Below are 288,358 nucleotides of genomic sequence, written 5' to 3' on the forward strand. Positions count from 1 at the left end.
TAGGTTATCTCATTTGAACTAGATTATTTGACAGTGTAGGAAGAGGGCAGAAGTTCTCACTTACATACTTACTTAGGCGATCCCTCGCAGCTCGAGGATGATGATCCTCCAAGTGTAGTGTCTTGGTGGTGGATGCGTAGGTGGCTGTGGAGACCTATTCTTGACCCACATGTTCTTCCGCAGTGAGGACATTGGTTTCCAGGTGCAAGGCAGTCTCGGTTGGCTTATGTGCTTTCCTCTTGGCACATTTCTCCCTTTTGTCCTTCATTCATGCCTCTTCGAATTCTGCAGCACTGTTGGTCACAGCTGACTTCCAATTAGAGCGCTCAAGGGCCAGGGCATCCCAGTTCTCGGTGTCTATGCCACAGTTTTTAAGGCTGGCTTTGAGTCCATCTTTAAATCTCTTTTCTTGTCCACCAACATTCCGTTTCTCGTTCTTGAGATGCTTTGGGAGATGGTGATCAGGCATTTGGACAATGTGGCCAGTCCAGCAGAGTTGAGGGCATAGGAACATCGCTTCAATGCTGATGGTATTTGCTTCTTCCAGCACACTGACATTTGTCCACCTTTCTTCCCAAGAGATTTGCAGGATTTTTCAGAAGAAATGCTGATGGAATCTTTCCAGGAGTTGAGTGTGACGTCTGTAGACAATCCATGTTTCGCAGGCGTAGAGCAGGGTTGGGAGGACAATAGCTTTCTTAAAAAGCACCTTGGTATCCCTATGGATGTCCTGATCCTCAAACACTCTCTGCCTCTTTCGGAGAAATGCTGCACTCGCAGAGCTCAGGAGGTGTTGTATTTCAGTGTTGACTTTTGTGGAGAGGTGGCTTCCAAGGTAGCAAAAATTGTCAACATTTTCCAATGTTACACCATTAAGCTGTATTCCTGGCATTGCAGAGGGATTGGCTGACGACTGCTGGAAGAGCACTTTGGTTTTCTTGATGTTCAATGAGAGGCCGAGCTTCTGCAATGCTTCTGCAAAGGTGTCTAGAGTGTCTTGTAGATCATCTTCTGAATGTGCACAGACTATGTTATCATCAGCATATTTGAGTTATATAACAGATGTTGTTGTGACCTTGTTTTTGGCTTTAAATCTGCTGAGGTTAAATAGCTTGCCATCTGTCTGATAGATGATTTCCGCCCCTCCTTTCCGTTCCCCTCTTTTGAGGCTGGATCTACACTGCCCTATATCCCACGATTCCTATGTGGTCCGTGGTTTCCTTGATTTTTTTATTGTGTCAGAAGCGACTTGAGAACATACTGCAAGTCGCTTCTGGTGTGAGAGAATTGGCCGTCTACAGGGATGTTGTCCAGGGGACGCCCGGATGTGTTGCTGTGTTGATGTGTCCCCGCAGTTCCCATGATGTATGGAGATAACACTTTTCCTCTGGGTGGATCTTTGTCTTTACTCTCGCGGCTTGTTCTTGGCCTTGCAGCCCTTCTGATGTGGAGTATCTATTGGCCTGTAGAGCCCGGTTTAGGTGTTTCAATTCCCCTTGTTGGGGTTGCAGATTCTTTTCCCTTGGCCTGCAAGGGCTTCTTTTTTTACTTGGGTGATGGTAGTTTTTATTTAGATATCTATTCATGTGTGTATCCCAAGCAGGAAGCAACCAGGCTTTGAAGCTGCAAAGCTATTCAGTGCTAATCAAGGTGGCCAACTGCAACATTCACACTTGCCTCAATCAGACAAGAGTTCTTTTCCCCACCCTGGACATCCCACTTGCCTAGTTTCCAACAAACCTCACAACCTTTGAGCATGCCTGCCATAGATGTGGGCGAAGCGTCAGGAGAGAATGCTTCTTGGACATGGCCATACAGCCCAGAAAACTGACAGGAACCCAACCGGTAGGCTGCTAGGAATTGTGGGAGTTGAAGTACAAAACACCTGGCCAGGGTGGGGGGGGCGGTGTTTGCCCATGCCTGTGTTAGCCGCATTATTGGGGAAAGGAAGACTATAAATAAATAGGAGCGGCCAACTCGGAAGGCAGCCTTGTCCCAGTGCAGGTGAGCAGTGGATTCCCAGGTGTTAGCGACTCCAACTCCCAAGAGCCCCGGCCAGCTTGGCGAACTGCGAGGAACTCTGGGAGTTGAAGTCCCGCACACCTGGCTGGCGCGGGCGGGAGGTTGGGCGCCAATGCCTTGGGAGGGGCCGGAAAGGGTTAACCTCCCTGCGACTGCGGGAACACCTCCTCCTCCTCCTCCTCCTCCTCCTCCTCCGTGTGAGTGTGTCTCGCAGCCTGTTGCTCTCCTCGGGGCGAAGAGGAGGAGGAGGAGGTGTGGAGGCTGCAAAGGGGCTCCCAGCTGCTGTCGGCAGCGCATGCGCAGTGGCAGCCGCCCTCTCACCCCGCTCAGCTATGCCAAATATGCGCGAAGGGCAGCCGAGGCAGCAGCAGCAGAAGCAAGAGAGCCCCTCCGAGTGAGACTATGGGCGGCGAGAGGCACTCTTCCCTCACAGCGCCCTTCCCCTCGACGACGACGGCAACGAGGCAGGCGCCCTGAAGGCAGGCGGCATGGCTGACCCCCTGCGCCGCACGCTTTCCAAGCTGCGGGGCCGGAGGGAAGCCCGCGGAGGGGACGCCAAAGCCCCTCAGAGGCGTCACCAACACCAAGGCAACGGCTTGGGGAAGGAGACGGCTGCGACGGGGCCGAGAAACAGCGCGGAAGGAGGAGAAGCGCCGCGGCTTCCTCCTCTTCCTCCTCCTCCGTCGTCGTCGAGGCTCCCCGAAGAGGAGAAAGAGAAGGAGGAGGAGGAGGACTACTACGACAACTTGCTCCTTCCTTCCTCCGACGGCGTCCAAGGCGGGAAGCCTGCCCTCGAGGAGAGCGCGGGGAGGCTGCGCCTCCAGCTGCAGGAGGCCTACGCGCTGCTGCTCCACGCCATGCACGGCCTGCCCCAGGGATGCTCCGCGCCTCCTCTCCGTCCTCCCCCGCTCCGTCCCCCTCCTCCTCTTCGGAAGAGGCGCAGCAAGAGCCTCGACAGCCTCCCCGGCGCCCAAGCCAAGGCGTCCCTGAGGAGGAGCCGCAGCGAAGGAGCAGCCCTGGCGGAGGAGCAGGAGGAGGAAGAGGAGGCACTTTCGGCCCCGAGGAGGCGGGAAAGGGACCCGAAGCGCCAGCCGCCTGTGCCGCTGCCCTGCCAGGAGCCCACGGAGAAGAGCCTCCCGCCGACACCAACACCAACCGCCTCCTTCAAGCCGCCCGCGCTGACGGTGCGGAAGCTGCAGAAGTGGATGTACAAAGGGCGCCTGCTTTCGCTGGCCATCAAAGGGCGCGGAGGGGGAGGGGCGTCCGGGGAGACCCCCTCCTCGCCCTGCCCTCCCCCGCCTCCCCCGTCAGACCAAAGGATCTTCCTGACAGGTAAGGCCTCCTGGCAGCTCCCCGACCCAGCCAACGCTTGGCGTCTTCCAGACAGGCCCTATAACCCAGGATTGGATCCCAGGTCTTCTGTATATCCCACATTAATGTGTTGTCGAAGGTATTCATGGGTTGCTGTGAGTTTTCCAGGCTGTATGGCCATGTTCCAAAAGCAAGGTAAAGCCTCCTTGCAGCTCCTCAGCCCCGCCAACGCTTGACGTCTGCGTTGGGGGTGCTTTGAATGCGATTTTCTGCTTCTTGGCAGGGGTTTGGACTAGATGGACCATGAGGTCGCTTCCAACTCTACTATTCTATGATTCTATATGATTATGATTCTGGGGGCCCTCCCAGAAAGGCCCTATATCCCAGGATCTGATCCCAGGTTTGGTTGCATGCTGCTAGTCGCTTCTGCTGCAAGAGAATCGGTCCTCTACAAAGACGTTGCCCCAAGGGACGCCTGGATGAGTTACAGTGCTGCGCGGAGGCATTCTGAACTGTGCCGAGATAAGAAATGTGACCATGCTGTGTGTCCAAGAAACATACAGGTATAAACAACAGATAGGACAAAAAGTTCCTGGAATGCGCAGTATGGAAGCACTGTTTTTGTAAAACCAGGCCTCCAAGTAAGCACTGCCCATAACACTGAAGAAAACAATATAGAGGTTATAACAGTAGAGCTTAGTGACATCACAGTTACCTCTATGTGCATGCCCCCCAATTTTTTTCCCATTTCAGGATCGACTTGAAAAACTGCAAGTCGCTTCTGGTGTGAGAAAATTGGCTGTCTGCAGGGACGTTGCCAGGGGATGCCCCGATGTTTTTACCATCCTTGTAGGAGGCTTCTCTCATGTCCCCACATGGAGCTGATAGAGGGAGCTCTTCCATGCTCTCCTCGGATTGGATTCGAACCAGCAATCTTCAGGTCGACAACCCAACCTTCAATTCATCAGTCTTGCCGGCACAAGGGTTTAACCCACTGCACCACTGCCCCCAAATGAAGAGTTCTGTTCCTCCTCTCCTGAGAACTTTAATAGGCTCCATTGGGAGGTAGTAATTGCTGACTTTCACAGCCATAGTCACATATGGGGCTATGCTCAGGAGAATAAAAATGGAGAGGCTGTCCTCTCCTGGGCTGAATTACACAAACTATCATTCATGATAGTAAGCTCCCGCCATCCTATAACAGTGGGAGATGACACCAAGGATGTAACCCAGACCTTCTGTTTGTGAGTGAGCATTGTGCAGCAATGCACCAAATCAGTGGGACCACCAATACCAAACACACAGCATCAGCCGATAGTATGCCAAATGTTGCCAACTATAAGGCCTCAGGAAGTCTGATTTAAATGAAGATTCAACTTCAGAAAGACAGATTGGTCTAAATTCTCAGACATGTTAGATCAGGCATGGGCAAACTATGGCCCTCCAGGTGTTTTAGACTTCAACTCCCACAATTCCTAACAGCCTCAGGCCCCTTCCTTTCCCCCCTCAGCTGAGCCTGAGGCTGTTAGGAATTGAAGTCCAAAACACCTGGAGGGCCAAAGTTTGCCCATGCCTGTGTTAGATAAGATCATATTGGTTGCCCCAATCCCTGAGGAATACGAGTGCTTTATCCCAGGTTTTCTGTATATCCCAGATTACCTGGCAGTGGGGACTCATATAATCCAGTCTAAAGCAGGAAACCTGGGATCAGACCCTGGGATATAGGGACTGTCTGGAAGGGACCTGGAAAAGTCACCCTCACTTTTCACTCTGTTGGAATGTATTCCTCCTCTTTGGGTGGGCTATTTGGTGTGTCACTCACTTCCAGAGTGACACCACCACAATGAGTGCAACCACGCTGTGGTATTATCACTTTTCAACTGTCATGGCTCAATCCTATGGGATTATCCTTGCACAAGGTCTTTAGCCTTTTCTGTCCAATGACTATCTCGTCCAGTCTTGACCAATTCAACAGTTTGCAGCCGCTACAAAAATGAAGTTTCTGGAGTTATAACGACTTCTTTAAAAGTAAGTGCTGCACAGTTAAATGGGAAATAACATTTTCAAACCAGAAACAGATTTTTTTCCAGATTTTGTTACATAGTGATATCACTTTGAGTGTCATGGCTCAATTCTATGGGATTGTCATTTTGCAAGGTCTTTAGCCTTCTCTGCTCAATAATGCTGGTGCCTCGCCAAACTGAAACTCTCACAACACTCTCTAACACAGTTTTTGTTCCTGGGATATAATTGTCATTTCCTAATTGGTTCCATCATAAAAACATGGAAAAAAGTTTGTCAAAATGAAAAAAACTTTGTTTTTGTGGGGAATCCTGCAGCACATTTTGCCATAGTTTTTCAACGAATAACCAGTTCAACATAGTTTGCAGCTGCTACAAAAATGAGGTTTCTGGAGTATAGCAATTGCTTTTAAAGTAAGTGCTGCGCAATTAAACAGGGAATGACACTTTCAAACCAGGAACATAATTTTTTTCCCTAATTTTGTTATATAGTTTTTTAACTCCCATAATTGCACAGCATTGAGCCGTGGTGGTGAAAGAGGTGTATTCTGCAGTGTAGATGCATTCCTATTCTTCTGTGGCTGAACTCTTTGGTTTGTGTGGAAGGAGTAGCTAGCTAGCCCCACGTTCAGAGTCAGGGTAGCTATTTGTGACAGTAGATACATCTACACCAGGCATGGGCAAACTTTAGTCCTCCAGTGTTTTGGACTTCAACTCCCACAATTCCTAACAGCCGGTAAGCTGAGTGAGAATTCAGGGAGTTGAAGTCCAAAACACCTGGAGGTCCAAAGGTTGCTCATGTGTGATCTACACTGTAGAAGTAATGCAGTTTGCCACTACTTTGACTGGCATGTTCAATATTACAAAATCATGGGAGTTGCAGTTTTACAAGGTTGTTAGCCAAAGAGTGCTGGAGCCTCTCTACCCACTCCAACAATTCCATAGCATTAAGCCTTGGTGGTTGAAGTGGTGTCAAGCTGCATTCTATAGTGTCAGTGCACCCAATGATGCCTACAGCTAATTAAATGTTAGCATTAGAGGCAGTCCCCAAGTTACAAACCAGATAGGTTCTGTAGGTTTGTTCTTAAGTTGAATAGATACTTTTTTGAAGTGGAACTCCAGCCAGAAATATCTATCTAGCTATCTTTGGATAGCATAAGGAAGGGTTAGCATCCTTTAGGAATTTGTTTCGCTGTCACAAGATTTCACTTCACTTTCCATCCCTGTGATAACTGGATTTTGAAAATTTTGATTTGTTGTGGAAACATAGATTTGTAAAAAAAGCTTCAGTGGAGACACCTTTTCTCCATGACAACAGTTTCAGGAATGAATTTCCCTTCATTACCCTCATTTTTAATTACTAGTTGTTTGTAAACCAGATGTTGTACTGCCTGTATATACAGTCAGTGAGGTGGTTCCTTTGCTTTCTCCTTGGGTTTGCTTCCAAATTCTTTGCATATACCAAAGTCTGTGGATGCTGGAGTTCCTTTGCACACACTGACATTACAGTGGTGTTACACACACGCACACATGGACATATATATATATAATGGCAAAATCAATGTTTGCCTTTTGGAATTAAAAAAACCCAATCCATAGATGATTGTATCCATGGGTTATGTAAATTTAACGTAAAGGCATGTGAAAGCAAGAAAATAAGAAAGGAGAGACTTTACAGATTTTCCATGCCAAATTCTCATTTGCAAGTGTGATGCCAAATTCATAGGAGGGAGAAGAGTATTATGCTCATGCTTGTATAGAGGAAGACTTTACCGTGTTACTAAGGATATTCATAGTTTAGTTACAATGGGCAATAAAATTCCTTCCCCATGGCGCAAAGTAATTTGTGTCCCATAGATTTCAGTGATACCCCTTGCACTTCTCACTCTTTCCCAGATAATGGAGGGAAGAAACAAGTAATGGAGGGAAGCATAGCAGCACCCCCTATACTGCAAATATACAGTAGTCTCAGAACAAACCCATTTCAATCCTTGGGACTTTACTTTGTTATAATATGCCTCACTTAAGCCAGTGGGTGTGCTTGCAAGTAGATGGATCAAGCTCATATAGCACAAGGTACTGTGCTTTGTTCTGAACCATTTTCTCTCCAATTTATATCTCTTTTGAACTAAAGTTGGCCCTCCAAGTCCACAGATTCAAGTATCCATGACTTTAATGTTTTTTTACAAATTCGAAAGCCAAACTTCCATTTTGCTATTTTATGTAAGGGACAATATTTTCCTTTGCTGTTGTATATAATGGGACTTGAGCATCTACAGATTTTGGTATCCACAGTGGTCCTTGAGCCAGACCCCCAACAAATATCAAGTGTGTCTAGTATATTGATGTTCAAATCATGTTTCTATTAAGATCAGTGTGGAAATTTATATTTTATAACTAAGTTTATATAGCTTTGAAAAACTGGAAATGTCCATGAAAACACCAGCTCTAGTGGCAAAAGAAAATACAGTATATGTGGGGAGGGGAATAATAAAACTCAAGTACCTGGTCAAGCACCAGTTCTTCTTTTTGTGTACCCTAAAGCATGAGAAATTCTAAGAAAGGTTGCCTGATCAGCATAGGCACTTCCAGAAAATACTTTCCTTTATATATTAATCATCTATGCACTACTAAATTGAGTTAATAAATCACTTATTCAAGTACCCACATGTGAAGTAAATCACCTAGTTCCCAAGTCCCCGTATGTGTTCCTCTTTGAAGCCCAAAATTTCTGCAAAAAGTACTGTGTTTATTTGCAGAAATGAGAAGGTACAAACCTGACTACAAAAGAAAGCGGGATAAAGAATATTTGTATTGTATCTTGTTTCCTGTCAAAATAGCTCTTTTACTGAGAAAGTCTACAGTATGCAGTAAGCTTATCTCAGAAATTGTGCAGCTTCAACAGAACATATAGCTTGTTACACCTAACTTGGCTAATGGTAGTGTTTACTGAATTCTAGTTCTTTTTCCATTTTGCAGTTTTTCCAGTAAGCACAAGGCAGCATATGACTTTCCTTCTCTCCAGTTCATCCTCAGAACAATCCTGGATAGTACAAATGCAGAGAGAATAGTTCAAAGAGTTTCATGGTATGGTGTTGATTTGGGAAAATCTGGATTCCCAGGTCTCAGTCTCATACTTTAACCCTTGCACCTAACAGGGTCTCACTTAGAGCACAATAAATATCTTAATTGTGTAGTTCCCCAGACAAGATAGTATGAAGTTAGTAGTCAATAAATTCAGGGCTCACCCTCAAAAATAAACAAGTCTTGATCTAGTGACAGTTCCTGCTTGACATTATAACTACTGCCTTTAGCTTAGCAGGACTTAAGGAGCAGAAGTCAGCCTAAGGTAAACACTTTTATGGATATTTCAGCATGTGTGTATCTGTGCACTGCAAACCGTGGGGCATTACTTTGGCTGGATTGTGCAGACAGGTTTCCAGTTGTCGTCACACTGGATGGATGGAGCAAGATGTGGAAATTCTGTATCAATCCTCAGATGCCTTCCACAGTGTTCAGGAACACTAGTACTTAGAGATTATAAGGAGAGCAGTTCAAGTAGTTTGTGACCATTCAGAAAGGAAAGTGAATCCAGTAGTTTTGAAAAGCTTAGCAGTGTCACAGATTCTGCCAGAGCCATCCATATTATGAAACCCTATTCATGTTGGCTTTAAAGTATGTTCACTGGGGCTTCAAATTAACATGCTTATTATCACACAATTAAAAAGATACTGGTAAACTTTTAACATGCTTTTTGTCATTGCATCTTAGTGCTTTTCATTTTCTCAAGCAACATTTGGCTAGAATAATTCTGCTAAACCTACAGGATTGTTGTGATGCTTTGGCATCATCAACTTGCTTTTGTTCTCCTGCTGTTTTTTTTTTTTAATTATAGACATAGTTGTGAGTCTAGTTTATACATTTACAAGTATTTTTGAAAATGAATCATGTGTTCAGAATCTACTTTCCAAGGAATGAAAGTTTTGTTAACCTCTTTGGTCACAATTTTCTAAAACGTAGGAGGGAACATCTGTTTGCTGTAGGAAGATTTTTGAGAAGCTGCTCTTAACTGTTAGTTCTACACTAATGTGTAAGCATAGTGATGTTTATCAAATATTTTTAACTAAAGCTACCTGAGCAACCACCACTGGGGCTAGCAGGCAGACATGTATAGGATTGTACTATAAATTTACTTGTGACTGATGCCCCCTGATTTCAGGTTTAGCTGAATATATGTATTTAGGATTGCTCCCATAATGATGTTTCACTGAGAACACTAGGTGAAGCTGTGAATGTTTTTGGATCTTGCTAAAATGACCAGGTACAAAGGAGACAACCATGTTTGCCTATTCTGGGGCAGAGCACAGATATCTATCAAAATTCTTGATTTTTCAAACTTGATAAAATTATTACAATATCAGTATACTCTTTAGATCTTGCTTGAAAAATCTAGGTGCTTAGACAGAGATGCAGCATTTTTCCAGTTTCTTGCAGTATTAGTGTTCATGTAAAAAGGATACATTACCAGGTGCTCATGCTTTTTATAATTTATGCACCTCTTCATAGTTAAGTTAGTAGGAATTTAAATATTTCTTTTCTTGCCCTCTTAACAGTGTGTGGTCCCTATTAACTGTAAGAATCAGCTACTTTCTTGTAGGGCTTCTTTCATGTTTTAACTTTCCAATGCAACTAAAATAGCTTCAGTGGAAAGTGCTCTTCAAGGGTGGCTTTCCCCTCCCAGCTTTGTTTTAAGTCCTGTTCCAGGATTATGCCCGGTTTAAAGTTTCATTGCTCTAAATCCTCCTGCGTTTATTGCATAATACTCCTTCAGAAAAATATAATTAGCAAAAGCATTCTAAGTATTGGTTGTACAATCATATTGCATTCTGTGTGTTGTTTTGCAGGCGTATGAAAGTTAGAAGACATATAATCATAAGGAATTTGTTAATTGTACAGACTTGAACAGTCACAGTGAAAGAAATAGACTGGCTTCCAAACCATGCGTTGATATGCAGAGAATGGTTCTCACCCCACAGAATAGTGGCTTCTGGGTTATAGTTAAGTAACAATGAAATATAAAATACCTGTACTATGCAGTGAGCAATTCCATTTATTTTGCAAGGTACATGTTTGCTTGTTTAAAAATATATAATTAGAAACCATTTATGAGGCAGATCAGTGTATTTATTAGTATGGTATGGAGGAATAATAATGTTAAACATGCTGGATGCATATTCTGTTATCACTATTAAGGCAATACCTTTATTAAACTAATTAAAAGGGAACACATGCTCCATTATATAAAAAAACTCTTGTTGATCATGAATCTAAGGGAAAGGACAGTATAATAACACCTTTCCCAAGTTCTCTTCATTGCTCAATTGAAATTAAAACAGCTGACTTCCTAGTGAATATTTCTTTAGTACACTGCAAATCTTCTGTCCAGAACCTTAAAACTGAAGCTTAGATAATAAAAATGGTTTATTGAGACTTTAGATTAGGGCTGATTTTTATTGCTCATTCTTTGAAAAATTCAGAGGTTAGCTAGTAGATATTCCTGACATTGGAATAAATGTGCATTAGATACAATTTCTCATGCAGTTTTTTCACACATAACACACCTCACAATAACCAATTTGCTGTGTTTTTTAAAGTCATTTCCAATTTATGAGAACTCTAAAGTAACATACTATGGGACTTCTTGGGGCTTAGAGTATGCAACTCATCCAAAGTGCAAATGAGTAATCACATATGGTCTACATCAGGTTAAATGGCATTCTTTCAGCCTACATTAGAAGAGTTAATCCAGTGAGAAAGACATTTAAAATTTTGCCAAGTTTTCTTTAGCTTATTAGGCATGGCAAGTTTGTGCATAAGGAGGGATTTTTTTAAAGTGCATCTTCCAGAATTCCCAGGTTGGTATGGGACTTATGGCTGGGGGATTCTGGGTGTTGTACCCCAAAACTGAGTTTTCCAAGGTCTGTCTAAGACAGAACACTGAAACACATTCTGTAATTCTTTAATTACATCTGGCTTTTTTCATTCTTAATACGTTGTGCATAGAGGAGGATAAAGCTTTAATAGTCAAGAATCTTGTCTCTTGGTGGGTAATGATAACTACACTGTATTATAAATGAACATTTATTAAGATATGTGAGTAAAGTATGAAATCTTGGAGAGGGGACAGATTCCCTTATTGTAATGTCTGTACTTGGAATGTGGTGCAAGTTCAGACATGGCCATGGTATCGTTTGTAATTATGTGAAGACTTCACTGCTGTCAGTGAATCTGGTCATATTTGAGATTTTAGCTGTCAAAAGATGCAGTCTCTTACTTTCACCCCAACCCATGGGGTCTCTCCTGATGTTGTGGTAAAACGATATCCATGAAATGCCTGCATGCCAAACTTGATAGCAAACACACATGTTAACATTAGCAAATCATAACATTTGCTCATCTTACATTTTTTTCAGTTCAGCCTGTTAATCACTTCAGTAAAAAACAAAAACACACACACATCAGCTACATCCACCTGGGATCCAAGATTAATTTGTGGAAATACTGTCTGCCTTTTAATCACACACACAAACACTGCTGTATAATATGCACAGGCTACACCTATATTGTATGTAGTCAAAATCAAACAACTCTTGACTCTTTTGAGTGCTGTTCTGATCAAGACTTTACTCTATATGTGTGTGAAACAGTAGAGCCTTTTAGGCCTTATAGACAGATGTGTAGTGTGCTGCTTGAGTCCTTTTAATAGGTTCTTTCACACACACAAACACACACCATTCAAAAAATTCTCCTCACTCTGCATGTTCAGTGGCAACTATTTGAAAACTTGAAGTGGCACAAAAGCCCACTTAAATACTCTGCTAAACGATGCCGTGTAAACAGAGCCTTCTGTTTTTGAAACACAAGTTGAAGTTATGAAGTGTTGATTCCGTTTTTATGGGATTCTGATATGTCCTCTGCTTTCCTTTGGATCGTGGTTTCCAAACCCAATCTGAATTGACCTTCTGTGAAAATCAGGCTGCAGAGCTCCTTATAAGCTCTGTTGGATTCAGTGAAACTTTCCTCTAAGTAAACAGGCTTGCTATTGGGCTAGGCACACTTGGCATATGTTCCACTGCAATCCGTTGGGCCTCTGAGTAAACATGAGTAGTATTGGGAAGAGATATCTGCAGCTTGATCCTTCACTGTTTACTTGAAAGTAAATTCCAGCGAGTTCAATGCCATCTGAGGGCCAGTTTTTCCACTTGTAAATATGATTTGAATATAGCATTAAAACATTTCTTTGGATAACTAGTTTCAGTATATTGTCTTTTTAAAATAATAATAATAATAATAATAATAATAATAACAACAACTTTATTTTTATACCCCGCCCCATCTCCCCGAAGGGACTCGGGGCGGCTTACATGGGGCCTAGCCCGATAAGACAATCAATATCAATAGAACGACTATAAAACAATTATACCAGTAAAACATCAAAGCAATAAAACAATTGTTAAAATCAGCAAAAAGCATACCAAAAACATACAATATTAAAACAGGAGACTAATTCATAAAATCCAGAACAGAATGTTCAGCCTTCATAAACACTTTTTGCAGGTATTAACATCACTTATGGGCTGTCCTTTAAAAATGCAATCTGTATTATCTGACTTTAGAACTGTGTGCCTATCAAGCAGCTTTAATAAGCCTTACAGTTATTGACTGTAAGGTGATTTACTGTTGGTGTAAATGCTGTTGTTGAAATATTTGCATTTTCCAAGTGGTCATGCAGGTGTCATTGTCACTGCACAATGGGACAAAACAAGGCATTTTCACCTGTTGCTCTATCTAGTTGTGTAATTGTAAGGTCCAGTATTATTTCAGCATAGTTGCATCTCTGAAGATTTATGCTGCCCATCTACTGGACAGGATCTCAACTGTAGGTTTAAGAACAACCATACTTAGAATAAACCATTTGAAATAAATAGGACATAAATTAACGTGTGTGTAAAGTAGATTCTAGTAATGCATAGTTCAAGTCTGGACTAATGTATTCAACTTTTCATCTCTTTACAGATTTGATTGAAAATGTTTACATACCTTCTGTGAGCAGAAGGGAACTTAAGACCTTTAAGGCCAACGAAGGCACTGAGTGCCGGACCCGGTTTGCAAGCATCACTGTGTCCAAGAAGCGGAACTGGCTACACCAAAGTTCTCCAAGGGTATCTAATTTGGAAAAAGGAAACACTCATAAGAAAATGTCAGGCGAAAGTCACTGTGCATTGAAATGTCCAAGTCCCTTGCTTGAGCCGAAGATATCTCAGAGTTTCCCCAAGAAACTGCTAGGGCATGAAAGCCCTAAAAGAACAGCCAATTTTCTACATGTTGCTGAGAATGGGATGAGCCATTTGACACTGCAAAACCCTGCTTTGGATTTCAGCGAAGATAATGATGCAGATGATGAAGGAGAAATATGGTATAATCCTATCCCTGAAGATGATGAGCCTGACTTCCCTTGTTTCCAAAGTGGAAATGCTGATCGCTCTGACTCTCAAGCCATTAATTACAAGCTGCCCTCTGGGAACTGTCTAATTAAAGTGGCAAGACATAATGAACACCTTCCACAATTCTTGGACTCCACTGGAAACACTCAGCCAAGGGAAGTTAATCAAATAGATTGTGTGCATTCCATGGAACATTTGCAAGTACACAAGGCAAAGCCCACATGCAGTATTCTGACTGGGTTTGTTACAGATGATATCTCTGGATTAAAAGGTACTTCCGCAGGTAAGAGAAGTGTGTAGCTGCATGATCTTGGCAATATTTATATATATTACATTTTTCATTCCTGTCTAGGTGATACCAGCTTTGTTCTTAGTGTACTTACTCTATATACAAATGTATAATTATAGAAATGTTTGTCAAAATAACAACCCAAAATACATGGGGCCACTTAACCACATTCAGTGTGGGTACTGTACCTTAACGCTTTAAAAAAAGGGAACAATTCCCTTATCTGCGTAGAGTAATGTGGAATGACCTTTGACTTATCTACAGGTCATATTAAAATTGTTATTTTGACCCCAAAACTTGCCCTTGATTTATACTTGAGGTCGACTTATATATGAGTATATACAGTAATTTCCCTAAATGTTCAAATTTTCCTCAAATGCAGTTTGCATGTTAATATATGCAAATTACTAAAAATAGCAGCAGTACATTCAGTTATCTATTATGTATGAACTTGCTTGTGTTCTAGAAACAAAGGTGCTTTAACCTAAATATTGGAAATAGAAGAAATGATGTTACCGCATGAATGTACAAGCTGTATCCACTTAGAACTAAGTCCTGTTCATGTCAAGAGTCAGACGCCAGTTATCATACAAAACAAAGTTTATTCCGAAGATAAGCCAAAAAATAACAAACACAGGAAATATCCTTGAAACACTTCACTTTTCAGTGTTTCGAGAGTAGATTGGACAATAATAACTCAAAAACGAGCCACGCTAATTTCCCATGCTGGCATTCAATAAAAAACTAAATAATGCTTCAATTCAGCTTTGGAAAACAAATAGAGTTAATTGCAGGAAAATAAACAAACTAGAAAAGCAGTAAAGCTGCTTCCACGGTGCAGATAAGCCGAGAGCCTCAAAGGGATGATGAATAGCCGTCGTCAGAAGAATCCAAGGTCAGGTCAGGAGGCAGCAGAAATTCCGAAAGACAAACCAATAGTCAGAAGCCGGGAGTAGCCGTCAGTCAGAGGGCGTAGACAGAAGCCAGGTCAAATTCAATCCAAAGTCCGAAGAGGGTACAGTCATCCAAAACAGGTACACGATAAGACACAGCGAGAGCCAAGCTAGATGATATCAGCAGATTCAAATCATAGTCCAAGTCCAGTCTTCATGGAAACACAGAGATCCCATTGGCCCCTCAGCAACACCTTGCCACATGCAAAGTGCAGTGGCCAAACATTCCCATTTTATTCCCCTTCCTCCTGGGTGACCAAACACTCACACCCAAACACCAGGTGTCCCAAATCTACTCAGAGTCTGAACTCCACACAGCTAGAGCTCGTGGATCTGGAGTACCTAGCAATTCGTCGGAGTCCCAATCATCCTGCCCACACTTAGCCCCATGAACACTTAAAGAACCATCCTCCCTTCTCCAAGCATCCCAATTGGGATCAGCTCCTGCAGAAACCCCAGGTTCAGAAGTATCCATAAGCCCCAAATCCCCAGACATCTCCGGTGGCTGTGCCCATTCAGTGCCCGCTTCCCCAGCCACCACCTGTTCCTCAGCATCCATCTCCCCATCTGAATCTTCCTCAGAAGATCCCCCATATAGCTCTCTAAGTCGCTTCCTGCGCAACTCCTCCAGTGAACCCTCATCACGAGGGTTTTTTCTTCCTCTTCGAATTCCATCACCATCAACCATAATCCCCGAAGGCGCAGTCACAACAGTTCAACTCTGCAAAGCGTATGTTTATGTAGCCATTTATATGATTGCATTGTATGAGGACAATCTTCAGGACTGGGAGAGCTTAGCTGCATGAGTTAAGTGATTAGCAAATGTGACACCATTCATCTGTGTATCTGAATCCCCTACTTTAGGTTGGCTGGTTTCTTGATGTGTGTGTGGGGAAGTGATGGTACATACGGTAGATGTTGATCAGGGTAAGAAAGTTGCATCAGGGTAAGAAAGTATTAAAACACATTGTAAGTGTAATTCCAATGAAAGTACATATTTTTAAGCTTTGGAAGGCACCTCACTTTCTGTCCCTGTGATAATTGGATTTTGAAAAATGTGGCTTGTTGTGGAAACAAGAATTGGTGAGAAAGTTTCAGTGGAGACCCCTTTTCCCCATGATAACTCTTCCAGGAGTGAATTTTCCTTCCTATGGGTAGATTTCTCTCACTTTCTATTGTCTCACCTTCGTTCTTAACTATGAGTTGTTTGTAAGTCGAATGTTTGTAACTTGGGGACTGCCTGTAAACTGTAGAGTTCACTTTCACAAGACTGAATGATGGCCACCAATATGATCATCTTTAAAAGTGAATTGAATAAAAATTCATGAAGGATAGAACTGTGCCTATTGGTTATGATGGCTGTATATTGCTTCCCATTGTCGGTGACAGTCTACCTCTCAATACTGGTTGCAAGAAATGAGCCAAAATGTGTTGTTATGTGAACGTCCCACCCTAGTCTTCTTGTAGTGTCAGCTTGGTCATGTCTTAACAAATGCTAGACAAGACAGTCCTTGGGTCTTATGTAGCACTGCATTTTAAAATATATTTTTATCTGTACTGCTAATTTGCCAGTAGTTTCATAGGGATTGTTTTATAACAGTGCAATCCCATAGAGATCTAAGCAGAAAGACAATCTAGTGAATTGAGTAGGATTTGTTCTCATGTAAGTGGGCATGGAGCTGAAGTATACAAATCATTTATTCTTGTTGCAGGATGAGACATTTTAACTTAGAACAATAGTGATTGCCTCTCAGATTGATTAGCTTTAGACTTTCAGTGTTGCCACTGAATGATGCACAGGAGTACTAAATGATTATCATCATTGATATGAGAGGACCTCTACTAGCAGGGTGAAAATTCAATCACAGGTTTAGGCTTTTTACTCTCACGTTAGAAATTAACTTCAGTAAAGATACTTAATTTCCAGATTTGACTATTATGACCTTAGACCTCTACTACTTTCTGTAGCCCCAAATGACATTGTGGCTGTGGATACAAAGTACCAATAAATTAAGAAGGAGTATCATTTGGGAATCATAGGTCTGATGACTTTGTGAGCACAAGGCTTGAAATGTGGATAATGTAATCTTCACTATATTGTAATGTATTTGAATATACATCTCCATTCCAATTGAGGCCAGGCTGTGGCGTAAGCTGGTGAGCAGCCAGCTGCAGCCAGCTGAGACCAATCACTCTGACCAAGAGGTCATGAGTTCGAGGCCAGCTCGGAGCCTGCGGTTGTCTTCTGTCTTTGTTCTATGTCAAGGCATTGAATGTTTGCCTTATATGTGTAATGTGATCTGCCCTGAGTCCCCTTCGGGGTGAAAAGGGCGGAATATAAATACTGTAAACAAATAAATAAATAAATTTCAGGGCAACATATATCATGTTTCTGCATGTTTTCATTGCTTTCAGGTGAGGTTAAACAACAACCTGTTGGGGATGATCCAGTCTAATGTACTAAATCACAGTGGAATGTTTTATTTTTTTGTTAAATGGGACATTGCTTTGGCTGAATCATAGTGCTGATTTCTCATATTGTTTAAATTCCCATTAAGTGATTGGCAACATTATGTCTTTGATACATGCTATCTACAACTATTGATTTGACTGCATCATTGTATTCTTTCTTTCTTGTTTGAGGCTTCTTCTCACATGCATCCTGTGAAAATTGTCCAGTGGTCCTTTTAATTGATTTTGCTGGAGCAATCTGTTTGGGACCTTAATGTGGTCTGCTATATGAGGTTGTCCATTGATATTTGAGTAGTCAGTGTAGCCAAAATGTTCTTTTCTTTGTCAATTTCTGAGTTCAATTTATATAATATGTTAAAAGAGACTGTATTTGAGGAAACTTATACATATGCTTATTCATATGCCCCATCCACTTTATTGGGAGTTGTTCCCCAGTATGTGCATACAGAACGGTAGTTTCAGGAACAGAGATATTTATCTTTATTTATGATGCAGGAAATTGTACATTCAGGTCTTTAGTGGGGCGGACTTGAGAATTTTTCTTTTCACAGCATTGTCATGGTTTTCTTGTGGAATGCTAATCAATATTTAGGTTTCTGCTGAGTTTCTAATAATTGATTTTTTTTCCAGCTGGGAAGTATGTATAATCTCTGCAGGAAAGTTGCATGCATTCTGTATCAAGTATCATAGAGTAATATATTTTTAATAGAAGTCTTTTGTTATAGTAAATTAAACTAGATGCTTTTTACATTACGGAAGAAAATGTGTTGCTTAACAAAACTGAAATTTCTTCTCAATTGGGTGCAATAATAAACCTTGATGAAATTGATTGTGTATTTATCCTGTACTAGTTCTTGGGTATTGAGTTAATGAAGTTGTTTTAAATACAGCTTTGCTTCGGTGTATATGGTACACATTGAATAGCAACCACACTGAATACTTTAATTGTAGAAGAGTCCCTGCTGCTAAATAATTGGCTTTATTGCTAAAGAGTATTTAGGGATTCCTTTAATCCTGTTAAGGTGTCTACAGTTAATTTTAGTCAAAGCTGAAGTGACAGCTCATCTAGACAAAATTACCACAAAGAAGGCAAGTAGGCTCTGTTAGTATGAACATCTAGTATTGTGTGACACATGGAGGTGTTATGAAGCTGTGTATATTATGCAGTATATTTTCATGGATTGACATTATAGCTAATGTCCTCTGTCTAGTGGCCATCTGAACACTAACCTAAGGAAGTATCATTCTGTTCTGGAGGAAAACTTGGATGTCTCTGTGAGTAAAAATGAAGCTAGATGAATGAATATAGATAGTGTGATTTTCGTGGCCACAGACTCAGTTGCTATACTGCCCTTTTATCTTGCCTAATGGAACCCCTGGTGGTGCAGTGGATTAAACCCTTGTGCCAGCAGGACTGGTGACTTGAAGATTGGGTTGCTGACCTGAAGGTTGCCGGTTCGAATCCAACCTAGGGGAGAGCGCAGATGAGCTCCCTCTATCCGGTCCAGCTCCATGCAGGGACATGAGAGAAACCTCCCACAAGGATGGAAGGAACATCAAAACATCCGGGCATCCCCCTGGGTAATGTCCTTGCAGACGGCCAATTCTCTCACACCAGAAGCAAGCTCCAGTTTCTCAGGTCACTTCTGACATGAAAAAAAATCTTGTCTATTTAGATAACCATGGTTAAAGATGAGCTAGGAAGAAGTGTCTAATGTTCTCCATATTTTTCAAAATATATCTGTCTACTTTTCTTCCTTCTCCGTAACTCTTAAAATCAATGGGAGGTAAGGATATGTTGACTTCTTTCTATATAGATAGCGACTTTCCCTTTGAACCCTGCATGTGTTTCTGAACCTTTCTAAACACAAACCTTCTTAGCTTGAAGGACTACTGAAAGGAGGGTCTTGAACCACATGATTGCAGAAGGCTTCATGGAGTTGCTTTCTCAGCCGATGTCAAGCTGTTTAATGGTCTTCTTGCTTCTAAGTCACTTAAACTTTACTGTTTTATTTTTTCACTGCAGAGCTCTGCTGTGTTGCCATTTTTAAAAATACATTCCAGATTAAGCATCCGGTTTTCCTTTTGACAAGAAACATGATAGCGTCTTCTGCTAGTACAACTTTTTTTTAGACAATTGCGAGCCTTCTCAAAAGAAAATAAGGTTGTTTCTTTATTGGTCTCGCTATTTAAATCTTAACTATAGTGTTCACTGCTGGGGCCTTTTGAGAGAATGTTTACAGAATTATGCCTAGTATCTTTAAGACTTCCTAAAAAAGGAAGGAAGGAAGGAAGGAAGAAAACCAGGAAAGTAGTACTTTCAGTGTGGGAGGAACTGAAAGGAGCATTCTTTTTCTTCTACCCTTTCCTGAAGTTCATATTTGGATGAACTGCTTTCTTTCTTTCTCTTCATTTTACATGTTCCTGTTTTAATTTAAGGATGATAGCTTCTGGGTTTTTAAGGGGAAACTATTGAGCAGGAAGACAAATCTTTGCTGACCATATTGTCTTTAGTGGAAACCCATTGTTTCCTTTGTCAGATCTAGAACTCAAAGCAGGTGAGCAACTTTTCAGCCTTTCATGCATGCTCATTATATACCATAAGGTAAAAGTAAAGGTTTCCCCATGACATTAAGTCTAGTTGTGTCAGACTCTGTGGGTTGGTGCTCATCTCCATTTCCAAGCCAAAGAGCCGGCGCATTCGTAGATGCCTCCAAGGTCATGTAGCCGGCATGTCTGCATGAAGCGCCGTTACCTTCCCACCGGAGCAGTACCTATTGATCTACTCACATTTGCATGTTTTCAAACTGCTAGGTTGGCAGAAGCTGGGGCTAACAGCAGGAGCTCACCCCACTCTCCAGATTTGAACCGCTGACCTTTTAGTCAGTAAGTTCAGCAGCTCAGCGGTTTAACTCGCTGTGCCACCAGGGACTCCATACATACATACATAGATACAAAATTCACATATACTTCAGGTGCCCTGATGTGGTGGTCTAATGGAGTTATTTTCTCACATCTCCCAAGAGTAAAAATGAGGGGACTCTTCTAGGACCACTGCTGCATATGCCTTGGCAGTGGTTCCTTGTGGCAAAGGAATGGGAATTTAGGGAGAGGAAGGAGCCTTCACTGGCCAAATGGGGAGGCACTAAACCCTGGATGCTCTTCACTGCTAAACTATCAATTTTCTTTAAAGATACAAAAAGACATTGAGCTTTTACTTGTTGACTAAATTTTTTCATTCCCCATTTAAGTCTGGTTAAATTAAAGCACTCAGTGCAAGCCAATAGATATATTGATCTAGTGCTCTAGGGAAAGGGCTATTGAGGCCGCCGAGTATTGATTTTTGTGGTTAATTTAAGTCATTCTATCTCTGCTTTTCCACAGGGTTGAATGCATGTTAATTTAATTAGGATTGACATTCTGGATTAAATGCACTTTAGTTCAATAAATGAGGTTTGTTTGGAGGAAAGCTGATCTAAATTTATGAAGTACAGTGATGCTTGGTTTCAGTTACAGAAAAAGTGTGTGAGAGTGAAGTCAGCATGGTTATAGCACTAGACTAGCATTGGGGCGACCTAGGTTCCAGTGTACACTTCAAATAGTCTTCTTTAAGCAAGACTTCAAAGACCTACAAATACAAACACAACTGTAATTGCAGTTCACAAAATATGAACATAACTTAGTTTTGAATGCTACATTCTACCATTAACATAGACAGTACCTGCCTTTCAGTTATCAGCACCCTTGCATATAAAGACTGACTGGCTTTTAACAGCAGTGCACCTCCTCTTTTTAATGTATTGGTTTACTGTTCAATTAGTGTTGTGGAGGCCTGTAGCAAAACCACAGTTTGTGCATTTGTTATATGTGTTTAGAATTGCATTTGTTCTGCAATTAAGATTTTATAGATTGACTGGGAACAATAACATAGCTGACGTGTCATAGGGCAAAATAATTACCTGTTTTTATATTGCCACTGTGTTTTGGAGCCGTGGCGGCGCAATGAGTTAAACCTTTGTGCCAGCTGAACTGCTGACCTGAAGGTTGAGTTGCTGACCTGAAGGTTGATGGTTTTAATCCGCTAGATGGGGTGAGCTTCTGTTGTCAGCTCTAGCTTGCGGTGACATGAGAGAAGCCTCCCAGTAACACATGCGGGCATGCCCTGGGCAATGTCTCTGTAGATGGTCAATTTCCTCACACCAGAAGCAACTTGCAGTATGTTCTCAGGTCGCTTCTGACACGATTCAAAACTGTGTATTTAAACGTTACGTGTTATTCACATAGCATTTGTCATTAATTCTTCCTCCTCACCATGCACTGTGAACCTAAAAACAGATGAATCTGGACCAGACTTGGCACACATACCTGATATGTTGAAATTTTATTATTGGAGGAGTTTGGGGGGAACTGACCTTCCTTTCTGGGAGTTGTAGTTCACCCACAACTAGAGAAACTGTGACCTCCACCGATGATGGACCTGGACCAAACGTGGCACACAGCACCACATGACTAACTCAACCTACTGGAGGGGTTTGAGGTGACTGATTTACCATATGGGCATTGTAGTTTACCTTACAGCCGGAGAGCACATTGAACCCCACCGATGATGCATCCAGAGCAAACTTGCCCAACATAACAAACTTTAAATCCAGATGGAGTTTCTCGGGGTTAACCTGACATGATGTCAGTTGTAGTTCATTTTTGTAGTGCATTTTGTTCCATTAAAACTGATTTTTCAAATAACCCAGGCAACACCGGGTACCCAAGCTAGTAGCAAATAAAAATGAAAGAAATATTAAGACAATAAAATATATACTGAGCACATAAAGCTTTGAGTGTGTTATAAAATCACAATGTTCTTTCTTTCTTAAAACAAAACAAAAATGTAAGAAAAATGATACGGTCCCAGCATCTAGACCTGATCCTCCTTGCAAGAACATATGGTAAAATTCTCTTTGACTTCAGTGCTTTAGCAACAGAATTGACTCCACGCACATTTAATACCTGGATGCCACATTGCCATGAAGGATTCCAGTGAGAGGTTTTTTTTTCTCCTTCTGGCATCATTTTTCATTCTAGCACTTAAGCTAAAAAGAAGAAATGCTGAAACTACCGGATGTTAAATGCAAAACGTCAAGAATGCTAGATTGACTTCTCCATCCTAATGAAGCCTAGGAAAGTTTTTAATATCTTGGCTCTCTTTTCTAAGCCTTTGCCAGAGGCTTCTGACAGAAAAAGAAGATTAATGTTAGTAGGCTAAAGCATGGCACTCATTACTATAGAATGCTTCAGAGCAGCCCACCAGTGGGACTGCGCTGTGATTTGCAGTACAAGGGGAGCCTTTGTCCAGTTTTATCAAATACCACATTTCTTACGAGCTGCTTGCCAGAAAAGCACAGCAGGCGTGCTAGAAATAGTCTATTCCATGTAAGGAAACAACTTCAATAGAAACACAGCAACTAGGAGAAACAAGAAAATTCATTGAGGCTCCTGGAAAACAGACTTTGAGCAGTATTGTCTTCCCAAATGGAGTGGGGGTGGGGGGCAAAGTCTGCTGCTTGTGAATTTGTATCTGGAAAGTAAGTTTTTCAGCTGAGTTAATAAAAGGCCAGCTAACTGGCTGAGGATCTTTTTGAGCTTCAATGTCTGATTGTAGAAATAGGAAGAATATTGAACTATCTGGGGATGTTATCGAGTTATATGTTTTTGGACCTGTGAGAATTCCCAAGCAGAATATCCTAAAAAAGTCCAAGAGTATTTTTTAATGTTGCTTAAACATTCTGCTTTTTTGTTTTCTTTCCATCTCACAAGGAAACGAAATTTGTGGGAAAGAAGAGATCTTACCTGGCATTTAACTGCTAATGTTAGATAGGCATACTTTGTGTCTGTCTTTTCCATAAGCATGAAACATAGCTGGGGAATAATGGGGGCTTTCCGTCTGTCCCATGGACAGCCCCCTTTCTGTCTTTCCCAAGTGCTCCTGTCTCTTAGTAAGTGACTGAGCAGAGGAATTGACTTGGACTAAAAGTCAATATATTTCTTAAGCCAATGAAAGATTGTAATTTTTTCAGATACAATGTTGTAGAGTGATTGGAGTGTTGGGTATGCCCTTGCGAGATCCATGATCTGTAGTGCTCCGCTAAGCTATGAAACAGTGAGGAACCTTGAGCCAGTCATTTTCTTCTAGGACTGTTATAAAGATAAAAAAAGAGTAGGGAGGAGAGTTCTGTCTATTTTTAGCTCATTGGTAGAATGATGGTGTGTCATATTAGTATATAAATAATAAATTTATAACACCTGCTTGAGAATGTGTTGTTTGGTAGTGCTAATGTTCCCAGATTTTTCACCTCTGTTCTGTTCAGAATATGGTGTTTGCAAATATGAGTACTGGCTTGTGAAAATAAAAGATATGAATTGGTTAAGCATTTTGTTTGTTTAGGAGTGTGCATATATTTGAGTGGTGTGGAACTGCTGAACTGAAATATCTTTGTGAGAATACTTTTGTTTATACCATGTGCTTTCATGAGGGCTTAGCTATAATGCTGAACTATACTTAATGAAAAAGAGAAGTGAAAGCCTACACTCTCATAGGCAAATCAGAGAAGACGGATGTCTAGGAGAGAAAGGTTTGCTTGGGTTTCTTCTTCCAGTAATAAAGCTTAGTGTATTCTTACGTATGAACACAACCAGGATATGTACAGCTTCTAATTTATTGCTTTCATTTTTCCACTGCTGTTATTGAGGCTTTTGTTTTTTCAAGAAATTATCCTGGATAATAACCAAGTTGGTCACACTTTGTTACTTCCAGTGGACACTTTATTAATTCCTAGGTGGTTGTCACCTGGGAGCAGGCAAGTCTCCATGACAAATACAAAGGGGCATTGTGTAGGGCAGGAAGGAAGCACTTGGGGGCTTGAAAAGACAAGGCATGTTGCAACTCTTGGGAGGAATTAATTCCAAATGCCTTCCACTAGCCACCCTTTTATAAACAAGGGCGGGGAGGGGGGGGGAATAATAGATATTTTCCAAAAAGAAACGGAAGGGAGCAAAGTATTGTGAACTAACATTTTGGGCTGTTTTCAAGTGGATGGTAAGAGGCACAACATTTTTTCTGTTTCTTTTTATAGTTCTAGAGTGTGAAGAATGTTTACAAGTCTGTCTTCAAAAGACCCGCTCAATTGGAATAGTTGCATTTAATTGTACGCTTGAAAAGACAAAAATTAGTATATGAGTGGCAGGGATTGGTTTATTTAAATTTCACTTGAGGTTTTTTAATGTCATGCACAGTTACTTAAGAAAACAGCAAGTGAGCTTTTTCTTTGCCTACTTTTTCTGCAAAATAAAGTTCACAGGAAAATTTGGGTAGCTGAAGCTTGATGCTCAGCATCTTACTGAATAGTACATGCACTTTTCCAGGCATGCAAGCCTTCTGGTTTTAAAGTATTGTTGTATTCATTTTGAATGTGGTGTTCTTAAAATGTATTCCTTTCTTTTATTCAAAGGACACGGAGTTGTGTCTTCAAGCAAACCTGACACAGCAACAGTCGAATGTTCGCCTCCGAGTCCTAACCCTCTGAAAAAAGGTAGTTCAATAAACTGGTCTTTCCCTGATAAAATAAAATCCCCAAGAACAGTGAGGAAGCTTTCAATGAAAATGAAAAAGTTGCCTGAGCTCAGCAGGAAACTGAGTGTCAAAGGAAATTCAAGCCATAATAGCTCGGACAATTCTTCGTTGCTCAAACATAATTGCCAGGACATGGGCCATGCAGCATTACCATCGTCTGGGAACATGTTGGCTGCCGCTGCTAGCAGAAATGTTATAAGCCGATATCATCTTGATAGCAGTGTATCCTCCCAACACAGCTACAAAAAGAAAAGCAACAGGAGTTCCAAATCCTCCTCCAAAGGGGGCTACCTCAGCGACGGAGACTCTCCTGAGCTTATAGCAAAATCTGGAAAACATGCTGGTGAAGGCAGAGCTGGGAAAGGAAAAGAAGGATTCCCAAGCAGCAATGGCAATAAGACAGAAATTGACATAGATGCTTTTAGGCACTATAGTTTTTCTGACCAACCCAAATGTTCCCAGTATATATCTGGACTCATGAGCATTCACTTCTATGGTGCGGAGGATTTGAAACCACCTCGGATGGACTCCAAAGATGTCTTTTGTGCAATCCAAGTAGATTCAGTTAATAAAGCGAGGACTGCCTTGCTGACATGCCGGACAACGTTTCTGGACATGGACCACACTTTCAACATAGAAATAGAAAATGCTCAGCATTTGAAATTGGTGGTCTTCAGTTGGGAGCCCATGCCAAGGAAAAACCGAGTTTGTTGCCATGGTACAGTGGTTCTTCCTGCTCTTTTTCGAGTGACAAGGACTCATCAGCTGGCAGTCAAGCTGGAGCCTAGGGGGCTAATTTATGTCAAGCTGACCCTTCTAGAGCAGTGGGAAAACTCTCTCAATGGACTAGATGGAGAGCAAGAGCCAGTAATGTTTGGGATTGAAGCTCGGAAAGTGGTTGAGAAGGAAAACGTAGGCTTGAGGGTACCCCTCCTGATGAAGAAATGTATTATGGAGATTGAAAAAAGAGGCTGTCAGGTAGAGATGCCTTTTGCAATAATGCCTATATTATTATTATTTCTGTATTTCATATTCAGTGTTTGGAGCTATACAGGTTGAGTGTCTTTTGTCCAAAATTCTTGAGAACAAAAAATTGTTTTGGATTTTAAAAACTTTTTTGGAATATATGTACATATTGAGATATCTTAGAGATGGCCCTCAAGTTTAAACTCTAAATTCATGTGTTTCCTATACATCTTATACACATGGGCTGAAGATAATTTTATACAATATTTTGTGCATGAAATAAGGTTTTTGTACATTGAATCATCAGAAAGCAAAGGTACCACTACCCTGTTTCCCTGAAAATAAGACATCCCCAGAAAATAAGACCTAGTAGAGGTTTTGCTGAATTGCTAAATATAAGGCCTCCCCCGAAAGTAAGACCTAGCAAAGTTTTTGTTTGGAAGCATGCCCACCAAACAGAACACCAGAGCATGCAGGATCAGTAAATATACGTATCATAAAGTGTTGTACATGGAAATAATGGTAGTAACAAGAAATTCTTGATAGGATTCACAGCTTGTCTGGTTATGCTGGTTTATGATGACAACTACTGTACAGTATATAATAAATGTTCATTTTTTGGTTCAACAATAAATGTGAATTCTTCTTCATGGAAAAATAAGACATCCCCTGAAAATAAGACCTAAAGCATCTTTGGGAACAAAAATTAATATAAGATACTGTCTTATTTTTGGGGAAACACGGTATTTGTCTCAGCCACCTATGTGGACAATTTTGGGTGTTAAGAGTATTTTAGACTTTTGGATTCTGGATAAGGGATGCTCAACCTGTATCATATATATGTTACAAATAATGTCATATATTTGTTGAGTACACCTAATATTTCTCCACTTTCATAGTTTGGGTTGTTATGTAATTGCCTACCCTGTGTGGCTCTTGAGTCTGTGAAATCTAATATATGGTAATAGTGGTTGAAAAATGCTTGGCTTTTGCTTATCTAGAACCAGGAACATCCAGTAGATTAGTTGTTAGATCTCTGATAATTTGGAGTAGCTTTCCAAACCTCCCTTTGATTTTCAGTCTGAACGCTGAGAGACGGCAATCTCTGCAATAATTGGCTTGTGGTATCCGCTGTTTTCTCAGTGTCCTTGTTTTTCATCTATGAAACAGAAAGCCTAATTGCCTGCTTTGTCCAGGATTTGCTTCAATATTAAGGTCATATTGGAATCCTTGATTGCTGCTATGTATGGCAGTGGCATGGCTCAAGAAATACAGTATGTAGTTGACTTTACTGCCTAAGGCCCCACCTACACTGCATTATATGGCATTGTAGGCTCAAAATAATCCAGTTCAAAGCAGATAATCTGGATTCAGAAACTGGATTATATGGCAGTGTAGATCCAGTCCAAGTCACCATTTTGTGTCTGGGTAAAGCATTCTCTTAAAAATCCCAAATGTATCCACAAACGTGAAATCCACCTACACCTGCTCTTGACAAAACTGAAAAGCTAGTTTTTAAGGTCTCAGTATGGAAATTGAAATAGTAATAAAGAGTTTTGATGGAGAAATGACTTGCAGGGCAGGCTTTTATGTTCCATCATTACATAAGGTTGAAGAATATAATTACTATCAATGCTTATTGCATCATCTATGCAAATTGGAGTTATTGAATTTCACCCCCTTAGGTAACATATGCATATGCTGTATTTATTTGACTTGTATCCCATCTAAACTGCCCGCAGCATGTAAAAATGTTGAAATCATTTTGCCCCAAAACATTTTTGTCTCCCAGCTACTAAATGAAATCTCATAAAAGACCAATTGAGGTTTTACGTTGCTTCTGGAAAATACTTAGGCTCAAATCTATTTGAGTCCTAATTGAAAGTATTCTTTAGCTCAGGATCAGTCAGATTCAGGATGTCTAAACTGGATGAACAGATAGAAGATTCAAGTTGTTTAACTTTAGACATGACAATATACTTTTGAATAAGGGTCTATGGCATTAGACTGAATTGGAAATGATGCCACTTGTGTGAATAGCAAGTGATTTTTAAAAACACTATCTGTGCCCGGCCACGCATTGCTGTGACGAAGTGTGGTGGTATGGGAAATAAAGTATTGAGGAATTGGTGGTAGTTAAGGTAAAGGGTAAAGATTTTCCCCTGACATTAAGTCCAGTCATGTCTGACTCTGGGGGTTGGTGCTCATCTTCATTTCTAAGCCGTAGAGCTGGCATTGTCCGTAGACACCTCCAAGGTCATATGGCCGGCATGACTGCATGGAACGGTGTTACCTTCCCGCTGGAGCAGTACCTATTGGTGCACTCACATTTGCATGTTTTCGAACTTCTGGGTTGGCAGAAGCTGGGGCTAACAGTGGGGGCTCTCTTCGCTCCCCCAATTCAAACCTGCGGCCTTTCGGTCCAGAAGTTCAGCGTCTCGGCGCTTTAACATGTTGTGCCATCAGGTGATATTATTTCGTAAAGCTTGTGAATATACAGTATTTCTGATTGTTTTTTTTTGTTTTTTTGTCTGTTGGAGGCAAGTATGAATGCTGCAATTAGGGAAAATGATTAGCACGTAATGGCCTTGCAGCTTTAAAGCCTGGCTGTTTCCTCCCTGAGTGATTTTTTTGTTGGGAGGTATTAGCTGGCCCTGATTGTTTCCTGTCTGGAATTCCCTTGTTTTCAGAGTGGTGGTGTTTGCGATATTTTATGTGCTTCTACTGTCTGTGGCCCTGAGAAAACAGAGGATTTGCCAGACTTTGATGATGGGAATACTTTGTTGGGAGTTGTTATTTGGCCCTGATTGTTTCCTGTGTGGAATTCCCCTGTTTTCAGAGTGTTGTTCTTTATTTAGTGTTGTGATTGTAGAGATTCTATTGTTCTGTTTTATTATACTACATTAATTTTTATATATTCTGATTTTAGTGTTTTTGAATACTTGGAGCCAGATTGTATTCATTTTCACAGTTCACAGTAACACAATAATAATAATAATAATAATAATAATAATAATAATAATAATAGTAATAATAGTAATAATAGTAATAATAATGACTTTGGTAATACACACTGCTTCACTCCCTTCTCAGCTTCCTTTCTGGAAGAATCCTTTCTTGGGAGGTGTTAGCTGGCCCTGATTGTTTCCCTTGTGGAATTTTCAATTTCCCTGCTTTCAGAGTGTTGCTCTTTACTGTCCTGGTTTTAGAGATTATATTGTTCTGTATTATTCTATCACAGTAATTATTTCATATTAAAGTAGAATCTCACTTATCCAATATTCGCTTATACAATGTTCTGGATTATCCAACACAGTCTGCCTTTTAGTAATCAATGTTTTTGTAGTCAGTGTTTTAAATTCATTGTGATATTTTGGTGGTAAATTTGTAAGTACAGTAATTACTACATAGCATTACTGCGCATGGAACTACTTTTTCTGTCAAATTTGTTGTATAACATGATGTTTTGGTGCTTAATTTGTATGATGATTACCTAATTTGATGTTTAGTCAGCTTTTCCTGAATCCCTTCTTATTATCCAACATATTCACTTATCCAACGTTCTGCCGGCCTGTTTATGTTGGATGAGACTCTACTGTATATTGATAATCTAATATTATCTGCTTAGAACTGGATTATATGAGGCCCCTTCTACACAGCTGTATAAAATGCACACTGAAGTGGATTATATGGCAGTGTGGAGTCAAAATAATCCAGTGCAAAGCAGATAATATAAGATTATAAATAGGTTATATAGCTGTGTGGAAGGGCCTTGAGTCTACACTGCCATATAATCCAGTGCAAATTAGATAATCTGTGGAAGAGGCCTAAATGAAGCCTAACTCTACCTGTCCCCTGAGTGGGTTGATAGGAGACCAAGTGGGCAGAGCTTAGCCTTCTAACTGGCAGCAATTGGATAAAAACAATTATTCCTCTCCCTCTAATTAGGACTTTATTTTTCTTTTCTTTTTGTTGTATCAACCTAGAGCCGTGGATGATGGGTTGTGTTGTCAAATTTCAAGGTTGGGGGGCCTGTAGTTTTGTTGTTTTGTCCACTGCCCTGATGCCATCACTCTTTTATGCAGGGGATCACCCAAGTTGCCCGTATTGAGGTGCAAGGGGTACATTTACTTCCAGTTCCAGCATTCTCCGAATCCAAAGACTCAGCCACTGATTCTTTTTCTACAGGGTATTTTATACTCATCCAGCTCTCTTCCCATCCCCTTCCTATTTCTAATTGGAAGCTTTTAAAAAAGCAACATTGGCATTTGAAGGAGATTTGAGGAAGTTGCATCAGCGTATCTACGGTAAACAATGCACTGCAAAAGTATAGCAGTTTGGCACCACATGAATTTCCATGGCTCAGTGCTATGGGCTTCTGGGATTTGTAACTTCTCTGTTAGAGAGCTCATGTGCTACAACAAGTTACAAATTCCAGGATTCCATAGAATGGAGCCATAACAGTTAAAGTGGTGCCACACTGCTATAAATCTGCAATGTAGATGATCCCTAAAGTTTGAGCTGGAAAAAAGGGGGATTCTGCTCTGGCTGATCCTAGTGCAGCCTGATTACAACAGGAAAGGTAAATAGGTAACTCTAGAAATCCTCTATTGACATGTGTGGGCAATGAGAGAAAGGAGGAGATAGACCTACATTGCCAGTTATAACGAATATGTTCAAAAACAACAGAGATATATGAGTGTGGCCAATGAAATAGACATTATAAGAAAAGTGATGGTAAGTGAAAGAAAAAGTCATTCCTGAATGCATTTTGGAAGGGGCCATCAAGTGGTCGCTAGAGGTGTTTTTACTTATGCAAGGTATACCCGACCTGTTTGTTTCATGTCAAGATGTACTGTTGTTAATTTTGAAAGAAAGGTTGTTGAAACTTGTTCAAGCTGCTCTTGTTTTTGTTGTGTAGAAAACGTATCCCTATTATTTCCATGCTATTTATGCTTCTGTTACCAGATTTTCTGTTAAAGAAGTAATAGCTAGGAACACATCTACTTGGTTAATGGAGGTTTACTTGTACCCAGTAGCAGGTAATGTCGGGGGAAGAGAAGTTCCATACAAACTCCATACAAGATATTATTGTTTGTTATATATAGTTGCCCATGGCAACCTCCTTGCCGCATCTCTTTTTCAGTTTCTCATTAGCATTGGAGCATATACTTGTAGAACAAATTGCTCTCTAGAAAGACCTTGGAGATGAAATGATACTGTTGCCATGAAACAAAAAACATTACACTCTATTATTTTGTGATCTAATTTTTTGTTAATTTTAAAAATAGGTTTTGACCTAGAATGAACCTTAAATACCTGTCCTCTGTACCTTAGTATTAAATTGCATGTTTTCCCTGTTTCAACCCTCTTAGTTGTAAATAGCCTCAATCTGCTTCCCCTGGGGGTTCATGTTGGCTGGTGGAGTCTACATGTAGATGCAAATAATTATATCAATACATCATTGTCTTATTTTAATTTACTTTGTTTTAAAGTTGGTAGAGTGCTTCAACATTGCTAATTACATTTTCTTTTTCTCAAGACAGCTGGGAATTATGTTTACTGTTTGCCTTCCAGCTTCTTGTGCTCACATCTTGATCCTTCTCCTAGGCATGTTTAAAATCATATTATAACTTGATATTTGATTTACATTTTTTGTGTTTTCTAGTCCAAAAGCTGGGTCTGTGTGGTAAAATTATGATTTTGCTCCTAGGTTGTAGGCCTGTACCGTTTATGTGGCTCAGCAGCAGTCAAGAAAGAACTCCGAGAAGCATTTGAAAAAGATAGCAAAGCTGTTACTCTCTGTGAAACTCAATACCCAGATATAAATGTGATAACAGGTAATGGATTTGCTTGTTAAGTGAGAAGTGAATATATAGTATACTTAGAACATCTGGAATGTTCCTTTGAAAAAAATGTTTTTAATTTTGATGATACAAAATTGAGATGTAAGTGTAATACTGTATGAGCAAATCCTTAAAGCTGTAACCTAATGCTGGTTGAGTAATTCTATTGTCATTAGTATCAAAAATCCGGTTTCTACTCTAGGCTAAGAATATTGATATTCTTATTAGTACAGTAGAGTCTCACTTATCCAAGCCTCGCTTATCCAAGCCTCTGGATTATCCAAGCCATTTTTGTAGTCAATGTTTTCAATATATCGTGATATTTTGGTGCTAAATTCGTAAATACAGTAATTACAACATAACATTACTGTGTATTGAACTACTTTTTCTGTCAAATTTGTTGTATAACATGATGTTTTGGTGCTTAATTTGTAAAATCATAACCTAATTTGATGTTTAATAGGCTTTTCCTTAATCCCTCCTTATTATCCAAGATATTCGCTTATCCAAGCTTCTGCCGGCCCGTTTAGCTTGGATAAGTGAGACTCTACTGTACTATTAAAAAAATTGGGTGCATACCATTGTGAAATTCTTGACATAGTGCCATGTTATATACAGGTAGTCCCCGAGTTACAAACATCCGATTTAATGAACAACCCATAGTTACGAACAGGGGTGAGATAACAGGAAGTGAGAGAAATCTACTGCTAGGAAGGGAAGTTCATTCCTGAAAAAGTTATCATCATGGGGGAAAGGGGTGTCCATTGAAGCTTTATCATTATCACCTCCTTGTTTCCACAACAAGCCAAATTTTTCAAAATCCAGTATCACAGGGACAGAAAATGAGGTGAAGTCTCCTGAACGGGGGCACAGACATCAAAACAAGCACCACAGGGTGTTAAATCTTCCCTATGCTATCCAAAGCACTCTCTCTCTCTCTCTCTCTCTCTCTCTCTCTCTCTCTCTCTCGCTCTCTGTCTGTCTGTCTGTCTGTCTGTCTCTCTAATATATATTGCCACCCAAGGCAAAAGATAATGACGATAATAACAACGCATATATTTCTTTGTTACCTGCATCTCCTCATGGCTCAAACCAGGGTACAACGTGGCTAAAACACATAGATAAAATATACTATTACTAGCTGTGCCCAGCCACGCATTGCTGTGGCATTGTCTGGTGGTGTTGGTGAGAAATTGTTGAGTTAGTGGTGGTATTGAATGTCTGTTGTATGGTAGTCTTTATGTTTAGTATGCACACTGAAGTGGATTATATGGCAGTGTGGAGTCAAGATAATCCAGTTCAAAGCAGATAATATAAGATTCTAAATGGGTTATATAGCTGTGTGGAAGGGCCTTGAGTCTACACTGCCATATAATCCAGTTAAAATCTGATAATCTGTGGAAGAGGCCTAAGTGAGGCCTAACTGTGCCTGTCCCCTGGGCTGAGTAGGTTGCTAGGAGACCAAGTGGGCGGAGCTTAGCCTTCTAACTGGCAGCAATTGGATAAAAACTATTATTCCTCTCCCTGTAATTAGGAATTTATTTTTCTTTTCTTTTTGTTGTATCAACCTAGAGGCGTGAATGATGGGTTGTGTTGTCAAATTTCAAGGTTGGGGGGGCCTGTAGTTTTGTTGTTTTGTCCGCTGCCCTGATGCCATCACTCTTTTATATATATATAGATTAAAATGCATATATTAAAATACACAGAACAAGGACTGAACCCTTTTCCCCATCAACACAATTCAATGTACCAAAGTCGTCTGGACTGCCATTACAGTGTCACTTCACTGGATATGCTGCAGTGTCTTCCTATACAGAAAATCTCAGATGACTTAAGGAGGCCAAGACAGGTAGACAGTACTCAAGTGGAGTGCAAGAACTATGTCAAGTGTGCCAACACTGCTTCTCCCAGTATCTGCTGCCTGAGGGAATGACTTCTCTCTGCTTCAGCTGTTAACCTATGCTTGAACAGTACACTTTTTGAAGGGTGGTGGTGGACTTTGATAGGATAAAAAGTGATGTATGACTGACGGGTCATAGAATGCTGGCAGATTGTTGGAACATAAAAATGGGGTGGATAATGGAATGGAAAAGAGTGGAGTGGAGTGATTGCAATTCTGAATAGAAGCAGTCCATGCTGCAACAGTTTCTTGTAGGATCCTGTGTTAAACATGCAAAATGTTCACCTGTGATTCAGGTGACTTAGGGCCCCATCTACATGAGCCATGTACATCGGTGATGATCCAGAGTGCGGTTCTCTGGGTGAGCATCCAAGGCGCCTGCATACTCAGCAGCATGACACTGAACTGCCCAGTGGCAGGATGGAGTATGCACAGCCCAGCAGCACTGAACTTGATTCAGTGCTGCTGGACCACTATATTTAACCACACCATCTAGTCCTTGGTTTAGTACAGTGGTTTTCAACCTATGAGTCCCCAGGTGTTTTGGTGTACAACACTTATAAATCCCAGCCAGTTTACCAGCTGCTAGGATTTCTGGGAGTTGAAAGCCAAAACATCTGGGGACCCACAAGTTGAGAACCATTGGTTTAGTGGAACCCACTGAGAATGAATTTACTAAGCTCAGTTCAGTGCAATGACAAAACAACAATACAGGTGGGAGAGATAAAAGAAGAATTGCTCCCTCCTCTCCCTCATCCCTTCTCCAATCACTTTATCACTCTGGCCAGTGTCTATGGATGTGATGCACAACAACCACCTCCAGTTTTGTCCCCAGTGGTTGCAGTAAGCCAAGGAATATGAGGGAAATCATGTGTGATTACATGACCCCAGGCCACCCATGCTTGAGGAAAGTGCAACAGCCATGTGAACAGCTGTGGCCTATTCGAAGTATGAACCAGTACGGCTGTTCACAATGTCATTAAGTGCGGGCAAGCCTCTGAGCTTTGGGGAAGTTCTAGGGCAGGCTCTTCAACCTGCAGCCCTCCAGGTGTTTTGGATGTCACTTCCCAGAATTCCTTACCATTGAACAATAGTAAGGCTGGCTAGGGCTTCTGAGAGTTGGAGGCCCAAACATCTGGAGGACCGCAAGTTGAAGATGCTGGCTCTAGAGCATCCAGCAGCTTTTTAAAATGCAGATACAGCCTTGGCAGGCTTTGGGGCAAAAGGTCCCCGTGCATCATGTGCATGCCATGAAGTTGATTTACCCCAGCCTCAACTCCTGTATCTGGTGTAGATGGGCCCTATAACTATCTTTAAAAATACCTTGAGCCTCATCTGATACCATTTTATTTTGATTTTAAGTTTTCATAACATTGAATAAAAGTACACCTAGATTCCATTTTTAATGGAAAATTCCTGTTTTACTCTCTTTGTTCATTTTGGATGATAATAAATCTCAAGATTGGAATTTCCTGTGAGGTGGAATCTTTCAAGCAGCAGTACTTGAATTACAGCTGTTTTGCCAGGAGAATGCTTCCTGTAATCTTGCCCCTTTTAATTTGAGCCCGCACAGCTATTTTTATTTATGAGTGGACCTCACTTCTGTTTTTATAATATGCAGAGTAGTGATAGTGTTAGAAGAACCCTGCAGGATAAAACCAAGAGTCCACTGTGTCCAACACCTGGTGATTTCTATAACACAAGGTGCAGTACCTATTTTTGAAAAAGTTATGTTTTGAAAGATAGTTCCCAGAATCCTCCAACCAGTATAGCAGCATGGTGAACTCTAGGATATTCTCCATTCTTTTTTTAAAAGTTGCCTTCCAACTGATGCAATCCAGTAATTCCAATGTGTGGATTGTGTATGGTGATTAAATTGTTAACCCCCCCAAATCCTATTTTTGTATGATTTATTCTGTAGACTTAAACAGAACTTTATGTATTATTTATTTATTTGGTTTAAACCCTGCTTTTCTCCCAGAATGGGGCACAAAGCAGCTTACAATACTTTAAATGTTTAGCTGAAATCTTAGAATCATAGAATAGTAGAGTTGGAAGAGACCTCATGGGCCATCCAGTCCAACCCCTTGCCAAGTAGCAGGAAATTGCGTTCAAAGCACCCCTGACAGATGGCCATCCAGACTCTGCTTAAAAGCCTCCAAAGAAGGAGCCTCCACCACAGTCCAGGGGAAAGAGTTCCACTGCCAAACAGCCCTCACAGTGAGGACGTTCTTCCTAATGGTCAGGTGGAATCTCCTTTCCTGTAGTTTGAAGCCATTGTTCCGTGTCCTAGTCTGCAGGGCAGCAGAAAACAAGCTTGCTCCCTCCTCCCTGTGACTTCCCTTCACGTATTTGTACATGGCTATCATGTTTCCTCAGCCTTCTCTTCTGCAGGCTAAACATACCCAGTTCTTTAAGCCGTTCCTCATAGGGCTTGTTCTCCAGACCTTTGATCATTTTAGTTGCCCTCCTCTGGACGCTTTCCAGCTTGTCTTAAAAACGTATGTTTAAATACAGCTACACATCTGTTTAAAACATAATTAAAAAGGCAAAACAAACAAAATATACCACTTTGAAATGCCTTATTACATATGATTACAAATCAAAGGCCTGCTTAAAGAAAAAGATGTGTGAGCAAAATGAGTGCGGCTATATATAGGCACAGGTTTAATGCTAAAGCTGAAGCATAAATGACTGTGAGAACACACATGAATTTAATATTACAACCCTATGTTGCTTCTTTTTTGGTGGTGTTTTCTTTTTTTTTAATTTTAGTTTGACTGTGGCATTTATACACACAGAGACACCGACTCTCAAGGCATGCTTTGTTTTGAAAATTCCCCAGTTGGTCAAGGAATGTACATTTAATTATTAAACCTTGACTGCGAAATGCTCCTTTGGCTGGCACCGGCTTACACGCAATTAACTGCGCATGTGATTTGGAATAATGCACCCTGCCGGATTTGGAAGCTGTCGGGCTTCTGATATTGCTGCATCATGTCTGCTCCCAGCCATGTGAACTCTTCTCTTGGAGTAAAGCATGTCATACAGTTAACAGTTCAGCGGGTCAGAAAAATGAGAAATTAATGAGGTGGATTGGGGGAGGTATGTGTTTTCAGCTTGCTGCCTAAATTAGTTTTGAGTGGACAATGGTTGTACCAAGAAAAACGCAGCTGTCAGGAGAGGCAAGTCCATAAAAATAACTGCCATCTCTTCCAGGGCTGATTGGTAAAAGGATTTGGGGGTGAGGGGCGGGTCAGAGGGCTCACAAGTTATTTTGTTTGGGAATTAAGCAGGAGAAAGTGTTTTGAAAAGGAAATATCAGGTGATTTGATTGCATAGTTCCATGTCAATGCTATTAATAGAGGTCTCAAATAGTGCTTCCGAAAATATAGGGCAGATTCCTTTCCTTCCACTTGAATATTTATTGGCAGAATTGTTTACACAACAGATTTTTATTTTTATCGGAATGATGGTGGTACTTTTCTTTACTCACTTTTGCAACATTTCCAAAACCCATAATTTACAAGATAAATTTGGTTGGCTTGGGGCACTTTTTAACTGGTTTTTAAGTGTGTGTTTTGACCATACAGCTCCTTGGGTTTTGCTGGTTATTTTGCTACTGCATCCACTCATTTCATTCTTTTGAGAGCTGTTCATAGCATCTGTTGGTTTTATACATTTCCTGGTTTCTTTCCCCTCTGCAAAACAGCATATTGTTTGCTGAAGTGATTCTATGGTTTGAAAGGCCACAATTTTCCATCTCGTTTTCTATTTCAAAAGGTTTTAAAAGAGGGATAAAGGAGAAGAGAAAAACTCCTTCAAATGAAGCAAATGTATGAAGAGATTGCAGTATTTGTTGCTGTACTTCTCAGGGTTTTTAAAAAGAAAAGCGCCAAACACGTATTTCTGTTGTGCCAGACTATTTTCTGGCAATTCTCAGCAACATCTACAATATTGTATTCCTATCTCAGCAACCCATGTTCTGATGTTATTAAGAATCAAAACCTTTAGGAAAAGCCCAGGTGTAGATTTTTAAAATCACTTTAAAACCCATCCTAAAGAAAGGAGGAAGTGGTTGAGAAATTCTAACAAACCAGGAAGGGTTCACATTTTTTTAATCCAAAAGAGTACAAGAATACATTTTGTACCAATGTGTGTTGGAATTTCTTTTTTAAAAAAATGGAGAATGAGAATAAAATGTAGCAGCTGGGGTTAGGGATTGCCAGAAAATAGTAGAAATTACATTTGGAATATTTTGTAAACAAGTAGAAAAAAACACGACATCTTAGATTCATGTTAATTTGTGAACTACCTTGGCTTAAAATAATTAGACAAAATGTAGTCCTTAAGTTTGCAAATAACTAGTGAACTCACATCCCTTACCAATTGGGTTTCCCAGACTCAAGTGTTGGATTTAAGTCTTCTGGGCCTCTTTGTGGCTGGGAAGTACATGAAGAGCAGCTTACTGTCATGTTATGATTATACAATTAGCCTTTCCATTCTGAGTGGGGCCAATATTCTTTGACATTGTAATCACACAGTCGAGGGGTATTTTGAGCTCCCTTCTCCTTCACCGAGGAATGAAGATAGAATCCCTTGCTTTGCTGTTGAGGATTTTGCTCTTAACAACATCTTCAATTAACACAGTTCACATTACAGTTGGGTCATAGGGCAGGATTTGTGGTAGGCACATTGAGGCTCGCAACAAGTCTTGCTTTGTTAAAGAACACTCAGCAGTGGTATTTCTGTCATGGTTTGGGGATTAACAGGTCCTTTATTTGGCAGATACTTAAATTGGTATCTTGACTTCTTACACTCTTTGTTTTCATTCTGCATTAAATGGTGCCATTTATTAAAGTGCAGGTTGTGCTTGCCTAGTTGGATCAATGATAGAAAGGTATTTTAATTAAAAACGAGCTGAGATTTTGATCATTGTTAGTTGTTTGAATATTATGTAGCACAAAATATAGAGTATGGATTGAAAAGTACTGTATTTTTAACATAACAAAGGATGGAGTGGTTCAAAGACTGAGTTGTAGAGTTTGTTTCAGTTTGCCTAGTGTGTGTGGTATATTTCACACAGGCTTCTTAAATTGAGAGTGCATATGAACTACATTATTGCAGCAGTTCAATGCCCCTTTTACTACTATGGTTCCATTTTGCAGAATCGAGGTATTTTTAGTTTGTTGAGGTACTTAGAATTCCCTAGTGTGTTCCCATGAACCAAAACACTAGCGTTCACTGGCAGCGAGTTTCTTTCTTTTCTTTTTTTTTTGACTCAGTGGACTTCTATATTTAATATGTGTTGTGTGCATGAGATGTAAAATATTCCACATAAGCTCATGAAACTTGCTTTTGTTTGAGTTCTTATTGTCTTAAAAAAGTATTTGCACATATAATTTTGTTTTGTGTTTTAGCTTGCTGTCAGAAGGGGAAAAATTTAGTGTGGCCGAACATAATTGGGTTTGACTCAGTGGGCACCAACTTCATCTGTTCCTTAAATTTACTCAGTGAAGCAATGTCAACTCCAATGGGGGAGATCAGTTGCCAATAGTAGGTGTTCTCAAGGAATACACAGTGCCTCCTTAATTCAACCCTATTCCATAAGCACAACACTATATTTCTGTGGCATATAATATCTTAGCTCTGACCTGGCAGGCAATGGAACATGGTGATAAGATTGACATAGCCTTTTCAGACCACTGGCGGAAGAATCACCTATTTAATGCTCCCCTATATCGGAGACTCTCATCACAGTTAAGACAGAGGGATTAATACCTGCGCTTTTAATTCTCTGAAAAAATGCGCCCTCTAGACATTTTGGTAGAATAGTTGTGGTAGAAACTTTGTTTAAAAAGTATGCTTCTCTGTCTTTCCTGTGTTATAATATCTTGCCTATTGCATTCTGACTAATAAAACATAGATCTTGAAATACAAACACACTTCTGTTATGAAAGCTGTCCATCTTAAGTAATTTTCAAGTATTGTGTGCATTATATTCCATTAATAAGCATACAGAATTTTCATGACGAAGAAGTAAAATCAAGAATTAGAATTTTTTCTCAACTTGGTAATTTGTTTTTGTAGAGTCTGGTAATGAGCAAAAAAAGAAATCTGGTCATATTCCTGGTTTGAGATCTTTTGATGTTTCTTAGAGCGAATAAAGTGATACACTCATGCCAGAGCCTGGAAATGTTATGGACTACATACTGGCTTGAATTATAATACCTTCCTGAATATCTTTTCCAAGCTCTGCCATATGTTTTCTGCATATGGATCCTGTGTGCATACATAGTTGCATTCTGGTGTATTACTTTGTACTATATTCATTGCCCTTTGTTTGCATCTCTTATAAAGGTGTCCTCAAGGATTATTTAAGAGAGTTGCCTTCTCCCTTGATAACCAAACAACTTTATGAAGCTGTTTTGGATGCCATGGGGAAAAAGCCCTTGAAAATGATAGCCAATGGATGTGAGAATGACCCTAGTGATTCTGATCATACAGTGGCTCTCTTAGATTGCCTCCCGGAGGTTGAGAAGGTAAGTATTGTTGATGCATAGTTGATAGCTTACACAATGTCAGATCTTCCTCTTGGCATTGCTTATAATTGAGCCATGTGGCCTCATGAATGAGCTATGCGAATCTTACAATGGGGTGATTACAAACATTGCTGCAGGATGAAGGTAAATCAGTCTGATGGCGTCATCTTTAGCCAGGGAAACACAAAAATGTTTTTAATAGATGAATTTCTCTTAATATGAAATAGTGAAAACTTTCACCCACATTTACCAAGGTATATCTCATACAGCATACTCAATTGCAAGCTTTAATTATTAATTTATTATTCTTTAATTTATATTCTCCTCTGACTATAAGAATTTTTTGGGACTATACTTTGCCTCCAGAAAGCAGTCAGTGATGTGTGGGTCACCTTTTAACTTATGGTGACCCCAAGAATTTCATGGGAGTTTCTTAGGCAAGGAATATTCTAGAGGTGGCCGCCTTCTGGGGTACAATCACACAGTCCCCTATATTAATTAGTGGAGCTGCTAAGAATACAGTAACTTGCCTCTTCAGTGGTTTAAAAGATAAGATCACCTTAGACATCTGTACTCCTTTTTCGATCCCTGTCAAGCACTCCAGCTTTGGCTAGTAGTATGCAAGCAATAAATAATTGCCTCACATAGCAAGCAATACATTCTCAAATGTTCTTGAAATCGAATAGCATTGTGCAATGTCTGTAAAATGTGAATGACTAAAAATAAACAAAAGGGTTTTATTCAGCTTTGTTGGTGGAAACATAAATTGATTTTGAGCAAAGTGGAACATAGTGATTGTTTAACCTTCAGTGAACAGTCATGTGCTTGTCCTGGATATCTCAGGGAAAAATAATTTTATTGACTTGATAAGCTACCAGATGGTGACTTTTTCCCTTTGCCCAGCTATAATTTTCAGGCACTTCTGTCTGAGAGCTGTTGCTTAATTAATTTTACATGCAGTCAGCACATGCTTTATTGCAATGTGAAATTCTAACCTTCTGTCCGGAAGGGCTCCGGTAAAAAGAACTCGCTGTCCCATTTTATAGACAGGCAGCTAGACAGCGGCAACTTTTTCTTAATTATTTGACTCCAGAGCCTTACAGAAAGGACCACTTATGAGCCCCTCAGCATCCTACACTTTCCTCATCCTTCTGCTTTGGCTTCAGTCCTAAACATACATTTTTAACAGCAAATTCCATTGAAATGGATGGGAGTTGCTTCCAAGTAAACATGGTTAAAATGGGAATGTTAATAATTCATTGCTACTTGACATTAGCCAAGTATTAAATTAAAGATGGGTGTTACTTAACACCAACACCAAATTGTTTTCCTTGTTGCCTTTGGGATGGGATTGCACTGTAGATTTTAAGTCTGAGATGGGCATCTTAAGGAGAAAACATATTTTAGTTACTTTGAAATCTTGCAAGTCTGCCATTCTCTAGTCAATACAGCCTGTGTTCAGTTCAAAGGGCGTCAAGCCCAGGTAGGATTGGGAAAGACTCCTACTTGAAATCCCAGAGAGCTATTGCCAGTCATTATAGGTTCAGTTCTGGACTTTACTAGTTGGCTTTCTGTGCCCCCAAAGCTCCTACCTGCTGCTCTTGGTGCCTCTCATGCTAAATAATGGTTATTAAGGTTAAATCTAATCTAATATACAATATACAAAATCTAACATTGTGATTTCTATTTCAAGTTTTGCTACAGTTATTGGTCAGACCTTGGGGAAAAACTGGGGAAAATCTTGGGAATTGTAATCTAAAAAGCAACTTTTTAGATCTCTACTACTGCTCTTTCCTTTAGGGATCATTTTGAACTTATGTGTTACTTTCTGACTTTGGTATAGTGCAACATTAATTAATAAGCAAGCTTCAACATACTATTTTCTGCAAAAGTTTTGATAGCCAAGCACAGAAAAATGGATATATTATGCAGCAGAGTTACAACTAAATAACCATTAGTACAGAATGTTTATGAATGAATGTATATGTATAAAATTCAAGCAGGTGGGAAGAATGAAAATGGTTAATACTTTAAAAAAAGTGAGATCCATTTTTAGCATTCAGAAATTTACAAGTGCCAAATAAAGTTGTCTCACCAACTTCTGTAGACTCATGGAATGGATAAGAATATCTTTATGTGTGTATGTATATACAAACAAATACATATACATACACTAAAGTGCATTGTTTTTAGCACTGTTCTCTACTTTGAGTTTCTGTTAAGAATAAAACAGCATACAAATAAATATAATAATAATAGTAATAATAATAATGTATGAAACTTTATTTTCTTTTTGTTTCAAGGCCACTCTAAAGATGCTGTTGGACCATCTGAAATTGGTGGCTTCGTACCACGAAGTAAACAGAATGACCTGTCAGAACTTAGCAGTATGTTTTGGGCCTGTGTTACTGAGCCAACGCCAGGAAACAACCAATCATAACAACAGAGTTTTCACTGATTCAGAAGAACTTGCGAGTGCCTTGGATTTCAAAAAACACATAGAAGTCCTACATTACCTACTCCAGTTATGGCCAGGTAAAATGTCTTATCGCACAGAACAAGTTTTATTTTCAGGAGAGTTAGCTCTATTAGTCTATTGCATCAGAAACAGCAAAGCGCCTTCATCTTACAGATCAGCTAATTTATCCCAAAGTCCATAGTCCCATTGCATTGGTTTCATGAAATTCCTTAGGTGACATGTATATATGTATTCACATGATAATGTGGGTGGATGAAAATATTCTGATTTAGGAGGTCAGAGGAAACTGAAATCCAAAAGTGTAAACTGTAATAGTTAAGCTGATGCTTATATTTAAAATAATTGCAGTGATAATGGTAATTCAAAAAGCAACGCTAATAATAACAATACAGACTTCTTAATACTGATAATCCAGTAAAATCCTTGGGTGGATAAAAATCGGTTTATCTTTGATTGGGTCACTATGATGATAGCTTTGAACTTCCTCATGAACTATAATTCAACTTTTGTCTCTGAATTGAATCCTCCCTGTCATTTTATGTCCCAGGGGCCTAAAATGTCCTCATTTTTACTTGAATTGTTTATGGAATAATCTTTTGGAATTTCTGTATGAAAAGCAGAACAGTAATCTTTTTAAGTGGCAAGAGTAGTTGTTTCTCTTAAAAATTGTTTATGGTCTGCAAAAGATGTGATAGGTAAATAGAAGATTAAGGCTCTGTGGTGACAGAGCATGACATGTGGCTCTCCAGATGTTGTTGGGCTATAAGTCCCATCACCCTTAATGTGATGAAGACTGCTAGGTGAACTACAGTCCAACAAAAATGGAGGGTTGCATTTTGCTCACTCCTGTTCTCATGTTTTATTTCCCTTGTTCCCCTTCCAGGCAATAACAGCAGAGTAGTTTAACAAAGATGGCCTTTTTTTATTCCACATTGTATTCTCATGTGTGGCATTTCTAAACACTCATTGCTGTTCAGTTGGGTTGTTAGAGGTAGTCATGAAGAGGCAAAGAGATGATCATAGGGAAAGTATTATTCCAACCAAGTTCAGAAGTTAAAAGCTGTATGTGCCCAACGCATCTAGAAGCACACACCTGAATGTCATGAATCATCCCCATTGTATCCCAAACAAGATTCTTAGCACCATGTGTCCATCGCCTGAAGAGGTTCATGTTCATGGGTCTTCTTGTTTCCTTTGCCCTTGATATTCAGAGCTTCTGCCACTGTCTCCTATTGCTCTATGTCTTATTACTTCATAACTCGGTCCATAATGGTGTTTCCTGAATCCTCTCAAGAAGAGCCCTTACAAACAGAGCTCTCTACCTAGAAGTTTTCTAAAGCTAGGTTTTTCCAAGCTGCTGGGTATAGTTTGGTTGGTCAATCTCTGACTAAAATACTGGTTCAGAGAAATCTTAAGCCTTGTTCTCCAGCATAGCTACTGCATACAAAGTGGCTAGATTGTCAGTTTAGGAATAAAAAGATTGGATTTTCCTAGTGTTCAAAGTAATCACATGCTTTCCCAAGGTAAGATGTATAGTAAATAAGCTTTGTATTTCTGATTGACAGGATTTATGTGTTGGAATTATAAATAAACCATGAAATGTTTGGAAAAGGGCTTTCTCTTGAAATAAATCTTCAATGTAACTGTTCATTTACTGGCCACAAATAACAATACAAACCACAAATGGTGTCATAAAGGAGATATTTTCAGACCCTCTTGTGGGTGCATGGTACCATGCAGTCTACGTTAATTAAAGATTCAACATTTTAATTGAATTGAAGTTCATTAAATTTAATTAAACATTGTAGAGAGAGCTCTGTTCTTCTGAAGGAGCCATAGTCTGGGCTCTCAAACATTAATCCCCCCATGGATTTGGAAAACTTGATAACCACACTTGCTTTCCAGTTCAGCTCCTTGGGTTTTTATTTATTTTATAAATGGAAAACACATGATCCTTGTTCAGTCAAAAAACATAACAAAGCTGGCACTTAAGGTTTAGCACATGACCCCTTTGCCTTAAGAGAGCAAAGCCTAAACAGAAGAACTTTTGTTGATGTGCAGGTTCCCTTCCCCACTTTCATTAAATAAGCAGAAAGACTAATAAGAGACTTTCTACAAATCTAGTAAGACTCATTTCTGCAGGGAGACATTTCGGCTCAAATGAGAGCTTACTCACGTGATCATCTCAGAAAGTGGTAGCCAGGATAAATGCTTTCATAAGTTTGGTTCCAGCTTGTGGTATCCTAGTTATGTGCAGGATTTGATTCCTTAGCAAACTCCTACAAATGTTGATTTTTGAAATCTTTTTTATAACTAATGTTTTGATTACTTTATTTGAAATATAAAATGATATTCTCCAGTAGAGGTCTGTTAGAATTGTCACAATGGCTTAGAGTTGATGGCTTAGACAGGGTTGAAGCTATGAGGAGGAAGGATCAGAGCATTGCTCACCCAGTAAGGATTGTGCCCTCCAGATGAAATTTTCCTTCGTTTCCCCAATTTCTAACATCCCTAGATTTCTCACATTTGTTCTGCTTATATTATCTTGGCTCACTTTGCCTGTCCCTTTTCTTTGAATACCTAAACTGTATTTCTAAATTCTCAACTGACCTTTTAAGTTACTGTAATGCTAGAAAGTTAGGGACCGAAAGAAGGTTTCATTTCATTTCATTTGGGGAAGTAAAAAGTTTATTAAGATTTATCTCACTTCTGCATAGCTACATTCCTGGGCTTTATTGTTAGTAACTGAAAGGATAAAAATAATTAAAACAGAAAAGAAGAGTCAACAGCACCTTTTTCAAGTGAGAAACCACTGTTGAACTGGAGGTCAATTTTTACTCTATGTGCCACTTTGGGTATTACTAATAGGGAAATATCATAGTACTCTTGGAATTAGAGCAGTGGTTCTCAACCTTTGAGCCTCCAGGTGTTTTGGACTTCAACTCCCAGAAATCCCAGCCAACTTACCAGCTGTTAGGAACTATGGGAGCTGAAGTCCAAAACACCTGGAGGTCCAGAGGTTGGGAACCACTGAAATAGAGGCATGAAAACCAACCTGACCTCTTTTGGGAAGAAGTTCCACAATTGAAATAGTGATAAAATGTAATAGTAGACATCATCATGAAAATAGTTGTGAAACAGAGACATTTGCCCTAACTTGGAACACAGGAGAGTGTATCTTATTTATATTTTATTATTTTATATATTAAATTATTTATAGATCACTTTTCAATGTGACTTCTCTTTAGTTTTGTTTAAATGTGAATAAAAACAAAAACAAAATACGAAATGCAATAAGCTATGAAATTTTCCTTTGCTTGGAGTCTTGTCTTATTTTTTAAAAGAAAAGAAAGTATTAAATTAGTGTGCAAATGGATGAATATTCAACTTTAGATAAAGATAGGCAACATACCCCCCCCCAAAAGTGTGGGTAGATACAGCACTGAATTAGATTACTAATTTATCTGTCAAGTATGTGGTGAAGGCTTATGGTTGACTATGTTGACTTCCTGTTAACAATAAGTTTCAGATGTGACACACAAATAAGAAATATCATCCCCCACCCCTACTGTAGCCTACTCTTTCCCTCTTCCTAGGGTCTTCATGTCATTCAGGATCCATTCATCCTCTGCTTATTACCTTCTAACTTCGTGGCTTGTAATATACCATTTCCTAGGCTTGGACTAACCCATCCCACCCAGTTCTAAAATTGTGCAGACAGTTTTGGGCCAAGAGAATTAGTGAAATCCATACTGTCTACCCCTGAATTTACATCAGCATAGCCAAACTGTAGCACACCCACTCACAGATATCTCAAAACAGTATCTGTACAAGCTGTAACAAAATTTAGGGAGGTCCTCTGCCCTTATTATGATCTGAGGATTTTGCTCAAATTCTCCAGCTTCAATTGGACCATGATTGCCTTCTGTGCAACCATCTGTTAGAAGACCCTTCCTTTGCCCCTTCTCTTATCAAAACCTATAAATAGATTTAAGCCTTGTGGGCAGCAGTAGTGCTTTTTTCATTTGTATAAAGCAGCTGTCATGTTGCTGAAATGAAACAAAAAGGATATGGTTAGAAGTACATCATAGTTATCCACAGGACAAAGATCTATTACTGTTGAACTATGCAGCACCCTTTGGTCAATAAAATATTTGTACTGTTTACTGTAGGAAACCGGTAACAAGAAGAGAGTCTTAATTTCTTGTGCTGTAAAAACCATGAGTTCAGGTAATAAAAATACCAAATGTGTGTTGAAGTGTATTTTTCCTCCCTCTGACTTGGAGTTAATGGCTGCTTAATAAGAAACATTGAGAAGTTTCAGCTGGCTTTGCACACATTTGGATCCAAAAAGGGCAGCTTTCTAGAATAATAACTACATTGACAATCAATTTAATGTTGCCTGCTGTGTCTGCTTTCTGTGGAAGCTCTTCAGCTCTTATTTGATCTGTGTTGTCGTTGTGGATTGTGATTAATTTGCACAGTTGATCAAGGCACCTCAGCGTTTGATGGACTCTTACAGATAGCCTAAGGCATGGTAGTTTCAAAATAGAATCTTTTAAAATTAGGCTTTTTTCATCTCCTAATATAAGACTGTTGGCTAGTGGCAAAACCAAATGTAGTGGATTGTATTGGCTGCCAGGTATGCATGTATGAAGCGCATGTTCCAAGCTGTGTAGTGGAGAGAATAGTGGAGAGAATTCATGGCAAATGCTGTGCTGTTGATTTCTTTACAGGTTGGCTAATGTATTACAACTGTTCTTTGTTTTAGTGCAACACTCAGGTGCCAAAGAATCTGCACCGGCTGAGCAGCAGTCCTCAGTGAATTACCTGAGACCCAAGAAACAACGACCCCAGATGTTGAATTTAAGCAGTTCTGAGATGTCTGGGATCCTGAGGTCCAGGACGGCCAGGCTAGATAGCCCTTCAAGTAACCGCTATGCTGGAGACTGGAGTGGATGTGGGGAGAGCTACTTTGCAAGCCCCAAGGGAGCCCTGAGCGAAGCAGACTATGATGATGTCCCTTCAGAGGATGCAGAAAGTGGGGACGATGGCAACAAAGTGGATGTTCCTGAGAAGCTGATTGAACGTCCCAATTGCACGCCCAAAGAGCAGACGTTCCAGGCTTATTTGACCATGCAGACGATGGACTCAGCTGTGAACCACCGAGTAAACCTCAAAGACTTGCAGGAGAGCATTGATACCCTCATAGGAAACCTGGAACGGGAACTCAATAAAAACAAGCTCAATATCCGTTATTAATAGCCTTCTGCATCAGCTCCTTCTTGGTAGGTTCTTTCCTTGCTCCTTTCCCCTCAAAAGGGGATTAAGCCGTGCAACCTTGGGTCAGGTGCAAGTATAATAATGTCATTGTGCAGTGACTTGGATCTGCCGTTAAGAGTTAATGCATTCACATTAGACATCTGTTGCTCTGTCTTTCCCTCTTCCCTCCTTCTCTTTTGAAGAAGGCATCAACTTGACCCTCTAGGTTTAAAACGGTGTGCTATTACTTGCCAAACAATTCTAGAATTTCTCCTTCTCCTTCACAGTACTATGCACTTAAGAAATTTCGACAGTTTATACAAGATATGCAAGGCATCATCTCTGTCTACATTACATAGGAACAGTGCTCCTTGTTCCTGAAACTTTAGCCCTGATACGGATGTTGTTCCGGAAGGGAGGATTAATGTTGCTGCTTCTGTGATAATTTGCAGCGCAAACTCTAGGTAGATCGTATTCTACCATATTTTGACACCTTTTTTCACTTGCAATGCAAACGCTGCTATGAAAAGAAAATGCTTTTTATATCTATCTATCTATATATATATATATATACGAAAAAATTTAATTGTACAAATATTAATGTATTCCTGTATTAACACTTTCCAGCAATTATTTAAAACTGCAAAAATTAAATATTTTTCTAACTTTTGTTTTGTACATATTTATATATTAAAAACATTGGGCTTTGTCCAGTTTGCTTTCAGTATGGCACTTGTATATGGAGGAATAAACATTGGGCATAACAAAATATAAGGAATAGTGTTTCCTGCCACAGAGCACATGCATGGAAGCAAGCAAGTAGGAGGTCCCACAACCCGTCCTCTGTGTCCCATCTCAGTTGAGAAATTAAAGAGTCTTAAATAAGAGTGGGCAACGGCTTCGGTTACGCCCTACACAGGACTCTCTGTACAAGGATACTATTCTTGCAACCCTGGACAGATCATGTGCTTTGTATATAGGTATTTGTGAAAAGGGCATATTGGATCTGAATAATAACACAAGTTCTAAAAGAAGTGTGTCTGATGGACTGGCAAATGAGGAGATGCACGAGAGGGAAGTTGATGGGTACCTTTCAGGAATGAATTTACATTTCTTTAAGGCAGTGATGGGAATCTGCATTTTTCCAGATGTTGTATTGCAAATCCCCATCATCCATAAACAGTATTGTCAAAAGCGAGGAATTCTGGGAATTGCTGCCCTGCAACATCTGAAGGACCTCATAATGCCTACTCCTGTTGTAAGGTGTCCAGCATCTCAACTGGTTCAATTAATTCAGTATGCTTTTCAAAACCATTTTATTATTGGCTCATTTTACCATTATAGGAGTTCCTAAAGACACTGGAGAAAATAAGATTGCCTGTTCTGCAAAGTCCATAGTTTTATACTACAGTGGCTCACAAAGGTGCACTAAAATGCATGATACAGTAGAGTCTCACTTATCCAAGCCTCGCTTATCCAAGCCTCTGGATAATCCAAGCTATTTTTGCAGTCAATGTTTTCAATATATCGTGATATTTTGGTGCTAAATTCGTAAATACAGTAATTACAACATAACATTACTGCGTATTGAACTACTTTTTCTGTCAAATTTGTTGTATAACATGAAGTTTTGGTGCTTAATTTGTAAAACCATAACCTAATTTGATGTTCAATAGGCTTTTCCTTAATCCCTCCTTATTATCCAAGTTATTCGCTTATCCAAGCTCCTGCCGGCCCGTTTAGCTTGGATAAGTGAGACTCTACTGTACCAAGAAACAAACATGCTAGTAATGTTTCCAAATTTTAGATGCAGTTTGACAGTAAACTAAGCAGCTAAGCAGCTATTTTCAAGCAGCTATCAGTAGCCCTGGCTTTATTTGAGACAATTAGATATACATTTTTTAAAAAGTGGAATTTAAGACGCAGTAGATTTGAAATCTTGGCTTATTTTCTGTTAGAGCTTAAACAGTGAACTGAATAATATAGATGTATATGCTGGTTCATGTGCAGCCTGACCCTAAAATCTTTCCACATACAGTGTTTTGCCTTATCTTGTGCTGACTAGTCTGAGCAGTACAGTTTAACATTTCCGTCTCATTGAGAACATCCCACTGTTGACTGAACTGCATGTGATCATGAAGAAAGACATAGCTTTGTCATTGGTCAAGTCAGCCAAATCTCCCTGTCTTAAAAAAGAAGGAAAAGTAGATAATTCCACAGCTCTAGGGAGCCTTCCCACGTGTTGCATTTGCGAGCCATCACTTTTAGCTATGTTTCCAAGCATAGTTATTGAGAAGTCATGTCTTGCTAAATTCAATATTGCTTACGCCTTAATAGGAAAGTGGGTCCAGGCTGGCACTCTTAATGGACAATTTAGGACAATGTTTTTATATGTTCAGACTTGCTGCTGGTTAAAGTTGGAAATGTTACTTTTTAGGACTACAGAATTTCTCAGCCAGCACAGTCAATGGCCATATTGACCATGGGATTCTTGGAGTTGTCAGCCCTTACGGATTTGCAAATAAATTAAGTATTTTATAGTCTGAGGGAGTAGCCATGTACACAGAAGACAGACGGTGAGAACACATCTTCAGGTGATCATTTGCCCTACCTTCACAAGCAGATAGGATAGGTCTTAGATTTATCACTTGCTTGTGCAGTGCCTAACTACACAGTTATATGCATCTCAGAAAAGTGTGTTGATTTTTGTGATTAGATGGATATGTGCATGTGTGTGTTTAGTTGAAATGCACATTGTGTGCTTGTTTGTGACTACAAGTTGAACATCCCTTATTTGAAATGCTTGAGAGCAGAAGTGTTCTGTATTTTGGACCTTTTCAGATTTTGGAATATTTGTATACACAACATGAGATATCTTGGCAATGGTACTCATGAAATTAAGCAATATTTCGTATGCACCTCATTTATATGGTTTGGGGGGTCATTTTATAATTTTGCATATGAAACAAAGTTTGTATATATTGAATCATCAGAAAGTAAAGGCATAATTGTCTCAGCAACACATGTGGACAATTTTGGATTTTGGAGTATTTCGGATTTCAGAATTCTGGATGATGGATGCTCAACTTGTATATACATTAATGCAAGCCTCATGTTACCATTCTGTTGTGTGCAAATTATAGGTGCCAAATTCACATTGTTCAGCTCTTCATTTGCCCAACCATGTTTGAACGGAGATCAAGTAGTATCCAGCAGCAATATAGTTGCTCTGTCTGTTGCCTCTGCTAGCATAGTTCTTGTTATATCATAGACAGATATATGAGCTAAGAGAGTTTCTAGGGGGAATGGGTTGCTTTGTTGGTCTAGTGGGAAGTGTGCCTTTTAAAGCATTAATACATCTAAAAGCCTAAAACATTTTGAAGCTTGTAGTTCTTGTTTTAATTTCAGAAATAATAAATATATTAAATATAAATATGATTGATTTGCAGTTTTAACTTGTCAAAAGTGAGTATTGGCACCTTGTTAGCCTTGCCCTTGGAAGAGTCAGTGTGATAAATCCTTATTAAACTTGCTCAAAAATGTTTAATATTTTATTAGTTAACCAAAGCAAACTCAAATCTTATGCAAGTCTAAATGAAAACTAAACCTTTGTCTTCTGTTCAGCAATAAGATCCAAGCAATAAAAATTATACAACCAGTTGCCTCATAAAAGAAACATGGTTTTTGTAAAGCAGGCGAGTAAGTGCTTTAAACAGCAATCTTTTGTAAACACCAGTTATCCAGGGACCTAGTGATCTTTTATAGAACATTTTGAAATTTATCCTCTACACTGTAGAATTTAATTTTCTTTTTTAATATGACACTATCAACCCCTTTCATTTCCTGTGGCCCTGGTTAAAGTGCTATTTAACTTGTTCCTATATATTGTCTGATTATTGTTATTTTTAGTTATTTATTTACCATAGGATGACTGAATTTGGTGCACAATTTTTGCCTCATGTACCCCTAAATAAATATGTCATCATTTTGTCCAGTCTTCTTTTATTAATTTATTATTAGTGTGGCAATACACAAATGCATTCATTCAATAACTATGGTACTGTTTTAAAACATAATTTTTAACCTGAAACATTTATTGATAAGCTGATGTATTTTTTTTAAAGTATGTGTACAGGAAGTGGATTATTTTTGAACTGTAAATGTTAATTCTGAATAAAACATAAAATAAAAATAAAAATGGATTGTATTTTGCAAAATGTGGTAATTATTTGAAGAGATAGCGCTTGGTGATTTCTACATGCTTCCGGTTTCAGAGATCATATTTAAAAGAATTCTTCATATTTTCAGGACTCCCAATTCAGTATCATGACAGGAACCTGGAAGAGTGAAGGACCTATCGCATGTGCAAGTTTATGGGGTGACTTCATTGCTGATCCCTTTTAGCCAGAGCTTAATGAGATTGATGGCTAGTGGCAAAAGCAGCAACCTCAATTTAAAGGAAAGGACCATGTCTTTCAATATGAGTAGAATTCAAAGATTATATATATACACACACATATACATACTCTTGTATAAGTCAAAGTTATACTTTAAAAATCAAACACAAAACATGGGTCAACTAATCTCTGCATTAATGTGAGTACTGCACATTAACTCTTCTAAAAAACAACCATTCCTTTCTCTAAATAAAGTGGTGAAAGGTTAATACTTTGCACAATTAAAACTTGTGCACCAACTGTACCTGTTCCTTGAGAAGCCAGACTTGGCCATGGTGAACCACGCCTTGGTTACATCCCACTTAAATTATTGTAATGGGCTGTATGTGGGACTGCCTCTGAAGAGTGCCCAGAAACCCTAATTAGTTCAAAGAGCTGCAACCAGGTTACTTACAGGTGCTGGACCCTGAGAGAGTATAACACCTCTCCTACAACACCTGCACTGGCTGCCAATTTGTTTCCGAGCCCAATTCAGGGTGCTGGTCTTAACCTTTAAAGCTCTAAAATGTTCAGGTCCAACTCATTTATCTGACCGCATCTCCTCATACCAACCTGGCCACTCTCTGAGATCTGGTGAAGCCCTACTCTCACTTCCACCACCATCACAAATGCGACTGACATCGACGAGGGAGAGGACATTTTCAGTCCCGACCCTGTGGAACACCCACCCAATAGAAATTAAAACAGCTCCCTCCCTTCCTGTTAGACAGGCCTTTGAAGGAAACTAAGCTGGACTAATAAGAAACATCATAATGCTTATGGACTGGAACAAAGTGCAATATAATCTGACACGATGCCACAAGAATGTGAATATAATTGTTCTTTTAAACTGTTTATTTTATGATGTTTTATACTTTTATCGATGTATTTGGATTGTCGTTTACATGATTTTAATATGTTGTAGGCCACTTTGGGTTCTGTGAGCGAGAAAAGTGAGCTATAAATAAAGATTTATAACTATTATTATTTAATCTGTCTTGGAAGAGCCTAAAAGATGCACTGAACCCTCGACTCTCCACCATGACACCGCTTCTGACCTTTTGAATGCCTAGGTGGGACAATAATGGTGGTGGAAGCCAGGGGTGACTGCACCGGAGGCAATGCTAGAGCTTTCAGTGACTTATGCACAAGTCACATCAAAATCCATAATTTTGAACCCAAATCCTGCACTGATTTATTCATGTCAACTTATACACGAGTATATATGGTAATCAAGTTAGTCTGAGATATCAGTATGCAAAAGCATCTTGTACTACCTTTGAAACTAGCTGAGGAACAAAAATTGTGGCGTAAGATTTGTTGTGAATTCTGCACAGTCTGGGGATATAAAAACAACTTTGGGTGAAAACACAGTAACCCTGGGGTCACCTCTTACCCACCCTGATGGAGTGTTGTGCCTCCTTTTTCTTTGCTTTCCACCCCTTTTCTTGGCTGTTCTCCCTGGCTCCTCTGTGTCATCTCACTGTTTATTTTAAATGGAATGAATAGCCATTCTCTGACTTTTCTGCCTCTATACAGTGTTTCAGTTTTAAATGCATTCCCCAAGAGCCAAGCTGCTTTATTTTATGTCAATGGCACCTCCTGTGTGCTTAGAGCTGCAGTCTACATTTGGAAGCCGTATGTGCTCTTAACCTTTTCTTTTGTCACTTTGAGTAAAATACATTTCATTCTTTTCTCATGCTGGCTACTTCCCTACCCACTTTTTAAATTCACATGCTTTCGACTGCACTTAAGTTCTGGTTTACAGAAGTGTCTCTCTATAAAGGGTTTAGGATAGTTGGTCCATATATGCACTGGGGGATTTGATAAAGATAACTGAATGGTGCCCTCTATCTCAGTCTCTCCTTGTTATTAGACTCCATGAAGTCCAGATTTATTGCTCCAGCCTCCCTCCTAACCCCAAATGATTAGACAGGAACCTCCACATATTTATTCATTTGAGCTAGACCTTTGAATTCATTCTTTGGATCCTTTGGGAGTCCTTTTTTTCTTGCAAAGGTTGCAGAAGAAACTGCTTTATGATCCAGCTTTGTTTTAAAAAGTAAAAGAAAAATGGCCTTGCTGTGGGTATTTTAAAAATAGCTTGAAACTTCCAGTGCCAAAGTATAAATCTCTAAATCTGATAAGCTTGGGACACATCTGGTAGCTCAATTGCCAGGCCACAAAACTGCAGTGTTAAAGGGCCAGCCTGTGGTACAAGGACAAATGGATGCACATAGTTCTTCACAATAATAAAGAGTGCAATTGTTTTTCTTTTACAGATGAGAGCAGCAATTACCTAAACCATCATTGGGGTGGAGAATAGGGGCAGGAAAAGATCCTTTTTACCTTTTACTGCTCTTCACAATGTATATGGGAACATGGTAAATAAATACTGTCTGAAGTGCTTTCATTCTACACACTTTACATGGCTACATCATTTGGAATCCTAGGATTTGTAGTTTCAAATGTCGACGTCTCTGCCAGAGAAATCTTGTGCCTTGCCAAATTTGGCATTCTTTTCTTCAAATGGAAATAAGTCATTAAGCAGCTGCTGTTATGAACCCACTCTGTAGTTTCATGCTTACTATTGAACATATAAAAATTAGAGCCAGAATAAGTATGCAAGATCGCCTTCCCATAAGGGAGTGAAATGTACAATGGAAAACATTTAAGCTGAGGACTCAAAGTTTTCAAAAGACTACATGTTCCATGATTCCATAGAATACAGCTAAATAGTACCATGTTTACTCAAATCTAATGCACACCAAAATGGAGGTGCACATTAGATTTGGTGGCACATTAGAATCTTAGAATCATAGAATAGTAGAGTTGGAAGAGACCTCATGGGCCATCCAGTCCAACCCCCCGCCAAGAAGCAGGAAAATCACATTCAAAGCACCCCCGACAGATGGCCATCCAGCCTCTGCTTAAAAGGAGTCTCCACCACAGTCTGGGACAGAGAGTTCCACTGCCGAACAGCCCTCACAGTGAGGAAGTTCTTCCTGATGTTCAGGTGAAATCTCCTTTCCTGTAGTTTGAAGCCATTATTCCGCGTCCTAGTCTGCAGGGCAGCCGAAAACAAGCTTGCTCCCTCCTCCCTATGACTTCCCTTCACGTATTTGTACGTGGCTATCATGTCTCCTCTCAGCCTTCTCTTCTGCAGGCTAAACATGCCCAGTTCTTTAAGCCGCTCCTCATAGGGTTTGTTCTCCAGACATTTGATCATTTTAGTTGCCCTCCTCTGGACGCTTTCCAGTTTGTCAACATCTCCCTTCAATTGTGGTGCCCAGAATTGGACACAGTATTCCAGGTGTGGTCTGACCAAGGCAGAATAGAGGGGGAGCAGGACTTCCCTGGATCTAGATGCTATTCCCCTATTGATGCAGGCCAGAATCCCGTTGGCTTTCTTAGCAGCCGCATCACATTGTTGGCTCATGTTTAACTTGTTGCCCACGAGGACTCCAAGATCTTTTTCACATGTACTGCTGTCGAGCCAGGCATCCCCCATCCTGTATCTTTGCATTCCATTTTTTTCTGCCAAAGTGGAGTATCTTGCATTTGTCCCTGTTGAACTTCATTTTGTTAGTTTCGACCCATCTCTCTAGTCTTGTCAATATCGTTTTGAGTTCTGCTCCTGTCTTCTGGAGTGTTGGCTATCCCTCCCAGTTTGGTGTCATCTGCAAACTTGATGATCGTGCCTGCTAACCCTTCGTCTAAGTTGTTAATAAAGATGTTGAACAGAACCGGGCCCAGGATGGAGCCCTGCGGCACTCCACTCGTGACTTCTTTCCAAGATGAAGACGATGCATTGGTGAGCACCCTTTGGGTTTCTTTGCTTAGCTAACTACAGATCCACCTAACCGTAGTTTTGTCTAGCCCACATTTTACTAGTTTGTTTGCCAGAAGGTCGTGGGGGACTTTGTCGAAGGCCTTGGTGAAATCCAGGTAGGCTACATCCACAGCGTTCCCTATATTGACCCAACATACGTAATTGCATACATAAACTGGCCTGCACCACTGGGCATGAGATCCCAGCTGGGGACAGAGGGAGAGGCAGCTGGTGGGAAGCTGTGCCTCTCTATCCAGCCTTTTCGCTGCCACCACCACCTTGCATTACATTCAACAGCAAATCTTTTTTTTTTGTGATACATACCTTCAAAACTGACATGTGCATTACATTCAATGGTGCATTATATTCAAGTAAATACAGACAATTATCTAATGTAAAAGTTCTTTTAGAGAGGGTTGGTTGTCTGTGGTTGTAGAGATGGAGCATCCTTTGAAATTGTGAAATCTAAAATACTACACTATCTGAAATTGTCCACATGAATAGCTGCATGGCCACATCTTTGAGGTCTGAAAGTTAGTGCACACAAACTTTGTTTCGTGCACATTATTAAAAAATAGTACAAAATGACCTTCAGGCTTTGTGTATAAGGTATATATGATAAATGAATTTCTTTTTAGATATGAATTTTATCACCAAGATGCTTCATTATGTATGTATATGCAAATGCAATATTTAAATATCCAAAATATTGCTGGCTTCTGACATTTTGGGTAAGGTAAGGAATATTTAACTTGCATATGGCCTACAATGCCAGAATTATATGCGATATCCCAGGCAACCATTAATAGCACACACTGTTACCATCTGTAAGACAGACTGAATTTACATGAAAGAGTTTATTATTAAGAGAGTACCCTGATCTAATCTATGTAAAGGAGTAAAAGGTTGAGCCTGATTTAGTCTAGGTTAGTGTGCTGCTTTTAGAACGTGCATTCATATTAAAATGGATTCTTCTCCCCTTGCTTTGCTTTGATCAAGGACATCTTTGAACCACTAGGTTTCCAAAATAAGTGTTGCCTTTCATGAGAGCAAGGCAGAATGGTCGCAAAACAGAAACGGGAAAGAACCGCCTCTCGAAGTTCTAGGGCTGGGTTTTGAAAACTGAGCCCGGATGAATAAGCAACTCCACATTTTGAGGTTCCTATTTTTTATTGTATTATAATTTATAGTATTCATAATATGTGATTCCAGTGCTTGGCAATATGGCATGACGGGAAAGTCATATTCTGCTGATTTTTATCTAGTGCAAATGACATGTGCCTGGAAATTGGAAATGGAACAAGGAAATTTTCACAACTAGTGTCTGAGGGTAGGAAAGATGTTAAAAGACACTGAACAGCTTCTCTTTGTCCTAACTCATTGCTAAAAACAACACATCCTAAGGCACTACGGTCAATTCATTCCCCTCCTTAAGCTTGGATTATCTTGCACATACATAAGTGTCTTTGGGTAGGTTTATATACTGTATATGAGTGTCTGTATGCATATATGTATGCATGTACGTATATGTGTATGTGTATGCATTTATGTGTGTGTTTATAATACACACATATATACACACATATGTGTTAAAAGCATCCAACTTACAAACAACTCATAGTTACAAACAGGGTGAGACAATAGGAAGTGAGAGATATCTACCACTCAGAAAGGGAAATTTACTCCTAGAAGAGTTATCATGGGGACAAGGTGTCCACTGAAGCTTTCTCGCCAATCCTTGTTTCCACAACAAGCCAGATTTTTCAAAATCCAATTATCACAGGGACATAAAGTTAGGTTAAATCTTCTGAACAGCACAGACAACTAAACAACCACCACAGGTTATTACCCTTTGAGTGTGTGTGTATATATATACTTATAGAAGCTATCTTGTTCATAATCTAGGAACTGCCTGTATATGTATAAACCCACACACATACAAAGCTACACAAGAGGACTGTCTGATCTATGCCTTTATCACTATATGGACCTATCTGATAGAAGCCCAATGCACTGAATCATAGAAATAGGGAATTCAGGATGAAGCTTCATTTGTTCTCCAGGTAACCTTAAATTTCTGCTTAAAGTTATGGAAAATGGCATTCAAATGGACCTCTTTGTGGCTCTTCCTTTCAAACAGACATCCTTTGACTTTTATAGAGAGAGATTTGGCTGTCAAAACATCTTATATTTGTAGTTCAAGTTCTTAAAATGAGAGTACTGACTACAGACCATTCAGAGAACAAAAGTCTGACATTTTCCATGCACATTTGTGGATTGGAGTCTTGCAAGGAGAATGAGAACCAGAAAGAAGATCCCATTGTTACATGGTTTTAAAAATGCCTTAGAATTAATAAGAAAATGGTAAAAACTGTGAAAACAAATGTATCTAAAATGCCTTAAAATGCAACATAGTATTTCAATAAGTAGCTAGAAAGTTTACTTTCACAGTAACTAGTAGATACTTTGTTAATCCATAACTATAGTAGAGTCTCACTTATCTCACTTATAAATGGGCCAGCAGAATGTCGGATAAGTGAAAATGTTGGATAATAAGGAGGGATTAAGGAAAATCCTATTAAACGTCAAATTACGTTATGATTTTACAAATAAAGCACCAAAACATGTTTTATAACAAATCGACAGAAAAAGCAGTTCAATACATAGTAACGTTATATAGTAATTACTGTATTTATGAATTTAGCACCTAAAAAACACAATGTATTGAAAACATTGACTACAAAAACACTACTATTGGCTACAAATAAAGACAGAATAGCATAAAATTAGCTTGTAGTAGATTTAACTGTTGAAAGTTAAATCTGTAAAAAGTTCAGTCCTTGCTGCCAGACCATTGGATAAGCAAAGGTTGGATAAGAGAAACAACTTGGAGGAAAAGGGCAGTGGAGCTTACTTTAAGGGACCATCCTGCCTTTGGCTACAGCTCTGCAGCCTCCCTCCCACACTCCACGCCGGTGAGTTGATAAGAACGGAGGGGAACTTCGCAAACTCCAGAAACAACTTGGAGGAAAAGGGCAGTGGAGCTTACTTTAAGGGACCATCCTGCCTTTGGCTACAGCTCTGCAGCCTCCCTCCCACACTCCACGCCGGTGAGTTGATAAGAACGGAGGGGAACTTCGCAAACTCCAGAAACAACTTGGAGGAAAAGGGCAGTGGAGCTTACTTTAAGGGACCATCCTGCCTTTGGCTACAGCTCTGCAGCCTCCCTCCCACACTCCACGCCGGTGAGTTGATAAGAACGGAGGGGAACTTCGCAAACTCCAGAAACAACTTGGAGGAAAAGGGCAGTGGAGCTTACTTTAAGGGACCATCCTGCCTTTGGCTACAGCTCTGCAGCCTCCCTCCCACACTCCACGCCGGTGAGTTGATAAGAACGGAGGGGAACTTCGCAAACTCCAGAAACAACTTGGAGGAAAAGGGCAGTGGAGCTTACTTTAAGGGACCATCCTGCCTTTGGCTACAGCTCTGCAGCCTCCCTCCCACACTCCACGCCGGTGAGTTGATAAGAACGGAGGGGAACTTCGCAAACTCCAGAAACAACTTGGAGGAAGAGGGCAGTGGAGCTTACTTTAAGGGACCATCCTGCCTTTGGCTATAGCTCTGCAGCCTCACTCCCTCCCTCACTTCACCTTGGAATGAATAAGAACAGAGGGGGAAGAACTTTGTATAGCTTCTGTCCTATTGAGCTGCTGCCTGCTGAGCACTTTAAAAACCAGAAGTTTGTCAAACACTTTGGGGGGACAGTGTTGTCGTCATTAAAGCACTTTTAAGTGTAGAAGGGACACCAATAAGCACTTTCCAGTAGAAGTGAACTGCTGCACTGCACTTTATGAACTAAACCGCTTACCACCTATATTACATCAAATATTTATTATGATAACATCAAATACCTATTGCTGGACCCTCCTTTGGACTTGAATTAAGCATAACCATAAGTTATAACCACAGTCAACATCTGTAGTGATCAAGGTGTGTTAGTAGCTAGGGCATTAATTAAGGGTCAGGGAGGCTAATAGGAGGGTGGGAAGGAGGGCAGTGGTTAGAGGCTATTGGGCCAGTGCAATTACCATCCACAGATAATACAAACAACACTGAAGCACTGGAGCACTTTTATAGGGATTGGGGTAAAGAAATTAACATCCTATCTCCTTACGCTTAGTATACTACTGCTTCCAATCAGAACATCAATATAACCCTCAAGGAGGTAGGAGTAGGAAGCAGCGGTAATATGATCCTCGGATGTGAAAGTGAGTCTACCACTATGGTAGACCATGTAGGGAGAGAGTGTGCATTTAGCAGCTGGGGGGCCCCCATCGAAGTTATCCAGGGGAGGGGGAGATACGGGAAAGGGAGGCATAACTTAATTCGGCCTAGGGTGAGAAATAGAGTGCTTGTAGATCTAAAACGACCTCCTGACATAGTAAAGTTGGGTGCCAAGGTTGGCGGACCCTCCGATCTGAAGGTGGTGCTGCTGAACGCCAGGTCTGTCAACGGTAAAGCTGCAATCATCCAGGATCTCATTCTGGATGAGCGGGCAGACCTGGCATGCATAACTGAGACCTGGTTGGACGAGGCTGGGGGAGTTAACCTTACCCAGCTTTGTCCACCAGGATATACCGTGCAGCACCAACCAAGATCTGGAGGGAGGGGAGGAGGGGTTGCAGTGGTCTATAAGGAGTCCATCCCCCTGACCAGGTGCCCCATCCCTCAGTCTACCTTGTTTGAGTGTGCTCATCTGAGGGTAGGGAGCCGGGACAGTTTAGGGATTCTGCTAGTGTACCGACCACCCCGCTGCACTACAGTCTCCCTGCCTGAGTTAGCTGGGGTGGTCTCAGGCCTGGCTTTGGAGTCCCAACGGCTCATTGTGCTGGGGGACTTCAATATCCATGCCGAGGCCACTCCCTCCGGTGCAGCTCAGGACTTCATGGCCGCCATGGCAACCATGGGGCTGTCCCAATTAGTATCTGGCTCTACCCACAGAGCAGGGCACACACTTGACTTGGTTTTCTGCCAGGGATGGGAGGAAGGTGGCGGTGTGGAGGAGCTCACAATCGCTCCGTTGCCATGGACTGACCATCACCTGATCAGGTTTAGACTCACTGCACCCCCCAACCTCCGCAGGGGTGGAGGACCTAAAATGGTCCGCCCCAGGAGGCTTATGGATCCGGATGGATTCCTGACGGCTCTTGGGGAATTCCCCGCCACCTCGGCTGGTGACTCTGTCGATGCTCTGGTCACCCTCTGGAACAAGGAGGCGGCTAGGGCAATAGACACGATCGCTCCAGAACGTCCCCTCTCGAGTACCCGAGCTAAACCATCTCCTTGGTTACTGAGGAGTTGGCAGCGATGAAGCGAAAGAAGAGGGAACTAGAGGGCGTGTGGCGTTCGGAGCCAAGCGGGCCAAACCGAACACGGCTGTGTTCCTATCTTAGGGCATATGCCGCGGCAATAGATGCTGCAAAGAACGTTTTCTTTGCAGCTAATATTGCGTCGGCAAAGAACCGTCCGGCGGAGCTGTTCCGAGTTGTCAGAGGTTTGTTATATCCCGTCCCTCAAGACGGGATCCCTGACAACTCGGCAGCCCGCTGTGAAGCATTTGCTCGGTTCTTTGCGGACAAAGTCGCTTTGATCCGTTCTGGCTTTGACACCATATTAACGGCAGTCTCCGAGGATGTAACACGAGCACCTGCTTGTCCTATTTTGATGGATTCATTTCAATTGGTTCAGCCTGAGGACGTGGACAAGGTGCTTGGAGAGGTGAGGGCTACCACATGCATCCTAGACCCCTGCCCATCCTGGCTGGTGAGAGAAGCCAGAGGGGGATTGGCCGAGTGGGTGAAGGTGGTGGTGAATGCCTCCCTTCGGGAAGGCATATTTCCAGCGAGCCTGAAATTGGCTGTGATCAAACCGCTGTTGAAGAAGCCATCACTGGACCCCACTCAATTGGAGAACTTTCGGCCTATTTCCAATCTCCCCTTTTTGGGCAAGGTCATGGAACGTGTGGTGGCCGCACAACTCCAGGCATTCTTGGTAGATACCGATTTTCTGGATCCGGCACAGTCTGGCTTCAGGCCGGGGCATGGTACCGAGACAGCCTTGGTCGCCTTAGTCGATGATCTACGCCGGGAACTGGACAGGGGGAGTGTGTCCCTGCTGGTTCTGCTGGACCTCTCAGCGGCCTTCGATACCGTCGATCACGGTATCCTTCTGGGACGCCTCGCTGGGATGGGTCTCGGAGGTACTGTTCTGCAGTGGCTCCGGTCCTTCCTGGAGGGTCGGTCCCAGATGGTGTCATTGGGGGACACCTGCTCGGCCCCACAACCATTGACTTGTGGGGTCCCGCAGGGTTCAGTACTGTCCCCCATGTTGTTCAACATCTACATGAAGCCACTGGGAGAGATCATCCGGAGTTTCGGGGTCCGGTGTCATCTGTACGCAGATGATGTCCAGCTCTGTCACTCCTTCCCACCTGTCACTAAGGAGGCTGTCCAGGTCCTGAACCGGTGTCTGGCTGCTGTGTCGGACTGGATGAGGGTGAACAAATTGAAACTGAATCCAGACAAGACAGAGGTCCTCCTGGTCAGTCGTAGGGCCGAACAGGGAATAGGGTTACAGCCTGTGCTGGACGGGGTCGCACTCCCCCTGAAGACACAGGTTCGCAGTCTGGGGGTCCTCCTGGACTCATCGCTGAGCCTGGAGCCCCAGGTCTCGGCGGTGGCCAGGGGAGCCTTCGCACAACTAAGACTTGTGCGTCAGCTGCGCCCGTTCCTTGGGAGGTCTGACTTGGCCACGGTGGTCCACGCTCTGGTTACAGCTCGTTTGGACTACTGCAACGCTCTCTACGTGGGGTTGCCTTTGAAGACGGCCCGGAAGCTCCAACTAGTACAACGGGCGGCAGCCAGATTAATAACTGGGGCAGCTTACAGGGAGCATACCACCCCCTTGTTAAGCCAGCTCCACTGGCTGCCGATATGCTACCGAGCCCAATTCAAAGTGCTGGTCTTGACCTATAAAGCCCTAAACGGTTCTGGCCCAATCTACTTGTCCGAACGTATCTCCTCCTATGAGCCAGGAAGATCCCTAAGGTCATCTGGAGAGGCCCTGCTCTCGGTCCCGCCTGCCTCACAGGCACGGCTGGTGGGGACGAGGGACAGGGCCTTCTCGGTGGTGGCTCCCCGGCTGTGGAACACCCTCCCCAGAGAAATACGGCACGCCCCAACCCTTCTGAGTTTTAGAAAAGCCCTGAAAACATGGCTATGTGCCCAGGCTTTCAAAGATTAAATGATAAAAGACGACCCTGGACTGATTTACGGCTACAGCACGAGGATTTTGGAGGAATGGATTTTAATCATATGTTTTATATTTTTCTATTGTTTAATTGTTTTATTGGATTTTCATTGCTGTTTTAATTATGTGCAGGCATTGAATTGTTGCCAATTTGTACGCCGCCCTGAGTCCCTTCGGGTGAGAAGGGCGGGATATAAATGTTGTAAATAAATAAATAAATAAATAAGCGAGACTCTACTGTATTAACATTGCTATGGCACTAAAGTAACATTGGTCTCAGACATTCATTCTTTCCTCCCTACTAATAAATGTAACTCATGACTGTAGATGGCGTTATGGAAGAAAGTATAGTCAAGCTAACTGGAGAGAGTTATTGTTGTGTGCCTCCAAGACATTTCCAGTGCATAGCAACACTATTGTGGACCTATTTTGGTATTATCTTGGTAAGGTTTTTTCAGAGGTGGGCCTGCCTTTGTTTTCTTCTAAGACTGAAAGACTGTGAGTTGCTCAAGGTCACTTAATAGGCTTCCATGACCAAGTAGAGATTTAGGCCAGAGTCCTAGTCCAATATCCAAAGTACTAGGAGCCTCCAGTGGCGCAATGGGTTAAACACTTGTGCCAGCAGGACAGCTGACCAAAAGGTCAGTGGTTCAAATCTGAGGAGTAGGGTGAGCTCTTGTCTGTCAGCTCTAGCTTCCCAATCCCAGGCGGGGACATGACAGAAGCCTTCCTGCTGCTGCTGCTCAGTCGCATAGTTGTCTCCAACGCTTTGTGACCTCATGGACCAGTCCACGCCAGAGCTCCCTGTCGGCCATTGCCGCCCCCAGTTCCTTCAAGGTCAAGCCAGTCACTTCAAGGATACCGTCCATCCATCTTGCCCTTGGTCGGCCTCTCTTCCCTTTTCCTTCCATTTTCCCCAACATCGTGATCTTTTCCAAGCTTTCTTGTCTTCTCATGATGTGGCCAAGATGCCTTCCACAAGATGATAAACATCAAATATCTGGACGTTCCCTGGGCAATATCCTTGCAGACAGCCAATTCTCTCACACCAGAAGCGACTTGCAGTTCCTCAAGTAACTCCTGACATAAAAAAAAGTACTACAATAGATTATATTCACCAAATAGGAAGCTGCTGAGCAGTTCTTGAACTTAGTGCTCAAGGCAAACACTCAGTGCACACAAACCCCTCACAAGTCTGGGCAAAAACCAATGCTTAATATCAATTTTGGACATCTAGAAAATCCTTTTCTTTCCTAGCTTTACTTTATAGGTGTGACTATATAAAGATGAGTCTATGTGCTATTTGTATTAAATAACTACTCAATCACAATGTAAAATGGTTTGCTTTTATTATGAATACACAACTGAATAACACATTAACTATTTCCTACATATACATTTATAGCACCTGTTGCAAAGTAATGAAGAACAACATACAGCTCCCTCTTTTATTTGAGATTTTAGGCCATCCCCAATGTGGAACAATGTAAAACTGCTAACAAGGGGGAAGAGCAGTTGCTTTTTGGGCAGTGAGTATTGTCTCCTTGTAGATTCCTAAACCAGTATTTCAAATGACTGTCCCCTTCACTTGTCTATGGATCACAGTAATGCTAAATATATTGTGGAAGACTGAATACAAGAAGAGTTAGTCATACATTTAACCAATTCTTGATAGGCTATGTTTATCTGGTCCCTTCAGTGTTCCAAGTCGTGCAAGAACAGACTTTTCTAGTTCCAAATAATCAGTATAGTCTTGATTGGTCTTTTCTTCCATTAATTCTCTCGATCTTTGACCACCAGGTGGTTTCTGCAAGTAAAGGAAAAGTACTCAATGTTATAGGCAAGAACATTGAAGGAAGAATCTTATGTCCCTGGACAGAACTCTGCTTCTAAAACACCCACCAACATTTTAGAAGTAAAGCAGATTCATCCTTTCTAGCTACCCAGCTAGTTTTATTCATGAATTTTAAACTTGTGTCTTATATTTAAACTTTGTGCAGTGTATTTTAATATGTATTTTGTATAAATACATTTTTATGTGTGTGTTTTGTAGTGATTGCGTGTTTTTAGCGATGTTGTAACCTGTCTTTAACCACAAGGAGAGGCGGGTAAGAAATAAATCATCATCATCAGCATCATCAGCATCATCAGCATCATCAGCATCATCCTTCACTGCTATTACTAATGTGGGAAAAGATACCTTCCAACTGTTCTGATTTGATTTGGGAGAATCCTGATTAATCTTCTGTTACTCCGCTTTTTCGGCTGCTTTTAAACTTCTCTCTTCTCTCACTTTTCCAATTTGTCTCCGGTTTACTTCCATTGACAAATTGGAAAAGTGAGAGAATTGACATTTTAAATGCAGCTGGAAAAGTTTAGTTCGATTGTGGAGCCCCTGGTGGTGCAGTGGATTAAACTGCTGAGCTGCTGAACTTGCTGACCGAAAGGTTGGCAATTCAAATTCGGGGAGTAGTGTGAGCTCCCACTGTTAGCCCCAGCTTCTGCCAACCCAGCAATTTGAAAACATGCAAATGTGAGTACATCAATAGGTACCACTCTGGCGGGAAGGTAACGGTGCTCCATGCAGTCATGCCAGCCACATGACCTTGGAGGTGTCTAAGAACAATGCTGGCTCTTTTGCTTAGAAATGAAGATGATCATCAACCTGCAGAGTTGGACACGACTAGACTTAATGTCAGGGGGAAATCTTTACCTTTACCTTTTACCTTACTTACTTCCATTGCTGCAAAATGGAGCTTTAAATGCATAATATTGTACTCCCAATTAGCTCAGAAGGGAGAGGAGGCTCAGGCAAAAGCAAACTGATGCACGCTCTCCTAGCTTATATTCACCCTCTGTAATAACCTTTGCCATCTTGACCATCCTTGGGTGTTCCTTGGCCACATATGTCCTGTTAAATGTTGGAGGACTGGGGCCTTCAAAGATTGCCAGTATTTAGACCATTATTCTTTGAAGTTATTTAAACAAGAAAAATCAAATGCAATCTACAATATTATCTCAACAGAAATTTGTAGGTGTGAGTGGAATTGGGAACCAAAACTTCCATGAACTAAGGACCAATGGCTAAATATTTATTTATTTATTTACATCATTTATATTCCGCCCTTCTCACCCCGAAGGGGACTCAGGGCGTATCACATTACACATATTAGGCAAACATTCAATGCCTTTTAAACACAGGACAAAGACAAACAAACATAGCTCCGAGCGGGCCTCGAACTTATGACCTCCTGGTCAGTGAGTCATTGCTCTCCCGTCTGCGCCACAGCCCCGGGCCAAATATGCTCTATTTGCTTTCTCTGCCTCTAATCCCAGAGTCCTTGATAGCTTTTTAAATAATTATTGCCATCCTTGAGAACTAGATAAAATTTCCTGCATGGTCAGAACAGTGCATGACAGTGTATAAGGAGAGTTCTCTTAAAAATATGGTATATGTTCACAGGTTGTTGGGTTTCGATGTAGTATCTGTTTGGTGTCTACAAAACATATCAGAAAACTGTAGGTTCTTGTTTTGAATTCAGAGCCAACTTTTACCTAGCATTAGATTTTTGGGTGAGTTATTTTTATTTTTGCCACATCACTTCATCTTCTGGAAATAATTGCAGATATACAGAGTGTTTGAAAAAGAACTCCCTATTCACCATTTAAATTAAATTGTGAATAGGGAGTTCTTTTTCAAACACCCTGTATACACCAGCCATATGGTGAGAGTACTCCTGACACCCACTCAAAAATCCAAATATTCCAGTTTTCCACAACAAGTGGGTGATTCCTGTGCTTTCCTAGTTCTAAGAAAGTGGAGCAGACATTACATTTTGAAAAATACCAATAAGAAGAAGAATCAAAGATGTTCCATGAAAATATGTCTTATTATAGGAAGCCATGTGCTGAGAAACAAGCAACTAATTGGCTTTGAATGCCACCCAAATGCTATAAATCCTTGGTTGGGAGAAAGCTGTGAACTAACAGCCATATGAACAGGCCCTAGGACAGCGTTGTTTGTGCAGAATGGGTTACAGTAAACTCTTGTGCCAGCTAAACTGTTGATCTGAAGGTTGGGTTGCTAACCTGAAGGTTGCCAGTTCAAATTTGCAAGATGGGGTGAGCTCCCATCTGTCAGCTCTAGCTTGTGGGGACATGAGAAAAGCCTCCCAGCTAACACATTCAAGCGTCCCCTGGGCAACCTCTCTGTAGATGGCCAACTCTCTCACACCAAAAGTGACTTGCAATATGTTCTCAAGTTGCTTCTGACATGATAAAAAGTGTTGTTTGTCAAATCAAGAATTGAGACCATACTGGACCAATAGTCATGGATTCAACATCTTAAGAGTATTAGCTTTTAACAACATTGTTTTTGGTCTCTTAATAATATCTTACCATTTTCCTCAATGTTTTTTCATGCTCCAGGGCCACTCTTTCTTGCTCTCTGAATTCTTTCCGCTGCTCACGAAACGTCAGGTGGTTGACTTCTCTCTCAAAGTAATAAAGAACGCTGGAACGCTGAGGTTCCCAGAGTAACTTACATTATGACAGGCTTACTAAATATATAGCAACAGAAACAACATTGCCTCCATGCAATCCATCTGGGAGGCTTATGGCTGGAATCTTGTAGGCGATGTAACTCCCAGTTATGCTCAAGTATTTACTTTTTGGTGGCACTGCATACAGAAGTGTATTATATCTTCCTGTGCAATACATTCACCTCAGGTGCAAAACGGCAGGTGGATGACTCCCAAGCATAGTTCTACCCCCTTCTTCTCAGTCAATATTGAACCCCCTCCCTTCAAAAAACAGTTTGCAGGACAGGGCTCTAAATCAAATGCAATAAGAATGAATGAATAAATTTATTGCTAAATAAAAGATTTTGGGTGCTTCCTGATGGACACTTTCCACTACTACCATCCAAAAACCATTCTGCTGCTATTCAGTTTGTACTTCCTTAAGAGATATCATGTAGAAAGAAAAAAAGGTGGAGTAGGAAAGGAGAAGATTAAAAATGGCAAATGTTACAGACTAAATTTTAGACAATTTGATGTGATACAAAATAATTATCTGGAAGCACTTGTGTGTGGTTCTCCCACAACTGCAGATGCTGGGAATTTGTTCAGGGGACAAACAGTGGTTTGACCAGGCATGGGCAAACTTTGGCCCTCCGAGTGTTTTGGATTTCAACTCCTACAATTCCTAACAGCCTATTGGCCGAAGTTTGCCCATGCCTGCTTTAGGCCATGCTTTCCTTCCAACACATAACTGTGTATCCCAAAATAGTCCTTCATCTGTTCCTACTACAAGCCATTCTTTCCAGTTGCTGAAAATTGCTGGGAACTTTTATACCTTGTATCTGTTGTCCAAAAATGTGCCACTTCTTTGCTATCCAATAGACTGCCACAAGATGGCCATGCAAACTACAACCTGAAATGCCCCAAAGCCCCGTCCTTTCCATGCTCCCCGACTCCAACACCACCAAGACCTTGTGGAACAGGTTACAAACCTCATTGCTGGAAGGATGGCTTAATGTCCAAGAAATTTCTAAAATGTGTAGAGTACCAAAGTCATCCGATACAGCGAGAAAGTGTTGCTTTGCTGTAAGAAACGACAGAAGATAACATTACAGACAATCATAAAACAACAACAATGGTGCTAAATATTTGAGGCCAGTAAATGTAAGCCCCATGTAAGCCGCCCTGAATCCCTTCGGGGAGATGGAGGCAGGGTATAAAAATAAAGTTGTTGTTGTTGTTGTTATTATTATTATTATTATTATTATTATTATTATTATTATTATTATTATTAAATGTGGAAATTAACAAATAGATCATAAAATGTTCACTTTAAGACTACATTCTTGGACCTATTTCTTATCAACTAAAGCTTTTCAAGTACACATGGCATCCTTCCCACCCCGATTTGCTGTCCTTAAGCATCTCTTGCTTAAAGCCCATTGAACTAGAATCCTAACACAAGCAACCATGATTTTCAAATACAGGTCATGAAGCTAATATGCCCAGTCTAAGAATTTGGCACTGATGTATATTGTTTCTCCTTTTGGCTACAATTCTATATGGTCCAGTGTAGCATAGTAGTCCTGCACATGGAACAATATTGTGCTGGTCAATCAGCGGATCCCTAGATCTACCATAGAGTTATTGCAACCTATGGCTCTTCTGCACCTGGCGAAGGTGTTGGGGCACTGGAGACACATTTGGTTATGAACCTGTAACCACACGTAGAATGGTTACATCCTTCACTGAATTTCACTGGAGTCCTCTGGATGTTTCAGTGGATGATGTAATCATTTTTTATCTGGCTTTAGGGATAAAGCAAGATACTCCTTCAGTCACTCACTGCTTTGCACCAAGAGCAGAATGGCTGGGTTGGGAGTCCAGAGGGGAGCACTGGTTAGTGGGAAGTTAGAGGAAGGGAAAACCAACCCTACATTGACCAAAGAGAGACATGCATAGGCATGAAGGCTGACTTACATCTCTGTGCATGCCACTAACAGGATGCAGCCCCCGGTGGCACAATGGGTTAAATCCTTGTGCCAGCAGGACTGCTGACCTGAAGGTTGGGTTGCTGACCTGAAGATTGCTGCTTCAAATCTGGGGAGAGTGCAGATGAGCTTCCTCTGTCAGTTCCAGCTCCCCATATGGGGACATGAGAGAAGCCTCCCAAAAGGATGATAAAACATCAAACATCTGGGCATCCCCTGGGCAACATCCTTACAGACGGCCAATTTTCTCACATCTGTTTCTCAAGTTGCTCCTGACATAAAAAAAAAAACTAACAGGATAACAGCCTTCATGCACTAAAGACAAATCCATTGCAAAGTTACAATCAGAGAAGCAAAATAAAATATGATCCAGACATACAAGAGTAAAACCAGGGCTTGATGTAAGTAATCACTGTGATGCAGACATTTTGGGTCTGAGATGGCTCATGAGTTTTCTCCAGGAGGTCCCAAATGTCAACATTTCCATCCTCTCTTCCAATGAAAAAAACGCCTGGTCTTGATAAGGACCAGTGCCCAGCAGTGTATCTCTTGGCTGTGCAGCTTGACTCAAGCAGTGGTCCACTCTTAATCCAAAACACAAAATCAAAGTAAAAAAAATGAATATACATAGAAATTGTTCACTTAATATCACTTAACACACCAACATGTGTTCTGATATTCTAGAATATGAACACTTACCCATCATTTCAAAATGAATACTTGGGAAAATTCAAGGCAGTAGGAAAACAGGAACATCGTAATAGAAGCAGGCGGATTCAATCAAGGAAGCCACAGCTGCATGCGTGCAGACTATAGCCAGCTTGTTGATAACAGAATGTCCTGGAGGTCTTTCATTCATAGGATACTGTAAGTCAGTAATTCCCAAACTCAGATCTTTCACATATTTAGGATTTCAAAACAGCCAATTTCGCTAATGGTCAGAGAATCTAGGAGGACCAAAGTTTGGGAATCTCTTCCATAAATCAAAGCCAACTGTGTGGCAATTAACATCAACACACCATGCTAAGGATGTGTGGAATAACAGATAAAAACCTAGATACTGAGATGAGGAGCCTGCTTGCTTTCCATCCTCAGTTCATTTTACAGTCAAGAACTCTGTAACAAAAGGGAGTTGTATGCATTGCAGCAGTAAACCAGGGCTAACAAAGGAGGAAGGATAGATGGGTCAGACCCTCTTCCTGAACAAACCACAGGAACAAACAAAACTTTACAAATTATCACTTTTCATTACCAAGGTACTTTGTGGCTCAACCACAGTGGGGCATATTTTCTTTTCGATTTTTTTGTGAACCATGATCCAGCAGAACAGAAATGATATATTCTGATTGTCCACGGGTTCAGCACAGGGAAGTATATATAAAAATTCTTACTGATATTAGGAAATACAAAACTATACACTCCCTTAATATGTTGGAATTCTTGTTGTTCAATGCAAAATCAAAAAGCCACAAACATATAAAGAGCTAAATAACAGAATAATTGATCTGATTCCACTTAAGGGTAATAGTTAAATAAATCAGTGTTCTTCTGAACAGACTAGGACATGGAACAATGGCTTCAAACTACAGGAAAGGAGATTCCACCTGAACATCAGTAAGAACTTCCTCAGTGTGAGAGCTGTTCAGCAGTGGAACTCTCTGCCCCGGACTGTGGTGGAGGCTCTTTCTTTGGAGGCTTTTAAGCAAAGGCTTAAAAGCTTTGAATGCGATTTTCTGATTCTTGGCAGGGGGCTGGACTGAATGGCCCATGAGGTCTCTTCCAACTCTACTATTCTATGATTCTATGATTCTGTGATGAAGAGTTGTTCTTATAGTTCAAAAAGTTTGGCAACCTAATTTTGTGGTTATATTTAACTATAGGGACTTTTTCATAAAAATATTACATTTCTACTAAAACAGTAGTTCTCAACCTGTGGGTCCGCAGATTGGCCTTCAACTCCTAGAAATCCTAACAGCTGCTAAACAGGCTGAGATTACTGGGAGTTGTAGGCCAAAACACCTGGGGACTCACAGGTTGAAAACCACTATACTAAAACATTATACAAAAAATGTATAGACAGTCATTTCAGTGTCACTCAGTGTGGTTTGCACACCCCCCCCCCCAATGCACTCTCCTAGAGATACCACTATTCCAGAACAATGTACCGTAACGCCTTCTTTCCAGATTGCAAAATTCCAGCCTCCAACTGTGAGAATTATGTCTTTGAAAAACGGGGACCTCTGTACAGTGTGCACAAGTCCATCATGGATGATATGCACGTTGCTTGGCTTCTGGCCTTATGAAAAGAAGAAGGAAAATATTTAATTCAACCAAGATGGGAATTCCCTACCCGCAACCTATAAAAAGGACAGTTTGAAATGAAAGGTTGATATTCACTGTAAATGGCCATTCTAGGAAGGCTGAAGGAGCAATCTAGAATTATTTTTCTTTCCTATCTCAATCAGGTTAGCATGAGGGGTTAACCCATGTGTAGTGAATTACTCCTTCAGCCTATCTGAAGAGCTCTCAGCCCCCTTCCCTTTCAGTAAGAAAGAGGAAAAAAACAGTCTTGCATATGTCTAATCATGAAAGATGTATTGATAATTTCCTTTTACTGATTACAATAGTAATAGTCATAGACTTAAAGCAGTTTTTCTTTGTTAAGGCTGATGGTTTTTACATTCTTCCTGTGCATGGTCTCAAGTGTTGATATTTGTAAGGAGTCTCTGGGGATTCTGTCTTCCTTCAGTTGCTCAGGAATAACTTCCATCATCCTGCACTGTCATGCCGCATCGTCTCTTACCCCTGGCCAGACTGATATGGGCTTTTGGGAATGTTGGTTTTAAATGTTTCTAATTTGTTTTAATTGTTTTTTATAATCCCATTTTAAATGTCTTTTTAAATTTTGTATTGTTCTGATGGCATCGAATAGCTGCCAATATGTAACGCTGCCTTGAGTCCCCTTGGAGAAAGATGGGATAGAAATAGCGTAAATAAATAATAATAAATAAATAAATGGGAGTTCAAGCCATTTCCAAAACACCTTACTTTTAAGAGTTGATTCTTGCCTGGTCATGCATGCTGACTTCCAACTCCATACTTGCAATTTTGCTAAGTTCAGCCAAGTCATTTTTAGCACCGGTTCAAAATGTTATTGTATGCAATCGTTGAAGAACATGAGTATCTGTGATTGTTTGCTGGGCTGTATGGCCCGGAAAACTCACAGCAACCCAGTGATTCCTTTTATGAAAGCCTTCCATAACACAGTGTCTGTGAGGCATGTTAAATCTTAGTCTTTGCCTATGAAAAGATCACTACTCTGGTCTCCCAGCAATCTTTGTGTTGAGAAAGATAAAACATACTAAGCAGTCTTCCTGAATCTCCATCTCTTTCCATCTTCCAGTCTGAACAAAGAATTTCACCGTCCTGTAAGATCACCAAAGAAAGAAAGAAAGATTGAGCAAGAGAGAAATAAATATAGACTGCAGGTTAAATGAAACACTGCACACATTTTAAAGTCAACATTTGATCCCTTTTGAAGTTTTAAAAATCTTTGCAAATCAGAACTTGTTTCCTGCATTGCTTTCATATTATTAGGTGTATTTGAACTGAAAACTTGACTATGGAGTAAAACTGTTGGGATGGTTTAAAGGCACTTTATGATGTGATTTTTTAAAACAAAGTTTTGGCTTGGACACTTTGTGTTTATGGTCAAGAGAGATAAACTTAGGCAAAGGAACAATTTCTGTCATTTTTTGCTTTGCTTTTTTAAAACTGGGAGAAAATATGGAGAAAACATAAGGCGTCCCTTTGTTCTACCAACTTGATGGGAATGCTGCCAACACAAAGAGATCTTTTCATCTAAGACAATCTCAACATGAACCTTCAGGTCTGAACTTCATTTTGAAGCGTACACTGTCTTAGAGTATAAATCTGAAAAGGCAGTGACCATGCTGGCTGGGCATTCTGGAAGCTGCAGCCCAAACAGTAACTTTTTCAAACTCTCAATGAAGTTCCCAACACTCAACTGTCCTGATGAAGTCATAGACAAAGTCCCTACATAACCCGGTGGCTCTTGTGCTGGGTTAAACTCTTGTGCTGGCAGGACTGCTGACCAATAGGTCGGCAGTTCCAATCTGGGGAGAGCGGGTGACCTCCCTCTGTCAGCTCCAGCTCCCCATGCGGGGACATGAGAGAAGCCTCCCACAAGGATGGCAGAACATCAAACATCCAGGCATTCCCTGGGCAATGTCCTTGCAGATGGTCAATTCTCTCACACCAGAAGCGACTTGCAGTTTTTCAAGTTGCTTCTGACACAAACAAAGTGGGAAATATGACCTGAGATCTCTATTAATAAGAAACCAAAAGAGATCTACCAAGGTAAACTGTTGTGCATTATACTTCTGTGTATCTATAGTGTACAGTTATAACACTTGATAATCCCATGGCTACATTCTTCAGTACTTTGAGATTTGTAATTACATGAGGTACTTGGTAGCATCTGCCAGAGAGATGTAGAGTTGCAGTTCAAGGGAAAGCTCTCTAGAGAATTCTAGATAACTCGCCAAATTACACATTCCAGGATTCTATACAATGGAACTATGGCAGTTAAACTACATAACTACATCAAACTACTATAGTGACCTAATGCAAGTTATTGGATGCTGATTCTAAGTAACCTTCTGAGAATCATCTCAGTAAACCTCTACCAACACACATTTAAAATATGTGTATTTTTTCATTTCTTTGCTAAATTGCATATGACTAGTGATCTATCTCTATATGCTTACCAATAAATGTACCTGTTTGGATTTAAATGCTTGAAATTGGTGTATAGGCAGTCCACATGCTACAAACAAGATTATGTAGGTTTGTTCTTAAGTTAAATTTGTTTGTAAGTTGGACCAGGCCTTTTATTAAGTGTAACTCCATCCATGTATATATGCAAGCTTTAGATAGTATAAGAAAGGGTTAACACTCCTGTGGTGTTTATTTTGCTGTCCGTGCCCCTGTTCAGAAGATTTCACCTTACTTTCTGTCCCTGTGATAATTGGATTTTGAAAAATGTAGCATGTTGTAGAAACAAGGATTGGTGATAAAACTTCAGGGGAGACATATTTTCCCCATGATAACTATTTCAAGGAGTGAATTTCCCTTCTGAGAGGTAGATTTCTCTCACTTCCTTTTCTTAACTATGAGTAGGATGTAAGTTGAATGTTTGTAACTCGGAGATTGCAGTAACCTTACAGTTCTGAAGAGAACTACAAAGAGTGGTAATCGAAACCTAGTGCTTGGCAATATGGCATGACGGGAAAGTCATATTCTGCTGATTTTTATCTAGTGCAAATGACATGTGCCTGGAAATTGGAAATGGAACAAGGAAATTTTCACAACTAGTGTCTGAGGGTAGGAAAGATGTTAAAAGACACTGAACAGCTTCTCTTTGTCCTAACTCATTGCTAAAAACAACACATCCTAAGGCACTACGGTCAATTCATTCCCCTCCTTAAGCTTGGATTATCTTGCACATACATAAGTGTCTTTGGGTAGGTTTATATACTGTATATGAGTGTCTGTATGCATATATGTATGCATGTACGTATATGTGTATGTGTATGCATTTATGTGTGTGTTTATAATACACACATATATACACACATATGTGTTAAAAGCATCCAACTTACAAACAACTCATAGTTACAAACAGGGTGAGACAATAGGAAGTGAGAGATATCTACCACTCAGAAAGGGAAATTTACTCCTAGAAGAGTTATCATGGGGACAAGGTGTCCACTGAAGCTTTCTCGCCAATCCTTGTTTCCACAACAAGCCAGATTTTTCAAAATCCAATTATCACAGGGACATAAAGTTAGGTTAAATCTTCTGAACAGCACAGACAACTAAACAACCACCACAGGTTATTACCCTTTGAGTGTGTGTGTATATATATACTTATAGAAGCTATCTTGTTCATAATCTAGGAACTGCCTGTATATGTATAAACCCACACACATACAAAGCTACACAAGAGGACTGTCTGATCTATGCCTTTATCACTATATGGACCTATCTGATAGAAGCCCAATGCACTGAATCATAGAAATAGGGAATTCAGGATGAAGCTTCATTTGTTCTCCAGGTAACCTTAAATTTCTGCTTAAAGTTATGGAAAATGGCATTCAAATGGACCTCTTTGTGGCTCTTCCTTTCAAACAGACATCCTTTGACTTTTATAGAGAGAGATTTGGCTGTCAAAACATCTTATATTTGTAGTTCAAGTTCTTAAAATGAGAGTACTGACTACAGACCATTCAGAGAACAAAAGTCTGACATTTTCCATGCACATTTGTGGATTGGAGTCTTGCAAGGAGAATGAGAACCAGAAAGAAGATCCCATTGTTACATGGTTTTAAAAATGCCTTAGAATTAATAAGAAAATGGTAAAAACTGTGAAAACAAATGTATCTAAAATGCCTTAAAATGCAACATAGTATTTCAATAAGTAGCTAGAAAGTTTACTTTCACAGTAACTAGTAGATACTTTGTTAATCCATAACTATAGTAGAGTCTCACTTATCTCACTTATAAATGGGCCAGCAGAATGTCGGATAAGTGAAAATGTTGGATAATAAGGAGGGATTAAGGAAAATCCTATTAAACGTCAAATTACGTTATGATTTTACAAATAAAGCACCAAAACATGTTTTATAACAAATCGACAGAAAAAGCAGTTCAATACATAGTAACGTTATATAGTAATTACTGTATTTATGAATTTAGCACCTAAAAAACACAATGTATTGAAAACATTGACTACAAAAACACTACTATTGGCTACAAATAAAGACAGAATAGCATAAAATTAGCTTGTAGTAGATTTAACTGTTGAAAGTTAAATCTGTAAAAAGTTCAGTCCTTGCTGCCAGACCATTGGATAAGCAAAGGTTGGATAAGAGAAACAACTTGGAGGAAAAGGGCAGTGGAGCTTACTTTAAGGGACCATCCTGCCTTTGGCTACAGCTCTGCAGCCTCCCTCCCACACTCCACGCCGGTGAGTTGATAAGAACGGAGGGGAACTTCGCAAACTCCAGAAACAACTTGGAGGAAAAGGGCAGTGGAGCTTACTTTAAGGGACCATCCTGCCTTTGGCTACAGCTCTGCAGCCTCCCTCCCACACTCCACGCCGGTGAGTTGATAAGAACGGAGGGGAACTTCGCAAACTCCAGAAACAACTTGGAGGAAAAGGGCAGTGGAGCTTACTTTAAGGGACCATCCTGCCTTTGGCTACAGCTCTGCAGCCTCCCTCCCACACTCCACGCCGGTGAGTTGATAAGAACGGAGGGGAACTTCGCAAACTCCAGAAACAACTTGGAGGAAAAGGGCAGTGGAGCTTACTTTAAGGGACCATCCTGCCTTTGGCTACAGCTCTGCAGCCTCCCTCCCACACTCCACGCCGGTGAGTTGATAAGAACGGAGGGGAACTTCGCAAACTCCAGAAACAACTTGGAGGAAAAGGGCAGTGGAGCTTACTTTAAGGGACCATCCTGCCTTTGGCTACAGCTCTGCAGCCTCCCTCCCACACTCCACGCCGGTGAGTTGATAAGAACGGAGGGGAACTTCGCAAACTCCAGAAACAACTTGGAGGAAGAGGGCAGTGGAGCTTACTTTAAGGGACCATCCTGCCTTTGGCTATAGCTCTGCAGCCTCACTCCCTCCCTCACTTCACCTTGGAATGAATAAGAACAGAGGGGGAAGAACTTTGTATAGCTTCTGTCCTATTGAGCTGCTGCCTGCTGAGCACTTTAAAAACCAGAAGTTTGTCAAACACTTTGGGGGGACAGTGTTGTCGTCATTAAAGCACTTTTAAGTGTAGAAGGGACACCAATAAGCACTTTCCAGTAGAAGTGAACTGCTGCACTGCACTTTATGAACTAAACCGCTTACCACCTATATTACATCAAATATTTATTATGATAACATCAAATACCTATTGCTGGACCCTCCTTTGGACTTGAATTAAGCATAACCATAAGTTATAACCACAGTCAACATCTGTAGTGATCAAGGTGTGTTAGTAGCTAGGGCATTAATTAAGGGTCAGGGAGGCTAATAGGAGGGTGGGAAGGAGGGCAGTGGTTAGAGGCTATTGGGCCAGTGCAATTACCATCCACAGATAATACAAACAACACTGAAGCACTGGAGCACTTTTATAGGGATTGGGGTAAAGAAATTAACATCCTATCTCCTTACGCTTAGTATACTACTGCTTCCAATCAGAACATCAATATAACCCTCAAGGAGGTAGGAGTAGGAAGCAGCGGTAATATGATCCTCGGATGTGAAAGTGAGTCTACCACTATGGTAGACCATGTAGGGAGAGAGTGTGCATTTAGCAGCTGGGGGGCCCCCATCGAAGTTATCCAGGGGAGGGGGAGATACGGGAAAGGGAGGCATAACTTAATTCGGCCTAGGGTGAGAAATAGAGTGCTTGTAGATCTAAAACGACCTCCTGACCTCCGGTCCTTCCTGGAGGGTCGGTCCCAGATGGTGTCATTGGGGGACACCTGCTCGGCCCCACAACCATTGACTTGTGGGGTCCCGCAGGGTTCAGTACTGTCCCCCATGTTGTTCAACATCTACATGAAGCCACTGGGAGAGATCATCCGGAGTTTCGGGGTCCGGTGTCATCTGTACGCAGATGATGTCCAGCTCTGTCACTCCTTCCCACCTGTCACTAAGGAGGCTGTCCAGGTCCTGAACCGGTGTCTGGCTGCTGTGTCGGACTGGATGAGGGTGAACAAATTGAAACTGAATCCAGACAAGACAGAGGTCCTCCTGGTCAGTCGTAGGGCCGAACAGGGAATAGGGTTACAGCCTGTGCTGGACGGGGTCGCACTCCCCCTGAAGACACAGGTTCGCAGTCTGGGGGTCCTCCTGGACTCATCGCTGAGCCTGGAGCCCCAGGTCTCGGCGGTGGCCAGGGGAGCCTTCGCACAACTAAGACTTGTGCGTCAGCTGCGCCCGTTCCTTGGGAGGTCTGACTTGGCCACGGTGGTCCACGCTCTGGTTACAGCTCGTTTGGACTACTGCAACGCTCTCTACGTGGGGTTGCCTTTGAAGACGGCCCGGAAGCTCCAACTAGTACAACGGGCGGCAGCCAGATTAATAACTGGGGCAGCTTACAGGGAGCATACCACCCCCTTGTTAAGCCAGCTCCACTGGCTGCCGATATGCTACCGAGCCCAATTCAAAGTGCTGGTCTTGACCTATAAAGCCCTAAACGGTTCTGGCCCAATCTACTTGTCCGAACGTATCTCCTCCTATGAGCCAGGAAGATCCCTAAGGTCATCTGGAGAGGCCCTGCTCTCGGTCCCGCCTGCCTCACAGGCACGGCTGGTGGGGACGAGGGACAGGGCCTTCTCGGTGGTGGCTCCCCGGCTGTGGAACACCCTCCCCAGAGAAATACGGCACGCCCCAACCCTTCTGAGTTTTAGAAAAGCCCTGAAAACATGGCTATGTGCCCAGGCTTTCAAAGATTAAATGATAAAAGACGACCCTGGACTGATTTACGGCTACAGCACGAGGATTTTGGAGGAATGGATTTTAATCATATGTTTTATATTTTTCTATTGTTTAATTGTTTTATTGGATTTTCATTGCTGTTTTAATTATGTGCAGGCATTGAATTGTTGCCAATTTGTACGCCGCCCTGAGTCCCTTCGGGTGAGAAGGGCGGGATATAAATGTTGTAAATAAATAAATAAATAAATAAGCGAGACTCTACTGTATTAACATTGCTATGGCACTAAAGTAACATTGGTCTCAGACATTCATTCTTTCCTCCCTACTAATAAATGTAACTCATGACTGTAGATGGCGTTATGGAAGAAAGTATAGTCAAGCTAACTGGAGAGAGTTATTGTTGTGTGCCTCCAAGACATTTCCAGTGCATAGCAACACTATTGTGGACCTATTTTGGTATTATCTTGGTAAGGTTTTTTCAGAGGTGGGCCTGCCTTTGTTTTCTTCTAAGACTGAAAGACTGTGAGTTGCTCAAGGTCACTTAATAGGCTTCCATGACCAAGTAGAGATTTAGGCCAGAGTCCTAGTCCAATATCCAAAGTACTAGGAGCCTCCAGTGGCGCAATGGGTTAAACACTTGTGCCAGCAGGACAGCTGACCAAAAGGTCAGTGGTTCAAATCTGAGGAGTAGGGTGAGCTCTTGTCTGTCAGCTCTAGCTTCCCAATCCCAGGCGGGGACATGACAGAAGCCTTCCTGCTGCTGCTGCTCAGTCGCATAGTTGTCTCCAACGCTTTGTGACCTCATGGACCAGTCCACGCCAGAGCTCCCTGTCGGCCATTGCCGCCCCCAGTTCCTTCAAGGTCAAGCCAGTCACTTCAAGGATACCGTCCATCCATCTTGCCCTTGGTCGGCCTCTCTTCCCTTTTCCTTCCATTTTCCCCAACATCGTGATCTTTTCCAAGCTTTCTTGTCTTCTCATGATGTGGCCAAGATGCCTTCCACAAGATGATAAACATCAAATATCTGGACGTTCCCTGGGCAATATCCTTGCAGACAGCCAATTCTCTCACACCAGAAGCGACTTGCAGTTCCTCAAGTAACTCCTGACATAAAAAAAAGTACTACAATAGATTATATTCACCAAATAGGAAGCTGCTGAGCAGTTCTTGAACTTAGTGCTCAAGGCAAACACTCAGTGCACACAAACCCCTCACAAGTCTGGGCAAAAACCAATGCTTAATATCAATTTTGGACATCTAGAAAATCCTTTTCTTTCCTAGCTTTACTTTATAGGTGTGACTATATAAAGATGAGTCTATGTGCTATTTGTATTAAATAACTACTCAATCACAATGTAAAATGGTTTGCTTTTATTATGAATACACAACTGAATAACACATTAACTATTTCCTACATATACATTTATAGCACCTGTTGCAAAGTAATGAAGAACAACATACAGCTCCCTCTTTTATTTGAGATTTTAGGCCATCCCCAATGTGGAACAATGTAAAACTGCTAACAAGGGGGAAGAGCAGTTGCTTTTTGGGCAGTGAGTATTGTCTCCTTGTAGATTCCTAAACCAGTATTTCAAATGACTGTCCCCTTCACTTGTCTATGGATCACAGTAATGCTAAATATATTGTGGAAGACTGAATACAAGAAGAGTTAGTCATACATTTAACCAATTCTTGATAGGCTATGTTTATCTGGTCCCTTCAGTGTTCCAAGTCGTGCAAGAACAGACTTTTCTAGTTCCAAATAATCAGTATAGTCTTGATTGGTCTTTTCTTCCATTAATTCTCTCGATCTTTGACCACCAGGTGGTTTCTGCAAGTAAAGGAAAAGTACTCAATGTTATAGGCAAGAACATTGAAGGAAGAATCTTATGTCCCTGGACAGAACTCTGCTTCTAAAACACCCACCAACATTTTAGAAGTAAAGCAGATTCATCCTTTCTAGCTACCCAGCTAGTTTTATTCATGAATTTTAAACTTGTGTCTTATATTTAAACTTTGTGCAGTGTATTTTAATATGTATTTTGTATAAATACATTTTTATGTGTGTGTTTTGTAGTGATTGCGTGTTTTTAGCGATGTTGTAACCTGTCTTTAACCACAAGGAGAGGCGGGTAAGAAATAAATCATCATCATCAGCATCATCAGCATCATCAGCATCATCAGCATCATCCTTCACTGCTATTACTAATGTGGGAAAAGATACCTTCCAACTGTTCTGATTTGATTTGGGAGAATCCTGATTAATCTTCTGTTACTCCGCTTTTTCGGCTGCTTTTAAACTTCTCTCTTCTCTCACTTTTCCAATTTGTCTCCGGTTTACTTCCATTGACAAATTGGAAAAGTGAGAGAATTGACATTTTAAATGCAGCTGGAAAAGTTTAGTTCGATTGTGGAGCCCCTGGTGGTGCAGTGGATTAAACTGCTGAGCTGCTGAACTTGCTGACCGAAAGGTTGGCAATTCAAATTCGGGGAGTAGTGTGAGCTCCCACTGTTAGCCCCAGCTTCTGCCAACCCAGCAATTTGAAAACATGCAAATGTGAGTACATCAATAGGTACCACTCTGGCGGGAAGGTAACGGTGCTCCATGCAGTCATGCCAGCCACATGACCTTGGAGGTGTCTAAGAACAATGCTGGCTCTTTTGCTTAGAAATGAAGATGATCATCAACCTGCAGAGTTGGACACGACTAGACTTAATGTCAGGGGGAAATCTTTACCTTTACCTTTTACCTTACTTACTTCCATTGCTGCAAAATGGAGCTTTAAATGCATAATATTGTACTCCCAATTAGCTCAGAAGGGAGAGGAGGCTCAGGCAAAAGCAAACTGATGCACGCTCTCCTAGCTTATATTCACCCTCTGTAATAACCTTTGCCATCTTGACCATCCTTGGGTGTTCCTTGGCCACATATGTCCTGTTAAATGTTGGAGGACTGGGGCCTTCAAAGATTGCCAGTATTTAGACCATTATTCTTTGAAGTTATTTAAACAAGAAAAATCAAATGCAATCTACAATATTATCTCAACAGAAATTTGTAGGTGTGAGTGGAATTGGGAACCAAAACTTCCATGAACTAAGGACCAATGGCTAAATATTTATTTATTTATTTACATCATTTATATTCCGCCCTTCTCACCCCGAAGGGGACTCAGGGCGTATCACATTACACATATTAGGCAAACATTCAATGCCTTTTAAACACAGGACAAAGACAAACAAACATAGCTCCGAGCGGGCCTCGAACTTATGACCTCCTGGTCAGTGAGTCATTGCTCTCCCGTCTGCGCCACAGCCCCGGGCCAAATATGCTCTATTTGCTTTCTCTGCCTCTAATCCCAGAGTCCTTGATAGCTTTTTAAATAATTATTGCCATCCTTGAGAACTAGATAAAATTTCCTGCATGGTCAGAACAGTGCATGACAGTGTATAAGGAGAGTTCTCTTAAAAATATGGTATATGTTCACAGGTTGTTGGGTTTCGATGTAGTATCTGTTTGGTGTCTACAAAACATATCAGAAAACTGTAGGTTCTTGTTTTGAATTCAGAGCCAACTTTTACCTAGCATTAGATTTTTGGGTGAGTTATTTTTATTTTTGCCACATCACTTCATCTTCTGGAAATAATTGCAGATATACAGAGTGTTTGAAAAAGAACTCCCTATTCACCATTTAAATTAAATTGTGAATAGGGAGTTCTTTTTCAAACACCCTGTATACACCAGCCATATGGTGAGAGTACTCCTGACACCCACTCAAAAATCCAAATATTCCAGTTTTCCACAACAAGTGGGTGATTCCTGTGCTTTCCTAGTTCTAAGAAAGTGGAGCAGACATTACATTTTGAAAAATACCAATAAGAAGAAGAATCAAAGATGTTCCATGAAAATATGTCTTATTATAGGAAGCCATGTGCTGAGAAACAAGCAACTAATTGGCTTTGAATGCCACCCAAATGCTATAAATCCTTGGTTGGGAGAAAGCTGTGAACTAACAGCCATATGAACAGGCCCTAGGACAGCGTTGTTTGTGCAGAATGGGTTACAGTAAACTCTTGTGCCAGCTAAACTGTTGATCTGAAGGTTGGGTTGCTAACCTGAAGGTTGCCAGTTCAAATTTGCAAGATGGGGTGAGCTCCCATCTGTCAGCTCTAGCTTGTGGGGACATGAGAAAAGCCTCCCAGCTAACACATTCAAGCGTCCCCTGGGCAACCTCTCTGTAGATGGCCAACTCTCTCACACCAAAAGTGACTTGCAATATGTTCTCAAGTTGCTTCTGACATGATAAAAAGTGTTGTTTGTCAAATCAAGAATTGAGACCATACTGGACCAATAGTCATGGATTCAACATCTTAAGAGTATTAGCTTTTAACAACATTGTTTTTGGTCTCTTAATAATATCTTACCATTTTCCTCAATGTTTTTTCATGCTCCAGGGCCACTCTTTCTTGCTCTCTGAATTCTTTCCGCTGCTCACGAAACGTCAGGTGGTTGACTTCTCTCTCAAAGTAATAAAGAACGCTGGAACGCTGAGGTTCCCAGAGTAACTTACATTATGACAGGCTTACTAAATATATAGCAACAGAAACAACATTGCCTCCATGCAATCCATCTGGGAGGCTTATGGCTGGAATCTTGTAGGCGATGTAACTCCCAGTTATGCTCAAGTATTTACTTTTTGGTGGCACTGCATACAGAAGTGTATTATATCTTCCTGTGCAATACATTCACCTCAGGTGCAAAACGGCAGGTGGATGACTCCCAAGCATAGTTCTACCCCCTTCTTCTCAGTCAATATTGAACCCCCTCCCTTCAAAAAACAGTTTGCAGGACAGGGCTCTAAATCAAATGCAATAAGAATGAATGAATAAATTTATTGCTAAATAAAAGATTTTGGGTGCTTCCTGATGGACACTTTCCACTACTACCATCCAAAAACCATTCTGCTGCTATTCAGTTTGTACTTCCTTAAGAGATATCATGTAGAAAGAAAAAAAGGTGGAGTAGGAAAGGAGAAGATTAAAAATGGCAAATGTTACAGACTAAATTTTAGACAATTTGATGTGATACAAAATAATTATCTGGAAGCACTTGTGTGTGGTTCTCCCACAACTGCAGATGCTGGGAATTTGTTCAGGGGACAAACAGTGGTTTGACCAGGCATGGGCAAACTTTGGCCCTCCGAGTGTTTTGGATTTCAACTCCTACAATTCCTAACAGCCTATTGGCCGAAGTTTGCCCATGCCTGCTTTAGGCCATGCTTTCCTTCCAACACATAACTGTGTATCCCAAAATAGTCCTTCATCTGTTCCTACTACAAGCCATTCTTTCCAGTTGCTGAAAATTGCTGGGAACTTTTATACCTTGTATCTGTTGTCCAAAAATGTGCCACTTCTTTGCTATCCAATAGACTGCCACAAGATGGCCATGCAAACTACAACCTGAAATGCCCCAAAGCCCCGTCCTTTCCATGCTCCCCGACTCCAACACCACCAAGACCTTGTGGAACAGGTTACAAACCTCATTGCTGGAAGGATGGCTTAATGTCCAAGAAATTTCTAAAATGTGTAGAGTACCAAAGTCATCCGATACAGCGAGAAAGTGTTGCTTTGCTGTAAGAAACGACAGAAGATAACATTACAGACAATCATAAAACAACAACAATGGTGCTAAATATTTGAGGCCAGTAAATGTAAGCCCCATGTAAGCCGCCCTGAATCCCTTCGGGGAGATGGAGGCAGGGTATAAAAATAAAGTTGTTGTTGTTGTTGTTATTATTATTATTATTATTATTATTATTATTATTATTATTATTATTATTAAATGTGGAAATTAACAAATAGATCATAAAATGTTCACTTTAAGACTACATTCTTGGACCTATTTCTTATCAACTAAAGCTTTTCAAGTACACATGGCATCCTTCCCACCCCGATTTGCTGTCCTTAAGCATCTCTTGCTTAAAGCCCATTGAACTAGAATCCTAACACAAGCAACCATGATTTTCAAATACAGGTCATGAAGCTAATATGCCCAGTCTAAGAATTTGGCACTGATGTATATTGTTTCTCCTTTTGGCTACAATTCTATATGGTCCAGTGTAGCATAGTAGTCCTGCACATGGAACAATATTGTGCTGGTCAATCAGCGGATCCCTAGATCTACCATAGAGTTATTGCAACCTATGGCTCTTCTGCACCTGGCGAAGGTGTTGGGGCACTGGAGACACATTTGGTTATGAACCTGTAACCACACGTAGAATGGTTACATCCTTCACTGAATTTCACTGGAGTCCTCTGGATGTTTCAGTGGATGATGTAATCATTTTTTATCTGGCTTTAGGGATAAAGCAAGATACTCCTTCAGTCACTCACTGCTTTGCACCAAGAGCAGAATGGCTGGGTTGGGAGTCCAGAGGGGAGCACTGGTTAGTGGGAAGTTAGAGGAAGGGAAAACCAACCCTACATTGACCAAAGAGAGACATGCATAGGCATGAAGGCTGACTTACATCTCTGTGCATGCCACTAACAGGATGCAGCCCCCGGTGGCACAATGGGTTAAATCCTTGTGCCAGCAGGACTGCTGACCTGAAGGTTGGGTTGCTGACCTGAAGATTGCTGCTTCAAATCTGGGGAGAGTGCAGATGAGCTTCCTCTGTCAGTTCCAGCTCCCCATATGGGGACATGAGAGAAGCCTCCCAAAAGGATGATAAAACATCAAACATCTGGGCATCCCCTGGGCAACATCCTTACAGACGGCCAATTTTCTCACATCTGTTTCTCAAGTTGCTCCTGACATAAAAAAAAAAACTAACAGGATAACAGCCTTCATGCACTAAAGACAAATCCATTGCAAAGTTACAATCAGAGAAGCAAAATAAAATATGATCCAGACATACAAGAGTAAAACCAGGGCTTGATGTAAGTAATCACTGTGATGCAGACATTTTGGGTCTGAGATGGCTCATGAGTTTTCTCCAGGAGGTCCCAAATGTCAACATTTCCATCCTCTCTTCCAATGAAAAAAACGCCTGGTCTTGATAAGGACCAGTGCCCAGCAGTGTATCTCTTGGCTGTGCAGCTTGACTCAAGCAGTGGTCCACTCTTAATCCAAAACACAAAATCAAAGTAAAAAAAATGAATATACATAGAAATTGTTCACTTAATATCACTTAACACACCAACATGTGTTCTGATATTCTAGAATATGAACACTTACCCATCATTTCAAAATGAATACTTGGGAAAATTCAAGGCAGTAGGAAAACAGGAACATCGTAATAGAAGCAGGCGGATTCAATCAAGGAAGCCACAGCTGCATGCGTGCAGACTATAGCCAGCTTGTTGATAACAGAATGTCCTGGAGGTCTTTCATTCATAGGATACTGTAAGTCAGTAATTCCCAAACTCAGATCTTTCACATATTTAGGATTTCAAAACAGCCAATTTCGCTAATGGTCAGAGAATCTAGGAGGACCAAAGTTTGGGAATCTCTTCCATAAATCAAAGCCAACTGTGTGGCAATTAACATCAACACACCATGCTAAGGATGTGTGGAATAACAGATAAAAACCTAGATACTGAGATGAGGAGCCTGCTTGCTTTCCATCCTCAGTTCATTTTACAGTCAAGAACTCTGTAACAAAAGGGAGTTGTATGCATTGCAGCAGTAAACCAGGGCTAACAAAGGAGGAAGGATAGATGGGTCAGACCCTCTTCCTGAACAAACCACAGGAACAAACAAAACTTTACAAATTATCACTTTTCATTACCAAGGTACTTTGTGGCTCAACCACAGTGGGGCATATTTTCTTTTCGATTTTTTTGTGAACCATGATCCAGCAGAACAGAAATGATATATTCTGATTGTCCACGGGTTCAGCACAGGGAAGTATATATAAAAATTCTTACTGATATTAGGAAATACAAAACTATACACTCCCTTAATATGTTGGAATTCTTGTTGTTCAATGCAAAATCAAAAAGCCACAAACATATAAAGAGCTAAATAACAGAATAATTGATCTGATTCCACTTAAGGGTAATAGTTAAATAAATCAGTGTTCTTCTGAACAGACTAGGACATGGAACAATGGCTTCAAACTACAGGAAAGGAGATTCCACCTGAACATCAGTAAGAACTTCCTCAGTGTGAGAGCTGTTCAGCAGTGGAACTCTCTGCCCCGGACTGTGGTGGAGGCTCTTTCTTTGGAGGCTTTTAAGCAAAGGCTTAAAAGCTTTGAATGCGATTTTCTGATTCTTGGCAGGGGGCTGGACTGAATGGCCCATGAGGTCTCTTCCAACTCTACTATTCTATGATTCTATGATTCTGTGATGAAGAGTTGTTCTTATAGTTCAAAAAGTTTGGCAACCTAATTTTGTGGTTATATTTAACTATAGGGACTTTTTCATAAAAATATTACATTTCTACTAAAACAGTAGTTCTCAACCTGTGGGTCCGCAGATTGGCCTTCAACTCCTAGAAATCCTAACAGCTGCTAAACAGGCTGAGATTACTGGGAGTTGTAGGCCAAAACACCTGGGGACTCACAGGTTGAAAACCACTATACTAAAACATTATACAAAAAATGTATAGACAGTCATTTCAGTGTCACTCAGTGTGGTTTGCACACCCCCCCCCCCAATGCACTCTCCTAGAGATACCACTATTCCAGAACAATGTACCGTAACGCCTTCTTTCCAGATTGCAAAATTCCAGCCTCCAACTGTGAGAATTATGTCTTTGAAAAACGGGGACCTCTGTACAGTGTGCACAAGTCCATCATGGATGATATGCACGTTGCTTGGCTTCTGGCCTTATGAAAAGAAGAAGGAAAATATTTAATTCAACCAAGATGGGAATTCCCTACCCGCAACCTATAAAAAGGACAGTTTGAAATGAAAGGTTGATATTCACTGTAAATGGCCATTCTAGGAAGGCTGAAGGAGCAATCTAGAATTATTTTTCTTTCCTATCTCAATCAGGTTAGCATGAGGGGTTAACCCATGTGTAGTGAATTACTCCTTCAGCCTATCTGAAGAGCTCTCAGCCCCCTTCCCTTTCAGTAAGAAAGAGGAAAAAAACAGTCTTGCATATGTCTAATCATGAAAGATGTATTGATAATTTCCTTTTACTGATTACAATAGTAATAGTCATAGACTTAAAGCAGTTTTTCTTTGTTAAGGCTGATGGTTTTTACATTCTTCCTGTGCATGGTCTCAAGTGTTGATATTTGTAAGGAGTCTCTGGGGATTCTGTCTTCCTTCAGTTGCTCAGGAATAACTTCCATCATCCTGCACTGTCATGCCGCATCGTCTCTTACCCCTGGCCAGACTGATATGGGCTTTTGGGAATGTTGGTTTTAAATGTTTCTAATTTGTTTTAATTGTTTTTTATAATCCCATTTTAAATGTCTTTTTAAATTTTGTATTGTTCTGATGGCATCGAATAGCTGCCAATATGTAACGCTGCCTTGAGTCCCCTTGGAGAAAGATGGGATAGAAATAGCGTAAATAAATAATAATAAATAAATAAATGGGAGTTCAAGCCATTTCCAAAACACCTTACTTTTAAGAGTTGATTCTTGCCTGGTCATGCATGCTGACTTCCAACTCCATACTTGCAATTTTGCTAAGTTCAGCCAAGTCATTTTTAGCACCGGTTCAAAATGTTATTGTATGCAATCGTTGAAGAACATGAGTATCTGTGATTGTTTGCTGGGCTGTATGGCCCGGAAAACTCACAGCAACCCAGTGATTCCTTTTATGAAAGCCTTCCATAACACAGTGTCTGTGAGGCATGTTAAATCTTAGTCTTTGCCTATGAAAAGATCACTACTCTGGTCTCCCAGCAATCTTTGTGTTGAGAAAGATAAAACATACTAAGCAGTCTTCCTGAATCTCCATCTCTTTCCATCTTCCAGTCTGAACAAAGAATTTCACCGTCCTGTAAGATCACCAAAGAAAGAAAGAAAGATTGAGCAAGAGAGAAATAAATATAGACTGCAGGTTAAATGAAACACTGCACACATTTTAAAGTCAACATTTGATCCCTTTTGAAGTTTTAAAAATCTTTGCAAATCAGAACTTGTTTCCTGCATTGCTTTCATATTATTAGGTGTATTTGAACTGAAAACTTGACTATGGAGTAAAACTGTTGGGATGGTTTAAAGGCACTTTATGATGTGATTTTTTAAAACAAAGTTTTGGCTTGGACACTTTGTGTTTATGGTCAAGAGAGATAAACTTAGGCAAAGGAACAATTTCTGTCATTTTTTGCTTTGCTTTTTTAAAACTGGGAGAAAATATGGAGAAAACATAAGGCGTCCCTTTGTTCTACCAACTTGATGGGAATGCTGCCAACACAAAGAGATCTTTTCATCTAAGACAATCTCAACATGAACCTTCAGGTCTGAACTTCATTTTGAAGCGTACACTGTCTTAGAGTATAAATCTGAAAAGGCAGTGACCATGCTGGCTGGGCATTCTGGAAGCTGCAGCCCAAACAGTAACTTTTTCAAACTCTCAATGAAGTTCCCAACACTCAACTGTCCTGATGAAGTCATAGACAAAGTCCCTACATAACCCGGTGGCTCTTGTGCTGGGTTAAACTCTTGTGCTGGCAGGACTGCTGACCAATAGGTCGGCAGTTCCAATCTGGGGAGAGCGGGTGACCTCCCTCTGTCAGCTCCAGCTCCCCATGCGGGGACATGAGAGAAGCCTCCCACAAGGATGGCAGAACATCAAACATCCAGGCATTCCCTGGGCAATGTCCTTGCAGATGGTCAATTCTCTCACACCAGAAGCGACTTGCAGTTTTTCAAGTTGCTTCTCACACAAACAAAGTGGGAAATATGACCTGAGATCTCTATTAATAAGAAACCAAAAGAGATCTACCAAGGTAAACTGTTGTGCATTATACTTCTGTGTATCTATAGTGTACAGTTATAACACTTGATAATCCCATGGCTACATTCTTCAGTACTTTGAGATTTGTAATTACATGAGGTACTTGGTAGCATCTGCCAGAGAGATGTAGAGTTGCAGTTCAAGGGAAAGCTCTCTAGAGAATTCTAGATAACTCGCCAAATTACACATTCCAGGATTCTATACAATGGAACTATGGCAGTTAAACTACATAACTACATCAAACTACTATAGTGACCTAATGCAAGTTATTGGATGCTGATTCTAAGTAACCTTCTGAGAATCATCTCAGTAAACCTCTACCAACACACATTTAAAATATGTGTATTTTTTCATTTCTTTGCTAAATTGCATATGACTAGTGATCTATCTCTATATGCTTACCAATAAATGTACCTGTTTGGATTTAAATGCTTGAAATTGGTGTATAGGCAGTCCACATGCTACAAACAAGATTATGTAGGTTTGTTCTTAAGTTAAATTTGTTTGTAAGTTGGACCAGGCCTTTTATTAAGTGTAACTCCATCCATGTATATATGCAAGCTTTAGATAGTATAAGAAAGGGTTAACACTCCTGTGGTGTTTATTTTGCTGTCCGTGCCCCTGTTCAGAAGATTTCACCTTACTTTCTGTCCCTGTGATAATTGGATTTTGAAAAATGTAGCATGTTGTAGAAACAAGGATTGGTGATAAAACTTCAGGGGAGACATATTTTCCCCATGATAACTATTTCAAGGAGTGAATTTCCCTTCTGAGAGGTAGATTTCTCTCACTTCCTTTTCTTAACTATGAGTAGGATGTAAGTTGAATGTTTGTAACTCGGAGATTGCAGTAACCTTACAGTTCTGAAGAGAACTACAAAGAGTGGTAATCGAAACCTATATTGGGTTGTTGTATGTTTTCCAGGATGTATGGCCATGTTCCAGAAGTATTCTCTTCTGATGTTTCACCCACATCTATGGCAGGCATCCCCACAACCTCTGAGGATGTCTGCCATAGATGTGGGCGAAATGTCAGGAGAGAATACTTCTGGAACATGGCCATACAGCCCGGAAAATATACAACCACCCTGTGATCCCGGCCAAGAAAGCCTTCAACAACACATGAAACCCGTATTTACAATATCCACCCATGATTCAGGTGAAGAATTTATTAAACAGTTCATTAAGTATTTGTTCAAAGAGATATATTATCCTACATTCTCCCAACCTTTCTTGTCATTAACAGTATTTTTTCTTCAAAAAATAACTTACTTCAGTCCCAACGAAAAAGCTGCTGGTAATATTTTCTAATAGCTTAAGAGGTTTCATTGATGTGGGCTGTATCTCACTATAGGGCAGCTTTTCTGTTGTTGTCTCCGGTTTGACCTGTGGCTGTGTTTTATCTTCAAAATAAAGTGGACACAATTACTGCTATGCCAAAGCTGCATAATCAAACATTTCCCTTTGCTCACCAAAGTGTGTTAGAAAATATAAGGTTAGTAAAAGAATGTTTAACTACCTTGTTCTGCCTATGCAATTTGAAAAAAAAAAACATGAAATGTAAAAACAAATTACCTTGAATTTTAGTGTGATAATGTTCTTCTTTGAGGCTAATTTTTGTTGGACTGTATTCTGCACCTGTATCTGTCTTGGCCAGGGTTACCTGGTAAGAATATACAGAGCACATAGAAATAATTGTCCATGAAAAACAATTATGCAGATACATCTTTTTAAAAGGCGCACAGAAAGGAACAGATACTGAAAATGAAGCCAGAAGTGTTGTTTATGCCAACTCCTAACAACACATTGCTCACATTGCAGATCTCATTATTTGTTAGGATTTAAAACACTATGAAGGCAAAAATGATGAGCTCCTGCATTAGGATCCAATACCATTGATATATAGAATTAGTGTTAGTGTGTCAAACTTTGGCATATACTTTAACTATGTATTGGATTGTAGGATGAAGTTTACATGACCTTTCCTTGTTGGGAAGGCAATAACTTTTAAAAATCAGTTATTTGCTGTTTTATCTTTTTTTTCATGGCCAGAATCACTGGGTTGCTGTGAGTTTTCCAGGCAGTTCCCTTGATGTATGGTAAGAACACTTTTCCTCTGGGCTCTACAGCCCAATGGAGACTCCACCACAGACATCAGAAGAGCTGCAAGGCCAAGAACAGCCCACAAGAGTAAAGACAAAGATCCACCCAGAGGAAAAGTGTTCTTACCATACATCAAGGGAACCACTGACCACATAGGGAAGCTGATGAAGAAACACAACCTACAAACTAACTATAGAGCCACTAAGAAAATCCAACAAATGCTATGTTCAGCAAAGGACAAGAGGGATCCTCTCACCTCTGCAAGAGTCTACTGCATACCATGCAGCTGTGGACAAGTCTACCTAGGGACCACCAAACACAGCATTGCCCTCTCAGAAAAAGCAAGCTTTTGCTTCTGTCATGGTGAGAATCATAAATTTGAGACTGTGAGTGGTGTGGAACAGGATATGAAAAGCTGAGAGCCACTGTTGTAGACTAATGTCACTATTGTGCCTCTGCAAAGACCCTCACTGTTTCCCCCTATTTAAGTCCCTTTTTAGTTACAGGGGATTAGTATGTTATGTATAGTTATTATGTGTGTACGTGTGTGTGTGTGTGGGGGTGCAATGTAGATAGCCCATTTCCCTGAAATCACCCCTTCCCTACCACTTTAAGATTCCTCCCAAGGGCAGAGCCTTTACTAGATCCTTTCGTTCCTTTGGGAATTAACCATTTTACAGTTGGAAGGTGAAAATAAGGAAGACTGGACATGATCACAAATAGCATCTCAAGTTCAGAGTCATTTTAAGTCAAGCAGTGGAGTTATTTCTGAGACACACAGATAACAAGAAAAGCGACAACTAGAAAAGAGACAAGAGAAGATAAATAGCCAAAAGTCTCAGTTTGGCCAGGACTTTGCCTCTCTTTCAAGGACTTTGCCTCTATTTACAATAACTTGTTTACTGATCGTCTGTATATTTTCTGATCTGTTTCCTATGAAGCCAGACACCTTCCATACAAGCAGCTTGCATGAGGGTAGAACAGTCACCAACACATCTTCACTGCTCTTCCCAAATTCCTTGCAACCCATACCTTAAGGAGAGGCCTCCAGACAAGGTCTAGATGTTTAAATGTAAGAGGTACATCAGGTAAAGGTGCAAGAATTTTCTCATCCTTTTTCTTCTCAGATGAAGATTGGCCAGTAGGTCTATGTGCTCGAAGATCCCAAAAATAGATTGTGCTGCAGAAAATGACGAAATGGTAAGGACTACATGGCTAGCTTGAAAGCTAGGTAGCAAAGAAGCTTTCCTTAAGGAGGATATACTAGTATTCATTTCTATGACCTATTTTATTCTTTTATGAAATATTTTCCTGATGGACATTTGCAAGATGGCCCATTTTAATTTTTGTTCTGGTAGTGGACAACTTTGTTTTCCTCTCTGTTGTAATCAAAACAACAACAACAAATAAAAAGGAGTTTTCTTTTTCTGCTATATATCTGCTATATATGAATTAGGTATCAGCCCATTACCTCCTTCAGGCATTCATTCAGAGGAGACACACTGTCTTTAGCTCCATGTTTTGGAAGGCATGGAGAAATATACCATATTTGGGTATCATCAATGTATTGACAGCACCCTGCCCCATGCCTCCAAATGATCCCTTCCAGCTGTTTCATGTAAATGTTAAAAGGCATTGGGAATAGAATGGTATCTTGTGGGATACCACTGAACAACTCCATTTTTGAGGAGCAGCTATGCCCAAGCGCCAACATCTGGAACCTGCCTGAGAGGTATGACCGGAACCACTGCAGAACAGTGCCTCCAATTCCCAAACCCCCAGGCATTCCAGAAGGATACCATGGTGAATGGTATCGAAAGCCACTGAGTGATCTAAAAGCACCAGCAGGGATACACATCCCTTGTCAGTGTTTAGAAGGAGATCATCCACTAAGGCGACCATAGCAGTCTCAACTCCATATAGTGCTCTGAAGCCGGTTTGAAATGGGTCAAGGAAGTGTGTGTCATCCAAGACTGCCTGGAAGTGGAGAGCAACTGCCTTCTCAATCACCTTGCCCAAAAAGGAAGGTTAGGCACTGGTCTGTAGTTAGTAAGGCCCTGGGGATCCAGGGAAAGCTTTTTCAGGAGTAGTCTTACTACCTCTACTTTTAAACAAGATGGAAAATACCCTTCCCTGTGAGATACATTGACAATTTGTTGTATGTGAGATTTAATAGCATCTCCTCCCTGGATGACCGGCCAAGAGGGACAGGGATCAAGAAAGTAGGTTGTCCTCCTTATTTACCCCAGCAGCTTGTCCACATCAACAGTACTCACCAATTGAAATTGATCCATTGTAATCCCATCATAGAACTATATGTCTAGTAACTGCCAACACCAAATTATATGGATCTTTGAGATATATAGTTTGGTAACCACTACATTTCTCTGGTGAACAATTCTAAATACCTAATGAAATTAAAAAGTTCCAGATTCTATAGGATAGAACCAAGGCAGTTGAACTGGTATGAAAGTGATATCCTTGTGTGACACAAAAGAAACTGTTGTTACTTTTTCGTGCAAGTGCCATGTGCAGATGTTATCATTTTCAGTGCAAAGTAAACAGACCACAAAAGTAAACATACCACAAAAAGGGTTGGTGAGATAATATACAAATGCACAATTACTAGGCTAACATTGGTGAGTTTATTGCCAAGTGAGTATGATGTCTGTATAAGGACTTTGTAATAAATTTTAAAGAAATATTACCAGTCAGGTGAGCAGGTCGCAAGTTGTACAGAAACTCCAGCTCTGTTTTCAAACACAGTGCCCATTCTATTGAGCTAAGAAAAAGCAAAAAAATAAAATAAAAATAGTATTTAGCATTCCAAGATGGAAGGCACAAGTACTCAAAATTGAGGTAGGAAATTGATGGAGCCAAGTCATACCATATTCAGGGAACAGTTTGCACTTGCTCTAACTGAAGACCTCATCACATGGAGGATGGTCTCCGTTTCTACACACTTCGAAGACGAAATCCCATGGATTCCATCAAATGACACACAACCCATTCTGTGGGTTGCCTGTGGAACTGTCTCTGCAGTGTGTAGAAACTGGTAGATTTTAAAGACGGGCTAGAATTAACCCCACTTCTCTCCCTATTAGAAATGCTTAGAAATTGGTATTTTTCTGTAGGATGGGAAATGGTTTATTTGCTTGTTTTCAGCCTGTTTTCTAATTTTCAATATGGGCATGCATGTGGGTGGTCGTTTCATGTCTCTTAATGCTCTTTCTTCCCCCATTCACTGGACACAGGGAAGGACTGGTAAATAATGATTTCCTCCTTATTTATTTTGTTTCTATTATGGTGCAATTTCAAGTATTTGAATTCTGCAATGGCACTTTTTTTTTAAAGGAAAGAAATCTGTGACATGTGCACTCCATGGACGATGGACTGGGAGGAGACAACAACCACCTCCTTCTTTTCTGTCATCCGGGAATGTCCACATCACGGGGGGGGGGGGGGGTGTTCAAAATTGTGCAATTGCAAAATTTCAAAGGTATGAAATTGTGCAGTTACAACAAAAAATCTAAAGGTGGATATTTGTATGATGAAGAACAACATGCATGGTTCAACTAGAAATGGGCCAAGATGTATCCTGTGTGATGGGGGTGAGTAAATTCTCCATCTTCGTTCCAGATAGAACGCTATAGAAGACGATGGAAATAATATGTTGTCGCCTGCTTTCCCCCCCTCCTGTGATGACGCCTGAGTCTATTTCTTGCTTCTCCCCTTCTCTGCCCACTTTAATAATAATATAATATACTTTAATTATATTCTTCTCCATCTCCCTGAGGGTACATATATGGCAAACATTCAATACAGTTATACAATTGACAAAGACAGACAGTACATAAACAGAGACAAGGCTTCTTTAACTTTTTTGTTGCTAGCTTTTTGCCAGCAGAGCACTTCAGCTGGCAAGTTGTTCTGTCACAATGTATCTGAGACCCGCCAGGAGAGGATTGCGCCTAATCGCAACCTCTATGTTTCCGTTAGTATTAAGCTGTTCATTAGTAAGTGCATTGTATCCATTATTCACACAAGTATGATGTTATTAATAGTTACATCTTACCTCAAACAAATCTGGCAGCCAGTGTATATCTGTTATTACCATTTTATGGCCATATTCTATAGACGAGACTGCACAATATCTCACCATGTGTGGCTCCTTCGCAGCTTGTTGCTCCAGCATGAAACTTGGCTAAAATTGAACAAAACCTTTTTAATCCCTACAAAAGAGGGAGCCACCATATGATTTAATTACTTTTTGTGTAAATATAAAGCTGTTCTCTGAAATTCTTATGACCAGTCAATTATGTTGTACAAATTAATTCCAGTTAAACAGAAAATTGGGGTTCAATATCTTATTTCATTTTACTCTATTGTCTTTGGTAGGCAACTATCAGAGGTTAGGGAGCTCCCCCCCCCCCAAAAAAAAAAAACCCTGGGTAGGGCAGGACCTTCAATGAGTATCCTCCACACACATAAAACTGTTTTTGGCATCCAATCATAACCTCCAGGGGCATTTTGACCATATTTTTGCCCTTGGATCCATTTATGTTCTAGGAGTAGCGTTTTCTTTATGGCAAGATGCCACTGAAAATTACATCCTGTTTTTAAAAGGTCTAAAAGGCCTGGGGGAGCAAAACAATATGGTGAAAATGCCACAAGGTCCCCTACAAGGCACTGAGGGCATTTTGGAACAAAAAAAGTCCCCAAAAGGTCACAAAAAACCATGGCAGACACATGTGATCAATGGACTTCGCTTTTTATATCCTACCTTTCTTCTTTGGCTACTCAATTTTCATCCAAAGATTTCACTTATAGTCTTTATAAAGGTTCAAAAAGTGTGTGTGTGTAAGTTTGTAGTGCAATTCCTATGGAATCCACAAACCAGTATGGGCACTGTGATTGTGGATCAATAGTTCAAACATACAACTTTTTCAAGCTTTTCTAATGGCAATAAAGAACCTCCCCCCCCCCCACACACACACAAAGTCTAGTGATAAAACCCATCTGAATAATCCAGATTCTCAAAGCTCAAGGAAAAACAATCCTCTGACTTGCTTACATGCCATGTTGTTAGAAGGATGTCTGGGTCCCTCAGGGCAGGGAAGAATAGTATATTGTTAGAATACAGTTAGACCTTTGATTTGCTGGTTTGACTTTTGCAAATTTGACTATGCGTAGATTTCTGTAATATGTTTGCTCTAAGAACCTCTAGCTCCACCAGTGCAAGTCTATGGTCAACCTCCACCAAAAGTTGACCACAGAGTCCTCACAATTTCCAGAAATATTTTACAGAAAAACATCATTTTTAATTTGTGATTTTTCACTTTTGTGGGGATCCTATGCCCCTATCCTCAGAAAATGTGGAGCAATGACTGTATTTTCATTATTTATTTATTTCTAAAATGTCTATAACGATTTATGCTTCTAAGATACAACAATCTGGGAAGTTTAAAACTGTAAAATGTAAAGTGAAAACACAACAAAGTATCAGCAACTATAAATACAGCAAGGAAATGCAGGTAGCAGTTTTTAAAAATTAATATTTTAAAAAGGGTTTTCTTCAAATGGTAATTTTTTTAATCTGTTCTGAATAGACACATGTGTAATTATTCTATTAATGTATGACCCAAGCAATCACATTTCCAACTTTCACAAAAAAGATAATTGATATGGACGATAAGTGTATTGAATGAGCCTTCAGATTAATTGGGGTTTTTAATTCATTTATGCCTTGTGTGAATCATTCAAAAATGGCAAACGGTCATTAGGAAGTTCGTTACATGAATGATAAATGGAATTAGATACTAACCATATTAATTGTGGTGCTCTTGGTTGTACCTGATCTTGCATTTTGCAACCTCTCTTCATATTCTGAAATGTCCCACAGTACAATCTAGAGGGGAAAAGAGGGAGGTTGATACCTTAGCTGGTAAATTGTTCTGCTTGGCTGACATGTTTGTTGCATAACAGAAGACAGAACTGTGTCTCTTCTACAGAACGCATTGCACAATGTGGGTTTTTTCAGGTTATACATGAGAATTTATTCTGGAGTTTTGGAGTAAGAAAAAAAGAGTTGTAAAAACGTTCTACATCTCTAAGACTGAAGAATCCCACATGATAATCCGGAAAATTGACCTAAATTAGTTAACATCTGATGTAAAAGTTTAGAGCTAGGCTAAACTTCAGATGCACTATAGAAGAGGCAAGCCTTGGTGTCCGATAGGGTTTGGATCCACGACACCTCGTCATTATCAAAATCCATGGATGCTCAGGTCCCGTTATATACAATGACATTCTCTATAATTTCTACATTGTTATCTTCTACCATTAGATGTAGACGCAATGTGTAAAAAATGTAAATACAGGAAAGAGAATGAGGGGAAAATGAATAGATTTCATACCTGTCCATTCATACAACCTCCTGCAATGATGTTGGGATTACTTGGAGAAAACTCAAAACAGTAGATATCTTCAGGGCATTCCAGCATTAGCTAGAAAATATATTGATCAAAAACAGCGGGTAAGAAAAATATGTATGTCAGATCTGAGCGCAGCTTTATGTTGCATTTGATTACTGCTTTGTTGTTCAAACACCTCTGAAACATGAAAGGGCTTTTATTCAATACCTGAGGGTGAATAGGATCTGTAAAACTCCAAAACAGAATTGGTGCTTTCCACAAGAGTAATTTCCCAGATTGTTGCACTCGGTCTTCATAACTGAGGCGTTCTGTTACTGCCACTGCAATGGTCCCTGGTCAAAGATAAATAAAATTCTACTTGCAACAATAATGTGGGGGGTTTTCATGGTTTTATTTGGGTCTTTTAATGTCACATCCAGTGTCAAATCAATTGGGCACAAACAGAAATCATTAACAAAGCATTTTTAGAAGAGTTGCAAATTCAAAGCTAACACTCATCAATGCTTCTTGGGGGTGAATTCTGTAACTCAATAAAACATCATTAGAAAGGTCTCCCTTCTTCTCTCTATACTGAACTTACTCTGTCAGCCTCACTGTCTTATTTTGAGTTCTAATATTATAACAGGGAGGGTGGATAAATAAATAATTATCTGTTATTATATAAAGCAGATAGTAGGACATAAGAGAAATGATGCTATTAATTGGTGCAGCCAATCTGGAACAGGAAGATTTTTGTAAGGAGTTGAGCAGTTCTAGAACAGAACTACAGTTACTAGCCCAGTGGTTCTCAACCTTTGGGTCCCCAGATGTTTTGGTCTTCAACTCCCAGAAATCCTCACAGCTGGTAAACTGGCTGGGATTTTGGGGAGTTATAGGCCAAAACACTTGGGGACCTGCAGATTGAGAACCACTGCACTAGCTTGAAAGAGTTCAAGCTCTATTAGAACCACAGAGCTGGAAGAGACTCTAAGGGCTATCCAGTCCAACCGGAACATAGAATCAAAGCACCTTGGACAGATGGCCATCCAACCTCTGCTTGAACCCTTACAGAGAATGAGACTCCACCATTCTCTGAGGCAGCATATTCCACAGCTAAACAGCTCTTTTACAATCAAGAAGTTTCTCCTAATGTTTAGGTGGAATCCCCCCCCCCACTGCAATTTGTTATAGTCTCCAGAGCAGCAGAAAAAAACGTGCACCCTACTCAATGTGACATCCTTTCAAATATTTAAACATGACTATCATGTCCCCTTCCAGCCTTCTTTCCTTCAAGCTAATATCAGCTCCCTCAGCCATTCCTCATAGGAATGGCTGAGGGACAAATTCTAGCTTGTAAATATCCTTTGTGAATTGTAGTGACCAGAACTGGACACAGTATTTCAGGTAAGGTCTGATCAAAACAGAACTGAGTGTGACTATGACTTCCCTTGATCTCAACACTATATTCCTATTGATGCAGCCTAGAACTGCACTGGCTTTATAAGCTGTTACATAACACTGTTGCCTCATGTTCAGCTTGTGGTCTAGATCTGTTTCATATAGCCTGTTTTCAAGCAAGGTGTCACCCATCCTATTTCTGGGTATTTCATTGCCAAAGTGTAGTATTATTTATTTATTTCACATATTTGTATCCCACCCTTCTCACCCTAAAAAGGGGACTCAGGGCAGACTTATAGCAGGCAACAATTTGATGCTGATACATATAAATATAAAATAAACAGAAATATTATTTTGCTCTTAATTTATAAGCTCACATTTTTCTGTATGTTTAGGCAGCCCTCAACCTACAAACTAAATGCTATTTGGTTTTTGGAGCAGATCTAGTTTGTTTCTAAATGCTAGGCTCACTCATAAAGTGTTTCTCTGTGGCTCCATTTAAGCTGTTATCCAGAAGGCATTCAATTCACTAGCAGAGACTGCAATTACAAGATGTTATACTTTAGGGAAGAAAATAATGCAATCTACAGATTATGGGATGGCCCTTGTACCACCAAATCTCCGTGCCCACCACACAAACTTCAGAGATCCCTCATTTTGGCTAAAAATTTTTTTAGAAAAAAGCACTGCCTAGGCAAATGTTGTACCTCATAATATAATTTGGGGAGGAGGGGACCTCAAATCAGAAAAAAAGCTCCAAATTCCCCCCAGAGATGGAGAATTATGAAATGTCATTTCTAAACACCTCAAAGGGCAGCTATGATGGCACACAGCAATGCTATAGAGTTTAGAGAAGCCAACCCCCCCCCCTTAGTCTAAGACTGTCAATTGTTGGTATAAACCTTCAGGTTACCATAAATGGTTGGATGCCAGCAGATGCAGCTAACAGTTCTGTCCTTGAGAAAATGGAGATCTGTAAAGGACTGGAATTCCTTCAGGTAAACATCTGCCTTGCCCACAAAGCCAGTTTCGTCTTCTGCAAGGGCTTTCCAGTCGTCATAAAAGGCATTCATGATCTCATTTTGTTGCAGTGCTATTTCGGTTCTGTGTATGAGTAAATGAAAAAATTAAACATCAGATGCTACTTGTCCAAGGAACACAGGAAGCTGCTTCAAGCTGATTCACAGTATTAGCCCATCTAACTCATTACCATTAACTTTGACTGACATTTGTTTCCCACAGATGCAGGCAGAATTCTTTCCTACACACCACCTAGGCTGGATCTACATGTCAAAGCTACAAAGCCCAAGAATGCATTACACAGCTATCGAATTTGCACTTGTGAATACACACTGAGAGGTTAAATTTGATGCATCATTATCTGTAAATCCATGACAACATTCATGCTGGTATGCATGCAATTCTTCACTAATTTTCTGAAAGGAAGCAAAAAAGCAATTTTAACTATTTTTATCCTGCTGCATGCAGTCATGCTGGCTACATGACCTTGGAGGTGTCTACGGACAATGCTGGCTCTTCGGCTTAGAAATGGGGATGAGCACCAACTCCCAGAGTCGGACACAACTAGACTTAATATCAAGAGAAAACCTTTAACTTTACTATCCTGCTGCAGGAAGTTTTAGGAAATAGTACTGTCTAAGACCCTATTTGCAATTCAGGATTTACTGTATTCCATTCCAAATTTGTACATGGTTCTGTGCAGGATTTTCTGTATACAGAATGAAATGCTTTTCAAACATTTTTCAAATATTTTAATGTCCTTTTCATCACTACTTGCTGCTTCTTATTACAGTCCGATTAGAAGGCTTTTTGTCCATATCACCATTTGGTTTGATATCCTCTTATGTGTGAAAGCACATGTGTTTTCCATAAAAATAATGCTCAGATTCATAATGATGTGGTGGTGGGGTTCTTGACAGCACCCAGGATTTTCCCTTCAAAATAAAGGAAAAGGGGGTGTACTTGATTTCTGGCAGTTCTACGGTATGTCCTGATCCCTCACCATGTGACCAGCAAGGAAGCTTGAGAGAAGTGAAGCCCCCTTCTGTTTCTTCCAAGCTCCCTTGGCCAGTCACATGGTGGAGATCCAAGAAGTAGAACTGTCAAAGATCAGATACATCAGCCTGCATGCATTATATAGATGCCCGCAGGCTGACACAACCCTAAACCAATCTAAATGGTCTATGTAGAATTACTTAAGAGTCTCTCAAACTGAAATAGTCCCACGTTTCACAAAGGTTAAAGATTGAAAAACTGACTCATTGAATCAATAGGATTTACATATGTGTCAACTCACCATTCAACAACTGATTGCATGGGTCAGCTGTAGCCCATTTATGCACGATCAAGCCATTTTGTGAAATTGTACAGTTCAGAACATAACTAGAGTGTGATACTAACCTGAGAGCCACAGATAGGGTAAAGTTTTGCACATCTTCTGATGACAAATATTTCTCCCTTTCCTCATCTGAAAATAGTCTAGGTTGATACTGTGTGGTTGCATTTCGGGGGTAGGTCCTAAAGAAAATGAAATGCACTTGAGAAGTATCTGACAGATAAAAGTGACATTGGCAACACTTAGGTCAGAAGCATATATGATACTTTACATCAATGGTGTGTTTTCTGCATCCTCTTCCTTAGATGTCATTGGACTATGTGTCCCTGCATTTTTCACCATTGGCTAAACTGGCAACGGCTGTTGGGAGTTACAGCCCAACAACATTTGGTAGGCAATCTTTCTTTATATGACACATCTCCCTGTTAATGTTTAGTCTGATTTATGTGTCCTCCTACTTGCACACTCTCAACTGGATAGCATTGTTTGCTGATGATGAGGGTATGAAAGCCCTCTAAAACCCAAGCTTAAAATCAACCAAAGCCTCAAAAACCAATCCACAGAAGGTAAGATTTGGACACAGCACATTTCAAATCAGATCTATTGAAGGGAGACTCCTCTCCCCTATACAAAAGTGAAAGAAATGAACTGAATTGGATGGAAATTAATTTGGTCCTTAATTAACATTAACATTATTTCCTTTATTGTTATTAAAAATGGGATTTTAGAGGTCTTAGCCTTACCATTTTGTTTGAGTTCCTGTCTCTTTTTCTTCTGGAACTACCTGTAAAGCTATATGTTTCTCAAGTTGTCGAATACTGAAATTTTTGTCTTGATAAGATGTACACTCCACATAGCCTTGTTTATCAGTTGATGCATTTCTGTTATGGAATTTAATCCGAACTCCAAATTCTTTGTGTGGACGAGATATCATGTACTTAATCTGCAATTTCAATGGAAATACTTTTAATTGATTTTTTTCTTGGAGAAATGTCTGTTTGATGTAGTATGGTTTCTTAACAGCATTGTAAGGGTTCTTCATCTTGTTTTTGATTGCTCTTTTTAATAATCAGTTTACCTATCAACTCAACTATACTCAACTATACTCAAAAAGTATTAAAATAAATAGTAATAAGTCTTTAAGATCTTATAAAATGTCTGTGCCTAATCTGGCTACATAGATTCATACATAAGATACTTAACATTTCCCATGGGATGAGAACTCTGAAATCATGCAGGAAGGAACAGGAAAGAAATCGTGAAGAGTCAAAAACAGATGGAAGATGTATGTAGATTATCCAGTAGAATTTAAGACTAAAACTATAAGATTATCTTCACCAACAAACAGGTATAAAGCCAGACTATAGAAGGAGATAATACTAGCATATTCCTAGCCTACCACAATTGTACAGACTTATTTATTTAACAGAACATTTTTATTCCCTCTGGATTCTATAAAACTTATTTTGAGGAAAGTAGGCATGGAGGGTTGTAAACTGAGGAAAGATCTCATTATGTCATGCAGGATGACTTCCAAAATACAGGTAAGTATACAATGATTAGTAGAGAGAAGATGGATATAACAAAATAGTGAAAAGTCAAGAGTTAGGTGGGGAGAATCTATACAGGCTATTTTGATTATCTTGAGGACATATTTATTATAAAAGTTTTTGAGGTTTCCAAGTATTCTGGCCATTTTTGGAGAATATATCTGAAATCTCTCTTCTGTGAACCATCACACAGATTTTTCTAAGAACTGAGGCACACTTTTGGAGATGCCGTATAATTTAATTATATTTGTAGCTCATGAAATCAAACCCTGAAAACTGTAGAAGAGCAGTAGTGGATTGGACCAAAGGGCTGGTTAGTTGAGCCTTGGCCAAGACCTTCCACCATAACATTAGTTAAAATACGCAACTATGGATAATCCCTGATTCGAAGCCCCAAATCTTACAACTGCAAACATGAATACCAACATGAATAAAATGTGCAAGTCTAGCTTACACATTTGTAATTGCTCAACAAGATACCAGATATGTTAAGACTGAATAATATAAGTAAGAGTTTTGACCATTTTTCTCGATTCCTTAAATGATTCTTCTTCAATTTCCTTCTCACTTCCCAGAGAAATCCAAGGTTTGCGCACTGGAGGCTTATAAACATATTCTTCTTGGACCCCCTCTTTAGCTTCTCTTTCATCTTCCTCTTCCTCTGGAGGCTGTCAGGGTAAATAATCGCAAAAGTGATGGTGTACAAATATTTAATAAATAAAAATAAATGCAATATTCAAGTGGTCTTACATTATATCAGTCTCACCAATTCCTGCCCATAAGATTGCTATCAGGCACATATGAAATAAATGTTAATACAGTTTCAAAATGACTTACATTCAGAAAACTCTCCTTGGCCTCTTCTGTTGCAACAAGATAAAAGATCTGTCCATATTTTAGCTCTCTGTCAAATACGATCAGAAGTTCTTCTCCAGGGTAATCCTGTGTAATTACAAACAATTCAAGATTTCAAGTGGAGCTGACTTGGTATCAAAGCAAAATATATTTTTAATGTTGATTGGTTTGAGGACTTGTCAGCTGTTATTTTTCATCTAGCCCTGACTATTTCAGAAATTGAGATTTCCTTGGGCAGCTAAGACTCTTTACATAGTTGGGAAATGCGACTAAAACGCAGATGGCAGAAAACTCAACTTTCTTTGGAGCAGATGCCAAGACAATGATCCAGTGTGAGTGGAATTACACTGGATCAGTCTCAATTGGTGAGTACTGTTAATGTGAACAAGGTACTAGGCAAAGTAAGGAGGACAACCTGCTTTCTTGATCCCTGTCTCTCTTGGCTGGTCATCCAGGGAGGAGATGCAATTTGATCTCAAATACAAGAAATCATTAATGCATCTCTCAGGGAGAGGAATTTCCAGTTTAAAAGAAGCAGTACTTAGACTGATGCTAAAGAAATCCACCTTGGATCCCCTGGACCCTAATAATTACAGACCAGTGCATAACCTCCCTTTTTTGGGCAAGGTGATTGAGAAGGCAGTTACCCTCCAACTCCAGGGCAGTCTTGGATGACACATACTTCCTTGACCCATTTCCAATTGGCTTCAGAGCAGGACACGAAGAGCAGGACATGGAGTTGAGATTGCTATGATTGCCTTAGAGGATGATCTCCATCTCAACACTGACAGGGTGCTTCTAGGCCTCTCAGCGGTTTTTGATACCATCAACCATGATAACCTTCTGGAGCATCTGGAGGGGCTGGGAATCTGAGGCACTGTGCTGCACTGGTTCCGGCTGTACTCCTCAGGCAGGTTCTAGATGGTGGTGCTTGGGGATAGCTGCTCCTTGAGTGGTATATGGTAACCCACAAGGTGCCATTCTATCCCCAATGCTTTTTAATATTTACATGAAGTTGCTGGGAGAGATCATCCATAGGAATGGGGCGGGGTGTTATCAGCATGCTTATAACACCAAACTATATTTCTCCATGCCTTCCAAAACAGCTTCAGTTAAGGATAGTGTGTCTCCACTGAATGAATGCTGGGAGGAGATAATGGGCTGGATGAGGAAAAACAAATTGAAACGGAATCCAGACAAAACAGAGGTGCTTGCTATCAAGGATCCTAATCTGGCGGTGGCGGTATGTAAACCAGTTCTGGGTGGTGTTACACTCCAGCTGAAAAACTGTATTCACAGCTTGAGAGTGTTCCTGGATCTGTCCCTCCAAATGTCAGCCCAGGTAGATGTGACAGTTGGGAGTGCTTACTACCAGCTTCGGCTGATATGCCAGATGCACCCCTTCCTAGATTCGGAAGACCTAAAGATGGTAGTGCATGTGCTGGTAACCTCACGGTTGGACTTCTGCAATGTGCTTTACATTGGGCTACTTTTGTGCCAAATTTGGAAACTCCAGTTGGTTCAAAATACAGCAGCCAAATTGGTTTCAGGAACATCTAGGAGTGAACACATTACACCTGTCCTAATGTCACTCCACTGGCTGCCATTTAGTTTCCAAGCAGAGTATAAGTGTTGGTTTTGACATTTAAAGCCCTACATGGTTTGGGTACAGGTTACCTTCAGGATCGCCTTATCCCGTACAATCCTCCCGAACACTGAGGTCCTTTGGGGGCCTTCTGCTCCAGCCTCCCAAAACCCGACTGGCAACCACCACCCAGTGGACCTTTTCATCAGCCACTCAAGACTCTGGAATGATCTGCCGGTAGAGCTCCAACAGCTAGATCAGCTGTCAGAATTAAAAAAAAACCCATCTAAAGACACATTTCTTCCAGCAGGCCTACCTGGATAGTTTTTAACTATGAATCTTAAACTCGTGTCCTTTGTTTGATATCTGTTTTGTGTACTTTTATATTTATTTTAAAGAAATGAAGTTCTAACGTGGATCTTTTATAGAAATATGTATATTTGTTGATTTTTTGCAATGTTCATGTTTTTTAATTGTGTTGTAACCCACCTCGAGCTGCAGGGAGAGGCAGGTAAGAAATAAAATTATTATTATTATTATTGACTTAGAACTCACAACCAGCACAGCCCTTGGTCATCCTAGATGGGTGTTCCAGTAGTACAAAAAGAATTAACTTTCCCCAATAATACTTCCTTTTAGGTCATCATTACTCATCCCATGCTGAATACTGAATTCTTCGAAAAGGTCAGCCAGTTGGAAGTTTTCTCTGGATTTTCTTTAACCTATTGGGCTCACCATACTTATCCCCTTCATCTAGTGCCCTACCGTGAGGCTTTCAAAGGAAGAAGATTTTGAGATATTTATCTGAAAGGAAGGGCAACTCACCACGATAATTTTTTTGATTGGGTGGAAGTCAGAAATGGCAGCTCTTGCCTTCATATCATTAACGATGTCCTCTTTTTTCAAAAGTTTATAAGGATTTTCAGCTGTGACATCTTTGTCAGCCCGGCAGTTAAATATTTCCTGGGTTTTTTCAGTAAGGACCAAAGGGAAGATTTCTGGGTGACCTGATAAAATAAGCAATACAAAAATATTCTGCATTTCAAGTACAATGTCACAACTAGTCTAAAAATTTCAAAGCATTTCTGAAAGACTAAATGAAGGATTGATATCATATTACTAGAAAAAATATTAAAATTAAACCAAGACATATTTTTTCAAAGCATTATTTTGTTAACTTTGTTACATATACCAATAATCTTCTCATATTTGATATATATTGCCTACAACAAAACTTGTTTCAAATAATTCAGCAGGTATTTTGATGCTCCTGATAAGAGTTCTCAGACAGACCTTATGACAAGCAAAAAGATCTTGGACAACTAAATTATATAATCATTATTTTATACATTTAATGGAAGATTAAGAGCTACAATTTGGAATTCACAATGAACTAACTGGTTATATGTAACTAGCTGGAATAAAATTACTAAGCTGGATGTTTGTAGCAGTAATGGTGGAATGTACAAACAATTGCTGGCTTCCAGCATTTTTGTTCCATTCGCAAAAAGGGTTTTCTGTTCCTGCTTCTTCCATGTGTGAAGTTCTCCTTCTATGAATGTATGTCCCTTCTGAGAATTGTTTGTTCAATTGATGTTATTTGGACAGTGGAGAGTACTGTATTTACATCTTTCATGAGAGGCGCCAGGTGTCTCTTGGGTACTGTTTTTAGAGTTGGGAACCGCTTTTTTACTGTATTTGCTGCAGCATGAGCCATGATCTTATCCTTGAGCTCTTGTTGTCTTGCTGTCAAGGTTCCTGGTGGTTTAACAGGTGTTTCAAGTGCTGGTTCTTCAAATTCTTGCAAACGCGCCACACTTTCTTCTGGTTCAATCTGTTCCATGATTCCAAGTGTTGCTGGAGTCTGTGCTGTGGTCTGATGGTAATTTGCTTTGCAGATTTTCTGGATTTCTTCGAGTTCAACTTCACTGAACACTTTGTTTCTGATTATGAATCTTCGTTGGTCAGCAAGTCGGGATTCTGTTATCTGTGAGTTATCTGTTATCTGTTTCCACAGTTGATGCATCCTTTTTTGGTAGCCACGCTTTTGAGGTTCAGATTTGTAATTGCATTTCATAACTGTGCGGTTTTCTGGCATTGTATATTTCTGCTGCTTCTGTGACTGTTCATTTGTATTTTGATTCCGTAGCCCACTTGTCGATGGATGTCAGGAATCAGCAGCATCCACTGCGGTCCTTTTTATCCTGGGTGGCGACCAAGCCAGTATAGACTTCATTTTGGTTTGATTCTCCATAATGCTAATGGGTTAGGTGCTCTTAGTTCCACTCCTCAGCTGAGACCTCTCTGGCTTGGTTGGACCTGCCGATAGATACACTACCACCAGCACAGCTCTCAGCATCATTGGGAGCAGTTAAGCCCCCCCCCCCCCCACGACAAGGTGGCACCTACAGAGGGGGATATTATTATTATTATTATTCTAAAGGGAATTCTTGGCAAGCTAAAGAATGGCATGTATGGAAGATGTACAAGCACACTGATGTGTGGAGGCATAAGAGATTAGTCATAAAACCAGAAAACTCTGAAAAATGCTATGTGATGTGAATGGAATTAGAACATGGGCCCTCAAACCTTTTAAATAGAAGGGCTGGTTCATGGTTTCTCAGACTGCTGGGGGGCTGGGCTATAGTTTTTTAAAAAGAAAATCAGTGAAATCATATTTATAGAATAATACAATATTTAAAATGAAGAACAATTTTAACAACATAAACTTACCATCATTTCAGTGGGAAGTGTGAGCCAGCTTTTGGCCAATGAGAAAGTCAAGGTAATTAGAATTGTTGTTGTGTTCTTTCATGACGTTTCAGGGCAGCCCTAAGTCTAAAGTTTAGGACAATGGGTAGGTAAATGACCTTAGAAGGCTGCATGTGGCCTTTTGGAGATCCCTAGACTAGAATATTAATATGCAAAATGAACTTGTAGCACCTTTGAGACCAACTGAGCAAAAGAAACCACAGCATAATATCTATAGTTTACTTCCTCAGGTGCATGGAAGCCTCATATTCCACTTTTCCTCATACTTTTCCTTTTATTTAAGTTCTCAACTCCCAAAAATGCACATGCTGCCAAAAAGCAATATTCTATTACTCCATTTGCCTTCTCTTTCTAGCATGGTGTGAGAAGTTCACGCTCCCTTTTTTGGAGCAAACTGACAAGATTTTACCTTGGGAAACCTTCAGCTAGATCAGATGTTGTATAGAACTAAATAAATGGTACTTAGCACATTTTCAATTGCAAAGCACCCTGTGTGGCTTGTAATGAGCACATGAATTACCTCCTTTATGTGTTGAGTCTAGGTTTCTGGAGCACCTTTAATACTTGCGTGGAGAAAGAGATGTAGCTCACAAAATAAATTGATTGAAATCCAGTCTTCTAACCAACTATTAAAGGTTCAGAAAGCTTAGCCACCTTTGCCCATGGTTACCCTTGCTGGTCTTACATCCTGCTGAATAGATGCAGAATGCAACACACACAGGCTATCTTGTTGCTGTGTTTTAGTTGGTGAGCCAACCATTGATAATGATGATGATGGTGGTGTTGGTAATGAAGATGATGAAATAAAATACATAGATAATGTAAGACCATTCAAACATATATAATAAAAGCTATAGATGTAAGTTTAAAACACATCAAAATCATTTGTACCAATACAATGTAAGTTCAAATTCATAGATGAAAACTGACTGGGCAGGATCGCTAAAGAGATAGATCTTTCATTCTGTTTTAATTTCTGACAGCTGATTCAGCTGTCGGACTTCTTCTAGCAGGCCATTCCACAGTCTTGGGGCGGCCACTGTAAAGGTCCTCTGGGTGATGGTTTCCAGTTGGGTTCTGATTGGATGTTTCCCAGAGAATGAACTACAGATGAACATATTTGAGGTTATTTATGGAGGCAAATTAATTTTAAATTAGAGAATACTAATCAACTTAGGTATACATGCTTCAAGGGTATATCCACTCCTTCAAAATCCTGTTGTAGAACTGACAAAACAATAAATCCTATTTTAATCTCTCTCATCCAAGAATCTAAATCCCTCTGCAAACATCTATCATGTAATATGTTACATTTGATAAATCCTACATTTATCCTTTAAGCTCTTTTCATTTCTGGCCTTTCTTTGTACCTGCTGCACTGCAGTTATTCATTGAACTCTGAAAGGGAATGAGAGATTCCTCACACTCGGATTGCTGGCCAGAATAATTTCATGAGATGAAGGCATTTACAATGTTGTTTGCAGTTTGTTTGCTTTTAAAGCAAAATATAACCACAAATAATAATAATAATAATAATAATAATAATAATAATAAATTATTTACATCCACCACCATCTCCCAGAGGGACTCGGGGGGGGGGGGGGCTCACAGAACACTCAAGGTGTGACATACAAAATTCGACAAGTGCAAAACAAAACATAGACAATAAACAGTTAACACAACATTATAAATTCACAGTACCCCCCGGTAAAAACAATAAAATACAGCAATTTCTGTAGATAAAACAGCAGTATTCTATCTCAGAATTGTAAAGTGCTAATAAAGAATCTAAAGGTCCTCATATGTATTATTAGAGAGTCTAAACATGATCGAACTTGCTACACGCACCACCATTACTATGAAAATGCTTGTAATCATTGCCATTATGTACCTTCAACTAGAGTCAGACTAATGGTGACATTATCAGAGAGGGTTTTTAAAAAAATTATTTTGTAGTGAAACGTAATACATCAAAAGTGGTGGAACAATATATCAATAGGAAAGTGGAGAACTGTCAAAAGAAAGAGAAATCATAGAAATAGATAGGGGCAAAAACAGGAAAAGAGGAGGGGGAAAAGTGCAGTTTGACTTCCCATCTTGGCTTCGGAGTTATCCCTTTCGTTGACTATGTATTTGTGTTTTCCCTTTGTCTTTTTTCATTTGGTCCCCTTTATATAATAGACAGGTCTATCATGAAGTCCATTCTTCTTTTTATCAGAAATTTTGTAAAATTTATCCAGTCTGTTTTATTTTTTCCCTCTCTTATTTTTTGTGTTAGTTTGTCCATTTGTACTATATCCAATATTATTATCCATTCCTCGGGTGTTGGGAGTATTTTCCCTTTCCAGATCTTTGCTACTGTTAATCTTGCCGCTGTGCTTATGTAGAAAAATATTCTATCTTTTTTTAAAAAAAAATTGAGTTCGTGAAGCTTAGTAAATACATTTCCAGTTCTAATTTGAATTTGATTCCTACAATTTCTTGTGTCATTTCATGTACGATCTTCCAAAATTCTTTTATTTTCTCACAGGTCCATCACTGATGAAAGAATGTCCCAATTTTTTTCCACATTTCCAACACATGTTGGATTTTTTTAAATTAAATTTTGATAATTTTTCTGGAGTATAGTACCACCTGTATTGCATCTTGTACCAGTTTTCTTTGATATCAGTTGCAGCCGTATATTTTAATTTTTTTTCCAAATTTTTTCCCAATATTCCAAATTCAGACTGTGGCCTATATCTTTCGCCCATTTTATCATACATTCTTTTATGTATTCCTCTTCTGATGCCCATTTTAATAATTGTTGGTATAATATTCTTATTAACTTTTTGTCTTTTTTCATTATAATTTCCCATGTTCCCTTATTATCAGAGAGTTTTCATGTCAAGATTTACTCAGAGGAGGTTTGACATTGGCTTTTTCTATGGCTGGTAAAAAGGAACTGGGGGCAGCAACGGCTGACAGTGAGCTCTGGTGTGGACTGGTCCATGAGATTACAAAGAGTCAGAAACGACTATGTGATTGAGCAGCAACAGGGAAAAATGTAACTTGCCCAGGGTTGCCCAATGGGCTGGGATATAAATCCTGGTCTCCCAGAGTCCTCAAACCATCACATTTTCTGCATTATTTTGTTTAACTGATTCTATGCCCCCCTCCTGCTGCTGCTGCTGCTGCTCAGTCACATAGTCGTTTCCGACTCTTCGTGACCTCATGGACCAGTCCACGCCAGAGCTCCCTGTTGGCCGTCGCCGCCCCCAGTTCCTTCAAGGTCAACCCAATCACTTCAAGGATACCGTCCACCCATCTTGTCCTTGGTCGGCCTCTCTTCCTTTTTCCTTCCGTTTTCCCCAGCATCATGACCTTTTCCAAGCTTTCCTGTCTTCTCATGATGTGGCCCAAATACTTCATCTTTCCCCCTAGTATCCTTCCCTCCAGTGAGCAGTCGGGCATTATTTCCTGAAGGATGGACTGGTTGGATCTTCTTGCGGTCCAAGGCACTCTCAGGATTTTCCTCCAGCACCAAAGTTCTAAAGCATCTATCTTCCTTCGCTCAGCCTTCCTTATGGTCCAGCTCTCACAGCCATAGGTTACTATGGGGAATACCATTGCTTTGACTATGCGGACCTTCGCTGCCAGTGTGATGTCTCTGCTCTTCACTATTTTATCAAGGTTGGCCATTGCTCTCCTCCCAAGAAGTAAACGTCTTCTGATTTCCTGGCTGCAGTCTGCATCTTAAGTGATCTTTGCACCTAGAAATATAAATTCTGTCACTGCCTCCACGTTTTCTCCTTCTATTTGCCAGTTATCAATAGGTGTAGTTGCCATGATCTTGGTTTTCCTGATGTTTAACTGCAACCCAGCTTTTGCACTTTCTTTTTTCACCCTGGTGATAAGGCTCCTCAGCTCCTCCTCGCTTTCAGCCATCAGAGTGGTATTATCCACATACCTAAGGTTGTTAATGTTTCTTCCAGCAATTTTAACTCCGGCCTTGGATTCGTCAAGCCTCGCACGTCTCGTGATGTGTTCTGTGTACAAGTTGAATAGGTAGGGTGAAAGTATGCAGCGCTGCCGCACTCCTTTCTCAATCTTGAACCAGTCTGTTGTTCCGTGGTCTGTTCTTACTGTGGCTACTTGGTCTTTATACAGATTTCTCAGGAGACAGACAAAGTGACTTGGTATCCCCATACCACCAAGAAAATGCCACAGTTTATTATGGTCCACACAGTCAAAGGCTTTAGAATAGTCAATAAAGCAGAAATAGATGTTTTTCTGAAACTCCCTGGCTTCCTCCATTATCCAGCGGATATTGGCAATTTGGTCTCTCGTTCCTCTGCCTTTTCTAAACCCAGCTTGGACATCTGACAACTCTCGCTCCATGTATTGCTGGAGTCTGCCTTGCAGGATCTGGAGCATTATTTTACTGGAATGGGAAATAAGTGCCACTGTACGGAAGTTTGAGCATTCTTTAGCGTTTCCCTTTTTGGGTATGGGAATATAAATTGATTTTTTTCCAATCTGATGGCCATTCTTGTGTTTTCTATATTTGCTGTCATATGGCATGCATCACCTTGACAGCATCATCTTTCAAGATTTTAAACAACTCAGCTGGGATCCCGTCGTCTCCTGCTGCCTTGTTATTAGCAATGCTTCTTAAGGCCCATTCAACCTCACTCCTCAGGATGTCTGGTGCTAATTCACTCACCACACCATCAAAGCTATCCTCTATATTATTATCCTTCCTATACACTCTTCTTCAGCTTCTGTTAGGTCCCTGCCATCTTTGTTTTTAATCATGCCCATTTTTGCCTGAAATTTACCTCCGATGTTTCTGATTTTCTGGAAGATGTCTCTGGTCCTTCCTATTCTATTGTCTTCTTCCACTTCCATGCATTGCTTGTTCAAAAATAGTTCCTTGTTTCTCCTGGCTAACCTCTGGAATTGTGAATTTAATTGGGCATATCTCCCCCTATCACTGTCTCCTTTCACCTTCCTTCTTTCTTGGGCTACTTCCAGTGTCTCAGCAGACAACCACCTTGCCTTCTTGGTTTTCTTTTTCTTTGGGACATACTTTGTTGCCGCCTTCTGAACAATGTTGTGAACTTCTGTCAATAGTTCTTCTGTGACTCTATTAAATCTAGTCCCTGAAATCTATTCTTCTCCCCCACTGCATATTCACTAGGAATATTTGTGAGAACATATCTAACTGGTCTGTGTCTTTTCCCCATTTTCTTTAGTTTGATTCTAAATTGTGCAATAAGAAGTTCGTGATCTGAACTACAGTCAGCTCCAGGTCTTGTTTTCACCGACTGGATGGATGTCCGCCACCTTTGGCTGCAAAGGATGTAGTCAATCTGATTTCGATGTTGACCATCTGGTGAAGTCCATGTGTAAAGCCGTCTTTTAGGTTGTTGGAAAAGGGTGTTTGTTATGCACATTGAGTTTTCCTGGCAAAATTCTATCAGCCTACGTCCTGCTTCATTTTGTTGTCCCAGACCATGCTTGCCTGTGATCCCGGTTGTCATATGACTGCCCACCTTAGAATTCCAATCTCCCATAATGAAAATAATGTCTCTTTTAGGTGTATTATCCAGTAGGTGCTGCAGATCCTCATAGAACTGATCTAATTCTGCTTCTTCTGCAGCTGTGGTTGGGGCGTACATTTGGATCACTGTGATGTTAAACGGCTTGCCTTGAACTCAAATTGAGATCATTATATCATTTTTGGGTTGTATGCAAGCACTGCTTTAGCAACTTTGTTATTAGTTATGAAGGCTACTCCTGCAGCTAGAGAACAGAAATGTCACCTCCCCACTTCCACATTACTGATGGCCTCCATGCATTCTGAACATTAGTCTTCAAAATCTGTTGTACCTCATAAAACTTACCCATGCTTGCCATAGACAGATCAGATTCATCTTCTTTTTTGGCTGAAATGAGAAAAAAAATGATCTCAATATAAGAATGGAAAAAAAGTCTTGCAGCATCAGATCAATGGTCATACTGTCCTGCACCATCAGCAGTAATCAGTTACATGCCTCTGGGTTTGAGAAGTCCACTACAAAGGCATGAAACAATAAATCCCACCCATTTTGCTTCTTTTAACATCTGGAATTCAGAGATTACACCAAGTAATAGTGGCTCAACTAACACATCCTTTTTTGTGTGTCGATTTTTTAAAGATACTTTTAAAAGATGGGGAACAGTGACTGCCATATTTTAAAATCTATATCACTTGTTGAAAACTACTTTTTTTAAAAAAAAGAAGGCAGTTCATCTCTGTTAATAATTGTAATTTGAAAAACAAACTCTTGTTGTATAGCTTGTTGCAATGTTTAAAAGTACTTTGATCCTCATTAAAGTAATTATTGAGCAGCTCATTACTATTCTATTACTTATAACTTTTTGAGAGAAATTAAAGTTAGGATTGATAAGAGAACACCATAAATCTTGGAAAGAAAATATTGAGAAGATGCTTCTTAACAATCTCATGAAAGGCAATTCTTGAAAACAACTAGAAATTACTTGTTGTAACTGTAACTTACGATACAGTATTACTTCCAAGTATAGTACTGCTCTGTGTGCAGGACATTTTAATCAATTTAGAAATGGACAATGATAGCAGAAGGAGGTGGAGGAATGGGGTTATCATCATGCCACCTCTGAGCCATCCAGATAGTAGCTTTTGAAAGAATTATCTTCATGATTTGCTGAAAGACATTTTTGAAAGCTCTTTCACCATCTACATTTTAAAATGTAGAGGCCACCTTCTTGCCAAACAGTAGAAAAATCCATGCTGTAAAATATCATTTTCTTCTGTTACCTGGTTTCATCCTAGTATTATGACATGGGGTGGGTTGGGTTGGAAATCCCCTTTCTGTTCATAATTACAAAATCTGTCCACCTTCTAAGAGTTTCTGTTTTCTCCCAATTAAAGGAAAATGTCCAGACACTTCAGCCCCTCCTTATACAGATAGTGCTCTAGTACTTTGCTGATTTAGACTGCAGTGTTCACAGCCACCCTTTTTCAGACAGAGGAATGGGAACTAGACACACAGTATTGTCAATGTGCCCAAAGCAGAAATTAATATTACAATGCTGGCAATTATAGTTTGAATTTGCAAAATAATTGTAACTAGTCTACCCAAATAGCTAGACTTTTGAGAACAACAAATGGAAAGACGTCCCTTGAACTCTGTGGATGAAATCCATGGGAACAATAAGAAGATGACCCTCCCCGGTCCCCCCCCCCAAATCTTTTTAAAGCAGGGGTCGCAATGCCATTTGGGGTCCAATAACTTTATCTGGGGGTTTGGTTGAATACTCAAGTCTATGCTGACAATTGTGCTATCACTGCCCAAGCAGGGAGCTTTGAAATGGTTGAACAGAAGCTCTCTGAAGCTTTAGGTGATTTTACTGTCTATTACAGAAAAAAACAGCTGATTTCTAATCCATCTAAAACACAGACATGTGTTTTTCACCTTAAGAACAGACAAGCATCTTGAGCTCTGAGGATTGCCTGGGAAGGAATCCCACTGAAGCGCTGCAGCACACCAAAATACTTGGGAGTTACCCTGGACCGTGCTCTGACTTTCAAAAAGCACTGCTTGACTATCAAGTAAAAAGTGGATGCTAGAAATACTATCATACAAAAGCTGACCAGAACAACCTGGGGATCACAACCAGACACAGTGAAGACATCTGCCCTTGTCTTCTGCTACTCTGCTACTGAATACACATGCCCAGTGTAGAATACATATCACCACATTAAAACAGTGGATGTGGCTCTTAATGAGACATGCCACATTATCACAGGATGTCTACACGCTACACCAACAGAAAAATTATACTGTTTAGCCAGTAATCCACCACCTGACATCCGTCAGGAAGTAGCAGCCAATAATTAAAGGACCAAGGCAGTGACATCTCCGGCCCATCCCCTGTTGGGCTATCAGTCAGCATGTCAACGACTTAGAATCATAGAATCATAGAATAGTAGAGTTGGAAGAGACCTCATGGGCCAACCAGTCCAACACCCCCCCCCCCCCCCGCTAAGAAGCAGGAAATCGCATTCAAAGCACCCCCGACAGATGGGCATCCAGCCTCTACTTAAAAGCCTCCAAAGAAGGAGCCTCCACCACAGTCCGGGGCAGAGAGTTCCACAGTCGAACAGCTCTCACAGTGAGGAAGTTCTTCCTGATGTTCAGGTGGAATCTCCTTTCCTGTAGTTTGAAGCCATTGTTCCGTGTCCTAGTCGGCAGGGCAGCAGAAAACAAGCTTGCTCCCTCCTCCCTATGACTTCCCCTCACATGGCTATCATGTCTCCTCTCAGCCTTCTCTTTTGCAGGCTAAACATGCCCAGCTCTTTAAGCCGCTCCTCATAGGGCTTGTTCTCCAGACCCTTAATCATTTTAGTCACCCTCCTCTGGATGCTTTCCAGCTTGTCAACATCTCCCTTCAACTGCGGTGCCCAAAATTGGACACAGTATTCCAGGTGTGGTCTGACCAAGGCAGAATAGAGGGGGAGCATGACTTCCCTGGATCTAGACACTATACCCCTATTTATGCAGGCCAGAATCCTGTTGGCTTTTTTAGCTGCCGCATCACATTGTTGGCTCATGTTTAACTTGTTGTCCACGAGGACTCCAAGGTCTTTTTCGCACACACTGCTGTCAAGCCAGGCGTCCCCCATTTTGTATCTTTGATTTCCATTTTTTCTGCCGAAGTGAAGTATCTTGCATTTGTCCCTGTTGAACTTCATTTTGTTAGTTTCGGACCATCTGTCTAGTCTGCCAAGATCGTTTTGAATTCTGCTCCAGGCTTCTGGAGTGTTAGCTATCCCTCCCAGTTTGGTGTCATCTGCAAACTTGATGACCGTGCCTTCTAACCCTTCGTCTAAGTTGTTAATAAAGATGTTGAACAGAACCGGGCCCAGGACGGAGCCCTGCGGCACTCCACTTGTCAAGAAATCTTAAATCAAGAAATCGTTTTCTAAGCTATAGAGATACTTGCAGGAACACCTCAGCAAGCGAGAGTGAAAAAGTGGCAGGCTAAAACCCAGAACCTCAAGCCATGGCTGATACCGAATGAGAGACTCCCTCCTGGGCACACAGAAGACTGGGCGACTTGAAAGGCACTGAACAGACTGTGCTCTGGCACCACGAGATGTAGAGCCAACCTTAAGAAATTGGGCCTCAAAGTGGAGTCCACAACATGCGAGTGTGGGGAATTGCAAACCACAGACCACCTATTACAATGCAGTCTGAGCCCTGCCACATGCACAATGGAGGGCCTTCTTATAGCAACACCAGAGGCACTTCAAGTGGCCAGCTACTGGTCAAAGGACATTTAGTATAATGCCAAGTTTTTAAAGTTTGCTTGTGTTTTTAAATACATTACAACTGTACCCTCTGTTCACTTCTGACACGATAAATAAAAAACATGGCGATTGCAACCAATGCCTTCCCCACTGTTTACCTTTTGTAAAGAAGACCCAGAAACAGGAAAGCAAGTGGGAGAGTGGGTTAAACAGTCATCTTTCCAGCTAGTTAGCAAATGTAGACATTTTTTTCAGTCCTTCTTTCTCTCACTCTCTCTCTTTCCCTCTTGCCTCCCTTTCACTTTTCCCCTCCCCATTTTCCTTACCATAAACTCTGATAGCATGCAAATTCTTGCCTCCTCCCTTCTTCTCTGGAGCTTCACATGGGCTAGAAGACAGAGACTGAGCAGGTGCGAAGGAACCTCAGCTGCAAAGCCATCTTCTGATGGTATAAGCTATTTGACAGTGAAATATGCTGCTTTGAATATCTCTTTCTCTGGAGGCTTTTAAACAGAGATTGAATGGCAGTCTATTAGGAGGGCCTTGACTGGGTGTTCCTGCTTGACAGGAGGGGGTTGGACTGGATGGCCCTTAGGGTCTCCTCCAACTCTGTGATTCGGTGATTCTATGAGACCATTATGAGAACAAGAGGAAAGTAGATATGGGTCTATTTCAGGTACATGGCTCACTGTGCAACTCGGGTTCTTTCAAGTCGGAGGTAAGGACTCACCAAACACCCCATTGTGGTTCCTAAATACAGAGAAAAAAGGAGAGCCAACAATGTATATTCTGCCACTTGGGGCTGGATGCCAGCATGGTATGAAAAATGTTGAAGATGCTCTATGCCATGCAGTACAAAATATTCAGCCAAGATTTAATTATTTATGTGAACATAAACAAATACACACATCTCATTAGTATGCCAGTTGGCTTTTATCTGTAATAAATGGTATAAGTATACCAGAGAATTGTTTTAAAATAATTTTCTTTATGATTTATTATCAGTACATGTTTGTTTTGTATACCTATTTTATATAACTATATATCCAGGTCCACATAGAAATTTCTCCAGAAAAGTGAAAGGAAAAGGTTTTTAAAGTCCTGCTAGTACAATCACTAAGAATCTGCAATAAAATATAAAGAAACTTCACTAAGAAAACCACTGCTTGAATATCATCATTTTTCCTCTGCATTCAAGCTGTTCCCCTCCCTTCCTCTACACAGTCTGATACTCACCAGCAGATTTTTGCTTCCGTTTGGGTGTCCCTTTACGTGCTGTTTTTGGTGATGTTTTTGGTGATGTTTTTGGTGATGTTTTCGGTGAAGCTTTTGGTGATGCTTTCGGAGAAGCTTTTGGTGATGCTTTTGGACTTCGTTTAGCCTTGGATGTGCCTTTACCTTTACCTTTACCTTTACCTTTCTTTTCTGTATCAGCATTAGGTGAGGCATCAGGTTCAGGTTCAGTAGCTTCTGGAATTTTATCCATTTTTTAAAATCTGGAAAATAGACAACAACATGCAAGCATAAACCCAAGCTTTTCATCAATCATCTGTATCATAACAGAGTTTGGATACAACTGGTTCTAATAGGAGATAATAAGATATCCTTTATCTCACTCTTACTATGACCAATTATTGGTGCCTACGTTTGGTACAACTTTGTTGGCGCAAATCATTTTCATGCTCCAAGGAGTTACTTTATATTCTGCAAATCCTCGCAAGCATATCAAGGATACACATTTATAATATTCCTTGAATTGAGAATAGCTCCTAGATTATTAAAGAGTCCTTTTGCAATTCTGCAAATATCCAGAGGCAGATACCTTTGGGAAATATGTTTTAATTAATTAATTAATTCACAGCCCCAACTTGGGTAACTTCTGCAGTTCCTCCCTTGTCTAAGTTTTTGAAGTGAACGAATGGAAGAAGCAATAATGTGAGGAAGAAAGAGGAGTATGGAGAATCTTATTGTCTTTTACTAAACAAAAACAACGAATGAGTAGAATATTATATGCATTACCAACTTCTTCTTTTGAAAATATTCATGACTGTGGTACCATGTCACAATAAGTGACATGTCACAACAAGCAAATGTATACTTTGCTCTATTCTATTTTCTTGTGCAGTGAGTACTGCTACCCCCCCCCCATAGTTTGCGATAGATCACGAACTGTGGTTTGTTTAAACCATGCAACCAATCAAAACCTGCAACCAATCTTGTTGTTGACTCTTTCCCCAGATTCGCTCCTGATATAAGCATCAGAAGAAAAGCAAGTAACAGACTAATCAGAGGTGGGGGTATACTAGTCAACATTTATTTCATTGTGTTGTGCAATTTGTACCTTATGAAGGAAACAGAAACCATGGTTTATTGTGACACACAAAATGGCTAAACCTGAAAGAGGAAGGAGAGGATGGAGGAAAAGCTCTTAATGACTATTATTAAACAACAAAGACTGGATTGATGCCTTCAACACAACCTTTTAAAGATGTACACACAACTATGAAAAGGTCCTGATTAAAAAACCCACAGCTTGCATTTCCTGACAACCCCTTAATTTTACACCTTTTTCCTTACATGCAGTTTCTTTCAAACAGAGACCTCCTGGCACTATCAGCCAAAGGATATTTTATAGCTCTTGTGACGGCGCGAGTGGCGCCATCTATATGTCAAACTATAAGTTTCAAGATTTGAATTGTATCATGCCTGATTTTGCCCTTACCCTGTAAATGTAGTTGGATTGGTCTGTCAATCAATGTTGTTTGCACCTGTTATATTCCTCATTCTGCTCAACTGTTTGGCTCCATCTCTTCCTGGAGTAGGACTGTGTTTCCTCCTTTTCATTCCACCAGCAAGCTCTCTACCAGATGGACGTGAGAGAGAGACTTGGCTCGGAAAGCCCTTGAAAAGTTACCTCTCAGCACCAATTCTGAGGTTCTTACCCTTGGGACTCACACTTCATGTTCAGGGCCAACCTGAACAACGTTGAGGAGTCTCAAGCGCCTTCACATCAGTCCTTTGGCAACAGAGGAAGACTCTGTCTTCAGATATAGGTCATTGGACTGAGGCTGAGTTTTCTCCGGCATTCACAGCCAGAGAAAGAGGGATCTGGAAAAGCTCCACGGACTTAAACAATCAAAGACTGTAATGTATATTTTCTTTTACCCCCTTTGTGAACAATAAACCCAGTTTTTGAGTTATCTACAGTGTTTTGGTCCTTGGGAGTTCCAGTTTCCCTAAAGGAGGGCAAGAAGCAATCCCCTGGGGAAAGATGTCACGTCCATGCCTCTTTCACTAAGAGTACAGCCCCAGGCGCGACGGCACAGCTCTTCTATACTGCCCTCCTTAATAAATTTTGCATGATAAGAAAAAAAAGTTGTGGGAAAACACATGATCTTTACAAATGAACGAACCCTCCCTGATGTAAGTATGTGGATGAGGCAGGGAACTTTGTACAATAAATGTCAGCTACCAATCCTATGCCTATGAATGCAACAATTCCAGTATTTCCCAACACCAAGACAGAGTAATTGTAAAACCTCCCACTGTTAGGTCACTTCTTCAGATTTCAAAAGCATGGAGGCCTGTTTGACACACTATGGTAGCTCTATATCCCACAGAAAAAATGTGAAACGAGGACACACCTCATCACAACTGTGGTGCCTCACTCATTAAACATTGGCAATAGTATGTAAATGTCTACAAAAACTAACTATAATACTCCAGGCTGGTGAACTGCACATGCATGAATTGCAGAGTATGAGCGGTAAATAATAGCTGAAAATAAATTCTCCTGTCTACTGACTTCTCTCCAGGTATTCTGCCATATCCATTGCCTTCTTTAACTAACCAGACTGAAGGTCTGAAAGGACAGAGTATAAGGAAGGAGAGAAACAGCAGATGCAGGTGCCATCCAGGCATTAAAAAAGACATAGCTGCCCAGTTCTCAGGCCAGAAGCAGACTGAAAGGCAATGGGAGAAAGTCCAGGCTAGCAATTTCAAAGAAGACCTAGTGATTTGTTTTATTTGGCTCTCATTTCTGATTAAGAGTCCTTGCTCTGCCTCTGAAATATAAAGACATATTGCTTCAACATATAGTGAGGAATACTTTCATTACATTAATTTTATAAACTTTAAAAACTTCAGTTACAGAAAGCATCAATGGAAGAAATCCAAGGTCTTTGGAGTACTGCAGGGTGAGAGATGGAAATAAAATGAAGCCTTAAAAAATAACTCCAGCACCATCATGTGGAAATGATTTACATCACAGCACATAAGTACAGTTTTGTTCTCTGAATAAGTCCTGGATTTATTTTTCAAGTTTCCCAGAACGTAAAGCGATGGTGCTTAAGACAAGTGGATCACAAGAGAAGGAGAAACATAATGTGCATCCAACCAATCTGAAATCCTAAAGCCAATTTCACAGGAAGAGATTTGAGCCCATGCTCACTTGGAGTTCAGAATATGGAAGAATGGAAAGGGATGCAAAATGTTCACAAACTGAATGTGAAATAAGTGGTGTCACCAAAGTGTTAAGTTAGGAACTGGGTGAAAGGAGCACCAAATGGAAAAAATGGGTTGTTTCTGTAAAATCGCCCATTTATTTGAGTCACATGAATGGAGGCAGCACTGAGGTTTCTAGGATTAATCATAAAGCTATTTTTAGGAGAGGAATTTACTAAAGCAGAAGATTCCTTAAACAGATTGCTTTTACCGTATCTATTCCTCCCAAAGTGACCCATTTAAGGTGGAATCAGGTGTCAAGCAGGGATGTGTTATTGCCCCAACCTTATTTTCCATCTTCCTCGCTATGATACTTCACCTTGTTGATGGAAAGCTCCCCACTGGAGTGGAAATCATGTATCGGACAGATGGTAAGCTATCTAACCTCAGCAGACTGAAAGCTAAAACCAAGGTCACCACAACATCTATTATAGAACTCCAATATGCCGATGACAATGTAGTCTGCACATTCAGAAGAAGACCTACAAGCCACTCTAAACACCTTTGCAGAAGCATACGAGAAGCTCGGCCTCTCATTGAACATCGAGAAAACCAAAGTGCTCTTCCAACAGGCACCAGCTAACCCCTCTGCAATGCCAGAAATACAGCTTAATGGTGTAACATTAGAAAACGTTGACCATTTCCGCTACCTTGGCAGCCACCTCTCCACAAAGTCAACATTGACACTGAAATACAACACTGCTTGAGCTCTGCGAGTGCAGCATTTTTCCGAATGAAGCAGAGAGTGTTTGATCATCTGGACATCCGTAGAGAGACCAAGGTGCTTGTGTATAAAGCCATTGTCCTCCCAACCCTGCTGTACGCCTGCAAAACATGGACGGTCTACAGATGTCACACTCAACTCCTGGATCATTTCCATCAGCGTTGCCTTAGAAAAATCCTGCAAATCTCTTGGGAAGACAGGCGGACAAATGTCAGCGTGCTGGAAGAAACAAAGACCACCAGCATTGAGGCGATGCTCCTATGCCATCAACTCCGCTGGACTGGTCATGTTGTCCGAATGCCGGGTCACTGTCTCCCAAAGCAGTTACTCTACTCCCAACTCAAGAATGGGAAACGTAATGTTGGTGGGCAAGAAAAGAGATGTAAAGATGGGCTTAAAGCCAACCTTAAAAACTGTGGCATAGACACTGAGAGCTGGGAAGCCCTGGCCCTTGAGCGCTCTAATTGGTGGTCAACTGTGACAAGCAGTGCTTCGGAGTTCGAAGAGGCACGAATGGAGGGCTTAAGGGAGAAACGTGCCAAGAGAAAGGCCTGTCAAGCCAACCCTGACCGGGACCGCCTTCCACCCGGAAACCGATGTCCTCACTGCAGGAGAACATGCGGGTCAAGAATAGGTCTCTTTAGCCACCTACGGACCCACCCCCAAGACCCCACAACTGTAAGACCATCATCCTCGGGCTACAAGGGATCGTCTAAGTAAGTAAATCCTCCCACCACCAATAACTTCATTCTTTCATTCTTAACTTCATGTAAAATTCTGAAGAGTGCAGAATCAGTGCAGGGTACTAGATAACAGCAATTGGACTCAGTGCGATTTTTTTTTTCAAAATGCATCAATAGAAATCAACTTAATCCATGGTAAATTATTGCAGTCAATTGTAGTACTGTTTATCAGGAAAAATACAATCTTTCCTGATAAAAAGACAGGGCAGAGCTTTTTCCATCTTTAGGCACATTTGTCCTACTTGGGTATTGCACTTTCACCACTACTTAAAAGCTGAATTAACACAGCGGTTGCAAATTATATGCGTGGTTGTGCAGGATGGAGGGTTTTGATGCTTTCAGTTCAAAATTAAAGGTTGTGAGTTGTACTATTAATACAATTCTACATTCTTCATTTAACACCCCCTCCCCTTAACTTCATGGTTTGTCTCTAGCAAGATATTAAATCTGCTTACCTTAAAATCTCATTTAATTCTAAATAAGCCAAGTTTGAAATCAGTCTGTTAGTCATTTCCTAGTCCTCACCAGTCACCACCCTTTCATTTACTCATTTCCCCTTTCTAAGAACAGCCCATGAGTTGCTTATTTGACTTCTTTTAATTAATTCAGTAAGCATTAATGCAAGGGAAATAACATTAAAATATTAAGGCTATATCATGCAGTACAACTGTCTTGATTTGTCATGGACACTCTCAATTAACACACTTTCTCAGCTGCTTTTTATTGGTTTATTTCAGTTGGTGCAAACAAAGGGCCCTTCCACACAGCCATATAACCCAGAATATCAAGGCACATAATCCACAATATCTGCTTTGAACTGGGTTATCTGAGTCCACACTGACATATCATCCAGTTTAATGTGGATTTCATACAACTGTGTGGAAGGGGCCTGAGGCCCCTTCTACAATGTCATATAATCCAGATTATCATAGCAGAAAATCCACATTATTTGCTTTGAACTAGAATATCTGAGTCTACACTGCCATATAATCCAGTTCAAAGCAGATAATCTGCATTTTATATGGCAGTGTAGAAGGGGCCTCAGGGTCCTTCCACACAGCCATGTAACCAAGAATATCAAAGCAGATAATCCATAATATCTGCTTTGAACTGGGTTATCTCAGTCCACACTGCCATATAATCCAGTTTAATGTGGATTTTATACAGCTGTGTGGAAGGGGCCTCAGTACGCTCAGGCAAGAGCAAACTGCTGCAGCCTTTCTTAATTTGCATGCTGTTCCTCATTAATAATTTTTGCCCATTTTGATTGCTGCCCCATTTTTTTTCTATGAAATTGAGAAGGGGGGGTCTATGGCCCATTCTACACAGCTGTATAAAATCCAGATTATCTGCTCTGAAGTGGATTATATGGCAGTGTAGACTCATATAATCCACTTCAAGGTAGATAATGTGGATTATCTGCTTTGATAATCTGGATTCCATGGCAGTGTAGGAGAGGCTTATATCTGACTACTAGACCAATCTTGAATAGACCTCTTGAATCAATTATGAAATCATGTCAACACTTTATAAATCTTGTGATTTAGTGGGTCTAGTCCAGGGGTTCCCAAACTAAGGCCCGGGGGCCGGATGCGGCCCATCGAAGCCATTTATCCGGCCCCCATGGCACAAGGGCAGAAGGGGGTTGGGCTAAATGACCCAAGAGGTCTCTTCTCCCATTATTATTATTATTATTATTATTACAAACACAACAAGATGAGTCCACAGCAGACACTCTGCTGGCTGTTGAATTGGATCACACGTCGGACACTTCCCAAGTGTCTAGGACTGTGTGATGTATCGGCGAATAATGAGGGCAGATCCCCGTAAGGTGGCCTTCTGCAGCTGGCAGATGGTAATTTTGTCAGCACCGATTGTGTTCAACTGCAGGCCAAGGCCTTTAGGCACTGCACCCAGTGTGCCGATCACCACTGGGACCACCTTGACTGGCCTGTGCCAGAGTCTTCGTAATTCGATATTTAAATCCTCATATCATGTCAGCTTTTCCAGTTGTTTCTCCTCAATCCTGCTGTCACCTGGGATTGCAACATCGACAATCTATACTTTGTTTTTTAACATGATTGTGAGGTCAGGAGTATTGTGTTCCAAAACCCTGTATTATTATTATTATTATTATTATTATTATTATTATTATTATTATTAACATTGAGGCTGGGTGGCCATCTGTCAGGGATGCTTTGCTTGTGCTTTTGGTGCACAAAGGCAGAAAGGGGTTGGACTAAATGGCCCAAGGGGTCTCTTCCAACCCTTTTATTATTATTATTATTATTATTATTATTATTATTATTATTAACATTGAAGCTGGGTGGCCATCTGTCAGGGGTGCTGTGCTTGTGCTTTTGGTGCACAAAGGCAGAAGGGGATTGGACTCAATGGCCCAAAGGGTCTCTGCCAACCCTCTTTTTATTCTTGTTGTTTATTATTATTATTATTATTATTATTATTATTATTATTGCTCGGTGGCCAACCATAGTCCGGCCCTCCAATGGTCCGAAGGATTGTGAACTGGCCCCCTGTTTAAAAAGTTTGGGGACCCCTGGTCTAGTCTATTTAAGACTAACTAATTGATTTGTTATCTATGCATCAAAGAAAGGTGGGAATTGTGAAGCCCTCCAGATGTACTGAATTGTATCTCCCAGCATTCCTCTTCACTGAATTTGTTTGCTGGGTATTTTAGTCAAATAACATTAGGAGGACTGTACAACTTCCATGCTTGCTTTAAAGATGGGAACCAATGAAAACAACTAATTCTGGCCCCATTTACACTGCCATATTATCCAGATTATCAAAGCAAATAATTCACATTACCAGATTATAATTATATGAGGCCCTTTCTTCATTGCCATATAAAATCCAGGTTATCTGATTTGAACTGAATTATCTGGCAGTGCAGACTCAGGGCCCTTCCAGACAGGCCCTATATCCTAGGATCTAATCCCAGGTTTTCTGATTATCAGGCAGTGGGTATTCACACAATCCCATTTAAAGCAGAAAACCTGGCATCATATCCTGGGATATAGGGTCAGTCTGAAAGGACACTCAGATAATCGAGATCAAAACATATAATGTGGATTATTGTCTTTGATAATCTGGATTATATGGCAGTGTAGAAGGGGCCTGAGTCTACACTGCCATATAATCCTGTCTAAAGTAGATAATCTGGATTTTATATGGCAGTGAAGATCCAGCCTCTGTTCTCATGAGGCAAGGTGCCACTTAACAGATGCTGTAATACAAGGAGACAAGAAATTGTGGGGCAACAAATACATCACGATGAGGTATCTCTAGTCACATTTTTAGCCATCTCATGGTCTCCAAGTGCATCAACAACAGTCATTTTCTAATCCACATCTGGTCCACATGTGATTTCAAGACAGAAAAAAAAATGCCACAAGTGAATGCCTTGAAAAGATGAAAATGTGTACATTGGTTTTAAACTGTTTGAGTTTTACCATTGGCTCTACTGAATTCTCCATATGGAATAGAAAGGGCCAGTCCTCACAGTTACCATTTATAACAAATACAAACAATTTATATTATATCATCATTTGAATGAAAGGTAGCTATTCCACGCACCATTTGCTAAAGCCAGGGTAAGTTCATTCATGTGTTTTAACTAACCTATAACTCCAGAAGCATAAAATAATGCTAAATTTGTCTTGCATTAGCAAAACTGCAGTGCAAGAGCAATGAGTTCTAATTATCTAATGGGCTGAAATATTTAGTGGTCAAAAAACCAAACTCTTATGTTGCTAAGTGATGAAGGGGGCAAAGTTAATTAGTTATCAGTAAAGATGTGAATTCTGCTGTACCAAGAAGAAGAATGATTAACTGGCGACCAAATTGAACAATTTAAATGTCATGTTTCAGTACAGTACCCATTAAAGATTGTGATTTATTTGAGGCAAAATAACTGCATCATCAAAATACACAAGTGTAAAACATGTTTTTTTAATGTACTTAACCCCAAAAGCAGGATTTGTCCTGGTTACAGACAGTTCCAGTTTATCTTCCACTTTTCAGCTGCTTTTATAATGTCCCATTTCTCTCTCCACCACACTGTGCAGCTTCAAATTGCAGAAGTATTTTGTATTAATCATGCCTTTCCTAGACCCCTTCTACACTGCCATATAATCCAGTTTATCACATCAGATAATCTGCATGATCTGCTTTGAACTGGATTATATGAGTTTACACTGCCATATAATCCAGTTCAAAGCAGATAATCTGGATTTTATATGATTGTGTAGAAGGGGGCCCAGTAGGTTTAGGCAGAAGCAAATCGCTGCAGCTTTTCCATCTTGTATGATATTCCTCATTAATTGCCATCCTGACCTTGCTCGGATGCTGCTTGGGCACCCATATCCCAGTTTTCATTTGTAAAATGTTAGGGGATATGTATACTCAAACTAACACGGCTGCCTATCTGAAAACTGTAATTATTCCCCAAATAGACTGGAAATCAATGAAACTGTTGTAAGAAGGGAGGAACATGCTCTATCTATCTCTATCAAGAGTATACCCGTGACATTTTGAAACATCAGGAGAGAATTCTTCTGGAACATGGCCATATAGCCCAGAAAACTCACAACAACCCTAAATGAAAATTAATTTGGTACCCTCGGGTATCCCCTCGGGTGAGAAGGGCGGGGTATAAATGTTGTAAATAAAATAAATAAATACATAATCATAATAACAATGGTTGTGTGTGTGTGTGGAAATCAATGGCAAACCACCTCCAAACAATCTTGCCAATTTGTGATAGTTTTGCCCTAAGGCAGTGATTTTCAACCTGTGGGTTCCCAGATGCTTTGGCCTTCAACTCCCAGGAATCCTAACAGCTGGTAAACTGGCTGGGATTTCTGGGAGTTGTAGGCCAAAACACCCAGGGACAAACAGGTTGAAAACCATTGCCCCAAGATCACCATAAGTCAGAAACGACTTGAAGGCACACAACAGTCCAAAAATAATCCCTTCAATATATCATGACAGAAAGAGAATGCACGGCATGTAAGTACAATAGAATGCATATAACTACAATGAACGATACCATATTTCTTTTAATAGGTCTATCATGATGTTGCAGGCATAAGAAATCTGTCCCAACCAATTCTTCTGAGAAAACCAGCTAGAGGCTGAAATTCATCAGGACTGCTGTAAGTTGATTTGGTCCTTGGTGAAAAAAAATAGATGCCATCCTATATGACTGGAGACTATGGGTTAGTGTAGGCTGGCCTGAAGGATAATGTCTGGTGATTTGGGGATCAATAAGAGGATTTCCTAGCTGTGCATGAAGGATCTCAAGAAGAAACTCTGTTAGCACTTCCCTCCTTGACTTCTTGCAGGCCAAGAAAAGACCTGAAGCAGGGGCTCCTTTCTCATGGACATGCCTGTAGTGCTCTCCATGCCAAAGAATGCAGACTAGTAAATGGGATGGGAGATCAGTGAGGCAGTAATCTGATGTGATGGATGAGGTCTCTGGTGCCCTGGAACCTTCTTGGAAAGAGACATGGGGACACTTACCCTTTGGTCTTGTGGGAAAACCATTTTGCTTGGTGGTTGTGTGGGCAACTCCCAAGAAGTCCACCTTTTTCTCTAAGTCTGCCTGGCAGCAATTTTGAGCCACAGTTGGACTGGTTAAAATGTTCATGTGGCATTTTACATTTTGTACACCAAAAGGTTTTTGCTTTGAAATTCACTAGTTTTACAATTGATGTCTACACCATGGATGAAAAATGATGCCATTGAAAAAGACAAAAATACATGTAACACAAAAAGACAAAAATACATGTAACAATTATTCTGAATTGTCCAACCCCGTAGTTTTATAGTGATGTCTAAGACTGAAAGGGCCCTAGAAGGCATTGGCAAGCAAGGCACCTCTCATAACAATGTTTCCCAATATTTAGTTCTCCAGGTTTTTGGATTTCAACTCCCAGAAGCCCCAGACAGCATGTCCAACTGTCAGGATTTCTGAGAGCCGAAGTCCAAAATACCTGGAGGACCAAAAATTGGAAACCACTGCCTATGATTTAGTATTACGAATATCTTCTGATTCCCATTTTCTTGTAGGATTGAACTGGCTCTTCAGATATTGCCAGTCAAATGTGATGGAAAGAAACACAACACATTGTGTGTAATTTTATGTAATATTCATCTATGAAGATGATGAATGATCTTGTGATCCCTTCATCCTTCCATTTCTACCAAAGAATCAGTGAGTCTTGAATTCTGACAAATGCTCTCTCCAGATCTTCTATCACTATCCCTAGTTGCCTCCCATTATTCTTGGTGATTCTAGTTCTTCCTTATCCTCACCTAGGCTGGATCTACACTGCCCTATATCCCAGGATCTGATCCCAGATTAACTGGATTATATTAGTCTACACTGCAAGATAATCTGGGACAATCAGATAATCTGGGATCAGATTCTGGAATATAGGGGCAGTGTAGATCCAGCCAAAGTCCTTCTGTGACAAGATGACACGGATTAATGGCAGAAAAAAAAGTTGCATCTTGCATGAATAAGATCCTAAGCAGTCCTTCCTGTCCCAGGTTGGGGAATTTGTGGCTTTTCCATTGTTCCCAGACTACCCTTGTCACCAACACTGGCTAAGGGCCCTTCCACACAGCCATATAACCCAGAATATCAAGGCAGTTAATCCACATTATTTACTTTGAACTGGGTTATCTCAGTCCACAGTGCCATATAATCCAGTTCAATGTGAATTTTATACAGCTGTGTGGAAGGGACTAAAGTTGATAGATGAAAATTGAACTCCAATGCATGTAAAGTCATATGATCCTCAGTTCTGTCTTATTTTAAAATTACTGTCCTGAGAAAGACTTCACTGTCTTGGAAATATTCCAGCTATATGCCTCAGGGGAAGGCAAAGGCAAACTCACTCTGAACAATTTCGCAAAGAAAACCCCGTGATAGGTTCACTTTACGGTCACCACTTGAAGGTACACAACAACAACAGAGGCCTCACTAAAGGTGGTTATATCTGGCAGCTGATCTTTGGTAACATGAAATGGCAAAATATTATTACTTATTGACTTTGCCAGTATTTTATTTTGTAGTTGGGGGTTGGGGAAGAAGATCTTGCAATATTTTCTGCTTCTAGAACCAAAATTGGCCATGGATACCATGCACCTTGCTACAAAGGAAAAGGGACTGTTTGCTGCTCCACTTCAGACAACAAAATATCTTGAGACTGTCTTGCTCTATATAAAACATGCCTGTATAAAAACATTTGCTACTCAAACCAAAGTAGCCAAATCTCATTTGGCCTTCAATGCACACAATGGGGTAGTTAACGTCTTCTATATTATTTTTGATTAGAAGTTCCATAAACCCCAGGATTATGGTGGTGGGAGAAGTAGACAAAATAATCTGGAGGGCAGCATATTACAAGAACTAGAGCAGAGGTCCTCACATTTTTTAAGAAGAGGGCCGGTTCACAGTTCCTCAGACTGTTGGGGGGCGGTGGGGGAGCTGGACTATATTTTGGAAAAAAAAACACAAACCAATTCCTATGCACCCTGCACATACCTTTTTTGTAGTGCAAAAAATCTGAAAGAGCAATAGAATATGTATTCAATCATTGAGAAACTAGAGCAAAATGTGCTACAGCAGGATGTCCCTCCTGCAAAGACAAGGTTTTTGCAGTTTGATACACTTTCCTCGTGTGTTTATGATAGAACCAATTCGGGAATTGCATTTATATTCCAGAAACAAAAATGATAGTTCAGGAGAGGAGGTGTTTCTTTTCACAAAGAAAACGGGAGGGACAGTGGGCGGGAACCACTCTCTACAATGTGATGGCAAATCAAGAGAGAACTCCTGAATAAAATGGAGAGTTTGCTAATGTGTGATGGAGGTAGGAAAATTTCAAAATGGAGTATGCCTGAGCTGTATGGTAAACCCACTCTTCCAAACACTTGACATGTTCAATGGGATGAAGTCTTGATGTCTTTACTTAGCATAGCTCAGAGGGAAAAGAAGCCATTAGTCTGCTATCAAAGCAATGGGTGCAAGAGAAGGAAATAACAATTGCGCAGTAATGTTAAAAGTGGCTTGTCAAGGCCCGAGTGAGAGAATGTAACAGATTAGGACACACATCTTCATTTTAGGGTGTATCTAGTCTACACCATAGAACCAATGCAGTTTTGACACCACTTTAACTGCCATGCCTCAATGCTGTGGAATCATGGGAGCTGTAGTTTTGCAAGGTCTTTATTTCTCTCTGGTGCCTCACTAAACTACAGCTTGCAAGACCCCATAGCACTGAGGCATGGCAGTTAAAGGGGTGTCGAACTGCATTAATTCTACAGTGTAGGTGCATAATTTTGCACAGCTTTCTGTACGTTTTCCAACTATCTCACAACTCCATGGGAAACTTTCAATGCAAAGTCGTACTATCTCTCTCTCTCTCTCTCTCCAGGTATAAAAGCCTTACCTGTTTTGCAAATGGAGTTTTCTCTCTTCCTCGCTTTCCTTCCTTAATTTACAGTTGCCTCAATAGCAGGCGTCCTTCGTTGCTATAGTCAACAGCCACCCCGGAGTGGCAGTTGCAGGGACCAATTAGCATTCCCTACATTTAGCCCGCCCCTCCTGAAACATGATTGGACACTTTCGTGACAGAGCCGAGTAAACTAACTACTAGCCTAAGGAGAAAACAGTGGACTACAAGTAGCAAGAGGCGCGGCTGTAGTTCCATAGCCTCCAATAGAAGAGGGCACAGTGCATCATGGGAGTTGTTGTCTCCTTTTAATATAGTGAGACTTTTCCCATTAATAAAGAAGCAAAATGTTGTAGTTTAATTTTCGGGTTTCTCTGTATAGGGCTCTTCCGACTTCATATTCCACCCCAAATAAATAACCAAACACATAACAGGGTTCCGGGCTGTATGACCATGTTCCAGAAGCATTCTCTCCTGATGTTTCACCCACATTTATGGCAGGCATCCTCAGAGGTTGTGAGGTCTGTTGGAAACTAGGCAAGTGGGGGTTATATAGCTGTGGAAGTTCAAGTGTGGGAGAAGAAACTCTTGTCTGTTGCAAATAATCACCTTAACTAGCATTAAATGGCCTTGCAGCTTGAAAGCCTAGCTGCTTTCTGCCTGGGGAAATCCTTTATTGGAAGGTGTTAGCTGGCCCTGATTGTTTCATGTCTGGAATTCTTCTGTTTTCTGAGTGTTGTTCTTTATTTGCTGTAGAGTTTTAAAAATACTAGTAGTCAGATTTTGTTCATTTTTCTGTTTTCCTTCTTTCTGTTGAAATTGTCTACATGCTTGTGGATTTCAGTGGCTTCTCTGTGTAGTCTGACATGGTAGTTGTTAGAGTGGTCCAGCATTTCTGTGTTCTCCAATAATACACTGTGGCCAGCTCTGCTCTGGCTGATGTCTCTGGTTGAGTTAGTCTGCAGTGCCTTTCATGTTCCTTGATTCGTGTCTGGGCAATGCTTCGTTTGGTGGTCCCTATGTAGACCTGTCCACAGCTGCATGGTGTATGGTAGACTCCTGCATAGGTGAGAGGATCCCTACAACCTACAAACTATTTACAGGCCCATTAAGAAAATCCAACAAATGCTTCATTCAGCAAAGGACAAGAAGGATCCTCTCACCTCTGCAGGAGAAACCATGAAAATGAACAAAATCTGGCTACCAGTATTTTAAAATTCTAAATTTGGCACAGTAAATAAAGAACAACATTCAGAAAACTGAGGGATTCCAGACATTAATCGATCAGGGCCAGTGAACGATTCCCAACAAAGGATTTCCCCAGGCAGGCTTTGAAGATGCCAGGCTATTCAATGCTAATCAAGCTGGCCAATTGTAACATTCACAGTTGTTTTCAACAGAGAAGAGTTCTTTCTCCCTCCCTGGACATTTCACAGATATAAACCCTATCTGCCTCATTTCCAACAGACCTCACAACCTCTGAGAATGCCTGCCATAGATTTGGGCAAAATGTCAGGAGAGAATGCTTCTGGAACATGGTCATACAGCCCGGAAAACTCGCAGCAACCCAGTGATTCCAGGCATGAAAGCCTTTGACAACATAACAGTTTTAAAACGCCCTTCTTGACTGAGGCAAGGTTATTTTTGCAACAGTATCTACACCATTCCCTTCTGTAACACAGTATCCCTTCTGTCCTCCTGCCTATGGCAGTCTTGCAATGGAAAGACTGGTTCTTTGAAACTCGTTTAATAACTGTAATAATGCAATGATGCTTGAGCTTGATTATAACTCTGATTTCCGAAGATACAGTCAAAGGGAGCTATTCAAGGAAGGCCTCCTCCCCTTGAGGTTCATAATTGTAACTTTGTGACTGAAAAGGACATTTCATTGAACATGCAGCATGCCAAACATGGGCTGTTCGTTTCTGCATCCGGGAAATGAGGCAGGATGGATGTAAAGACTCAGGCCCCTTCCACACAGCTGTATAAAATCCACATTGAACTGGATTGTATGGCAGTGTGGACTCAGATAACTCAGTTCAAAGCAGATATTGTGGATAGGAGCCCCTGATGATGCAGTGGGTAAAACCTTTGTGCCAGCAGGACTGCTGACTTGAAGGTTGGGTGAACTTCTATCAGCTCTAGCTCCATGCAGGGACATGAGAGAAGCCTCTCACAAGGATGGAAAAAACATCAAAGCATCCAGGCGTCCCCTGGGCAACGTCCCTGCAGACAGCCAATTCTTTCACACCAGAGGCTACTTAGTTTCTCAAGTCGCTCCTGACATGAAAAAAAGATCTGCATTGATATTCTGGATTATATGGCTGTGTGAAAGGGCCCTCAGATAAATCTAAATTCAATGGCTTGTGGCTGTTGTGGGTCTTCAGGTCATTTCCAACTTATGGCGAACCTATCACAAACCCTTATAGGCAAGATTTATTCAGAATAGATTTCTTATTTCTTTCCTCTGAGGCTGAGAGAGTGTGACAGGGTCACCCAGTGGGATCACAACTAAGTGGGATTTGAACCCTGGTCATCATGCTCATAATCCCCCAAACACTACACAATGCTGTCTTCTTGTCCCAACTGAACAGATACTTAATCAAATACATAATAAGCAATATCAAGCAATTTGATTCATTGTGGGGACTTCCTGGGACTTGTAGTTTTGAACTTTGGTTCAAATGATGCAAATTTTCTACATATAATGTTCTCTAAAAAGGTCATACATCATATTCTCCCTCCTTCTTCCTCTAAACCCAATGAATTTTGGGTGGTATGGCGTTCTAACTGCAAATATTTTTGGAGCATAGACTTTTAGGCTGCCAGATTATTCAGATTATCAAAGCAAATAATCCAGACTATCTGATTTGAACTGGATTATGTGAATCTACACTGCCATATAATCCAGTTTAAATAAAATAATCTGGATTTTATATGGCAGTGGGGGCCCTTTTTACACTGCCATATATCCCAGGATCTGATCCCAGATTATCTGCTTTAAACTGGAATATATGAGTCTCCACTGCCAGATAATGTGGGATAAACAGATAATCTGGTATCAGATCCTGGGATATAGAGGCTGGGATATAGTGTGAAAGAGGCTGTAGATGGGCCCCTAGAGTTGGAAGAGGCCCTGAGGGTTATTAAGAATTCATACCCCTCCCCCAAAAATGAATTATATAAAATTATATGAGTCTTCACTGACTTGCAGAGCCTCAGCCTTGCAAACTGCCAGTGGACTGTTTTCTCCAGCTTGCCTTCTTCTTTGTTCACCAAACCACACCCTGGGAAGCAGACCGGCTACACAACAGAAGTAATTTGCATACTCTTTAATAAACATATTGCTTTGTGGACAGTCTGCTAAGAAGGAAATGACTAAACTCCCCAATTTCTCTGATACCATCAGGGTAAGCCAAGTCCATTCATAAATTTTCCCATTCACAAACATCCAGAAGTCAGCTTCATTCCCCTTCACCTATTCATAAATTCTAGAGGTTTGTTCACACATTCACGGTTAATATTTTTCTTGCGATCACACACTGCCAGCAGATCAACACCCCAGAGAGACTAAACAGCTTGCAGTTGCCCGTTTATTTTCCAAAGTGTGGCCTGGAATGCCCGTCTAGCCGAATGTGGATGTGTATATCCAATTTATATAATCCCATCACAATGGGACAGGGGGCAATAGGAAGGAGTGTTCCAGGCATATTCAGAATGCTCCCATAGATGAGATCCCTACATTATTTGACTAAAGCTTTGCCATGGATAAGTTTCAATTTTATTGATACATTTATTGCGGTCATTGAGATGTTTTTCTGGCTTTCATTTATACTCACCAATGAGAATCAGTGCACAAGTTGAAAGAGAGGTTTCACCCATTTTACTGTTTATCACAAATACTTTCTCATTGTTGTTACTGGATCCTCTCATTTGTGTGTGCCTCCGGGGAGATAGGGCGGGATATAAGAATATTATTATTATTATTATTATTATTATTATTATTATTATTATTATTATTTGTTAAGTCAATCAAGGACTCATGTACATGTTACCTTACCACATTCCTGAGGTTCATGCCCCTCTTGGAGGATGGAATAATGAATGGACTAAGATTTTAAACCAACAAATAACTGTTATTTATTTTCCCCGCCATGGGAGAACACCAACCAGCAATGATATCAGAGGTAATCCCCAGCCAATGGGAACCTGGATCCTAGCTGTATCATTTGTCCACCAATCAAGGGCCAGTGTAAGTATTCAAATTTTCTGTCAAAATCAATGCATATGTTTTGTATTACCCAATGCGGTATGTCAGATATTTGGAAGCATTGACACTATTCTGACATCCTTTCGGGCCTGAATAAATAAACCTCTGTCCTTTTGCCTTTATGTCCTTATTTATATGGTATTCCCCATAGCAAACTATGGATGCAAGTGCTGGAACGTCAGGAAGACTGAGCAAAGGAAGATAGATGCTTTTGAACTGTGGTGTTGGAGGAAAATTCTGAGAGTGCCTTGGACCGCAAGAAGATGCAACCAGTCCATACTCCAGGAAATAATTCCTAACTGCTCACTGGAGGGAAGGATATTAGAGGCAAAGATGAAGTACTTTGGCCACATAATGAGAAGACAGGAAAGCTTGGAGAAGATATGCAGATGATGTCCTGCTCTGTCACTCCTTCCCACCTGTCACTAAGGAAGCTGTCCAGGTCCTGAACTGGTGCTTGGCCGCTGTGTTGGTCTGGATGAGGGTCAACAAATTGAAATTGAATCCAGATAAGACAGAGATCCTCTTGGTCAGTCGGAAGGCCGATCAGGGTATAGGGTTACAGCCTATGCTGGATGGGGTCACACTCCCACTGAAGGCTCAGGTTTGCAGTCTGGGGGTGATCCTAGACTCATCGTTGAGCCTGGAGCCCCAGGTCTCGGCAGTGGCTAGGGGAGCCTTCGCACAGTTAAAACTTGTGCACCAGCTGCACCCATACTTTGAGTAGCCAGACTTGGCCACGGTGGTCCATGCTCTTGTTACATCCTGATTAGACTACAGCAACTCGCTCTACATGGGGCTCCCTTTGAAGACTGTTCGGAAGATCCAATTAGTCCAACAGGAGGCAGCCAGGTTGATAACCGGAGCAGCGTACAGGGAGCATACTACTCCTCTGTTACACCAGCTCCACTGGCTGCCGATTAGCTACCAAGCACAATTCAAGGTGCTGGTGTTAGCCTATAAAGCTCTAAACGGTTCTGGCCCAGCTTACTTGTCTGAACGTGTCTCCCGCTATGACCCACCTTGAAATTTAAGATCTTCAGGTGAGGCCCTGCTGGCGGTCCCGCCATTCTCACAGGTGCGGCTGGCGAGGACGGGGGAGAGGGCCTTTTCAGTAGTGACTCCCCTCCTATGGAACGCCCTCCCAGATTATGTCAGGCAGGCTCCCTCCCTTCTATCTTTCCGCAGGAAAGTTAAGACCTGGTTGTGTGACCAGGCCTTCGATCAATAACAGCAGCATCAATTATTACTATCCTAGAATTCAATGACAGACCAATTATTAGACTCAAAATGCGGCAATTGTGTATATGTATATTTTTATCAATGTTTAATGTATTTAATTTTAATTGATAGAATTGTCTGTAATATTTCTATATTGTGTTTTATTGTAAGCCACCTGAGTCCCCTATGGGTGAGAAGGGTGGGATATAAGTATTGTAATAAATAAATAAATGAATAAATAAGATAATGATGCTGGGGAAAATGGAAGGAAAAAGGAAGAGGGGCCGACTAAGGACAGGATGGATGGATGGATAGATGGTATCCTTGAAGCGACTGGCTTGACCTTTAAGGAGTTGGGGTGGTGATTGCTGACAGGGAGATCTGTTGTGGGTGGTCCATGAGGTCACAAAGAGTCAGAAGCAACTCAACTAATTAACAACAATAAAGTCCTGATCTGATGATTAGTGTAGCATAGCTCGCTGGGCTCCAGACCTCCAGTCTTAGAGGATACTGAAATCACTCAACACAAGGGCTATCCAGTCCAAATCCCTGCCATGCAGGAATGCACAACCAAAGCAGTCTTGACAGATTGCCATCCAGCCTCTATTAAAAAGCCTCCATAGAAGGAGTCTTCGCCACTCTCCAAGGCAGCCACATTTTTCACTGTTGAACAGCTGTAACCATCAGGAAGTTCTACCTAATGTTTAGGTGGAATCTCTTTTCTTGCTCCATGTCCTCGGACCCTTCCACACAGCCACATAACCCAGCATATCAAGGCAGAAAATCCCACAATGTCTGCTTTGAACTGGGTTATCTGAGTCCACATTGCCATATATACCAGTTCAAAGCAGAAAATGTGGGATTTTATTCTGCTGTGTGGAAGGGGCCTTAGTCCCCTAAAGCCTGTCCTCTCCTCAATGTGACCAGCATCTGGGATGAAATTTGTCCTGGGCATAGTTGTTCTGATTATGGCATTTGGTTGCCACCCTTAAACATGGTGGTGATGTCTAACAAGATGAAGAAAAATATTCAAATCTTCATATTATGCGAAACCAATTTTACGTTTCCGAATGATAACCATATTGAATCTGTAGAGTTGCCATGCCACTACAACAAGTATAGAAACCCACACTGAGGATCTCAAGGTGCACCTACACTATACAAGTAATGCAATTTGACACTACTTTTCACTGCCATGGCTCAGTGCTATGGAATCAGGGGAGCGGTAATTTTCCAAAGTCTTTAGATTTCTTTGCCAAAGAGTGCTGGTGCCTCACCAAACTACAACTCCCATGATTTCATAGCATTGAGCCATGTATTCCTATGGATGTAGGGGTTGTATTGTACTTTGATTTGCAGCACTTACTGTTATTTGTATGAACATGAGTGTATGTAATAAAACAAAAGGTGCTTCTATATTACATTTTGCTTCCCAATGACTTGGTGTGATGCAATGTTTTTTAGATCTATAGAAGTGCCAGAAATCTCAAGGACACTTGGGCAGATATGCCTTTTGCAGCCTGCATCATATGCAAAGGAAGCAGGGCTGGAACACGTTGCTGAATCCAGTTATGTAAGCTAGAAACAAAAACCAAATAACCTTAAACTTAAGGTTATACAGCTTTAATATGTACTGATTGTCTTTAAGATTTCTTAAGATTTTCAGTAGTTATTATAGCACAAATAATACCCTACTAACATTTCACATTTATGAATCAAAGAGTGCATCTATCTATGCTACAGAATTAATGCAGTTTGGCTCAATGTTAGGGGATCATGAGAGCTGTAATTTTAGAAGACCTTTAGTCTTCTCTGTCAAAGAGTGCTGGAGTCTCACCAAATGACAACTCCCAGGATCCCATAAGCGTTGAGCCTTGGCTATTAAAGTGATGTCAAGCTACATTAATTCTATGGTGTTTAGATGCACTAAAAGGGAAACTATGCCACTGCCCCAGAATGAACTATTACCCATTGAGTGAAATTCAAGAGTTTTGAATGCTTTTTTAATTTATTTAGAACACTAAATGCCCAAGGCAAAGTAAAATGAAGAATAAATAGTAAAATACAACAATAGCTTTTAAAAAAGCTAAAAGTGAAGAGAAAAAGGGCACACTGTAGTGTAGCAGGAAACCTAACAAATAAACCAACAGGGGGAGGGAGTTGGTTTGCTTAGGCCACTTTTTATATAACTGTAGAAAATTCAGATTATCTGTTTTGAACTGGATTATATGGCAGTGTAAAGGTAAAGGTTTCCCCTGACCTTAAGTCCAGTCATGTCTGACTCTGGGAGTTGGTGCTCATCTCCATTTCTAAACCGAAGAGCTGGCATTGTCTGTAAACACCTCCAAGGTCATGTGGCCGGCATGACTGCATGAAGCGCCGTTACCTTCCCGCTGGAGTGGTACCTATTAATCTACTCACATTGACATGTTTTCGAACTGCTAGGTTGGCAGGAGCTGGAGCTAACAGTGGCCGCTCCCGGGGTTTGAACCTGGGACCTTTCGGTCTGCAAGTTCAGCAGCTCAGCACGTTAACACACTTCGCCACCGGGGCTCCGATATGGCAGTGTAGACTCAAATAATCCAGTTCAAAGCAGATGTGGGTTATCTGTCTTGATATTCTGGGTTATATGACTGTGTGGATGGGCCCTTAGACTTCTTCTACACAGCCGTATAAAATCCAGATTATATGATTTAACTGGATTATATGGCAGTGTGGACTCAGATAATCCAGTTCAAAGCAGACCATGTGGATGATCTGTCTTGATATTCTGGATTATACGGCAGTGTAGAAGGGCCCTTCCACACAGCCATATAGCCCAGAATATTAAGGCAGATAATCCACAATATCTGCTTTGAACTGGATTATCTGAGTCCACACTGCCATATAATCCATTTCAATGTGGATTTTATACAGCTGTGTAGAAGGGGCCGGAGTGCCCATAGTATAAGAGCTAATTTGGTTCTCTACTTAAAACAGAAGACTTTGCAAACAATTTATTGGGCCCTGTTGACCTGGATGATGTGGGTTTTTAAAAATATAAATTCATACTCTCCAAATGTCCTGATTACAAAGGCTCCTTCTACACTGCCATATAACTCAGATTATCAAAGCAGATAATCCACATTGTCTGCTTTGAACTGGATTATCTGAGTATACACTGCCATATAATCCAGTTCAAAGCAGAAAATCTGGATTTTATACGACTGTGTAGAAGAGGCCTAAGTAAACCAATCCCCCATTTGTTCTATTTGTTAGGTTTTCTGCTGCACCACAGTGTGCCTTTTCTATTCACATTTAGCTTTTTTTTTAAAGGCTAGTATTGCATTTTACTATTTATTATTCATTTCTTCATTGCCTTGGGCATTTTGTGTTCTCAATGAATATAAAAGATATTCAAACTCTTGAATTTCACTCAAGAGGTAATAGTTCATGCTGGGGCAACAGCACAGTTTCTCTTTTAGTGCATCTAGACATTATAGAATTAATGCAGCTTGACACCACTTTAACAGCCAAGGCTCAATGCTATGGGATCCTGGGAGCTGTCCTTTGGTGAGGCACCAGCATTCTTGGACAGAGAAGACTAAAGATTTTCTTAGGGCCCTTCCACACAGCCATATAACTCAGAATATCAAGGCAGATAATCCACAATATCTGCTTTGAACTGGATTATCTGAGTCCACACTGCCATATAACCCAGTTCAGTGTAGATTTTATACAGCTGTGTGGAAGGAGACTAAAACGACAGCTCCCATAATCCCCTAGCATTGAGCCAAACTGCATTAATTCTGTAGCATAGATGCCACTTTAACCCAGGTCAAAGCAGATAATCTGTATTTTATATGGCAGTGTGGAAGGGGCCAGAGGGACATCCCCAATTTATTCTCAACTTTTCTGCTGCTCACAGCTTTGGGTGCATCTACACACCAGACTTAATGCAGTTGGGCACCGTTTAAACTGCCATGGATCAATGCAATGGAATCATGGGAGTTGTAGTTGGATGAGGTGAAAGACTTTGTGAAATGACAACTCCCATGCTTAAATAAAGCATTGTTGTCCAACTGCATTAATTCTAACAGTAGAGATGCATTTCAATGCCCAGTGTGCTGATGTAGTTTGGCATCGTCGAAGGCTTTCATGGCCAGAATCACTGGGTTGCTGTGAGTTTTCCGAGCTGTATGGCCATGTTCCAGAAGCATTCCCTCCTGACGTTTCACTCACATCTATGGCAGGCATCCTCAGAGGTTGTGAGGTCTGTTGGAAACTAGGCAAGTGGGGTTTGGATATCTGTGGAAGGTCCAAGGTGGGAGAAAGAACTCTTGTCTGTTGGAGCTAGTGAGAATGTTGCTTGATTAGCATTAATGGCCTTGCCAGCTTCACGTCCTGGCTTCTTCCTGCCATGAAAATGAACAAAATCTGGCTACCATTATTTTTTAAAAAAACCTCTAAAATCAGGACAGTAAATAAAGAGCAACACTCTGAAAATAGGGGAATTCCTGACAAGAGACAATCAAGGCCAGTTAACCTCCCAACAAAGGATTCCCGCAGGCAGGAAGCAGCCAGATCTTGAAGCTGCAAGGCTTTTCAATGCTAATCAAGGTGATTCATTGCAGCATTCACACTTGCCTCAAGCAGACAAGAGTTCTTTCTTCCACCTTGGCCCTTCCACAGATATATAAAACCCACTTGCCTAGTTTCCAACATACCTCACAACGTCTGAGGATGCCTGCCATAGATGCAGGCGAAACGTCAGGAGAGAATGCTACTGGAACATGGCCCTATAGCACGGAGGCGGCCGGCTTTGATTGTGGGAGGAGGAGGAGGAGGAGGGAGCGGTGCGGCAGGAGCCGGCTTGAATCACGTGGTGTCGCCGCCGCCGCCTCCGCAGTCGCTGCGCTGAACGCCGCAAAGCCGGGACCGTCGCTCCTGGTGCAGACAGACCCAAACAAAGCCTCCAGGGCGATGAAGCCGGGCTCCCTCTGAAGGTGCTGCCGCTGCCCGCTTTGCCTCCCGCAGGTGAGTGCATGGCCTCTTCCCGGCATCAGGTGTCTGCTCTGCTCCCAAGGGCGGCTTGGGGAAAGGCAACCCGCCCGGCCTTCTCCGTGAGTTAGTCACTCGACGCGCGTGGGGAAAAAGCTTCTCAGCCCAGGAAGGATGCGCCGCCTCCAAAGGGCTCCTTCGTGGAGCCAGCATTCAGGTGTGCGCCCTGTGCATGCTTTGCCTTTGAGTGCGTCGACACCAGGCATGGGCAAACTTGGGCCCTCCAGGTGTTTTGGACTTCAGCTCCCAGCATTCCTCACAGCCCCAGGCCCTTCCTTTCCCCCTCAGCCGCTATGAGTCATAGGTTGTGAGGTAATACCTCTGAGGATCCCTGCCATAGATGTGGGCGAAACGTCAGGAGAGAATACTTCTGGAACATGGCCATACAGCCCGAAAAACATACAACAACCCTTAGAGCAAATTCTGCTTTATATTTCAGAAAGGTGGTAATGCTAACTGTTGGTGCCTTTTCCTTAAAAGTCATTTGTGCTAATGTTTGCAGGGAATATTGATGCTGCCTGATTGTTATCGAATATCCAGTTGAAAGAGGATAGAGCAGTATTAATGCATGTGATGAAGTTATAGGACTGCAAAGCACCTTTCCGAAGTGTAACCTTCAGGGAATCATAGTTTCACGCGCCTATGATGCGAAGTGAATGGACGTAGTGTTTGTTTAATTTAGTGAAAGGAGGAAGAGCTTTGCAGAGTGTTTCTTCTAAACCAAATCAAGGACACAAGACCAGTTTGGACAGCCTTCCGTGGATTATTTCTTTGGCCCTTTTATCTTAACTTTTGCAAGAGTTTATTGCAGTGGACTTTCGTTACTGGCTAAAACAGAGCTCAGAAAGGTGACTTTTCTGTAACCGTTGGACTTTCCTGAAGTTGTACTTCCAAAAGTAACTTTTCCAAGCTTTGGGCAAGAACAGGAGTTGGGAACAAATGGCATCAGATACCAAAGCCCAATGGCCATCCTCAGGATGGATCTGTACTGCCAAGTAATGCAATTTAAACTGCATTATATAATTAGTGAAGATCAGTGATTCTCAACCTGTGGGTCCCCAAGTATTTTGGCCAACAACTCTCAGAAATCCCAGCCAGTTTACCAGCAGTTAGGATTTCTGGGGGCTGAAGGCCAAAACATCTGGGGACCCAGAGGTTGAGAACCACTGGGTAGACCCAGTCAGTCTGAGCTACACTGAGCTGCATAATATGGGCCCACACTGACCATATAATGCAGTTCAAACTGCATTATAGAACCAGCCTAAGACATGATGGGAGGCCAACATTAAGGCCCTTTCCACACAGCTGAATAAAAACCCACATTTTCTGCTTTGAACTGGAATATATGGCAGTGTGGACTCATATAACTCAGTTCAAAGCAGATATTGTAAGATTTTCTGACTTGATATTCTGGGTTATATGGCTGTGTGGAAGGGCCCTTAGATAGCTAATGTGTTTTTCTTTCCTGGGTGTGAATGTGAGGAACCCAGATTTAAATTGTATTTCTTTGCACTGCTTCCCAAATGGGCTAGCTGTAAAATATCAACTTCAGTTTACCTCACAGGATTGTTGTGAAAGGTGACTTACAGTATTAGAAAGAGACATGTTTACTGATGGTCTGCCTAATCCAGCAATCTGAGCAGTTTCCAGGATCCATTCTTCATTCTGGCACCATTCTTTCTTAACCCCCATTCACCTTCAAATAAAGACTTTAGAGCTTTTATAATGGCAAGCATAAACTCCAGCAATTAACTGTATGCCAATCATGTGGAGGTTTCCTTTGCTTCTGGCTTGAAGTTTAGTGAGGCAATAATACTCATAAGTAATAATAATACTAGCTTAAAAACAACAACAGTGGCTTGCTATGCATGGAAGATATTTGAATTGTAACTAGGTAGCTACAAAAACTTCCTTAGTGTGCTGACAATACTACAATATCTTTCCCTGCATGGGTGGTGGTGGTGGTGGTGGTTGTTGTTGTTGTTGTGGACTTTCAGGTCAGAAACGTATGGTGATCCATATCATAGGGTTTCCTTATCAATATTTGTTCAAAGGGGGGTTTCCTTTGCTTTTCTTTGAGATGAAGGAGTGTAGTATTCCCAAGGTCACTCAGTGGGTTTCCAATGGCTGAAAGGGGATTTGAACCCTAATCCAACACTCAAACCACTATCCAATGGTGGCTCTCCACTGGATGGGTACTTTGCACCAATGTGGCTGTAATTTAGAATAACTAAGTCCCCTTTCAAACAGCTGAATAAAATCCCACATTATCTGTTTTGAGCTCGAATATATGGCAATGTGGATAACCCAATTCAAACCTGTTATTGTGGGATTTTCTGCCTTGATATTCTGGGTTATATGACTGTGTGGCAGGGAGGGTCCATAGATTTTAAGTCTGAATAGAACTGCAGAAGCCTTTCTTGTACTTCACAGTAAATAGAGCTTCTAATCCACATGGTAGTAGATAAAAATACACACACATGCAGTTCATGGTCTAGAACAGAGGTAGCAGCTATATGGCCTTTTAGATATTGTTGAACTGCAGTGACCAACATTCCTCACCTGGGAGCTGTAGTTCAGGAGGTCCACACAATTCCAACCCAGTTCTAGAAAATGCTTCAAACCAGCACATCGATGCTTTAAACTGCAGTTCAGGGACACATTGATAGCAACATATGCCACCCCTGTTATCTCTACCCACATTTATTTAAGAGTGAGAGCAAGCATAGTGTGTGTATGCCTTATTGTGTCACCAATTATAGAAGTGAAAATCAGTTTTTCCTTGAATACAGTCAGAGTAGCACGTGGCACTGTTGTGTGTGTGGTAAAAGGTAGCTGTCATAATTTGGAAACATTTCTGATACACAAGTAGCCTGGCGTATGAAAATAAACCACTTTCTTCCACCTTTTGTCCTTTGACTTTTATCTATCTCTAGTTACAAAATTTGGGCTGAGAAAAAAGAATGAAAGATGAGCTCCTATTTCCTCCCCTGCATAGGATTTAGGTTTTGAAACAGATTCTTTCTTGTTTTCCATAATGACAATAACATTGCAATTTTGTCCAGTCTTCTTGGAATTAAATCCTATTATATTTAATGACACCAACTTTTAAGTGTTCCTAGAATTTCAGGTTGACTAACCTGAAAGGTATCAAGACAATGTTTCATGAGAAAAATAACTACCTGATTCTATGTCTGTTTACGTGGAAGGAAGTTGTGTCATGGGGCCCTTTCACACAGCCATATAACCCAAACTATCAAGGCAGATACTCCACAGTAACTGCTTTGAACTGGATTATCTGAGTCCACACTGACATATAATCCAGTTCAATTTGGATGTTATACAACTGTATGGAAGGGACCATCAATTTCTCTCTGTGAGGCAAGTATACCATTGAATTCCATGGGACAAGTTTCAAAGCAAACGTGCTTAAGATCACACTGAACCTGATTTTAAATTAATGTGCTGCATCCTCTTAACAGACTTGGCATATTTTGGCTGCTGTTTCAGGTAAAACACTAAATAATTCACATCTTCTGTGCAAGAGAGAGGACAATTGATCCTCCTCTTGCTATCTTGATTCTATTCATATTACAAGGAGAGTTAAGACAGGCTTCTCAAATGCATTCTACCTTACGACTTCTCCCATTCCAATACAGGGAGATAGGAACTAGTGTGTTGTAGTGGTCTGAGTGTTGGGTTAAGGTACTGAGACACCAGGATTCGAATGCCTGTTCAGGCATGGAAACCCACTGTGTTCCCTTGGGCAAGACATTCTCTCTCAATCTCAGAGAAAGGCAAGGGCGCTTTGAACAAATTCTGCCAGCAAAACACTGCTGGGTTCTCATTATAATCGCCATAAGTCAGAATGAGTTGAAGACACACATCAAGAAAAACAACAGCATAAGGAAAGCTTGAGAAAATTACAGCTTCCAGAATCATGAAACCTTCTTCTGCCTGGAAGCTAATATTCTCTGAATACATGACAGGTTCAAGTTACTGCTCATATACCAAGACAAACATGTAAAGTGGCAGGAAGAGGAGGTGCTGAAGGGCTCAAGGCCCTTCCAAGCAGCCACAGTGTATTCCTTTAACTGTTCCTCTGAAATCTGCTGATTCTAATGGCATGTCTATGAATAGGTCTACCTCTGAATGTGTCTCTGTACCATTTCTGTGTTCTGGAGAAAGCAACTACAGTCAGTCCCCAAGTAATGAACAAGATAGGTTCTATAGGTTTGTTTTTAAGTTGAATTTGTTTATAGGTTAGAACAGGTGCATTTTTAAGTACAGTATAACTCCAGCCACAGATACATAGATACATGGATACATAGATCAAGCTTTGGATAGTGTAGGGAAGGATTAACACCCCTATGGTATCTGTTTTGCTGTTTTGTGCTCTTGTTGAAAAAATTTCACCTCACTTTCTATCCTTGTGATCACTGGATTTTGAAAATGTTGACTTGTTGTGGAAACAAGGATTGACGATAAAGCTTCATTGGAGACACCTTTTCCCAATGATAACTCTTCCAGGAGTGAATTTCCCTTCCTATGGGTAGATTTCTCACACTTCCTGTTGTCTCACTCCCATTCTTAACTATTAGTTGTTTTTAAGTCAGATGTTTGCAACTCAAGGACTGCCTGTATACCATTCTGATGGAAATCACAGTAAAGAAAAGCTTGGGTGAGCAGGAGCAATCTCTTTGTCCCCCCCCCCCCCCCCATCTGCCAGATCATCCAGTTGGAAGAAACAAATGTATATTCCCAACTACTGCTACCTAGTCTTTTTACATCCCTTCTCCTTGGCTGGATCTACACGACTATATCCCAGGATCTGATCTTATATGAATTTACACTGGCCGATGATCTGGGATAAGCAGATAATCAGGGATTAGATCCTGGGCAGTGTAGATCCAGCCCTAGTTTACTAAACACTGGATTCAGTGTGGTGACCATGAAAAAAATATTTTCAAAAATTATGGACAGGACATATCTTTCAAGGAGCAAAACACATATGCACAAAATGAGGCTAGCTGAACAGTGAACTGTGGAGGGAGTACAGTGTTCCCTCACTACTTCGCGGTTCACTTTTTGCAGATTCGCTGTTTTACGATTTTTCAATAAACTCCAAAAGACTATTATAAATCACAAAAAATTACAATTTACAACCTAAGGAAGGGAGGAAGGAGAAACCAATGGGAGAGAAAAGGAGCTCAAGTGGCAACGGGAGGAGAAGGAAGCGATTTATCAACACACGATTGGTTGATAAAGACTTAATATAGTATATAACTACTAAAATAATGTATAAATATTAAAATAAATATAGTGTCACTACTTCACAGATTTTCACTTATTGCAGGTGGTCCTGGAATTTAACCCCAGCGATAAGTGAGGGAGCACTGTATTTCCTTTTGTCTACCTTTGCAAAATTTCCCTCCTCAGATGCTTACATTGATCTAACTTTCCATTTTTGTATGTATGCGTTTTCAAGTTGCGTGATGACTTATGGTGATTGCTTGACCTTTATAGAGTTTTCTTAGGCGAGGAATTTTCAGAGATGGTTTTGTCAGTTCCTTCCTCAGAAATTTAGCCTAGTATTTGTTGGTGGTCTCCCATCCAAGTACTAACCAAGGCTGAGCTTTTTAGAGCTGTGGGGAATCTGGTGACTTTAGGACATTTAAATGGCAAGTTTGCATGTAAAAACTTCGCTAGAACATACGTGGATTTAAAAGGCAGCTCAGACTCTGATCTGGCCTCACCAATTTTTTTTTTTTTTTGCAAAAAGGTAAGAATGTTCAGGTTGGATCTACACTGCCCTTTATCCTAGGATCTGATCCCAGATTATGTGCATATCTGGCAGTGTAGACTCATATAATCCAGTTCAAGGCAGATAGTCTAGGATCAGATCCTGGAATATAGGGCAGTGTAGATCCAGCTTCAGAAAAATACTTGGTTTTAGGATTTTAATTCATTGCCTATGTTTTCAAAAATATCTTGTCAACATCCAAACTCCTGAACCTTGCCTGATGGAGTTTTGATGTATTCGGTGTTATATATATTTTATCCTTAATGTGTTTTATCAGGGTTTTTGTATTTTATGCTTTTATTTTATTTTATTTATTTTTATTTTAAATCTTTATTTTAATTGTTGTCATTTTGTTTTATTAAGTTATAGTTAGGTTGCTTATATTGTCTAATGTGCTTTGTCTTGATGTGAACTGTCTGTATGGTTTGCTTTGGGCATTGAATGGTTGCCATATGTTGGAAACCGCCCTGGGTCCCTTCGGGGAGATAGAGCAGTCTATAAATAGTTTATTATTATTATTTATTTATTATTAAGGTGACATGTTAGTTAGTATTACATATTTGAAGGGTTATGATGTAGATGGATGAAGCCAGCTCTTTTTTGTTGTTGTTGCAAAGACTAGAACATGATCCAAAAGCAAGAAAGGAGAATCTGTCTAATTATCAAGAACCTTTTGTACTGTAGGAATAAATTGCCTTCAAGGGTGATGGATTCTCCCTCTTTGGTTGTCTTTAAACGGGTTGGATGCCTCCTTTTCAGGAGTCTTTAGTTATGTATTTCTGCAAGGTAGGAAGTTGAACTATAGAGCCCCTTTGGTCCCTTTCAACTCTACCATTGTATCATCCTAGGTTGTAATATGAAAACTGGAAATTTTAAAGGTCTTGTCTTCTTGGAATTATACAAAGTCCTATGCTTATGGAAAATGACTCCTTTGGATCTAGCACAAGTGCTTTCTGTGAATGGGAACTGGTCAGGGGGAATTAGCTTTTCTCCTATTTTTAACGAATTTGTCATTTTCTGTTTTGCTTAGCTGTTGATATACAGTAGAATGATTCCCTTGAGAGGTATTCTCTTTGGTCATTTCTTGGTTGGATTTTGTCATCTGCTTCCTGAGAGATTAGCCCAGCTCATGTTTTATATTGTGTTCATAGCTAGGGATTCTGGGAAATGTTCAAAAAAAGAGTCTCATTTGCAAGTTCTGTTTATAACCCCAAGTATATAGTGTGTTTTCTTAATTCTTCCAAAATGACTTTTTCCCATGATTTTTTAAATTCCAGCCATGGATATTGCTGAAGTGATTGTTAGCAGCTGCAGTTCTCATGATGATGAAAACGTTTACAGTTACAAGCAGCGGTCTTCAATATGTCAGGAATTGCTCCTAGAAGATCAGCTCAGAAGGAAACTTAAATTTTTCTTTATGAACCCCTGTGAAAAATTCTGGGCTCGAGGGAGGAAGCCTTGGAAGCTTGGCATCCAGCTTCTGAAAATTGCAATGGTTACTATCCAGGTAAGTCTGGGCACAGATGCTGGAATGTCCTCATTAATCCCTTGTCAACAATGGGTTAAACCCTTGTGCTGGCAGGACTGCTGACTTGAAGGGTGGGTTGCTGACCTGAAGGTTGCCGGTTCAAATCCAACCTGGGGAAAGCGCGGATGATCTCCCTCTGTCAGCTCCAATTCCATGCAGGGTCTTGAGAAAAGCCTCCCACAAGAATAGTAAAAGATCAAAAACATCAGGGCGCCCCCTGGGCAACATCCTTGCAGATGGCCAATTTTCTCACATCAGAAGCAACTTGCAGTTTCTCAAGTCACTCCTGACACGAAAAAAACTCCCCATATATATTTTAGCTGCTTTTAAAATGGCCCAGTTTCTCTATCTTCCTCATACTTTCTCTGTCATCAGCTTATTTCATTTGCAGGAAATGTACTTCAAAGTCCAAAAGTTTCTAATTCAGTTAGCTAGGGGGAGAGTAAGGAAGATGTGGGATGAAATCTTTCTCTTCTTAAAAGGCTTAACCAAAAGCAAACTTCTGCACTGTTCTCTAGCTTGTTATTTCTCCTTAATAATTTTTGCCATCTTCACCATACTGCGATGTTGCTTGACTACATGTCTTTACTTTCATTTGTGAAAAGTTAGATGATATGTGACATTAAAAAAACATTTGTTGTTGTTGCTTTAAGAGAGCTACATTTCCAGATCTGAGAAAGTAATTTTTCTCCACCTGAATGATATGAAAATAGGGAGTCAATTTTCCCTTTAGCTCTTAGGTTTTAAGACCTAAAAGGAAAATTGACTCCCTATTTTCATATCATTCAGGTGAAGAAAGAAAATTACTTTCTCAGATCTGAGACGGGATCTACACTGCCATATAATCCAGATTATCAAAGCAGATAATCCAAATTATCTGATTTGAACTGGATTATATGAGTCTACACTGCTATATAATCCAGTTCAAATAATATAATCTGGATTTTATATGGCAGTGTAGATCCAACCTGAGGGACTGACTTTGAGAGCATATCTACTGCAGAATTAATGCTATGAAATCCTAGAATTTATAGTTTGAAGTTCCAGCATTCTTTGGCAGAGAAAGCTTGTAAGATCACAATTACCATGACTCCATAGCATTGAGCCATGGTGTCAAATTGCATTAATTCTCCAGTATAGATGTAGGAGCCCGCAGTGGTGCAGCGGATTAAACTGCTGAGCTGCTGAACTTGCTGACCAAAAGGTTGGCAGTTTGAATCCGGGTAGCATGGTGAGCTTCCGCTGTTAGCCCCAGCTTCTGCCAACCTGGCAATTCAAAAATTTGAGTAGATCAACAGGTACCACTTTGTTGGGAAGGTAACGGCACTCCATGCAAGTCATGTTGGCCACGTGACCTAGGAGGCATCTAAGGACAATGCCGGCTCTTCGACTTAGAAATGAAGATAAGCACCAACCCCCAGAGTCGGACACAACTAGACTTAATGTTGGGGAAACCTTTACTTACCTTATAGGCTACTTGTGCACTACTTAACTAGCATTTAAAATAGCATTTTTTCAAAATCAGAAATGGCTATTTTTTAAAATAAAGTAGTGCACAAGTAGCCTTTAACCTTGTCAGAACATATGCTGCAGCTCTTGCAGGCTCCCAGGAACGCAAAACTACTGGTTCTCAAACTTTAAATTACTGAAATATATATAAACATCTTTCTTCCATTTATCTTTCTATTTTGATGATTTTCAGCTAGTAGTCTTTGGATTAAGTAATCAGATGGTAGTTGCATTTAAAGAAGAAAACACCGTGGCTTTTAAACATCTCTTCCTGAAAGGCTATACAGACAGACTGGATGACACCTATGCAGTATATACACAAATGGACGTGTATGACCAAATCTCCTTTGCAATAAACCAGGTAAATTGTTTGTTTTACTGTATGTGTATAGCAAACTGTAGTCATTTTCTGTAAACCAAGTTTTAAAAAGCAGTATGTTATTCCAGAAATTCAGCTATGAGTGTTAAATGAATACAAACGATTAGTCGAAAAAACAAGCCTGTTTTCTTTGTTTTTGCTTATTTCTTCCTTGATCTCTTCCTCCAATGATCTCATTGGATGTTTCTTTTCTTTTCCATTTTCACCAAATAACAACCCTGCGAAATAGTTTAGGCTGAGAGATGGTAACTGACTCAAAGCCATCCAGTGAGCATTATTGTTGTGTGGAGATTTGAATCTTGGTATTGGCAGTTCAGGTCAAACGATTTATACACTACACTTCAACCACCTCATCAGTATATAATTATGCAGTAAAAAAGGTGACTGTTAAATGGAGTGTACTTAAACCAAAATCTACGGAAAGTCTATGCTTCATTAAAGTATAAATATAAGCTTCCTTCTGTTGAAATATCTATGTTGTTAAGAAGCTTGTACAAGATTATGTGTTGTCAGTAACCATTTTTCACAGTAGTGATATGTTAGGACTCCACATAGAATTGGTTCAGTTCTTGTTCGACTATCCATTTGCCTGCCAGAATTAACAGTGAGAATATAAAAACTGTAATAATCGACTGGACCATTTGGTTTCCATGTGGTTTGTGGAAATTATAACACCCCTTGTTATAATTTCTCAGCATCTGTGTATGATAAACCAACCAGACAACATCTACATTTGCTTAATAATTCCTAGATCAGAATTCCACATGAAGATTGCTTTTCCAAATCAACATACTATAAATTGTAGCTTCATTCACATGGCCTGAATTGACTCTTACCCTTGTACTAATGAGAAGAAGGGAATTTGTCACATCCAAACATTTGTTGAAGAGCTTGCTGTGCAAAACTACTAAAAGGGTTTAAAGTGTTATGAAGAACGGGCTCTTTAATATTCTAAAAATGCATTTTCTGATCTCAAAGACTTTGTCATATAATATTAATGGAAACTATGATTCCAAGTGTCACTAAGAGAGCAACCCTAGATGTATTAAAGCAACATTTGCACCTTGATCTAAATATTGTTAGATGCCCTTTTAGTGGATCTTCTTCATTGTCATCCCTGTTGCTTTTCTGAGAATCATTTAAAGCAGTTTACAAAGTTTATTAAAACTATAAGAATATAGTAAAATTACAATGATAAACTATGATAAAAGTCACACAGATAATGCCATAGACCAGAGTTAAAACAGGTTTAGAAGTAAAAGCATATATAAAATTGCACACATACATATGATTGAAACAGGAAAGTTTTTACAATGATATCTAAAAACCAAGAGATGAGAAGACTGTCAGACCTTCAAAATGAAAAAAATTACAATGTTCTCAGCATTAGCGACAAGGAGGCCTTGTCTTTCATACACGGTCCATTTAATTTTGTGTAGCAGTGGAACAGCATAGTCTGTGAACTTATTACAATATACCCCAATTGCCTTTTCTGCCCACCAGGACTCCCTAAGCACCGTACAGTAAGGCAGAACATAATATTTAAAAACAAGATGAAAAATAATTGAAGCTAATTAACAATACATACTTCAAATCCAAAGATCTAGAATAATGGAATCTTGGCAACCTGAGTTTTCCTGATAGGAATTTATAGAGTGGTACTCAAATGTTGGTCCTCCAGATGTTTGAGATTTCAAGTCCCAGGAGCCCTAGCCAGATTGGCCAATAGTCAGGAATTGTGGGAGCTGAAGTCCAAAATATCTGGAGGATCAAAAGTATATAGAGCATAGCTTTACAGAGTGGTAGATCTTGCAGAGGACTGTCAGCTGAAGGTCTCAACTTTCCAGGCACTAACCAACTATCAATTCTGGCTTAGTATTTACAGCTTCGCAACATTTCTGTTGGAAACCATGCCTATGAAAAGAAAGGAGCTGAAGAGACACCTATGGCCATATGTCAGTACTTCTACAAGCAAGGCACCATCTGCCCTGGAAATGACACCTTTGATATTGACCCAGAAATTGAAACAGGTGATCCTTTCTAACTACTCACATCAGTGTGTGCATGTTTGTGTGTGCATGCGCATGTAGAGAGAGAGGGGGGGGTTTATATAACTTTGACAGGGTTGGAAACAAATGCATGTTGCAGTCATAATATAGAGCAAGCATGGGCAAACATTGGCCCTCAAGGTGTTTTGGACTTCAACTCCCAAAATTCCTAACAGCCTACCCATCCAAAACACCTGGAGGGCCGAAGTTTGCCCATGCCTGATGTAGAGCATCAGCAGCTTTATCAGTTGTATCCTATCAGAGCCCAACCCCTTATAAAATACTATCTAGTCCTGCTTGCACTGGAATATTCTCCCCTTTGAGAGAAAAACCTAGTTGTAGTTGGTCTTATGACCTGTGGCGATGTGCCATAAGGGACAGCATCTGTTGCTTCATCCCAATAGAACTTGAGATATCAGTTTTTGAAGGACACAAGGCAATGCACGTGGGTTTAGTGCCTTAGGTAAACTGGCTGGAATTTGTGGGAGTTGTAGGCCAAAAATATCTGGGGACCCCAGGTTGAAAACCATTGGTTTAGTGGGATACTCCCACATGCATGGCCACAGTTTCTCCAGTCCTGTTCCAGGCTCATTGTTGCTTTGTATGAGATATGGAATGATTTCTAGACAACACATCTGTATTCTTCTTTCCACAGAATGTGTTTATGTGGAGCCAATGCTGCCTTTGTTAAACAGAACACTACAGAAGAACTATCTCAACTTCACTCTTGATTTCCATAGGTGAGATGGAATAATAGTGACTTGTACCAGGTCTGTAGGTACGACAGGAAGAAACATGGACAATTCTTTCTTTAAATATGAATTTCCCTCCTCTAATGAAAATTTCCTTCAGTCTTGCAATTTCTAGCACTTAAGAGAGTAAGATACTGAAAATCATTCACATCTAGAATTCTTATATTTGCCATGTTTGCATTGTCTTGGTAACTTTGCCATTTACCCCTTTTCTTTTGATGCCTAAATGGATTTCTAGATGCTTGACTCGTGCTTTAAATTCCTGCAGTGGCAGAACTTTGAAGAGTGAAGGAGAATTTCATCGCAGGGTAGATTTTCTTTTGGTATTTTTTTTGGGAGCAACACCCTTATTTCATCCTGCTCCCCCTCCCACCTGGTACATAGTCCAAAACTTTGACTTCAATGTCACAAAGAGTGGGCAATGGTGATGTTAAAATGGGGGGGGGGGTCTTGGTAATGTCATTGCATTTGGATAATTTAAAATGTCTAACAAATGAAGAGAATATATATGGCACACTTTTCATGATTGCACTTCTGCCCTGTTTCCTCCCTCTTGCCTTGAGAAATAGGGATGATGGGACGGCCTATGGCAAGTGTAGGTACTTGGGTACTTGTTGGTTACTGTTGGGAACAAAGGAATAACATTCAAAATTATCTTCTAGACTTGTGACTCTTGAGCTCACATTCAAACTGAAGGCTATCAATCTCCAGACGGTTCGTCACCATGAACTCCCAGATTGCTATGATTTCACTCTGACAGTGAGTAGAAACTTGAATGATAACATTCTCCTTTATTTAAGGGCCCCAGTCTGTTCCCCCAAAGAGTTTTAAGGAATGAATGGATTCAGAGTCCCATCATCATATTCTCTATGGACTATTTCTGCATTTGTCTTGGCAGCTTTGGGGAGGTGGCAGATGGGATGAGGCAACTTGGTCTGAAGATGAGGCATCTAGAGATATAATAATCAACTATGGATTTAATTGGCTGGATAGTTATTGATTTCTACCGCAAATTTAAGGTTAGTCTTTCAATATCAATAGCTCCACCCACTATCTGCAAATACTTCTTTAAAAGTATTGAAGTTGATGAAACATGGACAGCAAATTGGGTAGGGGCTGGGTCTCCTCCTCCCTTCACTACTATTCAATTTCTGTAGTTTCAGTCCAGTTTTCTCCAACTTTATGTATTTTTGGTGTGAAGGCTTTGGCAACAGAAGCATGCGCAAAGTGAAAGTCAAGAAATATTACAAAATGCTGAAGACCTACACTAAGAATAGCATAGAATAGCCCTCACTCTCCAAACTTTTTGATCTAGACTAAAAACATGGCTTTTTAAATAAGCCTTTGACCTGTGGCTACATGTGAGGACTATTTGCTATTCCTGCACTTTAGTTCATTAAATAAGATGCCTAGTTTATCTGCAGTTATTACTGCGTTTTTAAATTTTATCATTTGATGTTGTCCGTTCGCTTTGTATTTGGTTAAATTTATGTTGTACTGTTTTTATGCTTATGTATTTCTATTTAATGTGGGGCACCCTAGAGTGCTTTTGTGAGCTGCCCTGAGCTCCTTTGGGGAGATGGAGGCGGGGTATAAAGATTATTATTATTATTATTATTATTATTATTATTATTATTATTATTATTTTATTATGACACAGCAAACAAGATAGCTCTGCTGGATTTCGTATCACAAAATCACAAGTCGAAGACTTCCCAAGTGTCTAGGGTTGTGTGATGTATTTTCGGATGATGCGTGCAGATCCCAGTAGGGTGGCCTTTTGCAGGTGGCAGATCATGATTTTGTCAATGTCTATTGTTTCCAAATGCCGGCTGAGATCTTTTGGCACGGCACCCAATGTGCCGATCACCACCGGGACCACCTGTACTGGTTTCTGCCAAAGTCTTTGAAGTTCAATCTTGAGGTCCTGATAGCGGCTGAGTTTTTCCTGTTGTTTTTTGTCAATGCGACTGTCACCTGGGATGGCGACATCAATGATCCAAACCTTTTTCCTTTCCACAACTGTGATGTCTGGTGTGTTGTGTTCCAGAACTTTGTCAGTCTGGATTCGGAAGTCCCACAGTATCTTTGCATGCTCACTCTCCAATACTTTTGCAGGTTTGTGATCCCACCAGTTCTTTACTGCTGGGAGATGGTACTTGAGGCATAAGTTCCAATGAATCATTTGGGCCACATAGTTGTGCCTCTGTTTGTAGTCTGTCTGTGCGATTTTCTTACAGCAGCTGAGGATATGATCAATGGTTTCATCAGCTTCTTTGCACAGTCTGCATTTTGGGTCATCAGCTGATTTTTCGATCTTGGCCTTAATTGCATTTGTTTTGATGGCTTGCTCCTGGGCTGCAAGGATCAGGCCTTTTATCTCCTTCTTCAGGGTCCCATTCGTGAGCCATAGTCAGGTCTTCTCCTTTTCCTTCAGCTTCTTCAGCTTTTCCTTCAATTTTATCAAGGAACTTTCTGTGCAGTGTTTTGTTATGCCAGCTGTCAGCTCTAGTTTGTAGTGCGGTTTTCTTGTACCGATTCTTTGTCTGCTGTGCTTTGAGGAGTTTCTGATTTTTGACTTCAATCAAAGCAGGTTCTTCACTTTGCTTTACATATTCTGCCAGGGCATGTTCTTCTTCTTTGCCTGCTTGTTTTACTTGTAAGAACCCTCTGCTCCTTGATCTTCTAGGCAGATATAGCCGGTCAATATCACTGCGGGGGTGCAGTGAATGATTAATGGTCATGAGTTTTCTTGTTTTTCTGTCTAAATTGTCCAGTTCCGCCTGTGTCCAATTTATAATGCTAGCAGTATATCTTATGACAGGTATGGCCCAGGTGTTTATGGCCTTGATGGTGTTGCCTCCATTGAGCTTGCTTCTGAGAGTGTGTATTTTTTGCTGACCACAGTCTTCACATGTTCATGCTTGATGTTGCCCAGCTGCAAAATGTCCAGATATTTATTATTATTATTATTATTATTATTATTATTATTATTATTATTATTATTTATTGTGATCAGGGCAGGGGTTGGAATCATGCAGGCGACTAGGTATTGTAATGCAACTTCCAGCATCCTGGTGTTATCACTAGCTAGCATAGTCATTTGTGAGGAAGACTGGGAGTTGTAGTCCAACGACATTTAAAGAGCCACTTCATTCATGTCAGCGAACTATTTGCTTGCCTATGGACATGAAAATGGAAATTTCAATTTCATATGAAATTTCAGCTTCAACCTACTGGTCATCATGGCTCGGCATTTTATATGGTTTTAATCGGTTAATTGATTGATATGTGTTTTAATTGCTTATATGTTTAGATTGTTTACATTTTGATGAGATGTGTTTTATTGTTTAGCTGTGTGGCATTGAATTTTTGCTGGATTTGTAAGCCGCCTTGAATTCCTTCCAGAGCTGAGGAAGGCGGGGTAAAAATGAAGTAAATAAATAAATTTACAAAAAAAACCTTGTTCATGTGTAGGAGATGACCTGTAACATGTGTGTTACAGCTAAATCCAGCTTTTAACTATTTTGAGCATGTAGAAAAAGTAAAACTTCTCAGTCCCATATTCCTGAGCAGAAGTACATTTCTCATTTCTGTGTGTCATTATATAAAAAGATCACAGATCTTTCTCTGGAGGATATAAATGCTTAAATAATTAAAAACACAATGTCTTTCTCTTCCCACTTCTCAACCTGGTACAGATAGTCTTTGACAATAAAGCACATAGTGGAAGAATTAAAATAAGCCTGGATAATGATATTGCCATCAATGAGTGTAAAGATTGGCATGTTTCTGGATCAAGTAAGTAGTCAGGACACAGATCTAATATTTTACAGAATACATATATTGTTACGTGAATAATATGTTTTATGTCTAATGTGTATTATTATTAATGGAACTGAATTTATTTTGTGAATAAGGAGGTGAGGAGGAGAGAAGGTATATAACATTGTTTTCCTCTTTGTGTTCTTGAAGTGGTCTGAGGCAAATATTTGCACTGGGAGGAAATTCTCAATTAGGCTCCCATGAAGAATGTCTCAGCAAGAAAATGCCGTCTTAAGAGACATTTATGAGAAAGAAGGAAAGCGTTATATTCATCTTGCATCTAAATTCTGAGCCATGTGTTATCCTTTCTTCCTTAACTGATGTAATTTGCTTTTTATAAAATAATAATAATAATAACAATAATAATCAGAGAAATGTGCCAAAACTTTTCATGGGTCTTTCACTTTGATATTTAAGGGTCCTTGGGTTATATGGTAATAGATACTGATTCCTGGCACCTAGGAGCCCTTTCATAGTATACAATTACAGCACTATGACTTCCCTTTGAATGCCACAAAAATATTCTATGGAATCCTTTACAGTTTAGGGAGTGGCATTTATAAGAATTTTCAGCCAGAGTGTTCCAGTGTTACACCAAACTACACGCTCTAGGATGCAGCCATGGAAATTCAAATGGAATTATAGTGCTATAAACGTGTTGTATGAAAGGGTGATCTCCTTGAAATGCTGGCATGCGTGGCAGTTCTGGAAGCAGGATTTGAATCCTAGATGGCAGTGTTGGATTGTGTAAATGCATAATAGTAATAACAGTGTTGTCGAAGGCTTTAATGGCTGGAATCAGTGGGTTTCTGTGAGTTTTCCAAGCTGTATGACCATGTTCCAGAAGCATTATCTCCTGACGTTTCACCCACATCTATGGAAGGCATCCTTAGAAGTTGTGAGAACAACAGTGTTTTCATGTTCTGTCAGCATACCAAAAGACTGAGATTGGATGCGGATCTCCACTTAGCAAACACAAATTTGTTACCTGACTACCTGTAGGTACCATATGGCTCTTGCTCTTGTTGTCCAGCTCCATGCATCCTTACTATATGGTATCTATACAGTATCATTAAAAGACATGGTATCAGGCTGACACCAACATTTTTGTGACTTATTTTTTTCCACTTCTCTACCACCTGGAAAGGGAAACAAATGCTTTACACCAGTTGTTTTCAATCTGTGGGTCCTCAGGTGTTTTGACCTACAACTCCTAGAAATCCCAGCTAGTTTACCAGCTGTTAGGATTTCTGGGAGTTGAAGGCCAAAACATCTGGGAACCTACAGGTTGAGAACCACTGCTCTACACACTTGTGCCCTTTGCACCATGGATGAGCATAAATTAACCAATTCAACTAGTAGTAGCAAATTTGGCTGTAGATGAGAGAAACATTGAGACAAAGGAGGAGGATTCTGGGTTATTTTTGGGGCAGCCATTTATGCCCAATCTTTATCATGTACTATATCACAAATCATGTAGATATGTTTTTTCTGTAGCTTTAGAATTAATGAAGAAGACATGGTTTCTCAGAATTTCTTTAGCTGTTTTCTTCCAGGAATATTTGCTTGACCAATTAACAATTTTAATCTCACTTCAAATATGTTTTTTTTTTAAAGAATGAAGGAAATGTCTTCTTTCCAGGGAGAACTTTTGCTCAACAATGACAATATGTAATAATGTTACAATATGTAACAAAATTTGAAATTATTTATATTCCTGGTTTGAAAAGTGTTATTTCCTGTTTAATTGTGCAGTACTTACTTTGAAAGTAGTTGTTATACTACAGAAACTTCATTTTTGTGATTGCTACACACTATTTTTAGTTGGTTGAGACTCTATGAGATATTCATTGAAAAACTATAGCAAAATGCGCTGCAGGATGTCCTGCAAAAACAAAGTTTTTTCAGTTCGATAAAATTTGTCTGTGTTTTTATGATAGACCCAATTAAGAAATGACATTTCTAACCCAGGAATAAAAATTGTGTAACATAGTATTACCCCCCCCCCCCCCCCCGCCAAAATAAAAACGTGCCTGCACTAGGGGTGTGAATTCTGTAGTCTTCCAGCTATGCACCATAGCTCCCAGTAGTCCTAGCCAGGTTAGCCAATATTGAATGTTGGGTGTTACAGTCCAACATCGAAAGACTTATTATTTCAATCCCTAGTCCACACAAATACGCATCAAGGAGTCTGAGATATAGGAAGACATTATTATAAAATAAATTAATCTTGGATATTTTCTTTTCCAGTACAGAAGAATACCCACTATATGATGATCTTTGATGCCTTTGTCATACTGACATGTCTTACATCACTGATTCTGTGCACACGCTCTGTGATTAGAGGAATTCGTCTGCAGAGGGTGAGTTTTGTTTCTTGTCATTTCTTACTCCATGTCAAAGTTAGTTCTTCATGGCATATTTTCTTCTTTTCTCCTCCATCCAATCCCTTTAGGAGTTTGTGATTTTTTTCCAACATCATTATAAGAAAGAAGTATCCTTCAATGATATGATGGAATTTGTCAATGGATGGTATATCATGATCATAGTCAGCGATGTTCTGACCATAATTGGTTCTACACTAAAGATGGAAATCCAAGCCAAGGTAAGAAGCTTGCATACTGGCTAGAAAAAGCCCCACATGGATCCTCCTTTTCTCTGCTTGAAATGTCTTCTAATTGAACTGACCATTAATAGTTTGGGGTTTTTTTAGTTTAGTATTACTTCGTACAACTGAACTCACAAAACTCTGGATTCTTCCATTTTAATATCTTTTTATCATTAACGTTAAAAGTTGTGGTTTGGGCTAAATGTTTGATCTGGTGGTGGAAATACTGCCATTGTACAGAAAGGATGTGTACGGCTTTCCTTTCTTCCAATTTTGTCGTAAATGTGAATAAAGGACCCCCTCCCCTCAATCTTTCTCCCTCCCCCTCCTTAGAGACCTCTTCAGCTATGAATGGAAATGCACACTTTAATACATGGCACATTTTGTGCATTTATATGCTTCAGGGTAGTCCTATGCACAGCTTGGAAATGTTACTCTTTTGGACTACAACTCACATTGGCAATGCTAGTGGGGCAATTCTGAGAGCTATAGTCGAAAAAAGGAATATTTCCAAATCTCGGCTTCTAGCCACCCTGGCATGCGGTTTAAGATTTGTGGGCAAATATGGCAAAGGTGATGCTACCAGATTACCACTTTTATTTGTTTGTATGTTTTCTGCAGAGTCTAACAAGCTACGATGTCTGTAGTATCCTGTTAGGAACCTCCACCATGCTTGTGTGGTTGGGAGTGATCCGCTATCTTGGCTTCTTTCAGAAATACAATGTAAGAATTTTGTGCTGTTATTACTAAAAAAAATTCTGTTAATAGACAACCATACTGAATGCATAGTTAAAATCAAATGGATTGTTCTGGACTTGTTTGTGGTTTTTCTTTTCTTTGCAGTTGCTTATATTGACACTACGTGCAGCCTTGCCTAATGTCATTCGATTTTGCTGTTGTGCTGCTATGATTTATCTGGGCTATTGTTTCTGTGGCTGGATTGTGCTGGGCCCATATCACGTTAAGGTATTATTTTGGTAAATGAAAACAAGTGTGCTGTTAACATGTATATGCATATAAGAGCCAGTCTATTTCCTTAGTCCATAAAGATTAGATTATGATGATTCCGAAAGTGAAGAATATTGTTTAGGGCAGCTTGAGAAATTCAGTCTTCCTATTGCCTTAGCCCGATATTAATATTGAGATCTATTAATATTTATGCATGCAGATAGTCCCAAAGTACTTTCTTCTAATTCCCAAATCCTTTGCCCTGCATAGCAACAAGCCCCAAATAAAAATGTAATATTTTTGTTATGTTCCCATTGCAAACTTTTTGTAAACAATTTGAAAGTTTTATAAATAACAATAATTTCCTCTCGTCTTTTTTGCTCTTCCTCTTCAAGTTCCGCTCCTTGAACATGGTTTCTGAATGTCTCTTCTCTCTGATAAATGGAGACGACATGTTTGCCACTTTTGCAAAGATGCAACAGAAAAGCTATTTGGTTTGGCTCTTCAGTCGGATCTACCTCTACTCTTTCATTAGTTTGTTCATCTACATGGTTCTAAGTCTCTTCATTGCCCTCATTACAGACACATACGAAACAGTTAAGGTATGTGCAACAAATGTAGAGAAGTACTGTTTCAAATTGTTTTTATAATTAATTGTGACTTTCAAGAGCTTTGGAATAAGCACCTGATCATTACAGCGTTTTAAAAAAAAGGTGTCTGAAGGGATTCTCAAATTATTTATTAAGTTTCAGGCTACTGAATTTGTAAGATTTCTTGTCCTAAACTATTTAAGACTTCTAGATATGAAACATACTCTTAATTTGTTTTATAAAATAGATCAAAGGAAAATAATGGATGAGGGAGTAGTCCTCCAGTTGTTGATGAACCAGTTTCCAACAATAGCTATGAAGTCTCAGGCTGATGGGACTTGTAAGCAGCCTTGGTTCCCCGTTGGCTTACGTATATCTGTAATAAATGTGCTAATTGCACCAGTGGAGTGAAACTTGTGGTTCTTCAGATGTTGCTGTACTGCAGATCTCTTTTTTTGAGTAACAGAACTCAAGGAAATTGACCGTGAGAGTTGCAGTAGAACAACATATATAGAACAACTACAAATACTCATCCTTTCCATAGCACCAAGATTATGATGTATGGCCTTTAAATGTTTCTGCAGCTGCAGTCAAAGCTGTTAGTACCTCATAGATCAAACTATGGGGCATAGTCAACTTTGCAGTTCTCTTCCACAGAATCCTGCTTATTAGTGTGATGAATCAGGCTAAAGTTACATCTGCTTACAATGCTCAAGGAAAAGAGTTTGGGTGATTTAACATTGTGGAATTTCAACAGATCATAACCTATGATAATATGATTTGTACCTACAACTGTGCCCCACTTTCTGCTCCTGCCATGTGTTGGAGACAGAGGCTGCTCAATCCTTTTAACTGTTATGTGCCCTTGGCAAGTTTCAGCCTCAGGAAATTGGAGAGAAATAACAGGAAAGCCTCACTTTAGTGACTGAGTTTGCACCACTATTCAGTTACTAGTATTTGAGGCAGCATGAAAGCAAACTCCAGTTTTAGAAGGGATGTGGGCAGTGAATCACTTTTGACCACAGAGTTACTTTTCCCTTCTCTTCAATCCTCCCTTTACCCTGGGATATATTCATTTTTCCAACCATGCATAGCATCTCCTCCTTGAAAATTCCAGCCTACCCTGAATTTGTCTCCTGTACCTTGTCTGAGTTGCCTTACAATGAAGCTGAATCACATGACTTTATTTTTAGCATTACCAACAAGAAGGTTTTCCAGAGACAGAACTTCATAGCTTCATATCACAGTGCAAAGATTTACCAAATTCAGGAAGGTACAGACTGGAAGATGAAGGGCCCATATCCATCTTTTGCTGTTGTAAAAGGTTAGTGACTAGCAGCTGCTGTAATCTCTTCTGGGAAATAATCACCATCACTGGGTTGCTGTGAGTTTTCTGCGCTGTATGGCCATGTTCCAGAAGTGTGTTCTCCTGATGTTTCACATGCATCTATGGCAGGCATCCTCAGAGGTTGTGAGGTCTGTTGGAAACTAGGCAAGTATAGATCTGTGGAAGATCCAGGGTGGGAGAAAGAACTCTTGTCTGCTTGAGGCAAGTGTGAATGTTGCACCTTGATTAACATTGAATATCTTTGCAGCTTCAAGTTCTGGCTGCTTACTGCCTCAGGGAATCCTTTGTTGGGAGGTGTTAGCTGGCCCATCGCTTTTTGCGGTTTGGTCCTAATGCAGTCTGGTTCTGACTATACAAAAGTGAAATTGGATGCTTCTGGTTTGCTATATATTGTTTAATATGGTCAGATGAGCAATCTGAATAACCAGCTGAAGCTGAATTGGTTCTGTATTCCCAAATACAGTTCAAGCTATCCCATACTATGCATCTTCAATTGATTATTTTCTTCAAGAAGCACTATAACACTACATAGATAAGGTTTGAAATAGATATTGGCCTTCTGCACTGGCAGAAATATCCCCCCTTCCCACCATTCTGTATTTCCTCCAATAGGCTGCTACCATAGACTAATCCCAGTTTGAACACAGAACAAATATCCCTTTTTTAAGTACAAGAAAAAGAATCCTTGTATTTAACTGAGAATGAATATTTATTTATTTATTTATTTGCGACATTTATATACCGCCCTTCTCACCCCGAAGGGGACTCAGGGCGGTTTACAAGTATATATACATACAATATATTATATTATACAACTATATTGCAATATTATTAGTAATATTGCATGTAATATAAATATACAATTATAATAGTGAATTATAATTATTATTACATTGTATTACAACATAATATTATTATTAATATTATATATAATTATGTGTGTGCGTGTGTGTGCATGTGCATACACATACACACACACACACACACACACACATATATATACACAAACACACACACACACACACACACACACACAAAGCATGTTACTGGTAGGAGGGGCCTTCAGCTGGAGCAAGGAGACAAGATGGAGACTGTCTTTGCTGGCGCTTTATAGTGTTTCAGTGTTTATGCAAAGCTTAATGCATACCCATGAAGGATTCAGTGTGTTAGAGTGAACTTATAATATGTAATCAAACAGTATCTCTTGTATGCACCATAGAAATACCTGGACAGAAATTAGAAATGTGAATTGAACTCAAAAGAAACTGCTAATAAAGCCAGAGCTTTTTTATTTTACTATATAATAATATTGTGCTAATGTGCTATCAAGATTTTATAATAACACACATCAACAATGTATTGTTAGCATGTCTAGAACTGTAGTTTGCATTGTCCCATTAGCTGTGCATTATGAAGCAAGCAAATCTGATTTTCCTCAAATGTGTTTTCTTCCACTCCTGTATAGGTCTTAAGGAAAATGGCAAGAATTCTTGGATTTATTTGGTGACTCCTGAATGGCCTACTTCTCACAGATCCTTCACTACATAGCAATCAATGAGGAAATTCTTACACATGAGGCATAACACCCTGAAGTTCTTTTGCAGCTATCAACTTCAATGTCTTCTGCAAACTCTTCTAAGTTGAATTGGAGTTACCAGATAACGCACACAACAATTGTTGCAAAAAACAAAGCAAAATAGCCAGCACTAGTGACATTGTTTCATATCAGCCTCTTCCTATCATAACCCTAAAGGCACAATTGTGAATGACTGTGTACTTCACACTGCTTTTTTCCAGTTCCAAAAGTGTTTGCCTCCTTCTAATTCTCATGTACCTACATTACTTGAAGAGAAGAGGTAAGCAGAAGAGAAGATGGATCTGGATCTACTGGAAGATAACTGTGTGACTTGAAACAGATCAGAAGAATTTCTGACTCCTGCTTGTTGAATATTGGCATCGACAAAATGGCTCCCCCTCCCAGTCACACTTCTGAAATGAAGAAGATGGTTGGCAGACATGAGGAGGAGTAAACTTTTGGATGGAAGGATTGTGTATGCCTTTTCAACCATGCTCTAGCTCAGGGCCAGGAAGTGTTTAGCCCTCCAGATATTGCTGATCTGTGCCTCCCAGGACACTTCACCATTTGCAATGTTAGTTATAGCGTCTGGAAGTTATAGTTCGACAAGATCTGTAGGGGTAGTTGAGAGATCTCAGGGTTCTAGTAAAAAGACAGGTGGATTATGCCTTTGTTGCTGTAAAGATAATGGTCTAGTTTGCTTGTTTTCTCCGCATTAGAAATGACAGAGATATGATCAGTACTCCATGTTTGCAGGGGTTAGGGGCACAGGACCCTATGAAAATGAAAAATCATGAATAAAGAGATTGCTATTTTTTGAATTGGGAAAACACCTCCAGGAAATTCTAAGTCCCCATCTACAATGAATATTTAATGCAGTTTTAAACCAGTATTTTAAAAAGTGATTTCGCTGTGCAGATGATTATATAGAAATTCCTGGAACCAGTTTGAGGCCCGGATAGTGATGATGCAAACCACAGAGCACAGATGTGTATTAAGGGCTTTCTTTCATGTTCTTTTGTGTGAGTTTGTTGTCTGGCTGCTGCAGTTTGTAGCTAGCTTTGAACTGCATTAAATAGTTAGTGTAGATGGGGCTGAAGTCTTCCAGCATGACTATGGTTGAATTCGGCTAGTAGCTGACCATAGAATCATCCTGGAGGACCTGGAATCCAAGAGAGGTGTTCTCTCTAGAAATCTCTAGGTCGTCCAGCATGACCAGAGCAAGTTGTTGTTGTTGTTGTTGTTGTTATATTTATACCCTGTTTTATCTCCCCAAAGGGGATTCAAAGCAGCTTGACATAAAAGCATTGGTATCCAATTTAAAATATACAAATATGCAACCATTAAAACAGAATTAAACACAAACGGCAATAAGAAATTCAGTTAAAATCCATCAAAACATATTAAAATTTAAAAACCATAGCATCCCCTGACAAGATGTTAAACACGTTCGTCTTTAAACACCTGTCTTTTAAAAAAAAGGTTTTAGCCTGCTGCTGGAAGAACAGCAGGGAAGGGGCCATTCTGGCTTCCCTGGGCAGAGAGTTCCAGAGTTGAGGGGCGGCCACCAAGAAGGCCTTCTTGTTCCCACCAACCAGGCTTGAGATGGGGGTGGGACTGAGAGAAGGGCCTCTCCTGAAGGTCTCAAGGCCCAGGCAGATTCGTACAAGGGGATGTGGTTGTTCAAATAGCCTGGATCTGGACAGTGGTTCCCGACCTGTGGTCCGTGGACCACATGTGGTCCGCAAGAACTAAAATATGGTCCGCAGCCTCACCGTTACTACTATGGATAATAACAGCCCAACCAAAAAAATTTTTTCTTGGTGTCTTTGTTTTTTAGGCCTGTTCCTGGAGTGATTTGGAGTGCTGATTCAGAAAATTGCACTGGATAGACCACATCAGTTCTAGATTACTAAATATGGTTTTCTGTGGGCGAGCAGATGGCAACTACTGGATAGCACATATTCTGTATCAGACGCTAGATCGGATGTGGTCTATCTGATACAATTTTCTGAATCAGCACCCCAAATAGCCAATCTAAAGTTGACTAAAAACTGATTCGTAACCCTTTTGGTACTAATGTTGGAGAGTGGTCCCTGGTCAAAAAAAGGTTGGGTACCACTGGTCTAGGGTTTTAAAAGTTATAACCAGCATTTTGAATTGTGCCTGGTAACAGATTGACACCAGTGGAGATGCTGCAACGGGAGTTGTTTTCTCCCTGAAGCCAGCCCCAGTTAGCAACCTGGCTGCAGCTCTTTGAACCAGTTGAAGTTTCTGAGCACTCTTCAGATGCAGCCCCATGTAGAGCGCATTAAGAGTAATCCAGATGGGATGAAACTAAGGCATGCACCACTGTGGCCAGATTTGGCTTCTCAAGGAACGGGCACAGTTGGCACACATTTTAATTGTGCAAAGGCTTTCCTGGCCACCGCTGAAACCTGGGCCTCCAGGTTCAGTGCCGAGTCCAGGAGGGTCCCCAAACTGTGGACCTGTGTCTTCAAGGGGAGCGTGACCCATCCAGCACAAGCTGAATCTCCATTCCCTGATCTACCTTCCAACTGACCAGGAACACTTGTCTTGCCTGGATTAAGTTTCAATTTGTTTGCCCTCATCCAGTCCATTACTTATGACAGGCATTGGTTTGGGGTCAGAACAGCTTCCTTGGTATGAGCTGGAAAGTTGGCCATAGAATCATACTGGAGGATGTACAGATTCTTTGAGCTTTTAAATCAAATCAGTGAATAATTAACTCTTAAAAAGTCAAAACTGCAAAAAAAAAAAAAAACCCTCTGAAGGAATGACCATAGAAAATAAATGTACTGGAAGAGGGTAAACCATTTTAGTTTTCCTGAATCCATTCTCAGAACACTAAATGAGGCAAGGAGAGGATAAATGCAGGGTCTAATATACCACTGCACATCTACTGTAGTGTCCAAATCAATACATTTCTCAAGTCTTTATATAAGAGAAGTACAGACTGTGCAATAACATAAGAGTAGATTATAGCACATTGGAACTACTCTTTAAAGTAATTCTTAACTTTTTTTGCAACTTGTATTAAAGCTTAGAATTGCTAAACACTTAAAACTTTTCTGTGGAACCTGACCTTTATAGATGCCTTATTTGCTATGGTGTATTTAATTGTGTGTAGGGGGGTGGGATAAAATCTACTTTTTAGACCTTTCAGAATTTCAGACATAAAAGCATGACTGGATCTGAATGTGTAGGAAGGCACATCTATGTACTGTGTACACAGTTGGGGAAATGTTACGTATGTGCTGTGCGTTCACATTTTGTAGGGAGATGCTATAGTAAATATTATATTGTATTTAACTTTCAACTTCATGTTAAGAATAAAAATTTGTTTAACTAGTACTCATTATTACTATCTTTGTAATTTGTAATAATGGCAGGAAATTAGTTTTTTTCGAATTGCTGGATTTGAAGACTGCAAAATAGACTCATTTCCACCTTATAGTGAAATCCTCTATGTGTCATGCTGATGACAGTTTATGTAACGAATAATAGTGACTACATAACACATGACAAAGAAAAAGCGCATATAATCATAAATTCTGATGAATCAGTCAGTGCCAGGGAAAGGATTATAGGTACATCTATATTGCTGTAGAATGTATGCAGTCTGACAGCCTTTTAACTGTAATGGCTCAAAGCTATGGAATATTTGCTGTTGTAATTTTACAAGGATTTGATTCGTTTCTGCTGAAGAGCGCTGATGCCTCAACAAACTACAAATTCCAGAACTCCATTACATTGAATCATGGCAGTTAAAGTGTCAATCTGCAGCAATTGTACAGTATAGATCCACCCCTCCCACTGTATGTAGGATTCACAAGAGGCACATTTGGGTCTCAAACATCTATGAAATACTCTGTGTGGGAGGACCTTTGTTGTGTACCTTAAAGCAGTTTCTGACTTAATGGTGACCCTAAACTGAACCTTTCAGCCTTGGGGCTACGATCAGCGGATGTTTGGTCTTGACTTCCTTTGGGGCTCAGAGAGTGTGACTTGCCCAGAGTTACCTGGAGATTTCCATGGCTGAGCAGGGATTTGAATCCCAGTCTCCTGAGCCGATAGCACTACGTTGAGGTTCCATCTATACTGCAGAATCTGTACAGTTTGTCACCACTTTAACTGCTGTGGTTCAATACTATGGAATCATTATAGTTTGGTGAGGCACCAGTACTCTCTGGCTGAGAAGGCCACAGACCTTGTAAATATACAGTTAATATTATAATAATAATAATAATAATAATAATAATAATAATAATAATAATAATAATCTTTATAACCTGTCACTATCTCCCATAGGGATTCGGGTGGCTTACAAATAGCACACATGGTGCCACACTACATGTAAAATACAGTATATCAACAATAAAAGACAATAACATATTTAAAACCAGACATATAAAATTGACAAAAATAAAATATAGCAATAGTCAATGATTAAAAATCCATGCAATCAGTTTAGCCTTCCCTGGCTAAAGAATAATCTGGCTCCTATCTTAGGTGTTATCAAATGCCTGTTGAAAGAACCAGGTTTTTAGTTCTTTCTGAAAGTGCTGTAGTGTGGGTGATTTGCCTAGTAACTCCATGAATCCATAACACTGAGCGCTTGCAGTGGCATAAATTCTACAAACATAGATTACTCACATAGGTAAAGGTAAAGGTTTTCCCCTGACATTAAGTCTTGTCATGTCTGACTCTGGGGGTTGGTGCTCATCGCCATTTTTCTAAGCCGAAGAGACGGCATTGTCCGTAAACACCTCCAAGATCATTTGGCCGGCATGACTGTATGGAGCCGTTACTTTCCCACCGGAGTGGTAGCTATTGATCTACTCACATTTGCTTTTTTTTCGAACTGCTAGGTTGGCTAACAGTGGGAACTCACCCTGCTCCCTGAATTCAATCCGCCAGTAAGTTCAGCAGCTCCGCGGTTTAACCCACTGTGCCATCGGGGGCATCTTTTATTTTGTAGTACTTGCATATTGCAAAATAAAACCTCAAATCAAATTGTGAAAGGAGGAAAAACTGCAGGATGGAGCAAACTTGAGATTATTTGGGGAGTAGGATGCTGAAGTCTGATAAAACCAACATGCATTTTAAAAAAGTTTCATGACCTTCAAGTGTGCAAGGAGTGTGAAATAATAGGCTGCATCTATACTGTACAGGCAGTCCTCGGGTTACAAACATCCAACTTACAAAGGACTCATAGGGCCCTTCCACACAGCCATATAACCCAGAATATCAAGGCAGAATAACCCACAATATTTGCTTTGTACTGGAATATCTGAGTCTACATTGCCATATATCCCAGTTCAAAGCAGAAAATGTGGGATTTATTCAGCTGTGTGGAAGGGGCCATAATTAAGAATGGGTGAGACAACAGAAAGTGAGAGAAATCTTCTCAGAAGGGGAATTCACTCCTGAAAGAGTTATCACGAGGAAAGCGGGTCTCCACTGAAGCTTTATCATCAATCTCTGTTTCCACAAAAAGCCAATTTTTCAAAATCCAATTATCACAGGGACAGAAAGTGAGGTGGTAGTTTCTGAACAGGGGTACAGACAGCAAAACAAACACCACAGGGGTGCTAACCCTTCCCTATACTATCCAAAGGTTACACACACACACACACACACATATGCATATAACAGTGGTTCCCAACCTGTGATCCACAGCCCAGTAGTGGGCCGCAAAAATGAAAATCCGGTCTGCAAACTTCCTTCCTCTTTATTTATTTGATTTGATTTCTGCTCCTTTCTGCACAGCTGACCATTGCGTTGGGCAGACCACATCAGCTCTAGATTGTTAAATATGGATTTCTGTGGGCGAGGAGATGGCGACTACTGGCTGGCATAGGTTGTGTATCAGAAACTAGAGCTGATATGGTCTATCCAATATAATTTTCTGAATCAGCACCCCAAATAACCAAACCGAATCTAAAGTAGATCAAAAGCCTTTTGGTAAGTCTTTTGGTACTCATGTTGGAGAGTGGCCCCTGGTCAGAGTGCTCCCTGGTCAAAAAAGGTTGGGAACCACTGGTATATAAGCTTTGGATAGCAGAGGTAAATGTAAAGGTTTTCACCTGACATTAAGTCCAGTTATGTCCAACTCTAGGGGTTGGTGCTCATCTCTATTTCTAGGCCTAAGAGCCGGTGTTATCCGTAGACACCTCCTAGGTCATGTGGCCAGCATGACTACATGGAGCGCTGTTACCTTCCCACCAGAGGGATACCTATTGATCTCACATTTGCATGTTTTTGAACTGCTAGATTAGAAGAAGCTGGGGCTAATAGTGGGAGCTCACACTGCTCCCTAAATTTGAACCGCCAATCTTTTGGTCAGCAAGTTCAGCAGCTCAGCGGTTTAACCCACTGCACCACCGGGGCTCCTTTGGATAGCATCGAGAAGGGTTAATATGTCTGTATATACATGGAGCAAACTTGGGGTTATTTGAGGACGTATAGGATGCCAAAGTCCTATAAAATCAAAATGCATTTTAAAAAAGTTTTAAGTGTGCAAGGAGTGTAAGATAATACCCAGGATATTGTGTGTGTGTGCATGCAGATGGCTAGAAAGAGGCTGGAGTTACACTTAAAAATGTAGCCATTCTGATTTACATACAAATTCAACTTAAGATCAATCCTACAGAACCTATCCTGATTGTAACTTGGGGACGATGAATGCAGCTTTACACCACTTGGCCCAAGGCGGTGGACTCTTGGGATGTGGGGTTTGTTGAGTCAGAGGCTCTTGTAAAACTACAACTCCCAATGGTGCCCAAATGTATTCATTCTATAGTGTAGATCAGGCATGGGCAAACTTGGGCCCTCCAGGTGTTTTGGACTTCAACTCCCACAATTCCTAGCAGCCTACCGGCTGCTAGGAATTGTGGGAGTTGAAGTCCAAAACACCTGGAGGGGCCAAGTTTGCCCATGCCTGGTGTAGATGAACCGTATTGTATTAATTGTAATATTAAACGAGGTAAGTTGCAGGATCAAACAAATGGGACCCCTGGGAGGTCCCTTGCAAGGGAGGGGGGAGGAGGGGAGGCCAGGCTCCTGGGCTGCTTCCGGGCGCGCGAGGCGCCTTTAAAGCCCCGCGCGGCCTCCTCGCGCGGAGTCGCCGCTCTCTGCTCCCGGGCCAGGGCTGCTGGACGCTTCCCCGCGGCTCCTTCCATGCCGGCCAAGGCAGGCCCGCCCTCCGCCAATGTTTCTCGCGCCCAGCGTCATGGCTCTGCGGTACCTGGGCAAAGGGAGGGCGCTGGTCACCAGGTGAGCCGGGAGGAGGAGGAGGAGGGCCGAGCATCTATGCAACAGTCTTCTTCTTGCTCCTCAAGTCTCGTTGCCCTCGTGCTATACTGGCTGAGGGATTCTGGGAGTTGTAGTCCAATAAGTAACTTTCCCAAGTTCTTCTGAGTGAAGTGGGACTAGATATAGAACTGCACTGTTGCATACTCTTAGGGTGCATCTACACTGTGGAATTAATGCAGTTTGACACCACTCCCATTGCCTCGGCTTAGTGCTATGGGATCCTGGGAGTTGTAGTTTGGTGAGGCACCAAATGAAGAATATCAATGAATATCTCATTAAGTCTCAACCAATTCAACATACAGTAGAGTCTCACTTATCCAACATAAACGGGCCGGCAGAACGTTGGATAAGTGAATATGTTGGATAATAAGGAGGCATTAAGGAAAAACCTATTAAACATCAAATTAAGTTATGATTTTACAAATTAAGCACCAAAACATCATGTTATACAACAAATTTGACAGAAAAAGTAGTTCAATACGCAGTAATGCTATGTAGTAATTACTGTATTTTCAAATTTAGCACCAAAATATCACGATATATTGAAAACATTGACTACAAAAATGTGTTGGATAATCCAGAATGTTGGATAAGCGAGTGTTGGATAAGTGAGACTCTACTGTAGTTTGTGGCAGCCACAAAAACTAAGTTTTTGGAGTGTAGCAACTCCTTTCAAAGTAAACACTGCACAATTAAACAGGTAATGACACTTTCAAATCAGGAACAGAATTTTTGTTAACATAATTTTGTTATATAGTGTAATAGGACCTAAGTACAGTAGAGTCTCACTTATCCAACATAAACGGGCCAGCAGAACGTTGGATAAGCGAATATGCTGGATAATAAGGAGAGATTAAGGAAAAGCCTATTAAACATCAAATTAAGTTATGATTTTACAAATTAAGCACCAAAACATCATGTTATACAACAAATTTGAAAGAAAAAGTAGTTCAGTACGCAGTAATGCTACGTAGTAATTACAGTAGAGTCTCACTTATACAAGCCTCGCTTATCTAAGCTTCTGGATTATCCAAGCCATTTTTGTAGTCAATGTTTTCAATATATCTTGATATTTTGGTGCTAAATTCGAAAATACAGTAATTAAAACATAACATTACTGCGTATTGAACTACTTTTTCTGTCAAATTTGTTGTATAACATGATATTTTGGTGCTTAATTTGTAAAACATAACCTAATTTGATGTTTAATAGGCTTTTCCTTAATCCTTCCTTATTATCCAACATATTTGCTTACCCAACGTTCTGCTGGCCCGTTTATGTTGGAAAAGTGAGATTCTACTGTAGTTTGCGGCAGCCACAAAAACTAAGTTTTTGGAGGGTAGCAACTCCTTTCAAAGTAAACACCGCACAATTAAACAGGTACAGTGTTCCCTCACTTATCGCTGGGGTTAGGTTCCAGGACCACTCGCAATAAGTGAAAATCCGCGAAGTAGGGATTCTATATTTATTTTCATATTTATACATTATTTTAGTAGTTATATACTATTTTAAGTCTTTATCAACCAATCGTGTGTTGATAAATCGTCTCCTTCTCCTCCCGTTGCCGCTTGGGCTCCTTTTCTCTCCCTTTGGCTTCTCCTTCCTCCCTTCCTTAGGCTGTAGATTGTAATTTTTTATGATTTATAATAGTCTTTTAGAGTTTATTGAAAAACTGCGAAACAGTGAATCCGCGAAAAGTGAACTGCGAAGTAGTGAGGGAACACTCTAATGACACTTTCAAATCAGGAACAGACTTTTTATTAACATAATTTTGTTACATAGTGTAATAGGACCTAAGTATCAATGGATTCGGGTATTTATTTTATTTATCGTGTCAGAAGCAAATTGAGGGTATAAGTTGTAATGTATTTGAAAACACAAACAAAGTTTTAAAAACTTGGCCTTATACTTTTGACTAGCTCTTGGAGTGCCTCTGGTGTTGCTGTAAGAAGATCCTCCATTGTGCATGTGGCAGGGCTCAGGCTGCATTGTGATAGGTGGTCTATGGTTTGTTCTTCTCCATACCCGCATGTCGTGGACTCCACTTTGTGGCCTCATTTATTAAGGTTGGCTCTGCATCTCATGGTGTCAGAGTGCAGTCTGTTCAGCGCCTTCTGAGTCACCCAGCCTTCTGTGTGCCCACAAAGGAGTCTCTCATCCAGCTTCAGCCACTGATTGAGGTTCTGGGTTTTAGCCTGCCACTTTTGGGCTCTTGCTTGCTGACGTGTTCCTGTGAATATCTCTGTAGATCTTAGAAAATGATTTCTTGATTTAAGGCCTTGGCGTGCTGGCTGATACCCAAACTGAGGCTGGGCTGGAAATGTCAATGCCTTGGTCCTTTCATTGCTGGCTGCTACTTCCCAACGGATGTCAGGTGGTGCAATGCTGGCTAAACAGTATATTTTCTCCAGTGGTGTGGGGCGTAGACACCCTGTGATGATGCGGCATGTCTCATTAAGGGCCACATCCACTGTTTTAACGTAGTGAGATGTATTCCACACTGGGCATGCATATTCAGCAGCAGAGTAGCAAAGCACAAGGACAGATGTCTTCACTGTGTCTGGTTGTGATGCCCAGGTTATGCCAGTCAGCTTTTGTACAATGTTATTTATAGTGCCCACCTTTTGCTTGATAGTCAAGCAGTTCTTCTTGGGGTAACTCCCAAGTATTTTGATGTGGATTTGGGTATTCATGAAGGTCCTGGAAGCAAAGCCTAACCTTTAACCTCTTCTGCCAGAGCCCACTGTTATTACTATTATTGTCATTATTATTGTTATTATTGTTTCTACTACTCTGCAGGTCCTATAGCCCTCAGTGGCTGTGAGATTCTGGAAGTCCAAGAGGTCACTTTCCCAAGTTCTGTTCAGTGGTGTGGAACACTAGATGGATATAGCATTGCATACTAGTTGCTTACTTTTATGGTGCATCTACACCGCAGAACTAATGCAGTTTAATTGCCATGGTTTAGTGTCATTGTAGTTGTCTTCGGTGAGACACCAATACTCTTTGGAGAAGGCAAAGGCCTTGTTAAACTGCAACTCCCAGGACTCCATAGCATTGAGTCATGGGAGTGAAAATGGTGTCAAATTGCATTGTCTATTCTTAAACTCAAGAACCCTCCACTTATGGTTGGATTTATGGTATTATTTGCCTCCACCAACATTTTACCAGGATTTGCACCCAACTCTGTTGGCTGATTTTTTAAAGGGCCAAAGCAGCACTAATCCAATGCTTTTTACACTTGTTGCCAATTAAAATATGGGGCTAAAATGTGTTAAGATTAACCAACTTTAACAAAAACAGCCACAGGTCATAGTGTCCTGCAAGAAAAAAATCTGAAGAGAGAAGTCCTGCTATTTACAGTTCTTCAGAGCAGGTGTACCAAATTCTGCCACTTCAGTAGCTGATGTTATCTCCCTCTTTCTTTTGTGTGTATGATGTTTGCTTTCCTTTTGAAGTTGGCCCTAAAACAGCTTATATGTGAGAATAACTTAAACCAACTTGAAGCTTGACCATGACAATATGCACTTGGATGCAACATTCACACTTGTCTCCAACAGGCAAGAGTTCTTTCTCCCACCCTGGACCTTCCACAGATATATAAACCCCACTTGCCTAGTTTCCAACAGACCTCACAACCTCTGAGGATGCCTGCTATAGATGTGGGTGAAATGTCAGAAGAGAATGCTTCTGGAACTTGGCCATACAACCCGGAAAACTCACAGCAACTCAATCCTATACCTATTTACTCAGAAGCAAGTTCCACTGGGAGATCCAGTGTGATGTAGTGGTTTAAACATTGGACTATGCCTTTGGAGACAGGTTTGATTCTCTTATTGGCCATGGAAACTATGGGAGTGACTTTGGATGAACAACACACTCTCAGCTCTAGAAAACACCATAATAGGTTCACCATAAGTTGGAAACTACTTGAAGGCACACAATAGCAGCAAAACACATTGGAACTGTGTTGTCGAAGGCTTTCATGGCCGGGATCACAGGGTTGTTGTATGTCTTTCGGGCTGTGTGGTCATGTTCTAGAAGTATTCTCTCCTGACGTTTCGCCCACATCTATGGCAGGCATCCTCAGAGGTTGTGAGGCATGGAACTTACTGGAACTTATTCTCTAAACTGTGTATCCTAACCCCAAATGAGATTGCCTTAGATCAATGTTGGGGTCACAAAAAATTGACAACAGTTTCTGAATGCCACTCATTTACACAAATCTGTTAACAGTTTGCAGTGTTCACAGTGAACCCTGAAAAATATGCCCCAGGTATACTACACTAAAAAGAAAATCAATCTGTTTAGCAAGGCTTACAGTGCTGATTTATTATTAATGAATGATTAATTTTTATATTATTTTATACACCTGAGATCATGTAAAATATTCTCCAAATGAAAGGGGTTGCGAGTGGAAAAAGTTTAAGAAGCCCTGGTCTAGGACATGTATAGATTTTCACCTTCAGCCTCTTGGTGAAATTTCAGCATATAGTGTCTTGCTTATGGGTCTATTTGAAAGTTATTGCTGTATTTGGACGCCTTTCTACCTGCCTGTGTATCAAGACACTGTGTTGCCTTGGAGGAAAGTGCAACAGCTCACTATTGCCTCCCATATACAGCACCTTGGATAGCCTTGGTATCTGGCCATCCAGGTTTGAAAAATACTGCTCTCAATTCCAGGCCAATCAAAGGGGAAAATAAAAAAACACATAGGATTTGATCCTAAAAGAATGTGGAAAATTGGCCTATATTATAGAGATTTTGTTAAATGAAGCTAGTCGAGAAGGTAATCACTCAGGTTTGATATACCCAACAAAGTTATGTATACACTGAGAGACAAAACCTGTGAATAGGTAAGCAGAGTTGTAGTGGTCGATGAATCCATCCCCTTCACCAGGTACAGGTTGAGTATCCCTTATCCAGAATTCAAAATACCCCCAAATCCTAAATTGTTTTTGTGGATAGCTACGATAGTGAGACCTTCGCTTTGTGATGCTTCAATGTACACAAACTTTTTTCATGCACAAAATTATTAATGTATAAAACTACCATCAGGTTCTGTATATAGTATATATGAAACATAAATTTGTTTCATATTTAGTCTTGGGTCCTGTATCCTAGCTCTCTCAATATTTGCGTATATACAAATATAGGTATTCTAAAAAAAAAAATTAAAAATCAAAATCACTTCTGATCTTGAATATTTTGGAAAAGGTGTGTTCAGCCTGTACAATGATCGGCAGTCTGATGAATCTGAGAACTGGAACTTCAGCTTCCATACTGAGACTGCCTTGCCAAATTTCTCCTCCAGATTGCCATGGGCCTGTCCCAAATAATGTCTGGTTCTGCTCATTTTGTGTGACATTTTGTGTGACTTAGCCTTCTGTGCTGGATGAGATGATAATGTGGAGGAATTCTCTGTATCCATTGCTCATCTCATGATGGATACAGATGGCTTGCTGTTGAAAGGTTTCCTGTTGTTTTGTCAGGCAATTCTGTAAAACTTCTAGTTTAATTTTGTAGAAATTGATGTGGTCAAGATTGTTCCTGAGCCTCCCGTCCCACAGATTAGAGTCAAGCTATTTCCCAGTTTACCAACCACTGCTGAAATGAATGAGATGGGAAACATAGCAACATCATGGAAAACTTGACACAAGTCTAATCGACATGGTTTAGGATTCAATCTGACTGTAAGCTTGGTTGCGCTTGTGAGTAATATTCACTGGGAAATTGGAAGGGAGCCCTTGGTTTTTCTGGACCTACTGGTAGCTATTGATATGGTCAAACTTGATAGGGTTCTGGGTTGCCACTTCCTAGAACTGTCTGGACGCACAGAGCAGATCTCGATCAACCAACCGCATATGATGGCCAGAGGCTTTACAATGGATGTGCTAGATTGTTAAACAAACATTTGTTGTTATTTACCATTTAGTTAACTTGAACTCACAGTGACTCTGTGAAATAGACCCCCAGGATCCTTCACTATCAACTGCCTTACTCAGCTTGTGAAAACTCAAGGTTGACACTTCCTTGATTGAATCAATCCACTTTTAAATTTATAGTTTTGGTGATATTTTTAAATTCAGAAGATTCCAATACAGACACAATTAAATATATAGTAGTATTAAAATATACACATGCTATTTAAGCACTAACTGAAATAATTTTAAAATACCAATTGAAAGGATGTAAAATATGCATTGCTTCAGTTGGTACTTTAACAATATATTTAACTGATGTTTTATTATGCATAATTGATTGTGCTTTTATTTGAACTTTTGGGCAAAGTAGGTATGTAATAAAAGCCAATGAGGTAAGAGGACCAGACTGTGTATTGTTAAACATAATTGCCTGTGCTATTGGGAAGGTTTCTTCATTCACTGGTGGAAGGGACTCGAATCGAGGAGCAACTCTGTAGATCCAGACCACTTAGACCTCCAGGTATGTTCTGATCATTCTGTAATACTGAGATGATGGCACCTCTGAAACCTAAGAAGGTAGAAGCAGCAAAATGAGGAATGTGAAAGAATCTAAAAATACTCTGAATGATATATCTTCTGCAGTTTTGCTACTGTTGGTGAACTGCAAATTCTGCTTGGGTGAGCCCAGACTGTCGGACTAAACTACATGGCTGCTGTGAACCATGGCTCAAATCTCTCTCTTGCAGTTCAGGGCATTCAGCAAGATTGTGTTAAATAGTTATTTAAGTCTTCCTGGAAGGTGCTGTTTGCTGTAGAGAACAGTGGGCCTTTCAGTGCAGTATTTTTAGTCATGAGATAGGTGGCAAGCAACTTCAGGATGTGTCTGGCTAATACACAACTACAGAGACCTTTGGCTTCAAACGCTCCTCCTGTGGAGGGAAGTTTTATGGCTGTGATGTTTGCATAGTATTAAATAACTAAACATAGCAAAAATAAAAAAGAAGGAAACAAGAGGGATCATTTGGTTTGCCGGGTGTCGTCGGTAAGATCAGATACCAACATGTTGGAGGATTTCTGTGAGAACCCTTCTTACCAGTTTGTTAGGACTAAGCTCCATGTTACAGAAATGTAAGTATGAAAACTCTACAGACTTAGATCTTTGCTCAACTCGCCTTGGAAAACAAACAATACATTCAGTTCCTGGTGAAAGAATAGCAGGGAAAGGAAGTTGTCTAGTCCTTTCTCCATATTTGATTCCTCCCCCTCCCCCCATTGCATCAATATGTAATCTCCAGATATGAATTTAAGATCTTCTACTGAGCAAACTACATCCTTGAAGAAAGTTATCGGTGTGGGTGGGGAATGGTATCAGAACTTGCTTGTAATTTTATGTTGAGTGGTATCAGATTGTATCAAATCAGTTGAACTGAACTAGCGGCACAGAAATTTGAATATGCTTCAGTAGTACTACAGTCTTCTTCGAACAACTGCAAGTTTCCCTTACCTTATTCTAATTTGGCTTATTTCATGTTAATGTTGCTATCTTATTTGGAGCAAAGCCATTTTTTAAAACTATCAAACGTGTAAACAGGATGCTGTAGTGTGTAGAAACATCCTTTTGTTGTAAAATGGCAATAATATAGTTTCATGTTGTTTCATTTGAAGATCTTGCTGTTTTTACTTCTGAATGTAATCATGATATGTCTGTATGCCTGCAAAATTACCCAAATGCATGGCATTTAAAACCATAACCTGTTGTGTTTGGCAGAAGTATGATGACTCAGCCGGATGAAGATTGTAAGGAAGAGCAATTGCTAAGGCAGGATTTGAAGTTCTACTTCATGAATCCATGTGAAAAATACCGAGCTAGACGTCAAATCCCATGGAAACTGGGGCTTCAGATTTTGAAGATAGTTATGGTCACTACACAGGTAATTAAAAAAAAAAAGTATACTGATTTGAAATTACACGTTAGTCTTTCTTGTAAGTCAATTAGGAAGTAAAGAGGCTCACAGTGACTTCTAATTGCTGCTTTAGCCTCTTAGCATTTCCAGCAAACATAAAATGGAAAAAAGGTAATTTGCAACTGCCCTCCTGTAAACTTGCCTTATGGCATTTGATCATCAGTTATGTTTTTCTCCTCTCTGTGTGTTTATGCATGATTCTTCAACTTGCATTTGCAAGTATTTCAGGATGAGCCACTTTGGGCCTGAATTCTTTATATTCTTTTAGATCTGTGGCCTCGGCATGGGTTGTGACACCTTCAAAGGCTAAAACTCTCCTTGAGTTTATCAGCCTGTCATTTCTAATACCACATCCCCCTCTTCCTCTCCTTTCCCCTTCAGATGTGAAGGCTGGGGAGACCTTGAAAGGTGCAAGTCAGATTGTCTGTCAGTTGCTGTGACCTGTATTTTCACAAGCACCCAGTGCACTTGTCAGGAATGTGTAGTCTTGGGATTCGTTGGTTAAAGAGTCCATTGAATGTAAGGAAAGCCTGAGTAGGTAAAAGAAAGAGACACATAATTTTGTGCAATATGGAATTCCTTGGCATCATGTTTATGAAAGTCAACGATGGTTTAATCTAGCCTGTTGGTTCTTTACATCTGTGATAGTAAACTCTTCTTAAGAATCATTATTCTGGATCACATCAAAGACCTTGACAGTTCAGAATTGCTTTATTAACCAAACAAAAGCCTATGGAATGCCCTGTTTGTGAAATATGAATGTGATAGTACCCAAGCAATTGAAGCTGAGAGATATATTGCCTCTCAAACTGGATATAATAATAGCTGTTGTAATTGGCCATTTTGATAGTCTTATGATCCAGGATTTTGTCTGATAGCCTTTCAAAGCCATGTGGGGTGACAGCCATATATTCCATTTCACAGCAGAAAACATGGAGCAAAAGAGGCTTTAATTATGTGCTATAAAAAGTACTTTTTAATGTTCAGCCTAGTTCATGGTGATTTAGGCCTGTATGGCATGCCTCCTATAAAACTTACTAACTTAAGAGTCTTTGGAGATCATAAATTTGACTGTAACAAAGAAGCTTAAAGCCTTAACTATCCATTTTTCTCACAGTCCCATGTCACACGTAGGGAAGAGCAGTCTATGAACCACACATGGTCCCCACACCCCACTTCTGTGGCCTCATAGTCCTCCAAGAGTCCTTTGAAGTTCTCCAAATTCTAGTTGTGTGTGAATGTGCCTTCAAGTTGTCTGTTGACTTATGGCAATCCAATGAATTTCATAGGATTTTCCTAAGCAAGGAATACTTTGAGGTGGTGTATTCACATACTTCAACAATAGTTTAATAAGCTTTCTGTACCATATTGATTGTACAATATGCTTCCTTTTTTGTCTCCATGCTGGACATCAGAAGTTTCCTATGTGAGTATGTCAGATGGACTTTGTGCTGCACCTTTTGTTTCATTACTTGAAGTTATTATATTCCCCTGGAATCTCTTTTGTTCCCCCAAGTCCATTTTCTCCATCTCAGCTTTGTATAATATGGATCTCTTTGTGTGGGATGAATTGAAATCATGTTTTAACATAAGGTGTCTGGGTGCTTCATCTACTGCCATAAGATTCAGAGCAAATTTAATACAACCAGATTGTTTCTTTTTGACTACAGGAAGGGATGTTTCAAAATATACTGCACTTATCTGAAAACAGTGGTATCTGGGGCAAAATTATTTTACTAGAGCTGTCTTTTTTGGGGTTGTGTATGTTATTATTTGCGATTATCACAGGAGTGATGGGAAGAACCTAGATGGGGAAAATAGGGGAGAGCCTTGTGGTTATGATATACATTGGGATCAACAAATCTGTTATTTATTCATCTTCCAGGCTTTCCAGCCTAAATATTATTTAGTCCTATTTCCACATCAGAAAACATCACAAAACCCCCGCCCTCATGTTCTAACAAGCACCTCAGGGGAGGTATACAGAGGCTCAGCCCTGTCTTGCGCTCTTGGGAAGAGATCCCGCCCCTAGCCCCGCCCTTTAGTCCTAAAAGGCCTCTCAGGAGAAGTATAGAGGCTCAGCCCTGTCTTGGACTCTTGGAAGGAGGCCCCGCCCCCTTCCCTAGCTCCGCCCTCTAACAGGCGCCTCAGGAGAGGTATAGATTTTCAGTCCTGTCTCTGGCACTTGGGAAGAGGCTCTGCCCACGTGTCCTAATAGGTGCCATCACCGCCCCCCTGGATTGCTGTAGCACCCACCAGGGGGCGGTAGCGACCACTTTGGGAATCACTGTTTTAAATGGTATGCTGATGCTTTTATGTTAAGCTGCTTTGAATCCCCTTTAGGGATAACTGAACAATTTCTGTCATACATCTCTGGCTTCAATTGTTCTCTCTCAGATTAGTTCAGAGGTGGAAAATGTGGCTCTCCAAATGTTATACTACATGTCCAGTCAGCACTAGCCAGCATCCTGATTGGTGAAGGATGGAGGGAGCTGCTATCTAGTGCTATTTGCATGGGCCCAAGCTATCTACGTCTATTGCCTACAGCAGAAACAGAACAGATTAACTCTCCTTTGTTCCTTTCTGACAAGTGTAGGAAACGTTGTTGGCTGAATTGTGATTTTTATAAGTGCCTTGCTACGGGCTGCATTCAGCTGTAGCAGAGTCTACTATGTGTACTTGCATACCACAAGCAAAATATTTAACAACTGTTTCAATAATCCCTTATTTAATAAGCATGGACAGCAGAAATGAGAGAAAAGAGAAGAGCAGATAATTCTGCCTCACCAATTAATATCTCTTTGAATTTGGCCACCAAAATGGTGGAGAAAAATAAGACAAAGTTGAAAGACAAAAACATACCTGGATACATTTTGGAAAAAACCTTGAAATGATCTCTAGGTTTTTCTCTACTAGTATACAAGTATTAACTGATCTTTGTCTATGCATACAAGAATTCACTGACTTGGTGGTTTCAGTTCACTAGTGCATATTGTAATTTTGATTTAAAAATAGCTATAATACATTGAACCACTCTCCTCTTCTGTGGCTAAGGACCTATCCATGTTTTTGCCATGTTCCTTCTGCCTTTGGTGCAAATCTTCTGTTAGTTTGTATTTAGCCAGCATACGAATCATATTGAATATGCACTGCTGCTTCTAGAATTCTTTGCTATTAAACATTAAACTGCAGAGAATCAGATCTCCTCATGGTAATACTTGCCAGTAGATAGTGTTTGCCAGTCTCTGCACTCTTATTTATTACAGGACTGATACCAAGTAAATCACTCACACCTCCCCACCCTCAGTGCGAACTCAAAAAAGATCAAGCAATATCAGTGCTTGGAAAGAGAGAGGAAGAGGAACTCACATTATCTGTGTTTTTGTTCATTCATTCGTTTGTTCATTCAGATTAATTGAGTAAAGAGGAGCCACACTTCAGTGGGCAAACATGCAAAAGATAAGTTCAGTTCCTTGTATTTTTAGTTCAAGGCCAGTCACTTGTATCACTGAAAGCAATACTAAGGAATTTTTCCCACCAAGATCTGGGAGAACTATTGCAAATCAATAGATAGTATTAGGCTTAAAGACCCAAAGTTCTCATGTTGGCTATTGTATACATTTAAGTTAATGGCCATGTGATAATTAAAATTGTCTGCTAAAGATATCTAATTATCTCTGGAGAAAAACACTAGGGATCTCTATCAGACAGTTTTAACTACTTCATGAAACTAAAAATCCTGGAAATTCATTGAAGGGAACCACGGCAGTTAAAGTGGTATTTATTGGAATTCAACCTCACACTTTCCATGTCTGCAGTCCTCAATGAGTAGTTAGCTAGCTTTAGAATAGGCTGAGGGAAATTCTCTTCCCCATGTCTCCTGTATGATAGTTGGAATGTATCTATTTCTTCTCTTCTCTCTGTCTCTGCTCTCATTCTGATCGGTTGTATAGAATGGATACTTCTCTACTGCAAGCCTTTCTTCTGACCTCTATTTTTGCATCTCTGTGTGTGCTGTACGGTATGTATTGAGATCTCTCTCTGCTTGTGTGGCAGGAGATGTAGTGATTGGAGATTTTTTACTCTCTTTTGAACCCTAGAAGAGATGGAATTATAGAGTAGCTAGCTCTTTCTATTTAAGAAATGTAGTTATTATTCTGTAAATAAACCTTTTGTAATTATAAAGATTGGACTCTGCATGTTTGCTTCCTAAGCTCTAAATTCTTTACAGCCACATAGCACTTCATGCTCCTCCGTGAGCTGAATGCTCAAACTGTAAGTATCCTGTATTGTATTTTTGCATGCTCTGCTGTATTTTTTGGGTAGTTTTCCAGAACACACAACATCCTAACAGTATCAAACTGATTTAATGGTAGTGTTTCAGTCAAGGTAGGTACATAATTACAGCTCATAGAGGGACCCTAGTTTACTGTCAATTTACTAGCCAGGATCTTACCTTCAGAACAAGCTATGATTTAGGATCCGAGTTGGTAAACAAATTGAACAAACCAAGATTGAAACACCAATATTGATGCTTGAAGGAGAAAAGAGGAACATGCAGACCTCATATTAATTCTTGCTCTTAACTTTGTTGCTCCTTATATTTGAAAATGGTCCATTGTCAAATCTAGTTAATCTCATTCTGTTTTTCTTTCGTTCTTTTTTTTAAAAAAGCTCATCCTGTTTGGTTTGAGTAATCAGTTGGTGGTTTCTTTCAAAGAAGAGAACATGGTGGCTTTCAAGCATTTGTTCCTTAAAAACTACTCTGGTGTGGATGAAGATGACTACAGTTGCAGTGTGTACACACAGCAAGATGTTTATGATAGTATCTTTTTTGCAATCAACCAGGCAAGTGCTCATGGTATCTATACAAAGAAGAGAAATTGCAAACATGTTATAATAAATGTTGGAAAATGTTGGAAATAAATGTTGGAAAAAGTATAGGCTTTTTTGTGTCAGGAGCAACTTGAGAAATTGCAATAATTGGCCGTCTGGAAGGATGTTGCCCAGGGGATGCCCAGATGTTTTGATGTTTTACCATCCTTGTGGGAGGCTTTTCTCATGTCCCTGTATGGAACTGGAGCTGATAGAGGGAGCTCATCCACGCTCTCCCTGGTTTGGATTCGAAGCAGCAATTTTCAGGTCAGCAAATGAACCTTCAAGTCAGAAGTTCTGCCGGCAAAAAGGTTTAACCTACTGCGGCACTGGGGACACATGGGTTGCTAAAATGTTTTATAATTGGGCTCTGGCAGGGTTTTATTTCACCCTTAATATACTTCTTATTTTGTGTGTGTGTTTCCTTTGCAATTAGTACCGACAGCTGAAGAATATATCTCTGGGTACACTTGGTTATGAGCAAGATGAAGAGGACTTGGCAGGCCTACAGATATGCAAAAAGCAATACAGGAAAGGCACAATGCTTCCATCCAATGATACCTTGCATATAGACAGTACTATCGAAACAGGTAAGACTGAAACAGAAGGCTGTTGTATTTGCACATTTGTGAAGACACCATTGCCCTTCGTAGTGCAGCTGGGAGGACATGCAAATGACTATGCCTTGCCCAATTTTTGTTAAAACCCCTTCACCATTGTGTGATTGCATGTTTGTAACCAAATGATGCTGATTCCTCATTATCAAAAAAATTGATATCTGTGTGAGCATAATGCCCTTCAATTGACTCTAAAGATTGAATTTTTTTCTGTATGCATATACATGTTATGTTTGAATGGTTATAGCTTGGTTTAACAGCAGGGTTATGCGCTGTTTGCATGCATGTTCCATCCTCCCTATCTAGCAGGTCTTCATGAAAGAGGAGTTGAGTTAACCCTTATTTTCTCTTCCAGAAACTAAAAAGCTATGGTTGCCAACTTTGGGAGAAGCTCAGGTCCAGGCTATTTGTCAAATCACATCTTCCTGTATAGATGATCTTGGGCACTTCGGTCAGTGGAGGAGGCTCTGCTCTTGGTCCCATCCCTCGGCACAAGCACGGCTGGTGGGAACGAGAGAGGGGGCCTTCTCCATGATCGCCCCCGCCTCTGGAACTCCCTCCCTAAAGAAATAAAAATGGCCCCTGCCCTCCTCTCCTTTAAACAGTTATAAACACATCTATGCACCTTAGCATACGGAAAGGAAGATTAACATAATTGTCACCGACTTTAGGGTCGTCAAAAATCAGAAATGGCTCGTAAGCACACAGCTACAGTACCAGTATAAAGAATTTTGTTTACAGAAACTGAGGCTCTGTCTTGGAGATTCAGTTCTTTGTGATGTTACAACACAGTTTATGTTGAAGTTTAAATTTATTTTAAATGAATACCCTATAAACTTGTTTATGCATTCTAGGAAACAGATTCCACTAACACAGTGGTTCTCAATCTGTAGGTCCCCAGGTGTTTCGGCCTACAACTCTCAGAAATCCCATCCATTTACCAGCTGTTAGGATTTCTGGGAGTTGAAGGCCAAAGCATATGGGGACCCACAGGTTGAGAACCACTGCACCAACTCTTGATTCCATAGGATTACAGCCATAGTTTTCTCATGACCGTATAGCTTAAAGTTACTGTGTTTCTTCTTTTGTTTGGGTATTCCTCCTGCCACTACCATTGCAGAATGCATCCAGCTAGACCCACAGGAACTGGCTACTAAGGAAACAAATGACTTGAAGAACTCATCATTTTTCAGCTTTGAGTTTTATAGGTAAAGTGAGTTTTGTGTGAGCAAGGCTTTTATATATTCTTTTAAAGGAGAATAATGGAATATAAACTCATATTATTTTGCTTAATTTATAGGCTCATACAGGTTGACATATCTTTTAAACTAAAAGGCATTGACCTACAGACCATTCATGATCGTGAACTGCCCGACTGTTATGAATTTGAGAATACCGTAAGTGCTATCTTATATTGCAAACACAAAAGACATGGGCTGATACCGTGTCTTGCAACTGTATCTTTGTAACCCACAGATTTGTATTCAGTTATACTACATATTCACAATTGCAAATGCCTCTTGAATCCAACTTTGAACTCCAGGAAGCTTCTCGGAGAAATAGAAGTCTCTTCTGCTGGCTATCAGGGTTTAGCAGAATGACATTTTCAGACCCCTACAACCAACAAATAGGGCTGTGATAATCAGAAAAATGACTTCTATTGAAAAACTTTGTCCCTCTGCAGTTTTCTGGCAATAGGGGGCTGGAAATGTCATCTTACAGCATCCCAGCCATCAACCAAATAGATTTCCATTGCTGTTGGCTGTGAAATTTGGCTTGGGGAATCAGGCTGAGAGACCGTGAGAGAGTCCAGTGTTATTCATTCCATCAGTTGTTTATGACAAACAAGACTCAGCTGTTTGGAATACTTCCATTAACTCCTTTATTTCAGACACGCTAACTACTGAAATCCAATGGAGCTCCCTGATCTTCCCCCACTCCACCTCTTATCTGCCTCCCTTCACTCCTTCCTCCTTTCTTCCATAACTCCACATCTCTCTCGGTGCTTGCTTTGATTCAGCTTTGGATATTGCTGATGTTTTAAAAAACAGTTTCTTTCCAGCTTCAGGGTGGGACACTCCATTGTCTCCCCCTTAGAGACAATTTTTAGATATGCATTCATATCTAAGTTGGCAATTTAGGATCTTGGCCAGTTTCTCCCCTGTCTTAGGCAATTTTTTAGGATGGATCTTCACTCAAGTGTCTTGTAGCCATGGAGTGGTACAAAGATGAAAATAATTCCCATTGTTTTAGGTAAAGGTAAAGGTTTTCCCCTGACATTAAGTCCAGTCGTGTCCGGCTCTGGGGGTTGGAGCTCATCTCCATTTCTAAGCTGAAGAGCTGGCGTTGTCCATAGACACCTCCTAGCAGACACCTCCTAGCCGGCATGACTGCATGGAGTGCCGTTACCTTCCCGCCGGAGCGGTACCTATTGATCTACTCACATTTGCATGTTTTCAAACTGCTAGGTTGGCAGAAGCTGGGGCTAACAGCGGGTGCTCACTCTGCTCCACGGATTCGAACCTGTGACCTTTTGGTCCAAAGGTTCAGCAGCTTAGCGCTTTAACACGCTGCGCCATCGGGGGCTCCCATTGTTTTACCTACCACCAATCCAGTATCAGTTATTTTGCAAATATCTCCTACTTGAGACAGTCATGTTGGTATAAGTCATTGGAAATCAAACTTGAAGCAACTTCTTTATAGTACCATACAGGTAAACTTTTTTTCCTGCCTCTGCATGTTATTGGCTAGTATACTAGTACCCCAGTAAGATGGAGTGGCAGGAACAAGCTGCTTGCCATTTTGTCTGCCCATCATTTATTTCATGTGTCCCACTGATATAAAATTGCTCAATTGATAGTTTTCCAGCATGGGGATGTTTTGAAGGGCTTGATTGCCTGTTACTGAATATAGGCTAATAATTGTTCTCTCTTTTTTGGACTGCATCTCCAGCTAGGCCAAAAAAGTAAAGCTCTGGTCTTATAGAAGGCTTGTGTGTGTGTGTGTGTGTGTGTGTGTGTTTAATAAAATCTTACCGTAAAATATATGTTAAATACATATATTAAGTTTTGTATTAACTATATTATTGTGCTATCTATTTTTGCTTTTGGGTATTTTGATTCCTGTGTGTGATATACAACAATACACAGTGGTGGTCCATGGACTAATTCCAGTCCATGAGCTGATCCAAAGTGAGTAAGTGGGAAAGAAAGAAATGGTTATAGCCAATAGACACAAGTGAGGTGTCAGTCCTAGGAACATGGGCTGGGAAAGAAAATTGTCAGTCCCTATATTGGAGCCCCAGGTGGCGCAGTGGGTTAAAGCGCTGAGCTGCTGAACTTGCTGATCAAAAGGTCGCCGGTTTGAATCCGGGGAGCAGGGTGAGCTCTCGCTGTTAGGCCCAGCTTCTGCCAACGTAGTAGTTTGAAAACATGAAAATGTGAGTAGATCAATAGCTATTATTCTGGCAGGAAGGTAACAGCACTCCATGCAGTCATGCTGGTCACATGACTTCATCAACACTGGTTCTTTGGCTTAGAAATTGAGATGAGCACCAATCCCCAGAGTTGGACACGACGAGACTTAATGTTGGGGAAAAACCTTTACCTACATCAGATAGTCAGAGATAAAATAGTGTAACATTTTATTATTTCATGCAAATAATTTTTTTTGTAAAAAAAACCTCTAATTTTTATATCTGCAGATTACTTTTAACAATAGAGCCCATAGTGGTAAAATGAAAATATTTTTTGATACTGATGCTGACATCCAAGAATGTAAAGACTGGAATATATCTGGCTCAAGTAAGTATTGTGGATGCGAATATGAGATAGAACTGTAATTATGTTCAAAGAAAATAATTGAATTGCTGATGGGTGTTTCATGTCTGTAGGTGCTTTATCATCTTATACATAAACATTTATACCAGTGGTTACCAACCTTTGGGCCCCCAGGTGTTTTGGACTTCAGCTCCCATAGTTCCTAGCAGCTGGTAAACTGGCTGGGATTTCTGGGAGTCGAAGTCCAAACACCTGGAGGCCCAAAGGTTGGGAACCACTGAATTAGTGGATTCAGGCAAAATGTTGCATTGTCCATACAGTTGCAGGTTGGTAAGGTTCACAGTCCCTCAGACTGTTGGGGGCCCAGACTATAGTCTGAAACAACATGAACAAATTTCCATGCCCACTACACATATCTTATTTGTTGTGCAATAAAAATTGAAGAACAATACAATATTTACAATGAAGAACTATTTTAACCAACATAAACATACCAGTATTTCCATGGAAAGTGTTTCAATGAGTCCGCTTTTGGCTGATGTTGTAGTCAAGTTAATCAGGATTGTTGTGTGCCTTCCAGTCATTTTGGACTTAGGGCAACCTTAAGTTTAAAGTTTAGGACAGGGGCCAGGTAAATGACTTTGGTGGGCCGTATCCAGCCCACGAACCTTGAATTGAGGACCCCTACTCTAGATGTACTGTTTATCTGCAAGTGTGTGTAATGGTTTGAGTGTTAGACTAGGACTTTGAAGGCCAGCATTCAGATCTTCGCTCAGTCATGGAAACCCACTGAGTGATTTTGGTTTCATAGGAAGACAGTGTCAAAGCTCCTCTGAAAAAACCTTAGGCTTGCCAAATGTCAGGTTTAATTTGAAAACTCATAGCAACAAATGTGTTGTTTACACTGTATAAGCTACCATGCTCATATTGGGATACTGGAATTAGAAATTATTTACATGCCTAGTAAAAAGTTGTAGGTGAACTTCAGCAGTGGTTTTCAACCTATGTATCCCCGGGTGTTTTGGCGTACAACTCCCAGAAATCCCAGCCAGTTTACCAGCTGTTAGGGCAGTGGTTCTCAACCTGTGGGTTTGGCCTTTAGCTCCCAAAAATCCCAACAGCTGGTGAACTGGCTGGGATTTCAGGGAGTTGAAGGCCAAAACATCTGGGGACCCACAGGTTGAGAACCACTGAGCTAGAGGAATGTTTGCTAAATTGCAAATCAAAATAAAGGAATGGGGATAGAACTGTTTTATAAAAATACAATCTACCTGGAGAACAGTCTTCTTTATGTTCTAATTTTATAATGACATTGTTTTCTTTAAACTGAAAGGTGGGATTGAAAATCTGCAAAATTAATAGCATTAGTTTCAAAGCTGTTAAGTTATATTCAACCCAAATATCTGAGAGAAAAGTACAAAAGATTTCAAAACTAGACACCACATGAAAGCGTAACTGTTTCTGCAAATTTTGTTTCACTCTGCTTTTGGAAAATCCTCTTTATTTTAACTTTATAGTTCCTAGTATCTGCTATGTACATGCTGCTGTAAGAAATTTGTCTTCTAGCTAATTGAGGCATTGTTCTGTAATGTCAGCTTGACAAAATATGTCAAGATTTTAAAGTCAGTGAGTCCTATAGTATTAGTTAAAAAACAAGAACAAAACGTTTCTGCATTGTACCTTTTACTGGGGTTCTGAACTAAGGAGTATATGAGATGGATATGGATCACATATGTGTTTAGAACTTACTGCAGCCTATGTATAAATGTGTAGATTTCCCCCCCCCCCCCTGCATTTTTATCTTTAGCAATTTCAATTTTACAGTTGTGAGACCTATTAAAATAAGTGGGGCTTGTTCTGAACATTAGGTTTTGGTTTGTCCTTCTGTTTGTTTTTGCTTAAAAATACCAATTTTTCTTCTTTTGTTCCTATATTAGTCCAAAAAAATACTCAGTACCTCTTGATTTTCGATGGGTTCGTCATTGTGAGCTGCATCGCTTCCCTTATTCTTTGTACACGATCCATTATCCTTGCTCTCAAACTGCAAAAAGTAAGCATGGTTCTGTCTTTCTGATAGATGTACAGTTGCCTTTGAATTTCCCAAGACATATGGCGTGTGTGGGGATGGGATGAGTCTGCAGAAATGTTAAAGAAAGAATAGTTTGTAGTCTCTTTGACTTGTAGCTTGGCCATACTGTCTAAGGGAATCTGGAAGTTGTAATAGAATGAAGTAACTTCCCTGGGCTCTCTTGAAGAATTCAGTGTAAGACTTAAATTATGCTGTCTGTTGTGTTAACTGCTTTGGATCTATTTCTAAAAGCTATAAATACTGTGGTTAGTTTTTTTTACAATAAACAATTGAACGAAATAGACTCTGAACTGCAAACCCACCTGTGTGCCTTGTTTCTGTAGGGCTTTTTGCCATTTTAATTATGGTAATCATAGGCATCAGTTTGCCTTGATTTCAATGATGTGTTTGGTTCTCAACCTGGGGTCCCCAGATGCTTTTGGCCTACAACTCCCAGAAATCCCAGAGAGTTTACCAGCTGTTAGGTTTTCTGGGAGTTGAAGGTCAAAAACATCTGGGGATCCCAGGTAGAGAACCACTCTGTTAGAATGTTGCTTGACTTTTGAATATTACGTACCAATTAATGACTAAAGTGCTAAATGCCCACAGTCCTAGAAAATGCAGTATGGTAGCTCATGATAGGAAAAAGCTCTCATTCTTGATATCTCTGGATTTTTTCATGCGCTTGCTCTTTTGTGAAATTTCAGTTTGCCTCTTTCTTCTTACATCAATATTTGTTTCTATATTTGGCAGGGTGCCTAATGTCATTTTTCTAGTACTTTGCTCACAGGTACTTATGTCTCGATTGATGATCAGTAAAGGATCCAGCATAATTTTCCATTACATAACTGGTCAGGTTGCACCAGTAGTTATGTGTCTAGGGACCATAAAACATGCACACTATTACTTGCAACACTGGAACACTCCCATTCCACTATCATATTTTCATCTACTGGTCCTTTGGTGGATGCAGGCTTTGGCTACTGAATTTTTTTAATGTATGAAGTTTAACACACACTGACTGAAGTCTGTATGTTTTAAGTGTACAAACTTTAGTTGCATATATTTACTATAAAAGAAAACTGAACATTTTTATAATTGGAAAATATATGTATTTTCATAATCAGTTATTCTTTCCCAGTTTGCTTTCTTTCCCAATGCAATCCTTCAGGGTTTGAATCCCTGCTCAGCCATGGAGACCCACTGGGTGATCTTGGGCAAGTCACATCCTCCCAGTGTCAGAGGAAAGCAAGGTCAAATCTCCTCTGAACAAATATTGCCAAGAAACCCCATGATAGATTTGTCTTAGGGTTGCCATAAGTTGGAAACAACTATTGATGTTGTTGTTGTTGAAGGCACACAACAACAGCAGTAAAGTTTGCCTGAAACCATGGGCACTTCCTGATTCTTCTTCTAATGCTTAAAAACAGAGATTTGTGAAGTTCTTCTTGGAGAAATATAAACGCCACGTATGCAGCGCAGATCGCCTGGAATTCCTAAATGGGTGGTATGTCCTGGTGATTGTTAGTGATATGATGACTATCATTGGCTCTATAATGAAAATGGAAATAAAAGCTAAGGTGAGTCAAAACTGTTTGGTCTGATTAATATAGAGGCTTCAAAAATCTGAAACTCTCATATCTCCTTTGAGGTCATAAAAGGAAGCCATTGTCTCAAAATCTGTGTACTTTGCTTAATATTACCCAGTCTCTGATTAAGGAAGAGTGATACTATCAGTTGTCTTGGTGGATAACCTATATTGGCAACTGAATTCTGTTTCTAATGGATCTCTCTGTAGCTTTCAGTATTGGATTCCTACAGATTGCCTCTCTGCAATGAGATTTTAATTTACAATTGAAGGGATTGTGCGACTTTGGAGGTGTCTATGGACAATGCCGGCTCTTCGGCTTAGAAATGGAGATGAGCACCAACTCCCAGAGTCAGACACGACTAGACTTAATGTCAGGGGAAAACCTTTACCGTTACCTATTGAAGAGATTAAAACTGTTTTAACTTAGTTTTAATAGCAGGCCCAATTCAATCAGTATTGTAACATGTATAATCTGTCTTGTTTTTACTGTACAAGTTGAGCATCGCTTCTCCAGAAATCTTATGTCCTCCAAAATCATCCACATGTGTAGTGACATCTTGCCTTCTGATGGTTCAGTGTACACACACTTCATTTCATGCACAAAATTATTTAAAATATTGTGCAGAAAGTTATCTCCAGGCTTGAAAAAAAATCCAAACTCAAAAATACTTCTGGTCCCAAGCATTCCAGATAAGGGATTCCCAACCTGTAATTTAAAAAATGTCTTGGCAGCTGCCTTGTATCCTACCCATGGGAGATGAATGAAAAATGACTGGATTTCTCCTCTCTTACAGAATCTTACAAGCTACGATGTTTGCAGTATCTTGCTTGGGACATCTACTCTGTTTGTTTGGGTTGGAGTCATTCGGTACCTGGGTTATTTTCAGACTTACAATGTAAGCTCTAGAGTGAAATATTCCTAACTTGTCTCTGTTCTATTGTGAAAATCTGACAACTTCCCCTTTCTTATTCCTAGGTGCTGATTTTAACAATGCAAGCATCGTTGCCCAAAGTTCTTCGGTTTTGTTGTTGTGCTGGAATGATATATCTTGGCTATACTTTCTGTGGCTGGATTGTTCTCGGACCATATCATGAAAAGGTATGGAGGCATATGGGATATTTTTTGAAACCTATTTTGGTATGTAACTAGGATATAATAGAAAAAGAGTTGTAGTATGTGAACAGTAATTTAGATGTGGATAGATGGGTACTTTCATAGTTGTTAGGAGTGCGCAGGATCCTCATGGAAGTGGAAAAAACTGTTAACGCGTTTTATTTGATCTGTTTTGCTTTCAAAATATCTCCTTTTCTGAAAACAAAATATTGTAAAAGAAGAAGAAACTGTGATACTTGGTTTTGATGAGCAACTCCTTTTGCTGGCATCACCAAATGTAATCAAGATACTGCCTGGAGACACAGTGAAAGGTTAATCAGTTCCTTGGTTTTGGCCTACTTCTTGGTGTCTCACAAGGGGGCAGCATTGCACCACATTGGTGTGGCTTGGATGCATACAACCTTTTTACTGAGTACAACATTACATGTCTTAATAGCTGGCTGCCAGCTTTGAGCTTTATTATCCTCTTCTTTTGTTCAAAGTGCCACAAGTCATGGTCTTAATGTGTCTTTCATGAAACTACTGACAGAACAGGCACATTGTTCTGTGTAAAATTGTGCAATATCCTAACGTTTTATCTAATGCTACAAGCTGGCTAGGAAAAGCAAAAGGTGATGTTTTGAAAGTGGCATATCCATCAAAATGTGCTAGAAATGTGTGTGGTGTCTGTATGTGAGTGCACTATGTGAGTATGAGGTCCATATATAGTTTTATGTACGCATAACCACATAAGGTTCAATGCTCCCTTTATTATTGCAAATTATTGCTGTCACAGGCTTCCAAATATGGCCAGAGAAGTATGGCCTATGGGCATATAAATTACCCTGAAGACCCCTTCAAAACTCCTTGAGCTCTCCTACTCCTTTTTTAAAAAGTGCAATTTTGGGGCAAAAATTCTCTGCAAATGGTATCTTGGGGCTCCAGAATGCATGCAAACATGTAAAATTATGGCCAGAAAGCCCGGAAAACTCCCAGCAATCCAGTGATTCTGGCCATGTAAAAACAAACAAACAAAAATTCACGCCCTCCAACTCTATGAACTCTCATAGATCCGCTACTTCCTCTCAAGTACCTTCTTACCATTTTCAAAATGGTGATATTTTTGGATGGAAAACTGAAAAAGAGGGGAATGTAGTTCACAAAAGTGATTGTGGTTGGAAAATTGGCCCAATAAATCTGTTTTAGATATAGAGCTCTGCTCCTTTGTCTCCTAATCATAATAACTAATGTGCAGCATCGTGCTACATTACTATGATATTCATCTCACTCCCTGTGATTAACTATAATGGGTCGGATTGTCCCCTTTCTACAAAGACTATACTGGCTGAGGAAATGTGGGAGCTACAGTAGAGTCTCGCTTATTGAACCTTCGCTTATCCAAAGTTCTGTATTATCCAATGCAGTTTGCCTTTTATTATTCAGTGTTTTTGTAGTAAGTATTTTTAATGCATTGTGATGTTTTGGTGCTAAATTCGTAACAGTAATTACTACATAATGTTACCATGTTTTGAACTGCTTTTTCTGTCAGTTTGTTGTAAAACATAATGTTTTGATGCTTAATTTGTAAAATCATAATGTAGTTTGATGTTTAATAGGCTTTTCCTTAATCCCTCCTTCTTATCCAACATTTTCACTTATCCAGCATTTTGCCAGCACGTTTATGTTGGATAAGCGAGACTCTACTTTTTTTCTCCCAAGCTTTGTTTTTGATTGTAAGAGTGGTATAATGTTTAGGCTTGATACTTATGCACTTTAGGAACCAGCATGGTGTAGTGCTGTGGTTTTCAACCTGTGGGTCCCCAGATGTTTTGGCCTTCAACTCCCAGAAGTCCTAACAGTTGGTAAATTGGCTGGGATTTCTGGGAGTTGTAGGCCAAAACACCTGGGGACCCACAGGTTGAGAAACACTAATATAGCGGTTTGAGTGTTGGACTGCAGTTATGTTCAAATCTCCACTTAGTCATGGAAACCAACTGGGTAGCCTTGAGAAAATCACATTCAGCTTTAGAGGAAGACAAGGGCAACCCCCTCTGAACAAATCTGGCCAAGAAAATGCCATGATAGGTTCACCTTAGGGGTGCTATAAATCAGAAAATGCACAGTAACAACTACTATACGCATTAGAAACACCTTACTGATCAATGAGCCAATTTCGATTTTTAAAATAACACATTTGTTTAATTCAAGTGCTGTGGCTACTGTTGTTGTTAATTATTGTGTTTGCATTGCTTTCTAGTTTGAAGACCTGAATACAGTAGCAGAATGTTTGTTTTCTCTTGTCAATGGCGATGACATGTTTGCGACGTTTGCGCAAATCCAGCAGAAAAGTACTTTAGTGTGGCTCTTCAGTCGACTCTACTTGTACTCCTTCATTAGCCTCTTCATATATATGATCCTGAGCCTTTTTATTGCTCTTATTACAGATGCTTATGACACCATAAAGGTAAAGCCATGGTGTGAAGTGTTTATTTTCATTAAGAGTGAAGAACCTTTGTTAGTCCTTAAGAAAATGATGGTGAAAATGAGCTATTTCAAAGCAGGAATGAGAATAGTGAAACCCTCTAGGTCAGTGTTGCTCAAAGTGATGGTCCTGGGACTAGTGTTAGCGCCTAAGCCATTGGCAACCAAATTCTGTCTATGTTTCCAGGAAGGACATAACAAATCATGCCCAATGGGCACAAATATGATGGTCTCTAGCACATTAGGGAAAAAACTGCTTGTCTCCCACATCACCCAGAGCAGTGTCACTTGAACACTTGAACATCTAAGTCAGTGGTTCTCAACCTGGGGTCCCCTGATGTTTTTGGCCTACAACTCCCAGAAATCCCAGCTAGTTTACCAGCTGTTATGATTTTTGGGAGTTGAAGGCCAAAACCATCTGGGGACCCCACGTTGAGAACCACTGATCTAAGTGATGTTCAGTTGCAGCTTCAAATATTTGAGTGTTCAGGCAATGCTTGATGGAAGCTGCAGTTCAGCAATATCTGGAGGGTTAAATCCCATTTTGATGTAGATTATGGAAATATTTTAGGTGCAGGGAGGCTCATATTGGTAAAGGCTTGAAAACTTGCTGCCATTTAATTTGTCATTTGATTTCATTATTGCTTGTTTAGGCTTGCCCTCTTTTCATAGAAAATCTTGAAGTTTTTCAGTCTTTGTAAGTAGTTGTAGGTTTAGTTTTGATGTTTTTTGAGGTTTTTTTGCTTTTAAACAAAATTTGCTACCCCCACTATTTATTTTTCATGTCAGGGCTCATATTTGCTCATTTGATGTTTTTTTCCTGTGAAGAGTGCATATGTCAACTCTTTCTCTTGACATACTCATGCACGCTAACTAATGGAAGGGTTCTTTACAGAATATAATGACAAATTTAAGCCATCCATAGTTGATCTAGGATAAGCCTTTTTGAGTATTGCATTTTTTCTAAAGTGAGAACAGGGTAGGCTGGGGACAGTCGTAGACTTGTACATAAGGTTGCACAGCATCAGAAAACATTTAAAGGTGAGATATGCTGGTCTCTATTGTTATTTTTAGCAGAAATACTGGAAAGCCATGTGTATGGCTGAAGTAACCTAGTAGTACAATCCTTGGAAAGTACAAACCAGGCCCTGGCAATTGGAAAATGTCATCGTTTGTGCCAACATGTCAATCCAGCTTCTCTGTCTGAATAAAAATAGAAAATGCAGAAAAAATAATATTATTTTTACCTCTTTGCCATTGGTATAGTATAGAATATATCCCCAGCCCCTATTTTAATATATGTTAAATTTAGAAACTTTTGCCAATATGATGTCTCTATCCATTTATTTTGCTCTGTGATATGTCTGGAAGTACAGTAAATGGCTTAACTTGAACCATGCAGCTTCCTAAACACATTACAACACGCCTCTCTGTTTCAGAAATACCAACACATTGGTGCTCCAGTTACAGATCTTTCTGAATTTCTAAAGGATAGCAATGATGAAGAATACAGCAGAGTGCCACAGACATCCCTGAGCTTCTGTTGCTGTAGGAGGTTGGTGTGCTCTCTTTCCACTAGTTCTGCAGTTCTTCCTATACCTTTTTGAGTTTCACTCTTTATGGGGTTTCTAATGGGGCACAAACACAGACTGAATGGAACTTCTATGCCTGTTTTTTTTTATTTACAATTATGAAATGGCTTCTAAAACTAGTGGAGTGTGTCATTCTTTTTTGTATGTGTGATGACTGTCCTAATGAGGCCAGTTGATCTAAATATTTTGTGGACCAGATTGCTTTCCCTGCTGGAAACTGGATATATGGATATCTGTTGATAGACAACAAAAGGAAAGCATGATAATCTCTTCCCTATCTTCATTAGACATCAAGGATATGATTACAATAGGTCCTCCACTTTTGCAGGGGTTAGGATTTCTCTTCTAAGCCTCGACTTTAATGTAGACACTGGGATGCAACAAGAAGGCTAAGGTTGCCTTCATGGTCAAGGGAAACATGGAACAGAAGCAAAAGAGGCCTCTAAAGAAAACCCATACTGTTTTTAAGTCAGGGGAGTCTGTGTACTATCAGATGACAGGTGAGAAGATAAAGCAGCTGTAGGGAGCCCAGAGTCCAAGGCAGCAAGTCAAAATATAATGGGGGTGAGTTCTTGGGTGATGGAGAGTTGAAATAAGGAAGAAACAGTTGGATGGAATCTCTTGTGTGCTATGAAAAAGAAGAATCATTTGTTTTTGTTGGCAGGAAGGAGCTGGATGATTAAGGACTGTCAGCCAAGGAGAAATGCCATATTTCATTGAATCTAAGGCATGCTGTTTTTGCACTTAAGAAGCTTCAAAAATTGGGTGCACTTAAATTCAGTGCCTTAGTCTTGCTAGGAGCTTCCAGTGGCACAGCGAGTTAAACCACTGAGCTGATGAACTTGCTGACCGAAAGTTTCGAATCCAGGGAACGGGGTGAGCTCTCGTTCTTAGCCCCAGCTTCTGCCAACCTAGCAGTTCGAAAACAAGCAAATGTGTGTAGATCACTAGGTACCGCTCTGGCAGGAAGGTAAAGGCACTCCATGACATCATGCCGGCCACATATTCTTGGAGGTGTCTACGGACAATGCTAACTCTTTGGCTTAGAAATTGAGATGAGCACCACCCCTAGAGTCAGACATGACTGGACTTGATGTCAGGGGGAAACCTTTACCTTTACCTTTAGTCTTTCTGGTTTTTATTTTTAAAACTGACTTAGCTCCAGGAAAGAGAAGGAGAAAGGGTCTCATCCCCCAATGGCTCTGCCAGGTCCCTGCCATTTTGTCCTAAGTCAGATGCCTATTTACCATCTGGCTGAGCTAAGTGACACTTTCTGCTTGGATTGCCTCCTTACATCAAAGATTGCACTTCAAAACCTCATTGAAACAAAAATGAAGTATTGTGCATGTAAAGAAAATTCTAAAAAATATTCTAAGAATTTTTTTTCCAAAATTAAAAATTGAATTGAGTATGAATAGATGTTGTATTTCTAGGTGCAAAGATTACTGCAAAGTCAGACTGCAGCCAGGAAATCTAAAAATGTTTACTTCTTGGGAGGAGAGCAATGACCAACCTCGATAAAATAGTGAAGAGTAGAGACATCACACTGGCAATGAAGGTCTACATAGTTAAAGCAGTGGTATTCCCCATAGTAACCTATGGACCATAAAGAAGGCTGAGCAAAGGAAGATAGACTCTTTTGAACTGTGGTGTTGGAGGAGAATTCTGAGAGTGCTTTGGACTGCAAGGAGATCCAACCAGTCCATACTCCAGGAAAGAATTTCCGACTGTTCACTGGAGGGAAGGGGATTAGAGGCAAAGATGAAGTACTTTGGCCACATCATGAGAAGACAGGAAAGCTTGGAGAAGATAATGATGCTGGGGGAAATGGAAGGAAAAAGAAAGAGGGGCTGACCAAAGGTCAGATGGATAGATGGTATCCTTGAAGTGGCTGGCTTGACCTTGAAGGAACTGGGGATGGCAACGGCCAACAGGGAGCTCTGGCATGGACTGGTCCAGGAGGTCACGAAGAGCCAGAAGTGATTGAACAAATAAACAACAACAAAATGAACAGATGCTGAGTTTTTCATAGCAAATTAGCCAGTTTCTTAGCTACATGTGCTTCTCTTGCATCGTAGTGGGTTAGATTGGATGTCATGTGGTCTCTTCCAACTCTTCTGATTCTATATATTTAGCCCTGTATTTAATATTGTGCCTTTATAACCCACACTTCATCAAAGAAAATATCGGAAATATCAGTATGTTTATAGAAAGCTACTTTTAAATAACTATAGGTAATAGTCCTAGGGAGCTATATTCTGTTGTTTGCTTAAGAGGAGGTATTTACAATTACTTCCATAATACCACAAGTTTTCAACAATGCTTCTCCCTATACTCCTTCCTAAAGTGAAAATCAAAATGCAGAATCAAATAAAAACATACATCATGCCCAAAGTTGGTGGCTTCTGGTGTTATTTCTGGATACAGTGAAACACCATAACCGCAGTTTCACTTCCCCACGCTAGGATATTGCCAAATCCTCTAGGTGCTTCTATGGTCTGCTTCCACTGGAAGTTATCATAGAGGTGTGCTGAGTATCTAGCAGATTCTTGGAGAAGACATCTCTATAGGTCCTCCAGCACAGCTTTACAGTATTCTGGGAATGGAAGTCAAATGATTTCATAGCATTCCATCATATCTGTAGTTTCAGGAAACTGTGGTCCAGCTGGAAACTTATCCCACATGGATAAAGGGATCTTACTGTTTAAGCTGTTGAGCCATGGTGGCGCAAGTGGGTTAAACCCTTGTGCCAGCTGAACTGTTGACCTGAAGGTTGGGTTGCTGACCTGAAGGTTTCCGATTCCAATCCGCAAGACAGGGTGAGTTCCCGTCTGTCATCTCTAGCTTGTGGGGACATGAGAGAAGCCTCCCAGCTAACACATCTGGGCATCCCCTGGGCAACATCTCTGTAGCCAGCCAATTCTCTCACACCAGATGCAACTTGCAGTATGTTCTCAAGTTGCTTCTGGCATGATAAAAAAAAACTGTTCAAGCTGAGTGTGGAATATTTTCTGAACGTGTTTAGTCTACATGCTCAGCACTGTGCTTGAAATAGATGTAAGGAGACACTTTTTTACAGCAGGTACATCAATAGTCATCACTGGATATTCCCAAATATATTCTGGAATCATTCTGGAACTTGAGTAGTACTTCAGTTGTGCCCCCCCCCTTTGAACTATCTTTTTGAGGACTAGGATCAACTGCCAAGTGTACATTAATATTGTTTGTAATACTTCTCAGCATATTTAATATTGTTTGTAATACTTCTCAGCATATTTGTATTGCTGCTATGAAATGGTAAATTTCTTGTTCCCCATTCTGCAGGCAGAAAAGTGATGACAACATGATACTTATTAACTGAAGACAGGTGATGCTGGCCTATATTGCTGCAAGGGGAAAAAAGGCAAGAACAAAATACTGTTGGGCAAAGGTAATCTTGAAAGCAGACCCTCTTGAATTGCAACAGAGCACAGCGTGTGCACATGTCTTTTCTATGAACCAGTGACTTTCACTTACGTCGTGGAAAGAGAAGCAGTGGGCCTTCTAGTCATCCACAGCAGAAGGGCCCTAAAGCTACAATGAGCAAGCCTTGACTGAGCATCTGATGACCATATTGCAAGAGCTGATCTCAAGAGGCACTTTAAATAAACACCAGAGTGTTAAGGGTATCTTGGTCACTGCTTGGTTGTAACTTGCTCTCTAGATATTTTTATATTAAAATATTTAATAAAAAATATTTAAATGAAATGCACTTCTTAAACACAAAATAATGCAATTTCTGGCAACTGTAGCTTTATAGTTTATTGTATTTGGTTTTAAGGTGTCCCTCTTCAAATATGAGTTACTGTTCCATGTATACAAACCTAGCACTGTATATTGCTTTTGCTTTCTTATGTTCTGCTTTTTGGTTTATGAAGTTGACTTGAAAGTTTCACTTCACTTGTATATGCACATTTTTCTAAAAGCAAACTAGATTTCAATTGATGTGGGAGGTGTTTCTTTGTGTGATTTGCTCCTATTATTCCCGTAATTCCCATTAATGTTGCAGTTCCAGGCTTACCTTAATTCCAAATTGGGACCTAAATTGTTGATGGACATTCTTCTTGAATAAAAAAATGTATAGGACTGGCAAATGTCACTTTAGCACCTTCAGCATATTCTAGTAATGTCATATGATTTTATTTTAGAAAGAACACAGTGTCTGACTTTTTATTTGGAGCATTGTGATGTAACAACAACCCCATTATAAAGAACAGTCTAGCCATCCATAGTTATGGTAGTTGGTGGATTCTATATCAGTGGGTTTTAGTCTAAATTTTAGAGGAACTATCCAAGGAGCTGGATCTGTTTTGAAGACATAATGCAACTGAGTAGTTGACTTCTTTGAAATTCAGACTATAACATAAATTTAATTCTGACATGAAACCCACCAATGACGTTTGATCCATGCTGTATCTGACTTGTCAACAAATTAAAAATTAGGAACAGTTAATTTAAGAAACCCTTGAAAACTTTCTCGTCACTTAAGTATGATTGAGAGCTTCAAACATCCAGAAGATAAAACTTTCCTGGCAATCCAGGTCACTGGAGCAAATCTTCCTCCAAGACCATTGGGATAAATTGATGCTGTCTTCATTCCTTTGAATTCCTCCCCCATGTACCAGCCATTTTCCCTTTCTTCATTTCCGGTACACCTTCTAGTCAGTATGGTGGGTTTTGGGAGATGGGAAGTTTAGTAGTTGAGAAGAACTTGCAGGGTTGAATGAAGGGAAGATTATGAAGCCAGCAGATTCTTTTCTAGCTGGGCATTTCAGGTCAGCTTCATGAACTTGCTCCTTCTCCCAAGCATATTGAGTTCTTGTAGCATTTCCTGTGATATATCTACTGCCTGGCTTTTCCAGCCAAGAAATTATAGAAACCACAGTCTTTTAAAGCAGCCAGAGACGTCTCTGCACATTAAAAACCATAGTTCTTTGTGTAGCCATTAACTCTTTTAGACCTGGGGACATAGATCTGCAGGAGGATATGATACAATTGTTGCCCAGGATATGATACAATTGTTGCCCAGTCTTCTCTGCTGGAAGTACTTTCATTTTCTGTGTTTAGGTGGTGATTTAGTTCAGTATCTTTTAAATCAGGCATGGGCAAACTTTGGCCTTTCAGGTGTTTTGGATTTCAACTCCCACAATTCCTAACAGCTGGTAAGATGGCTGGGATTTCTGAGAGTTGAAGTCCAAAACACCTGGACGGCTAGTTAGCCCATGCCTGTTTTAAATGTTAAATTCTCTAATATAAATATTTTCTACGGGGATCTATATGTTAATTCTTATTCAAAAACTGTTGAACTGCTTAGTGCATGTAATTCTGTATCATGAAACTAGTGGGAGGCAAGGAAGGCAAAATGGCAGTTTTCAATAGAGAATTATAGTAGTTCTTCCTTATGCTCCTCTTTGTCAACTTACTGTCAACATTTAGTGTCCCTTAGAAGCTAGAAGGAGCATAATATGCTGTTCCTAATGTAAGAAGGAAATAATATTTGTTTGGTCACTGAAGATGTTTTCTCTCCCTGTTGACATCCAATCATTAAAATGAGTTGTAATTGGACTATGAATCATTTTAAAAGGTCATATGAATGGAAGTAGTTAATTCTAATTGATGTGGTGGAAATGACTGAGCACTCAATATTAACCAAAAAGGAGCATTAGCTGTAAGTGGGGCATAATAGGCAATAGATACTCTTCCAAAGTGAGAAGGTCAAATAGCTCTGCACTCTGAAAACCATTTTTTCCTAAAGCTACTTTGTTTTCTGGCTCGTTTCAACCATGCAATCGGCAACCAAGTGATTTGAAAACTCTGGAAAAAATAAAAACCGAGGTGGGAAACATATTCACAAAGATATTGATTTTCTTCTCAAAACTTATGAAATGTAGAAGTTTGAAGCTAAACTAAGCACCATGTTAAAAATCGGGTGGGAGCAAATGTTTTGGTTTTGTATTTTGATGTCAAATGAGTATCATAATCCAACAAACTGTTGATTAACATAGGAAAACTTGTGCATTTTCAACACCACACTGGTATAATCTGGTATTTTTTTGCATTATTTGGTTTCTTCAACCATTCCAAGTTCTCATTCTAGTATAAAGCTGATTGCGGTTTGTTTTGGTATCACTTTTAAGAGTGAAAGAAAAATAGGAACTAGCCTGTTAGATGAAATAGATTTTTATTCTAGATTTTCCAATAGAAGAGTTGAGAGGTTTATATTGAGAAAAGTAGGAAGCCTCCTGTTTTTATTTACTTGAAGGTACTATTACTGAGTTTATTGGGGTATCATTTCACGTGTGTACATGTAGGACTAACTTTAAACCTGATAAGGGAGGTAGGCATCTTATTGCGAGGATTTAAATGTCTAGTTTTTGGGAAAGTCTGAAAAATTGGTACCCAAAATATTGCCTAAGCCAGGGGTTGTCAAATTTTTCAGCCATGGAGCCCTTTTTGAAGCAAAAGTTTTTCATGGAGCCTGAAGAAATGTCTATATATTATATTATATATAATGCATATATATCAGGCATGGGCTGGTGCAGTGGTAGATAGATTGAGAGTGTTTATGTGAACTAATTCACAAAGATATATATATATATATATATATATATATATATATATATATATATATAATGAAGAACAATTTTAACCAACATAAACTTAACAGTATTTCAGTGGATGACCCCTGGGCCATTCAGTCCAACTCCCTTCTGCCATGCAGGAAAAACACAGCTGAACACCCCCATCAGATGGCCATCCAGCCTTTGTAGTAGTAGTAGTAGTAGTAGTAATATTAATATGTGGGGTGCCCATGGAGCCCCTAAACACCTTTCGCAGAGCCCCAAGGGCTCCCCAGAGCACAGTTTGAAAACTGCTGGTCTACTCTATTAAGATAAATTGATCCAGTAGCTAGGAGTACTGTATATTAATATGTCTGTACCACTATAATTTAGTTGTAAAATAATTTCGTGTGCATTGTAAGAGAAACAACATACAAACCCATTGACGTCCAAGAAATCCATGAACTCATGGCTGATTTGTAGCTACTAGCTTGAGTTCTCATATAAATTTAATTGGTTTACTAGCAACTGAATTTAGCCTGATGATGATAAACTCTTCAGCTATCCTAGTCTGTCGGGAGACTAGTATGGCATAAGCCAAGATGAATAACTTGTCCCATCGACTTTTGGATATGCACAGACAGCCTCAAAACTTAGTAAATAATGCACAGAATGCCATAATTTCTCCAGAAAGTCATGGAGATTATGCTCGAGAAATGGAAGAGCAGTGTCTCAAATTATAAGCAATAACTTATTCTAGAGTAGAGGGTAGAGAACAAGCTCCCATGATTATTGAACATTAGCCATGGTGTTTCAGACCAATAAGAGTTGTATCTGAAGGACCCCATGTTCCCTGCTCTTGCCCAAAAGAGATGGTTGGGTCCACAGGCTTCCTTTAGTGAACTATAGCAGAATTACAACTTCAACCTATAAATTCATTGCAGGCTTACAGCATAGATTCTTATTATTAGATACCAGCACATATTTTTCTTGATAGCTTTCATGGCAAGCAAAACATGGAGTCAGCCACCATGCTCTTAGAGCTAACTTATGAAACATCAAGATATTCTGATGGCAGTCTTGCCTATGATTTTGTCCTAGATGTGTGCATTTAAAGGCTCTGGTTGGGGAACCTTAACCCAGATGTGCTTTAAAAAAAATCTGCCTAAACCCAAACATTCCGAGTGTGCACAAACTCTACATCAGCAAGGAAGTATGTGTCTGTGTTGTTTTCTGTTGCTACATCTTTTGGACAATATAGACAATATATTAATAGAAACAGCCTGTTTTCTCCTGATGAGGTTTTGCTTCTGATCATTAAAGCCATCTTTACTTTAATGTTGTAAATGAATACCACCTGCCATAGAATTCGGAATGTAGATTCTGGAGTCAGGTTTTTGTTTTTTTTTTCATTTTCCCTATGCTTTCATTCCAGCAGATTTTCTTTTGCTAGATTCCCCCCCGCCTCCTATTTTTGCTGAAAGCTTTTTTATTGGACTAACAGCAGAAAAAATGATACATGATCTGTGCTAGCCTAATGGCAGAAAAACTATGTTCAAGTAAAAAGGCATAAACCGTAAGAGTTAAGAATTTCCAGTTACTGATCCTGCATAATATGGCTGATCATTTATCTTTCATATTTGGAAAGATAAATGTGGTCATCTGTAGCCACATTTTGGATTACTGTGCACTGCATAGAGAGTAGCTACATCATCCACAAAGGATAGTATTCGTTCTATTTTACAGATATTCATTGTTACTTATTTATCATGTCAGAAGCAAATTGAGAACACAGTTATAATGTATAGAAATACCAAAAAGTTAAAAACTTGGCATTATACTAAATTTCCTTTGACCAGAAACTGGCCACTTGGAGTGCCTCTGGTGTCGCTGTAAGAAGGTCCTCCATTGTGTTTGTGACTGGGCTCACACTGCATTGCAGTAAGTGATCTGTGGTTTGCTCTTCTCCACACTCGCATGTTGCAGATTCCACCTTATAGCCCCATTTTTAAGGTTAGCTCTGCATCTTGTGGTGCAAGGTGCAGTCTGTTCAGCACCTTCCAAGTTGCCCAATCTTCTCTGTGCCCAGTGGGGAGTTTCTCATCTGGTATCGGCCACTGATTAAGGTTCCAGGTTTTCACCTGTCACTCTCACTTGCTGAGGTGTTCCTGCGAGTATCTCTGTAGATCAGTGGTTCTCAACTTGTGGGTCCCCAGATGCTTTGGCCTTCGACTCCCAGAAATCCTAATGGCTAGTAAACTAGCTGGGATATCTGGGAGTTGTAGACCAAACCACCTGGGGACCCACAGGTTGAGAAACACTGCTGTAGATCTTAAGAAGCTATTTCAGGATTTAAGGCCTTGGTTTGCTAGCTGATATCCGAACAGAGGATGGGCTGGAGATGTCAGTGCCTTGGTCCTTTCATTATTTGCTGCCTCTTCCCGATGGGTGTCAGGTGGTGCAATACCTGCAAAACAATATAATTTCTCCAGTGGTGTAGCACGTAGACATCCTGTGATAATGCAGCATGTCTCATTAAGAGCCACATCCACTGTTTTAACATGGTGAAATGTATTCCACACTGGATATGCATAGTCAGCAGCAGAATAGCAAAGCACAAGGGCAGATGTCTTCACTGTTTCTGGTTGTGATCCCCAGGTTGTGCTGGACAGCTTTCATACAATATTATTTCTAGCATCCACTTTTTGCTTGACATTCAAGCAGTGCTTCTTATAAATCAGAGCACGGTCCAGAGTAACTCAAAGGTACAAGGTGTTTGAAAAAGAACTCCCTAGTTTTAAGTATAAACACATTAAAACTAGGGAGTTCTTTTTCAAACACCCTGTATTTTGGTGTGCTGTAATGCTCCAGTGGCATTCCTTCCAAGGTAATCCTCAAAGCTTGAGATGCTTGTCTGTTTTTAAGATGAAAAACACATGTCTGCATTTTAGATGGATTAGGAATCAGTTGGTTTTCACTTTAATAGGCACCTAAAGCTTCAAAGAGCTTCTGTTCAACCATTTCAAAGCTCCCTGCTTGACCGGTGATGGCATGATCATCAGTATAGATGAAACTCTGTCCCTTCTGGCCGTGGCTGATCATTTGTGTAAATGTTAAACATTGATGGAGCAAGTATGCTCCCCTGAGGCAGGCTGTTCTTCTGTTTTCGCCATATGCTTCTTTGACGCTGGAACTCAACAAAAAAGCAACTGTTTTGTAGCAAATTTTCTATAAAATGGGTAAGGTGGTAATCCTTTGTGATATTATACATTTTTTTCAGGAAAAGGCAACGATTTACAGTATCATAATGTCAGGATCTCCAATCCTTGACATCTCTGCTCAGCGGACAAAGAACAGATGCCAGCCATAAAGCAGGCCGGCCATAAAACATCAATGACCCTCTGGTATGTGAGAGTCCCTATATATGTGGCACAAAAGAAGGTTCTGGTATTCAGTACAATAAAACTTGTTGGAGTCTACCCGCGTGTGTCTTGGTGCTTTCTTTGGGAGACGGACCCACAGCACAACTGGGAGAAGAGAACCCGACAATTTGTACTGAATCACCTACTTTCTCTAGCTCCTACCTACAGCAACATGGAGGGAGGAGAGAGAGAGAACCAATTGGAATATTCCCGGGGAGAAGAAGCAAGCGCCGACGGAGAAACGAGGGAGGAACCCCTCAGCCTCTCGGAGGAAGCAAGCTCCGATGGAGGGGAGAGGGAAGAATCCCACACCCCCGTGGACGCAGCCACTTCCCCCCCAACCGTGGCCACGCAATGGAGGGTCACGCCAGCGGGGCCGGAGAGGCCGCACAGAGCCGAGCCATCCACCGCCTGGGAGCTTGGCAACCCCCACCCGACGGAGAGTCAAGGATTGCAGGAGATGAGGCAAGAAATAGCACAACTGCGGGAGATGGTCCATTCCCTGGTCCTGGCACAACAGCAGGGCAGCCCCAGGGGGCAGAACGCCAGCTCCGTCCTCCCAGCGGCCGCTCCTTCCCCTCCGGTAACCTCCCCCGGCCTCTCCGCAGCAGCCCCTTCCCCCTACAGACAAAGGACTGGGAGAGAGGGGGGGCAGCGAGGCCGGCACTACAAAGAGGAGAGGAAGTTGCAAGTCACCTTTGATGGGGACCCAGAGAAACTGCCTTTCTTTTTGATGAGAGTGGCTACCTTCATGAGCAAGTGGGAAGGCTCTTTTGAAAGCGAAATGGACAAGGTCCAACATGTGGCCGACCACTTCGAAGGAGCAGCCTCTGAATGGCTCCTGGCGCTGTACGACATGAGGGCACCGGAGCTCAACAACTTGGATGCCTTCATGGGGGCACTGAGATCCCGCTTTGAAGACCGCCTGCGCAAGCAAAAAGCCAGGGCGAAACTCAGGAGCCTGAAGCAAGGCGCCCGCTCCGTTCAGGACTTTGCCTTGGAATTCAGAAGGCTGGCCTCCTTGCTACCTGAGTGGAACGAAGCCTATAGGATTGAAGTGTTCAAGGAGGGCTTGAGGCCAGACCTGGTGGAATGGGTGCTGGCCAGGGAGAACCCGGGCACCCTGGACAGATGGGTGGAAGCGGCTGGCGAGGGGGAGGTGCTGAAGGAGGAAATCAAAAACTTCCGCCAAAAGCAAACCCCCTCAGCCGGAAGCACTGCGGGCAGAAGCCATGCCCCTTCGAAGAACAGGGACAGGCTTGATCTGGCTGAGAAGGATCGGAGGTGGAAGATGGGCCTGTGCCTACGGTGTGGAGGTGAGGGGCATTTGGCCACCTCCTGCCCAGGAGGCGGGAAGAAACCTGCAGGACGCAGGACAGGAGAAGGCCAGCCCAAGGCCAACCTCAACCCAGGGAAGAAGACCAGTGCAACAGCACTGGCAGCAAAGCAGCAGAAACGGCCGGAGACCCCCTGCGACGGACCCCAAGATGCCTCCTCTGGCAGCGAACAGCTCTCGGGAAACGAGGTTTGCCTGGATTAAAGCGCGCCGGCATCCAGGCAGAAGGAAGGAGGCGCGCTGGAGCAGCAGAGACTGGCAGTGAATCCTCCCCGCCCCAGGCAGCACGGAAGCGACGCTCCAAGACCGTGGTGAGTGGCACAGAATCCCCCTTCTGGCTGAAGGTGCAGCTGGGCAAAAGAGGGACTGGAACAGACTCGCCCATGCGGGCAATCCTGGACTCAGGCTGCACAAAATCCATAATAAAGCCTGAGGTCGCGCTTGGGATGGGGTTGGCCAAAGTGAAGCTTCGCTCACCAATAACCTTTGTGCAGATGGATGGGAGCGAAATGAAAGGGGGGCTCTGTAAATACAGGACTGAACAAGTATTGTTGCGGGTGGGAGACCATTGGGAGGCCATCCAGTTCATAATTGCGCCCACGGCCCGCTACAAATTGGTCCTAGGCTTGGATTGGCTGAAACGACACAACCCCATGGTGAAATGGAGGGAGGGGGACATCAGTTTCACAGACCCGGCATGCAGGGACCACTTACGGGACCTGGAGGCAAGCGAGAGGGGAGGGGCCGATGAGGGATGCAGCACACTCACTCTCTGCCCACCAGAGGGGGGGGGGGGAGAGGGGGCTCTGAAGACCCAGAGCAGATGGCAGGAAGCGCTGAGTCAAAGAACAACACACACACCGCAACAGGAGAACACGAAGGGGGGAGGGAAGACCCCAAGCAAATGGCACAAGGCGCAGCCCAGGAAGGGGGGCCTAAGAGTAACACAAACACCTCAACAGGAGAACAGGAAGGGGGGAGGGAAGACCCAGAGCAAATGGCAGGAAGCACAGCCCAGGTCGGGGGGCCAAAGAGGAACACAAACACCTCAACTGGAGAACAGGAAGGGGGGAGGGAAGACCCCGGGCACATGGCAGGAAGCCCAGCTCACCCACTGGCGGGAGGGGGCAACACACCCACCTCTCAAACACTGGGGGACGAGGCAGGGTGCCCCCGGATACCAGCAGAATATGCAGACTTAGCAGAGGTCTTTGATGACAAGGAGAGTGACAAACTCCCTCCCCATCGAGATACAGACTGTGCTATTGAGATCTTGCCCAACTCCCCCATGCCCAAACAAAGAACCTACCCCATGACTCCCAAAGAAAGGGTTGCACTGAAAGAATTCCTAGACAAGAACTTGGCCAGGGGCTTTATCCGCCCTTCCATGTCACCCTTGGGTGCGCCAGTCTTTTTCAGGGAAAAGAAAGATCACTCACTGAGGCTGGTCACCGATTATAGACACCTAAATGCAATCAGCGCCACACAATCATATCCCCTCCCTTTGATTAAAGACATGCTGGCGCAACTTAGCGCCGGTAAGATCTTTACCAAACTGGACCTGAAGGAAGCTTTTCATCGTGTGAGAATTCGAGCAGGGGACGAATATAAGACAGCCATAAACACTGTCTATGGAAAGTACGAATTTTTAGTTTTGAATTTTGGTTTAAAATCCGGATCTGCAGTCTTCCAAAATCTCATTAATGAAGTGCTCAGGGAACACCTAGGTAAAGGTGTCCTCTGTTATTTGGATGATGTCCTCATCATTTCTAATGACCTTGAATCTCATGTCCCCCTAGTACGACAAGTACTAAAAAAAACTGCTGGCCAACCAATTGTATGTCAAGCTGCCCAAGTGTGCATTCCACCAAGACAAACTAGACTACTTGGGTTACCGCATCTCCAGCCAGGGCATTGAGATGGACCCCAGCAAAGTGCAGGCAGTACTGGGCTGGGAGCCCCCCAGGACACGGAGGCACCTACAAAGCTTCCTGGGATTTGCAAATTTCTACAGGCAATTCATACCCAACTTTGCCCAGGTAGCCCTGCCCCTCACTGACATGCTCAAAACGAAGAAAAAGGGAGGGGGAGCTCAATCAGACGCCAAGCCCAAACCAAGCGCAAAACTGCCCTGGAACAGGGAGGCCCAGGAGGCCTTTGAAATGCTAAAATCTCTCATGAGTTCAGAGCCGATCCTGAAACACCCAGACACCCAACACCCCTTTGTCATACAAGTAGATGCCAGTGACGCAGCCACGGGGGCAGTGTTACTCCAGAAGGATGACAAGGGCATGTTGCGCCCCTGTAGTTACCTCTCCCGGAAGTTCAACACAACAGAGTCACACTGGCCCATCTGGGAAAAGGAAGCTGCCGCAGTCAAATTTGCCTTAGAAGCCTGGAGGCACCTTTTGGAAGAAGCCCCTCACAAATTTGTAGTGTACACGGATCACAGAAACCTAGAAGCACTCCAAACACCACGCAAAATGACCCCAAAGCAACTGAGGTGGGCCAAATTCTTTGCCCGATTTGACTTTGAGCTAAAGTACCTGCCTGGAAAGGAAAACTTCCTAGCGGACGCCTTATCCAGGCTGCCGCAGTACCATGCAGATAAACAACACACAATGGGGACAATCTTTTCCAACACCCAGCTGGGAATGGGGGGGACAATCTTTTCCAACACCCAGCTGGGAATGGGGGTGGTCACGAGGAGCAAGGCGAAGAAAGAGGGGACAGGACCAGAGGCCACCCCTCCCCCAGAGAAGGACATCAGGGACCCCTGGATCAGGGAACACTATCAGGAATTAGATTATAAGGACGGGGTGTGGCTGAAAGGCAGCAGAACGTATGTCCCCGAGGACCAAAGGAAACTGGTCCTTCACGATCATCATGACAACAAAACAGCGGGGCACTTTGGATTTGTAAAAACCCTGCATTTAGTGCGGAGGAAATATTGGCGGCCTCTTATGAGAAAGGATGTGAAGGCGTATGTTCACCAATGCCCAGTCTGTGCCACAGTGAAAGGGGGAGGGGGCAAACCATCAGGGCTCCTCAGGCCCCTAGAAACCCCAGCAGCCCCCTGGGAACACATCAGCATGGATTTCATTGTAGACCTGCCCCCCAGCAATGGGAAGACCGTGATTTGGGTAGTAGTAGACCTCTTCTCCAAGCAGGCACACTTCATCCCATGCAGGAGCATGCCCAATGCAGAGCAATTGGCGCATTTGTTCATTGAACACTGCTATAAGCACCATGGGGCTCCCTCGAAAGTCATTTCGGACCGGGGCTCCGTATTTGTGTCCAGATTTTGGAAAGCGTTCCTACGCCAATTAGGGGCCAAGCAAGCCCTCAGCACGGCATACCACCCCCAGACTGACGGGCAAACAGAGAGGGTCAACCAGGTGCTGGAACAATACCTGAGATGTTACACCAACTACAAACAGGATAATTGGTCAAAGTTTTTGGCTTATGCCCAGGTGGCCTACAACAATTCGGTACATTCCAGCACAGGGCACTCCCCATTCGAGATAGTTTACGGCCGTAACCTCCGCACGTTGCCAACCCCAGAGGTCATCCAGTCTGACCCAGTCCCCTTTGCAGAATGGATGGCAAGAATCAAGGACGCATGGCCTGTCACACAGGCTCTTGACGAGGCCAAGGCAGCTTACAAACACCAAGCGGACAAACACAGGAGACCAGATTGGGACCTCAAGCCAGGGCAACAGGTCTACCTCTCCACCAAATACCTCAAGGGAAGGCAGCCAACCAAGAAGTTGGCAGCCAAATACATTGGCCCCTTCGCGGTCAAAAGACTAGTGAATGAAGTCACCGCAGAACTAGAACTCCCCCAGTCCTACAGGATGATTCACCCCGTTTTCCACTTCAGTCTCCTCAAACCAGCTCCCGAGAGCTCCCAGTGGCACCCAGCCAAGCCCCCGCCCCCGCCCATCATGATAGGGGGCAACCAACACTATGAGGTGGCAGAAATATTAGACTCCAGAGTCAGGAAAAACACTCTCCAATATTTCGTCAGGTGGAAGCATTTCCCCCTCAGTGAATCAGAATGGGTCAGGGATTCTGACATAAATGCACCCACACTCATCAAGAGGTTTCACGCTCAAAACCCACACAAACCTCCACACGAGGGGGGAGGATGGGTTTTGGGGGGGGCGTGATGTCAGGATCTCCAATCCTTGACATCTCTGCTCAGCGGACAAAGAACAGATGCCAGCCATAAAGCAGGCCGGCCATAAAACATCAATGACCCTCTGGTATGTGAGAGTCCCTATATATGTGGCACAAAAGAAGGTTCTGGTATTCAGTACAATAAAACTTGTTGGAGTCTACCCGCGTGTGTCTTGGTGCTTTCTTTGGGAGACGGACCCACAGCACAACTGGGAGAAGAGAACCCGACACATAAGCTGATGACAGGTCTATGAAGGCAGCTCCTTCATAGACCTTTCAAAACAATTTTCTATGTGCTGAGTCAGGTTCAGCACTTGTGGTATCCTGGTGATAATGCCAAACTGTTTTATTCTGCCATGCATTATCCTCCCATCTATTTCCAGAACTGGCTTTTGATTTTGTTTTGAGTTAAATTGTAATAGCAGTGTTGATTTTTGTTTCGTAAAATGGTCAGGAATTTGTGGGCTCTTTAGCTGGCTCTTTAGAGCCCCTCCTTCAGTATTTGCCTGTCTTGTGTTTCTGCTTTTCTGTGAGCATCTACACTGTAGAGTTAATACTGTCAATGCGACTTTAGCTGCCATGGCTCAATGCAATGGAATACTGGTAGTTATAGTTTGGCCATGCACCAACACTCTTTGGTAGAGACGGCTAAAGCCTTGTATAACAGTCAAGAAATCTGAAGAAGAGCAACTAAGACTTGAAAGAGCAACTATGAAGGAACTAGGCAAGATCCTCAAGTGTAAAGATATATCACTCAATGCTAAAGTTAGGATAGTCCACTATACTCTCATATTTTAAGCCTGGTCTCTCCCTAGAAGCAAGGATAACTTAACTGAAACTATCCCAATTTGGACATATGAAGAGATATGCCTTACTAGAAAAGCATATGTCTGGTAAAGTAGAAAGCAGTAGGAAAAATGGCAAAATCATGTTATAGATAGGTAATCTTACTCAGGAAAGCCACATCCCTGAGTCTGGAAGATCTGAGCAAGGCTGTTGAGGATAGGGTAACTTGAAAGTCTCTTATTCATGGGGTCGGCATATATTAAAATCAACTTGACAGAAGCTAACAGCAATAATGCTGTTTAATAGGAGATGATGGTAATGGTGATGGTGATGATTGTTGCTGTTGTTGGTAGTATTCATTTTATTCATATTCCTATTAGTGTACCTAGCCAATATAGCCAATGATGATAGAAGTTATAGTTCAAAACCACCTAGTGAGCAACATTTCCACTCTTTGCTCTATGGTTTATTTTACAAAGGAAGGTCTCTGATTCTTCAGTGCTGTGTGGAGCAATTTTTAAACAGAAAATACACAATTAAGCTGACTTTGAAGAGTGGAGCCAAACATTCCCAGTCAAGCTCATGTTCATAAATTCAGCTGCTCCAAGTGACCTATATGTGACTTCTCTTTCTTTTTTCCCTTGAAATTTTTACTCAGGACAATTATATTATATATGGCATGCTGAACAAACCTTGGCAATGGATCTTTCTTCTCAGACTCTTCATCTTAGCAACTGAAAAGGTTTTGCATTGTCATTTATGTCCAATAGATTGGTTATGTTCCAAGATGCACCATCTTTTTGTGGGATACTGATTTAAAGTTTAAAGCAGATTCTGAATGTTCATATCTTCAATATTTCCATTAGGTAGATGTCTGGGTTGTCTTTTAAAACAATTTCTTAACAAGATATAAAGCAAACATGGGATTCATGCAGTTCTCCAGATGTTGGACCGCAACTGCTGGAATTTATTGTTCCACTTATTTACTGAATTTATATCTCGCCTTTCTCTCTGACAGGGATCCAAGGCAGTCAGGGTGAGTTGAAACCCTACAACTTCTAGAGGATCCAAGGCATTCTTATCTCTGCAGTAGATAAAAAGACATGTTCACACAGTCTAGCACCTGAACACAGTTAAGTTACGTACTAGCCCTGTTCTACCCCCACGCTATCTTAACTACTTGGAAGTTGAACTGGCTACACAGGGAACAGATCGGAAACTATATAGTTGAATCAAACAAAAATATATCAACTGACAAGAATTTTAGACTTTCTCTCCTTTTGAGTCTTATGAGGAGTCTTTATGAGCAGAGGGAAAGTCTTTGAGAGATACACACAATTCTGGTCAAATTGAGGCTCTTGAATCTTTGATTCTTCTTCTTGTCTCTTTCTTGTATGATGTTCAACTGTCTCTAAGATGATCTCAATATTTAACTCTGACTGGACTTGAAAGAGCTCTGGCTGGAAATGCTATTTTGTAGACCTTCCTCTCCCTTAACTAGGGGTAAACAGTGAAGGTCTTCATGGGACACAAGCCTGATTCCATGTCTAAAAAGTATAAGACAAGATTGTTGCTATGGTCTGTGCATGAGGTTATATTTTCAAAACACAGCACTAAAGAACTCTGTTATAGTTTTGGCCTACGAACTGCTGCTCTTTGCAATGAACCAGGTGTGCTAGAATCATAAAATCATCAAGTTGGAAGAGACCACAAGGACCATCCAACTCATTGCCATTCAGGAAAACACAGTTGAAGCACTCCTAACAAATGGTCACCCAGCCTCTGCTTAAAAACCTCTTGATGAGAATCCGCCATGCTCTGAAGCCGCATATTCTACTGTTGAACAGCTTGTTCAGAAAATTCTTCTTAATGTTCAGGTAAAATCTCTTTCCCTGCCATTTGAATCCACTGCACCGTGTTCTTGTTTCTAGAGCAGCAAAAAACATGCCTGCCCCCTCCTCAATGTGGCATCCTTTCAAATATTGAAACGTGGCTATTGTCCCCTCTTACTCTTCTTTTATACTAGCTAAACACCCCTAGCTCCCAAATTGCTCCTCATAGGACTTGGCCTCCAGAAGACACAGTAGACAAGTTTGTTTAATCACATATTATACAACATAATCAATAATGCAGTCAGTTGATAGAGTCCTCTGTAGAAAATACCAGGCTAAGTTAGAGGGCACAGGACAAGCCATGGGGCAAACCCAGCTCAGTCCTCTAACAGATGAAAGTGGCCAAAGGGGTTGGGAGGAATTATCGGGGATTTCTATGGCTCTCTCCTTGAACCTGATGACTGAACCAATTGCTTCACTTAACCAGTGATCAGCCTGTCCTGGTACCTAACCTGCTTACTGTCAGCAAGGGGAGGGACTGGATTGTCAGCCTCCAAAAGATGGTGCAAACCTCAGGAGAAAAGTCTGTCCCCTTCTGGGTTTAGCCAATTAAAGACAAATTAATTTGGGTACAACAGGGACACAGAAGTAAGGTTGAGAGAGACATTCCCTACAAACACCACACTTTATGAAACACATCATTTTGAGGAAGATGAGAGGAAAAGTTTATGGTGTGATACAGACGTATCTGAGATAATTGTGAAGAAAAAAATTGATATTGGAAATGTTGAATGTGGAAGAGATAATTTCCATAACCCACTGGCTGGCCACACATGTAGGGAAATGGGAACACGATGCCGATGTTTATTTCTTAAGTTACTTTATAACTCTTTAGAGAACTCAGTAGTGAATTTGCATAAATAGCTGAGGTAGGACAGGGTACAAAAGAGACCATTTGGTCCCTGTCACTGATGGCCTAACACAGTATTTATTGTAAAACCAGGCACATGATTATCTTCACCGAAATGCTCAATATTCTGACAATTTCTTCCAGCACCAGCTAATTGAGTTTTGGGAAAGCAATGGCAAAGCCTCAACTTGATCTGATTGTATTTGCTACTTATTGGCAGGATTAATGCTTCAGATTCTGTGGGAGCTGGAAATGAAGGCTTTCCTGAAAATGCTGTTAGGCTCTTAGTGAAGAGAAGAAAACTGAGCAGCATGCTACAAAAAGGCCCAGTGTCAGCTTTTTAAGTTTTGTGATGGCAAAAAAAAATTGAGAGGCTGTCTGGTGCTACCATCAGCTATTGCCTCTGTCTGTGACAAGTACCAGAGAGAGACACCTCATAATGGAGACAGGCATCAATACCATCCCTTACCAAGTGTTCTCAGAAGGAACATTCATTTCCCTTCTTTTATTGAGTCTCTATGGAAATAATGGTTAATTTACCCCAAGAGGAAGAGAAACGGAGAAGAACTAAGAACACAGAAATTGCTTAAGAGTGGGAAGTGTAACTAACAAATTACCGAGAAAGAAGAGGAGAGCTAATTGCATGGGTAATATGAGAAAAAAGACCAAAACAAAAAAGGGGGGCAGGATGGGCTAGGGCCAGTCTCTAGCTCGGTCAAGACACAATCAAGTGATGAAAAGGTGCCTTAAAGTTAACAAATGCTTTTCTCAATTATTGCTGCCCAATATTGTCCTTATTATTGTCCTTATGACCTTTTTTTTTTTTGCCTGGGAGAGGCAGCAGATGTCCTGAACTTCAAACATTTTAGTAATGGTGCCTGGGATCCAAAGACAGGTTTTGTCATATGAGGCAGATGATCCAACAAATATCCCTCCCCAACAATTTGTTTTTCTTTTCTAGAAAATATTGGGGGGGGGGGGGGCACTATGTTGGCCATGCATCACAATGAAACAAAATCCAAAATCCACAGAATAATACCTATATTGGCCAAATAAAGGTGTCACTGTTCAGTGGATTTTGTATTTAGTTGTATTTTCCTTTTCTGACATGCAAAATGTTCTACTTCAGGTAGGCATCTCACCCTACCTAACGGAAGGGCTGGCCCTGCACCTGAACCTGGTGTTATTCAACCTCTTTCCAAATGATTTGGATGGATCAGGCTTAAAAATGACCATTACAAATTTGAGAGTGGAATAGTGTGTCCATTTCTTGGTACCTCAGTTCAAGAGGATATTGACAATCTGGAAGGTGTATAGTAGAAAGTGACCAAGATGTTTCAGAGTCTGGAAATAAAGCTGTAAGGAGCAGCTTAGGGAACAAAATATACTGAGCTTGGAGAAAAGAGGTCTAAAGGATGGCATGATTCCCTTCTAGAAATACCCAATGGGCTGTCACATAGAAGGTAAAGCAAGCTTGTTTCCTGCCTCTCCAGAGATTTGAACATGGATGCCAACAAAAAAGACATTCATAAGGCATAAATTATGTACTGTAAGAATCGTTCAACAGTCAAATGGACTGCCTTGAGATGGTGAACTATTCTTGGTAGTTTTTAGTCAAAGGTTGGATGGCTATCTTTCAGGAGTACTTTAGTTGTGTATTCCTGCATGACAATGGTTCATTCCAACATTAAAATTCTGCAATTGGAGCTTTATGCTAGAGCAAACTAAAATCTCTAGAGGTTGAACTGGAACAAACCTCATATTTGCCTATTCATGAATATGCTGGCTAAGTCTAGTGGGACCTGTAGTCCCGGATCTGCAAGGCTATGCTTTATACACTTCTGATATAGAGATATTTCTGCTTCTTGTTGTTTACCTTCCTTAATAATGACTATTCAAGACTGTTCTGCCTCTGCTTATGGATGTTCTTTACAACACCGACTTAACTTTTTGACAATGTAATGTATACCTTATGACAGAACCTTCCAAGAGATTTCTGACCAGCAGGACTGGGACAGAATTTGAAAAGTACATTTGTGATATTTATTATTTCATTTATTTATTTACTTTATTTTGTAGCCCACATTTACTAAATATATGGACTCAAGGTCTTGAAATACACACATCAACTGTTGATTTTGCTTACTCTTTTACATAACTTTGAGATACTCTGTTTGAAGATGTGTTGAATAAAAATAAAATTGTTGGAGGAGAAGGAGGAGGGGGAAGAGGAGAGGGAAGGGCTGGAGGAAGAGGTGAAGGAAGAGAAGAAGAAGAGAGGGAAGATAAGAGGAAAAGCTGGAGGAGGAGAAGGAAGAGAAGAAGAAGAAGGAAAGAGGAGGGGTAATAGGAAGAGGAGAAAGTGGAGGAGGAGGAGAAAAGAAGGAAAGAGGAGGGTAAGAGGAGGGGAGGATGAGAAGGAAGAGGAAGAAGAGAGAAGAAGAACGAAAGAAGAGAAACAGGAGAAGGTGGTGGAGGAGAGATAAGAAGAAGGAAAGAGGAGGGGGTATGGGAAGGAAGAGGAGGAAAAAGAGAAGGTGGTAGAAAAAGTGGAGGAAGAGAAAGATGGGGACAAATAACAGGAAGGGGAGAAGGTGGAGGAGAAGGAAGAAAATATGGAAGAAAGAGGGGGGAGAAGAACAAGGAAGTGGAGGAGGAAGAATAAGAGGAAGAGGAGAAAGTGGAGAAAAACGGAGGAGGAGGAGAAAAGCAGAAGAAGAGCAGAAGAAAGAAAGCAAGAAGAGGGGAAGAGGAGGTGGAAGAAAAGGAGGAAGAGGAGGTGGAGGAAGAGGAGAAGAAAGAGTAAGAGGAGGAAGAGTAAGAGGAGAAGGCAGACCTCTTCTCTGCTTTCCTTTCCTTGGCAAACAGAATACATTTCTGAGATGCTGTGTGTTTTCTGTATGGCCATATTCCAGAAGCATTCTCTCCTGACGTTTCGTCACATCTATGGCAGGCATCCTCAGAGGTTGTGACATATTGGAAACTAAGCAAGTGGGGTTTATATACTCGTATTTGTGGAAGGTCCAGGGTGAGAGAAAGAACTCTTGTCTGTGGGAGGCCAGTGTGAATGTTTCAATTGGCCACCTTGATTCGCATTGAATGGCCTTGTAGCTGTAAAGCCTGGCTGATTCCTGTCTGGAGGAATCCTTTGTTGGGAGGCAGAGGCGGTTCAACCACCAGGCCAACTAGGCAGTTGCCTGTGGCGCCATCTTGTTGGGGGTGCCATCGAGGCAACTCCTGTCTCCTGCGGCCTGCCTCCGCAAGGTATTGAACTGCTTTTTCTGTTGATTTGTTGTAAAACATGATGTTTTAGTGCTTAATTTGTAAAATCTTAATGTAATTTGATGTTTAATAGGCTTTTCCTTAATCCCTCCTTATTATCAAACATTTTCGCTTATCCAACGCTTTTATTTTTCAGTGATTGGTTTGGAGGGGGGGGGGGGGGCGGCCCATATTCTGTTCGCCTACACTTGAAAAATACCTAGGGCCGGCTCTGTTGGGAGGTGTTAAATGGCCCTGATTGTTTCCCCCAGGCAGGAGGAAGCCAGGCTTTGAAGCTGCAAGGCTATTCAATGCTAATCATAGAATCATAGAATAGTAGAGTTGGAAGAGACCTCATGGGCCATTCAGTCCAACCCCCTGCTAAGAAGCAGGAAATCGCATTCAAAGCACCCCCGACAGATGGCCATCCAGCCAAGGTGATTCATTGCATCATTCGCACTTGCCTCAAACAGACAGGAGTTCTTTATCCTAACCTGGACTTTCCACAGATATAGAAACCCCACTTGCCTAGTTTCCAAGAGTCCTCACCACCTCTGGGGATGCCTGACATAGATGTGGGTGAAATGTCAGGAGAGAATGTTTCTGGAACATGGTCATAGGTAAAGGTTTCCCCTGTTCAACTCTGGGGGTTGGTGCTCATCTCAAGAGCCAGCGTTGTCTGTAGACACCTTCAAGGTCATGTGGCCGGCATGACTGCATGGAATGCTGTACCTATTCATCTATTCACATTTGGACATTTTGAACAGCTAGGTTGGCAGAAGCTGGGGCTAACAGCGGGAGCTCATCCCACTCCCAACTGCCTCAGCAGTTTAACCTGGGGCCTACAGCCTACATGGCCATACAACCCGGAAACTCAGAGTGATTTCGGTCATTTTTTTTTCTGTGTCAGCAGCAACTTGAGAAACTGCAAGTTGCTTCTGGTGTGAGAGAATTGGCCGTCTGCAAGGATGTTGCCCAGGATGTTTTTGTTGTTTTTACCATCCTTGTAAAAAAAAAAAAAACAGGATGTTTTTACCATCCTTGTGGAGCCCTTGATGGCGTAGTGGACTAAAGCCTCCTGAATTGAAGGTTGGATTGCTGACCTGAAAGCTGCCAGGTTCGAATCCCGCCCAGGGAGAGTGCGGATGAGCTCCCTCTATCAGCCCCAGCTCCATGCGGGGACATGAGAGAAGCCTTCCACAAGGATGGTAAAAACATTAAAACATCTGGGCGTCCCCTGGGCAACATCCTTGCAGACGGCCAATTCTCTCACTCCAGAAGCGACTCAAGTTGCCCCTGAAAAAAAAAACATCCTTGTGGGAGGTTTCTCTCATGTCCCCGCATGGAGCTGGAGCTGATAGAGGGAGCTCATCCATGCTCCGCCTGGGTCGGATTCGAACCGGCAATCTTCAGGTCATCAGTCCTGCCGGCACAAGGGTTTAATCCACTGCGCCATCGGGGGCTACATGAAAGTCTCCGACAACACACAGAATACATTCCTATTCAAGCCGATTTTGAATTGGCAATTCCTCCGAAGGGGAAAATGGGGCTGCGTGCGATGTTTTGATGCCTTTGACCTGGGCTCGGACTTGGCTTCTCCTTCGGGAGAACGGGGAGGGGGAGGAGGGCAGGTGAAGCAAGAGGCCCCCTCGCCGCCGCCGCCTCCGCCGCTTTGCCCCAATCCGGAGCCGGAGAGGGGAGGCGAGGGCGGCTTTAAAACCCGGCGCTTTTGCGGGCGGAGAGCAGTCGGGCCCAAAGAGCGCCTGGCCGAAGGAGGGCGCCCGGGTCCTTCAGGGTCTCCGTGGGCGTCTTCCTCCCTCCTCCCTCCCTTCCTTCCCGGGGAGCTTCGGGAGGCGGCCGTCCCTCGTCCACGCCTTGCCCGCAGGAGCGGAGTCCCAGCTCGGAGGGAAGGAGGCATGTGGCGAGGAGGAGACTGAGGGCCCGGCTGCCTTGGTGAGTCGTTGGGGCGCAAGGGGCAGGGAGGGAGGAGGGAGGGAGGCAGGTTGCTTGCTACCACTGCAACTGCCAGGGCGCAAGGCTAGGCAAGGAGGAGAAAAGTTCACGTTCGGCAAGTCTTTCGCCTCCTCTGCCAAAGGATCCCATAGCATTGAACCATGTCAGTTCAAGTGCTGCTGCCTAACGCATATAGTCTCTCCTCACCTTACCAAGGCCTTTCGCCTTCTCTGTATGGCCCTGTTCCAGAAGCATTCTCTCCTGATGCTTCGCCCACATCAATAGCAGGCATCCACAGAGGTTGTGAGGTCTGTTGGAAACTAGGCAAGTGGGGTTTATATATCTGTGGAAAGTCCAGGGTGGGAGAAAGAACTCTTATCTGTTTGAGCCAAGTGTGAATGTTGCAGCTGGCAACCTTGATTAGCATTGAATAGCCCTGCAGCTTCAAAGCCTGGCTGCTTCCTGCCTGGGGGTATAGGATTGCACCCAGGAATTTTGGAGAGTGGTTCTAACAATAGTAATATTAATATAAATGCAGGACACTGATGTAACATTTTGGGCTGCTTCACTGGATAGAACAGGCTGGGATCATTGATACAATTCACGTAACAGCAAATCCCATTGCAGTTGGCCACCTTAATTAGCACTGAATAGCCTTGCAGGCTCAAAGTCTGCCTGGGGGAATCCTGTGTTGGGAGGTGTTAACTGGCCTCACCAAACTATAACTCCCAGGATTGTGCAGCTTGAAAGCCCTGGCATTGAAAGTGTGTCAAACTGTCCTGCTAATAGCGGGAGCTCACTCTGCTCCCCTTTCAGTCAGCAGGTTCAGCAGCTCAGTGGTTTAATCCGCTGCGCCACTGGGGCCTCCATATGAGTCTATACTGACACATAATCTGGGAGAAACAGATAATCTGGGGTCATATCCTGGGATATAAGGCAGCGTATAAGGCTCTCCTTCTGGGGGAGGACTGGGTCCACGGAATCTCATATTCCCCACTTCAGAGGGTTTAGCTATTGCTAATTTGTGGAGGAAATATTATGGATACTTCCAGCCCCTTAGGTATTTTGTCCCCCAGGGAAATTTCCCTTCATCCTCCCAATGAGCGGAGTAAGAGACAGAAAATTGTTCACACTGAATTCATTCATTTTTAGTTGTATTTATTCTCGTCCTGCTCTTCTTCCAGGACTGGGACCCAACACAATTCATGCCTTAAAACCTTTACAATTTAAAAACCTACAAAATGTAAATATTAAAACAGAATTCAATGTTGCCCTTATTAAAACAATTACATTAAGTAACACAATTTTTGTTCCTGGGCTATCAGTGTCATTTCCTAATTGGTTCTATCATGAAAGCATGGAAAAAGTTTATTAAACTGCAAAAACAATGTTTTTGCAAGATACTCTGCAGCACATTTTGCTATAGTTTTTCAATGAATATCTCAGAGTCTTGACCAATTCAACATAGTTTCTGGCAGCCACAAAAACAAAGTTTCTGGAGTATAACAATTACTTTCAAAGCAAGTATTACACAAGTGAACAGGAATGACACTTTCAAACCAGGAACAGACATTTTTTTTCAAATTTTGTTACATAGTATTGTCGAAGCCTTTCACAGCCAGAATCACTGGGTTGCTGTGAGTTTTCCAAGCTGTATGGCCATGTTCCAGAAGCATTCTTTCCTGACGTTTCACTCACATCTATGGCAGGCATCCTCAGAGGTTGTGAGGTCTGTTGGAAACTAGGCAAGTGGAGTTTATATATCTGTGGAAGCTCCAGGGTGGGAGAAAGAACTGTTGTCTGCCTGAGGCAAGTGGGAATGAACATGAACACCCTGAACATGCCACAGGTATATAAACCCCACTTACCTAGTTTCCAACACCTCACAAGGTGATTAATTGCAACATTTGCACTTGCCTCAAACAGAAAGGAGTTCTTTCTCCTAACCTGGACTTTCCACAGATATATAAACCACACTTGCCTAGTTTCCAAGAGACCTCACAACCTCTGAGGATGCCTGCCTTAGATGTGGGTGAAACATCAGGAGAGAATGCTTCTGAAACTGGCCATATAGCCCGGAAAACTCAAAGCAACTCGGTGATTCTGGCCATGAAAGCCAGAATGGAACATAGTTTGTGGCAACTACAAAAGCAAAGTTTCTGGAGTATAACAATTACTTTTAAAGCAAGTATCACACAATTGAACAGGAATAACACTTTCAAATCAGGAACAGACATTTTAATTTTTTTTTACATATTGTTATCAAAACAAGTAAAACACATATGAGATTAAAACTAACCCCATGCAGAAATTGTTTGTATTCCTTGTATACCTTTGCCTGTCACCTTTCTTTTAAGTGTCTGAACAGAATGGCATTTGCAAAAGCTCAGCTCAACTTTTAAATATTTGCAATGCTAGACATTTGGTGACCTAGGACCCCCGGTGGCACAGCGTGTTAAAGTGCTGAGCTGCTGAACTTGCAGACCGAAAGGTTGCAGGTTTTAATCCGGGGAGCAGAGTGAGTGCCTGCTGTTAACTCCCGCTTCTGCCAACCTAGCAGTTTGAAAACATGCAAATGTGAGTAGATCAATAGGTACCACTCCGGTGGGAAGGTAACGGCGCTCCATGCAGTCGTGCCTGCCACATGACCTTGGAGGTGTCTATGGACAACGCTGGCTCTTTGGCTTAGAAATGGAGATGATCACCAACCCCCAGAGTCGGACACGACTGGAGTTAACATCAGGAGAAACCTTTACCTTTAGACATTTGGAGAATGAAGGGAAATCTCAAGGAGGGCAGACGTTTTGGGGAGCAGTGCTTCTTTTTACCCTCTTATAGATGCTGCTAACTCCCTAAAGAATGGATGTATGAAGAGGCAAAGTTTTCTTGCTCACTCTATCCAGGTGACATTCTGTGTACAGAATTGGTCCTATGATACAAACCGAAGCAGTTCCCTCAGGCTATAGATTTTAAAAAATAGCAAGAGTTTAGTTGGTTAATTTATCGGCTGTACATATTTTTCCGATCAGGAAAGGGGAGAGACAATGTTTGCGGGATTTTTAAGGCTCCAAATAACTTTTCTGGTCTAGGATAGATTGTAGACCATCATTCAGGAGATGCTGGTCTTGACAGCATAATTTGCTACAAAATGCCAACAGTGCTGTGGCGTGTTCTGCCTTTCCTGCTGCCCTGCCAAAGAAAGAGGACCACAGAAGCAAATGAACTTTTTAGACGAGAGACGACAAACAGGCCTGTGGGATCAGCAGCCTTGATAGAGAAGCAGGGCAAGGAAAGAGCTATGCAGAAGATGCCTCCCTGGTTGCCTCTCTTTCTCTGGGTGTCATGTGGGATTCTGGGATTTGGTCCCCACCACTCAGGAAAGTATGAAAGAACAAGCTGAAATAGCTGCTAGTGGATAGATTGTTGAACTAAAAGTTAGGAAGACTTGATTCAAATGTTCAGTTTCGCAATGGAGACCTTAGGCTGATTGAGTGGTTGTCGTGAGGATAGACATATAGACAACGACTGCATTGGCTTCTTTGGAAGATGACAAAAGGATGGTGCATAAGTGTTGTTCTTGTGTGCCTTCCAATAATTTCTGATTTATGGTGGAACCTGTTATGGGGTTTCCTCTGCAAGATATTTTGCAAGGAGGCTTGTCATTCTACTTTTCTGAGACTGACTTACATAAGATCACCCAGTAACTTTCCATGCCCAAGTTGTGACCCCAACCCTGGTCTCCATATTTCATTGCTCAATCCACACTGGCTCTCAGTATAACAATATAACACTTCCTGAAAATCAGAGCTGTTTGATAGTGGAATATGTTGCTTCAAATGGTAGTGAAGTCTCTTCTCTGGAGGTTTTTAAGCAGTGGCTGGATGGCTATCTGCCAGAAGTGCTTTGATTCAGTTTTCCTGCATGGCAGGGGGTTGGACTGGATGGCCTTTGTGGTCTCTTCCAACTCTGTAATTTTTTATTCTATGACCATAAACCAACCTTTCATTGGCAGTATTCTTTGCAGGGGGAGAGAGTTTGTTGTATGCTGCTGCTTCCTGTTTTCAGGTGCTGTTTCTGGCCACCCAACTGTTTCCATAGAACTCAGAAAGGCAGACTTTCAAGAAGCTGTGCTTGCTTAAGATAAAATATAGCCTTCAGAGGAAGAGTTTCAAGGGTCAGTCGCCTCTATTTGTATGCTGATAGCGTTTGGCTATTGCTCATCCATTTGTTGTTGTTGTTGTATCCCACTAGGGCACAGAAGAGGTTTAGTTCTTAATGTAGGAATAAATCACTTTGGGGGAACCTTTAATTCTAATTTCTATTCCATTATTTCATGGAGCATTGCCAGCTCTCTTAATTCTCTGGGTGCTTCCTTTGGATAAAGTTATTTGTCCAATTGGCTTTGGCTTTTTTGATCAGTTGTTTAGAGAATAAATCTTCAGTCACCTCCTTTTTGTCCATCCTTTGCCATTCCTTCATCGTAATTTAAATGCAAGGTTAATTTGGCAAAATATATGCTTGATCTTTTTAAAAAAGAAAACTCTATTTTCCCTCCTGAGAAAGGGCTGTGAATATACTGTATAGAATTAAAAAGTTTAATTACCATAAACTATTACCATAGTTCAATGCTGTGGAACCCTGGAATTTGTAGTTTGGTGAGGCACCAGCACTCTTAGGCAGAGAAGCCTGATGACCTTGTAAAACTACAACTCCATAATTCCATTGAGCCATGACAGTTAAAGTGGTGTCAAACTGAATTCATTCTACAGTGTAGATGCACCCTTTGGGCACCTATTCACATAACAGAATGATAGTGCTATCTCTTTTACCCTATTTAGAATTTTTAGCTAGGAAGTCCTAGGGCCTCACCGGACAGCAAGCCCTAGGATTCCATAGGCTGGAATGATGGTAGTTAAAGTGGAACAATAATGCAACAGGAACTCTGGTCCTTCCTGGATGACTGTTAACAGAAGGTGTTGCTGGGGGACACCTGCTTGGCCCCGCAGCCATTGTCTTGTGGGGTCCGGCAGGGTTCAGTATTGTCCTCCATGTTGTTCAGCATATACATGAAGCCACTGGGAGAGATTATCTGGAGTTTTGGAATCTGATGCCATCTGTATTCAGATGACATTCAACTCTGCTAATCCTTTTTACCTGCTACTAAGGAGGCTATTCAGGTCCTGAACTGGTGTTTGGCAGCTGTTACGGTCTGTATGAGGGTGAACAAATTGAAATTGAATCCAGACAAGACAGAGGCTCTCCTAGTTAGCTGCAAGGCTGAACAGGGCATAGGCTTACAGCCTTTTCTGGACAGGGTTACACTCCCCCTGAAGTCACAGGTTTGCAGCTTGGGAGCGACCCTGGATTCATCGTTGAGTCTGGAACCCCAGGTTTTGGCGGTGGCCAGGGGAGCTTTTGCACAGTTAAAACTTGTGCGCTAGTTGCATCCATACTTTGGGAAGTCAGACTTGGCCACGGTGGTCCACGCTCTTGTTATATCCCAAATAGATTACTGCAAGGTGCTCTATGTGGGGTTGCCTTTGAAGACTGTTCAGAAGCTTCAAGTGGTCTAAGAGGCAGCAGCCAGATTGCTCACCGGAGCAGCATACAGGTAGGACCCCTCCCTGTTATGCCAGCTCCACTGGCTGCTAGTCTTCTAAAGTGCCGGCTTTAGCCTATAAAGCCCTAAACGGGTCCAGCCCAGCTTTCCTGTCTGAACATATCTCCCTCTATGACCCATCTCGGAAGTTAAGATCATCAGGGGAGGCCCTGCTCTCAGTCCCACCACCCTCGCAAGCGCAACTGGTGAAGACGAGAGACAGGGCCTTCTCAGTGGTGGCCCCTCCTCTATGGCACTCCCTCCCCAATGACATCAGGTCAGCCCCCTCCCTCCTGTCTGCCAGAAAAAGACTTAAGACGTGGCTGTGGGACCAAGCATTTAACCAGTAAACAGTGCAATAATGATAGTGGATTAATGGGATTGACAATTGACAGGCCTTGGACTATGATCTGGACTATGTGATTTTAATTGATGTTTTAATAATTAATGTTTAAATGTATGGATTTTAATTGTATCTATTTTTTATATTTATATGTATTGGCATTGAATTGCTGTAAAGCCGCCCTGAGTCCCCTTCTGGGTGAGAAGAGCAGGATACAAATATGCGAAATAAATAAACAAACAGTTGTGTAATGTGTACAGGCTTTGCCTTTTGCATTAATGATGGCTCACTTTAGCCCTGCAGGAGCACGTGCCTTGAAGATCCATGTGCAGATATTAGTGCTTAAATACCCTGAAGATTCATGTATAGACAAGACAGCACAAAGGTTGGAAAAGATTATGAAGCCTGACTCTGGGAGTGATTTGAAACACTATGTCCAGCCCTTGTAGGCAGTTTTGCAACCACTGTGGGAGTGATTTGAAATACTGTGTCCATCCCTTGTAAGGTGTATTGTAACCACTGTGGGAATAGTACTTCTTTCTATTAGTAATGGGGAGTGCACATTTGCACCAGCTCTTGAGCAGCCAGAAGCAAATCTATGTGAATCAGAGCTTTGTCACAATGCTGGGTGACTTGCAAGGATGAAATCTAATCATTCACTTCTAATCACAGACAGTGGTTGAGCTGGGATTCTTGGTGCATTGTCAAGCCACAGATAAGATGTAAAGAGCTGGCTCATTCTCTTATCTTGGACCATTCTTGTGACAAATGCAGGGGAGCTTTTCCAAGGAGTTTCCCTAGGATGATCCCCACCCACCCCTCTTCAGTTGTGCACAATATTATTCTGTTTTGCCAACTTCACCTCTTTTCTAAGCAGCCATTTAGAATGACACTATACCATATATAATATATTTATTTTAAGTCAATCTCATGTCTAAGTCAAGGGCGGGTTTTGAGGCCAAGATTATGCATTTTTGTATGATCCATGGATAACTAGAGAGTCATTCCATGAAGAGGGGAAAGCAACCATACCAGATCAGGGGACCATCCAGTTCTGAATGCTGTTGCCGTTTCCTCACCCAGGTATTCAAAAAAGGCAGAAGTGGCATCACGACAGAGAGAGTTACTTCTTGTTTTAGGCTTTCTCAGGCAAGACTAAGCTCTTGCCTTTCATCACTCTGCTCAGAGAAGGGGATGTTCCTTTCTTGATAAGAGTGAACGTACTATACTCTCACTGATTCGTGGATACGTTGAATCAGGTTTTTGGGGCTTATATTTGACTAAAGTTTCTGGACTTATACATGAGCACAGAATATAGAATAGATGTATCTGGTTTCCTAAAATGAATGCTACCTATTTGTACCATTTTTAGGAATTAAGGGGTTGAAAGAAGTTGATGCCTATAACATGCAGTTGGTGAGTCTTTTAGACAAATGTCCTTTACAAGGTGAACTGTTGACTAATGGATATGTGAAGCAGAGTGGTACCAGAGTTTTAATGTCCTATGATCTTCCACTGCCGAAACTGATAATACTGGCATATTTACTGTTATCACACAGTAGGACCATGGTCTTAGAGTAGATTAACTCATGTGTTTACCATATATACTCACCTGTATGTCAATCTCGTATATAAGTCAAGGGCAGGTTTTGGGGTCAAAATAATGGATTTTAATAAGTCTGTGAATAAGTCGAGGATAATTTAACAGAGAGAGGAAAGCATAGCTGTCCCTGTCCACTGCTGCCACGACCATGTTACTGCCCAGGAATTAATATCTATATCTAAATATTGGATCTGTGATCACTATTTCTATGGTGGCACTTAGAAAGAAAGGCAACAGAATGAAGGCTGGCTGGGACCCCAGCCCTCATACATTATTGTATATCCCAGCTACTCAAATCACTCTATTAAAATAGATCTCATCAACAGCACAAACTTGTTTCGCTCAAGGAATGGCACTTTAGAAATTACATGCTCCCTGATTTGATGCTTTTAACCTGTGTCAGAACACTTGACCTGACCAAATATTTACCTCTGTTTATTGGCAGCAATCGTTCTCGGGGTTGCGGAAGATTTGTATGCATATACAAATGGTTTCAACTGTTAGAAATTTTTTCCACCATCAAAAAGGACTCAGGAGTGTTGTAACTTGGCATATTTTCATCTATTTAGGCTCACTGAACCCTTTAGCCTGTTCCAGTTGTGACTCAGCCTCCAGAAAAGGGTAGGTAGAATCAGGGTAATGAATGTTTTTTTTTAAAGAAAAGAATGTTTTTAATTTAAATTCTGTGTCATGTATTATGCTTCCCAGTGCATTAGGATGTTAGACACCGCATATTCACAGCAAATCCTTATACAGTACAACCCATGTTTCTACAGGGTTGAAACATGGGTTTCAAGACCCTTTTGCCCAATGGATACCGTAAACCACAAATAGTGAAGCCCATATTCTATTGAGATAGTTAGCCCCTCATATCCATGGTTCTGTATCCACAGGTTCATCTATCCATGGCTTGGTAATATTCAAAATAAAAATATCCAAAAAGCAAACCTTGATTTTGTCATTGTACAATGGAGAAATTCAGCAACCACTGAGTTTGGTATCCAACGGTATCCTGGAATCAAACCCAGTCAACCAAACCATGAGCATACTGTTCTGGAGCTGGAAAATATGATAGAATAGCACTGGAGGACCTAGAGAGGCCCACAAACAGTTCCTGGAGGAATATTATTTGTAGTGTGGCTAAGTGAAAGCATGGATATCATGTTTGTGGATATAGGGAGTATGTTGTACATCATACAGTGTATAATATGCAGGTATATATCAGTGAATGAAACCTGTGACAAAGAAGATTTTTTTATATATTTGACCAGCCTTTCTCTTTTCTTTCTTGCCTTCTGTATTTTTGTATATTGGGAGGAGAATGAAGAGGATTGAAGGAACTTTCAGCATCATGTTGCAGCAGTGTGTTTGCAGCAAATAATATAGTAAAGCTTGAGATGGAAAATAACTTTTTAGTCTGTTCCAGTTGTGATCCTTTAGCTGTTCCTTCTGTAGCGGCTTGTGTCTTTCTATGACAGAAAAGGTAAAGAGCAGTTGCCTTGAGAATCCGTTAGTGATCCTGTGCAAAACAGAGAGAAAACAGGAAACCAGATTAGCCTATCTCACCAGCTATCCTCGGCATATTAAAAATGTTAGGGATATTCTATTACTGTATGTTAGTGAAAACTACCCAAAAAATACAGCAGAGCATAAAAAACCCCCCAAAAAAACAACAAAACAAAAACAAAAGCAGGATACTTATAGTTGAATATTCAGCTCACAGCAAGCAGAGCGTGAAGTGCTATATGTAAAGAATTTAGAGCTATATTTGTTAACTGAGGTTATTGTTGTTATATATCTTCAAATAGTTTCTGACTTATGGTGACCGTAACATGTTATTTTTTGTGAGAATTGTTCAGAAGAGGTTTGCCACTGTCTTCCTCTGAAGCTGAAAAAAATGTGACTTTGCCAATCTCACTCAGGCTGCATCTACCCTTCCATACAATGCAATTTAATAATACAGTTTAACTGCATTATGAAACTGTGCTATATGGTAGTGTAGACAGGGCCCCAGTAAGTTTTATGGCTAAGTGGTGATTCAAACCCTTGCCTCCAGAGTTTAACACTGAAACAACAACACCATGCCGGCTCTCAATTCTGGCATACCTGTATATAATACATTTTCTACATCCTGATGATTGTTGATAGCAGCTTGGATATTTTTATCTTTGCTTTATATGGAAGTTGAATGTGCACCGGAAAGCAAAATAAAAATATACCCTGTAGTAGGATGCAAATCCTAGAGTTCTCTAGGCTGGACTCTTATTTTTATTTTCAGTCCACTGTAATCAAGACATTTCAAGGAACTTGAGGGCGCCTGCTGGTGGCTTTTTGAGATCAAAGATTGCTTGGATCTCTTCCTGCTTTGAGAATACAGTCAATGCTGACATTGTTGATGCAAATCTTAGCATTGGCTCCCACTTATGTACACAAACGGCTCGGAAATGAGGGAACTGTAGATATAGTAATCCACAACTTGAAGGGTTGGCCCTATCATTAGACATAGCAAGCCGGCTGTCCCAGGCTGGGTTAAGATGTATGAAATTGTTATTCATTTATGCACTTCATTACTATACATTTATTTATTTACTATACTATTTTTGTTGGGGATGGGAAAGAAGTAATTGTAGGATTGTTTTTGTCATGCGCTAAAATAAATTGGCTGGATTTGAGTCATATAGCCTAAATGTTAGTTCATATTAGAGAAGAACAGTTGAAACTATGGGATTTATGTAAATTTTCAGCATTAGATTCATTGAGTCTTACCTAGTTGGTTTTAACCTTGTATCTTGATTTGAGCATTGGGAGCAATTTCCATTCTGCCCATTTGTCCCCCTTTCCCTTTCCCTTTCCTTTCCTGCAAAAATAGTGTCTCGTGGCCATTTATTACTTCGACTAGTCTAAATTGTAGAATTAATACAGCTTGACACCACTATAGCAGCCATGGCTCAATGCTTTGCATTCATGGAAGTTGGGGTTTGTTGAGGCTCCAGCACTCTTTGACAGAAACGGCTAAAAACATTGTCCAGCTACACCTCCTACAATTGCGTAGCATTGAGCCATGACGGTGAAAGTGGTGTCAAACCACATTAATTCTTCAGTGTAGATGCACCCTTGGTAGATGGTGATGGCTCCCTTAGATATTTACCAGGACCTGATCAGGGAATTGGGAAGGAGCTAGGAGTGTTCTCAGGCACCAAATTTGAGGGGATGAATTTGGAATGAACCCAGGTGCTTAATACTGCTCTTTCAGTTACTAATAGGTATTACATACCGTACTTTGGTTCATTGTCAAGACCATGTCCACAGATATTTGATGTCTGAATTTTTGTTTTGTTTGCATGGATTTGCCACTTAATGTTGAATCTCATTTGCCATTCTGTGCCCCATTTACAGAGTCTCTTTGGGGGCTCTTTATAGCCCAGTTGAAATTACTCCATCCTGGATAACTGGCTCCTTCTGCAAGGTGCATACCTTGCTATGTATCCCAGTTCCAGGTACTTGAAAATTTAAAATATATCCTCTGAAATACTTTATATTTATCTTCATAAATTCAGGAATTATAAGTGATTAGTTTAGTAATGTCTAGATCTGATAGAGGACTGATTATATCTGATTACTACGTAGCAGAACCACCAATATGCCCTATATGCATTGTGTACTGATGTGCATCGATTCCTGTGCACATTGAGTTCTCTTGCTCTGTCCTGATACTCATTTTTGTAATTCGTTAACAGGCTTTCTTAGCACCTCTACTTCTAGGTGTACGTAAAGTTATGTTAAGTAAAAGGTGACATAGGATTTTGTTGATTGTGTCAGTCAGATCATCCCATCTGCTCAAGCTTCACAGTTTAATTGTAGCTTCAGTCAGATAGTTAGCTGGGTGTACATCCTCCTAAATTCAGTAGGACTGAAGTTCTGGTTTGGTATGCACTGGACTATGATGGAAGTAGTTAGATTAGATTTGCTCTCTGTCTGTACAGAACTACAGTATAATTTCCAACATCCCTTAGTCGAGAAGGGGTTAGATTCAGCGTGGTGTCAATTTAGCCACTCCTCAGTCTTCTTAGAGACCATTCACTTGGTAGATTTATAGCAATTATAGTACACCATATGTATTCTGAAACTGGAATCATATTCCTAAAACTGGACAGCCAACATTTTTAAAAGAACATTTTTAAAAAGAAGGAACAAAAGGTCATAAGCTTCTTATTGGAGGAAGCTTTCCTCTAAGGTGATACCTATGACATAAGACCATCACCTGAATACAAAGGTTTTTTTGCTTTGGACAAGGCATTGCCTCATGGATAAAAACTAACCAAATGGATAACTGAATCCTTTACAGCTTTGTCATCTTTTATCACAGCTGTGGGAAGAGAGCTGGCTGTTCAGCAGGCTGGGTTTCCATTTTGCAGCAGCCTCCCATTATCTGCTGCCTTAAGATGATGGCCTTGTCCTGTCCAGTGGTAGAGGTGACCCTGACAACTAATCAAGTACAATTTTAATGCAAAATACTTCCTTTTACCTGATTTGCTTTCTTTGTTTCTGTGGATTTAACAATTGAAACCTTGATCATCGCTTCCAGAAAACTGAACTTGCAACTGAGATTATTAGAAAGAGCGATCTGCAATGACCTGGATGTTTCCTGGATCATTGATTTCAGATTGATACACCTGGTGCTTTCCAGTGCACTGATAAAGCAACACATTATTAGTACAACTATATGACTTAGTAGTTATTTTAAACTATTTTGAGAACATTTGAAGAATGCCGTATAGTTTCATTGACTTGTTCTTAAGCTATCAGTTAATTCTAAATGCTCTCCCTACAGTGTTCTTAAATGGATTCTCCACAATGACTAGCTTCGACATAGGTACATCTCCAGTGTGTTGAGCAAACAATTCATTAAGCATCTTCTCCCACTATCTTTTATTACCTGATACTCCCACTATCTTTCTAACTGGTTTCCTGCTTCTAGTGTATTAAAAATATCAATTAGCTTTCAGATCTGTTTACCTATGCTCTTCCATTTCATGCTTTGCTTGCATCTCTTACAAAAGTCAAACAGATCAATGGCATGGTTCTAGTCGTCTCTGAGTTGCTGGGACAGGAAAAATGAGGATCCAGGTTGGACAATGCTGGTCTTGCATTGGTTTGTCTACTTTGTTAGACATTGGGAACAGTTAGTTCAGGTACAACATCCCACTATTGTATGTATAGTAGGTTCGTATATTTCTGAGTAGACAGTGATCTTCCTGGTTTAACAGCATTGTTCTTTTGCTACTCCAAGCAAACACAGCTGCTTTTCTAGAAAGTTTAAAAATTAGAAATCTGGTTTCCTTTGAAAACCCTAAGAAGTGATGCAATGTATGTATTAGTTGGTCATGCATTTCCAGTGGAAAGAGTTATCCATATTGTGATATTTCTTATACCATCTTCTTTGTAAGAGACCCTGAAATGATTTGATGGAAGGCAATAGGCAGATTTGGATAAAGATCCGCATTGTTCTGCCTCCTGTTTCCAATCATCTGCGTCTCAACTCCATCCAAGAATCCATGCCAACATGTAGTCCATGTATAGGGGAGACTGAAAACATCTAAGAAAGATTTGATGGTGATGGCGGAAGGAGATGAAGTATATACATAGCAAAACATGTCAGAGAAGGCTACAAAAGGCTTAATAATATCCTAAGTGCTGGGACTATTTCCACATTACAGGCTGAGCTGCCAACTCCTCCTTTGGAGCCTTTGCTCAGGGAATCTCTAAATAAGAGCTTTGCCATGCCTGTTTTAGGTTTGACTCCATGTATAGACTTCCTAAACCGTAATTTCAGGAGATCTTAAATTATGAAAGCCTCAACAGTCTAAATTTGTGGTAACTAGAGAGGCACTGGGTGTCTGCCCTTAACAGGTTTCATCTCATGCAGGTTTCATCATGGCTGTGATGGCTTCAGACTACAGTCAATCTTCCATATTCCCTGGGGTGAGAGGCACAGGACTCCATGAAAGCGGAGCAATGGTGAATCAAAAACAATATATTTTTTAAAAAACTGAGGAAATACTTATCTTGAAATCTCTAGGGCTCCATCTACACATAAAAGCAGTTTGAACTGTATTATAATGGTCAGTGCAGACTCAAATAATGCAGATTGAACTGAATTGTATGAGTCTACACTACTATATACAATAATTCAGTTCAATACAGTTAACCTATATTCTGAAACTGCATTATATGTTAGTGTAGATGGGGCATATGGGGACCTAGAGATTCCTAGATAAACCATATTAATCAAATCCTCAAATCTGCAAGAGTTAAACTTTCAAATGTGGAAGTCCAAATATAGAAGGGGATACTGCAAATCACTATTCATAATGTCATTGTATAACATTGTATTTCAGTTTGGCTTGCTTCTCTTGACTTCTTTGTGATTAGCTCCTGAATGCCAAGAAAATAAGAATTACTCTCTCTTGGATTGTTGCTTTTTGTTTGAATTGTTTACAGATGAACAATTGGTAGACTAGGTGATCCACTCAACAGAAATTGACAATGCATTGCTTGTTATGGGACTGTGGTCGAATTACGAGCTATGAAGGTGACAAAGTGTGAGGGGTTGTTTTGTTTATTGAAGCACAACTACCTTCAGGAATAAAAGAAAAAAAACTAGGCAGTGAAATCTTTACATTTATATATGGCTTCACTAATGTTGCTTAAAAAATCAGATCACAAAGCAATTTAGTTAGGCTGCGAAAAAATCATTGTTTTCAGAAAGCAAATAAATAGACTACACCTGGAAGTGCATCTAATTGAGTCCAATGTGAATTTCTTTCAAGTAAACATATAGAACATTTAATAAGATTTGGTTTTGTGATTAATTTGAGGCTGCAATCCTATACACACATATCTGGGATTAAGTAACTGATAACAACAGCACTTGGGATCTCATCACACTAGAGCTTGGACCCACTTTAAATCCACTTTAGGAAGGGGGCTTTAAACAGCTCAGCTCGACAGGTCCTGGTCCTCACCGTACTATAAACCCCAAAATTCTGCAGGAGGCAGAAACTGGATTTAAAGTGGATTCATGCTCTAGAGGTAGTTGGACATATATTGAATTACACTGTGTCGTACATATCCCCCCCCCCCCCCCGCAAATACTTCAAGAAAATACATAGTGTTTAATGATACACTAGAGATTCCAAAGCACATAATTAGTTACTGCTGAATGAATTTTGTAATTCACTATTTCAAATGAGTTTTTATCAAATAGCCTGCTTTCTTTGGTTTTTTTTAATTGTTTCAGTACTAGGACACAGTCATGGATGCAGTTCTTTGGAGCATCAGGGGATACTGTGTACATTACAACAAATCTGGAGACACTTTGTGTCTTCACTTTTAAAGCCAGAAATATAGAAAATGTCTCAGATGAAAGCTATTCTTTTCTCTTCACCTCTCAGAGTTTGAGGAATAAACCAATGTGTTCCAGGGCCAAAAAAATTAGGCCATTATTTTTGCAAAGCAGCACTCAGCAAGAGAGATCCGGTTGCAAAGCTTTTCTCTGAGAATCAAATTGCATTTTGTAATGTTCCAATAAGTAAAAGTTAATGATTCATGGATATGTTTTTAAAATGACCAGATTAATTTTTGAAAGGTGTGATCAAACCCCAGTCAAAGTGTTTGCCTTTATGCCTTATGTTTACTTTCTTGTTTCACAAAATTTTTGGCTCCTGCACCTTCCCCTAGTTCATGTTTTCTCTGAGTTTTTTTCTTTGTTTATAGGGGTAATCAGGGATGAGTTTCTTCATGTTTGCTGAAAATGAAAGTTCACTAATCCTCAAAGCTGCTAACATACATTCAGTTAAGCTAGACTTAGGTTTGCTTCAAACCTCACTATTTTGTATTTTAGTAATATTTTTTCAAGACATGCTGTCGAACCTAAGAATGTATAGCTACTAGGACATGTACCTGGGTTTCTTAGATTCTGGTATTGCAGATGAGAAACATTGTATGAACTCAGGTACACATAGACATATAAGGTAAAGGTAAAGGTTTCCCCTGACGTTAAGTCCAGTCGTGTCTGACTCTGGGGGTTGGTGCTCATCTCCACTTCTAAGCCGAAGAGCCGGCATTGTCCATAGACACCTCCAAGGTCATGTGGCCGGCATGATTGCATGGAACCCCATTACTTTCCCGCCAGAGCGGTACCTATTGATCTACTTACATTTGCATGTTTTCGAACTGCTAGGTTGGCAGAAGCTGGAGCTTACAGCGGGTACTCACTCTGCTCCTGGGATTTGAACCTGCGACCTTTCGGTCTGCAAGTTCAGCAGCTCAGTGCTTTAACACACTGAGCCACCGGAGGCTCCACACATAGACATATAGAGCATTCTAAAAAATTTTTTTTAAAAAATGAATAAATATAATTACAAGAAATACATTTCTGAGCTCTGACTTTCCCTCATCACAAATAGGTTTTTTTTTAGAATGCACATAGACATATAGAGCATTCTAAAAAACCTATTTGTGATGAGGGAAAGTCAGAGCTCAGAAATGTATTTCTTGTAATTATATTTATTCATTTTTAAAAAAAAAAATGTTTAAAATTAATTTTTATTTAGACAAACCAATACAAAACCTACATACCAATATACAAATAAACTAAAATACTTTTTTAGATTTAAAAAAAAAACCATATTATTACTATTACATTCTATACATCAGAAAACATTGAACCATGGTACATACAATCTACGTTATCTAATCTAAGGGCCTTACATTCTCCGTCTAATGGTTATATTATCTCAATTTTCTACACCCACTAAATGGAAAAGAACCATTGATACAACTTTTCCCCACATAATAACACTTTTCTAGTCCAAAAAAACAGTGATGGAGGTTTGACCCCATCTTTGCTAGAGGAGTACAATGAATGGACACCATTCTTTCCTAAAGTTAGAGACTGAACCAGCCTACAGGGAGCATACAACCCCCTGTTCTGTCAGCTCCACTGGCTGCCAGTCTGCTACCGAGCACAATTCAAAGTGCTGGCTTTAGCCTATAAAACCTAAACAGCTTTGGCCCAGCTTACCTGTATGAACATATCTGCCTCTACAAAGCACCTTGAGTGTTAAAATCTGCTGGAGAGGCCCTGCTCTCAGTCCCACTCCCTTCACAGGCTCAATTGGTGGGGATGAGAGACAGGGCCTTGTCGGTGGTGGCCCTCCCTAGCGATATCAGATCAACCTCCTCCTTCCTGTTTTTTTTTTAATAAAAAATGTAAAATTTTGGCTTTGAAAATAGGCATTTGGCAAGTAGTTTAAAGTGCAATAGACCCTCATGGAACTGACATAAGGAGCAACCTAGATTATGACTTTGGGATTGGTGTTATGTATTACAGTTTTTTAATTGTTTTTAATTGTATTTACAGTAGAGTCTCACTTATCCAACATAAACGAGCCGGTAGAATGTTGGATAAGCAAATATGTTGGATAATAAGGAGGCATTAAGGAAAAGCCTATTGAACATCAAATTAGGTTATGATTTTACAAATTAAGCACCAAAACATCATGTTATACAACAAATTTGACAGAAAAAGTAGTTCAATACACAGTAATGCTATGTAGTAATTACTGTATTTACGAATTTAGCACCAAAATATCATGATATATTGAAAACATTGACTCCAAAAATACCTTGGATAATCCAAAATGTTGGATAAGCGAGTGTTGGATAAGTGAGACTCTACTGTATATGTCTATTTGTTTTAATTGGTTAATTTGTGATATGTATTGTGGATTCTTATATAATTGTGGCATTATTGCCTAAACTTGGAAGCTGTGCTGACTCCTCCTTGGGGTGAGATAGAGTGGGGCAGAAATAAAGTAAATAAATCAATTTTACTTCTTCCTTCTCCATTTCAATTTTTAAACAGTTTATACAACTTAAACTCTGATTGAAGATGCAGAAATCAGTTTAGAAGTAGAGGGTAAATTGTGCACATTATGTTTTTAAAAATGTAACATTATAAGACATTACAGTGTGTTCTGGGTATCCTTTCAGATTATGTCCCACGATATCAAAACCCATGGACACCAAAGTCCTATTATCTGCCAGGCAATGGCCACTCTAAATCAAAGACTTAAGAGATAGTCCACCCACAGTATTGGAATGGCACTGAACACAAAACTGTCATTGTACTGCAATAGCTGTGATGGTCACTGATAAGCTCCTGTCAAAGGAAGGAACTTTTTAAGGAGCAGCTTCTGGTTTATTCTATGACCATTGTCAATTAGAGCACTGCTTGGAGGGGACTCATGCTATTCTGTGTAGCATTTACCATTAATGTGGAGTTGTTCGCCAAATGGAGTGAGTTCCTTTTCTTTTGTCACTGAAGAGTATTGAAAAGATGTGTGTCAGTAAGGAGAAAGTGGGTTGCAGTTGGTGGTAAAAAATGTGGAGTGCTGTTTAAACCACGTTCCAGCTGAGTACATGAGCCTTTACAGCAATCTGGGTGGCCCTGATGTAATTATTAAGAGACGCTGGGGGAGGTGGAACTACTCCCTTCAATAGAAATTTCTGGCATGCATTTTACTAAAATATAGCAGAAGCAGGGCAGAAAGTAAGTACATTGTGTCTGTGAAGAACAAGCAGCATGTTCTTTTCCCTCCGCAAATAACAATGGAAGCAAGTTGTTTTTGCCATCAGAAGGACCAAATGGGGCATTATTTATGGAATGACCCAGAGTTTTGAGAATGAAGCAGAACATTGTCCCTCACTGCTGTGAATTGATAGACTCTGTAAGAAAGAGTGAAAGTCCCACTCACTTAGATTCACTTCATCTAGATTGCTCTGGCTATGTGCTTCCGGGGTCCACCAAAAATGGAAAAAATATTTGGGTGAACTGATCTCTAGAAAAGCCCTTGAGAAATTCATGCATCAGTGGCTCAGTGTTTGAGTTTGCCGTCTCCGTGTTTTAGGCTTTATTTTTTTTCCTGTTCATTTGCCCTGGTAGGACTCTGTAATCGGGTTGCCTAATTCGGATGAGGCATCCTCTCTTTGTACAGTCCATTGTTTCAATAATCAGCTGACATGATATGTCCTTCTTTGTCATCTTCATACTCCCCGATTCGCTAACAGGGGACCTTATTCTTCATGGGCTTGCCAGCTTACTGTTGACAGGAACAAGTAGAAAGAGGACAGGACCAGACTGGTACGGATGAGTAACAAACATGCTATTTGTATAGCTGTGTGAAAAAGGGAGGAATCTAGCGAGTTCTGCAGTTAACAGGTGTGATTTCATATACAGTAGACTCTCACTTATCCAACATAAATGGGCTGGCAGAACGTTGGATAAGTGAATATATTGGATAATAAGAAGGGATTAAGGAAAAGCCTATTAAACATCAAATTACATTATGATTTTACAAATTAAGCACCAAAACATCATGTTTGACAACAAATTTTAAGAAAAAGCAGTTCAATACATAGCAGTGGTATGTAGTAATTACTGTATTTACGAATTTAGCACCAAAATATCACAATGTATTGAAAAGATTGACTATAAAAACATTGACTACTAAAAGGCAGACTGCGTTGGATAATCCAGAACATTGGATAAGCAAATGTTGGATAAGTGAGACTCTACTGTAATGATATGTAGCAGTCTTCTTTGTACTCACTCGTTCTGTCAGGGTTTGTTCGTGTTCTCTAAAATTTCCCCCTCAAAAGAGAATGCCTTCAAGAAAAGCAGCAAGATTTGTTAAAATTTAACGTTGCATTCCTAGTTTTTTAACAGCTCTTAGCAACTTGAAAAATTTTCCTCTAAAAAAAATATTTTGCTTCATAGACTTAGACACATTTTTCGATGACCACAATGCATGTAGTGGAGAAGGGAATAACTGTGCTGATTTTCAACATATGCCCTCCAACTGTTTTGGTTTGACAGCAACAGCCCAATTAATCCTCTGTCCATTTTTCAGCTGACTCAGAAATATTCCAGTTTCTCCCTCCTCATCCTATTTTCCCAATTTGTCCTCAGTTTATTTCACTTGCCTCAAACTGAGTCCAAAGAGCAAAAGTAGTTTGTACTCAGTTAACTCAGCAGGAGAAGAGAGGCTTTGAATTTTACCCTTCCCAGTACGCCAAGGCAAAAGCAAATTTCTACAACCTTTCCTAGCTTATGTGTTCTTCCCCATTAATAACTTTTGCTATTTTAACCATACTCTGATGTTGCTAAGCCAAATGTATCCCTGTGAAATTTTGGAGGGCACATCAGCAAGAAATTCCGAGACTTTTGCATAATGCATTCTTGCGGATAAAAACGTATAGTACCACTGAAGTCTGTATGTTATTGCCTGCCATGCAAATTATACTGAATTATTATACAAACAGACATGAAGAAGACTGCTAGGTAAAATACAGGTTATTTCCCTATCTCTACTCTGCACATACCAAATAGCATCCTCTTTTTAAGTGCAGTTTGAGCTCATCTATATCTGCCACAAATTTTGGGGCGATTGCAGAGCAGAAATACTCCTGACTGATCCTGGGGGCCTCAGAGATGTTCAAACAAGTGCAGGGAAAAGGAGATGGCAGTACTGGCCAATGTGAAGAGCAGACTTATTTGCATTGGTCTGCTGTCCGCACTCTACCTGAAGTGCAGGGTAGCTCCAGAGCTTTCTCCGACATTGCTTAACATGGGAATGAATTGGTTTCACCGTAGTTTACTCAATGTTAAGGAGAAGGGGTACCTAGATGTTGTCTGGGCAGCCAGCAGCAACTTCTGACCCACTTACAGTTCTGCAAATGTCTTCCTTACAAGAACAATAGGAACAGAATCTATTCTTCTTCTTCACAGTTTTGTGAACGGCTCATGTTTTTGAAGGACCATACTTTAGAAAAAACTCGAGATTCAGCTGACAGCGTCCACACTGAGTGAGACTGTAAGAAGAGAGTATTTTAATAACCTCAGAATCTCAGTTCAACCTTATTCAATGGAAAATGTATGAAGGCACAGTCTTGGGTGCCTTTGGAAAAGAGGACAACCCTTCTTTCTTTCCCTACAAGTTTGGGGTTTTTATTGAAGTCATAGAACCTTTCTTTATTCAAATACAGTAATCAAAAGAACAAAGAAATATACCAATATAACTTTGTTGTGGCAAGATTAACCATAGCTAAATACTGGAAAGGGGAAAAGGTTTTAACTAAAAAGGATTGGAGAGAAAGAATGTGGGAATATGTGCTAATGGCCAAAACTAACCAATAGTAGGAGGAACAAAAGTAATGAGGACTGTCGAAGGCTTTCATAGCCAGAATCACAGGGTTGTTGTGTGTTTTCCAGGCTGTATGGCTATGTTCCAGAAGCATTCTCTCCTAACTTTTTGCCCACATCTATGGCAGGCATCCTCACAACCTGGAACATAGCCATACAGCCCGGAAAACACACCACAACCCTGTAATGAGGACATTTTGGAAAAGTGGATGTTGGCCCTGGCATATCTGAGTCAGTGACATAGAGGAGTACTATTAGGAATCTAGGATTAGGCTATGAATTGGCTTAAAGGCTTCTTTGTGGTTCAGTGTCAGAAGCTATTGTGAAGGGTGCATGGGTGTGGGGAAGAGGTTCTATTTTGTATGGGATAGGGGTTTTGGGTGCATGTATGATCTGTAATACGTTGTGTGTTGTTGTTTCAATGTTATGGTAAACTCTTACATTAATAAAATTAAATCACAAAACAAACCAAAAACAAAAAACCCTTCCTTTAAATAATAAAATAAATAATACCCCTGTAGACACTTTTGTTAAATTTTGTTTTTAACTTTAGCTGATGGTGGGGGAGATGTCAGTTTAGTTTTGCAAGAGCAAAAAGTGTAGTAACTGGCACATGCCAGTTTGAAATGTTGCTTTAATTGAGTCTTTGGGGTTTCGAGAAAATGGGGTGGCCCTCCTCAAGGAAACGTGGACAAGTGCCAGGGAAGAAGGTACAGGTTTTGCTAGTCCCAGGTTTGTGAGTTTCAGCACCAAATATTTTCTCAGGGCTCCTACTCTTATTTCCAAGAACTCCCAGTTACTGATACTACCTGTAGGGTTAGGAGTTTATGGTGAATGTTTGAAGGGAAAATGTAAATGGGGAAAAGACAAATGAATCCCCAGCAACCTACTCTCCAGCATCCCCCCTTTCCAATAAGTTGGTAATAACATTGGGGGAATATGTTTCTCTATGCCTATATTTAATCAATAGAGATATTGTAATTAGGGGGGAAAGGTCACACCTCCCTTCTCTATGTTGTATTTGTCTCCAAATCCCTTTGTCTCATCATGGTAATTGCATGTGTTGGGAACAGCTTCCCACTAAGAAAGAGGGAAAAGGGAGAGACACAGGAGCAGGAGTGAAGAGGTCACAGGAAAAGTGGAAGGAAAAAGAGGAAATCTGTACTTATTCTAAAATGTATTGAAACATAAAAGACTAAGTTAAAAGTAAGTAACTTAAAAGTAAGTAACTTTTCTCCAGATATCTCAAGACTATGTAACATCCTCTATAAGTGTTATGCAACTAGCTTTAAGATATGTCTGCAATGTATGTATGTGTTTATGTGTGTGCTGGGCCCTTTTTATCCTTGAGTATCCCTCTGCATTGTGGCACATAGAGTGGTAGCATTTCAGATGGCGCTTCCAACAATGCTGGGCTTGTGTCTTTCTTTGTGTTTCTCTATAGGTATGAGTAGGGGCTTAGGGGCAGCCATCGTGGTATAATGGTTTGCTTGTTGGACTACAACTATGGAGACCAGGCTTCAAATCCTCTCTTAGACATGGAAACCTTCTAGGTGATCTTGGGCAAGTCACCTTCCATCAGCCTCAGAGTGAGACCAAGGCTTGCAACCCATCCTTGAACAAGTCTTGACAAGAGAATGTTGTGTTAGGGTCATTGTATGTCAGAAAAAGCATGAAGGCACACAAGAAAAACAGGGTCTTGGAGAGCATGGCATAAGTCCACCTGACTACTTAAAGACTTAACCCCAAAGGGAGGCACAGAGAGAGCCATCTTTCCAGCACTTTTGTCATGGGTACTTCTTCCTGCTCTATTTGTAGTCTCCTTCTGACGTCTCCACATAGTTGAATCTCTCCTCCTCCCTTCATTTGGTCTCTTTCTTCCTCCACTCTTCCTCAAAGAAAACCCAAAGATCTTACATATATTGTATCTTTTACTTATGGCATTTTTCTTTTTCCTCTTCTTTATCTTCCAGCTCCCACATCACCCATTCAGGTTTGAGACCCCAGATTCTGTTGTCTCTTTTATTTTGAACTTAATTTGGTGAGGCAATGAATGACATAGAGTTTCCAGGTTTCAGGTATCCACTGAAATCTCACGAAATTGCTAAGCTTTACCAGGTTTCCAGGCAAGCAGACACATCTGGGGTTGGGAGGTGCTGAATGGGAAGATTTTCTTGTGTGAGGTGGCTTTAAACTTGGTTATTCATCTCCTCCCCACTCCCAACTGGAGTCAGGACTTACTGGCTCAGTGCAAATATGAGTGTGTGTGTATGTTTCACTTGAGCAAGGAACAAGGGGAAAGGAGCAGGCTGGAGGAGAGAAGAGAGGGGGAGGGAGGGAGGGGATTTGGGCATGTGGAGCAAAGATCCCATTGAGAACAAGACAGAAAGTGCAATGTTCAGGTTTAATGTCGTAAACAAATTATTTAACTGAAGGAAACTGGTTCCATTTTGGAGAAGAATATGCTTGGTAAGTTAGAAACACCTTGTGGGTAGTCATCGGATGTGCCCTTGATTTATCTTTGTGATGATCAGTTTTTTTAGAATACATTTGGATGCAAATGCTGTCCTTTTTAGATGAAAACCAGATGAAATAAAAAATAGCTCATGAAGAAGAATGATTCTTCTGAAGATTTTGAATGGACTTCAGGTTCATGGAATAATTGTATCTTACTTGACAAGATTTGGATGTGAAGTAAATTGCATGAACTTTTGTAATTATTTCTACATGTGCCTATATAAATAAAGGGTAAAGGTTTCCCCTGACATTAAGTCCAGTCGTGTCCGACTCTGGGGGTTGGTGCTCATCTCCATTTCTAAGCCGAAGAGCCGGCGTTGTCCATAGACACCTCCAAGATCATGTGGCCGGCATGACTGCATGGAACACCATTACCTTCCCGCCAGAGCGGTACCTATTGATCTACTCACGTTTGCATGTTTTCGAACTGCTACGTTGGCAGGAGCTGGAGTTAACAGCGGGCGCTCACTCCGCTCTCTGGGTTTGAACCTGGGACCTTTCGGTCTGCAAGTTCAGCAGCTCAGCGCTTTAACACACTGCGCCACCGGAGGCTCCGCCTATATAAATAGCATTGGCAAATTTTATGGAGATTTCTGTGCTTGGTGATGCCTCTCAGAAATGCTTGGGAATCTTTATTATTCATTACCTTCAAACTACTCAGTGTAATACTATAGCCACTACTAATTTGTGTTATGACTACAAGTTGAGAGATTTAATCAGTTTGACTTCTAGTATATGAAGTTGGTATACAGTATATGGTGACAAGCTTGGGAGAGCTTTGTTTAAAATATTTAAGAGATTATATGCTTAGGTCAATTTATGAAGCATATTTACCTTGTCACCAAATCAACAAGCATACCTATTTACATAGAAACCAATTATTTAGGACTGATACAAAAAGATACTATCTCTATTGACTATCAAATGTTAGCGATAAAAGATTAAGAATTTTCATTCAGTGTTTGTCCTCAAACAAATTTCTAAATGTTGCTTATAAAACCATAACAAGGTTTTGTCAGGGCATATTGGCATTAAATACAGAATTAAGTCCATATTTTTGCACTTAAAACCAGCCTATATTCTCTAATGGGGGTAGCTTGCATGTGTGGGAATAGGCTTAGGTCACAGGGTTTATGAAACATATGCAATTGCATTTTTTGATGTGGTTTGATGTTAACATTGTCTCTTTGGGTAGATGTCCACTCCATGGCAACGCTAGCAAGAAAAAACAAAACTTGCCATTTTAACTTCTGTTTCTCATTTTTCCCCCTCCCAGGATGTTATTCCCTACTTCAGGATGAATGAATGCCACTACGATAAGCGTATGGACTTTTTTTATAACAGGAGTAATGCAGCCACAGCAGATGAATGGTCAGGAACATCCCTCGTCATTGTTTTATGCTTTGGGACTTTCTTTTGCCTCTTCATTTTCCTTTCAAATTCACTGGTCATAGCGGCTGTGGTCAAAAACAAGAAATTTCACTTCCCATTCTACTACTTGTTAGCCAACCTAGCAGCGGCAGACTTTTTTGCTGGCATTGCCTACGTGTTTTTGATGTTCAACACTGGCCCAGTCTCAAAAACATTAACTGTCAATCGGTGGTTTCTGCGCCAGGGGCTTTTGGATACAAGCCTGACAGCTTCTCTGGCCAATTTGTTAGTCATTGCTGTGGAGCGGCACTTGTCTGTTGTTCGGATGAGGGTCCACAGTAACCTCACAAAGAAGAGGGTCACTTTTTTCATCCTGTTGATCTGGGCCATAGCCATTTTCATGGGTGCAGTGCCCACGTTGGGATGGAACTGTCTTTGTGACATTTCAACCTGCTCTTCCCTGGCTCCTATTTATAGTAGGAGTTACTTGATATTCTGGACAGTCTCCAACCTGGGAGTTTTCTTCATCATGGTGGTGGTGTACATAAGAATCTACATGTACGTCCAGAGGAAAACCAACGTTTTGTCCCCACACACAAGTGGATCCATCAGCCGCAGGAGAACTCCAATGAAGCTTATGAAGACTGTCATGGCGGTGTTAGGTAAGATGATATGCACAGTGGGGCTTATAAATCACTATTCCTCTTCAGACACATAGTATCTCCTGGATGACTCTTCTATTGAGATAGGTTCCCATTTCTGTTTGCTATACTGCTCTTCAAATGATTAGACTCCATTCAGTCTTCATCTGATCTATCACCTGACACGAGAAAGGAATCTTACTAGGACCTATTCATTTCATTTGTATTAATCTTTGAATGTGCAGCTATATACTGTGGGAGGGCTGCTTACAAATACTGACCTATCACTAAACTTTACACACCAACTTACTTGCTGCTTGTGAATTATCACCAGTTCTAATATATTTAGACATTCTGTTTTAATTTATTTTGTAAGGCACTTTGGGTCTCATTTGGGGGAAATACAAACAAGATGTAAAGAAATAAAAAAATAAAAAATAATGAAGTGTCTCTATTCTATTCTGTTCACAGTATAATTTGGAGGCATTTGCATGCAGACTGAGTTTGGAGGAGAGGCTTTTTCAGGAAATTTCCAAGGTTTGAATTAGACATGGTAGCTAGAGGTTGCCTTCTCTTGACTTATAGGACTGCAACCTTAGTCCTTATATTGCTTTGTTCCTAGTGTCCAGTTATCTGGCTTGGATTGTCTTGGCAAAGCTGCAGGTGATCCTTGAAGGACTTCTTATACATGAGTAGCTGTTGTTGTGTGCCTTCAAATCATTCCCAGCTTCTGGTGATCCTTAGGAGACCCTATCACTAGGTTTTCTGGGCTGTGTATGTGTGACTTGCCAAAGGCCACCAAGTGGGTTTCCATAGCTCAACAGGGAACTGAACTCTGGCCTTAAACAATCAAACCACTACACCATACTGGCTGTATATGTCTACAAATTCAGTGCCAGGCTTACATTCTCACTTGACTGGAAGTCTACAATGATACAATGCATTAACTTTTTTTTTTATAATGTTACAGAATAGAATAAAGTCCTTGGGCATGAGAAGTTGAGTGGGTGTTCATAAATAGCAAGCAAAATGAAGGTTGGTGTGAAAAGTCTTGTGGCTGCTTGTAAGATGTTGAACAGCTTCTTTCATAACTTTCAAATATGCCAAGTGCTCTGCTTTTCAGTGCTGCCTCCTTGACAGGAGATAACAAAAGAAGGCATTGCTCTGCTGTGCGGGAGACCATTCCTGTTGCTATTGTAACCGTTCTGAGATAACAGGAATACAGACTATCCTTCTGTTTTCCCAGCAAAAGTCTGTAGATGTAGCCAGCTTATTTGCCTAATGCTATGATCAAGGATACTATTTCTTCACTCTCTCCGGAGCCAAACTTGTCCTTGAAGATTTTGATTTAAACATAGGGAGAAAAATCCATCCATTTGACCCAGTGGTCTGACACAGTGAAATAGACATCTAGATATCTAGAAAGTACTGTTTCCACTGTGAGCCGTTGTTTTACTAATCCAAGTAGTAACATTAATGTATCCCTAATCTGATTTTGCATAGTATATGAACAATTGCATCTGAGAAACAGAGCACATGGTTTGTGTGAATAAAGTTTGGAGTTCCATTTCTGTTCTTTTCCCAGTTTAAAATAATAACACCATGTAACATGATTTTTATTCCTGGCATATAAATGTCATTTCCTAATTGATTATATCATAAAACATGGAAAAAGTTTATTAATCTGCAAAAACTTTGGCATGATAAAGGTTAGACAGTCCTGGTAGGCACTGTGGCACCCCACTTCTGGGAGTGAAGGGTGGACTTCTGTAACAATCTCCATAAGTTTTTGTGACTCAGGAGATTGTAAAAGGGGGCTCTCCTTGGGGCTGGATTGAGGGTTCCCACTGGAATGAGGGTTTGGGAGGGAATGCCCTCAGGACGGCCTTCCAGTTAAGATTGGCCAAAGTGTGCAGCCAAAGATTTTTGGGTGGCCCTCAGGATTTAAGGGGCTCGCCCAAATATTTCTTTGGTAGTGGTCAGAGGGAGTGACACCTGGGCCAGGGATAGTTCTCACTATGTGGTTTATAACCCAAAGAGTTATTTTCTTACAGGTTAATTCCCCTTAATTGTGTTTTTGTTCACAGGTTCTTCCAGAAGTTCTAGAAAATAAATACATACAGTAAATAGGTCAGGAAATGGTCCTTTAGATCCATTTTCCTATGTCCTATTTTCTTTATTTCGTGGTGGGAATTCAATACGTCTTAGGTCAGTATTTTAACTTGGTACACAGCAGGTTCTAATGTTCCCAATTCGTCAGGATCTGTAAGGTAAAACAAAACCATTAAGAGTGTCCTTGGAGATTAAAATCCTACCAGTTCTTCCCTACTTCTCTTCTAGCTCAATGTACATTTCTGTTTCTTATTATTCTTGCCTGTTTGTTATCCTGGGAGAAATGCTATAGATGCCAGAACCAGCATAATCCCAGTTAAAATATTTCCTTAAATTAAGGAAACACTACTAATAATACAGAGAGTATGCAGGGTATATTGACTTGAGTGTTGGACTCTGGAGATCGGGATTCAAATCCCCACTCAGCCACAAAACCAACTGGATGACTTGGAGCAAGTCCAAGTCTCCTAGCCTCAGGGGAAGGCAACAGCAAACCTCTTCAAAACAAATCCTGCCAAGAAAGGCCTGTGATAGGTTCTCCTCAGGGTTGCCATAGCCTGGAAATAACTTGAAGGCACAGAAGAACAACATACTTAGCAGTGGCATGAAAAGCTATGGTTTTCTAGACAGACAGAATGGCCCCTAAGTATATATATAGCTGCTCCACCAATCTATATTTCAGAGGCTTCATCTAAGGGCCCTTCCACACAGTCATATAACTCAGAATATCAAGGCAGAATAACCTATGATATTTGCTTTGAACTGCATTGGCCAGTACAGACCGCAGCCATAGTGGGTTTGCCACACACCTTCCCAGTAGATTTCTGAACAAACCCACTAACAAATTAATTTGCTACAAAGCAGAGTTTTCCTGCTTTGTGGCAAAAACATTCGTGATTTCATGGGCGGCATCTGTATGGCCCCCGCTAATATCTGGGAGAGCACATATTTTGTGCCCGGTCTGGATGCGCCTTGAGATAATAAGGTTGGTAGCACAAACTTTTCTATACTAAGTACAGGTTCAGAATGCCTTAGCCAAAATGCTTGGTATCTAAAGTGTTTGGGATTTTTGATTTTTGAAATACTTGTATTTGCATATGCATACATAATGAAGTCTAAACATGAAATAACTTTATATTTTACATGTCCCTTATAAATAACTTGAATGTATCTATACACAATATTTTAAAATTATTTTGCGTATGAAACAAAATTTGGTTACATTGAACCGTCAGAAAGCAAAGATGTTGCTATCTCAGTCATTCAAGCAGGCTATTTTGTATTTGAGATTTGAGTACTCTGGATAAGGGATTACTCAACCCGAATATTTCCTCAGACAAAAATACTATGGCATGGATGATCCTTCCTTTGGTATTCTATGTGATATTTACATACTTGAGGATCTTATACCTTCATCCAGTTCCTTCATTTTAATATAGATGTACTTTGCTACATTTCACTTTCCCATCTCTCACCTTCCTCAGGCTCCTAGTTGTCAAAACATCCCCTTCCCATTGTGATGGGCACATCCTTGGCCTGCTTTTTCATGTGTAGAGTAGAATGGCAGCCATTCACTTTTATGAAAGATAAAAAAGATGTATTTGTTAGATGTTGATCATTAAAAGAAATTTGTGTTGTGCTCTAGATTTCATCCTTTTGACTTTGTTTATCCTACCCCAAATTTCCCTCTTATATTACGGCACTTTATCTACCTCATCAGGTTTTAATCATGCACTCCTTGCACCACCACCCAGCCTTTTACTATTTTAACTGCAGTATTGTTTTTATTTGGCAGTTCTATTTGCCATTATATTATTGTTTAAAATGGTGGTTTAATTTGTGTTAAATGTCAATGATGTTTGTTTTATTGTGAATTGTATTTTATCTTGTACAATGTGGAAATTTGGGCTTGGCCCCATGTTAGCTGCCCTGAGTCCCTGTGGGGAGATGGAGGCGGGGTACAAAAATAAAGTAGTAGTAGTAGTAGTAGTTGTTGTTGTTGTTATTATTTGACTTCAGGATTCAGTAGTTGTTCAACTGAGCTAGCCTTTTTCTGCATAAGCCAAGGGTCCAAGTCCAGTTGCTCATTCCATTTAAATAGACTGATTGAATCAATTATTAATGGTGATTTAATATTTATATAAATACTAATTAATATTAAGGATCGGAAGGGAAAGGGAAGAAAAGATTTAAAGGCCAAGCTAAGGCGAAGGCTAAGGATTAAAAAGGCTAAAATAAACAACAAATCAAAGCTAGGAAGATGGCGGAGTACTGACCTTGGGGGAAGATAAGATAAGAGCCCTCCTTCTTGTAAACAAAGTGAGCTGCAGCGGAAAGCCCCGTTGGAAGAAACCGGAAATAACGCAGAAGGGAAACCACGCGAGAGAAAGGAGGGGGAAAGGACGTGACGTGAAGAAGGGCAGAAGAAGCTTAGACGAGGGGGAGACAGAAAGGGCGGAAGCAAAAGGAAAGAACAGAAGAAACCCACAAAGGAGAGGCAGGAAACGCCAGCAGGATTGAGAGGAGGAAAAAAAAGGGAGAAAGGGAGAAGCGGAGAAGGTGAATCTCCGAAAGGTAAAGTGGAAGAAAAAAAAAAATTCTGGGTAGGGAAGAAGGAGAGACTAAGGAAAGACTAAAGCTTAAATAAATAATAGAAATAGGTGTTGGGAATTCCCCAAAAGAAACGGCAAGATAGTAAAGACAAAGGTCCCCCAAGGGGAAACAGAGGAAAGAAAGAAAGACCAATAATAAAGAGATACAAAGAGATATAAAGACACAAGTAAGTGGAGGAAGGTGAGGAAAGTATAATAGGTAACTTGGGGAACTGTATGACTAATGTGAAACTACCAAAAAGAGGGAAGACTTATAGGGGCGGATTGACAGAATAAGCAACTATATAAGAAAGCATACACGAGTGGAAATTTTGCCTAACTAACCCTATTGATATTCAAATTAATTATTACTAGCACGAAAAGAACATTTGAAGAAAAAAATAAATAAAAATACTCAGAGAACAAGATGGCAACATTTAAATTTAAATCAGACAGAGAAATAAAAGACTCAAGAGGTGCGATCAGAAGACCATCCCTGAATGAGGAAATGAACCTGAAGGATATGATGAAAGACATGATGAGAGAGATTCAGAAAATTCAGGAGAAGCAAGACGTATACCAGAAAATTCAACAGGAACAAATGTCGGATTTTAAAAAGGAGATTAAAGAAGAATTGGGGATAATGAAGAGTGAGATTACAACATTACAACAGGAAATAAAGGATCTGAAAAATGAAAAGAAAGAACTAAAGATAACTCAAGAAAAGACCCAATATAAACTAAAAGAACTAGAGAGAAAAAATGAAAAAATAAACGCAAAACAAGAAGCCATGGAGGCAAGAGAATTGGAACATCAATTAAGAATGAGAAATATACCGGAAGAGCCAGGAGAAAACATAAGAGAGAAAGTAATAGAGATACTAATGAAACTTCTGGACTGCTCCGAACAGGAGATACAAGCACAAATGGACAGAACGTACAGGATCAACACAAATTTCTCAAGAAGAAACAAAACCCCGAGAGACGTGATAGTACACCTTACAAAGAAAATTGCAAGAGATGAAATATTGAGAATAAATAACAAAAAACAGATATTCTACAAAGAGACAAAAATAGCGATATTGAAGGAAGTACCAAATACAATAATAAATAGAAGGAAAAAATATACCTTCCTGACAGAAGAATTGAAGCAACAGAAGGCGAGATACAGGTGGGAAAGAGAAGAAGGATTAATGACAACGTATAAAGGTCAAAGGTATTGGATCACAACAGAAGAAAGAGCCCGAGAATTTTACAACACAATAAGAAAGGAGAAGGATGAAGAATCTGAAAGGAAACAAAAAGAGAAGAAAAAACCAAAGAGACAACCTATAGAGTCACCCGAAAAAGATGATTTGGACATAAAAGAATGCAGACTGAACCTAAGGGGAAACATGGAACTTACGAATTTAGGAAAAGTGGAAGAAAGACAGGTGGAAGAGGAACAAGAGGATAGAATGAGAGAAGAAGAGGAGGAAGAGGACGAGACAGAAGCAGTGGGTGATAAGGACGAAGATAAATATGAGTGAACTTAAAATTTATTCAAACAATATTAACGGACTAAATTCGGCAACAAAAAGGAATAAAGTATTTAATGAGCTAAAGAAAAAAAGATATCAAATTATTGCTCTACAAGAGACCCACATAAACCAAAAACACGTTAAATATCTGGAGGAAAAAAAACTGGGACAATGCTTTTATGCCTCGGCATTAGAAAAAAAAAAGGGGGTAGTGATGTATGTAGAAAGGAGAATACCAGCTAAATTAGCTTTTAAGGATGAGGAGGGTAGATTCATAGGAGTAAAAATAACGATTCAGGGAATAGATATATTAATATGTAACATATATGCACCTAACGGAGCAAAGTCAGCATTTACAGAAAAACTAAAAGGCAGTATTAATGATCAAGAATATGAACATTTAGTATTAATAGGAGATTTCAATGGTGTAGTAGAGGGGGAAATAGATAGGAGTAAAGTAGCGAAGAAAGGGAAAAGTAAAAATAATATAGGAAATTTACCAAAAACAATGATGAACATGATGAAGGAACTAAACATTCAGGATAGTTGGAGAATAAAACATGAAGGAGTAAGGGATTTTACTTTTTTCTCGACCAGACATCAAAGCTGGTCGAGAATCGATATGGCGTGGGTGTCAAAGTCCTTAATACCAAAAATAAGAAAAACAGTGATATTGCCAAGGTTAGATTCAGACCACTGCCCATTAGAACTAGAGATATTCTACAATAAAAAAGAATGGAAGTGGAGGTTAGATGAAAATTTATTGAAGAAAGAGGAAGATATTGAAAGAATAAGGAAAGTAATACAAGAATATTTCGAGATAAATGACACAACAGAGATAGACTTATTTACATTGTGGGAGGCAAGCAAAGTAGTAGTAAGAGGGAGATTTATCCAACAAAAAGCAATTAAAAAGAAGGAAAGATTAAAAAAAATGAACAAGATAATTGAAGAAATAAAAAAGGAAGAAATTAGGTCAAAATCAAACCCAAGAAACAAGGATACCCAGAGGAACATAGAAATCTTACAAAAACAAAGGGAATATTTGATAATGGAGGAAAGGGCTAATAAACTGAAATTTATAAAGCAAGATTTCTTTCAAAACGCAAATAAACCGGGAAGATGGATGTCTAATAGAATTAAGGAAAGAAAGGAAAGTAAATATGTAACAAAAATAAAAGAAGGGGACAAAATATATACAAAGGAGGAAGACATAAAAACCCAATTCCAAAAGTTTTACGAAACACTCTACCAAAAAGAACAAATAGATGAGGAGAAAATAATGAAATACATAGAAGAGAGAAAAGTGACCAAAATCTCAGAAAAACAAAGAGAGGAACTAAATAGGGAAATTACAGAGCAGGAGATAAAGAAGGCAATACAAAATTTGAAACCTAATAAGGCCCCAGGCCCAGATGGGCTAACAGCAGTATATTATAAAACCTTCGGCCAAGAGCTAATACCATACTTGAAAAAAATTATGAATAGGATCAGAGAAATTGCAAAAATGCCGGAAACATGGAAACAAGCAAACATATGTACAATACATAAAGAAAATTCGGACCCAGAAAAAATTAAAAATTACAGGCCAATTTCACTATTAAATTTGGATTATAAAATTTTTAGCAATATAATAGCGGAAAGATTTAAAAACTTTTTAAAAAATTGGATAAAAGAAGAACAAACGGGGTTTTTGCCCAATAGACACCAAAGAGAAAATGTAAGAACCATCATTGACTTGATTGAATATTATGAAATAAAAAATCAAAAAAAAGTTCTTTTACTGGCCCTCGACGCTGAGAAAGCTTTCGACAATGTAAATTGGTCCTTTTTCAAATTATTAATAAGGGAAATGGATATAGGTTATTATTTCCAAAATACAATTGAAGCAATATACACCTCACAAAAGGCAAAAATACTAATTAACGACCGAGAAACGAAAGATATAAATATAGAGAAAGGAACTAGGCAAGGCTGCCCCTTATCACCATTAATATTCATTTTAACACTGGAGATACTATTAAATAGAATAAGGGAGGAAGAGGAACTGAAAGGAGCAAAAATACAGAATTATGAATACAAAATCAGAGCCTTCGCGGATGATATTATATGTGTAATAGAAGACCCGGACACAAAACTAGGAAAATGGCTAGAGATAATAAGAGAATTCGGAGCAGTAGCAGGATTTAAAATAAATTTGGAAAAAACGAAAGCAATTACCAAAAATATAACAAAGAAGGAACAAGAAACGTTAATGAAAAAATGGAATATCCAAATCGCCACCAAAATAAAATATCTAGGAATAATTATAACCCAGAAAAACTCTCAGCTACTTGAAAATAACTATCTAACAAAGTGGAAAGAGATGAAGAAGGAAATGGAGATTTGGGGGAAGCTAAAACTTTCACTGTTAGGCAGAATAGCATGTATAAAAATGAGTATTTTACCAAAAATGATATTCTTATTTCAGAATCTGCCGATAATTAGAAACCAAAAGACCCTTAAAGAGTGGAATAGGGACATAATGAAATTCATATGGCAAAAAAAGAAACCGAGAATAAAGCTGAAATATATGATCCAGAAAAAGAACAGGGGTGGTCTAGCGACACCAGACTTAAAACTTTATTTTGAAGCATCGGCTTTAATGTGGGTACGAGATTGGACAAAATTAGAAAATAATAAATTGCTAAATTTGGAAGGAATAAATTTAAGATTGGGTTGGCACGCATACCTATGGTATGGGAAATCCAAAATTGAGAAAGAATTTAATAATCATTTTATACGCTCAGCAATTCTTAAAATTTGGGAAAAATACAAAAAGAAATTATATGACAAAACGCCTTTATGGGTTTCTCCCCTAGAAGCATCGCAGAGAAGACTACTGGGATGGCACAACTGGCCAAATTATAAAGAATTATTAGTAAAACAGAATGGAGAATGGGAAATGAGACCCCAACAGGAACTGAGAGAAATAAATAAAAAGATTTCCTGGTATCAGATATGGCAGGTAAAAGAACATTTTAAGACAGACAAACAAGTAGGTTTTGAGGAGCAAAATACATTTTGGGAAAAAATAACACAAACAGACAGAAAAATAATAACAAAAATTTATAAAAAATTAATAGAATGGGAAACAGAAAAAGAGGAGGAAAAATCATATATGACCAGATGGAATGAAAATATAGGCAGGAAGATTAGGAAAGAAGAATGGGAAGGAATCTGGAGGGAGAAACTGAAATATAGCTATGCAACAGATCTAAAGGAGAATTGGATTAAGATGGCCTATAGATGGCACATGACACCACAAAAATTAGGAAAATGTTATAAAAACGTAAAAAAAAATTGTTGGAAGTGTGAGAAGATTGAGGGCACATACTACCATATGTGGTGGGGATGTGAAAAAGCCAAGATATATTGGAAGAAAATTAGGGGAGACATAGAAAAGATATTAGAGATAAAACTGCCAATGAAACCGGAAATATGGTTACTAGGAATAACGGAACAAAAACTAGAAAAAAATAAAGATAAATTATTATTTCTGCTAACGACGGCAGCAAGGATATGCTACGCGAGGATTTGGAAGAATCCTGAAATCCCTAAAGAAGAAGAATGGTTGAAAAAAAAACAAGATATAAAAAATATGGATAGGCTCACTTTCCTTCTATCAAAAAGTAAGGGAAATCCGATAAAAGAAACAAATTGGGACAATGTAACAAAATACCTAGAAGGAAAGATAAAACATTCAAAATAAATATAAAAATAAATAAAATAGCAAGACCACAGAATAAAAATGGAAAGACAAGAGACATATATAAAATAAAATAAATAAATAAATAAATAGATAAAATAAATAAACAAAAACAAAGATAGCATAAGAAGCAAAGGAAGTCAGGATAAAATGAAAACTAAGAAGGGAAATATCAAAAAACAGAAGATGAAAAAGAAAAGAAAAAGAAAACCTCCCATCATGAATGGAAGAAGGACGGGAAGGAAGGACTCCAGAGAAACGATATGAAACAAGGAAAAGATTGAAGAATGAAAAGGAAGGAAATCTCCAGGAAGATGCCCAGAAGTCCAATTTATTTTATATATATTCTCTATTCTTTTTTTTTTCTCTTTCTTTTTTTTCTTTCTTTTTTTTTTCTTCCTCTTTTTTCCCCTTTTTCTTTTTTCTATCTCACTATTTAATTATGCTTATTATCTTATATCTATATTTTAATATGTAAATGGAAAACTTAATAAAGATTATTTTAAAAAAAATATATTTATATAAATACAATTGATTCAGTGCATCTACTCTAGCTAGGATTAGCAATTGGATATAAACCCAAGATTTCAGGCTCCATCTAGGATTAGTAATTGGATTTAAATCCAAGATTTCAGGCTCCCATCTATGCTGCCATATAGCACAGTTTGGAACTGCATTGTATGATTAAGTTCAGTGAAGTTAAACTACTCTGACTATAATGTAGTTTCAATCTTGAAATTATACCATGAGTACCAGGACTCCAAACAGGCCTGTTTTTCTCAGCAGTGTTTTAAATCTCATAACAACTATGGAATAAGCAGGTATTCAATAAGTGAATATATTTTCATGAATAGTCAGGAAGGTAGAAAATATCAGTTGTTGGACTTCTGTGGTCATTAGAAAGGAGTCTTATCTGTTAGAAGAAAGTTGTTTCAACCTTATTTCTGAAAACTTCATTCATATAAGGACAGTTGGTTTTTATTGCTTTATTCTTAAAATACCCGAGTTAAAGAGCAAGTACAATGGGTACCTGATAAGACAGCCTTGCTCAAATAAGCACTGCTAACAAGAATTACAAAATGCCTCCAGGTAAATCTTGAATGCATATAATCACACTGTTTCTTTTATGTCTGCTTCATTGGCTTTTGGTGGGAAAAGAAGGGTTGCTTGCTATGATATATGGGTGGGACTTTATTCCATTCATAGTAAGCGTGATGGCAGGGTTTCCACTAAGTTTGATAAAAGTGGGTAGGATTTGCAGCAGTTTACAATCTAATAATTTGTTTGGGAGGGCACCTGCATTTTTGTTCAGGTTAGACGTCACTCCAATTGCTGCTCAAATATTTCTAATTCCTTCTTCTATTATGTTTGGAGATTACTATCTAGCTGTATTTTTAAATTACTCTTTCCACTCTGGATCTACGCATTTAATCACAACACCCTTCATTTATCCTAAGTGCTCTATTGCCCACCTTTCTATTTGAAATGATTTGTTTTCTTCTTGTCAGCCATTGGTTGATTCATGCTGCCTGGCTGGTGAATGTTTCAGTTTGGCTAGTGCCAATGTTCATGTTATCTTTCCAGTTTCCAAGAAAACAAGCCAAAATGGTTTTATTTTGTTGGCCATTATGTTCTTTATGTCCCATTGAAAGAATGAAAACAAGAGGCCGGTGTGTTTTGTACCTTTTAAACAAAAGATATCAGATTTTAGCACCAATGGAAATTAGCATTTTTCTTTTCTTTTTGGGTAATAACAGATATATAACCCAACCAAGGTACAAGCTGGTGGAGAAATTTAGATAATCTTGGGCAACTACCCATATCCAGTTCTGCTAATGTAACATTTTATAATAAAAATGCCAACTTTCTGAATCATGGAAGAACATTTCTCTTTAAAAGAAAGAGATTCAGGACTACCAAAAGAGGGTAGTTGTACAAATGATAGATATTAACTGGGGTGGAAGTCATAAGAGCCTCAAGGTGTTGCTGACTGCAGGTCCCAGTATTCTTTACCGTTGCTTATGCTGTTGGAATTTGGACATCTATAGCAACATGTAGAAGACCACTCCTGATCTAAGCAATAAATAGATCAAAATGATATATCCTCAACTGCCCTGATTTGGAAAGGAATCCTCTCTCATTCCATTTTAGCTGCTTATAAAATGGTTCCCCTTTTCCATAGGGATGTGAACTAAGTGCAAAAGAATAATAGAACCATAGAATTGGAAGAGACCTTATGGGCCATCCAGACCAACCCCCTGCCGAGAAGCAGGAAATCGCATTCAAATTACCAAGAAAATGGAATTAACTGGGGAGAGGATGTAGTGGACATTGGATGTTTTCCTTTCCAGTAAATTCAGACAAAAATCAATCTACTTAATGGCCATCTGTTGGGGGTGCTTTGAATCTGATTTTCCTGCTTCTTGGCAGGAGCTTGGACTGGATGGCCCATGAAGTCTCTTCCAACTCTATGATTCTACTGCAATGTCTCCTAGTATATGTGTTCTTCCTTATTAATAACTTTCCCATCTTGACCATATTTTGATGTTGCTTGACCACATGTGCCAGTTTTCGTCTGTGACATACTGGAGGATATGATATACTGTCACCTATCTGTTTCACCCAACCGTGGTTTAAAAATAATCAGGGGGGGGAAATCCAAAAATGCAAACATTGTTTGTTATACTGATATGTATATCCCACAGTAACCTCTTGCCATTTTACAGATCTTCAGGCTCTCTTGTTTGACTTGTTCTCCATTTTCTATAAGAGATGAGATGTTACTATGCCACTTCATGTAATGAGACTTGAGCATTCATATATTTTGAGTCCTGGAACCAAACTCCACTGTAACCCAGTATTACAACAACAAACCAACGAATGAGTATAAACCAACTTTTCATTGGCAACATTGGCACTGTTTACTTAGTGTGATAACAATCCATGGTAATGAAATAATCTACCAAAACGATAAAAGCCTATACATTTATTGCAATCCTATAGTCATCTATTTATAAGTAAATCCTTTTAAATTCCAAGGGATTTACTCATACGAAAGTCTATAAGTCTTTTCAGGTCTATAAAGTTCCAAATGTGGAACTTCTTATAGAAATAGTGAATTAAAAAAGCTATTAAAATAAGAAGAGAACAAAGATTAGAATTAAATCAAGGGCACAGTTAAAAACAATTTAAGAAATCTCCACACCATTAGTAATGACACCCTTCCTCAGGAACTGGAAGGTGGCTTCTCGAAAGACAGCAGGGATGGAGGCAGTTTAGCTTTCCTGGGCGGTGTGTTCAAAAGTCAGCTATGAAAAAGGTACAGGTTTAGTATCCCTTATCCAAATTGTATAAATATACACCAGTGGAGTTTCAAGATAAGTGTGATGGCATGCTCGAGCCTTTGGGAAAACTACAGTGTCTGGCTTTACTGGGGGTGGGGAGTGGTGGTGGGGGGTGGTGGTGGTGGTATCTGTATACTTTCTGTTAAGATCAAGACCCTTAACATACAGAGACACTTTAGGCAAGGTGAAAAGATAACCAAAATACATTTACTCAAAATAAGATGAATAAAGGGTTAACTCCACCCAGAACTATTATAAAATAGCTTAAAACAATACATTACAAAAGGAGATTTTGCTGGTTGCAGTCCTCTCTCTGGAGTCCTTAAAAGTCTTCTGCCTCTGATGCAAAGCGATGGTTTACAAGTTGGTGCTTATAAACTATCTCAATCTTTTACTTTGTGAAGCTTAGGCTGACCAAAAGCTTCTGTTGTCTCTTGGACTGGTGGTATATTAATAATGCTGAAAGCAGAGTTTAGTGCTAAGGATACCTGTTTTGGATTGCTTGGGCCTAGGATTATCAGACGATGCCCAAGCCTCTTAATCACTGTAGCTCTGCTGCAGAAAGAAAAGGAGTCAAGCAAGAGAGCTCTGTGCAGGCAAATGGAATAGACCAACTAAGGCTGGCCTCTAGGGGGTTTATTATGCTCCACCCAAAACTAATACAAATGGAGGTATCTACACTATTGGGAAAACCTATAAACGGGGAAATAAATCAAAGGAGAGGAAAATGCAGAGCCAAGACTTCATAGTAAGTGACCTTTATTGCCAATTGACACCTGTGCAACTTATTGTGCCTGAGCTCCTGTGCTGGAACATCTAGCTATGGATATAAACATGACCCAAAACCTACATTTTAAGCACAGATACCTGTTTAATAGACACCCCCATTCATCTCCCACTGTGTTGTTCTGCTTGAAAAGGTAGGTTGAAGGGACTTCTGGTCCTTTCATGCACAATGACCATATAAGTGGCTTGTGCTGGCATAAGGCAGATGCATCTGTATGGGTATGTATGTACCTTCAAACTGCCTATTATTATTAGGATTTTCTTGGACAACGAATAGTTAGAGATGATTTTGCCAGTGCCTTTCTCTGAAATATACCCTAAAGAACCACGTATTCATGACATGATAATAACTGAATAGGATGCGAATTGATGTACCCATTAATTTGCTTGCTTGCTGTATTCTTCCATTGCATAATGTGGAATGCTCATTTGCAGTTGAACAGTTCAGGCTGTCTGAAATTCCAGTGAATCAAGTGGTAAATCAGCAAAAGTAACCATTGTACTTACTTGGCCTATTGTAAATAATCACCATATATTCACAACAAGCCTAGTAAATACAGTGGCTACTTTTGCTGAACATTATTTCTGTGGCTGTGAACTGGATACAACAGAGGACAAAGTGTAACTACATGTGTAAGGGAATATATTTGTATGCATTGCTTTGGTAGAATCCTGCCCTTTGCTTGACATTCATGCCTGGTTTGTTACAGGAGCAACTGTAAATTTTTTGGTTTTCTGCTCTTACAGAGACCAACTGAGCTTTCACAGGTTACTAACTAAGGCATTCTGTGAACAATGCACAAAAAAACAACTTCCCGAGACTCTAGTGAATCCTTTGTTTAATGGAGCAAAACATTTCTTCTCATGTTGTGTGCAGAAGCCTCCTAGGCAGAAAACAGGCTTTTGAAAGGAAAGAGTATGGCACTCCAGGCAAGCCAGCACTTGATTTCAGGTCTGCTAAAGTGAAGTGTGCTTGAGTAAGTCTGTCCTAACATGCCTACATATGAACTTTTCAAAGTTCCCGTCTCCTTTCCTCCCTCTGTATATTTGCATAGCTTTCACAGATGGGTGTTGTACAAAGGAGCTGCTTTAAAACATTTTTGAAAGTGATTGAGAATGTATTGAATACAGGCTCCTTCTTGGAGGCTTTTAAGCAGAGGCTGGATGGCCATCTGTCGGGGGTGCTTTGAATGCGGTTTCCTTCTTCTTGGCAGGGGGTTGGACTGGATGGCCTATGAGGTCTCTTCCAACTCTATGATTCTATTATTCTATGATTCTAGGAACTAATTATTGGATCCAGAAAACTCATTGGCGAGAAAAGTTAAACACATGAAGGGGGATTTTTGTTAGCAGGTGAAACTGAGATAGACTACAGAGAAAATACTACTGGATACTAATACTACTAATACTAATACTACTACTCTTTGGCAGAACACACATTTGGCACATAGAAGTCCAAAATCATCATCTTCATTGTAATATCTAGCCCACTATTGGGTAAAGTAAGGCAGCTGGTTTCGAGTTGAATCATGTGGAACACAGTACAGTAATGGCAAAGTGTTGGAAAACATACTTGTTTGCCCTTAATCCTGGCTTTATTTCCTGGATTTTCCTGTGAAAAGGATCTCAAGCAACTATGAAGAGAAAGGCTTTTGTTTGTCTAAGGCTCCTGGAAAGATGCTGCCAGTCAAAGCAAATAATATTGAGCTTAAAGTACAAATAATTTGACCTGTGGTCCCAGGTCAGTATTCCATGCTCACTTGGGGATTTGTAAAAAAAAAAAACCCACTCTCTTACACACAGTCTTTTACAGGTTCTAGGTGTAGGGACCTCATCACACTAGAGCTTGGATCCACTTTAAATCCACTTTAGGGAGGGGGCTTTAAACAGCTCAGCCAGATAGGTCCTGGGCCTCACCAAACTACAAGCCCCAGAATTCTGCAGGAGGCAGAAACCAGTTTTAAAGTGGATTCATGCTCTAGTGCAGTGGTTCCCAACCTTTTTTGACCAGGCGCCACTTTGACCAGGGACCACTCTCCAACATTAGTACCAAAAGGGTCAACTTTAGATTTGGTTTGGTTATATGTGGTGCTGATTCAGAAAATTGCATTGGATAGACCTCATCAGCTCTAGTTTCTGATACAGAACATATGCCATCCAGTAGTCGGCATCTGCTCACCCACGAAAAACCATATTTAATAATCTAGAGCTGATGTGGTCTATTCCAATGCAATGGTCAGCTCTGTGGAAAGGAGCAGAAATAAAATAAATAAAATGAATAAAGAGGAAGGAGGTTCACAGACCAGATTTTTGTTCTCATGGCCCACTACTGGGCCACAGCCCACTGGTTGAGAACCACTGCTCTAGTGTGTTAAGACAGTAAGACCATTTTCCTTATTTTGAACTACTGTGGATAGAGTTAAATGTCTTTCAGTCGCCACGTGATTACAACAGCCTTTTCATCCTGCACAATCATTGCACTATGATGCCACTTTAACTACCATGGCTTCATGTTTTGAAATCCTAGGGATTGTGGTTTGGTTTTCAAACTTTAGTCCTCCAGATGTTTCAGACTTTTAAGCCCCATCCAGATTGGCCAGCCATCAATAATACTGAAGTCCAAAACTTCTGGAGAACCTAAATTGCAGGACCATTGCGCTGAAATTATTTAGCAGAGATTTCTAAGTACCCTCTCTAAAATACAAATTCCAGATTTCCATAGGATGTAGACATGGCAATTCAAACAGAATCATATTGTCGTAACTCTGTAAGGACCCCTGGTAATACAGTGTTTGTGAAATAGTAGCACTGTTTCATCTGGTTCTGATAGTAAGAAAGTAAATCTTTTTGGTCTGGAGAAAATGATGCATAATGTGACCTGAGGCACTATTGGCACATGAATGCCGCAGATCAAATGTGATAAAATGGTACCTTCTTCAGTTGTGGGTGATTTCAGCATGTCATTCTATCCTTCCTTTAAAGCAACTTTTCAACCTACTTATAGGTTGAGCAGGGAGGAACATGTTAAACTTGGTTTGATCCAGGAAGATTTATGGTCTTACCTGGAAAACTGAACTCCAGGAATTGGTTTTAATCCTTTATTTTTAAATTTAGTCTTGTCAGGGGATACCCAGGCTGCCACAAGAGTTCTTTTTCATTTACACGGGTGGGCTTACTGAAATATTTATTTGTAGAGTATAAGATGGGTGGTGGTGGTGGTAGGGGAGGGGGGGATATTTCCAAAGTGTAAGCCTTGGAGGGAGCAAGCAGTACTTCCTTCTCTGTGTATCTTGTATAGATGGCCTTCTATACAGAGCTATAATTTTTCTATTTTTATGAACTAGGCAGCAATTGTGGCTTGAGCTAAGCACATGCTGGTTGTCAGTGGTTTCTCTTTCCCCTCTTGTGCAGTAAGAAGCAAAGAAGAATGACGAACTGGCAATGTTGGCATAGGGTAATATGAGAGAGGCACAATTTAACAGTTTTCTAAAAGTATTTATCGTATTTGCTAGCTGCTGCCTTTTAGGAGTTTCTCATACCAGTGCCTTCTCTCATTATAAAACCATTGTTTCTAAAATGCTATTGGGATTGGGATTTCTTTCACACCTTGGGAACTATTTTGGAATTGCAACATTCATTTGTGCTAAAACCTTATCAAACAGAACTGGAGGTTGCCTACCCAGCACCTCTTCCAAGACATTATTCCTCTTCCGACTTTGGCATTATTTGACCATTTCCCAGGAGTCTGCCTTCACTTTCATCCCCTCTGATTAGAATCTTTTCTCTTTTTAATATAAGCCATGGAAATTCTCTCTCTCACACACATACTGTACATTTTACAGTTTCAGTGCAATTCTAGTTTCAGTCTTCCACACATGTGTAACACAGTGGGCCGTCCAGATCTGCGATTTCTAGAGACCGTGGGTGATTGTTACCCATATTATTAATGGTGGCAACATGAATGTATAGATGCTGAAGAGTGCAAATTCACGTTGCCACCATTTAATACATTGTGGTGTGATTGTCTGTGATTTTTGTATACATACTCTTGGAACCAAACTTTTGCAGATGCAACAAGTCAACTGTAATGGCAATGTTTGCTTTGGATTTGTGTGTCTTGCAAATTGTACATTATATAAAGATAGTCAATTAACAAAATATACTTTGTTGCAATTTACTACACTGGTCTGAAGGGATTAAATATGAGACTAGCTTTGTGTGGTTGATTTTCCTCTGACATTAAGTCTAGTTGTGTCTGACTTAGAGGATTGGTGTTCATCTCCATTTCTAAGCCGAAGAGCTGGCATTGTCCATAGACACCTCCAAGGTCACGTGGCAGGCATGACTGCATGGAGCACAATTACCTTCCTGCCAGAGCGGTACCTATTGATCTTTTCACATTTGCATGTTTTCAATCTGCTAGGTTGGCAGAAGCTGGGACTAATAGTGGGAGCCCACCCTGCTCCCCAGATTTGGACTGCTGATCTTTCAGTCAGCAAGTTCATCAGCTCAGTGGTTTAACCTGTTGCACCACTGGGGGCTCCTTTGTGAACACACTCAGAGAATTTTGAAGGACGAAGCTCAAAGGTAGATTGGGACCCTTCCTGACTGTTCTTGGGATTGAGGATTTCAGATTAGGAAGGATGCACTACAGATAGGAAAAAACTGGACATCATTTACACCTAGAACCCTCACATTTGCTGTGCTTGCATTCCCAGGCTAACTTGGCCTTTCCATTCTCTTGCTATACTTTTTCAAAAATTGGTACTTACCTAACCCTGAACTTTTTGTTTTATTTTTTTCTCCTCCTCTTGACAGGTGCATTCGTTGTATGTTGGACTCCTGGTCTTGTCGTTCTCCTTCTCGATGGCTTGAATTGCACTCATTGTGAGGTTCAGAATGTGAAAAGGTGGTTTCTTCTCCTGGCTCTGCTGAATTCGGTTATGAATCCAATCATTTACTCTTTTAAAGATGATGAAATGTCAAGTACTATGAGACGTATGATCTGCTGCTCTTTCGAGGACAGAAACCAAGAGCGCCGGTCTTCCAGGATCCCCTCCACAGTCTTCAACAGGAGCACAGATTCCTCCAGCCAATATTTTGAAAATGGCATTGGCCAAGGAATTATCACAAGCAAAGAAAATGCCTGAGTGAACCTTGTTTCTCTTGAAATGGTGAACTACAGCAGAGAGTGGGGTGCAATGTCAGCAAGGGGAATGAGCTCTGAACTGGTTGAGATCCATTGACCCCAACTCTTAACGTTGGAACACTTAGAAGACTATATTCTGTGAACCAAAACCCAAATCAAAGGGTTACCTGACGTATTTGTAAATAATTACTAGCTATGAAAAAATGCACTTGAAAGGATGAAAAAAAAAGAACGAGTGTTTTTATTCTACAGTGCTTCTTTAAGTGCAGAGAAAGCCCAATCCCATGCTTGCTGTGTAAAGTAGTATAGTCCAGCAGGACAAACCATGTAACAAATATCAGGGATATGTTGTGGATATTGACAGCAGCATTCCCTTGACTATTCTTCCTGAGCTTTCCAGGTGTTCTTTGGGGGACATTTCTCACCTCTAACGTGGTCTATTATCCTCATATCTAGCTCTTTCCCCATTTCCCAGTTGGTAGTTCAGTCAGCTTCTTTACATTAATAGGAGTGGAGGTTCCATCTTCATCAAACATAGTTAACTTGTTGAGAGCCAAGCCAGAATTGCCATCTGGTCCCATGCATGCTTCCTTAGAAGACTGTCTCATATTGCCAAAGTGGAAAGATTCCCAAATGAATGCCCTGAATTGTAGTTCAATGTCTGCTCTGAACTTGGTGGAATCAGGCTGTTTAATCCCCTGCAGTGTACAGTGTGCATGCACCCACAATTGAACTTTTCAATAAGTGTTTTCCAGGACGTAAGTGAGTGTTATAAAACCTAACTTTGTCTTGTTTGTATGCATCATTTTTCCCAGTGTAATGGTTTCTAGGCAAGCCAGATTCCTTCTGGAGGGAAAGGGGAGTACAATAAACATCTTAAGTAAAGTAAGAGCATGTGGTGAGCTCCCTGTCTGCCAAATCATCCCACACATCTGAGACTTTGGTGGTTTGTTAATATTCGTGGACATTTGCTCTTCTAAATCATCTCCTTCCACTTCCATTGAAGGGCTGACTTTGCAGGTTGAGGGTGGCATCTTTTCAAACCTTTAATCTTATCTGTTGCCAGTGGAAGACCACTGAAAGTTCAGTTAGCAGTGCTGAAATCCTGAAAAACTGGGCTTTCAAAAAGTGTGAATTTTATAAAAGCATGTGGTTGATGTTAAGACCAAAAAAAACCAAACAAACAAACAAACAAACAAAAAACCCCTGTGTCGAGGTATTTGTGCACTTGTGTCTTATGGGTTCAGCTTCCTCTCAGCTTTTTGAAATCTGAAAGGACATCGGCAAGTACATGAAATTGTACATAATTGTATTCCAATATATGTATGTTTATTTGTTTTGAAATCCTAATTCATTTGTATAGATTAATTTTCACACTGTGTTTTAAAAGTGGTTTTACCGTCTGTGGACTGTGTGTGAGATCAGGAGTCTATTTTGTGCGATGGTCTAATGTCTTATTAAATGTTTTGTTTGACGTTGAGGATCATATTCAGACAGTGGACCTCTTCTGGAAGAAAGTGACTAAGAAAACCTCTGCTAATTGTGTTACTCGAAATCATTGTTTTAAAAATTAATAATAGGCACCCAGGGAAGTACGTTTTAAGCACTAGCTTGCATCAAACAAACCCCCTTTTAACATGCTGTAGTAGAGCTTTTAAAAAAACTGCTCACAATGGTAGTGGTACCTATAATTAAATAGAAAACATGGCCTGGTTTTAAGTGACTCAGTGGTGTGTTTTAACTAGACCCTGAGATTTTGGCCTCAAATACTTCTAGAAAATAAGACAGCAATCTGATGCTTCTGTAGGAGAGATGTATCATTTTAAAAAATGTGTGCGTGTTTATTTATTCAACTGCATGAATGTTTTAGATTGTGCATTGTCTAGGTTTGGGAAAAGTAAGGGTCAAGCCAGGCATTGGGGGGAATACGTATTTACGCAATCAACAATTTTCCCACCCACAATGGGATTTCCTCAGAGATGTCTGCCTTAACATTCAGGTTTGTAAACTAAGTCCATGTTTACTTTCCAGTGACAGAGGACTAAACAAAGCGTACTGAATGCAAAATAGGATAGATAATTATCCTATACAGAATCTTTTGCTACTTTAGGGGAGCTCTCAAAATCATGCTAAACCCATTATCTAGTTTAACCTTACATGAGTAGATGGAAATTGAGGGAGAGACAGAGATTTGGATATACTACTTTCTATTCGTGTATATATTCCATATGAAAGACAAACAAGATTCCAGGCCTGCTTAGATCTTCTGGGATAATTCTACATAAACATTTGTGAACCAGGTGTGATACAACTGACATTCTGTGTTCAATGAAAATGGCAGTTGCAACTGGCAGAAAAGCATTTCCAAGGCACATGGCATTGAGAATCTGATCAAAATTTGATGCGAGATCTTCTGAGCCCAGCTAGCAAAGGATGAATTATCTTGCTTTACTAATGTTCACGATACACCAATGTTCTGTAAGTTTGTTTTGCTAATAATAGAATAGCAGAAATCTTCTCTGTCTCTCAATAAGTTAGTCCCATAGTTTTACTCTCCCTCAAATCCTTCTATGTGTCCCTTTGATCCCATTCCCTCCTGACTCAAGAAGCACTACTGTAGGGCACAATGGCTACCTGACTTGGCCTTCACCACCTAAACTAAGACCCCTTCCACACAGCTGATTAAAATCCCACATTATCTGCTTTGAACTGAAATATATAGCAGTGTGGACTCAGGCAACCCAGTTCAAAGCAAATGTGGGATTTTCTGCCTTGATATTCTGGGTTATATGGCTGTGTGGAAGGACCCTAAATTGCTGCCTTCAACTTATGTACATGAAAACGGATGTTCTGTGTGTGCACATATGCACACACCACCTTGTCCTTTTCCTCAGGCAGCAAATCATCTTGGCTAGGCCCTGATAACCCAAAACTGTTGCTAATTTGAAGCCCTGTTTTCAAAAAGTGCTTTTTCAATGAATCTAATGAGCAAACTTTGATTTTCTAGAAAAAGGAACATATACTAATCCTTATACCAGTTGGTTATATTTTGAAATGGTGTGAGTGTTTTGTTCCCTGTGATGGTACCTCTATAAACGCAAGACTGAAGCATGCTAGTCATGTGCCATTGCGTATCCTGCAATGACTATTATTGTAATATTTGCTGTTGTCGATTTTGTAAAATAATGCCACAGGAGATTCCAGAGTGGAACAAATAAACTTTATTTAACACTGCATAATTCTTAGAATGACTGATCTCTAAATGGGTTTCTGTTCATCACTGGTGCTCCCAAGAACTGCTTCCCTCCCTGAACTCTTTGGTTCTTAAGTTTCCTTATTTCATCACAAGATCTCTTCCTGCTATGCAGAGATGGCCAAAGGAGTTGTTGCTCTAGTAGGGAAAGCAGACCTGTGTTGTATGGGTATCACCCAGGTTGTTGGGCCTTGATCTTAACAGAGGTTTGTCACTACGGCCCTTTTACACTGCCATATAGTCCAGATTATCAAAGCAGATTACCAAATCCATATTATCTGCTTTGAACTGGATTATCTGAGTCTACTGCTCCATTATTTTTCATTGGGTAGGAAGATAAGGATGCTGGGGGAAATGGAAGGAAAAAGGAAGAGGGGCCGACCAAGGGCAGGATGGATGGATGGTATCCTTGAAGTGACTGGCTTGACCTTGAAGGAACTGGAGGCGGCGACGCTGATAAGGAACTCTGGCGTAGACTGGTCCATGCGGTCACAAAGAGTCGGAAGCTACTGAACAAATAAACAACAAATCTGAATCTACACTATTGCCATATAATCCTGTTCAAAGCAAATAGTCTGGATTTTATCTGGCAGTATAGAAGAGGCCTGAGAGAGCTCTCGCACAGCTTGGAACAGCTGTAAAACTCGGGGTGCATCTACACTGTAGAATTAATGCAGTTTGACACTGCTTAAATGGCTATGACTCAATGCTATGGGATTTCCAGTTTGGCGAGGCACCACCACTCTTTGGCAAAGAAGGCTAAAGACCTTGTAAAACTATAACTCCTGTGATTCCATAGCATCAATTCTATAATGGAGACCTACCCTGGGAGTAGATTTGCCTCCCAGCTGCAATAGGTCCACCAGCCATCCCTGCCAAATATCATGGCTCAATATAGACACAGGCACCTCAGCATCTGAAACACTTTTCTTTTTTGAAACAGCCAAAAAGTCATAATTTTGTTGCTTCCGTTATTAAAGAGGCAACAGCCTCTCAGGTGCTCCAGTGTCATTTTTCTTTGTGGGTGGAAATGACACTGGAGCAACTGAGAGACTATTGCATGACCAATTTGTAGTATACTATTAACCTTTCCTGCACACTCATTAGGAAGCAATAAAGTATTTTCTAACAATAAACAGGAAACATTTAATTACAGCTACAAGAGCCTTTAAAAACCTCTGCACACTAGACAATCTGGTGCTAATTTTGCATTTTATTACTAGGAGAGTGGAAGGGCTACCTATGAGATCCAAAAAACCAGAGGAGGACAACACCAAAAATACCAGAGTGTAATACATTTATGAGTTCCGGGCTGTGGCGCAGGCTGGTGAGCAGCCAGCTGCAGCCAGCTGCAACAAATCACTCTGACCAAGAGGTCATGAGTTCGAGGCCAGCTCGGAGCCTGCGTTTGTCTTTGTCTTTGTTCTATGTTAAGGCATTGAATGTTTGCCTTATATGTGTAATGTGATCCACCCTGAGTCCCCTTCGGGGTGAGAAGGGCGGAATATAAATACTGTAAATAAATAAATAAATAGATAAATAAATAAATAAATGTCTTCTAGGCATCCCATTTAAAGAGTGAATTAACAAAGGATGGCAATTTCGATGGAAAGCGACAGTGCTGACATATTCTCAATTGCACAAATGTTTAACACTCCTATGGTTATTACCCTTTGCTTGATTTCTGAGTGCAAATTTTGAATGTTCAATTACTGCATTTTTTAACTTGGTCAATTTTTCCAGTATTTTCCTTTCCCATCTTATATTATTTGTATGGCGGTTTAGTTTTTTCATGCTCACAAATTGGATGACTCCTTCATAAACCTCCTGGGTATATGAGATGATCTTGGAAAATCTGCTAAAAGGTATACTGCAGTAGGGGATGTCTTTGGCCTTCCAGATGTTTTGGGCTGCAACTATGAAGATTCTTAATATTAGCCATGCTGGCTGGAAATTGCTAAAGTCTACGGCTGGATCTACACTGCCCTATATCCCAGGATCTGATCCCAGATTATCTGCTTTAAACTGAATTATATGAGTCCACACTGTCAAATAATCTGGGATAAGAAGATAATCTGGGATCAGATCCTGGGAAATAGGGCAGTGTAGATCCAGCCTAAACTGTTTGGAAGACCAGATGTTTCTCACCCTTGGTGTCCTGACTATATACAGCCCAGAACATTTCTATTCAGCTGAAATCAGAATAAAGTACTTATATCTAAGATTGCAGCTAGTTTTTTTTACCCAAATTCTCTGTGGATTTCTGCTGCTGGCAATTTGAAATATTCCACCAACAGAGCCTTGTTTTGGATTCTTGGGTCTAGGTATATTCGTACCTTCTCCTCCCTCACTTCGCCTACCATTATTACTATTGGCTTTTCTATTGACGGTCACATTTGGGTTTTCCAATTGAATCAGTTCCTTTTGAACTTTATCAGAGCTGGATTTATTGTTATGGGATATATAGCCATGGTGAGCATTATAGGCCTTAAACACATTTTTAATGTATCCCATTGCTCTATCAGCAAGCGTTGCTTTGTAAAGAATGTAGATTAAACTCATAAGTGCAAATGTATAGTAAGCAATAAAGCCTGATGGAACAAACAGGTTTTTAAAAATCACCTTTAAAAAAACAATTCCAATTCTGCAGGCTTGACAGGTTTCAGGAGAGGTGGTGTCACAATCCTCTGAAAATCACTTTTCATAGTGGTATGTGAAGTCTGCAGTGCTGAGCACATATACAACCTCTGTCAAACTTATCAGTGTGATTTATTTACGAGTATATGAGTATATCGCCACAGTGTGTGTGGCTGCAAGCTGATATACGCTTCAGAAAACAACCCAATGGCTTGTTTATTCGTGACCGAGATGCGTAGGTGTATTTCTCAACATTTGTCACTTCCTCTTTGGGATGCTCTCCAAATTATATCAGGAAAAAATAGTGGGGAATGGACACTTGGATTCTTTTGCCTGCGTTAGTCTTTGTGGTACACTGATGCCAGGAGGATCCTATCAAAAGAGGTTGCCTTTGCCTTCCTCTGAGGCCCCTTCAACACTGCCATATAATCTAGATTATCAAAGCAGGCAATCCACGTTATCTGCTTTGAACTGGATTATCTGGGTCTACCAGGCAAGATTCTGGAAAAGATAATTAAGGAAGTGGTCTGCAAACACTTAGAAACAAATGTAGTCATTGCTAATAGTCAACACGGATTTACCAAAAGCAAGTCATGCCAGACTAATCTGATCTCTTTTTTCGATAGAGTTACAAGCTGGGTCAATACAGGGAACGCCATGGATGTAGCGTACCTGGATTTCAGTAAGGCCTTCGACAAAGTCCCCCATGACCTTCTGGCAAACAAACTAGTAAAATGTGGGCTAGACAAAACTACGGTTAGGTGGATCTGTAATTGGCTAAGTGAACGAACCCAAAGGGTGCTCACCAATGCGTCATCTTCATCTTGGAAAGAAGTGATGAGTGGAGTGCTGCAGGGTTCCGTCCTGGGCCCGGTTCTGTTCAACATCTTTATTAACGACTTAGACGAAGGGTTAGAAGGCATGATCATGAAGTTTGCAGACGACACCAAACTGGGAGGGATAGCTAACACTCCAGAAGACAGGAGCAGAATTCAAAACGATCTTGACAGACTAGAGAGATGGGCCGAAACTAACAAAATGAAGTTCAACAGGGACAAATGCAAGATACTTCACTTAGGCAGAAAAAAAATGAAATGCAAAGATACAGAATGGGGGACGCCTGGCTCGACAGCAGTACGTGTGAAAAAGATCTTGGAGTCCTTGTGGACAACAAGTGAAACATGAGCCTACAATGTGATGCGGTGGCGAAAAAAGCCAATGGGGTTTTGGCCTGCATCAATAGGGGTATAGATTCTAGATCCAGAGAAGTCATGCTACCCCTCTATTCTGCCTTGGTCAGACCACATCTGGAATACTGTGTCCAATTCTGGGCACCGCAATTGAAGGGAGATGTTGACAAGCTGGAAAGCGTCCTGAGGAGGGCATCTAAAATGATTAAGGGTCTGGAGAACAAGCCCTATGAGGAGCGGCTTAAAGAACTGGGCATGTTTAGCCTGCAGAAGAGAAGGCTGAGAGGAGACATGATAGCCATGTACAAATATGTGAGGGGAAGTCATAGGGAGGAGGGAGCAAGCTTGTTTGCTGCTGCCCTGCAGACTAGGACGTGGAACAATGGCTTCAAACTACAGGAAAGGAGATTCCACCTGAACATCAGGAAAAACTTCCTCACTGTGAGAGCTGTTCGACAGTGGAACTCTCTGCCCCGGACTGTGGTGGAGGCTCCTTCTTTGGAGGCTTTTAAGCAGAGGCTGTGGCCATCTGTCGGGAGTGCTTTGAATGCGATTTCCTGCTTCTTGGCAGGGGGTTGGACTGGATGGTCCATGAGGTCTCTTCCAACTCTATTCTTCTATGATTCTATGATTCTATACATGGCCATTTAATCAGATGATCTGGATTTTATATGTGGAAGTGTAGAAGGGCCCTGAAGCTGAAAAAGTATGATTTGCCCAAGGTTTTGCAGCTGAGAGGGATTTGACTCTTGGTCTCCAGAGCCATAGCATAATAGCCAAAGCACTACATTATACTGGATGTAATGGGATGCCAGGCAGTATTTTCAAACTCTATTTCCCCACTTTTAAAAATATATTTTATTTTTCTTTATTAAAATAAGCATACAATGCAAATGTTTGTTGCATATAGTAATAACGTTGGGACTTCTATTATATTTTCAAACTGTTGAGAGTTCATTAATATTTCTAACATATTATCAATATTTATGGCATTTGTTAGAGTAAGACTGATAAGAGAGCCAGAGATTCTAAGTTAGTATCAGTTTCCTCTTTTCCTGTAGCCTTATAGAATCCTCTGTAGATATTTCTGTAACCATCTTGTTGTTGTTGATTATTTGTTCATGACCTCGTGGACCAGCCCACGCCAGAGCTCCCTGCCGTTGCCACCCCAGCTCCTTCAAGGTCAAGCCAGTCACTTCAAGGATAACATCCACCCATTTTGCCCTTGGTCGGCCCCTCTTCCTTTTTCCTTCCTTTCCCCGCAGCATTATTACTTCTCCAAGCTTTCCTGACTTCTCATGATGTGGCCAAAGTACTTCATCTTTGCCTCTAATATCCTAAAGAAGTTAAGCCTGCAATATACCTGAGGCAGGGATCTGCTGCATCCTTTCTCCCTCTCCGGCAGCAGCAACAGTATCCATCCATTTCTTTTTGGAAAGTTTTCTAGGCTTCTCTTCCAGAGAGGACCCTGCTGAGAACTTGTTTTCCCAGCAGCACTTGCAAAGGGCGGGCATTGAAAAGTCTCTTCTTGGAGTATGATGGGAGTTGAAGTTTCTCTCTCTGTTTCTTAGCCAATAAAAAGCCTTGTTGTTTCCATGCTCTGATTGGTTGAGAATGAACACAACCAGCGACTACAATTCCCAGAAACCTCTCATGTGGTTTGTTTTATATTATATTATATTATATTATATTATATTATATTATATTATATTATATTATATTATATATATATATATTAGTTATAACTGAAAATAATTTTAAAAAATCAGTAGATTGTTGAATTGCTTTGAAACTTGGCAGGCTTGCAGTTGTAAATGGGGTCTAAAACTGAGGTAGGTTTCATGCAGATAGGCCTAAAAATGACTAAGGATTGAGCCTTTAAAATTTCCCATTGTAGCTAATGGGCCAAATCTTTGCCAAATGAAAACGGCAACACCCCTCCATTTTCGAATAACTTCCTGTTTAACAGAATGAGGGGTCAGCTGACAAGGGGCCCCAAAATTGGATGTCTTTTGGGCAAATTGCACACCTCTAGTTTTCACCCCTATCTCTCATGTCTTTTCTAATGATATGAATTTGCCTTTCTCAACCTAGTGTCCTCTCATTACTTGCAATCCAACACAGCTGGAAAACACCAAGTTTGGAAGGGCTGAATAAACCAGTCTCAGCTGTAATTATGTTTGTGGAGTGGGAACAAATCAGAATAGTTAATGGTAAGGGGGGAAAACCCAAATCTATGAGATCTGCTCAGTGCAGTGCAGTGCAAAACTTGTACAAACATTTGGGAACAAAAATCTGTGTCATCCCTAAGCTTGATTTGCATTCCAGGAGTTAAAAATCCTTTTATTTAGAAGAACCCGCCCTGGTTGTGGATGCTTAGTTAACAACTGCGTTTTATAGCAGTGGCTTTTGTTTTGTTTTGCAACGGGCTTGCTCAGTCATTGCTCAGCAGAAACACACTAAACACACACACACACACACACACACACACACACACATTTGCTTTCTGATTGATCACACACAAATCATATCCTTCCACAAGAGCTAGTTCCATAATACAGTAATTACAAATTATATCTCTGATTGAAACCATAAAGATAGATCCCAGTATTTCAACCCAGTATGTAAAACTGAAGTCCCTTCCACAACTTATTGCTTCCAGCCCCAGCTGCTGCACATGCTCTGTTCTCTCACCTCCCACCCTCTGAATCTCAACCAACTCTTTCTGTTTCTTATAGGCTGTCTTTCTGCCTCACTCAATTTTATGGCAAACATTGATATGCCTTCCACTTGTCAACTTCCTATAGCTTCTGTTGTTTTATTTTACATATTTGTAAAATCTATTAAAGATAAAAAGAGAATTGGTAGCTATCTCCTGGCTCTGGAAGTCCTTTGTTAGGCTGAAATAGCTCCCTCCTTGTTATCCTTCCAAACATGGGTGAAGGCAAATATTTGAAGTCAAATTGCCCTTGGGAAAGGAAGATTTTTAAATAAAGGGCAACAGTCTTTCAATTTGAATGATACTTTTGTAACATTTATACTTTTGGCAGTATCTGTTTCAACTTTTGCAAGCTGTTTTATGTTCCATGGCCAAGGAAAAGGTAGGATGATGACGATCATGATAATACAGTGCCTTCTGACTGCGAGAAGCATTCTTTCTGAAACATCTCCTGTTGTTAAAGTGTTTATGTGTGCCTTCAAGTTGCATGTTGACTTTATGGTGACTCTGGACTGGATTATACAATTTTTGAACTGGATTATATGAGTTTACACTGCAAGATAAATTGGGAAAATAATCTGAGATCAGATCCTGGGATATAGGTCAGTGGAAATCCAGCTTTAGCTGAGGAGGACTCAGAAGTGGTTTTGTCAGTTCCTTCCTCTGAAATATAGCCTACATCACTAGGTATACATTGGTTGTCTTCAATCCAAGTACTATCCAGGTTCAGCATGCTTAGTTTCCAAGATCAGATGGGATCTAGTGCCTTTAGGGTACTTAGACCTATAAATGTTGTGAAGACTTTCCACTGTTTTCATTGACACTAAGGCTGGATGTATACCTCCCTATTTCCCAGGATCTAATCCCAGATTGTCTGTTTATCCCAAATTATCTGACTGTGCAGACTCATATAATCAAGTTCAAAGCAGATAATCTGGGATCAGATCCTGGGATATAGAGCAGTGTACATCCAGCCTTAGGGCCCTTCGCCACAGCCCTGATAACCCATGTTGAGGCATTCAAACGACATCTCAGGTAAACCCAGATTAATTTGACACCTGGAAAGATCCAAAACTTAAGGTCCAGATCTTTGCAGGTTTTGGGCCTGTGGGGATTGACTCCTGGGACTGCTTTCACAGTTCCAGGGGTCAATCCCCACAACTATCCCAGTTCTTCAGGCTTTTGGAGCCTCAAGAAGTGGGAGAGTACACCTCCCCCCGGGTTCCCCATTCCCCACCTCAAAACTTACCAGAGGGGCCTGCCGGTAAGTACTCCTGATGTGCAAAAATGATGCATCAGGAGGTGAGGGTTTTTTTTCATGTCAGGAGTACTCTGCAGAGGGGCCTGCACTGCTGGCAGGCCTCAGTAAGCTTTTTTTTTGGGGGGGGGGGGGGGAGGAATGAGTGGGATGGCCTCTAGCCACCCTTGAAGGGAAAGCCTGGAGTTTGGCTTTGGGATGGGGACAGAAATCCGGGAGGAAACGGGTTAAAATAACCCACTCCCTCCCTTCTGTACTGACTGGAAGGGCCCTTAGAAGAGTTCCAGACAAGGCTATACCAGTGGTTTCTAATGCTTGGTCTGCCAGGAGTTTGGGGCCTCGGCTCTTAGAATTACTGACAATTGGCCAATCTGGCTAGGGTTTTGTAGAGTTAAACACCGAGAGGGCCAAAGTAGGAAACCACTGAGCCATGACATTGCCCTACATCAGTGGTTCTCAATCTGAGGTCCCCAGATGTTTTTGGCCTACAACTCCAAAAATCCCAGACAGTTTACCAGCTGTAAGGATTTTTGTGAGTTGAAGGCCAAAAACATTTGGGGACCCCAGGTTGAGAACCACTGCCCTACATCATTCACCTAATTTCAGACAATTTCATGAACAATGTCATCTTCTTTTAGGTCTCTTTGTTGTTCCCCTATTCCTTCATATATTTTTTCTTACTGCATAAAAACCTTTAAAATACTAGCATGAAGAACTCTTCAGCAGGAAGTTCTCTACTCTGCAATCACTCCCATAGAACACAATGATTTCCCCCTCCAGAGTAGACATGCATGACAGTACTTCTAGTTACCTGGTTTGGATGCATCATACAGAAAAATGGATTTTATCCTTGAGAAGGTTACATAAGAAAAGTATGATTTTTGTTCTTCCTTGAAGCTTCATAAAGACAAGCTCTTTCCTTGCAATGAACAACGCCACACCTACATATGAGGAGATTAAAGGACATATTAGCATGTTGTTGGGATATATTAAGTCTTGCAGTTGATATTCAACAAACAAAAGAGGGTAGCTCCCTGCCCACACACATATTCTTTGAAAAGCAATAGTGCTGACCTCTTTTGCATGTGTAAAACCCCAGATTGAATCATTGGCATCAATTAGAAGGACTTCTGTTCTAGATAAAGGTGTAAGAAAAATGTTTCCTTTTTGAAGAGCGGAGGTTAGCCAATCTTACTATTATCGTACTATTTTGACCAAGGTGCTCATTCCGTGGAAGGCAGCTCTATCGGCATAAAAGCCTTCAAAGTGTTTCCTACCACCACTGCTACCCACGCACTGTAGTGCCACTTGCAAATTTGTGGTGGAGTGCTGAAACTCTTTGGGCCTTTTGTATACACAAACTTTGGTGGCAACAATGCTTTCTCTTGCAAGAGCATAAAAATGTAACCATCCCACATCCTTCCAATTGCAGAAGGATGAGCCCAGTCTTCTGATGTGGCAGAAAGCTCTCTTGATTATAAAACCTTAACTTTATATAGACTGTCAAAGTTATCAGTGGTTGCTTGAGTCACAAAGAATACCCACAATAGTCTTCTTAGCTGACAATGAAAAAAGAGGCAGCCCCATCTACAGTGTTATATAATGCAGCCTGAAACTGGTAGACAGTTTTAGTGCATTCCCCTGAACTTTAGTTCTCAAGGTATCCTGATTTAACCCTTAACCTTATATCTCACTAAGCTATAAACACCAGGATTCTTTAGGATGGTAGCTCACTAAACTACAAATCCCATGGCAATTCAAATGGTATCCAACTGATATCATTAGAGGAGTGACAACACTTGATGGTAATTGTTGTCTAAAGAAATCAATTAATTTATAAAAAACTAAATTTGAGAAGCTAAGCAAGTAACAGGGCTTTAAATATACCTCATGCAAATCAACAAAGGGAGAAAAGGGAAGCTATATGCATATGTGGTGGGACTGTATAGTTGTCTCAACATTCTAGGGGGAAATCTTTCAAGAAATATATATTTCTACTTTAAGAGAGGAACATTTGAATGTTAAAAATGATGACGACGACGATGACAATGACAACAACAACAACAGCAACAACACACCATGTCTGGCAGCCACAGCAACAAAGGACCACCCAGATAAGTAAAATCCTCCTTCCCCTGTGCCATGAATTGCAAAGAAAAGTGATTGGTGGCACTGATCTGCGTGGACTGCTAGACTAGTTTGAATTAGAACTGGTGCAGCAGTCCACACCAAGATTGAAGTGCAGAATTTCTGGAGTAATCCCTGACTTCTGCTAACATGGGATAAAAATGGGTTCACTGGTTTACCCCACATTGTAGATCACTGGAAGTCAGGATTTCTGGCCAGTATAGACAGTGCCCTGAGATTGGTGAAGATGGTTTGCAAGACATGGCCAAGGCAGGTGCTGATCAGAAAGTGTGGAGATCTCTCATTCATTCTAAGTCAAAGTTGACTGGACCACAAAAAACAACAACATTGTTGAAGACGCAGACCTCCACACATAATGGTTTTGCTTCTCTGCTGAGCCCTTTGGAGTCAAAGTCTTTTCTGAAATTGGAAATACAATCAAACAGTCCAACCCTCTCCCTCCAGTGAACTTTTGTCCCTTTTAATAGGAGTAAATGGATATCTCATGCTTAAAGATTTAATCATTTTCATGTAGTTGGTAAAGAGATGGTACTGTGGTGGAAAGGATCAAGGGTATAAATCCTGATGAAAATGCTACAGCCCTATCTATTGAGTGAAATGAATGGCACACAATCAACAGATAACTTTTATCATGTCTGGCACATATTTATTGAATGCATTAATAGCAATCCTATCATTGCCCATCTGTTGAAGATCCATGCAAAATAAACAATGAGGTACTTTAATGATCCATGACTCCAATGAAAGAATAATTATAATCTTATTCATTGTAATCATCAGCTTTACATGCTGTTTGGGAAATAATTTGTTACCTCATTATTTTTTAATCATAGTAATTCTATGTTAAGTTTGAAATGAAACTTTAAAAATTAAGTGAAAGAAAAAAGGAATGTTGTGGCATCGCTGGTTAATTTCACCTTTAAGTTTCATGGACTATGACCTATTCCATTCACCTGAAGAAGTAGGCTATAGTCTACAAAAGCTTATGTGGAAATAATTTGATTTGTCATGACACTCCAATAAGTATTCTCTTATTTTAAGATGAGGGAGCTAAAATTTAGCATATGGGGATGGGTTTATTTCATATATGCTGCTGCCATACCAAAGCATAAACATTATTCTGCTATTCATTCTAGAGAACGTAGAGGAGCTAAATAACTTTTGGGTTTTTTAAAATATAAGTTTTACAAAGGTATAGATCCCTGCTCTGGGTTGTTATTCTAGGCATTCTTACTTGCATCTAGTTCCTGTTGAAATCTGTTATTGGTCAATAAACAGTTTTTGGACCAGCCTATTGATGTGTATTTACTTTTATTTATTTTAACTGGTCGTCTTGGTCTGCATTTTATTGGTTTCGGGACACAGTTCGTCTATATTCAGAATTACTTTTTGTATTACACTATTCAGAATGCCTTTGTAGAAATACAGACTTTGTATATTTAGATGCAAAGATTACTGCAGATGCAGACTGGAGCCAGGAAATCAAAAAACGTTTACTTCTTGAGAGGAGAACTATGACAAACCTTGATAAAATAGTGAAGAGTAGAGGCATCACACTGGCAATGAAGGTCCACATAGTTAAAGCAATTGTATTCCCCATAGTAACCTATGGATGCGAGGTCTGGACCATAAGGAAGGCTGAGCAAAGGAAGATAGACACTTTTGAACTGTGGTGTTGGAGGAAAATTCTGAGTGTGCATTGGACCGCAAGAAAATCCAACCAGTCCATCCTCCAGGAAGTAATGCCCGGCTGCTCACTGGAGTGAAGGGTATTAGAGGCAAAGATGTAGTACTTTGGCCACATAATGTGAAGACAGAAAAGCTTAGAGAAGAGAATGATGCTGGGAAAAATGGAAGGAAAAAGGAAGAGGGGCCGACCAAGGGCAAGATGGATGGATGGTATCCTTGAAATAACTGGCTTGACCTTGAAGGAGTTGGAGGTGGCAATGGTTGACAGGGAGCTCTGGCATGGGCTGGTCCAGGAGGTCATGAAGGGTCGGAAGCGACTGAACGAATAAACAATAATCCAGAACACTCTAGCATTTACTGTAAGGTAAAGGTAAAGGTTTCACTTGACATTAAGTCTAGTCGTATCTGACTCTAGGGAGTGGTACTTATCTCGATTTCTAAGCCAAAGAGCCGCCATTGTCCATAGACACTTCCAAGGTCATGTGGACGGCATGACTGCACGGAGCGCCATTACCTTCCCGCTGGAATGGTATCTTTTGATCTGCTCACATGTGCATGTTTTGGAACTGCTGTAGTTCTTTTTTTATTGGAGTGGTGAAACCATTCATCCTTCAAGAATAGCTTTCACACTAATGTCCTGGGTAGCTGCTCAAAACTTAATGTGATTTTTTCCCCTCATAATCTAGTAATTGGACATATAGTAAAGGTAAAAGTAAAGGTTTTCCCCTGACATTAAGTCTAGTTGTGTCCAACTCTGGGGGTTGGTGCTCATCTCCATTTCTAAGCTGAAGAGCTGGTGTTGTCTGTAGACACCTGCAAGGTTATGTGGACGGCATGACTGCATGGGGCGCTGTTATCTTCCCACTGCAGCGGTACCTATTGATCTACTCACATTTGCATGTTTTCGAATTGTTAGGTTGGCAGAAACTGGATCTTCAGCGGGAGCTCACCTTGCTCCCCATATTTGAACCGCTGACCTTTTGGTCAGCAAGTTCAGCAGCTCAGTGGTTTAACCTGCTGTGCCATCTGGGCCCCCTCGATGGATTGTCACCTTGACATGGTGGGGGGGCTTGCGTGTTCCAATGAACCTGAGGGCACAGCCACAGGAGTCACACACTCCCAGGAGTGGTCACAGGGGAGGATCCAGACCAAGAACAATCCTAAGACCCAAAGACCTCAATGGCGGAGCAGGCGGAGGATAACATGGTACATGTTACAATGGCTGTGAAGGCAGAAGAAGGCTGCGGAGAGAAGCCACTCTCGTTGTGTTAATCACACCACTGCTGGGACCTCACTCTGTGAAGACTGTGTGTTGACCGGCTGTGCACCGACCTCCACACATTAAAAAGATCATGCACAGGTGTCTTCCAAGAAATGGAGGACCATCATCCTCGAACTACGAGGGATCGCCTAAGTAAGTACTACGTAAGCCATCTGGGGGCCTAGCATTTACTGTACTATTTGAGAATTCTGGGAGTTTTAACATAAAAAGGGGGCAAAATTAACTCTATCTTGGACTCTTATCTTTTTTGTTTTGTACAAACTACTGAATTTCAGCCTCTTTCTTTGGGAGTGAATTTTCATTTGGCCATTCCAAAAGCAAAGACACACCTCATCAGCATCCAATGCCAAGCAAAAGTCATGGGTTGTTGGCTTGGCAGCCCTTCTGCCATTGATTTATATGCTTGAGCTCTGTGGGAAATCTGTACATGAACTCCATGGCTTCATTCAGTAAAAACAAATGACCCAGTGTAACAAATTGATATTCAGTGACCAGATGTTTTGGAAAGCAGTAGAATTAAATTCGTGCTTCAATTCCTATCTTTGTCAGTTATACGTACCTTGTTTCAGAACTTACTGCATGCTTTCACTAATACCAAGCATCTGCAGATGCTGTATGTTGCTTTTAATTGCAATCAGCCTGTAATAGAATTGTGAGAGTTTCTGCCATTTTACAGCTATGTAATATAAAACTGTAGGGGAAATGTTCTAAAGGACAATCCAACCCAACTACCAGAACAGTTAATGATAAAAAAGCAAGCACAATTCCCCTCAGTGTTTGGTGGCTCCACTGGTAATCTGAGTTGAATTCCAGTTGGAGAAGAATTCCCTTCCTCTTTCCTGGCCTCTCTCTTGCTGGTATTCCTGGGAAGTTAACAGAGTGAGTTAGAAATGCTTTCTTCATTGATGTGCACTAACACTATTGCTGTTTTGTTATGATAGTTAAGTGGAGTGGAAGTGGAAGGCAAAAGGGTCAAAAGGTTTCATATGGCATTTGGAACACTTAGAAACTTTATGTCAATACAGTGTCACTACTAGGAGATGCAGGAGGTGCATCATCAGAGGGGAGTGATAATCTGCCAAGGTGGTCACTACCTGTTCGTCTCAAGACCTCTGGTCATCTATCTCCACTGGGCAGGACTTATGCCCTTGCTGCAGCTGGAGTGATGTTGCTGTGGCCTGAAAACCTCATCTGGCATTCTGGCTGGTCATGAAAGGGAGGCCGTGTTAGTGGTGGCAGCCCAACTCCCCCCTTTGTCCCAGAAGAAAGGACAGGAGGGAGGGGAGGCAGAGCAAGATGGCAGAGATGTGGCAGGTAGCTGGTCCAGGATGGGGGGCAGCAAGATGTGTGTGTGTGTGGGGCGAGGGGATAGATGATACAGCAAGTACAGCAAGTGCCCTTCCCACTTTGCTACCACTAATAATAATAATAATAATAATAATAATAATAATAATAATAACTTTATTTATACCCCACCACCATCTCCCCAATGGGGACTCGGGGCGGCTTACATGGGGCCATGCCCAAAACAATACAAAATAAACAGCATATAAAAAACAACATTTCAGAACACAATGAACAGTACAATAAATAAAATATCCATTACAATACAAATCAAGAGAACAATAAAAACAAGGGCGGTCCACATGAACATTAAATTAAAACTCGGGGTGAGAGAAACATAAAATAAAACCATAGCAATCAGGGTCAAGGAAGTGGTGTAGTCTAGAGGGTAGATATTCGAGGGAGCAACAGGAAAGGAATGTAAAATAGTTACTCTCCAAAGGCACCACGGAAAAGCCATGTTTTCAAATCTTTCTTGAAGGCTACTAATGTGGGGGCTTGCCTAATCTCAGTGGGCAGTAAATACCACTTCAGCTCCCCCTCCCGTCCCCTCTCCCCTGCTACCTACTCTGTGTGTGGGGAGGGACTTCATGCTGGGTAGACATGTTGTAAGGGTGGCACCCTTTTCTTCACTGCCCCTTTCTCTTTCCTTCTGGGTGGTGGTGGGGAGAGGTCCAGTTCAACCTTTCCTCTGGGAACAGGGAGGGGAGGCAAGCAAGACTGACAACCTCATCACACAGAGGCTGAGAAGCGCCTTCTCACCACTTCTTGGCGCTGCTGGCACACTGCTGGCATGGAGTCCACTGGAGCCTGTCAAGATGATGTGGGGCCCCCTTGGGCTCTGTTGGGCTCTGTACCAGCAACATGCCAGCAGCACAGACACATGGAGCCCTGAGGCCAGGGAGGATGCAGGAGGACATCAGGGAAATGTTGTGGGAAGGGATCCCATGACCAACCACAGAAAGAGGATGAAACGATATGCTGCTATGCAGTTTCCCCTGCTGTCCACCGGCTTCTCAGCCTATATGTGATTAGGTCCTAGGTCTCTTCCTCTGCCAGCAATTCCTTATTGTCAGAGCTGTGGGGTGGATAGCTGCCTCAGGGGTAACATGATAAGTCACCACACTAGGGTTACATCAACTCTAGTGATGTCACTATGTCAATAGACATGTTATGGGATTTGCAATTGGAGCCTACCTTTTGATTTAGGACTAAAGGAGACCAGACAATCCATTAGCACAGTGGTTCTCAACCTGTGGGTCCTTAGGTGTTTTGGCCTACAACTCCCAGAAATTCCAGCCAGTTTACCGGCTGTTAGGGTTTCTGGAAGTTGAAGGCCAGAAACATCTGGGGACCCACAGGTTGAGAACCACTGCATTAGCACAAAACTGTCTGCTCTGATTAGCAATGTGTCAGGCATTTTCTCATTTTCTCATTTTACTTGCTACCTGGTCCTTTTCTTAAATGGAGATTCAACGGATTGAAAATGACCCTTTTTGGCAGCCTAGCACATTCTCTGCCACCGAGCAAAGGTTACTTCCCTGAAATTGAGTAAACTAAAATGGGAAGAATTCATCCATCACTAATTGGATAATCTTCTTGGCTTTTATATTACACCTTCTACATTTCACTAAACCAAGTCTTGAAACCACACAAAAGGGCAACTAAAAT

General features: G+C 40.6%; 6 protein-coding genes across 12 annotated transcripts; 4 read left to right on the plus strand and 2 right to left on the minus strand.

Moving 5' to 3' along the window:
- Positions 1-2,198: 2,198 nt before the first annotated feature.
- Positions 2,199-52,408, plus strand: syde2 (synapse defective Rho GTPase homolog 2). Of its 2 annotated transcripts, XM_062978071.1 has the most exons (8): positions 2,199-3,354; positions 13,431-14,141; positions 25,075-26,174; positions 31,876-32,002; positions 40,269-40,450; positions 42,754-42,985; positions 47,102-47,159; positions 47,701-47,836. In XM_062978071.1, the coding sequence occupies exons 1-7, from the start codon at positions 2,511-2,513 to the stop codon at positions 47,110-47,112; spliced, it is 3,207 nt and encodes a 1,068-aa protein (XP_062834141.1). In that variant the 5' UTR covers positions 2,199-2,510; the 3' UTR covers positions 47,113-47,159; positions 47,701-47,836. The 2 variants fall into 2 exon arrangements, with proteins under 2 accessions (XP_062834141.1, XP_003223117.1); XM_003223069.4 differs by lacking the exon at positions 47,102-47,159 and having other exon boundaries at positions 2,203-3,354; positions 47,701-52,408.
- Positions 52,409-65,099: 12,691 nt separating this feature from the next.
- On the minus strand, positions 65,100-73,724 carry LOC134298335 (dynein axonemal intermediate chain 3-like). The gene is made up of 6 exons (XM_062978072.1): positions 73,641-73,724; positions 72,444-72,574; positions 70,658-70,862; positions 69,280-69,371; positions 68,166-68,288; positions 65,100-65,574 (listed from the first exon to the last, which is right to left on the minus strand). The coding sequence occupies exons 1-6, from the start codon at positions 73,672-73,674 to the stop codon at positions 65,425-65,427; spliced, it is 735 nt and encodes a 244-aa protein (XP_062834142.1). The 5' UTR covers positions 73,675-73,724; the 3' UTR covers positions 65,100-65,424.
- Positions 73,725-81,156: 7,432 nt separating this feature from the next.
- dnai3 (dynein axonemal intermediate chain 3) lies at positions 81,157-133,677 on the minus strand. Its single transcript, XM_003223068.4, has 23 exons — positions 133,527-133,677; positions 120,310-120,569; positions 115,643-115,684; positions 107,808-107,989; positions 105,380-105,484; positions 105,064-105,210; positions 103,736-103,935; positions 103,058-103,174; positions 101,550-101,740; positions 99,467-99,591; positions 99,242-99,331; positions 98,650-98,733; positions 96,901-97,029; positions 95,534-95,607; positions 93,858-94,005; positions 92,298-92,385; positions 91,995-92,125; positions 89,698-89,761; positions 88,501-88,631; positions 86,715-86,919; positions 85,337-85,428; positions 84,223-84,345; positions 81,157-81,631 (listed from the first exon to the last, which is right to left on the minus strand). Exons 2-23 carry the CDS (start codon positions 120,557-120,559, stop codon positions 81,482-81,484), a joined length of 2,868 nt encoding a protein of 955 aa, XP_003223116.1. The 5' UTR covers positions 120,560-120,569; positions 133,527-133,677; the 3' UTR covers positions 81,157-81,481.
- A 10,201-nt stretch (positions 133,678-143,878) lies between these two features.
- On the plus strand, positions 143,879-170,349 carry mcoln3 (mucolipin TRP cation channel 3). Its single transcript, XM_008114179.3, has 14 exons — positions 143,879-144,036; positions 151,141-151,370; positions 153,094-153,261; positions 155,156-155,309; positions 155,983-156,067; positions 156,742-156,838; positions 159,781-159,880; positions 162,155-162,267; positions 162,360-162,509; positions 163,134-163,235; positions 163,356-163,478; positions 163,856-164,062; positions 165,244-165,374; positions 166,864-170,349. The coding sequence occupies exons 2-14, from the start codon at positions 151,143-151,145 to the stop codon at positions 166,868-166,870; spliced, it is 1,665 nt and encodes a 554-aa protein (XP_008112386.1). The 5' UTR covers positions 143,879-144,036; positions 151,141-151,142; the 3' UTR covers positions 166,871-170,349.
- A 3,740-nt stretch (positions 170,350-174,089) lies between these two features.
- Positions 174,090-206,182, plus strand: mcoln2 (mucolipin TRP cation channel 2). Of its 2 annotated transcripts, none has more exons than XM_003223066.4 (14): positions 174,090-174,273; positions 182,005-182,167; positions 186,875-187,048; positions 187,512-187,665; positions 188,813-188,900; positions 188,993-189,089; positions 191,396-191,495; positions 193,409-193,521; positions 194,970-195,119; positions 195,925-196,026; positions 196,107-196,229; positions 198,481-198,687; positions 200,144-200,259; positions 203,621-206,182. In XM_003223066.4, the coding sequence occupies exons 1-14, from the start codon at positions 174,209-174,211 to the stop codon at positions 203,655-203,657; spliced, it is 1,689 nt and encodes a 562-aa protein (XP_003223114.2). In that variant the 5' UTR covers positions 174,090-174,208; the 3' UTR covers positions 203,658-206,182. The 2 variants fall into 2 exon arrangements, with proteins under 2 accessions (XP_003223114.2, XP_016850383.1); XM_016994894.2 differs by lacking the exon at positions 174,090-174,273 and adding an exon at positions 181,162-181,364.
- Positions 206,183-224,270: 18,088 nt separating this feature from the next.
- Positions 224,271-272,406, plus strand: lpar3 (lysophosphatidic acid receptor 3). 5 transcript variants are annotated; one of them, XM_062978076.1, is made up of 6 exons: positions 224,271-224,577; positions 230,815-230,904; positions 231,892-231,935; positions 232,692-232,743; positions 249,183-249,939; positions 268,837-272,406. In XM_062978076.1, exons 5-6 carry the CDS (start codon positions 249,204-249,206, stop codon positions 269,166-269,168), a joined length of 1,068 nt encoding a protein of 355 aa, XP_062834146.1. In that variant the 5' UTR covers positions 224,271-224,577; positions 230,815-230,904; positions 231,892-231,935; positions 232,692-232,743; positions 249,183-249,203; the 3' UTR covers positions 269,169-272,406. The 5 variants fall into 5 exon arrangements, with proteins under 5 accessions (XP_062834146.1, XP_062834145.1, XP_062834144.1 ...); XM_062978075.1 differs by having other exon boundaries at positions 230,815-231,935; XM_062978074.1 differs by lacking the exons at positions 230,815-230,904; positions 231,892-231,935.
- Positions 272,407-288,358: the final 15,952 nt, after the last annotated feature.

This window comes from Anolis carolinensis, chromosome 4 (genome assembly GCF_035594765.1).
Source record: "Anolis carolinensis isolate JA03-04 chromosome 4, rAnoCar3.1.pri, whole genome shotgun sequence".
In the NCBI taxonomy this organism is placed as follows: domain Eukaryota; kingdom Metazoa; phylum Chordata; class Lepidosauria; order Squamata; family Dactyloidae; genus Anolis; species Anolis carolinensis.

What these genes read in the sequence shown, in the direction of transcription:
- syde2 (XM_003223069.4), top strand. Translation starts at nt 2,511, where the DNA reads ATGGCTGACCCCCTGCGCCGCACGCTTTCCAAGCTGCGGGGCCGGAGG. An exon ending in TTGAAAAAAGAGGCTGTCAG is followed by an intron (nt 26,175 to 31,875) that starts GTAGAGATGCCT and finishes TTTTGCTCCTAG; the next exon opens with GTTGTAGGCCTGTACCGTTT. An exon ending in CCTACTCCAGTTATGGCCAG is followed by an intron (nt 42,986 to 47,700) that starts GTAAAATGTCTT and finishes TCTTTGTTTTAG; the next exon opens with TGCAACACTCAGGTGCCAAA.
- LOC134298335 (XM_062978072.1), bottom strand. Translation starts at nt 73,674, where the DNA reads ATGGAAAGAGATGGAGATTCAGGAAGACTGCTTA. An exon ending in CAAGCCCTGGTTTTACTCTT is followed by an intron (nt 69,372 to 70,657) that starts GTATGTCTGGAT and finishes CGTTTCTTACAG; the next exon opens with CAAAGCAACACTTTCTCGCT. An exon ending in AAAAAACATTGAGGAAAATG is followed by an intron (nt 65,575 to 68,165) that starts GTAAGATATTAT and finishes CTTTACTTGCAG; the next exon opens with AAACCACCTGGTGGTCAAAG.
- dnai3 (XM_003223068.4), bottom strand. Translation starts at nt 120,559, where the DNA reads ATGGATAAAATTCCAGAAGCTACTGAACCTGAACCTGATGCCTCACCT. An exon ending in CAGATCCTATTCACCCTCAG is followed by an intron (nt 99,332 to 99,466) that starts GTATTGAATAAA and finishes TATATTTTCTAG; the next exon opens with CTAATGCTGGAATGCCCTGA. An exon ending in AAAAAACATTGAGGAAAATG is followed by an intron (nt 81,632 to 84,222) that starts GTAAGATATTAT and finishes CTTTACTTGCAG; the next exon opens with AAACCACCTGGTGGTCAAAG.
- mcoln3 (XM_008114179.3), top strand. Translation starts at nt 151,143, where the DNA reads ATGGATATTGCTGAAGTGATTGTTAGCAGCTGCAGTTCTCATGATGAT. An exon ending in TCTCCTTTGCAATAAACCAG is followed by an intron (nt 153,262 to 155,155) that starts GTAAATTGTTTG and finishes ATTCTGGCTTAG; the next exon opens with TATTTACAGCTTCGCAACAT. An exon ending in TGACCCAGAAATTGAAACAG is followed by an intron (nt 155,310 to 155,982) that starts GTGATCCTTTCT and finishes TTCTTTCCACAG; the next exon opens with AATGTGTTTATGTGGAGCCA.
- mcoln2 (XM_016994894.2), top strand. Translation starts at nt 181,297, where the DNA reads ATGTTGGAGGATTTCTGTGAGAACCCTTCTTACCAGTTTGTTAGGACT. An exon ending in CTGGAATATATCTGGCTCAA is followed by an intron (nt 191,496 to 193,408) that starts GTAAGTATTGTG and finishes TTCCTATATTAG; the next exon opens with TCCAAAAAAATACTCAGTAC. An exon ending in GTTATTTTCAGACTTACAAT is followed by an intron (nt 196,027 to 196,106) that starts GTAAGCTCTAGA and finishes TCTTATTCCTAG; the next exon opens with GTGCTGATTTTAACAATGCA.
- lpar3 (XM_062978075.1), top strand. Translation starts at nt 249,204, where the DNA reads ATGAATGAATGCCACTACGATAAGCGTATGGACTTTTTTTATAACAGG. An exon ending in GACTGTCATGGCGGTGTTAG is followed by an intron (nt 249,940 to 268,836) that starts GTAAGATGATAT and finishes TCCTCTTGACAG; the next exon opens with GTGCATTCGTTGTATGTTGG.